The sequence below is a fragment of the Carcharodon carcharias genome, chromosome 8 (assembly GCF_017639515.1).
Source record: "Carcharodon carcharias isolate sCarCar2 chromosome 8, sCarCar2.pri, whole genome shotgun sequence".
Taxonomy (NCBI): Eukaryota; Metazoa; Chordata; class Chondrichthyes; order Lamniformes; family Lamnidae; genus Carcharodon; species Carcharodon carcharias.
Window position 1 is genome coordinate 18,138,174 of NC_054474.1, and position 288,358 is coordinate 18,426,531.

The window sequence follows — 288,358 nt, forward strand, 5'->3', positions numbered from 1 at the left end:
GTTTGAAATCTTTTTGAATACAGCACACAAACTGCTACAAATGAAGCAGTAACAAACACCCTCCTCTTCTCTTCCAAGTTAAGACCCTATCTCTATTCTAATTTAAAAGTCCAGCACAGAGATAGTGAATTTCCATCAGAAGGAACCTTGGGTGCAAAAATCATTGACTTCTGGAGAAGACAGATTAACATTTTAAAGAGAAATTATCTCTGGAAATTATAGTTTTACACGGGCTTCACTCCTGAAACCTCAAGACCACAGTGGAGAAAAATCTGCTGCAGCCAAGGACTCACAAACTGTGAAATCTCTATTTTTTAACCTTTCAGCATTGAACTTTAATTTGGGTAAGAAAGTAACTACCAACAGTATAACTTGTAAATTTTGCAAGCATTTGTGTGTATATGTGGGTTGCGAAGGTCGAGACAGGGGTTTACCTTTTTAAATATTTTTATATCTTTATCTGGGTGGGTTTTTAACTCAATAAGGACTAAGCCCTTTTTGTTTTAAAGTCAAGAAAGCCTGTCGGGCTAGTTTTTTTTAAAAACCAGCATGTAAATGGTTAAGCACAGACAGTGAGTAAATGCCTTCATCCTCTCTAAATTCACAACTAATATGTATAGGAGGGTCATTTTTTACCCATCCTCCTGTGGCCCTTACAGTACCCAGTCCTAATGTGTACCGATTTCGCTTATGGATATAGGTCACACACACTGTTCTGGACAATTTACCATAACCGTAGAATAAAACAGTTCGCAACTTGAACCAAACTTTGCCTCACCCTGTCTGAACTTGGTTCGTAATTGGAATGACTCAGTACAGTTCATAAGGATGTTACTTTGCATGCCTTGTATCCCATTGCCATCCAGGTAGGGCAGTATTTAATGGAGGTGAAGGGAGTCTCGCCCACTGGCTACAGATCCACCAAGAGCCCTGCATTGCCTTTTTTTGGGAGGGCCCGCTGGTTTAAGTGTCAGTCAGGGTAGTGGCAGGCCTTCCCTGGGATAAAGAACCCCGGGATCGAAGTCCCACCCACCGCGGGCTGCCAGCCAATCAGAGGCCTGCAGTTCTTCATTGCTCAGCAGCGCCGCCGGGTGGTGACACTGCTGCCAGTGCTGCACCCACCAGAGGCCCAGGGTCGCCGAGAGACCCAGGCACAGGTGGGTGATGGCGGGGAAGGAGGAGGGGGTTGCGGTGGAGGAGGTAGGCAGCAAGGTCGGGGGTAAATGGCTCTCGGATGGTCCTTCCCATTCCCGATGCCCAGTCTCTCAATCCAGCGTCTTTTTAATGAGACAGCCCCACTGGAAGCCCACAAGCGACCCGGACAGGGTTTCCTTGGCCAGTTTCCTGCCCGCTGCAGGATGAATACCAGCATTGGTGGTTTAAGGCTCATAAGTGCTTTTTTTAATTGCCCACTTAAGGACCTCAATTGGCAGTGAGGCGGGAAGACCATCCACCTATCCTGCATTCCTGTCCAACACTTAATTGGGACAGAGGCTGGAAAGCGACGGGGTCCCTGTGTGCCACCCTCCTACCTGAGGAAGGGCATTAAATTGTGTCCATAGGTACGAGGCAGTGTAAGTCCGCCCCATTAAAATTAAGCTTTGCTGGAGTGTCTGATGTCATTGAACCTAAGAGGGGATCCCAGGCAGAAATAGCAGCACAATACCTGAATGTTGGTCAGACTGGGTTATGAAACCAGACAGCAAAGAACTAACTGCAGGTAGCTTTAGAAGCAGGAACGTGGACTACTGGGGACAGACAGGATGACTGTCAGGAGAGTAACATTCAGCCTGTAACTGTAAACTCACATCCTCAAACACCAACTCCATTTCCATTCCACCATCTCGTTGACCCATTAGGCATTTCCTGTTTCCATTTCCATTTTTCTCGAGTTGTGAATGTCAATTGTAAAGGGTGCTAATGAGGAAACAGGGTATAAAGTGTATGATGTGCTTAATTCCTCAGCATTAATGTGCTCATTCGATTGAAAAGAAAAATGTGCTAAGGTGTGACTTCTCACTAGTCGTAATTACCAGCTTGTGAGACAAGATAGCCTTGTGAGGGAACAATGGGCCTAAGGTAGTGATTAACTATGTGCTTAGCATGAAACGGGCTCAGCATATAGAGTTCTGTGAAGATCTATCCCATTTCTGGAAGTCTTGGGGGAGTTTTCCCATTACCTTGGAGGTGAGGGAGCAAGGAAAATGGCAAAAGAAAGATTTGGGCAAGATCCCTGCAGTGTGCAGAACTTGACAACTCACAGGAGTCCCCAGCTGCTTACATGCAATCTCTCCCTTAACTGCTGAAAACAGAAAGATAGTGATCATCCCCACACACAGGCCTGCCCTTGTAGACTACTGCCACCAAGAGTGATCGAGTCAAGCCTTGCGGTGTCTTCAATCTCCCTTTCCTCCTGCAACGTGGTTCCCCCCTCTTGTGTCTCAGATGCAATGCAGACTGCTGGCCTCGCTCACATCTCAGTTCCTGACTCACCTTCCCACCTCCTTTGGCCAACCCGCCATCCCTAATTGGATGTCGATCGCAGAGGCAGGCTCTTACTTTTCCATCTCCCGTAAGATGGCACCTGAACTCCCATTGCTGAAGGGAATGAGGTTGAGATCGGAAAGTGGGCACCAAGAAGCCCAAGAATTTTCAGAGTTCAGTGTTCCTATCCCACAATAATAAATCATTCCACTTGCTAAGATACAAACAATGCACAAAAGAGAGACACCGTGCAGAAATGAATGGTAAACTGATCAGAAGGAAGAGTAAGGAGACTATGTTAAGAATACAGGTTTTATAATGTGGTTATGTTTTAAACTGTCTCTTTTAATTCAAGGTATGAAGGGAGCACGTGGCCTCCTGATAGTTCCACCTGGTGACCTGGTTACCATGGGGACCGGCGGCCCAGGTCAAATGCAGCTGACTTTGCCCTTGGGTAGACTTACAGACTCTTAGGCAATCTGATTTAAAAAGCCTGGACAGAAAGAGAGAGAGAGAGAGAGAGAGGGACAGCAGCTGCTGTGGTTTGCAGAGGGGAAAAAGGCCATTTCTGTTTTAGCCACCAGAACGAATGCGGGTGAAGAAGTGGTACCCATGGAAATTTAAGGGCTCTGGAAGATTCGTCCTGGCATTGGCCGGGGGAAGGAATCACTGGAGTGAGCCATTCTGCTGGAGGTTGGTTTGAGTTTTCTCGGGAGACTGAGCAAAGGGGCATTTGACGGTCACTGGACATTACAACTCAGCAAAATGGAGAGAAGCGAGCCTATTGGAAGCTGGGAGTAACTTTGGGCTGGATCCTGTAAAGACTTGCAATTCTATGGAGAGTATACTGCAATGTATAAAGGTGGTGTGGGGCTTTCAAGTGTACTAAGGCATTAATAAGGGATGTCTTTTCTGTAGGTTAGTGCGTTAATTGCCTACTAAGTAATGCTACAAAAACAAAAAATGCTGGAAAAACTCAGCAGCTCTGACAGCATCAGTGGAGTGAAGGACAGCGTTAACGTTTCGAGTCCATATGACTCTTCTTCAGAACTGAAGATAAGTAAAATTGTGGTGAAATATATAATGTTTAAGGGGGTGGGTGGGTGGGACAGGTGAAGCAATAGGTGGAGACAAAGGAGAGATTGCAAAAGATGTCATAGACAAAAGGTGGAAAGAGTGCTGTCAGACCTGCTGAGTTTTCCAGCAATTTTTGTTTTTGTTTCAGATTTCCAGCACCCGTAATATTTTGCTTTTATTTTAATGTTTGATTGCTGCTGATTTTAGCTTGTTTGTCACAGTAAAAGTTTAAGAACGTGAAATCTTGTGTGATCCGTGGAGTGAGTCACTGGGAATTCAACTCTGTCGTTTATAAGTTATTGGTCTCTAGGGGGAATCATTACCAAAGTCAAGATTATTTTGTGTCAGCTGTGGCTCTGTTGGTAGCACTCTTACCTCTGAGTTACAAGCTTCTGGGTTTAAGTCCCCTACAGGGTTTGAGCACAAAGTTCAAGGCTGACACTCCAGTGCAGTACTGACGGGGTGCTGCCCTTTAGATGGGATGCTAAACCGAGACCCACCGGCTTGCTCTGGTGGATGCAAAGGATCCCATGCCACTATTTTGAAGAAAAGCTGCGGAGTTGTCCCCGGCATCTCGGCCAATATTTATCCCTCGATCAACATTAAAAAAACACACGTTATCACGTTGCTGTTGGTGCGAATTCACTGTGTGAAGGGTTTTCTGCTGCCCTGCCCACACTACAACAGTGACTGCACTTCAAAACTATTTCATTTGGCAGCAAAGCACGGTGGTTGTGAAAGGCGCTATATAATTGCAATTTCCTTTTTTAGGCCCATCCACCCATAGGAGGAACAGGGTAATATTGCTTTGTTTCTCTGTAAATTACTGCTTAAATATTGAGATGCGTTAGGACTTGTTTTAGAAAACAAAGGACTGTTGTACCAGCATTGATGTCCTTTATTGGCGAATAAGCCAGGGTTGATCAAATTTCGGCGGACAGGTGGGAGAGTACAAGCCTGCCTGTTAATGGAGAACAAGCTGGCTTTTTGGAAGTGTGGGACATCTGAGAACAATGACCAGCCATACAGTTGGCATGGGGAAGGTGGGAAGAGCATGTAAGGGAAAATTAGAGATGGTGTCCCCAAATAAATAGGTTGTGGAGGCAGTGGGAGTTGAACTACCACCTAAAACAACTAAGAATTAGTAGACAGAGAATCTGAAACTCAAGGTGTTACTTCTGAATCTATTACACGGTGTCTCTGAAGCTCTGGTCTGCTGGGCCTGGGTAACAGAAATCACAGCCCACTCACAGCTGCTGCCTTCTTAATACCAATTATTTATTCATCACTATCACCCACATATTTACCAGATGATCGACTGTTCCCTTATTTTCTGCTTGGGTTCTCTCATCAACTGTTAGATACGCTGCAAAACGTCAGCTGCTCTCGATGTTTACTTTCATCGGTAATTTGAAACGGATGGTACAATAAGATGTTACCCTTGCCATCCCTATGGCAACATATCCATACAGTGTGCTCACAGGAGCAGCAGCATAAGAACATGAGGAGACCCTTCAGCCCATCAAAAGCGTTCTGCCATTCAATTAGACCATGGCTGATCTGTCTGGATCTACCCACCTTGGTTCTGTAACCCTCAGTAGCCTTAGCCAACAAAATTCCATCAATCTCGGTCTTGAATTTTTCAACTGGTCACCCCCCTTAGCTGCAAGTCTTTTAGGACGGAGAGAGTTTCAGATTATCACTACCCTTTGTGTGAAGAAGTGCTTTCTGACATCACCCTTGAATGGCTTAGCTCTAATTTAAAGGTTATGTCCTCCTGTTCTGGACTGCCCCACCAGAGGAAGTAGTTTCTCTCTGTCATAGAATCATTGAATGGTTACAGTACAGAGGAGGTCATTCAGCCCATCATGCCCATGCTGACTCTTTGAGGTAGTCCTTTTCCCCATAGTCCTGACAATTTTTTCTCTTCAGATAATCATCCAATTCCTTTTTAAAGTCAGGATTGAATCTGCCTCCACCACACAATCTATAGCATATTCCAGATCCTAACCACTCACTGCGTAAAAAAAATTTTCCTCATATCGCTTTTGATGCTTTTGCCATTCACCTTAAATCGTTGTCCTCTGGTTCCTGATCCAACAACACTATCTGATCCTTTAATCATCTAAAAAATTTCAATTAAATATCTCAAACACATTTAATCTTCTATACTGAAGGGAATACAAGCATGGTCTGAGCAACCTATCTTCATAATTTAACCCTTTTGGGCCCAGTATCATTCCGGTGAATCTACATTGCTCCCTCCTCCAAGGCCAATATTTCCTCCCCGAGGGGCAGTGCCTGGAACTGAATGTAGTTTAACTGGAACCTGAGCAGGGGGTTAGACAATGGAAACATCGTTCCCCTTGTATGTATTCCAGCCCCCTTGGAAAAAAAGGCCAACACTCCATTAATGCCTTTGATTGCTTTTTGTACCTGTCCACTGAGTTGCTTTTCGCTAAATCTCTGTTACTCCACAGATTCTGGTCTCTGACCATTTAGAAAACTCTCTGATCCATCTTTCTTGGGTCTAAAGTGGACGATCTCTCATTTCCCTTCCCCACATGGAACACCAGTTGCCGCATCCGGTTTCGATCACTCAATTAAAAAAAAAGAATTGTCCAATTGTCCAAACAGTCTGTTTACTTTCCAATTGGCATGGGGGTGGGGCACGAGAGGACGGACATGTTGCGTGACTAATGGTGGGACGGTGAGGGGATTGGGCAGTCAGGAGTGGTAGGTCACGTAATCAAAGCTCTTGGAACATTCCAGCCAAAGTGTCTCTTTTTTTGATTCTATAGCTCAAAACCAAAATTTCTCCATAAGAATATCAAATATTCTGCTATTAGCATATTATCAAATCTCACGTTTTCTAGCAATGATCTAATCCTCTTTGAAAGATTTTCAGATTCTCCCTCAGCAACAGTTTATGGTAGATTGTAAACAAAATTTTGTAATCTCTAATTCTTTATGGGGTAACTTTAGATAATTCATGTACTAACTTTTGCATCACCATGGTATGAAGAGAGTTTCTGCTGCTGTTTGTAGCTACTCTTACCAAGTGATCTGCTACCATGGTATGTCACCCACGCCTGTCTTGTGCCATCCTCACACATCCACTGTCACTCGACTCCACCCGCTCTGTGAATGTCTGTCATCCAACTCAGCCTAGGTTGACCCCTCTTTCTGCTGCTGTCCACTTTGCTCTCTAGAAGAGATCTCTGTAGCTTTTCATCTCTGATCAAACGCCCAAAATGTTGACATTTTCTTTTCTGGATGTCACTTTTTAAGAGTTCTTTTTGTTCCTGCAATTTCAAGCACCTCTCCATGGTTTGTGTATGGAATTTTAAGCATATGTCTTCACATCCACATCTCAAAGGTTTCTATTTTCTTCCACAGATCTTCACTTATTGTCCGGGTTCCTGAGACATAAAAAGTGGATGGAATTTGGCGCCAAATGAGTTTCTTCCTTGTTGAAGAGCGTATTCAATGATTAACAAGTTAGCAAACCTCAGATCAACGTTTATGTAGAGAACTGGTTTACCTATCACCCAGGGGGGTACATGCTGTACTTGCTAATTTACCATCAGTAATTACATTCGCAATTTCAGATGCTGTTATAAACTTGCAAAAAACGCTGATGGTCACACGTCTGATTCTAACACATCATGACAGAGCATTAGGAACTTACCATCGCCTAAAAGATGTCACGAGGGAATTGCAGGAAGCAATGCTCTTCACTGCACCCTAATTGCTCAATCATCCCCGACAAATTTAATCAAAGAATTAAATATTTATAAAGCACATGTTTGAATGTTGTCAGCTGTGACTTGGTTTCCACATGCCAATTGTTTTGTAGTGGGATTGCATGACCCACTGACTATTTATCCATTAGGTCACTGTGCATTGGAATATATCATTCAACTTCCCAATGACGTTTCTTTCAGTTTCCCATTGACACTATTTCACACTTCATTACACATGGTATCTCTGAGGTCAATTGCCATGAAATTAGTCTCTGAGTGAACTGAGAGTTCTCTGACAGTGAAATAGCAAACAGACTCGTCTGAGATACAGTTTAAAACAATGACTGTAAGAGAGATGTGTAGCCTGGGTATGGTCACTGCCATGGTGCCTGAAAGGTCTGAGAGGAGCATCCATTATTCAGGTTGTTGGCTGTGGACCTAATGGATTCATTTTCTGCCTTCCTACAAGGACTGAGCCAATGGGCAGAATTTAATGTTCCCAGCGTGGGTCCAGCCCACCAGTTGGAAAACAGTCATCAATTCCATGGGGTGTGTGGGTGGGGTGGGGTGGGGTGGGGGTCCGAACGCCTTAAGTGCCCCTCAGGCACTTAACCGGCCAGCGTCAGGCCTTCATCATGATTTTAGGACCCCGCCCCGAGGAAATTTTGCCCCAGCACACCCCCGCCTGTGAGAAGTCTGGCAGCTCACCATTACCGGTGACTGATGCCCCAGTGATGCTGCAGAAATTTGACCAGGGATAATTGCTGCCAATTGATTCGTTAATGAGCCTAACTGGCATCCAGCCACAAGCAGTCCAGTTTTCCGCATGGATCCCTTCCCACTCACTTCTGACTTAATTGCGGGAGGGTTTCCCGCTGCTGGCAGACTGATGCACAGTCTCTCATGCATCTAAGTGGGTATGGCTGCATTGTTGCCTGCGGTGACAGGCCAGATTAAATTCCACCCAATGTGTGCCATTGTGTGTCATTTTTCTTTTGTTCGTTCATGGGATGTGGGCATCGCTGGCTGGGCCAATGTTTATTGCCCATCCTTAATTGCCATTTGAGAAGGTGGTGGTGACCCATCTCCTTGAACCGCTGCAGTCCATATGATGTAGGTACACCCACAGTGCTGCCAGGGAGGGAGTTCCAGGATTTTGGTCCAGCGACAGCCGATATATTTTCAAGTCAGGATAGTGTACGGCTCGGAGGGAAACTTGCAGGTGGTGGTATTCCCATGTGTCTGCTGCTCTTGTCCTTCTGGGTAGTAGAGGTTGCATCTTTGGAAGGTGCTGTCTAAGGAGCATTCGTGAGTTGCTGCAATGCATCTTGTAGATGGTACACACTGCTGCTCAATGGAGGAGGGAGTGAATGTTTAAGGGGATGGATGGGTGTCATCTATTCAGCATCACATGTCACATGATGTGTATCATATATCATGTGTCAACTGTTCCATAGAAGAGGACACACCAAACATCGTAACGCCTCTATTCTCTTTTCACAAGCTGAGCGATATGATTTTATTTCGACTGCTGTGCCCGCCATCGTTGCAAACCATTATATTCAACTGAGAAACACTGAGGCTGACTCACTAATCAGTAAACTCCACTAATCAGCTAGAGGCTGGTCAGGAAACAGCAGAGAAGCAAAGAGGCCAAATTAGCATCAAAAACTCATGCATGGGGCATGAGCTGGCTGGCGGCTAAACAACTGAACAGGCATGAGGCAGCTCAGTCCTTCAAACGCCTCCCCCTCCCCACCTCCACTGTGAAAATCAGACCTCAATGCAGACTGTGCCTCAATTCACACAGAGGGAGGAGAATGGGGTTCAGGAAAAGGGGGAGGGGGATTGGATTAACTAGATCTTTCACATTGCTGCATCAGATATCCACCCTCTCCTCCTCCTTCCAATGTCTCCCCTCAGCCTCCAACCATCCCCCCCTTCCATCCTTCTGCCCTCCTGCCTGTTCTTCCCCCTCCCCTTCTACTCCTGAACCAAGCCCACATCCACCGCGTGGTATGTTACTAACGAACTTTCCTGTATTCTTACAGTAGAATAGGAACAGGAGGAAACCATTGACCCGTTACATAGGAAAAGGACACAGCCATTCAACCTTCTCAAGCCTGTTGTGTCAATAAATTAGATCAGGGCTGATCTGTATCTTAACTCCAGTTACGCACCTTGGTTCTGTAACCTTTAATCCCCATGGCCGACAAAAACCCATCATCACAGCAACAAATAAGTTGGAAGTGATGGAGTGAGTGTGGAAATTCACTCGCTATCAAAATAGCTGGATGACATTCCCAGAGTGAAAACCAGAGAATGTTAACATCTTGTAGCCTTCAGCAAAGGCATTTTCATTTTTATGTGACACAGACTCAAACCAATTAAACTGATTCAACAGGCAAGTATTTGTCTGATTTAATTCCATCGCTGGGCATTGAGGGGCAAGTGAGAGGAGTTAGAACAGGGAGTGAAGATTCTGCCTGCTGTCGCTTGCACCGAGTTCTTATTGTCAGTACAGGAAGGTTGTAGGTTGGAAAAGATAGAGCGAGATCCTATCGTTCATTCCCATCCATCTTGTAAAATGACCAATATTCTGAAATTGTCTGATTAATGGGAAATTACTGTGTGCACTTCTGGTCCCCAGATTATAAAAAGGATGTAGAGGCACTGGAGAAGGTGCAAAAAAAGATTTACTAGGATGATATCAGAACTGAGGTATTATTGTTAATGTTATGTTAACTGTACTATTATGGTTAAGGATACACACTTGGAGGGTATTGATTGAGTATCTTGTGCATATATGAAAAGGGACTGCTGGAACATTGGAGTGTTGGCAGGTAGAAGGCAGAGATATGTGATGCTGCATTCTGTGAATAAACCTACTATCAAGAAAAGGATCCTGTCCAGTTTCACATTTCATCAGAGATAAAAACAAAAAACTGCGGATGCTGGAAATCCAAAACAAAAACAGAATTATCTGGAAAAACTCAGCAGGTCTGGCAGCATCGGCGGAGAAGAAAAGAGTTGACGTTTTGAGTCCTCATGACCCTTCAACAGAACTAGTTTTCTTTTCTTCTCCGCCGATGCTGCCAGACCTGCTGAGTTTTTCCAGGTAATTCTGTTTTTGTTTCACATTTCATCATCTGGCTTAGGTCCAATTAACAGTTATAACTGTCAAGAAATATTGACCAGGCTGAGGCTTTTTTCTCTGTACACCAGAAAGCTGAGGGGTGTGACCTGATTATGCAGGGGCTTAATAGGGTAGATGCAGGGAAATGTTTCCACTTGGGGCCTTGACGTAGGGGCCTTGAAGCTTCTTTACCTAAGACAGTGGTGAGCATGTGGAACTCACTACCACAGGAGTAATTGTGGTGAATGGTATAGATGCAAGCGAGGTAATCATATGGGAGGGAACAGAATATCAGGAAATGCTGATGAATGAATTTAAGATAAGGATCAGCCTTGATCGAGTTGAATGGTGGAATATGAACGAGGAAGTTAGATGAAGGAGGGGTGTGAGGAATTTAGAGAGCTCTGTAAACACTAGCATGGACCCCTGGATGGCCCATTTCTTTGCTGTAAATAATAGACAACTATTACTGATTCAGATTCATCAGACCCACTCCATCCCTTATATGGTTTGTCCTTTTGTGAAGCTTGCTCCTCTTTAAAGTAATCCAACTTAATTCAGCACCAATGTTAAGATGTCTCACAGCAAATGTTTTGCAGCTGTTCCCTGATAATTATCTAATCAGAAAGCTGCAAATGACAAATGATTGAAGGATAAATTATAGTGAGAGGTTTAAAATAGCCTCTTGTCGTCCACTTCTGAGACCTTCCTACAATGAACCTGGAGCTCAGCAAGGGAATCGGGGAGTGTTTGCAGCGAGAAGATTCCAACCAATCTCAAGACTAGTTATTAACCCAGGAGGGGTGTTTAATGAATAGGACCCAGCTCTCTGGGGAGAAATATTTCCAAACGGTAATTAACTCTCTACTAACCGTTCATTCTCACCCTAACTCTTTCTCTACTCAGTCTCCCAACGGCAGTCTTAAAGTGTTAACCTGTCACTGACTCCCTAGACAGTGGAAGTTGTTTTCCCCCATTCATTCTATCAGTGTTACTCATAATTTAAAAAATTCAATAAAACTTTCTCATGGCCCATTCTCCACTCCAATGGCATTACTTCCAGTAGTGCAGAGTCTCTTCATAACTGCAGTTTCTCATCCCAGGAATCATCCAGTGAATCTACACTGAACACTATTCATGGGTTTAACATCCCTTCTATAGGCACTAAATGAGTTGCTCCTTCAGAGGGCTAAGACAGACACGATGGGCTGTGTTGTAACCGTTCTATGATTCTGTAATTTGGCAGAAAATACTGCACTCACTCTCTTAACTGTGAGGTAACTGAAGCTTTGTACAAATTTACCTTTAATTCTCATCCCAATTTGAGATTCTTTGGCTATTTGGCCTCGTAAACATAATGGTTTGATTGACATCAAGATGTTGCTGCTGCATTGAGTACACAAGGGGTGCACTCAAAGGGCTGTCTGGGGATCCAGCAGCAGGGACCAGATGGTGCCTGGGAGCATCATGTTTCTCGCGAGCCATATCTGTTTGAGACAATGTGGTTTGTTAATGTATCCAGTCATTCACTCATACTTGTTCTCAAAGTTTTGAAGTATGAAAAGAATGACTTGCTTTAAACCCAACTGAAGACACGCTGGCAATCTGCTGTATACAGACAGAGGAACCCCAGCAGCTCACCCACCCTGGCTGGAAACATAAGACCATAAGACATAGGAGCAGAAATTAGGCAATCGGCCCATTGAGTCTGCTGTTCCTTTCCATCATGGCTGATAAGTTTCTCAACCCCATTCTCCCGCCTTCTCCCCGTAACCTTTGATCCCCTTACCAATCAAGAACCTATCTATCTCGGTCTTAAATACACTCAATGACCTGGCCTCCACAGCCTTCTGTGACAATGAATTCCATAAATTCACCACTCTCTGGCTAAGGAGTTTCTCCTCATCTCTGTTCTAAAAGGTCTTCCCTTTACTCTGAGGCTGTGCCCTCGGATCCTAGTCTCTCCTACTAATGGAAACATCTTCCCCACGTCCACTCTATCCAGGCCTTTCAGTATTCTGTAAGTTTCAATCAGATCCCCCCTCATCCTTCTAAACTTCATTGAGTATAGACCCAGAGTCCTCAAATGTTCCTCATATGTTCCTCATGAACCTCCTCTGGACCCTCTCCAGGGCTAGCACATCTTTCCTGAGATACGGGGCCCAAAATTGCTCACAATATTCTAGATGTGGTCTGACCAGAGCCTTATAAAGCCTCTGCAGCACATCCCTGCTTTTATATTCTAGTCCTCTTGAAATAAATGCCAACATTGCATTTGCCTTCCTAACTACCAACTCAACGTGCAAGTTAACCTTAAGAGAATCCTGGACTAGGACTCCCAAGTCCCTTTGCACTCCAGATTTCTGAATTCTCTCCCCATTTAGGAAATAGTCCATGCCTCTATTCTTCCTACTAAAGTGCATGATCTCACACTTGCCCACATTGTATTCACATGCCCCTTCTTTGCCCATTCTCCTAACCTATCCAAATCCTTCTGCAGCCTCCCCGCCTCCTCAATACTACCTGTCCCTCCACCTATCTTTGTATCATCTGCAAACTTAGCCAGGATACCCTCATTTCCTTCATCTAGATCATTAATGTATAAAGTGAAAAGTTGTGGTCCCAACGCTGACACCTGCGGAACTCCACTAGTCACTAGCCGCCATTCTGAGAAGGACCCCCTTATCCCCCAATCTCTGCCTCCTACCAGACAGCCAATCTTCTATCCATGCTAATATCTTGCCCCTAACACCATAGGCTCTTTTCTTACTGAGTAGCCTCTTGTACAGCACCTTGTCAAAGGCCTTCTGGAAGTCCAAGTAGATAACATCCATTGACTCTCCTTTGTCTAACCTACTCCAAGAATTCTAACAGATTTGTCAGGCATGACCTCCCCTTGATGAAACCATGCTGACTTTGCCCGATATTACCATGCACTTCCAAGTATTCTGAAATCTCATCCTTAATAACGGACTCTAAAATCTTACCAACAACCAAGGTCAGGCTAATTGGCCTGTACTTTCCCATCTTTTGCCTCACTCCCTTCATAAACAGGGGGGTTACATTAACAATTTTCCAGTTCTCTGGGACCCTCCCTGACTCCAATGATTCCTGAAAGATCACCACTAATGCCTTCACTATCTGTTCAGCTATCTCCTTCAGAACTCTGGAGTGTAATCCATCTGGTCCAGGTGATTTATCCACCTTCAGGCCTTTCAGTTTTCCTAGCACCTTCTCCATGGTAACGGCCACCATACTCACCTCAGCCCCCCCCCCGACTCTCTTGAACTTTGGGGATGTCACTCGTGTCTTCCACCGTGAAGACTGACGCAAAGTACCTATTCAGTTCCTCCGCCATTTCTTTGTTCCCCACTACTATTTCTCCAGCGTCATTTTCCAGCAGCCCAATGTCCACTGTTGATTCTCTCTTACCCTTTATATATCTAAAAAGACATAGGAGGAAGCCATTCAGCCCATTGTGTTTGTGACTGCTGAAAAAGAGTGATCCAGCCTTATCCTACATTCCTGCCCTTGATTCATAGCCGTGTGCTTCAAGCACATATCCAGGTATGTTTTGAAAATGCAGTGAGGGTTCCTGCCTTTATCACCCTTTCAGGCAGTGAGTTCCAGACCCAATCAGCCTCTGGGAGAAAATACTTTCTCTTTGCTAATCCTTCTGCTAATTACATTAGATTTATGTCTCCTGATTATTGACTAAGGGGAATGGGTCCTTCCCATCCTCCCATCTGATCCCAATTAAATCTCCCCTCGGCCTCCACTGTTCCAAAGAAAATCTTTCCTCATAACTAAAATTCACTATTCCTGACAACATCCTCGTAAATCTCTTCTGTCCCCTCTCTAGTGCGACCCTGAAATGTACTGATCAGAGCTGTACACAGTACTCTTACCTTTGACCTAACTACTGTTTTACACAGTCTCAGTATATCTCTTAACATTCTACACCTTGGCTAATAAAGGAAGCCATCCCCTATACATGCTTAAGCACCTCATCAATGAATTCAAACCAGTTCAGGAATCTCACCGACCCATGAACTCCAGCCAAACATGCAACTCGCAGAACTCCATGAGCTCAGGACTTCAAGTCCTCTCCGCTGGGTTCCCGAGAGATTGAACTTTAGCGAATAAATTCCCCAAGAGGATTTGCAAAATTCAATCTTATCAAGGAAAGTCAGCAGCTGAAATTGGAGCGAAATCAGAAAAATATCATCTTATTCTGGCAAGGGCAACAGAACACGCCAAAGGGAAATGAATTTGAAAAGCAATCTACTTTGGTAAGTGTTACCAATTAAAGGGGGCAGCTGTTGTGTCCAAATCATCAACTCTTACTAACCTGACTCAGCAGAGAGGCTTCATAAACCGGATGAAACCAATAATTATCACCATTATTTGTTTTTTTTAAAATTCATTCACGGGATGTGGGCTTCACTGGCTGGGCCAGCATTTATTGCCCATCCCTAGTTGCCCTTGAGAAGGTGGTGGTGAGCTGCCTTCTTGAACCGCTGCAGTCCATGTGGTGTAGGTACTTCAACCGTGCTGTTAAGGAGGGAGTTCCAGGATTTTGACCCAGCCACAGTGAAGGAATAGCGATATATTTCCAAGTCAGGATGGTGAGTGATTTGGAGGGGAACTTCTAGGTGGTGGTTTTCCCATCCATCTGATGCCCTTGTCCTTCTAGATGGTTGTGGTCATGGGTTTGGAAGGTGCTGTCTAAGGAGCCTTGGTGAGTTCCTGCAGTGAATCTTGTAGATGGTACACACTGCTGCTACTATGCATCGGTGGTGGAGAAAGTGAATGTTTGCGGATGTGGTGCCAGTCAGGCAGGCTGCTTTGTCCTGGATAGTGTGGAGCCTCTTGAGTGTTGTGGGAGCTGCACTCATCCAGGCAAGTGGGGAGTATTCCATCACATTCCTGACTTGTGCCTTGTAGATGGTGGACAGGCTTTGGGGAGTTAGGAGGTGAGTTATGCACTGCAGGATTCCTAGCCTCTGATCTGCTCTTGTAGCCACAGTATTTATATGGCTACTCCAGTTCAGTTTCTGGTCAATGGTAACCCCCAGGGTGTTGATAATGGGGGATTCAGTGATGGTAATGCCATTGAACATCAAGGGGCAATGGTTGGATTCTCTCTTGTTGGAGATGGTCATTGCCTGATACTTGTGTGTCCCCTTCCTCACCAAGTCTTTGCTTCAGAGAGTTTATGTGGATTTTAATTTCAAAATAAGAGCAGAAATGTCCTGCCCTGTCTGATCGGGCCCTTCCCCTGCCACCTAAATGCGTATTTAAATCTTACCGGGGCCTCTCCCCTGTCTATCTTCTGACAGCGTCACATGAGCTGGGACATGTCAATGGACTTTAATAAAAACTTTCATTCAATTTATAAACACATCATGAAGCCTCATCCTGCCCGTGGATGAGGTTCCATGATAAATACGAAGGCCGCCTGGGCTCTTCGCCTGCCCCACCCCCGCCATTCTTAAGGGCGACTCTGTTAATTATTTTAATTGATATTTAAATGTCCTTAATAGGCCTTTGACAGTTTGGCGGGTGCGTGGCCGACTCCGGTGTGCACCCACCGAACTGAAGATCTGAATGACGCACGCCCAACGTCACCGCGTGTCATTTTACACCCCAGCCCCGCTCACTGACCCGAAAATTCTGGCCAAAGCGCTGGAAATACTCAGCAGGTCAGGCAGCAACTATGGAGCAAGAAACAGAGTTAACGTCCCAGATCCTGAAATATTAATTCCTGTTTCTCTCCACAGATGCTGCCTGACCTGCTGAGCTTTTCCTGCACCTTTTCTTTTTTAAAAACATTTCTCCTCTCATTCCTAAATGGTGTCCTTTCACACCTTATGCTCCAATAACCCGGCTGATCCCTCTGGCTCCCAGAAGCCAACTCTCATGCCTCCCATTAAATACTGGTGCGATTAAGATCCCCTTGTAACTGCCAGACTGTTACAATTGACTTGAGGACTGAGGCTGCCACCCTAAGGGATACACTAGTATTGCATGGTGAACAAGGTAAATGTCAGTTTACTCCAGGTGATCTGTTGTCAATGAGCTATGTTTCCATAATTAGTTCTGGTTTTCATATTAGCTTCTTCCTGTCGCCTTCTTCACTGCCCAGATCACGTAGCCCCAAATCCATATTAGGCCTGGATTTCACTTCACGCTCTGTAATTTGGTGCTCTCGCTCCAGGTCTCATTGAGCTCATCGCCAGTGTGACTCCCGCTCCCCCTCCACAGCAACTGTAGGCCACTCAGATACCCGCTTCCCTCTTACTGTCGTTGCTCGTGACACATCCACCTCATTTTTTGCATTTGGCTTACGAAAGGGAATCATCTGAAAATGGGGAAAGGGCGAGGGAGTGAGGCTAGCTGAGTTGCCCTTGCAAAGAGCTGCCATGGACACAGCGGGCCGAATGGCCTTCTTCTGTGCTTTAACCATTCTATGGTTCCTTTAAATAATAACCTGACCCATTGACAGCAGAACTCCTGGAAGGTGGGGATAGGGGACGGAACTCTGTGTAACCCACTCCCACCTTGCCCTCTGTTCAATATCAGTACATTAGTTTGCAAGCTGTTACCTCTTTATAAATAGCGAATACGATGTTGCTGAGACTGACTTTTCTCGTACCTTACTTAAGAGACATAACTACAGCTGAGCAACATTGGTTGTCCTTCCACTGCCATGAGCAGTTCTGCATTTAATCAACTCCATTTACCTGTTTTTCCACATAGCCCTCAATTTCCTTCCCAAGCAAAGGTCTTTCGATCTTAAAAGGAGTCCTCCAAATCCATGGATTCTCATTGTTGCCAGTAAGACCCTTACTGAATAACCTCTAGAAGACCATATAGATGGTCACTTACCAACCTTAATGATGACATCCTCAAAAAACTCTAATCACACAGCCAGCATTTAACATTGGTTCTCTAATCAGCTCACACTTTTTTTTCTAAGAGAAAAAGTCCTGGGTGAATTCTACCAACTTCCCCAGAACTAATGTTCAAATGTAGAGAGGGGCAATGTCAATTCAATGCTGATTATTTAGGAAGGGGCATTGTTAATTTTGTACTGTGTGACGGAGAAAAAGGGAAGGGAAGGAGTCAGACTGAGTGAAAGTCCGGGGGATTAAAGGGGGCAGGGGCAACATGGATGCAAAACTGGTTAGGGGACAGAAGGCGGAGTGTCGTAATGCATGGTTGTTTTTCAGGCTGCAGGAAAGCTTACAGTATCGTTCCCCAGGGTTCTGAGTGACCAACTTCTTACCCACTCTGTCATATCAAGCATGCAGCTGCACATTCACTGCTAAATGGAGCTTGAAGAGCTGCAACTCCCCAGAGTTAAAGCTTCAGTGAGACTAGTTTTAGGCTTGAGCTCCCAGCAACATCTCTTCCTGAAGAACCAGGAGCTGGTGTACGGCATAACCATTCCTTATCCTCACCCCCTCTCTCATCCTCATTCCATCACTCCTCATCCCAAATCATTATCCTAACTCCCTTTGTTCCTCATCCTCATCCACCTCACTCCTTATCTTCATTCTCATCCCCAATCCTTACTCCCTTTGTTCCTCACCCTCATCCACCTCACTCCTCATCTTTCTCATCCCCAATCCTTACTCCCTTTGAACCTCACCCTTAACCACCTCACTCATCATTCTCATCCCCAATCCTTACTCCCTTTGAACCTCACCCTTATCCACCTCACTCATCTTCATTCTCCCTCACTTCTCATCCTCAATCCTTGCTTCTTAGCCCCCTCACTCCTTTCCCCCTGTAAGATTCTTTCAACAATTTGCTCCCCACTGCATTTTCCGTGACAATGCTTCAGCCAATCATAGTCGACTTGCTAACCAATCAGCACACTTTTCTCCTGTAGTATAAATTGTTGTGATTGTTTGAAATTTGGAATTCTTGCAGTCATCCTGATGAGTGCGAGACCAAAAGTTCATCTCCCTTTTCAGCAATATTCAATTATTTGTTTTGAGCAGTAATTATTAATCACAAGAGGCTGCTCATGCCTTCTCTGTCTAATCAATCAATTTGAATCAGACGAGAACAGTAGAAGGTTGAAGACATAAAAGGCTAAAAAAAATTGGATAAGGCTCACTAGTGGGTGAGGGTGGGGGGGGGGGGGGGGGTTATGCGGCGCAATTATCCCATTGCTGATGACAGTGCAGCCTACCTGCATCACACCTCATGTTGGCTGTTCATCATCATTGCAAAATGCAGGTCAGCACTAAACGTAGTATCCAATGGCAGCCTGCTGAGCAGGGGGCAGAGTTCACATTAGGCTGGTATCAATTAAAGCTGGCTTGCACTTCGTAAAAAAGGAGGTGCATTCTGGCTAGAGTAAGGGCTGGAAGCGGCAGTGAAAAACTTTCCGCATAGGAAGGAATCTGTGAAGCTGAGCAGCAGGAAAGGGAGACGGCTCCTGGGTTCAGGAGCTGGAACCTGCTGCAGTCTACAGACAACGCCAAATTAGAGGATGTAGTCGATAGCGAGGACTGCAATGAAACAGAGAAAAAATGTAATAAACTTGAAGAATGAACATTTAGTGCACAAATGAATTTTAATAAACAAGTGTGAGGTGGTACATTAATGGAAAAATGGATGGAGGCCACATATTGCTTGAATAATGGTCTAAGCAGGGTAGCAGAGCAAGGGGCCTAGAGATTGATAGGCAAATCACTATAAATAACGATGCAGGCTATTAAGGCCATAATAAAAGCAAACTAAGCACTTTTATTTCTAGAGAAATAGAACTGAAAAGCAGAAGTTAAACTTGTATAGAACAGCAAGGTCACAAATATAATAGCCTGGATCCTCTGTAAAACAGCAATCATCATCATCTGATGGGAGTTGTATCATAACCCAGAAGTTAGACTAGGCTTTAATCAGAACTTACAGCTCCCGACACCATACAGAGTCAGTAATTTACAGTACAGAAGGAGGCCATTCATCCCATTGAGCCTATGCTGGCTCCCCACAGAGCAATCCAGTCAATCGCACTCCGTCCCCCACCACCTTGCTCCTCATTAATTCCTGAAAGTTTATTTCCTTCAAGTGTCCATCCAATTTCCTTGTGAAATCAGCGATTGTTTCTGCATTCACCACCCTCGTAGGGAGCGAGTTGATAGGACACAAGGATCTAACAACAGACAAGTTGCCTGCAGTATCAAGGCACAATTCGACCAGGTCTGGCTCTAGGGAGGTCGGCAAATCTAAAAATGTTCAAGGATAAAATCAAATCTAAAACCTTTACTTTCAACTTCTCTCTTCGTATCTGAAGGTGTTCAAAAAGTCATTCCTTCTCTCAGCCCATGAGCAGACAGACAGAGTTACAGTACAGAAACAGGCCCTTCAGCCCATCGTGTCAGTGCTGGCCATCAAGCCCCTATCTATTCTAATCCCATTTTCCAGCACTTGGTCAGTAGCCCTGTATGCTATGGCATTTCAAGTGCTCATCTAAATACTTCTTAAATGTTATGAGGGTTCCTGCCTCTACCACCCCCTCAGGCAGTGTGTTCCAGATTCCAACCACTCTCTGAGTGAAAAAATGTTTTTCTCAAATCCCCTCTAAACCTCCTGCCCCTTACCTTAAATCCATGCCCCCCTGGTTATTGACACCTCCGCCAAGGGGAAATGTTTCTTCCTGTATATGCCCCTGATAATTGTGTATACCTCTATCAGGTCCCCCCCCCGCCCCCCACCACCCCCGCAGCCCGCCCCAAGCCTTCTCTGCTCTAAGGAAATATGTAGGCTAGATCGCTCCCTCTTTGCCAGCTCTCCTTTCTCTCACTTCCTGTCCTTTTCCCATACTCCAGCTCACCACAATCTGTCAGCTCACCAGGAGTTGGTGCAGCTCCCCTTTGAACACTGTCCCACCGAACGTTCTCAAAGGAAATTGTCAGTTATTGAATGTATGATGTCTCTCGGCTCTAGTGAGCTGCACTGTGCCAGTGAGCACAGTTTGGGTGATCAAGATGTAACCAGGGTGCCACAGGGATCAGTGTTGGGGCCTCAACTGTTTACAATCTACATCAATGATTTAGGTGAAGGGACAGAATGTATGGTAGCTAAATTTGAGGCAGAAACAATGACCACTAGGATGGGCAGGAATGTAAGTTATCAAGAGGAGGTAGAGTATGCAAAGGGACGTGGACGGACGGGTTAAGTGAGTAGGCAAAAATTTGGCAGATGGAGCATAACATGGGGGAGGTCATTTGAAAAAGAGCGCAGAGTTTGAAGGGAGGTCATTTGAAAAAGAGCGCGGAGCTTGAAGATAAAAGGAGGGGAAGCTGAAGAGGAGCGGCCAGCATGCAGTGTGTGAGCGACCCAGTGAAGGAATGGAGCTTTGAGGCTTTGGCTCGAGAGGCTTCGGTGAGCAGAGTCTGAGGATGAGCTTGCTCCCAGTGGGCTAGGGCTGGGTAGTTCCTTTAATTAAATTAGGAGTAGGTAATGGAGGCAGCAGTTAGAGCAGTCGAGTGCTCCGAATGCAGCATGTGGGAAGTCAGGGACAACACAATTGTCCCTGATGACTACACCTGCAAAAGGTGCATCCAGCTGCAGCTCCTGAGAAGCCGAGTTAGGGAACTGGAGCTGGATGAACTTCGGATCATTCGGGAGGCAGAGGCAGTAATAGACAGGAGTTTCAGGGAGACAGTCACCCCTAAAAGTCAGGAGGCAGGCAGCTGGGTGACTGTCAGGAGAGGGAAGGGGAATAGACAGAAAGAGCAGAGCACCCCTGTGGCTGTTCCCATCGACAATAGGTATACCGTTTTGGATACTGTTGGTGGGGACGACCTACCAGGAACAAGTTGTAGTGGTCGCGTCTCTGGCACCAAGGCTGGACCCTCAGCTCAGAAAGGAGGGAGGGAAAAGAGGAGAGCAGTAGTGATAGGGGATTCGATAGTTTGGGCGACATATAGGAGGTTCTGTGGGAGAGATCGAGAATCCCGGATGGTCTGTTGCCTCCCTGGTGCCAGGGTCCGCGATATCTCGGATTGAGTTCTCAGTATTCTCAGGAGGGAGGGTGAGCAGCCAGATGTTGTGGTCCATGTAGGGACCAATGAGGTGGATAGGAAAGAGGAGGAGGTCCTGCAAAGACAGTTTAGGGAGTTAGGTGCAAAGTTGAAGGACAGGACCTCCAGGGTTGCGATTTCAGGAGAGCTACCAATGCCACCTGCTAATGAGGCTAGAAATAGGAGGATAATGCAGCTAAATACGTGGCTAAGGAGATGGTGCAGGAGGGAGGGCGTCATGTTTCTGGACAATTGGGCTCTGTTCCAGGGAAGGTGGGACCCGTACCATCAGGACGGTTTGCACCTGAACTGGAAGGGGACTAACATCCTTGCGGGTAGGTTTGCTAGTGCTGCTCCGGGGCGTTTAAACTAGATTTGCAGGGGGAGGGGAACCAGAGTGTTAGAGCAGATAGTGAGGTGGAGGAGGATAAAGGTCAAGCGAGGAATGCATGTATAGACAGAAATCAAAGGTTTGTACATGACAGAAATGTTCTCAGGTGCGTCTATTTCAATGCAAGGAGTATTGTCGGAAAGACAGATGAGTTTAGGGCATGGATTGGCATGTGGGATTACGACATTACTGCTATTAGTGAGAACTGGTTGCAGGTGGGGCCGGACTGGCAGCTCAATGTTCCAGGGTTCCTTTGGTTCAGACGTGATAGAGGGGGAGGGATGAAAGGGGGAGGAGTGGCATTACTAGTCAGGGAAAATATCACAGCTGTGCGCAAGCAGGACAGCCTGGGGGGCTCGTCTACAGAGGCCATATGGGTGGAGCTGAGGAACGGGAAAGGTGTGACCACACTAATAGGGTTGTATTATAGACCGCTCAATAGTCAGAGAGAATTGGAGGAGCAAATCTGTAGAGAGATAGCAGACCGATGTAAGAAACAGAAAGTTGTGAAAGTAGGAGATTTCAATTTTCCACATATTAACTGGGACTCCCATACTGTAAAAGGGCTGGATGGCTTGGAGTTTGTCAGATGTGTTCAGGAAAGTTTTCTAAATCAATATATAGAGGCACCAACGAAAGAGGATGCAATACTTGATCTCCTATTAGGGAACCAGACAGGTCAGATGTCAGGAGTATGTGTAGGTGAACATTTTGGGTCCAGTGACGACAATGTCATTAGTTTTAAGTTAATTATGGATCAGGATAGGTCTGGTCCTCAAGTTGAGATTCTAAATTGGAGAAAGGCCAATTTTGTGGAAAGGATCTAGGAAGAGTGGATTGGGATAAGTTGTTTTCTGGGAAAGATGTGCTCAGTAAGTGGAAGGCATTCAAAGGCGAAACTTTGAGAGTGCAGAGGTTGCATGTTCCTGTCAGGATTAAAGGCAAAGTTAACAGGCATAGGGAACCTTGGTTTTCAAGGGATATTGGCGATCTAGTTAAGAGAGAGATGTATAGCAGATATAGGCAACAAGGAGCTAATGAGGTACTTGTAGAGTATAGAAAATGTAAGAAAATACTAAAAAAGGAAATCAGGAAGGCAAAAAGAAGACATGAGGTTGCTTTGGCAGATATTGTGAAGGTAAACCCAAAGGGTTTCTACAAGTATATTAAGAGTAATTGGTCCTCTTGAAGATCAGAGTGGTCATCTATGTGTGGAGCCTCACGAGATGGGGGGAGATCTTAAACAGTTTTTTTGCATCAGTATTTACTCAGGAAATTGGCATAGTGTATAAGGAAGGAAGGGAAACAAGCAGTAGTGTCATGGAACATATAGAGATTAAAGAGGAGGAGGTGCTTGGTGCCTTACAGCAATAAAGGTAGATACATTCTCTGGGCCTGACATGATATTCCCTCCGACCTTGAGGGACACCAGTGTAGAAATTTCAGGGGCTCTGGCAAAAATATTTAAAATGTCCTTAGCCACGGATGAGGTGCCAGAGGATTGGAGGGTAGCTCATGTTGTTCCGTTGTTTAAAAAAGGCTCCAAAAAATAAACCAGGTAATTACAGGCCAGTGAGCCTGACATCAGTAGTAGGTAATTATTGGAAGGTGTTCTGAGAGATCAGTTATACAATTATTTGGACAACCAAGGGCTGATTAAGGATAGTCAGCATGGCTTTGTGCATGGTAGGTCTTGTTTAACCAACCTTGTAGAGTTTTTCAAGGAGGTTACCAAGAAAGTTGATGAAGGAAAGGCTGTGGATGTTGTCTGCATGGACTTTAGTAAGGCCTTTGACAAGGTCCCACATGGGAGGTTAGTTCAGAAGGTTCAGACACTTGGTATCCATGGAGATGTTGTAAACTGGATTCGAAATTGGCTGTGTGGGAGAAGACAGAGAGTGGTAGTGGATGATTGCTTCTCAGACTGGAGGTCTGTGACTAGTGGTCTGCCTCAGGGATCTGTGCTGTGACCATTGTTGTTTGTTGTCTATATCAATTATTTGGATGATAATGTGGTAAATTGGATCAACAAGTTTGCTGATGACACTAAGATTGGAGGCATTGTGGACAGCGAGGAAGGATTTCAAAGCTTGCAGAGGAATCTGGACCAACTGGAAAAATGGGCCAGAAAATGGCAGATGGAATTTAATGCGGAAAAGTTTGAGGTGTTGCATTTTGGAAGGACAAACCAAGGTAGGATTTACACAGTAAATGGTAGGGCACTGAGGAGTGCGGAGGAACAAAGGACCTGGGAGTTCAGATACATAATTCCCTGAAAGTGGCGTCACAGGTAGACAGGGTTGTAAAGAAAGCTTTTGGCACACTGGCCTTCATAAATCAAAGTATTGAGTATAGGAGTTGGGATGTTATGGTTAGGTTGTATAAGACATTGGTGAGGCCAACTCTGGAGTATTGTGTGAACTCTGGAGTATTGTGTGCAGTTCTGGTCACCTAACTACAGGAAGGATATCAGTAAGATTGAAAGAGTGCAGAGAAAATTTACTAAGATATTGCTGGGTCTTAAGGAGTTGAGTTACAGGGAAAGATTAAACAGCTTAGGACTTTATTCCTTGAAACGTAGAAGAATGAGGGGAGATTTGATAGAAGTTTACAAAATTATGAGGGGTATAGACAGAGTAAATGCGAGTAGACTCTTTCCACTTAGATTAGGAGAGATAAACACGAGAGGACATGGCTTTAGGGTGAATGGGGAAAGGTTTAGGTGGAACATTAGGGGGAACTTCTTCACTCAGAGAGTGGTGAGAGTGTGGAACGAGCTACCATCTGATAAATTCCCCAGGCCTGACATGATGTTCCCTCAGACCTTGAGGGACACTAGTGCAAAATTGCAGGGGCCCTGGCAAAAATATTTAAAATGTCCTTAGCCACGGCTGAGGTGCCGGAGGATTGGAGGGTAGCTCATGTTGTTCCGTTGTTTAAAAAAGGCTCCAAAAGTAAACCAGGTAATTACAGGCCAGTGGTAAATGCGGGCTCACTCTTAAGTTTTAAGAATAAATTGGATAGATACATGGATGGGAGAGGTCTGGAGGGTTATGGACTTGGTGCAGGTCAATGGGACTAGCGGAATAATATTTTGGCACAGACTAGAAGGGCCGAATGGCCTGCTTTCTGTGCTGTAGTGTTCTAGGTTCTATAACATATTTTGCTCAAATTACATGTGAGCTTGTCCACTTTGGCAGGAAGAATAGAAAAGCAGCATACTAATTAAATGGAGAGAGATTGGAGAACTCTGAGGTACAGAGGGATCTGGGCGCCCTGGTACATGAATCACAAAAAGTTAGTATGCAGGTACAGCAAGTGGTTAAGGTGGCAAATGGAACTTTAGCATTTATTGCAAAGGGAATGGAATATAAAAGTAGGGAAGTTTTACTGCAGCTGTACAGGGCCTTGGTGAGACCACATCTGGAGTACTGTGAAGTGTTTTGGTCTCCTTATTTGAAGAGAGAGATAATTGCATTAAGAGCAGTTCAAAGAAGGCTCATTTGACTCATTTCTGGGATAAGGGGCTTATCTTATGAATAAAGATTGAACAGGTTGGGCTTACAACCACTGGAGTTTAGAAGAATGAAAGTGATCTTATTGAAATATATTAGATCCTGAGGGGAATTGATAAGGTGGATGTTTCCTCTAGTGGGGGAGACTAGAACCAGGGAGCACAGTTTAAGAATAAGAGGTATGCCATTTAAGACAAAGGTGAGGATAACTTTTCTCTGTCAAAGGGTCATTAGGAGGTGCAATTCGCTTCCCCAGAGAGCAGTACAGCCGGGTCACTGAATTTATTTAAGGCAGAGTTCGACAGGTTTTTGATAGACAGGTGAGGCAAGCGTTATGGGGGCAGACGGAAAAGTGGAATTGAGACCACAACCAGATCAGTCATGATCTTATTGAATGGCGGAGTGGGTTTGAAGGACTGAATGTCCTACGCTTGCTCCTAAGTTCCTATGTGGTCACTTTGTATAAAGACAGTCATTTGTGCATGGGATTCAGAGTGGTGAACATTTAGCATATACTCAGCAACTTAAAACATTCAAAGATATTGAAGAATTGCACAATTCTAAGAGCTGAAGCCAAATTTAGAATCTCAGCAAGCAAATGCACATGAGCCCAATTACTTTATTGATCCCTTTTGTAATTCCCTTAGTCTATTGAGAGTTTGTAAAATTGCACGTTAATTATTGAGGTTCATGAGTTCTTAAACAGGCTGCTACATTGGGGTGGCGGGGGGGGGGCGGGGGAGAAGAGAAAAGTGTTGCATAAGACACTAAGAGGCGGGAGAATGGCACTAAGTGAATTGCTCATTCAGAGACCCAGTGCAGACATGATGGGCAGATTGGCCTTCTATGCTGTAAAAATTTTGAGATCAGGATGATGATAATAATTTGCTGGTGAAATGGGTGAAGTGTGGAAAATACTCACTACTTCACATCAGCATCGAGCCATTCACCTGAGAAATACAAATGCTTGCGTCACGTTGTTAAAAAAGTGTTCTGTGCCTTCCCCCCCACCCCGCCAATCCCCCCGCCACCATGGCAGAGGTCAGGGTTTCACAGGTGCCACCATTTTGTGGCCATTGTCCACTGGAGATGTGGAGTTCTCAGAAACTAGCCTGTTGCTCAGTGAAAGATGTTGGGGATGGCATTCAGCTCAGTGATGCAATGGGGAACGATAGGAATCTCTGCATCTTCCCCGTGTTGGGGTCAAATCACACCCTGTCCGATTCCATCACATCATTTCAGAACCTCCCAACTCCTCAGCTGTCTCAGCTAGGGACTGAAGAACTTTTAAACCCAATTCTGCTGTCATTTGCTCTCTTCATGCCCTACTCATTTCTTTTATGAAATCAGAGGATTTTAGCGATTCCAGGTCCCCCAGTTTTCAATAAGCAATTACTGGACAAGTGGAAACTGCAGCCTCCAGGAGTTCAAGAGACAGATATCTTCCACTTGCCCTCTTCAAATCCCCTAGAAGTTTGAGTTGGGATGATAGTAATAAGTTGCTACCATCCCCCTTGTGCTCCACAATGAAAGCCTAGGGTCGGTTACTGGATCGGATTCTGTGCCAAATAATCCAGGACCCTCTGGAGGTGAATCAGTCGGTCATGCAATGATGTGGATGAAAACACCATTGTCTGAAGAGCTGAGTCCATCGGTAGAACAGCGAGGAGCCACCAGCACCAACAAGGACCATCTGGGGAAGCCTGAAATCCAACAAACAGAGCAACGCATCAACTTTTTGACAGGTTATCCACCACGAGTTCTCCGTTATCAAACTGCAGCGAGCAGGGGGAGGGGGCTACAACCTGTTGTCTTGTGATTTCGTCGATCGTCCTGCTCGACTCCACATTGCTCTGTTACCAGCAATGGTGCACAGAGACTCTGCCGCATAGGGTGGCAGCAAATAGGGAGGCAAGGCAAAAACCTAGTTTGTAAACTGGAGCAATGAGAGGCCATCACGACTTTGTGCGCAGTTACTGGTTACTCACTGGTCTTATCCCTCCCTCCCCACACTCTTTAATGGGGAAATGGTGGCATAGTGGTAATGTCACTGGACTAGTAATCCAGAGGCCCAGGCTCTGGGGACATGGGTTCAAGTCCCACCATGGCAGCTGCTGGAATTTAAATTGAAATGATCATTGGTGTTATAAAAACCCATCCGGTTCATTAATATCCTTTAGGAAAGGAAATCTGCCGTCCTTACCCAGTCTGGCCTACATGTGACTCACAGCAACGTGGTTGACTCTTAAATGTCCCCTGAAATAGCCTAGCAAGGCACCCAGTTCAAGGGCAATTACAGACGGGCAACAAATGCTGGCCTTGCCAGTGTTGCCCACATCCCATGAAAGAGAAAAAAAATTACACACCCAGTCTAAACCCACTCTCCTGGAACAGAAGTAGATTTGCTATGCTATATCTATTTAATAGAACAGTGTGGAAAGAGCATTACTCCACATCTTACTGTAGCATCCATGATCTGCAAACACTTGATGTCAATCATAGATATCTAAAATGAGAAGTGTTCTGTTTCTAGCACTGACATCCCCCCCAGCCCATGGAACAAACCACTGCTATTTTAAAATTGGAAGGCCCCCCACCCTCCCCTCCCCCACAACTCCATGAACCACACCATGACTGGGTTAAGTTGATCCGCCCTGTCAGCAATAGTTTTATGCAGGGCAGATTAAGTGTCTGATTTAAACTGGGAAACACAAGCTCTCCCCTCACCTGTACATCCTCTTCCTGGTCTGGAAGGGGCCCGTGCTGGGTGTGGATCTGTCCCTGGAGCGCACTTGGCAGATGCTCAAACCAGTTCCGGGCCTGTTCATACACACGCCTTTGAAAATGGCGGAGCTCAGTGAGCTCTTCTCCTTCAACCTACATAAAGAGAGAGAGAGCAAAACTCAGGAACAGCCACTGACTCCAATTCTCAATCATTAACAGCATTGAACATACACCACACAGATTGCAGCAGTTCAAGAAGGCTGTTCATCGCCACCTCAAGGGCAATTAGGAGTGGGCAATAAATGCTGGCCTTGTGGCCTTGCCAGCGAAGCTCACATCCCATGAACAAATGAAGAGAAGAAATCTCCTGCGCTTTCCCCCACCCCATCACTCTTCCACCAATTCCTATTCCAAGTAGTCCAGTCTGCTGCCCATTAATAGAAAATCATTCACCTGACAAGGCCAGTCCAGGAACTCTAACAGGGAACTAGTGTCCCCACAAGCCCTGATGGAATATTCTCTCCGTTCCCCCACTCACTACTCAAATTCCCTCTGAATTCCTGAACTCGGCTCTTTCAGGAGGGACTGTGAAGGAAAAAGTGTTGGTGGGGAAGCAGATCTGACCAGCAAGAACCTCAGGATTTACATATAGAAGTGGTTCAGTCAGTCAGAGTCGCTTTGGACAAAGTTCGGTTGTTGTAATGAAGTGATGACAGTCCTGCGAGTAAATGAAAATAGAATGCAAGATAGAATTTGTAAACAAAATTTAAGAGGTATAAGCACAGGTATGAAATGCCAAATGGCCTCATTCTGCACTGTGTCATTCTACAATTATGTCTTAATACGAACATACGAAATAGGAGCAGAAGTAGATCATTCGACCCCTCAAGCCTGCTCTGCCAGACAATAAGGTCATGGCTGATCTGCTTGTGTTGAGTTCCACATTCCCATCTACCCCTGATAACCTCTGATTCTCTTGCCTAACAAGAACCTATCTACCTCCGCCTTAAAAATATTCAATGGCCCCGCCTTCTGAGGCAGAAAGTTCCAAAGTCGCACAACTCAAAAATTCTCCTCATTTCTGTCCTTTAAGGATGACCCCTAATGTTAAAACAGTGCCCGCTAGTTCTGGACTCACCCACAAGAGGAAACATCCTTTCCACATATACCTTGCGAAGGCCATTCAGGATCTTACATGCTTCATTCAAGTCACCCCTGACTCTTCTAAGCTCCAGTGGAAACCAACCCAGTCTGTCTAACCTTTCCCCATAACACAACCCACTCATTCCAGGTATCAATCTGGTAAATCTCTGCAGAATTGCCTCCAATGCATTTACATCCTTCTTTAAATAAGGACTCCAGAACTGCACACAGTATTCGAGATGTGATCTCACCAATGTCCTGCATAACTGAAGCATAACATCCTTTTATGGATCTTTATGTTAAATTCCTCTCATAATAAAGTATAGGGTTAAATTGTAAGTAATTTAAAACGGACTGGGATTGTGATGTTATCTACTTAAGGGTAGTCAGAGAGTTTTCTCTTTCCACACCATTTCCTCTACTGTTCCCTAAGTATCTATCCTTGGCCCCCTATTTCTCATCTACATGCTGTCCGTTGGTGATATCATTTGAAACGCATCAGTTTTCACATGTATGCTATGGACCCTCAGCTCTACCTCACCACCACCTCTCGGAACCCCTCCACTCTCTCAAAATGGGCAGGCTGCTGTCCGACATTCAGTACAGGATGAGCAGAAATTTCCTCCAATTTCATATTCAGAAGACTGAAGCCAATGTCTTCGGTGCCTGGGACATACTCCAATCCCTAACCTCAGACTTCATTCCCTTCCCTGACAACTATCTGATGCTGAACCAGGCTGCTTGTCGTTTTTGACCCCAGGATGAATTTCCCACCATGCATCAATAAGACCAAAATTTTCCACCCTAACAACATCACCCAACTCCACAGAGATAAAAACAAAAAAACTGCGGATGCTGGAAATCCAAAACAAAAACAGAATTACCTGGAAAAACTCAGCAGGTCTGGCAGCATCGGCGGAGAAGAAAAGAGTTGACGTTTCGAGTCCTCATGACCCTTCGACAGAACTGTCGAAGGGTCATGAGGACTCGAAACGTCAACTCTTTTCTTCTCCGCCGATGCTGCCAGACCTGCTGAGTTTTTCCAGGTAATTCTGTTTTTGTTTCACCCAACTCCACCCCTGCCTCAGCTCATCTGCTGCTGAAACCTTCATCCATGACTTTCCTTACCTCTAGACTTGACTCGCCCAACACACTCCTATGGTCTTCCCTCTAAACTTGAACTCATCCAATACTCTGCTGCCCATGTCCTAACTTGCACCAACTTCGGTTTAGCCATTACACCTGTACCAGCCTCCCTACATTGGCAAACGGTCTGGCAACAACTCCATGATTAAATTCTCATCCTTGTTTTCAAATCCCTTCATATCTTTGTAATATCCTCTAGCCCTACAACCCTGAGTTGTCTGGCCTCTTGAGCATCCTTGATTTTAACTACTCCACTATTGGCAGGCATGCCATTAGCTGCCTTGGTCCCAATCTCCAGAATTCCCTCCCTCTCTCCTTTTCATGCTTCATGTGAACGCATGCAGTGTGGTAAAAATGGTTCCTGAGTTGCAGGTGAAGACAGCCACATAGAAATATGATGTTGTGGTGATATCAAGAGGTATGGTAGGGCAAGACCAGGTATAGACAAATTTTTCAGTAAGGGAATCAAAGGTTATAGGGAAAAGGCAGGAAAGTGGAATTGAGGATTATCAGATCAGCCATGATCTTATTGAATGGCGGAGCAGACTATGGGCCAACTGACCTACTTCTGCTCCTATGTCTTATTAAATATTCCTGGATACAGGCATTCAGGGAAGACAGGAAAGGAAAAGAAAGGAGGAGGATTGGGGGTATTAAGGAGAACATTGCAGTGCTGGAGAAAGATGTTCCAGAGGGGTCAAGGACAGAATCTATTTGGTTAGAGTTAAGACAAATTGGAATCAAAGATGCGCAGGCAAAATTATAATTGAACACCGGGTGGCTTTTAAAAAGGAGATAGTTCAGATATAATCAAAGAACATTACCATGAGGGGGAAAAGCAGGGTAAACAAACCCAGAGCTGGTTGGATGAGGAAAGAGACAGAATAAGATGAAGAGTGAAGTGTGCTTATGACAGATGTCAGGTGGATAATAAAATTGAGAATCAGACTTAATATAAAAGGTTCAGAGGAGAATCAAAAAAAAAACAAGAGAAAGTATGATAAGAGACTGGCAGCTAGCATAAAAGGGAATCCAAAGTCTTCTGCAGGCATATAAGTAGTAAAAGGCTGGTAAGAGGGTAAAAGGCTGGTTAGGAGTCAGGCTGAATAGGGATGAAATGGAGAATTTATGTATGGAGGTGGGGCTGGGGCAAAAAAAGACAAACAAAAATAAATCACTGAGGTATTAAATGAATACTTTGTACCTGTCTTTACCAAGAAGATGATGCTGTCAAAGTCATGGTGAAATTGTTAAGACATTAGTCGAGACAAAAGCAAAATTGATAAGGAGGCATAGATAGGTTGGTTGTACTTGTTGATAGGTCACCAGGGCTAAATGAGATACATTCAAGGGTACTAAGGGAAGCAAGGGTGGAAATTGCAGAGGCACTGGCCATAATTTTCCAATCCTCCTTACATCCAGGGGGCTGAAGAACTGGAAATGTTGCACCCTTGTTCAGAAAAAGGTGGAAGGATAAGCCCAGCAACTACAGGCCAGTCACTTTCACCTCAGCAATGTTGAAGCTTTCTCGGGACAAAATTAATCATTTGGGAAAACGCGGGTCAATTTGGGAAAACCAGCATGGATTTGTTAAGGGCAAATTGTGTTTAATTAACTTCCTAGAGGTTTTTCATGAGGTAACAGAAAGGGTTGTTGAGAGAAATGTTGATGTAATTTACATGGACTTCCAAAAGGCATTTGATAAAGTGCAGCACAACAGATTTGTCAGCAAAGTTAGAGTTCACAGAACAAAAGAGACAGTAGCAACATAGATAAGAGATTGGCCGAGTGACAAGAAACAGAGCCATGGTGCACAACTGTTTTGTTTTTCGGACTCGAGGAAGGTTTATAGTGGGCTCCCCAAATGTTGGTGTTACAACCCCTGCTCTTCCTGATATATAGACTTTGACTTACAGGGCACAATTTCAAAATTTGTGGACGACACTAAACTTGGAAGTATTGGGAACTATGAGGAAGATAGTGTAGAACTTCAAAAGGACAAGCACAGGTTGATAGAATGGGCAGACAAGTAGAAGATGGCAAAAGAAATTTAATACAGAGAAGTGTGAAGTGATTCATTTTGGTGGGAAGGACAGGAAGAGGCAATGTAACAATTCTAAGGGGATGCAGAAGCAGAGAGACCTGGAGGCATATGTGCCTGAGTCAGTGAAGGTGGCAAAGTAGGTTGAGAAAGTGGTGAATAAAGCATACAGGATCCTAGGCTTTGTAACTTGGGGTAGAGAGTGTATAAAAACAAGCAAGTTGTGTTAAACATGTATAAAACACTGTTCAGCCTCAACTGGAGTATTGCATCCAGTTCTGGCCATCACAGTTTAGGAAGGATGTGAAGGCATTACAGAGGGGCATTAGAGAACAGATTCACAAAAGTTGTTCCAGGGATCAGTAACTTCAGTTATAGATAGATTGGAGAAGCTGGGGCTATTCTCCTTGGAGAAGAGAAGGTTGAGAGGTGATTTGACAAAGGTATTGAACATCATGAGGAATCTGGACAGAGTAGATAAGGAAATTCTCATTGGTGTGAGGATCAAGAACCAGAGGTCACTGATTTAAGGTATAAGCAAAAGAAGCAATGGAGGAAAAGTGTCTTTATGCAGGAAGTTGTTAGGATCTGGAATGTACTGCCTGAGAGCATAGTGGTGGCTGACCAATTGCAGCTTTCAAAAAAGACTTAGATCATTACCTGAAGGGGAAATATTTGAAGGGCTACAAGGAAAAGGCAAGGGAGTGGCATTAGGTACAGGGAGTTGGCACAGACATGACAGGCTGAATAACCGCCTTCTGTGCTGTAACCATTCTAATGATTCTATGGTAAATAAATGTTGCTCTGACGACAATGGTAGGGTTTTATCACAATTGCCTGGGCTAATTTCACACAGTGCTCGAGACTTGTTTTAGGGAGAGGCAAATGGAGGGTCACTTATTCTGTGGATAATGAAAAATTACATGGGATAGAGGTGCAGTGGGGTTGAGGAACACCAAGACATAAATCCCAAAAAGCAGCAGTGTGAGCCAATAAGACCATTAAAAAACTGCAAACTATTCTGGAACAGGGGTAATAAATTTGTATCGAACTTTGGTTAGACAACATTCTGAACAGTTCTAGTATCCATACCTTAAAAATAATATGGAGGCAGTGGAGAAAATACAAAAAAAGATTTACAAGGTTGTTAGCAGAATCGAGAGGCTGCAACCATCAGAAAAGTTTGAACAGACTGGGACTCTTTCCTCATGAAAAAGAGAAGGTTGGAGGAGACTTGATTCAGGTCTTTAAAAATGACAAACGGGTTTGACAGGGTGGATCTGCAGAAATTGTTTCCACCAGTTGGGGAGTCCTGAACAAGAGGACATAAATACAAGATAAAAGCAGAAAGTGTTGGAAATACTAGGCAGGTCTGATGGTGCCAGACTTAGAGTATTTCCTAGCACTTTCTGTTTTCAATGTCAGATTTCCAGCATCTGCAGTATTTTGTTTCTATTTTAGGACATAAATACAAGATCATTAACATGTAAAAAAAAAAATTAAGAAGGAATTTAGAAAAAAAAGAGCGATAACATGTTACCACAAGGAGTGGTTGAAGCAGGAAGCATCGATATGTTGGAGGGGAGGGTTGATGCACCAGTGCATGGCCAGTTTTGTTTGATGATGTCTCACATTAAGCATTTGCCAGCAGCTCCCAGAGCTGAAACTCGTGTGCTGTTCTCCCTTCTGTGACACCTACGCAGCCTTTCATACAGTGAGGGTTGACCCTACTGCTGGCCAGGACATGGTGTTCCTCACTGTGAGCTCTGCGCACACTTACCGTTTTGTCCTCCAAGTATTCAACATCGGCTGTGTTATAGCCATCTCTCTGGTTTCTTCTTAACACCTTAAAGCGACGTCCGCCAACAGTGTTGACCAGAGACCGACCATCTGGGAGGGCCTGACTTCCTTCAATCTTCAGCATACAGCCATAATCTGCAAAACTGAGGGTCCAGCAATCAGCCTAAGGTCTGAACTCACTGGAACACAGAATCAGACCAGTTAAATTCATTAGCAGCAGAGCAAACCCATAGCTGTTCAACAAACAAAAAGGCAGACACAAAATATTTGTTCAAAGTCTCTGCCATTTCCTCATTCCCCATAATAATTTCTCCTGTCTCTGCCTGTAAGGGACAATGTATACTATAGTCACTCTCTTCCTTTAAATATTTGGAGAAAAAAATTTTTAAAAATCAGGGTTATGGAAAAAGAACTGGGAATGGAACAAACAGGATTGTTCTTTGAAAGAGCTGGTGCAGACTCAGATGGGCCCAAATGACTTCTTTCCATGCTGTAACGTTCAATAATCTTACATAGAACATCTGCATCACATCAGACTAAGCCTACCAATATACAACAGATTGAATTTAGTCACATATCTACACTCAATCATCTAAATACTGCATTAACAATCCAAAGAGACGGGCTCATTCATACTCTGTGAAGCCTGCGTTGGGATGAAGTAATTTTGACATGGTGTCTTAGGTGGTGTACAATTGCCCCGTGAGGCAGTTTCTACAGCAACAGTAATGGTATCAGCTCCAAACATGTGTACGTACATTTTTCCACGATCGCTTACACACATTCCGAATGTTTTAGTTCCTGTCTCCAGGCAGCGTCGCAACATCAGTCTGTAATGGGGCTCAAAGATGTGCAGTGGGCAGGGGATTCCTGGGAATGCCATTGTGCAGACAAAGATTGGAATGTTGTTCGTCAAACTAGGAGAAGAAAATTGACTCAGTTCATGTTTTTCTGATTACTGGCAGCAGAATCCAACTTAAACATCCCCCTGACCTCAACACAATACACACAAATATACGAAATTGGAGCAGCATTAGGCCTTTCGGCCCCTTCAGTCTGCTCTGCCATTCAATAAGATTGCAGCTGATCTGTTTGCGTTTTGATTTCCATATTCCCATCTACCCCCGATAACCTTTTGATTCCCTCGCCTAACAAGAATCTATCCACCTCTACCTTAAAAATATGCAATGACCCCACCTCCACCGCCATCCGAGGCAGAGAATTCCCAAGTTGCACAAACCTCAAAAAAAATGTTCTCCTCCTCTCTGCCCAAAAAGGGAAACCCTTAATTTTAAAACAGTACCCCCTTGTTCTAGACTCGCCCCTCAGAGGAAACATCTTTTCCACATCCACCTTGTCAATACCATTCAGGATCTCACTTACTTCAAATCACCCCTCATTCTTCTAAACTCGTGGAAACAAGGTCAGTCTGTGTGACCTTTCCTCATTCCAGATGTCAATCCTAGTAAACCTCCTCTGAACTGCCTCCTATGCATTTACATTCTTCCTTAAATAAGGAGACTACCTCACCTCTGCCTCTCTCCCCTTTGTCCTCTCCCATGAAGCTGTCCCTGTCCCTCAGTCTCATACTCCTCCCAATATCCCTTCTCCTACCTCAACCCTAACACACCACCTCCACATCTCAACCCCACTCTCCCTCCTCACCCTCCATAATCCCCATGCCTCACATCAGCCTCCAACTCGCTTCTACCTCCACTCTTTGCCAGCTCCCACCGCTCCCCAACACCCCTTTATAACCAGCTGGCCTGGGTTCCCTTCTTCGCCACGTGACCCTCCCCAGCACCCACCACCCACCTGCTCCCTGCCTCAACCCCACCCTTTGCACTCTCTCATGACCACCCCACCTCCCTCTCTCACCAAAACCCTCCCCTTTTCCCACCCTTCCTGTACCCTTCCCACTCTCTTTTCCTCCCCCTCCAGTTGTTGTAACGTACTTGGACAATTCGGCCATTTCCACTTCATTCAGCCGTTTCCTCTCTGCGAATTCCGTGGAGAAATAAATGGTGATGAGGCTGTCAAGGAGCTGGGTGACCCGGTACAGCCTCTGCTGCAGGAACTGAGGACAACAGAGGGAAGAACTTCAGACGGTCCCAGCTTCCCATGTACCATGAGTTTGAGCTTCCATGTACTATATTTGTCCATGTGCTGTGAGCCTATGCTCCCATGACCGTGTCTGTCTATGTAGTGTGTGTGCCCACGCCTCCATGTGCACATATGGGCCCTGTGCATATGCCCGTTACCTCATACATGGATATGAACCCACTCTCCTAAACTTGCCTTTCTTAGATCCTCCTTGCACAGGGGGCAGCAGGGTCTGTAATCCAAACATCGCTCGACACATTTCTTACAGAAGGTATGGCCACAGGGGGTGGTGACTGGTTCGAACAGTAACCTGGAAAGCAACAATTCACACGTCAGACATTGAACCACTGCTGAGCTGATGTGAGAGACCAGTTACACACCTGATTCCACCCAGCACACCCACTGCAGGCCCCACCAGCCCCACACAACGGTCCCCACTGCCACTCCATGCCCCTTGCAAATCTGTTCCCAGCCCTATCACACAGAGCAGCAAGTTACCCCAGTGATCTAACCGAAATTGCTCTCGCAAACAATGCCTCCAAAAACTGATGATGTGATCATTTATCTCACTTCATTTGTGGGATCCTGCTGTACGCAATTTGGCTTCCCCGTTTCACACACTCCAATAATTAAAAAGTTTTTTCTTTCTTTCATTATCCAGTACACCCTCCTTGAATAATGGTACAGCCCTTCTAGAGCTGCCCTCACTCAGTCTAGCCAATCCCTATAATTACAGGCCCGTTAGTCCAACGTTGGTCATAAACTGGAATCTGTAATTAAGGACAGGCCTACTGGGCACTCAATAGACAACTGATCATAGTACAGGGAGCCAACATGCATTTGTAAAAGGTAGGTCATGCCTGATGAACACAATTTAATTTGTTGGGGAAGTAACTAGTAGTAGACAAGGAATGGGTGTAGTGTATATGGACTTCTAGGAGGCATTTGATAAGATTTTGCTAAGCTTAAGGTTCCTGAAATTGAAATCAAATTATTGACCAGGTTAGGAGATTGACTAGACAGTAGAGCTCTAGATTAGGACAATGCGCATAACTGGAAGGAAATGGCTAGAGGTGCCCCACACGATCTATTCGGGGGCCTCAACTATTCACAATATCTTTTAATGACTCAGATAACATAAGGCGGCTTTATATCCAAGTTTGCTGATGACACAAAGGATTGTTGGAAAGATGGGGAGATGGTGCCAGAGGCCCAAACAAATGCTCTGGGGACACAGGCTCAAATCCCACTGCAGCAGCTGGAGGAATTTAAATTCAGATAATGAAACTGGAATATAAAGCTGGTCTCAGTAATGGTGACCGTGACAACCGTCATTGATTATTGTGAAAACACATCTGGTTAACCAATGTCCTTTCAGGGAAGGAACTCTGCTGTTCCTTACCTGATCTGGCCTGCATGCGACTCCAGACCCATAGCAATGTTGTTGACTCTTAACTGCCCTTTGAAATGGCCGAGCAAGCAATTGAGTTCAAGGGCAATTAGGGATGGGCAACAAATGCTGCTCTTAGCAGACACCCACCTCCCATGAAAGAAAATAAAAGTAAGGGTGGGAACATAAAAGTGTAAAACTATGATAGATTAAGCACGTGGATGAATTTGTGGCAGACAGATTTCAATGCAGGCAATAAAGAGGTTAATCATTTTGGACAAAAGAGAGGGATAGATCTGAGAATTTTTGGAAATGGTGAAAAACTGAACAGTGGAGAACCAAAGAGATTGAGCGGACCCCGTACAAAAAAAAAAAAATAAAGCTAACGAAATATTAACCTTTATAACTAGACGGCTAGAATACAAATCGGTTGGGGGTGGGGGGGGATGTTTTTCTAAAGCTATACAAAGCCCTGGTCAGAGCACATCTGAAGGACTGCGTACAGTCCTGAACAGCACACCGGCATTGGAAAAAGAGTGCGGTGCAGTTTTCCAGAATGTTACCAGGACACTAAGGGTTAAATTAAGACAGGAGATTAGATAAACTAGGCTTGGGGTATCCCTGGAATATAGAAGGTTAAGGGCAATTAAGGGTTCTAAGATTTTGGAAGGGACGAATGGAGTAGAGAGAAACATTTTCCACTGTTGGGAGAAGTCTAGGACAACAAGAAATAGATTTAAAATCAAAGCTAGGTCATTAAGAGAAAGCTTAGGAAACACTTTGTTCACACAATAAGTGCCAACTCAATTAATAATTTCAAATCTGAGATCAATAGATTTTTGTTGGTTGAGGGTAATAATAGACAAGGAGCCAAGGTGGGCTGATGGATGCAGATCAGCCATGGTCTCACTGAATGGTAGAATAGCCTCCAGGAGCCGAATAGCCTCCTACCATTCTGTTTGTCTTGTGTTTTCTCTCAAATGCATGACTGAAACCAATTCAACCAACCACATTACAATAAAAAAAGGCAGCAGCGCAAGCTTCCCTCTGACAGAGTCTCGGGGAGACTGCTGGGTGTGGATCACTTCACTGATTATTCAGCAAATAATTCCACTCACCTTGTGCAGACTGAGCACTCAAAATCCGAGATACTAAGGAGATCAGGAGGCACAGACTGGGAGCAGGAGGAGGAGTCTGGGACATCCTCCTCATCAGAACCTGGAGAGGAGATAAGCATTTTTATATTAATAATAGACAAAGCTATAGGCAGACAAGATGGAGCACTCCCAACATTTGCACATTACACCTTCTGCACTGCTGTGTGACAGGTAGTGTAACATTTACTTTTAACTTTAGTTGATGTGACCATCTTTTCTGCAGAAAGTTTGGTTGTTGCCTCTTTCTCTCTTGGTTGAAGGACCATCAGACACTTCCCACTGTGGACATCCTGCGTTAAAAACACTTGTGCGCCCTGCAGACGCCCTGTCCGTTTCCAGTGACAGGTTCTACAGAAGAGGAAAAGGAGAAGAAGGTACAATACATTACACTTTTAACACAGCCACCAGTTCAAGTTCTGGACATTCCCCAAAATTTACACTCAAGACACGCTGTCCAGGCAGCAGGCTGAGCTCAACAAACAAGTGAACAGTGAAAGAGCAGCCACAGGGGAACATTTTCGGTATTGCAGCTCCCAGTCCAATCCTGGTCCACTTACAGGGAGCTGAATCTTGTGCCCTACTCGAGACCCTCTATTCCTTTTACACTTGACTTCCAAATCATCCAGTCCATCCCCTGCCACCTGGGCTCCCTCCCTGTGTTTCAACTCGGGGGGGGTGGTTTGGGCTGTCCATCAGGTGCTGTTGGTGCAAGATGAATGGTAAGTCAGGCTGACTACCTCTGCAACCTTCTGTCATTAATGGGACACAGGAATTGCTGGACAAAGAAATACCAAGGTGTATCTAGTTCACCTTCTGCCATCCTTGTAATCACGTAATACAATCATGGAGTCATTGTCTAATTACAGCAATCAATCTCTTATCAATCAGTCTGCAATAGACCCAGACATGAGGTGAAGAAAGTCCTCCACAATGGTCGAGATCTATAGGGACCAGAGGACCAAAGTTACCTGGTTCCTCCCAAACAGCCTACACTCATGACACTGTCTCCAATAAGCTGGAAGAAATGAATGGTCCTCAGAAGAAGTCATGAACATACACCTTGTGAAAGACCCGACACAGAAGGTTCCTGGTTTTGACCTCCCACGAAGCTCGTGCGCGTCCCTAAACCTCATCCATACGAACCATGGCAGATGTGGATACCTGATGCACAAATTGAAAATTAAAAACTCTCCTGTCAGTGAGTGTGGTCACCTGGAACAGACCATGGGACACATAACGGCTCAATGCACAACTCATAAACACAAAGGTGGTATTACAGCGATATACACCACCCCTCCTGATATATCATCCTGGCTTGACCACCTTCAGGTAAAATTATAGTTGTTGCTCTAAACCCAGCCAGACAAATGAAGAAGACCATCTCCAATTACTAACATGCCGGATCCCAAAAGTGTTATTTTCTTAAAGAAATGTGCACCGAAATGAATCAATACTAAGAGCTTCCTCCATCTCCTTTAGTTTAGAGAATATAAGATCTTTCAGGAACAGCAGGGGGAGTTTTGTTTCAAAAAATGCTGCACAATCACATTCCCCTATCCAGCACATCTAATTGCATCCAAAATAAACACAGGAAAAGAAAACATTCAGCATGTCAGGCAACATCTGCAGAGAGGAGCAGCATTAGCATTTCTGGTTGATGCTCTTCACCCAATTACCTCTATTTTGGGAACTTATTTACTTGCTTGTTTTCAAATCCCTTGCTACGTTCTTGCCTGGTATCGGATAAATAATGACACAGACCAGTAATGGACCCTGATTTGTGCAATTCTGACTAGTTTGACTTCAGTAAGTTTGGAAAACTTCTGTCAGCGTGAATTTAAAGCAAATCATGAAATACTGTCCTCCCATGGCCCATTCTACCTAATTAAGGACTCTACCCACCCATTTAATCTCTCCTCACACTGCCAGTAGCCTGGTTTATCCTAAGTATCCAGTGTCTTGATGATCCACAACTGATGACATGGCGTGTCTTTTTTATGAATTTTTTTATGCCATCAAAATAATATTTTTGGAAGCGTGATGAAGGGAGAATATTTTGTGTTGCAATCATGTCAAAGAACTGGGCTAGAGGGTGTCAGTGTTCCAAAAGGGAGAATAAAACCAGGTAACTATAATCCTCTTCTTTCTTTCTTAGGCTGTCCCTCGGGGTCGAGGATGACTTGCTTCCACACTAAAAATGAGTTCTCAGGTGACTGAAAAGTCCAATGCGCGACCTACAGCCTCTGTCACAGGCCTGAGCGACAACACTGTTGTTGATGCACTTATCATGCCAATGGATTTGCAGGATCTAACCATAATCAGTCATGTTGAAGGTGCAAGAGACTCCAGAGGCCATAAAATAATGAAATTCATACTCTCCGAGAGACAGACAAGTTAATTAAATAGTTAATGTAGACTTTTTGCAGCAAGTCACGTCTGAAAAGTTTAATAGTTTGTTGGGAAAATAGCAACGCATCGGTAAAAAAATGTGATTGACTTTGTGAACTTGTGAAAGTCCATGAATGTACACAATCTTGTGGTATTAAAGGGAATATAGTAGTAGCATGATGGATTTTGGTTACTGCACAGAAAGGAGTTAATGGGTAATAGATGCCTTTCATATGTAAGTAAAGGTCAGGACTTGAATATTAACATTTGCAATCACAAAAAATAGGGAGCATGGTTAATGGAAAAAAGGACCAAAAGTGACTTCAGGAGGACAAAGTCTGACTTATAGTTTGGGCAGAGAACTACAAGGTGATGCAGACTGACGATTACAGATCCTTTGTATTCTCTGAAGGACATGAACTGGAAAGGTTACACAAGAGAAGTAATCAGTCCACGAAGGGGCCACAGAGAGGGTCAGAGAGATGGATAAGGTTCTGAAATCTAGCAGGATGAGTTTAGGGGATGAGGAAACTAGATTTGAACAGGTCTGCAGAGGGGACAGATTCTCAGGATTACTTTTTTTATTCCTGGGATGTGGGTGTGGCTGGCTAGACCAGCATTTATTGCCAATCCCTAATTGCCCTTCAGAAGGTGGTCATGAACTGCCTTCTTACACTGCTGCAGTCCATGTGGTGTAGGTACACCCACAGTAAAGTAAGGGAGGGAGTTCCATGACTTTGACCCAGCAACAGTGAAGGAACAATGATATATTTCCAAATCAGGATGGTATGTGGCTTGGAGAAGAACTTGCAGGTGGTGGCGTTCCTGTGCGTCTGCTGCCCATGTCCTTCTAGATGGTAGCAGTCAAGGATTTGGAAGGTGCTGTCTAAGGAGGCTTGATGAGTTCCTGCAGTGCATCTTGTAGATGGTACACACTGCTCCACTGTTCATTGGTGGTGGAGGGAGCGAATGTTTATGGATGGGGTGCCAATCAAGCACGTTGCTTTATCCTGGATGGCTTCAAGCTTCAAGTGTTGTTGGAGCTGCATTTATCCAGGCAAGTGAAGGACCAATCATGTGCTCCAGTAAGGAAGAACGAGTGGTTCCCAGTAAGTTTCACTTCTGGATACTGACACTAGTTCTAGGATAAGTGGGAGGTATTCTGTAAGGCTGGACACGCTGAACAAGGATGGTGTGAATTTCTGAGCAGGTGGTGGAATTTGAATTCAATAAATATCTGGAATTAAAAGTCTAATGACGACCATTAAACAATTATCATTAAAAACCCGTCTGGTTCACTCATGTCCTTTAGGGAAGGAAATTTGCTGTGCTCACCTGGCCTGGCCTACATGTGACTCCAGACCCACAGCAATGTGTTTCACTCATAAAAGTGCAGTCAACAAGGGCAATTAGGGATGGGCAATAAATGCTAACCTAGCCAGCAATGCCCACAAATGAATGAATAAAAAAAACACCACCCAAAAAGTGTTCATACAAACAGAGAATGCTGTAAATACAGAGGTCTGGCAGCATCTGTGGAAAAACAGTTGCATCAAAGCTGGAAAAATTTTGGTCCACACGAAGAAAAAAAATCTAAAAGAAATCTGTTTCTTTTCTGCATTCTCTTGTTTAAATCCTGGTTTTTTTTTAAAATGGACAAATGGCTGCACTAATAAAATGGCCACCACTGACTACATGTCGGTAGTTCTGGAAGTTTCTGCGCTGTTTAAAAATGGACAAAGACTAACCTAGCAAACCCCTGGAATGCAACACTCCTTGCATTGTATAAACGTTCCAGACAAGCCAACACCAAGGATAGTAGAAGGGCCATCTACGCCAGCCAGCTATGGACAAAGGCAGAGCTATTTGCGACTCCTCATTTCCAATGTTGTGCTCATGGCTCCACAGTTACCTGCTCAAAACACAATGGGTTTTAACAAGGGGGCCTCATTAACAGAATAGCTCAACCTGAAACCACCCTGTCACGTGACCGAGACTGAAGCTGTTTGAATTGTTTTAATTACGCAGCTTTCAGATTCCATCTTCTTTGGCGGTTTAACCTCAGGAGAAAACTGGACTCCGGCTCAGACCATCTCTCTCAAGGTCCGATCTCCAGAAAGAACACTGTTTCACCTACAAAAATGAACTAATTCCCAGGATTCAAGAATACTTTGCTGCATCTTCGACGGACTCAACCTGTAATTGAGTTCCTAGGACCAAGACTAGACATTCTGTCAGTCAAAGCCAACTGATAGAACCTTCAATGGACATTGAGTTACTGAACTCTGGACTCATGTGAAACCATAATTCTTATTTTGTCTGCGGTCTTTGCCCTGAACCCCTTCCTTTCCCTTATCCCTCTTATTGTATGAATGCAAAAAGGGGGCGGACATTGAAAAACGCCCTTCCCACATTTCGAGTGCACGTGAAATAAATTAACCCTATCCTGAGTTCGCTGTGGAGTTACTTGTAGAGGATTGGATCCCTCCTGAGCTGAAGGGTTAGTGAAAGATACGCCAATGCTTATAAAGGGGGAAATCAAAAACACATTTCCGTTTATGGATAGGTGGTGAGAGGAGAAATCAGAGCTGTCGAAATGACACCACCACTCACCTCCCCCACTAGAGGGAATAGTTCCTATCAACCCTATTGAATCCTTTTAACAACGCAGTCATATCACCCCCTTTTTCTTCTATACATAGGTCATTACAAGCCTATTCTATGGAACTGGTTCTCATAACTTAAACCTTTTAGCCCTGGTATCACTCTGGTGAATCTATGCTGCACTCCCACAAAACCCAATCAATATATCCTTCCTGAGGTGGGGTGCCCAGAACTAAGCAGTTACTTCAGCTGGGGTTTGGGCAGAGCTTATGCAACTGAAGGGACACATGAAATTCAAAGGCCATAAATCATTTGGCAAACCAGTTCAAGGAATGAAACCAAGTGCCGATCAACAGCTACAAGATGTTCCATATATATATAATTCTTCTAGCATTGCAAGGCAGTCATGTCCTTCTTTTAAGTCTCCACCCTTGCAATGTCATGTCAGTTATACAAGGCTGTTATTAGAGGCATGAGAAACATTAATTGGGATTAAACATCACGGGAATCACTGACATGTGCCATTAGCCTATCACTGCCCCTTTTGTAAACTCTCCTTTCCCAAAACAAGATTGTTTTTGTGAAAATGGCAAGTGTCCAGCGACTGCACCCCCCCCCCCACCCAACACACACAACACCCCCCCCCCAACCCAACACACACAACTCCCCCCCCCCCACCCCAACACACACAACACCCCCCCCCCCCACCCCAACACACACAACACCCCCCCCCCAACCCAACACACACAACACCCCCCCCCCAACCCAACACACACAACTCCCCCCCCCCCACCCCAACACACACAACACCCCCCCCCCCAACCCAACACACACAACTCCCCCCCCCCCCACCCCAACACACACAACACCCCCCCCCCACCCCAACACACACAACACCCCCCCCCCACCCAACACACACAACACCCCCCCCCCCACCCAACACACACAACACCCCCCCCCCACCCAACACACACAACACCCCCCCCCCACCCAACACACACAACACCCCCCCCCCACCCAACACACACAACACCCCCCCCCACCCAACACACACAACACCCCCCCCCAACCCAACACACACAACTCCCCCCCCCCCCACCACACACAACTCCCCCCCCACCCCAACACACACAACTCCCCCCCCCCACCCCAACACACACAACCCCCCCCCCAACCCAACACACACAACTCCCCCGCCCCAACCACACACAACTCCCCCCCCCCCCACCCCAACACACACAACTCCCCCCCCACCCCAACACACACAACCCCCCCCCCACCCCACCCCAACACACACAACTCCCCCCCCCCCCACCCCACCCCAACACACACAACTCCCCCCCCCCACCCCAACACACACAACCCCCCCCCCCCACCCCAACACACACAACCCCCCCCCCACCCCAACACACACAACCCCCCCCCCCACCCCAACACACACAACTCCCCCCCCCCCACCCCACCCCAACACACACAACTCCCCCCCCCCACCCCAACACACACAACCCCCCCCCCCCCACCCCACCCCAACACACACAACTCCCCCCCCCCCCCCCACCACGCCACACACACACACAACCCCCCCCCCCACCCCAACACACACAACCCCCCCCCCCCACCCCAACACACACACCCCCCCCCCCCACCACGCCACACACAACCCCCCCCCCCACCACGCCACACACAACCCCCCCCACCCCAACACACACCCCCCCCACCCCCACCCCAACACACACAACTCCCCCCACCCTGCTCCAACACACACAACCCCCCCCCACCCCCCCAACACACACAACCCCCCCCACCCCCCCCCAACACACACAACCCCCCCCCCACCCCCCCCCAACACACACAAACCCCCCCCCACCCCCCCCAACACACACAAACCCCCCCCCACCCCCCCAACACACACAAACCCCCCCCCACCCCCCCAACACACACAAACCCCCCCCCACCCCCCCAACACACACAAACCCCCCCCACCCCCCCCAACACACACAAACCCCCCCCCACCCCCCCAACACACACAACCCCCCCCCCCACCCCAACACACACAAACCCCCCCCCCACCCCAACACACACAACCCCCCCCCCCACCCCAACACACACAACCCCCCCCCCACCCCACCACACACAACCCCCCCCCCCACCCCCCCAACACACACAAACCCCCCCCCACCCCCCCAACACACACAACTCCCCCCCCCCACCCCAACACACACAACCCCCCCCCCACCCCAACACACACAACCCCCCCCCCCACCACCCTGCTCCAACACACACAACCCCCCCCCACCCCCCCCCAACACACACACCCCCCCACCACCCCGCTCCAACACACACACCCCCCCCCACCCCTACCCCCGCTACCCTCACCCCCCTACCCCCCAACCCTACCCCCGACCCGCCTACCCTCAACCCCCCATCCCCACGCCTACACCCCCACCCCCACCCTACAACCCCTACCCTCACCCCTACACCCCCTCCCCGACCCCCCCTACCCCCCACCCCCCCCACCCTCACCCCCAACCCCCCCACCCTCACCCCCAACCCCTACCCACCTACCCTCCCACCACCACCCCTACCCCCTACCCTCACCCCTACCCCCCCCGCACCCTCACCCCTAACGCCCGTACACCCCCCACCCTCACCCCTACACCCCCTCCCCGACCCCCCCTACCCCCCCACCCCCCCCCCCACCCTCACCCCCAACCCCCCCACCCTCACCCTCAACCCCTACCCACCTACCCTCCCACCACCACCCCTACCCCCTACCCTCACCCCTACACCCCCCGCACCCTCACCCCAACCCCTACCCACCTACCCTCCCACCACCACCCCTACCCCCTACCCTCACCCCTACCCCCCCCGCACCCTCACCCCTAACGCCCGTACACCCCCTCCCCGACCCCCCTACCCCCCAACCCTACCCCCGACCCGCCTACCCTCAACCCCCCATCCCCACGCCTACACCCCCACCCCCACCCTACAACCCCTACCCTCACCCCTACCGCCCGTACACCCCCCACCCTCACCCCTACACCCCCTCCCCGACCCCCCCTACCCCCCACCCCCCCCCCCCCACCCTCACCCCCAACCCCCGCACCCTCACCCCCAACCCCTACCCACCTACCCTCCCACCACCACCCCTACCCCCTACCCTCACCCCTACACCCCCCCCCCCCCCACCCTCACCATCTCGGTCAATAAATCAACATCACACGAAAGGGCCTGCCCAGGCACAAAGGGCCGAATAGCCTTCCCTGGACCAGCCTCCAGAGCTGGTGAGCAGCGCTCCCAAGCCGCCGCGGGGCGGGGGCATTTACAGTGACTCAGGAGAGTCCCTATCAAACCGGAATGTCCCGTGTCTCCACCCCCCCCTCCCTCCCTCCCTCCCTCCCTCCCAGCAAGTCCTGGCCTGTCGGCAGCACAGAGCCACCTGAAGTTGGGGTTTGAGGTTAGGTTTCTATTTCTATTCCGATGTGGACCATGTCCCGATGCCCTTGTTACATAAACCCTGCGGCACGTACAGGCTGTTAGCCGGAGCGCTCTCTCTCTCCGCTTACCGGTCTCCGGGGGCTCGGCCAAGCCGCCGCCCGGGTTCAGCCGCCCTTCCCGGGCGAACCACTTCTGCAGCAGCCCGCTGGCCAGCACATTCAGCCGGCTGCCCGGCACCTCCGGCTGCGGCTCCCGGCAAACCGGGCAGCAGCCCGGGCTCACGCCGCCGCTGTAGCTGTAGCTGTAGCAGTAGCAGTAGCAGCGGCGGCACAGCGAGTGCCCGCAGGCGGCGGTGACCGGCTCCCGGAGCAGGCGGCGGCACCGCGGACACGCCAGCACCTGCTCCATCCTCCCGACGTAGCCCAGCGGATCTCCGCTACCGCTCAGAGATCCCGCTCCCTGCTGAACCGCCCCGTTACATAAACAGAGCCGGGGGTGGGGGAGGGGGCGGAGACCCACGTGCTGGCTCCCTGGCTCCTAATTGGCTCCGTGCGCCCCTGTTGCAAAACCAAGTTCCCTGTTTCATAATTTTGCCTGACCAGCGCAATCCACAAAACATCCCGTCCGGAAAGAGAAACTGTACCCTGTGCACACAATAACACCCGGTGTACCCTGTGCACACAATAACACCCGGTGTACCCTGTGCACACAATAACACCCGGTGTACCCTGTGCACACAATAACACCCGGTGTACCCTGTGCACACAATAACACCCGGTGTACCTGTGCACACAACAATACCCGGTGTACCCTGTGCACACAATAATACCTGGTGGACCTGTGCACACAATAACACCTGGTGTACCTGTGCACATAATAACACCTGGTGTACCTGTGCACACAATAACACCTGGTGTACCCTGTGCACACAATAACACTCGCTATGTCTGTGCGCTCACACTCAATCTGGCTTGTGTACTCACAGTGTGACTGTACACACACACCTCCCCTTCTCTCTCCTCCCAGGCTCCCTGCACAGACCTCACACAAAAATGTCATAGCAGCAAAACACTGCGGGTGCAGGGGATCTCAAACAAACACCGGAAAGTACTGGGTCTGGCAGCGTCTGTGGAGAGAGACACGAAGTTAAGGTTTTGAGTCCAACATGACTTCTTAAGACAAAAACAGAATTGCCTGGAAAAAAAACTCAGCAGGTCTGGCAGCATTGGCGGAGAAGAAAAGAGTTGACGTTTCGAGTCCTCATGACCCTTCAACACAAGTAGGTGAATCCAAGGAGAGGGGTGAAATATAGAGATAAAAACAAAAAACTGCGGATGCTGGAAATCCAAAACAAAAACAGAATTACCTGGTAAAACTCAGCACGTCTGGCAGCTTTGGCGGAGAAGAAAAGAGTTGACGTTTCGAGTCCTCATGACCCTTCAACACAAATAGGTGAATCCAAGGAACGGGGTGAAATATAGAGAAGGGTCATGAGGACTCGAAACATCAACTCTTTCCTTCTCCGCCGATGCTGCCAGACCGGCTGAGTTTTTCCAGGTAATTCTGTTTTTGTTTTGGGGTGAAATATAAGCTGGTTTAAGGTGGGGGGAGGGGAGACGGGGATGAGTGGGGGGAGAGAAGTGGAGGAGGGTCGTGTGGTTGTAGGGACAAGCAAGCAGTGATAGGAGGAGATAATCAAAAGATGTCACAGACAAAAGAACAAAAGAACACAGAGGTGTTGAAGTTTTTTATGACTTCTTAAGAACCTGTTCGGGCCACGCCAAATGGGAAACCCGAATGTTCAATGTGTCTGCCGGAGGCCTTAACCGCTGCAATCATTTTACCTCTGGGTTCGTTATCCAATTATAGCCTCGAGGACCCACACATGAGACAATCTCGACTCCAGTATGCAACAAAGGATGACGAAATTAAATTAATGAAAGGGAATTAAGTAAAGCCGTTGTCTCTGGTCCCCACGACATTGGCTCCTTTCCTCCCTGGCACCAGTCTGAAGTTGACTCAGACTGTTTGAACCTTGACCCCAAGATGAACTTCAGATCACATATCTGCACCATCAATAAGGCTGCCTACTTCAACCTCTGTAACATGGCTGGACTCTGAGCCTTAGCTCATCTGCTGTCGAAGCCCTGATTTGTGCCTTTGTGACACTTTCACTTGACCATTCTAACAGAATCCTGGCAGACCTTCCACTACAAACTTAGGTCATCTAAAACTCTGCTCCTGCAATCTAACTCACACCAATCCTGTTCACCCATCATCCTTGTGCTCTCTAATCTAATTGGCTCCTGATTAAGCAACACTTCAATTTTAAAATTCTCATTCTTGTTTCTGAATCCCTCCGTGGTCTTGTCCTTTTCTATCTCTGTAATCTCGTCCAGCCCCATAACCCTCCAAGATATCTGCACTCCTCCAATTCCGGCCTCACGAGCGTCCCTGATTTTAAATTAATTGCACCATTGGCGGTGGTGCCTTCAGCTCTCAGGGCCCCAAGCTCAGAACACCCTCCTTGAACCCCTCTGCCTCTCTATCTCTCGTTCCTCCTTTAAGGTACTAATTAGAACAACCATTTTAACCAAGCTTTTGGTCATCTGCCTGACTATCTCTTATGGCAAGGTGTCAAATTTTGTTTTATAATCCTCCTTTAAAGCATGTTAACAGTGGTATATACATTTGTTGATGGATTTGAGATGGGTAAAAACTGCACTCCTCTTCAGTGAAGCCTCCCTTGATGTGCTGCTGGAGTGAGTGAGGAGCCAGGGAGAGATATTCTTCACCTGGAAGAAACCTGAAGGTTAGATAGTGTGGCTAGAGGTTGTCCAGGAGCATTGTGCCATGTTCCTGGATTCAGTGCAGGAAATGCTTTAATGACCTTACCAGGTCAGGGAAGGTGAGTACAGTTGCACACTCACTTACATCCTGCTATGCACATTGGCAATCTGCTTTGTCAAGCTCATTCCATCACATCATTCCTCACACCCACTTACCTCGCAAGCACACTCACCTGTCTCTGTCCATACACTTCCTTACATCCCCATCTATCCATTCACCACTGCCACCCACCCTGATGTTTATGCAATGTCATGCCTTTGCCCTTGTCTCCATCCATTGGGTGAATATATACTCACTAATAGGTCTGTTATTTTCTCTCAATGAAGAGAGCAAAGAACATGTGTGAGATTGGGAAAGAACCAGAGTTAGCTCTCCACAGATCTCACAGCTCCGAGGGCAGAGGAGAAGGCGTTGGATATTTTTGGCATTTCAACATCCTTGGCCATTGGAGATGGGGGAGAAGGGGGACTCCCAGCTACCTGCTGACACAAGTAACTATCAGAGACCCACACATCATAAAACACAAGAGGAGCGTGTGAGAGGAGGATCCTGGGACAGGCAGTCAGCAGCACCTAGTCTATCTAGAGGGTCTAGCATCTAGTCTATACTCAAGTAGGGCTAAGATCAAGTGTAGTCGTGAAGCGATGGCTATAACCAGTCGAGCCCTGTACCATGGGGTACCTAACACCGTCCAGGTGACGGTGATGGACAGTGAAGGAGGAGCACCCATGATCGAGCTTTCTTCATCAAGCGGATCCTGTTGAAGGTGTGTGGATTTGAAGCAGAGGAGATCTACTCCCAACAAGACTTCCCCTGCACTGGATTTTTTGACATGACTTTCAAGCGGGTGGCAGCTTGCGTCAAGTTCCTGAAGGTGTTCGAGGAGAAGAAAGACCAGCCGGAGATGAAGATCCTGACGCTGGAGCCGCTCTTTGCTCTGCCGTTGCAATGGGACCGGGTGGTGACGGTGCATCTCTACAACCACTACATCCCTGTCGCTGACATGTTCACCTTCCTCACCAGGTACGTCGACAAGGTTGGGAGCTGCACCAAGGTTAGAGACACCTTCAGGATTTGGACATGCAAATGCCAGGTTAAGGTCACGTTCAAGAGCGACGGTAAGAGAACCATCTTCCACCCTCCTTCCAGCTTCGCTATCAGGGGAAGCCGTGGCTACCTTGTCTACGCTGGGCAGCCCAAACTTTGCTGCTCTGGTCATGTGGCGGCCAACTGCAGCGCCGCCCTCTGCAAGAACTGCAAACAGGAAGGGCACCAAACAAAGGACTGCAAACAGACTAAGTGTTGCAACCTGTGTGGCGAGACAGGTCACCTCTACAGGACCTGCCCCAAACGCTGCCTCACTTATGCACAGGCAGCCAAAGCCAACGAGGGGGAAGCAGAGGAAATGCTGTGCTACCAAGGACACTTGCAACACTCCAACCACCCTGGCCCCCCTGAGAACAACAGGACAAAGGAGGACAGAGAGAGAGACAAGGTGGAGGAAAAGAATGAGGCAGCAGACAGCCAATCAACAGCACTGCCCCCTGAACCTCCCTCTGCTCAGGAGAGTGAATCAATGGAGGAGGAGGAAGCAGCGGAAAATCAGCAGGGGGAGTGGCAGCTGGTGAAGAGAGCCAAAAGGAAGAAGGGGCTAAGAAGGGACCAAGCTAGTTCCCAGACAAGTGGCAAGAGGCGTCTCCCATCCGACATGGATGACAAAGGCAGCTGCTCTTCAGACGAAGAAGTGCCAGGGCGGCATCTACAGAAGAAGTGGCAAAGCTCTAGGGAGTTGGAGGACGAGACACCCGAGCTCCAGAACATTGGAGACAATGAGGCCAGCGCACCCCAACTTTGCCCACAACCCAAAGAGGCCAGTGCACCCCAGTCCCAGGAATCTGGGAGCAGTGAGGCGCTCAGCACACCCCAGCTCCGGGAAGCCAGGAGCAGCAACGCCCCAGAGGGGGAGAGGATTGGAGAAGCTTCTCCAACAGAGGACATTTCAAATCCTGTTCTCTGCATGAACCCCCAGATGCCACCTGAGCAGAACATCTCCAATGGGGAGGTTCAGGACAGTTTCCTCAGCCCATCCAAAGTGAGGCAATTTGTGAACACTTTGGGTATGCAGGAGCAGACCAAAGGTCTGGGACTCTCAGAGGCAACAGGTTTGGTAACAGACTAAATGCTTTAAAATGGGTGTAAAGATTGTATCCATAAATGTGCGTAGCATTAAATCTACTACGCGATGTGTTGCGACCTTGGACTACCTTGCCAAGGTCAGAGCTGATCTGTTTCTGCAGGAGTGTGCGATACTGCACCTCAGCTCCTACAGGCAATGGTCACAATGGTGGTCCCATGGGCCATCAATCTGGTCAGGAGGAAATGACTCTCATTCCTCCGGCCTAGGGATTCTGCTGCGGGGAGGCAACTTCACCGTCTCCCAGGTTAAGGAGGTGGTGGGCGGGCGCCTCCACGTAGCAGACGTAATGTACAAGAATGCTCCACTCCGGTTAATTAACGTGTACGCCCCAGCACAAAAGGCTGAGCGGCTGGCGGTTTTTCAGCAGCTCCCGCTGCTGCTGGTGAACCTCCGGGCCGGTCATTCTGGGTGGTGACTTCAACTGCATCATTGATGCGGCTGGACGATCCAGAAGGGCCGACAGCAGATTGGACGCTACGTCCAGATCCCTGATGGAAACAGTTAAGGATGCCAAGCTGCACGACGTCTTCAGCAACCCTGCAGATGGAGTACAGCATAGATACACCTGGTCACAGACAGATGGGTCCATCCATTCCAGGATAGACTTCCTGTTTGTGTCCCGAGCGTTCGCAGTCAGATCCACTGATGTCAAGCCGGTGTTCTTCTCTGACCACTGCCTCCTACTGGCTGACTGTCACTTAGAGGAAGACCAGAGGGTGGGTAGGGGGGCATGCAAGCTAAACGTGCAACTGCTGACCCCAGAGAACATTGAGGAGCTCAAGAGGGGTTACAAAGGTTGGAGAACCATGAAACCCCTCTTTGAGTCCTTGACACACTGATGGGAAGCGATCAAGGGAAACATCAAGATGTTTTCATCCTCAAAGGCACCCAGAAAGCTAGAAAGGAACAGGGGGAAATGTCCCGACTCCAGAAAAACATGCAGAACCTGCTCCGGCTGCAGTCGATGGGGGTCGATGTCAAGGAGCAACTCCAAGAGGTGAAGAGCCAGCAAGCCTCACTCTTTGTCTCGGAGGCCTCCAAGATCATCTTCCGTTCCAGAGTCTGCTCTGTGGAGCAGGATGAGATGTGCTCACATTTCTTTTTCCAAACGGTACACAGAGAGAATTCTGTGATCAGCAGCCTGAAGAAAGAAGACAGCTCAATAAAGTAATTGCAGTCCGATCAGCAAATCCTTTTATGCCGGATTGTATGACGTGAAGCCCACAGACAGCACAGCCTCCCAGTCCTTCCTGTCGTCTATCACAGAGGTCTTAGATGACAGTACACGGGAGAGCCTGGACAAACCGCTAACTCCTGACGAACTGACTAAGGCCCTTGAGTCCTTCGAGAAGAGTAAAACTCCCGGAAGCGACGGCTTGCCGGAGGAGTTGTATTCGGCTCTGTGGGACTGGATGGGCCCAGACCTGCTAGAAGTGTACGAGAGTATGCTCCTTGCCAGCAGCATGTCAGAATCCATGAGGAAAGGCATCATCACCCTCATCTACAAGCAGAAGGGGGAAAGGGAGGAAATTAGAAATTGGCGACCCATTTCACTGTTGAATGTGAACTATAAGATTCTGTCCAAGGTCATCGCCAATCGGGTCAAGTCCGCTCTGGAATTAGTGATCCACCCTGACCAGACCTGCACTGGGCCGGGCAAGAAGATCTCTGACAGCCTCGCGCTGCTCAGGGATACGATTGCCTATGTGCAGGACAGGGGTGTAGACACCTGCCCCATTAGCCTGGATCAGGAGAAGGCCTTTGACACAATATTGCGCACCTACATGGTGGATGTGCTCTCCAAAATGGGGTTTGGGTAGGGAATTCACAAATGGATCCACCTGCTCTACACTAACATCAGTAGCGCAGTCTCAATCAATGGGTGGGAATCAGATAGATTTCCAATTAAATCTGGAGTTAGGCAGGGCCGCCCTCTCTCCCTTGTCCTGTTTGTGTGTTGCATAGAACCCTTTGCTGAGTCCATCAGGAAGGATCCGGGCTTAAGAGTAGTGACGATCCCAGGCAGTGGAGGCACTCAGGTCAAAGCCTCCCTGTACATGGACAATGCTCGGATCCGCTGTCGGTGCGCAGACTGATCCACATCTGCAACCAGTTCGAACTGGCCTCGGGAGCCAAGATAAATCGTGGGAAGAGCAAGGCCATGTTCTTTGGGAACTGACCCAACCGATCCTTTGTCCCCTTCACCTTCAGGGCTGACAGGGATTATGGTTCGGAGGGACCGGGGCATGCATTAGAAACTGGAAGGAGAGAGTGTCTATGGTGAAAAGAAAACTGGGCATGTGGGAGCGACGCTCCCGCTCCATTGCGGGTAAGAACCTGGTCATCAGGAGTGAGGCACTCTCGCTGTTGCTGTACAAGTCTGGCCCATTCCATTCTCCTGCGCGACGGCGATCACCCGAGCCATCTTTCGCTTTATCTGGAGGTTGAAAATGGATCGTGTCTGCAGGGATGGGATAAACAAGTCTCTAGATAAAGGGGGAAAAAAACGTGCCCAACATCACCTTCATACTGATGGCCACCTTTGTGTGCGGCTGCATTAAGCTGTGTGTAGACCCTCGGTACACAAACACCAAGTGTCACTACGTGCTGAGGTTCTGCCTGTCCCCGGTGTTGCGAAGGATGGGTCTGGCCACGCTGCCGCGGAACGTTCCAAGTAGTTGGACCGTGCCTTATCACCTGTCCCTGGTGGAAAAATTTATGCAGAGAAACACCTTTGACCACAAGTCCTTCAGGTAGTGGTCAGCACGTAATGTCTTAGAGGCCCTGGGGGAAAAGGAGAGGGTGGATCCTGTGGGATGGTTCCCCGAGCAGACTGTCAAAGTCATTTGGCAAGAATGCCTCATCGCCAGGACTTTCCAACGAGCACCAAGACATAGCTTGGCTGGTGGTGAGAAAGGCCCTCCCCGTCAGATCCTTCCTACATGCCAGGATTCTCACCCCCTCGGCACCTTGCCCTCAAGGTGGCTGTGGTGGGGACGAGACCGTTGTTCACCTCCTTGTAGATTGTGCCTTTGCAAAGAAGGTCTGGAGAGAGATGCAGTGATTTCTGTCGAGGTTCATCCCGAGCAGTTCTGTGACACAGGACTCTGTGCTCTACAGGCTGTTTCCTGGGGGACACACTGAGACAAACATCAACTGCAGCTGGAGGATCATCAACTCAGTGAAAGATGCTCTTTGGTCTGCCCGAAACTTGTTGGTCTTCCAGCGCAAAGAGTTGTCCCCAACCAAGTGTTGCAGACTGGCACATTCCAAAGTCCAGGACTATATGCTGAGGGATGCACTAAGGCTTGGGGCAGCCGCCACAAAGGCGCAATGGGGAAGGGTCGCTGTCTAAGACCTTTCTGCCACAGTGCACCGAGGTGCTGGGAATTGTATGGAGCCCCTCGAGCTGTACAGCTCACAATGAATGTATGCACTGAATACTAATTGTATTATAATTGTATTGAAGCAGCACAGAGTGCAACATGATGTATGTTGATAATTCCAATACCATTGTCTGATTGTCTGTAATGACCATATTGAAATGATTATAATATTCATTGATTGTATTGATGCACCTTGTGATACATGTTGTAAAAGTTGAACCTGATTGTAATTATGTTATGGTGATTTTGAAATGGTTTGGAATGTTCTTCCAGATATTTTATGAATAAAGTATGTTTTTCAAAAAAAAAGAAAAAAAAATACTCAAGTAGGAATAAGGGTAAAATAAAAGCAAGAGTCCATATTCTATTTAGTTAAGATATGTCTGGGAAGCTCAGTCCTGTGATTGGCACATCCTGCGCTCTGTGGGAAATCCTAGACGCTCCTGGCGGTCTGGATGACCATGTGTGCAGGAGGCGCCTCTGACTGGAACAACTCAAGCTCCGGATTTTGTGTCACCCCACAGCTTAAGGAAGTGCAAGCAGAGAGGGAATGGGTGGCCGCCAGACAGACGAAGGGGACCAGGCAGGCAGTGAAGGAATTCCCCGAGTGCATCTCGCTCGCAAACCATTTATCGGCCTTGAGAAACGGTGAGAGTGACGGTGCCTCTGTAGAGGCCAACGAGAGCCAAGGCCATGGCACTGTGGGTGGTCCAGCTACTCGGGGGGGGGGGGGGGGGGAGGAAGAAGAAGTGTGGAAGGGAAATAGCGGTAGGGTATTCGTTAGCGAGAGGGGTAGACAGGTGCTTCTGTGGCCGTAGACATGACTCCAGGATGGTATGTCGCCTCCCGGGTGCCTGGGTCAAGGACTGCAGGGCATTCTGAAGGCGGAGGGTGAACAGCCAAGGGTTGTGGTCCATGTTAGGACCAATGACATAGGAAGAAAGAGAATTGAGGTCCTGCAAGCAGACTTTAAGGAGTTAGGTGGGAAATTGAAAAGTAGAACTTCAAAGGTAGTAATCTGCAGATTACTCCTGGTGCCATGCAGTAGTGAATAAAGGAACAGAAAAATAGAACAGATGTATGCGTGGCTGGAGAGATGGTGCAGGAGGGAGGGCTTTAGATTCCTGGGGCATTGGGACCATTTCTGGTGGAGGTGGGATCTGTACAAGTTGGACGGGTTACATCTGAACAGGAACGGGACCAACATCCTCGCGGGAAGGTTTGCTAATGCTGTTGGGGCTGATTTAAACTAAATTGTCAGGGATCTGGGATACTTAAAATTAGTTCAGAGTTAGAAGTTAAAATGCTAGTAAGTGAGTCTGGAAGGCAGAGGAAACATAGGCTAGATAAGAAAGAAGTGATAAAAACAAAAAAACTGTGGATGCTGGAAATCCAAAACAAAAACAGAATTACCTGGAAAAACTCAGCAGATTTGGCAGCATTGGCGGAGAAGAAAAGAGTTGACGTTTCGAGTCCTCATGACCCTTCGACAGAACTTGAGTGAGTCCAAGAAAGGGGTGAAATAATGTAACCAGCTTATATTTCACCCCTTTCTTGGACTCACTCAAGTTCTGTCGAAGGGTCATGAGGACTCGAAACGTCAACTCTTTTCTTCTCCGCCGATGCTGCCAGACCTGCTGAGTTTTTCCAGGTAATTCTGTTTTTGTTTAAGAAAGAAGTGAGTTTTGCAAAGCTAAATCAAATATATTTTAATGCAAGGACACTGAGGAATAAGAGAGATGAACTGAGGGCACAGATAGGAACGTGGAGTATGATATCATAGCTATGACTGAGACTTGGCTAAAAGGGCAGGATTGGCAGCTCAATATTCCTGGTTATAGGGTATTCAGATGAGACAGAGAGGGGGTAGAAGAGGAGGGGGGGTCGCAATATTGATCAAGGAATCAATCATAGCACTGAGGAGGGATGATATCTTGGAAGGGTCATCAAATGAGGCCACATGGGTAGAAGTAAAAAACACAAAAGGGGCAAACATGCTGTTGGGTGGGTACTATAGGCCCCCAAACAGTCAGGGAGAGATAGAGGATCAAATATGTAATCAAATTTCAGAGAAGTGTAAGAATAATAAGGCAGCAATTACAGGGGATTTTAACTACCCAAGTATTAACTGGGATAAAAAGCAAAGAACTGCGGATGCTGGAAATCCAAAACAAAAACAAAAACAAAAATACCTGGAAAACCTCAGCAGGTCTGGCAGCATCGGTGAAGAGCAACACAGTTGACGTTTCGAGTCCTCATGACCCTTCAGCAGAATTAAGTGAAAATAGAAAAGGGGTGAAATATAAGCTGGTTTAAGGTGGGGAGGGGGGAGGGTGTTGGGGGTTGGGACAAGTAAAGCTGGATAGAGGGCCAGTGATAGGTGGAGATAACCAAAATATGTCACAGACAAAAGTACAAAGAGCTGTTGAAGGTGGTGATATTATCTAAAGGCATGTGCTAATTAAGAGTAGAAAGCAGGACGAGCAAGGTACAGATAGCCCTATTGGGGGGTGGGGTGGGGTGGGGTGGGGTGGGGTGGAGTGAAGGAATTGAAAAAGGCTAAAAGGTAGAGATAAAACAATGAATGGAAATACATTTAAAACTAATGGAAATAGATGGGAAAAGAAAAATCTATATAAATTATTGGAAAAAACAAAAAGGAGGGGGAAAAAAACAGAAAGGGGGTGAGGATGGAGGAGAGAGTTCATGATCTAAAGTTGTTGAACTCAATATTCAGTCCGGAAGGCTGTAAAGTGCCTAGTCGGAAGATGAGGTGCTGTTCCTCCAGTTTGCGTTGTGCTTCACTGGAACAATGCAGCAGGCCAAGGACAGACATGTGGGCATGAGAGCAGGGTGGAGTGTTGAAATGGCAAGCGACAGGGAGGTCTGGGTCATGCTTGCAGACAGACCAAAGGTGTTCTGCAAAGCGGTCACCCAGTCTGCATTTGGTCTCTCCAATGTAGAGGAAACTGCATTGGGAGCAACAACTGCAGTAGACTAAGTTGAGGGAAGTGCAAGCGAAAAGCTGCTTCACTTGAAAAGAGTGTTTGGGCCCTTGGACGGTGAGGAGAGGAGAAGTAAAGGGGCAGGTGTTGCATCTTCTTCGGTTGCATGGGAAGGTGCCATGGGAGGGGGTTGAGGAGTAGGCGGTGATAGAGGAGTGGACCAGGGTGTCATGGAGGGAATGATCCCTACAGAATGCCGCTGGGGGGGGGTGAAGGGAAGATGTGTTTGGTAGTGGCATCATGCTGGAGTTGGCGGAAATGGCGGAGGATGATCCTTTGAGTGCGCAGAATGGTGGGGTGATAAGTGAGGACAAGGGGGACCCTATCATGTTTCTGGAATGGAGAAGGTGTGAGGGCGGATGCGCGGGAGATGGGCCGGACACAGTTGAGGGCCCTGTCAACCACCGCGGGTGGAAAACCTCGGTTAAGGAAGAAGGAGGACATGTCAGAGGAACTGTTTTTGAAAGCGGCATCATCAGAACAGATGTGACAGAGGCAAAGGAACTGAGAGAATGGGATGGAGTCCTTACAGGAAGCGGGGTGTGAGGACCTGTAGTCAAGGTAGCTGTGGGAGTCGGTAGGCTTGTAATGGATATTGGTGGGCAGTCTATCACCAGAGATTGAGACAGAGAGGTCAAGGAAGGGAGGGGAAGTGTCAGAGATGGACCATGTGAAAATGATGGAGGGGTGGATATTGGAAGCAAAATTAATAAATTTTTCCAGATCCCAACAGTTTAATTGACTGCCACTTCTCTTTAAGGAATGCCTACCTTGAAGAAGTTTTGCTTTTCCCTCCGTCAGGATTTTTGTATCACTCTTTTGCCTTGCTCACCTTCATTGCTTTCCATTTCTCTCCTGGTGTTTGACAAGGTGTTTACTAATACTCGCTTTCACAGCCATATTGCCTACCTCAGTGACTGTCTCCGTCTCCGACTTACCCCATGTGGATTTCAACTGAAATTCCATCCCTCATGTTTCAAACCCACCCAGGATTACAGGTATCTCCAGGACATACAACGCTCCTCGGACTGCTGTTCTTGTCGCATTCTGAGATCCACACTCAGTGCCATGCGCCGCCATTTGAACACACTCGACCTCTCCCTCCAGCAGCACCGCCACACTCTTTTTCAAAGCTGCGCGTGCCCCCAGTTTCATTTTATTCTTCCTCTCATCCGATGCCTCAACAAGAAACTTTTTCTCTTTCTCTCAAGTGCAAAGGAACACAAGCTCCAACAACTCATCGACACCAACACCCATCCAGGACCCTCCACCCCTGCCTGGCCCTCTGTCCCCACCCCATCTTCCAATCCCAGCCCTGGCTGTGTATTCACCATACACCCTGACCTTCCCCTCTCTGACACTGAACGTTCAGTGCTCAGCAAAGGACTTCGTTTCATACCTTCACGCCCTCATCTCAATGAATTTCGGGCTCGGCACGATGCTGAACTCTTCTTCCGCCGCCTTCGTCTCCGTGCTCACTTCTTTGGGCAGGAGTCCTTTCCCTGTTCAATGGATCCTTTTACCCACCTCCAATATTCTCCCTCTACCAACTCATCTACTTGTGTTTGAGTCTCTGAGATACATTCTGAGTTCCTGTTTTCTGACAAGTATTTCATTTGTGCAGCCAAGACACTGGAAAATTCACTGTTCATTGCATAAGGCAGTGCGGTTTGTGCCCTTGAACCATATGTGGTTTGAAATCTCCTCTTTATTTCATTTAGAAAGGTAAATGCTCGTGATCGTTCAAAATCATCATCTGTGATACACAGATATATTATCCTCTCTTGACACATATAATAAGTAATTTCCATGGGAATAGGTCAATTTATTATTTTCTGATGGAATCTTTGATAGTATCTGTTCAGTCACTTCCAAAAAATTCCCTCCCTCTGGATTCTTACCTTCTCTTGATCTTTTCATTGAGAACTGTCGGCGTGACATTAGTCGTCTCAATTTCTCTGCTCCTCTCACCCATTCCAACCTGTCTCTCTCTGAACTTGCTGCATTCCATTCTCTCAGGTCCAACCCTGACATTGTCATCAAACCCGTTGACAAGGGTGATGCTGTTGTTGTCTGGCGCACTGACCTCTACCTTGCAGAGGCTGAGCGTCAACTCTCAGACACTTCCTCTTACCTCTCCCTGGACCATGACCCCACCATTGAACATCAAGCCATTGTTTCCAGGATTGTCACTGACCTCATCTCCTCTGAGATCTTCCTCCCACAGCTTCCAACCTGATCGTTGCCCAACCTCGGACCGCCCACTTCTACTTCCTATCCAAAATCCACAAACAGGACTGTCCCGGCAGACCGTTCGTGTCAGCCTGTTCCTGCCCCACGGAACTTATTTCTCGCTATCTTGATTCCCTTCTCTCTCCCCTTGTCCAGTCCCTTCCCACCTACATCCATGATTCCTCTGACACCCTACATCACTTCAACAATTTCCAATTCCCTGGCCCCAACCGCCTCCTCTTCACCAGATCTGTCCTTGAAGCTCAACGCAAACTGGAGGAACAGCACCTCATCTTCCGACTAGGCACTTTACAGCCTTCTGGACTGAATATTGAGTTCAACAATTTTGAATCATGAACTCTCTCCTCCATCCCCACCCCCTTTCCTATTCCCCCCTCCTTTTTTTCCCGATAATTTATATAGATTTTTCTTTTCCCACCTATTTCCATTAGTTTTAAATGTATTTCCATCCATTGTTTTATCTCTACCTTTTAGCCTTTTTAGATTCCTTCACCCCCCCCCCCCCCCCAGGGCTATCTGTACCTTGCTTGTCCTACCCTTAATTAGCACATTCCTTTAGATAACATCACCACCTGCAACAGCTCGTTGTCCTTTTGTCTGTGACATCTTTTGGTTACCTCCACCTATCACTGGCCCTCTACCTAGCTCTTCTTGTCACAACACCCCCCTGCCACCACCCTTAAACCAGTTTATATTTCACCCCTTTTCTATTTTGACTTAGTTCTGTTGAAGAGACGTGAGGACTTGAAACGTCAACTGTGCTCCTCTTCACCGATTCTGCCAGACCTGCTGAGTTTTTCCAGATATTTTTGTTTTTGTATTACCTGGGATAGTTTTAGTATGTAGCGAAGGGAAGGAGCAAATTCTTAAGTTAAGGAGAGCTTTTTTAGCCATTATGTAGAAAGCCCAACAAGTGAGGGGGCAATTCTGGATCTAATATTCGGAAATGAGCCCAGGGAGGTGGAAGGCATATCAGTGGGGGAGCATTTTGGAGATAGTGACCATAACTCAGTTAGATTTAGGATAGTTATGGAAAAGGATAAGGTTGGGCCGGAATAAAAGTTCTAAACTGGGGAAGGCTAATTTTACTAAGATGAGATATGATTTGGCCCAAGTGGACTGGGAGCAGCTACTTACAGATAAAACTGTGTCTGAGCAGTTGCGAGCCATTCAAGGAGAAAATAGCTAGAGTACAGAGCAAATATGTTCCCGTGAATACAAAGAAGGAGACCAAGTATAGAGAGCCCTGGATTTCAAGGGACATAAAGGTTAGGATTAAGAGAAAAAGAGAAGCTAATGGCACATACCGAGGGCTCAATATGGAAAAGTCTCTAGAGGGGTATAAAAAGTGCAGGGGGAACTTAAATTGGAAATTAGGAAAGCTAAGAGAGCACATGAGAAAGCATTGATGAGTAGTATAAAGAAAAACTCAAAGGGGATTTTTAAATATATAAAGAGAAAGAGAATAACTAGGGAAGGAGTAGGGCCAATTAGGGACCATTAGAGATAATGTGTGTGTGGACCCCGAAGACGTGGGCACAGCTGTCAATGAATACTTTGCGTCAGTCTTCACGATAGAAAAAGACAATGTGGGAATAGACATCAGGATGGGGGAATGTGAAATATTAGAGGAAATAAACATAGAGAGACAGGACGTGCTAGTGGGTTTAGTGGCCTTAAAAGTGGATAAACCCACAGGCCAGGATGAGATGTATCCCAGGCTGTTCAGGGAGGCAAGGGAAAAGGTATCAGGGGCCCAGGCAGTAATTTTCAAATCCTCTCTGGCCACTTGTGAGGTGCCAGAGGACTGGGGGACTGCTAACATTGTGCCATTGTTAAAAAAGAGAGGAAGGGATTGACTGAGAAATTACAGGCCAGTCAGTCTAACCTCAGTAGTGGGGAAGTTACTAGAAAGAATTCTAGGGTCAGAATACACCTGCAGCTGGAGAGACATGGATTAATCAGGGATAGTCAGCATGGATTTGTTAAGGGAAGGTCGTGTTTGACAAATTTGATCAAATGTTTTGAGGAAGTAACCATGAGTGTTGATAAGGGTAATACATTTAATGTGGTCTACATGGACTTTAGCAAGGCTTTTGAAAAGGTCCCTCATAGCAGACTGGTCAAGAAAGCAAGAGCCCATGGGATTCAAGGCAAAGTGGCACGTTGGATTCAAAACTGGCTGAGAGGCAGGAAGCAGAGGGTGATGGTAGAGGGATGTTTCTGTGACTGGAAGTTTGTTTGCAGTGGGGTTCTGCAGGGCTTGGTGCTGGGGCTCTTGCTGTTTGTGGTGTATATAAATGATTTGGACTTAAATGTAGGGAGTATGATCAACAAGTTCGCGAATGACATGAAAATTGGTAGGGTGGTAAATAGCGAGGAAGATAGCCGTAAGCTGCAAGAGGATATCGATGGACTGGTCAGGTGGGCAGAGCAGTGGCAAATGGAATTCAACCCAGAAAAGTGTGAGGTAATGCACTTGGGGAGGGCTAACAAGGCAAGGGATTACACTATGAATGGTAGGACCCTGGAAAGTACTGAAGATCAGAGAGACCTTGGTGTGCATATCCACAGGTCCCCGAATGTAGCAGGGCAGGTAGATAAGGTGGGTAAGAAGGCATATGGGATTCTTGCCTTTATTAGCTGAGGCATAGAATACAAGAGTAGGATGGTTATGCTGGAACTGTATAAAACACTGGTTAGGCCACAACTGGAATACTGCATGCAGTCTGGTCACCACATTATAGGAAGGATGTGATTGCACTGGAGAGGGAGCAGAGGAGATTTACCAGGATGCTGCCTGGCTGGAGGATCTGAGCTATAAGGAAAGATTGGATAGGCTTGGGTCGTTTCCCTTGGAGCAGCGAAGGTTGAGAGGGGCCCTGGTAGAGGTGTATAAGATTATGAGGGGCAGAGATAGGGTGAATAGGAAGGCACTTTTTCCTTTAGTAGATGGGTCAATAACCAGAGGGCATAGATTTAAGATAAGAGATAGAAGGCTAAGAGCGGAGTTGAGGAGAAACGTTTTCACCCAGAGGATGGTGGGAGTCTGGAACTCACTGCCTGCAAGGGTGGTTGAGTCAGAAACTGTCGTAACATTTAAGAAGTATTTAGATATCTACTTGTGTTGCCAAAGCCTCCAGGGCTATGGGCCAAGCGCTGGAAAATGGGATTAGTGTGGTCAGGTCTTTGTTCACCGGCACGGACATGATGGGCTGAATGGCTGCCTTCTGTGATGTAAATGTCTATGAGTCTAGTCTATGCGTCAATTTGATTTAATTTCAACAGCGAGTGAGATATGATCATTTTCATAATGATAACTTGCAACAAGACTAATTCATATCTTTCCTCTTCACCAGGGTCTTTGTGTGTGCATTTGGAGAACACGGGCCTTACAGATGACCAATCTTCCAAGGAGTTGATTCCTTCTAAGGGTGCACTGTCACAGAACTGAGGATTCGCTTGCAGCGACTCAGATATTCGCTATTCGGTGGGACTAGTTAGGTAGAACGGTTACAGTACAGAAGGAGGCCATTGGGTCTAACATGTCTGTACCAGCTCTCGGCAAGAGCAACTCAGTTAATCCTGGAGGTCTGCCAGGGAAAGATGGAGCTGCGGGAGAAGGGTTGTGCTGGGGAGCGGGTTTTTGGGGGGGAGGTGTGTCAGGGAGGGGTGTGGAATGAGAATGTGATGTGGGGAGGGGGGAGAGGTTGGCTTTGGATCGAGGCTGTGATGTATCAGGTGGGAAATGAGCAGTACAGCCTCTCAATACTCAGTTGGGACAAATTGTAACTCACCAATGTTTTTGATGTTTGGAGTGTTGGGTTAGTCAGAGTCTGAGGGAATGGCATGAGCTGGGCATTGTCACAAAAAGTATGAAAGCTGATCCCATTTTTGTGGATAATATTGGCAAGAAGCTGCATATCATCAGGGAATATGGGAACACTAGGATGGAACCATGTGCCACCAGGAGTTGGGGGGGGGTTGGGGTGGTAGTGGTGGAGGACTGTGGAAGAGGACAGGGAAAGGAAAGCCATTGCTTCATACAGGAGGACAGGAAGAATTTGAACCATGTGATGGTGACACCACCATGTCAATCACATAGAAAGCTGTGGAGACATCAAGCAGCAGGAAGAGATATTACCCCATGGGCACAGGCAGTTTTGATAGCAGTGCTAGGTGACTACGGGTGGCATCCACCAGATAGCATTCAGCAGGGTGCTGACCATGTGATTCGGATCTTAGAAAAGAAAGGCAGGTTGGAGACGGAATCATTGTTGAATAAATAGAAAGGTTTCAAAATAATTTAAATTAAAAGAAACATAAGGCATTAACAGTGAGACCACTAGAGGGCAGCAAACCCAAGCACTAGAATGGAACACAATGCGAAAGAAGAATAACAGTCGATTGGAATTTAACCAGAGAAGGCTGCAAATTAACTCTTGTCAGCTCAACACAACACAGACATTAGTCTGGCATCCGTAATTCTATCTTGAAAATATGTAAGTAAAGTGAAGGATGTTGTACAGAAACATTAACCATTTCAGGCACAGAGTATCTGCACAAAACACTCCCAGGGCAGCTTCAATATGAGTTAGATAAAGCTCCCTCTACATTATCCAACTGAACACTCCCAGAGCAGGCACTACACGGTTTAGATAGAGTAAAGCTCCCACTACACCAGGGGGTCTATGAGAAAGATTCAAGAGGTCTATTGTATTTCTCGGTGAATATAGTGGGAGATCTGGTGGTGTAGTGGTAGTGTCCCTACCTCTGGGTTCAAGTCCCACTTCAGGACTTGAAGGCCATGGGAGTACGTTCATACTGTGGCCAGACGGGCTGATTATCAGCCTCTAAATCCTTCCAATATGTGTGATAGCAGGTGGTAAGAATGGGGAGCGTTTCCTGGTCAGCCCTACTGCAGAAGGCAATAGCAAACCATTGCAACAGGATTGCCAAGCACAATCATGGACCAATCCAATGGAAGTCCATGCTTGCCAATGCTCTCTTTGGCACATGCTACCTGAAGGAGGTGTAGATTAATACAAATGAAACTGAGGGGAGGTTGAACATAGTGGAGACTTGTTGTTGCTTCAGCATATATGTGCTCCCTGAACTAAATCACGTGATATTGCATCACTTCCTGTGATGACATACATATTAGCATAAACATATGTTTAAATTATTTTATTTAACATATTAACAAATCTGCCATCACAACATGGTAGGGTTGCCAACCCTCCAGGACTGGCCTGGAATCTCCAGCAATTAAAGATCAATTCTCCAAGACGCTGCTGTGTGCAACCCTGGAGAAAAATCATCAGGACGTTAAAAAAGATTGGGTTTTTTTTGTTGTTTTCTTTGAAAATTTTTCTTTACCAGAATCAAGCATCTTGAGAATGGCTAAAAAGACTGTTTGGCTGATAGTCAAGCATCATCCAACTGGGTTAAGAGTCTTTTTGCTTTTCAGTTGGCGTAGGAAGCATTGCATCACAAAGAAGGGTGTGTTGGCCAACAATCTAAAACTTGCACTAAACATTTGCCTGTATCTGTCATTCTCTTCAGAAGGGAAGTGTGTAATTTTCCCCACCTTCTGTAATTCGTTCATCCATTCAGCTCGGTGCTGACCATTTCCACACTTTTAATCTTTGTGATCAGCGATCTCTGATCACAAGTTTCACTGCTTTATCACCCCTGACTTTAGTTCTGCTTTAAGCATCCAGATGTTGCTTCCGAACTTACTTTCCCATGGGAAAAAAAAATTCAACGCAGGAATCTAGCCGAACATTCGTCAATCGTTTTTAGTTCTCATTTCCCCAAAGTTTGGCTTCTGTTATATAAGGCATATTTTTTTTCAGTCCAACCCCTTGTTCTTTTTCCCAGATTGAACAATCTTCCCGTTCATTTGCTTTGCTCCTTGGAATTTCTTTCGCTTGTTCTCTGAGTAATTAACACGAGGATCTCTTGCTGAGGTTGTATTTGCATCAAGGCATGTCCACAAACAGTCCGCAACATGCATATAAAACATATGTAGGGGGAATGAAGACGGAGCCTAACCACTGGTGCCAGCAATGCCAGATGTGCTTTGCAGCTCCTGGCCTGATGCGGAATCTGGACACATTGGAAGGGTGAAGTCAACCAGGACTTCCATTTGTGAACACTATTCAGTGACGCCGGCTGGAAAGTGCACGTGTCTGGACATGAAGCAGGACCACGTTAGCTATCATGCAACTGAACACAGCACTGCTCCTTCTGCACATTGAAAGTGTTAGTCCCCTCTAGTAAAATGTCCTTTGGTGAAGTTGGATCTTCAGCAATGACGTCAATGAAAACAACCTACCGAGCCAGGATGACTATTGGCCGTGGCATGCAGTGTGCTTGTTGAAGATGTCCCCATGTCTTGATGGAGTTGTTGCTTAGCAATAGCTAAGTAAAACGGAAAAAAAATAAATATAAATCTTTAATCATTTCCTATGTTACAACAGTGAGTCACTGTAAAAATTTCATTCGCTGTAAAGTGCCTGGGTCTGCACCTTAAGTGCTGTAAGCTGCAGGGCTATGGGCCGGATGCAGGAAGGTGGGATTAGAAAGGGCACTTGGGTGCCCTCGGGCTGGCATGGACAAGATGGGCCGAATAGCTTACTTCTGTGCTGTAACTTTTCTATGGTTCTATGGTCTGATGGTCGTGCAAGGTGTTATATAAATGTAAGTCTTTCTTTAGCTCTTTTATTCAAAAAAAGCTGTGTTACAGGGGCACAGCAGAAGTTCCATAACACAGGAAGGGACACCAGAAGGAAAAGGTTTGAGAAACCCTTCTCTACGCTGTCCCTTTAAACACTTCCAGAGCAGGTACAGTACAGGGTTAGATATGGAGCAAAGCTTCCTATTTAGGAACTAGGGATAGTTTTAAGTAAGTCATATGTGTGTTTGTGTGTGTTAGGTATAATAAAGTATATTTTTAAAGTTTAAGTTTAATTTGTATTTCAGTATTTGTGTGTCAAGAAAAGGAGGAATTTGAGTTTCGGTTTAACTTCAAAAGATGCCTGCATTCTAATGAGGTTTTATAGCTCTTGAAGGGAAGTTAAAACAAACACAAGGTAGAAAGAAACTGTGCTGTTGCTTAGCAGCAGAGATCCAGAGAGAGGGACCCACAGAGAGAGAAACACAGAAAAGTAGTTTCAGTTCAGTTGAAACCAGGAGCCAGGAAGAGCTGGACAGGAGATGGAACTGCAGAAAGCAGATTTCCCATAAGAACAGAAGATCCCAGAAACGAAAATAAAAATGCTGGAAAAACTCAGCAGGTCTGACAGCATGTGGAGAGAAAGACAGAGATAACATTTCGAGTCCCTTTGTCTCTTCTTCAGATCCCCGAAACCATAGAGTGGGACAAAAAAGTAAGTCCCAAGAAAACCTGCTAGTCCAAATCCTTCTGCAGCCTCCCTGTCTCCTCAATACTACCTGTCCCTCCACCTATCTTTGTATCAACTGCAAACTTAGCCAGAATGCCCTCAGTTACTTCATCTAGATCATTAATGTATAAAGTGAAAAGTTGTAGTCCCAACACTGACCCCTGCGGAACTCCACTAGTCACCGGCTGCCATCCTGAGAAGGACCCCCTTATCCCCACTCTCTGCCTCCTGCCAGACAGCCAATCTTCTATCCATGCTAGTACCTCGCCTCTAACACCATATTTAGGAAGGACAGACAAAAAAGAAAAAGTGGTGGAGTTGCATTACTGGTTAAAGAGGTAATTAACGCAATAGTGAGAAAAGATATTAGCTCCGACGATGTGGAATCTGTATGGGTAGAGCTGAGAAACACGAAGGGGCAAAAAACATTAGTGGGGGTTGTATATAGACCGCCAAACTGTCGTGGTGATGTTGGGAATGGCATTAAACAATAAATTAGAGACACATGTAATAAAGGAACACCTGTAACTATGGGTGACTTTAATATGCATATAGATTGGGCAAATCAAATTAGTAACAATACCGTAGAGGAGGAATTCCTGGAGTGTATATGGGATGTTTTTCTGGACCAATACATGGAGGAACCAACGAGACAACAGGCTATCCTCGACTGGGTATTGTGTAATGAGAAAGTAATAATTGGCAATCTTGTTGTGTGAGGCCCCTTGGGGATGAGCGACCATAATATGATAGAATTCTTCATCAAGATGGAGAGTGACGTAGTTGATTCTGAGACTTGGGTCCTGAAACTTAATAAAGGAAACTACGATGGTATGAGGCGTGAGTTGGCTATGATGGATTGGGAAACGTTACTTAAAGGGACGATGGTGGATAGGAAATGGCAAACATTCAAAGAGCGTGTGGGTGAACTGCACCAATTGTTTATTCCTGTCTGGCGCAAAAGTAAAACAGGAAAGGTGGCCAAACCATGGCTTACAAGGGAAATTAGAGATAGTATTAGATGCAAGGAAGAGGCATACAAATTGTCCAGTAAGAACAACAGACCTGAGGATTGGGAGCAGTTTAGAATTCAGCAAAGGAGGACTGAGAGATTGATTAAGAAGGGGAAAATAGAGTACGAGAGTAAGATTGCAGGGAATATAAAAACTGACTGGAAAAGTTTCTATAGGTATGTGAAGAGAAAAAGATTGGTGAAGACAAATGTAGGTCCCTTACAGTCAGAAGCAGGGGAATTTATAATGGGGAACAAAGAAATGGCTGACCAACTAAATACATACTTTGGTTCTGTCTTCACAAAGGAGGACACTAATAACATACCAGAGATGTTGGGGAACACAGGGTTTAGTGAGAGGGAGGAACTCAAAGAAATCAGTAATAGTAGGGAATTGGGGTTGGGGAAATTGATGGGATTGAAGGCCGATAAATCCCCGGGGCCTGATAATCTACATCCCAGAGTACTTAAGGAAGGGGCCCTAGAAATAGTGGATGCATTGGTGGTCATCTTCCGAGATTCTATAGACTCTGGAACTGGAGGGTAGCTAATGTAACCCCACTATTTAAAAAGGGAGGCAGAGAGAAAACAGGGAATTATAGTCCAGTCAGCCTGACGTTGGTAGTGAGGAAAATTCTAGAATCCATTATAAAAGATTTAATAGCTGGGCACGTGGAAAACAGTGGCAGAATCGGACAGAGTCAGCATGAATTTATGAAAGGGAAATCATGCTTGACAAATCTACTGGAATTTTTCGAGGATGTACCTAGTAGAGTTGATGAGGGGGAGCCAGTGGATGTGGTTTATTTGGACTTTCAGAAGGCTTTTGACAAAGTCCCACTTAAGAGATTGCCGTGTAAAATTAAAGAGCATGGGATTGGGGGCAGTGTATTGAAATGGATAGAAAACTGGTTGGCAGACAGGAATCAGAGTAGGAATAAACAGGTCTTTTTCTGAATGGCAGGCAGTGACTAGTGGGGTACCGCTGGGATCGGTGCTGGGATCCCAGTAATTCACAATATAGATTTATGATTTAGATGAGGGAATTAAATGTAATATCTCCAAATTTTCAGATGACACAAAGCTGGGTGGGAGGGTGAGCTGTGTGGAGGATGCAGAAATGCTTCAGTGTGATTTGGACGAGAAATTTCTTCACCCAGGGAGCCATGATTATAATGAATGGCGGAGCAGGCTTGAAGGGCCAAATGGCCTACTCCTGCTCCTAGTTTCTATGACCCAGGTTTGAATCCTGCCACGCTCGCTTTACACCTTTTAAATTTGTTATTCAAAGGATCTGGGTGTCACTGGCAAGGCCAGTATTAATTATCCATTCCTAATTGCCCTTGAGCACCACTGGCCTCCAACTGCCTCACCAACTCAAACAGCCGTGTTCCCCACCCCCAATAGTTTAATAAACTAAAATGAAAACAAACATTTTCCCGAGTGTGGCCCAGGTGGAACACCTTTTGTTTAATGCCCCTAAAGTACTTTCTCTCCTTCAGGTCACTCCCAGCAATATTCAGAGAGTATTCCTTCATTCCAATGGAGACACTAGGCCAATCTTGGAGAGTTGGGCCATGTTACCCACCCCCACCCAACCGTCCATCACCTCCCTAGTTCCTATTCACTTAACCCATTCCACTCTCTTCACTCCCACCCCACTCACTTCACTCCCACCCAACCCCACTCTCTTCACTCCCAACCCTTCTCTCAACCTTTCCTCTTCCTCCTTTCTCTCTCCCCCTCCCCATTTACCTTCTTCCTATTCCCACTCTTTCACTGCCATTCCCACTGTGCAGTTATCACCTTTCTTCCATTCGCCATTCCCTCAACCCTTCCCATTTGATCTCCCACAATCCCCCACTCCCTCCCCATACCCTCTCACCCTCCCCATGCCCCCCTCACGCTCCCCCGATCCCCTCTCACCCTCCCTATGCCCCTCCACTCTCATCCTCTCCCTCCTACTCTCATCCAATCCCCTCACCCTACACCCTCCCCCTACTCTACCCCTCCCCCATTGTCCTCCCCATCCCCCATCCCCCATCCCCACCCCATTCTCTTCCCCCATTAGCCCCCTCCCCTCCCCCCATTCAACCATTCTCCACCCCACCTCCCCATTCCCTCACCCACCTCAATCCCCCTCCCCTCCCTCCCAATCCCCTCCCTATATCCCCCTTTCCCTCCCAACATCCCCCCTTCCTTCCCCATATGCCCCCCATCCCCTTCCCTCCCCATATCACCACCATTCCCTCCCCATAAAACCACCATCCCCTCCCCATGTCACCCCATCCCCTTCCCATATCCCCCCCATCCCCTTCCCATATCCCCCCTCCCCTCATCCCCCCATCACCATCCTTCCCATTCCCTTCCCTCCCCATATACCCCCCCCATATACCCCCCTTCCCTTCCTTCCCCATCCCATATCCCCTTCCCTCCCTATCCCGCCCCATCTCCCCCCATCCCTCTCCATCTTCCCATCTCTCCCCATCTTCCCCCGCAGCCCTCCCCATCTCCCCCATCCCTCCCCATCTACCCCCAGATCCCTCCCCTCCCTCCCATGCCCTTCCCTCACCATCCCTTTCCCCCTTCCCTCCCCATATCCCCCATCCCTTTCCCCCACCATCCCTTTCCCCCTTCCCTCCCCATATCCCCCATCCCTTTCCCCCACCATCCCTTTCCCCCTTCCCTCCCCATATCCCCCATCCCTTTCCCCCACCATCCCTTTCCCCCTTCCCTCCCCATATCCCCCATCCCTTACCCCCACCATCCCTTTCCCCCTCCCCTCCCCCCTGCCACATTCCCCCTCCCCCCATCCCTCCCCTCCCCCCCACATTCCCCCTCACCCCTTCCCACCCCTCCCCTCCATATTCCCCCTCCCCTTTCCTCCCCTCCCCCCATCCCCTTCCCTCCCCCACATCCCCTTCCCTCCCCTCCATATTCCCCCTTCCCCCATCCCCTTCCCTCCCCTCCCCCCCACATTCCCCCTCCCCCATCCCCTTCCCTCCCCCCCCCCACATTCCCCCTCCCCCCATCCCCTTCCCTCCCCCCCCCCACATTCCCCCTCCCCCCATCCCCTTCCCTCCCCCCCCCACATTCCCCCTCCCCCCATCCACTTCCCTCCCCCTCCCCCCATCCCCTTCCCTCCCCCCTCCACATTCCCCCTCCCCCCATCCCCTTCCCTGCCCCCCCCACATTCCCCCTCCCCCATCCCCTTCCCTCCCCCCCCACATTCCCCCTCCGCTTCCCTCCCCCCCCCCACATTCCCCCTCCCCCCATCCCCTTCCCTCCCCCCCCACATTCCCCCTCCCCCCATCCCCTTCCCTCCCCCCCCACATTCCCCCTCCCCCCATCCCCTTCCCTCCCCCCCCACATTCCCCCTCCCCTTTCCTCCCCTCCCCCATCCCCTTCCCTCCCCTCCATATTCCCCCTCACCCCATCCCCTTCCCTCCCCTCCCCTCCATATTCCCCCTCACCCCATCCCTCCCCTCCCCTCCATATTCCCCCTCACCCCATCCCCTTCCCTCCCCTCCCCCCAACATTCCCCCTCCCCCCATCCCTCACCTCCCCTCCCCCCCCACATTCCCCCTCACCCCCCACATTCCCCATCCCCACCCCTCCCCTCCCCCCCCCACATTCCCCCTCCCCCCTCCCTCTCAGCCCATCCCCTTCCCTCCCCTCCCCCTCCCCACATTCCCCCTCCCCCATCCTCTTCCCTCCCCTCCCCCCCACATTCCCCCTCCCTCCCCCTCCCTCTCAGCCCATCCCCTTCCCTCCCCTCCCCCTCCCCACATTCCCCCTCCCCCATCCTCTTCCCTCCCCTCCCCCCCACATTCCCCCTCCCTCCCCCTCCCCCATCTTCCCCCTCCCTCCCCCTCCCCACATTCCCCCTACCCCATCCTCTTCCCTCCCCTCCCCCCCCACATTCCCCCTCCCCCATCCTCTTCCCTCCCCTCCCCACATTCCCCCTCCTCCCCCTCCCCACATTCCCCCTCCCCCATCCTCTTCCCTTCCCTCCCCTCCCCACATTCCCCCTCCTCCCCCTCCCCACATTCCCCCTCCCCCATCCTCTTCCCTCCCCTCCCCCCCACATTCCCCCTCCCCCCATCCCCTTCCCTCCCCCCCACATTCCCCCTCCCCCCTCCCCCCCCACATTCCCCCTCCCCCATCCCTCCCCCCCCCACATCCCTCCCCTCCCCCCCACATTCCCCCTCCCCCATCCCTCCCCTCCCCCCTACATTCCCCCTCCCCCATCCCTCCCCTCCCCCCTACATTCCCCCTCCCCCATCCCTCCCCTCCCCCCTACATTCCCCCTCCCCCATCCCTCCCCTCCCTCCTACATTCCCCCTCCCCCATCCCTCCCCTCCCCCCTACATTCCCCCTCCCCCATCCCTCCCCTCCCCTCCCCCCCACATTCCCCTCCCCTCCCCCCACATCCCCTTCCCCCCCCCCCCCCCACATTCCCCCTCCCCTCCCCCCCCCCACATCCCCTTCCCTCCCCCCCCCCACATTCCCTCCCCTCCCCCCCCACATTCCCCCTCCCCCATCCCTCCCCTCCCCCCCACATTCCCCCTCCCCCATCCCTCCCCCCCCCACATCCCTCCCCTCCCCCCCACATTCCCCCTCCCCCATCCCTCCCCTCCCCCCTACATTCCCCCTCCCCCATCCCTCCCCTCCCCCCTACATTCCCCCTCCCCCATCCCTCCCCTCCCCCCTACCTTCCCCCTCCCCCATCCCTCCCCTCCCTCCTACATTCCCCCTCCCCCATCCCTCCCCTCCCCCCTACATTCCCCCTCCCCCATCCCTCCCCTCCCCTCCCCCCCACATTCCCCCTCCCCTCCCCCCCACATCCCCTTCCCTCCCCCCCCCCACATTCCCCCTCCCCTCCCCCCCCCCACATCCCCTTCCCTCCCCCCCCCACATTCCCTCCCCTCCCCCCCCACATTCCCTCCCCTCCCCCCCCACATTCCCCCTCCCCCATCCCTCCCCTCCCCCCCACATTCCCCCTCCCCCATCCCTCCCCTCCCCCCTACATTCCCCCTCCCCCATCCCTCCCCTCCCCCCTACATTCCCCCTCCCCCATCCCTCCCCTCCCTCCTACATTCCCCCTCCCCCATCCCTCCCCTCCCCCCTACATTCCCCCTCCCCCATCCCTCCCCTCCCCTCCCCCCCACATTCCCCCTCCCCTCCCCCCCACATCCCCTTCCCTCCCCCCCCCCCACATTCCCCCTCCCCTCCCCCCCACATCCCCTTCCCTCCCCCCTACATTCCCCCTCCCCCATCCCTCCCCTCCCCTCCCCCCCACATTCCCCCTCCCCTCCCCCCCACATCCCCTTCCCTCCCCCCCCCCACATTCCCCCTCCCCTCCCCCCCACATCCCCTTCCCTCCCCCCCCACATTCCCTCCCCTCCCCCCCCCACATTCCCCCTCCCCCATCCCTCCCCTCCCCCCCACATTCCCCCTCCCCCATCCCTCCCCTCCCCCCTACATTCCCCCTCCCCCATCCCTCCCCTCCCTCCTACATTCCCCCTCCCCCATCCCTCCCCCCTACATTCCCCCTCCCCCATCCCTCCCCTCCCCTCCCCCCCACATCCCCTTCCCTCCCCCCCCACATTCCCCCTCCCCCCCACATCCCCTTCCCTCCCCCCCCCACATTCCCTCCCCTCCCCCCCACATTCCCCCTCCCCCCATCCCCTTCCCTAACCCCCCCACATTCCCCCTCCCCCATCCCTCCCCTCCCCCATCCCTCCCCTCCCCCCTACATTCCCCCTCCCCCATCCCCTCCCCCCCCATCCCCTTCCCTCCCCTCCCCCCCCACCCCATCCCCTTCCCTCCCCTCCCCCCACACCCCATCCCCTTCCCTCCCCTCCCCCCCCACCCCCTTCCCTCCCCTCCCCCCCTCCCCCCCCACCCCCTTCCCTCCCCTCCCCCCCCCCATCCCCTTCCCTCCCCTCCCCCCCCCCCCTTCCCTCCCCTCCCCTCCCCCCATCCCCTTCCCTCCCCTCCCCTCCCCCCCCACCCATCCCCTTCCCTCCCCTCCCCTCCCCCCCCACCCCCTCCCCTCCCCTCCCCCCCCACCCCCTTCCCTCCCCTCCCCCCCACCCCCTTCCCTCCCCCCCCATCCCCTCCCCTCCCCCCCCACCCCCTTCCCTCCCCTCCCCCCCCACCCCCTTCCCTCCCCTCCCCCCCCACCCCCTTCCCTCCCCTCCCCCCCTCCCCCTTCCCTCCCCTCCCCCCCTCCCCCCCACCCCCTCCCCTCCCCTCCCCCCCTCCCCCCCCACCCCCTTCCCTCCCCTCCCCCCCTCCCCGCCCACCCCCTTCCCTCCCCTCCCCCCCTCCCCCCCCATCCCCTTCCCTCCCCTCCCCCCCACCCCCTTCCCTCCCCTCCCCCCCCATCCCCTTCCCTCCCCTCCCCCCCCACCCCCTTCCCTCCCCTCCCCCCCCACCCCCTTCCCTCCCCTCCCCCCCCACCCCCTTCCCTCCCCTCCCCCCCATCCCCTTCCCTCCCCCCCTCCCCCCCCATCCCCTTCCCTCCCCTCCCCCCCCACCCCCTTCCCTCCCCTCCCCTCCCCCCCCATCCCCTTCCCTCCACTCCCCTCGCCCCCCATCCCCTTCCCTCCCCCCCATCCCCTCCCCCCTCACCCCCCACCCCCTTCCCTCCACTCCCCTCCCCCCCATCCCCTTCCCTCCCCCCCTCCCCCCCATCCCCTTCCCTCCACTCCCCCCCACATTCCGCCTCCCCCCTCCCTCTCAGCCCATCCACTTCCCTCCCCCTCCCCACATTCCCCCTCCCCCATCCTCTTCCCTCCCCTCCCCCTCCCCACATTCCCCCTCCCCCATCCTCTTCCCTCCCCTCCCCCCCCCAACATTCCCCCTCCCCTCCCTCCCCCCCCCCACATTCCCCCTCCCCCATCCCTCCCCCCCCACATTCCCCCTCCCCCATCCCTCCCCCCCCACATTCCCCCTCCCCCATCCCTCCCCCCCCCACATTCCCCCTCCCCTCCCCCCCACATTCCCCCCCCACATTCCCCCTCCCCTCCCCCCCACATTCCCCCCCCACATTCCCCCTCCCCCATCCCTCCCCTCCCCCCCACATTCCCCCTCCCCCATCCCTCCCCTCCCCCCCACATTCCCCCTCCCCCATCCCTCCCCCCCATATCTCTCCCCTCCCCCCCACATTCCCCTCCCCCATCCCTCCCCCATCCCTCCCCCCCCCACATCCCTCCCCTCCCCCCCACATTCCCCCTCCCCCATCCCTCCCCCATCCCTCCCCCCCCCACATCCCTCCCCTCCCCCCCACATTCCCCCTCCCCCATCCCTCCCCTCCCCCCAACATTCCCCCCCTCCCCCCCACATTCCCCCCCCCCATCCCTCCCCTCCCCTCCCCCCCCCACATTCCCCCTCCCCCATCCCTCCCCTCCCCTCCCCCCCCCACATTCCCCCTCCCCCATCCCTCCCCTCCCCCCCACATTCCCCCTCCCCCATCCCTCCCCCCCTCCCCTCCCCCCCCACATTCCCCCTCCCCCATCCCTCCCCTCCCCCCCACATTCCCCCTCCCCCATCCCTCCCCTCCCCCCCACATTCCCCCTCCCCCATCCCTCCCCCCCCCACATCCCTCCCCTCCCCCCCCACATTCCCCCTCCCCCACATCCCTCCCCTCCCCCCCACATCCCTCCCCTCCCCCCCACATTCCCCCTCCCCCACATCCCTCCCCTCCCCCCCACATTCCCCCTCCCCCACATCCCTCCCCTCCCCCCCACATTCCCCCCCTCCCCCCCACATTCCCCCCCTCCCCCATCCCTCCCCTCCCCCCTACATTCCCCCTCCCACATCCCTCCCCTCCCCTCCCCTCCCCCCCCCCCACATTCCCCCTCCCCCATCCCTCCCCTCCCCCCCCCACATTCCCCCTCCCCCATCCCTCCCCTCCCCCCCCACATTCCCCCTCCCCCATCCCTCCCCTCCCCCCCCCACATTCCCCCTCCCCCATCCCTCCCCTCCCCCCCCACATTATCCCTCCCCCATCCCTCCCCTCCCCCCCACATTCCCCCCCTCCCCCCCACATTCCCCCCCTCCCCTCCCCCCTACATTCCCCCTCCCCCATCCCTCCCCTCCCCCCCAACATTCCCCCTCCCCATCCCTCCCCTCCCCCCCACATTCCCCCCCTCCCCCCCACATTCCCCCCCTCCCCCATCCCTCCCCTCCCCCCTACATTCCCCCTCCCACATCCCTCCCCTCCCCTCCCCCCCCACATTCCCCCTCCCCCCCCACATTCCCCCTCCCCCATCCCTCCCCTCCCCCCCCACATTCCCCCTCCCCCATCCCTCCCCTCCCCCATCCCTCCCCTCCCCCCCCACATTCCCCCCCCTCCCCCATCCCTCCCCTCCCCCATCCCTCCCCTCCCCCCCCACATTCCCCCCCTCCCCCATCCCTCCCCTCCCCCCTACATTCCCCCTCCCACATCCCTCCCCTCCCCTCCCCCCCCACATTCCCCCTCCCCCCCCACATTCCCCCTCCCCCATCCCTCCCCTCCCCCCCCACATTCCCCCTCCCCCATCCCTCCCCTCCCCCATCCCTCCCCTCCCCCCCCACATTCCCCCTCCCCCATCCCTCCCCTCCCCCCCCACATTCCCCCTCCCCCATCCCCTCCCCCCCCACATTCCCCCTCCCCCCATCCCCTCCCCACCCACATTCCCCCTCCCCCCATCCCCTCCCCACCCACATTCCCCCTCCCCCCATCCCCTCCCCACCCACATTCCCCCTCCCCCCCATCCCCTTCCCTACCCCCCATCCCCTCCCCACCCACATTCCCCCTCCCCCCATCCCCTCCCCACCCACATTCCCCCTCCCCCCCATCCCCTTCCCTACCCCCCACATTCCCCCTCCCCCCCATCCCCTTCCCCCCCACCCACATTCCCCCTCCCCCCCATCCCCTTCCCCCCCACCCACATTCCCCCTCCCCTCCATCCCCTTCCCCCCATCCCCTTCCCCCCCACCCACATTCCCCCTCCCCCCCATCCCCTTCCCTCCCACCCACATTCCCCCTCCCCCCCATCCCCTTCCCTCCCACCCACATTCCCCCTCCCCCCCCACCCACATTCCCCCTCCCCCCATCCCCTTCCCTCCCACCCACATTCCCCCTCCCCCCCCACCCACATTCCCCCTCCCCCCATCCCCTTCCCTCCCACCCACATTCCCCTCCCCCCCCACCCACATTCCCCCTCCCCCCCATCCCCTTCCCCTTCCCTCCCCTCCCCCTTCCCTCCCCCCCACCCCCCCCCTCCCCCCCATCCCCTTCCCTCCCACCCACATTCCCCCTCCCCCCCCACCCACATTCCCCCTCCCCCCATCCCCTTCCCTCCCACCCACATTCCCCCTCCCCCCCCACCCACATTCCCCCTCCCCCCCATCCCCTTCCCCTTCCCTCCCCTCCCCCTTCCCTCCCCCCCACCCCCCCCTCCCCCTTCCCCCCCACCCCCTTCCCTCCCCCTTCCCCTTCCCCCCCACCCCCTTCCCTCCCCCTTCCCCCCCACCCCCTTCCCTCCCCTCCCCCTTCGCTCCCCCCCACCCCCTTCCCTCCCCTCCCCCCCCCCCACCCCCTTCCCTCCCCTCCCCCCCACCCCCTTCCCTCCCCCCCACCCCTCCCCCCACCCCCTTCCCTCCCCCCCACATTCCCCCCCACCCCCTTCCCTCCCCCCCCACATTCCCCCCCCACATTCCCCCCCCACATTCCCCCCACGCCTTCCCCCCCACACCATCCCCTTCCCTCCCCCCCACATTCCCCCCACCCCTTCCCTCCCCCCACCCCTCCCCCCCCCACATTCCCCCCCCCACATTCCCCCCCACCCCTTCCCTCCCCCCCTTCCCTCCCCCCCCACCCCTTCCCTCCCCCCCCACATTCCCCCCCACCCCTTCCCCCCCACCCCTTCCCTCCCCCCCACATTCCCCCCCACCCCTTCCCCCCCACCCCTTCCCCCCCACCCCTTCCCTCCCCCCCCACATTCCCCCCCACCCCTTCCCCCCACCCCTTCCCTCCCCCCCCACATTCCCCCCCACCCCTTCCCTCCCCCCCCACATTCCCCCCCACCCCTTCCCTCCCCCCCCACATTCCCCCCCACCCCTTCCCTCCCCCCCCCACATTCCCCCCCACCCCTTCCCTCCCCCCCCACATTCCCCCCCCACCCCTTCCCTCCCCCCCCCCACATTCCCCCCCACACCTTCCCCCCCACCCCTTCCCTCCCCTTATTCCCCCTCCCCCCATCCCCTCCCCCCCCATATTCCCCCTCCCCCATCCCCTTCCCTCCCCCCCAATCCCCTTCCCTCCCCCCCCATATTCCTCCCTCACCCCCCATATCCCCCCATCCCCATCCTCTTCCCTCCCCTTTCCCTTCCCATCCGCATCCTTCCCCATCTCCCTCCCTCCCCATCCCATCCCCCCTTCCCTCCCCATCCCATATCCCCTTCCCTTCCCATCCCTCCCCATCTACCTCACCGTTCCCCCTCCATTCCCTTCCCACACCATCCCTTTCCCCCTTCCCTGCCCATATCTCCCCCTCCACTCCCCTCCATCCCCCCCCTCCACTCCCCTCCATCCCCCCCCTCCCCCCATATTTCCCCCATCCCCTTCTCTCCGCCCCCACCCTCACCCTCACCCTCATTCCCTCACCCTCATTCCCTCACCACCGCCTTTCTTTGATCGACAGCAACCTTTCCCTGGCCGGGGGATCACATGACCGTCGGACGCGGGCACGTGGTTCAGCGCGCGCGTGCGCCCTACCTGCCACCGGGGCGGCGGGTCCTGAAACGGGCGCCGAGCGGGGCGGCGGGGCCTGAAACGGGCGCCGAGCGGGGCGGCGGGGCCTGAAACGGGCGCCGAGCGGGGCGGCGGGGCCTGAAACGGGCGCCGAGCGGGGCGGCGGGGCCTGAAACGGGCGCCGAGCGGTTTCTGGGTGAGTTCATGGACGCACCTGTTTCCTGGTTGGATTGGTCTGTGTCAATATGGTTAGTCGGTCGGTCAAATTGATCACGAGTTAAGGCAGTTGGTTGTTCAATTGAAGACACACCGTTGTTTACCTGCGTGGACACTTGATAGCTGAGGGTGGCCGCTCACCTGGGCTGGTTGAGCACCGGTTAGGGCGGTTGGGTGCTAGAAGTGAAATACTGCGGATGCTGGAAATCTAGCACAAAAAAAAAAACACCTGGATAAACCTCAGCAGGTCTGACAGCCTCTGCGGAGAGGGACACGGTTAACGTTTCGAGTCTGATCCTTCATCAGAATTAGGAAATATAGAAATGAGGTGAAATATAAGCTGGTTGAGTCGCCTCCCCCTGCCTGAAGATCAACAGGCCCCCTACCCACCGTCCATTCAACATCAGAGACACCCACCGGAACTTTCTCATTTCCCTCCTGTGCCTCCCTGCCCTTTGCTCCTCTCCCTCCTCTCCTCTACTGCCTAAAAGGGGGGAGGTTATTTCTACCTCTCTCCCCCCACCGCCCCCCCCTCCCCTCCTCCCCTCCCTCCCCTCCCCAGGGAAGAACTTTATCATTAAAATGTAAGCTGGTTGAGGGGGGTGGGACAGGTAGAGCTGGATAGAGGGCCAGTGACAGGTGGAGGCAAAGAAGAGATTGCCAAAGATGTCATTGACAGAAGGACAAAGGGGTGTTGACGGTGGTGATATTAGCTAAAGGATGTGCTAACGGGAACATTAAGGGAAGCAAACTAGTGGCAGATGGCCCTAGTGCAGGTGGGGCGGGGGTGTGGGTGTGGTGGTGGTGGTGGTGGTGGTGGTGGTTGGGTGGTTGGTTGCCAGGTTGAGCACCAGTTAAGACAATTGGGTTCTGTCGAAGGGTCATGAGGACTTGAAACGTCAACTCTTTTCTTCTCCGCCGATGCTGCCAGACCTGCTGAGTTTTTCCAGGTAATTCTGTTTTTGTTTTGGATTTCCAGCATCCGCAGTTTTTTTTTGTTTTTAAGACACTTCGGTGGTTGGTCATTTTGGTATGATAGTTAACTGGTTTGTTGGCAGATTGGTCGTGGGTAAGATCTTGGCTGCAGAATGTATGGTGTTGTCAATTCTTGGGACTGTAAGGAACACAGGGAAATTGGGAGAGTTAAAAGGCAATAATAGGGGACTGCAGCAGTTCAAGAGGGCAGCTCACCACCACCTTCTCAAGGGCAACTAGGGATGGACGATAAATGCTGGCCCAGCCAGCGAAGCCCACATCTTGTGAATTCATTGTTAAAAATGTTGGAACATGTAGGGGGAATCCTGGAAGTGGAAAATATGAAAAATGGGAATAAACAAGTACCTGGGGACTGGAATAAGCATTGTGAAATATGGTAGAATCAGGAGTGACTACAGGGATCGCAGAAAACTAATTTGTCCCAGTTCTAAGAAATCGTGTTAAGGTTCTGTTTACCAGCTTTCCTGAATTGGTGAATGTGTTGATATCTCCAGAATTGTTGACGTAGTGAGTTTCCAAACATCAGCAATAATTCAATGCAAATTAATGTTTTATAGGGAAGATAAGCTGAAAGGATTTGCACTGTCAACAAGACAGTGTCAGAGAACAGAACGGAGAGAGACACACACACACACACACGGGGCAGATACTGATAGGTGCTGCAAGTCTCCACAGCAACCGGACAGAGTATTTCTTCTACAACAAAGCAGCATTTCATATCTCGGCTAAAAAGGTAAGATGACACTTTGATTTGAGACAATACAGACTGCCACAAAGAGATAAAATGCCTGCCCTTGTAAACCAGGTACGGAATAGTTTGCTGGAAACCAGTGTCAGGACTGTTTCCTATCTTCAGCCAAGATCGGACACTGGTGTGGAACATGATATGAGGCCATGGTTTAGACGATTTAGTAAATGATAAGTGGGTTGGATCTAAAGTCCATCTTACTGTGTTTCCTCATATTGTGCACTTAACACAACCTGATAAAGAATTGAACTTCAGTTCCAAGTATGGCATTCTCCAGACGAACCATAGGGTAACAGATTCCATGCTGGCCTGTGTGGACCTTAGATTCAGTTCTGTGATGGACTTCACTCGCCTTGGGTGAAAAAAAAACAGCCTGGGTTTCTGCCTCCCGATCACTGCCCAGAGCTCTCCACTGGAAAATGTGCAAGTGTTGGCATTAGAAAATGACCCAGTTGGCCTAGGCTGTGATCGTCTTCCCTGTTCAATAGTCTGCGGACACTCACCATCTAGATTTGCAGATGAAGAATGCTGCTGGCCTAGCTCTGGCAACCCATTCCCCAGCCAGAGATGTGAACGTTTTATGGAGATCTCTGAAGTTGTATCAAGTGTCAGACTCTGTCTGTTGAAGACTGTGAAATAATCAGTTTCATCAGTGAAGTAAGTAATCTTTAGTAGAACAGTATCCATTTAGATAGTGCTTTGTTACATCCCAGAGTACTTTACAACTAGTACTTTACTACCTTTGTGTCAGCCGCCAGTTTATGCACAGCAGAATTTCATAAAGAATAAACAATCAGATGGTCAGTTTTGGTGATGTTTAAGGACAATGTTGAACAGGGCACAGGAAGATCTCATCAGCCGTGGAATGTTTTACATCCACCTAAAAGGGCTAACGGGGCCTCGGTTTAGAATCTAATTCAATAGACGACATCTCCAATATTGTGGGGCTTCCTCAGTACTGTCTGTCCGATGGTGCAGCACTCCCCCTGCTACTGTCCACCTGACAGTGCGACGCTTCCCTGGTGGAGGGTCAACTTGGACTTTGTGCTCAATTCTCTGGATTGGGGCTTGCACCCACAACCTCCTGACTATATTTTAACAATTTCAGATCATGAACTCTCTCCTCCATCCCCACCCCTTTTCCGATTTCCCCCCTTTTTCAATAATTTATCATTTTTTTACCAATACATATATTTTTTCCCTCCTATTTTTAAATTTATTTTGATCTATTATTTCATCTCCACCTTTTAGCCCATTTCGATCCCTTCCCCCCACCCCACCCCCACTAGGGCCATCTGCCACTAGCTTGTCCTGTTTGCTACCCTTAATGCCCACATTAGTACGATAATATCACCACTTATCCTGTTTGCTACCCTTAATGTCCACATTAGCACGATAATGTCACCACCGTCAACACCCCTTTGTCCTTTTGTCTTTGACATCTTTGGCAGTCTCTTCTTGGCCTCCACCTATCACTGGCCCCCTATTGAGCGCTACCTGTCCCACCCCCCTCTATCAGCTTATATTTCATCTCATTCTATATGTCTTAGTTCTGATGAAGGGTCATACGGACTCGAAACGTCAACTGTATCCCTCTCCGCAGATGCTGTCACACCTGCTGGATTTTTCCAGGTATTTTTGTTTTTGTTGTATACTTTAACGTAATTCATTGGCTATGGTTTTGGAATATCCTGTGTCCATGAATGACATTAAAAGTATCCAAATTCTTTGTCTTTTTTGCATCAGGGATGAGTGTACTCCCTGAACTAAGCAAGCAGTTAATTAATAGCAATAGCAGGAAAAGCAGTTAGTTTTAACGAATGATTATCGATTTACTGCTTACATGGGTGGTGCTTGATTGTCTGGAACTCGCTAGGCCGGATCTTCTGTTAAAATATGTAGCGTATGTTATCTGCTGTATGCAAATGAGTTCATAAACAGAAGCTCACCTGAACCTCTGCTGCCCCACTTCCTTACTTTCACCAAGAACCATTCATCCATCACCCTGTCCTCGCTGATCTACATTGGCTTCTGGTCCAGCTATGGCTCAATTTTAACAATTCTCCATCCTTGTGTTCTAATCTCTCCATGGCCTCACTACTCCCTATCATTGTAATCTCCTCTAAGATATCTGTGGTCCTCCAATTCTGTCCCCTCGAGCAATCCCTGATTTTAATTGTTCTGCATTTGTTGGCTGTTCCCTCAGCTGCCAAGGCCCTAATTTCTGGAAATTCCTCTCTGAACCTCTGTGTCTACATCTCTCTCCTTTCAAATATGCCCAGAAACATGCTCTATGTTGTTGGCCTATAAATGGAGCAGTTGAGGTTTTACATTGAAATCATCTTTTTATTCTACCATTATTGTGCTGATAATGTTCTGGTGAATTTTAACAATTGGTGTTTGTGCTTTTTTGTTCTGCAGATGCGAGATTACGGTGAACAGCCTATTCCTGTGGCATCACAGACACAGGTACAGAACCTTTAACCCTTTCCATTCCCTTTGCCAATCTGGAGCATTAGATAGCTGTTCTGCCTGTATTACAATGTGCTGCAAAGGTGCCTGGGAATGTTGTCCGGGGGGGGTCAAATGATATAACCAGCAGGGACAATCCTTGAATTGCATCTTCCAGTCAGAGATATGCTTATGCTTTTGCTGTTCCCTATCGGTGTTCGTCACTGTGACCACAGCTTATCTGAGGAGAGTGCAAGCAGAGGACCCTAGGATAGGCAGTCAGCAACACCTAGAGGAGAGTATGAGAGGAGGACTCCGAGCCAGGCAGTCAGCAGCACCTAGAGGAGAGTACGAGAGGAGGACTCCGAGCCAGGCAGTCAGCAGCACCTAGAGGAGAGTACGAGAGGAGGACTCCGAGCCAGGCAGTCAGCAGCACTTAGAGTAGAGTACGAGAGGAGGACTCCGAGCCAGGCAGTCAGCAGCACCTAGAGGAAAGTACGAGAGGAGGATCTCGAGCCAGGCAGTCAGCAGCATCTAAAGGAGAGTACAAGAGGGGAACCCTGGGACAGTCAGCAGCACCTAACATCACAGGAGAAACCTAAGTTCACTGGTTGGTGAGAAACTGCTGATAATGAGTGTCAAGTAGCTGAGAATTAGAAAAACACATTATTTTTAAAATAAGGGGCTACTTACATTTAAGTAAGAAACAAAAGCAATAGGGAAATAACGTAAAGTTGAGGCCAGGGAAAATAAAGTTGCGTAAGTAAACCAAAGTAAGATAAAGTTAATGCACGGGAAGTAAATTGAAGCCGTGGCAGGACAGCTCGGTCGTGTGGAATGTGAGTCCTGGAATATGTGGTAAGTTGTGGATGCTACTGGTGTCCTAGATAGCCACACGTGCAGGAAGCGTCACCAGCTGCAGAACCTTGAGCTCGGGGTTTAGGAGCTCCAGCAGTGGCTGGAATTACTGTGGTGCATCCAAGAGGCTGGGATCTACGTTGGTAGCACATTCAGAGAGGTGCACACTGCAGCTCAGGAACCTGGAGGCAGAAAGGGAATGAGTGGCTGCCAGGCAGTCCAGGAAAATTAGGCAGGTAGTGCAGGAAACCCCTGAGGTCCTGCTCACCAGTCAGTTTTCCATTTTGGATACTGGTGAGGGCATTGGTTCCTTGGAGGAGTGCAATCAGAGCTAGGTTTGTGGCACCACAGGCAGCTCTGCTGTACAGGAAGGGAGAAAGAAGAGAGGAAGAACAGTGGTAGTAGGGGATTTGCTAGTTAGGGGAAGAAACAGGCATTTCTGTGGTCATATATGTGACTCCAGGGTGGTATGTTGCCTCCCTGGTGCCAGGGTCAGTGTTATCACGGAGTGCCTGCAGGACATTCTCCTAGGGGAGGGTGATCAGCCAGAGGGCGTGGTCCACGTTGGTACCAATGACTTAGGTAGGAAAGGGGATGAGGTCCTGAAAGCAGACTTTAGGGAGCTAGGAAGGAGATTGAAAAGCAGGGCCTCTAAAGCAGTAACCTCAGGATTACTCCCAGTCCCATGTGCAAGCGAGTATAGAAATAGGAGAATTGATTGAATAAACACGTGGCTGGAAAGCTGGTGTAGGAGGGAGGGCATCAGATTTCTGAGGCATTGGGACTGGCTCTGGGGAACGTGGGATCTTTAAAAGCCGGACGGTCTACACCTGAGATGCATATCCTTACGGAGATTTGCTAGTGTTGTTAGAGGGGGTTTAACTGGATTGGCAGAGAGATGGAAACCTGAGGGCAAATTCAGAGCAGTGAACGGGAGATGGAGAATTAGTGAGTGGCTTTGAAAGACAGAAGCAGCACAGGTTAAAAAGTGTACAGCTCAGGAATTTGGCAGTGTTAAAAGGTATGTATGTAAATGCAAGGAGCATAGTAAATAATGCTGATCAGCTGAGGGCATGGATAGACACATGGCAGCATGATATCATCACAATAACAGAAACTTAGCTTAAGGAGGGGCAAAAATGGCAGCTCAACATCCTTGGATAAAGAGTTTTTACAGGCAGGATAGGGAAGAAGATAAAAACGGTGGGGGTGTAGCATTTTTGGTTAAAGAATCAACTACAGCTGTGAGGAGGGATGATGTACTAAATGAAGCATCAAATGAGGTCATATGGGTTGAGCTCATAAATTAAACAAAAGTGCAGCCACAGTGTTGGGAGTGTACTGTAGATCCCCAGATAGTGGAAGGGAGTTAGAAGAGCAAATATGTAGACAGATTCGAGTGCAAAAACAATAGGGCAGTAATCGTTGGGGACCTCAGTTACCCTAATATCGGTTGGGATACGAACAATGTGTAGGGCACTGAGGGTGCAAAATCCTTGAACTGCATTCAAGGGAATTATTTCAGCCTGCACGTAACAAGCCCAATGAGAGGGGGCGCAATTCTAGATTTAGTCTTAGGAAATGAAGCTGGGCAAGTGGATGAAGTAGCAATGGGGGACCATTTTGGAGATGGTGACCACATTATAGTTAGATTTAGCATCATTATGGAAAAGGACAAAGATAGAACAGGAGTAAAAGTTCTGAGTTGGGGAAAGACAAATTTTACAAAGCTGGGAAATGAGCTGGTGAGAGTAGACTGGAACTATTAGGCTATAGTGGACTATTAGAAGGGAAAACTGTGTCAAATCAGTGGGAGGCATTCAAAGGCGAGATTCTACAGGCACAGTGTAGACATGTCCCCATATAGAAAAAGGGTGGTACTGCCAAATCTAGAGCCCCCTGGTTATCCAGAAGCATACAGGCCAAGATAAAGCAGAAAAAGAAAGCTTATGACAGTCACAAAAGACTTAATACTGTAGAAAGCCGAGAAGACTATAGAAAGTACATGGGTGAAGTAAAAATGGAAATTAGGAAAACAAAGAGAGGATACGAAAAAATATTGGCAGGTAAAATCAAAGAAAATCCTAAGATATTTTACTAGTACATTAAAAGCAAGAGAATAACTAAGGAAAGGGTAGGGCCTATCAGAGATGTACACGGTAACTTGTGGGTTGGTACAGAAGATGTGGACAGGGTTCTCAATGAGTACTTTGTCTCTGTCTTCACTATGGAGAGGGATGATGCAGACATTCTAGTTAAAGATGTGGAGTGTGAAATATTAGATACAATAAGCATAGTGAGTTGTACCATTATTTTAAAAGGGTGTGAGGGATGGGCCAGCAAATTATGGGCCAGTCTGACTGACTTCGGTGGTGGGCAAATTATTGGAAACAATTCTGAGACAGGATAAACTTTCATTTGGGCATGGATTGATCAGGGATAGTCAGCACGGCTTTGTTAGGGGAAGATCCTGTCTTACTAACTTAATAGAATTTGTTGAGGAAATAACAAGGAGGATTGATGAGGGTAGTGCAGTGGATGTTGTCTCCATGGATTTCAGTAAGGCATTTGATGAGGTCCCACATGGCAGACTGGTCAGGAAAGTGAGATCCCATGGGGTACAGGGGAAGCTGGCAGGTTGGACCCAAAATTGGCTCAGTGGAAAATGGTCGATGGATGTTTTTGCAAATGGAAAACGGTTCCCAGTGGTGTCCCACACGACTCAGTGTTGGGGGCCCTTGCTGTTTGTTGTATGAATTAATGATTGGGGTTGAGGAAGTGAGTCACTTTGGAGTGTGTGTCCACGGGTCCTTGAAGGTGGCAGGACAGGTGGACAAGGTGGTCAAGAAAGCAAGGATGTAATGATGGAACTGTATAAACTGCTAGTTAGGCCACAGCTAGAATTTGTGTACATTTCTGGTCACCACATTACAGGAAGGACACAATTGCTCTGGAGAGATGCTGAGGAGATTTACAAGAATGTTGCCAGGGCTTGAAAATTGCAACTTTGAGTAAAGATTGGATAGGCCATGGTTTTTTTTAGAACAGAGAAGCTGAGGCGTGACCTAATTGAGGTGTACAAAATTCTGAGGGGGCCTAGATAGGGTAGACAGGAAAGACTTGTTTTCCCTTGCTAAGGGGTCATTTTACCAGGGGGCAAAGGTTGAAGATGATTGGTAGAAGGATTAGAGGGGACATGAGGAAAGACTTTTTCACCCAGAGGGTAGTGGGCATCTGGAATTCACTGCCCATGTTGGTGGTTGAGGCTGAAACGCTCAACTCATTTAAAAGGTACCTGGATCTGCATCTTAAGTGCTGTAACCTGCAAGGCTACAGACCAGGTGCTGGAAAATGGGATTAAAATGCACGGCTAGTTTCTTTTTTCTCTTTTTTTGGCCAGCACAGACACGATGGGCTGAATGGCCTCTTTCTGCACCGTAACTTTTCTATGGTTCTGTTGATAGGAAGGCTGTGGATTTCCAAACTTGTTCCGACAGCGCACAAAGGCGAAATACTTTGGATGCTGGAAAGCTAAAATTAAAAATGGAAAATGTTGGCAATACCAAGCGTATCCGGCAGGTTCCGATGAAAGGCTACAGACCTAAAAAGTTAATTCTGTCTTTTCTCTCCACAGATACTGCCAGACCTGCTGAGTATTTTCAACATTTTCCGTTTGTATTTCATATTGACAGCTCTTGTTATTGGAGTGGTTTACACAGGTTATAGAATGGGGATAACTGGGGTTCATTGTGATAATTGGATAGGGTTACTGGGGTACAGTGTGAATAGAAATGGAGGTTATTGGAGTGCAGTGTGATAATTGGATGGGGTCACTTGGGTCCAGTGTAGTGATGGGATAGGAACATAATACATAGGAAACGTGTAACTTTGAGATCTTGAATTTGTGGTTGCTGTAACAGTGAAACTGTCAGCGTCTGCCATAATTATTTTGTAAAATTGACAGTAATGCGTGGTTTCCGCACATGCATAGTTAAATGGAGAAATCTGGAAGTTGCTGTCAGTGATACCCTGCTCCTCGCAGTCTTTGCTGATGCAGGCTACACATGATCAGTGAATTTACGTGAACCTTCCAACTTTTTATGCACAGTTCTTGTTGCAAAAACCATTGAAAATGTTGACCCTTGATCGATCAGAAGTAACTGAAGTTTTAAGGGTATTCAAAGTCGTAATGACTTCTGAACAATGTCTCTGGCCCTGATTGAAGTGTGGAATGTGATTTTCTTTTCCTCGATGCTCGATCATGATAAAAATGTTGAAAATTTGTTTTATATATTTCAGCATCTGTCTTTATCCCCATGTGTATGTCCCAATCTTTATTTTGCTCTCTGTACAATAACTAAAAAGTGAATGATCAGTGCCTTTTGCTTCCTGATTTGATGTCTGTGAGGATTTTTCAGTCGGATTGGCTGTCCAGCCTTCTTGGTGATTCCACGGTTCGTGGATACCAGAGATCTCGTATAGCTGATGCAAGAATGAAGTTGACAGTGGAAAGGGTGACATTGACGTTACAAAGGCCATTAAATCTTTGTGGCCAGCTTTTTTAAGGTCAGCGGTGAGTACTGTCCCTTCGGCCCAAGTGCAAAATCTGGGCTTTAAAGTTTACTCTGTTTTATGGTTTTTTAGGAGAGACACATTTGGGATTCTGTGAAGAAAGCTGCCTTCATCTTAGGCTCAGGACTCTTTGTTTTTGCAGCATTCAGGAACACACTGACCTGGTAAGTTGACAGTAAGAGGTTGAACCAGGGAGCTGGGATTAGCACACTGCTCCAGTCTCGCGCTACAGAAAAAGATGTAACAACTTGCATGATATTAACTCTCTCTCACCTGCACACTCTGTCTCTCCGTCTCGCTGTCTGCCTCTTAGACTCACTTTCTTTGCGTCTCACCCTATCTCGTTCTCTCCCTCTCTTTGTGTAATGATGGTACCAAAATGGGAGGTCAGTTTTGTTTTGTGCAACGGTGGGCAATTGTGACTAGGCCTGTTTCACATCTGCCCTTGACCACAGTGAAAACAAAAGTGATGGGAGGTGTAATTGGAACCGACTCACTATCATCCATTTTACACTATCGCATAGTCGGTGTCTTTCTTACCTCCAGCTATGTGGGATTCGGTAACTGCCAGTGTGTGTGACTCACTGTCCCCAGGTATGCGTGGGACTCAGTACTTTCCACTTGGTGTGTGCCACTCTGTGTGGGCTCTACCACCCTGGATTTGTGTGCCTGTGGCATTCATTGTTGCTGTTTGACAGATCTGATGATTACAATTCTGGGAGTTGCAGCATTTTTGGTGCCTCTCCACCTTGTTCTTCCCTCTGTTGGGAAGAGTTGGCAGAGAAGCTGAGCCATGGATAATTTGTGGAATGGTTCTATTGTCAGGCATTTGCAGCAGTTCTGGGGAGCTTCCGGGGACTTCTGGCAGTCGCAGTGGGGAAGGGCTCACAGTTTCTTCCAAGGCAACGAGTGGGTTCTCTTCTTCCTCGGTGAGTACTGAGAGTTACAGCAGGTTACATTGGGTCATTACAATTTACAGCATGTTACAGCCTGTTACACTGAGTATCTCGGTTCAGTTAATGAAAGTGGTGATTTTCCACTCAGATATACAGGACTAACCTGTGTTGGTGGGAAGTGTGTTCATCAATGCTGTTCAGTACTCTAGTCACTTGTTCCATTTAAGCATGATGCAAGTAGGAAAATAGGATGTTTTAGACAAACATGTGAGAATTTTAAGATTTTAGAGTTGTTTAAGAAGGGCAAGGGCTGTGGTCTAGGATGAGAGTGAAAGAGAAGGTGAGAAAGATGATGATGTAACATCAGTCTGGCATTTTAAAAGTTTGTAGATTGTAGGAGTTCTGTGGAATTGTACAGCAGTAGGGAGGCCATTCTGCTCATTGTCCCTGTGCCAGAGCTTTGAAATAGTTATCCAGTTAACTCCTCCTGTTCAAGTATTGATCCAAGCCCCTGTTGAAAGTTACCATTGAATCTGCTTCCACTGTCCCTTCAGGAGGTGCATTCCAGATCACAGCAACCCGCTAGGTTCTTCTTAAAAAAAAAAACCTTGTCATCTCTCTTCTGGTTCATTTGGCAGTTGTGCCCTGGTTACCAGTCCTTTTTGTGATTTTTAACCATCCCCATCTAATCTTCTCTTTACCTTCAGTGCTCTAAGGAGAACAACCCCAGGGTCTCGAGTCTCTCCATGTCACTGAAATCCTTCATCCCCGATCATGTTTCAGTAAATCTCACCTGCACCCTGTCTTGACATCCTCCTGAGGAGTTGTCCCCAGAATTGAACACAGTACTCCTCCTGAGGCCTAACCAGTGATGTGTAAAGGATTAGCATGACTTCCTTGCTTTTGTGTCCTGTGTAGAGAAGAGGGGAGAAATTGCAGAGTTTTGAAGATCTGGCAAAGTGTCAGTTGAGCATGAGACCAGTGTGATTTGAGCAAAGTGTGTGGACACAGGCAGGAGATGGAGGATATGAGAGGTAACATTCCAAATACTGACCATCATTAATAAAATATGAATGGCGTATGGTAATTTGACCCATTGAACCCTACTGTTTTGTTAGCTATGACACCCCTTTTCCCAAATTCGCGAAACGGAATTCATGTTTTCTGCCGGATTTGGGCCTGATGGAATGTTTGGAGATGTGGAACAGAATAGGGGCCCTCTGGCATGGAGGGAGAACTGCTTTCAAGAAGGGAAACCGACTGAGGAAGTGAGCAATGGAGCAAGCTCATGGGGCCATTGCAGCGTGTTGGCGAGCTTGCAAAACACAGGTTGAAAGGATTTGTGGGTCAAAAGTGGGAGAGAATGGAGCCTACGAGGGGGCAAAAATAGATGCTGGGGGATAGGAGGAGAAGGACTAAGGGACCCCCTTTAACCAGTCACGTGGGAATGGATATGAAGGATTGCTGAGGTATCCTGGGTTCTGAGAATTCGCTGTACCCAGGTTTCTGGGATCTCCTGTTTCCTAAGACTTCCAGATCTCTGGAATTTCCCAGTTCCCAGATTTTCCCAAGATCCACCCTGAGCCAATCCTGTCAGTGCTGAGTTAGTTGTCCTTCTATCCCAGGTACCATGGTGATTCCAACCCTCTCCTTCTGGATTTTGAACGGACTCCTGCTGATTGTGGATGCCACTGGAAAACCGCAGCTGATTACTCGCTATCGGATTCAGAGGGGCAGGAATGACCCGGTCAGAACGGCTCTTTTAGCTAAGGCCAACTAAATAATTTTTGCTGAATTGCTGTTTGATCCTTCAGTGAACAATTAAATATTTTTCCACTTTTACACTAGTAATGGAATTTAGCTTCAGTTTGTCCAGGGTTTTCCCTCCAATCCGTCCCAGACTCCCTACTCAGTGGGTTAGCTTTCATTGGGTGTAAACATGGAGCACAAAATAGCCTGGATAGTGACTTGACTGAAACCTTCCCTTTAATCCACAATTAAAGAATTATAGATTCAAAGAGCAAAGGAGGAGGCTATTCAGCTTTTTGAAAGAACTATTCCCTGAAATAGATTTTGTAATCATCAGTTTAGGCAGTGATTGTGTACCCTCCAATATCCCCAGCCCCATTCAATATCCCGCAGCAGCTCCGAGATTCGGACACACCCACCAATGCCCCCGACCCTCCTGTACCCTCTGTCCCCTGATCTCTGCACTTGCTTGTCTTCCTGTGTTGGACTTCTGGTAGAGATAGTGAGCATCTCATCAGCCCTGTCGGCATGATCCTTCCATGTTGCGTCCACAGGTGATACAGCAATCCTTATTGCTGGGAAGCTGCTGCTGCTAGTGAGATTACAGAACAAACGCAAAGTGCTCCTGGTTTCTGGTTGCACTGTGTCAAACATTCAACCAAGAAGCAAAACTCTGCGGATACTGGAAATCTAAAATAAAAACAAAAAATGCTGGGAATACTCAGCAGGTCAGGTTGTTAGTGTCTAATAAGTTCTGTTTAATGAATGTTTAATACCCAATACTTGAAGGTAATGAAGTGAACAGGCGGTTGACTCCTAATTGCCCTTGTTCACAGGACATTTACGGATGGGCAATAAATGCTGGCCAAGCCAATGAAGCTCACATCCCATAAACAATTTTTTTAAAAAAGGTGCTGGGTGTTGATTTGTTAATTATACTCAATTATATATAAGGGAGAGTCAGCCAGCACCCACTCTGTCAGAAGTCAGCTCTGTAGTGGGCAATAAACATTCTCTACCTAAAGTGTCCTAGTCTCTTGTATCCTTCACATCCAGGCTTGGGAGTTAGCTGGCACGGGTAGCATCTGTGGAGAGAGAAACAGAGCTAACATTGCAGGTCGATGACCTGTCATCAGAACATTTTGACAGATATGAAGGATTGCTGAGGTCGCCTGGATTCTGAGAACTCGCTGTACCCAGAGCATTTCATCAACTTGAAACGTTAAATCTGTTTCTTTTTTAAAAAATCTTTATAACAAGTTCAAGCTTGTGTGTTCACTAACTAAGCATACCAACTGGGGATTGTGGGTTCTGTACAAAAGACATAGGTTGCAACAGGAGAGTCCCAAACTTTACTGTCCTAGTCACAGTCCAGCAGCCAGTGATTTACTGTCAGTGTTTCATCTGCAGTAGAAACTGGTTCTGGTGCCTGGAGTGTGATAATATACAGGGTAATGTGGGGTAACAGTACAGGGTAACACAGGATACAAAGCATGGTAATACTGGGTAAAATAAGGTAACAACTTTTATTTTATTATTCATTCGGGGACTTGGCTTCGCTGGCTGGGCCAGCATTTATTGCCCATCCCTATTTGCCCTTGAAAAGATGGTGGTGAGCAGCCATCTTGAACCGCTGCAGTCCATGTGGTGTAGGTACACCCACAGTGCTGTTAGGGAGTGAGTTCCAGGATTTTGACACAGTGACAGTGAAGGAACAGTGATATATTTCCAAGTTGGGATGGTGAGTGTCTTGGAGGAGAACTTCCAGGTGGTGGTCGTTTTTTATTATTCGTTCATGGGATGTGAGCGTCACTGGCTAGTTATTGCCCATTCGGAGGGCATTTAAGAATCAACCACATTGCTGTGGGTCTGGAGTCACATGTAGGCCAGACCAGGTAAGGACGGCAGATTTCCTTCCCTAAAGGGCATTAGTGAACCAGATGGATTTTTTTTTTGACAAAAAATTCCAGACTTTTTATTGAATTCTGATTTCCCCATCTGCCATGGTGGGATTCAAACGTGGGTCCCCAGAGCATTACCCTGGTTCTCTGGAATGCTAGTCCAGTGACAATACCACGATGCCACTACCTCCCCAGCGATGGTGTTCCCATCTGTCTGGTGTCCTTGTCCTTCTAGATGGTAGTGGTCGTGGGTTTGGAAGGTGCCGTCTCATGAGCCTTGGGGTGACATTACAGGGTTGCACAGACCCCCAAACAATTTCATTAATGACCTTTAACCATTCAGAGGTTCCCAGCACCTTGGTGTCAACTCACCAATCCTTGAAGAAAGATTTCTCAAAATTAGAACACACACACCAGAAAGTCAGAGGTGCAGCAGATTGGAAAGCAAGGATCGATTTGCCATTGTCAGTGGGTACAGAGATTGTGTTTTTAAGTAGAGTTGGATATCCAGCTGGTGTGAGCCAATGCTCTGTGTTCGTTATCTTGTATCCGTATATGGATGGACTTTGCATCTGATTTTGACAAACAGAATTGCGTGGCACTATGTTCCACGTGTTTTCCCCGCCCTCAAATAACTTCCTCTATTTGCTGCAACATAAACCTGGGGAAAAAGTCACCTAAAATTGTCATACCTTTTTATGGTCTTAAGGTTATGCCCAAATATTTCCTAAATATTTATTTTTAAAGCCCTGGTGTGTCTTATGGTTCTTGTAACTTTTTAGATTGGAATTAAACCTTGCATCTCTCAGCATTAATGTGGGCTGTGTTTGGAAACTTCAAATCATTAATTGATTTTTGTAGACAAAGGAAGGAACTATTTTTTGAGGACTGGCTCGAATAGAAAGAGGAGAAGAAATTAAGAGGAGGCTCCGGCACTTTTCATTGCTTGTTGCTATTGATGATCTTGTATTGTGTGCCATAGGTGGAACCTGCAAAGCTTCAGCAAGCCATCAGAACGGTTCTATTTAATCAGGTCTTCCTGTCTCTCCCCATGGTGATGGTAATGTACCCCATCATGAAGTGGAGAGGTAATCCCTGTGGTCCTGAGCTACCCACTTTCCACTGGGTGCTGTTGGAGCTCTGCTTCCTTGGGCTGCTGGAAGAGGTATTTTTCTACTATTCACACAGGTGAGCCGGTGACTTGATGCAGCACTCAACTGCCCTGTATCTTAACTCGCACCAAGTCCCATTCACCCACCACCTCTATGCTTGCTCTATTGGCTCCAAGTATGGTAATGCCTCAATTTTAATTTAAAAATTTGGATACTTGTTTTTAAATCCCTCTATGGCCTTGCCCTACCTATCTCTAATGTCCCCCAGCCTGACAACTCACAGATCTCTGAGCTCCTCTGTTTCTGGCCTCTTGTGCATCTCTGATTTTAATCGCTCCAAGATTGGTGGCTGTGTCTTCAGGTCTCTTGGCCCTAAACTCTGGAAATTCATCACTAAACTTCTCTGCCCCTCTCTCTCTTTCCTCTTTCATGATGTTCCTTTAAAAATTTTAGTCATTATCCAAATAGCTCCTTCTTTAAGTGGCTCAGTGTCAATTTTTTGTCTTGATCTATCTACCCGTGAAGCTGCTTGAGATGTTTTACCATGTTAAAAGCCTATAAAAACACACATTTTGTTTGTTACCTGGCCGCCAATGGGGTAGGAGCATTACATCCTTGATAGACCAACATCGGAATGAGAATAAATGCAACATCATTCGTCTTTCCAAAATGTCTCATTTTATAATTCTCTAAATTAAATTTCATCTGCCATTTGTCTGCCTATTTCATCAGTCTGCATATGACCTCCTTAAGTCTGCTACTATCCTCACCGTGTAGTAAACTTCCAAGTTTTGTGTCATTTTGTACATTTTGAAGTTATGCCCTGTATGCTTCTCCGGTGTCCTCACGTATCTGAAGGAATCCTTCCTGTGGAGGACAAAATGTGAAAATGGGAAAGGGATATGGAGAAAAGGTGGAGGGCTGAAGAGAAGGTGGAGAGATGTGGGGGTCGAGGAACGTGGGGTAAAGGTGCATGGGGCTGAGGGACCTGGGGGGGGGATGGGTTTGTGTTGTAGGAGAAGGTTGGTCGATGAAAACTTGAAGGAATTTGTTAGGTTTAATAGCATTTTTCTGTTGCTTGGCCAGTACTGTGATGTGTTTCAATATTCATTCTCTCCAGGCTTTTCCATCATCCAATGCTTTACAAACACATCCACAAGAAGCATCATGAATGGACTGCCCCAATTGGCATTGTGTCCCTTTATGCGCATCCTATTGAGCATGTGGTAAGAGATGTTGGTGACTGAACAATGTAAATCAGTACTGTTCCTGGCAAAAGATGACAGTAATTTTCCATTGGAATTGGTGTGGGGTTTACTGTTATTCATGGTTTACATTATTGAGGTGGAATTGGAAATACGATTTCAAAATTTGCACATGGTACCTATCGAGGTATATAGTTAATAAAGGAGAACTCTGACAAATACAGAAAGACCTTAATGAATTTGCAGAATGGCTGAACTTCAAAATAGTTGTGAGGAGGTACATTTTGGCAAGATGAATAGGAGGGTACATATTCCTTGGAAAATAAGAGTGAATTCTAGAATAGCACGGCACAGAGAAACCATTTGGCCCATCGAGTCTGCGCTGGCTCTTTCAATCCAGTTAGTTACACTGTCGTCCTCTTTCCACCTATCACTGCAAACTATCAATTATCTATCAATTACCTTTTGAGGGCATCCGTTGAATCATTATCAGTACCTTACCAGGCAGTGCATTCAAATCCGAACTATTCGTTGCATGATAGAAAATACTTCCTCGTGTCACCTCTGGTTCTTTTGCCTTAAACCTGTGCCCTCTGGTCATTGATCTTTCAGACATTGAAAACAGTTTATTTTTATCGACTCTATCAAATCTTCTCTTGGTCCCCTCTGCTGTAAGGAGAACAATCCCGGCTTCTCCGGTGTCCTCACATAGCTGAAGGCCCTCATCACTGGTACCATTCTAGTAAATCTCCTCTGCGCCCTTTCCAAGGCCTTAACATCCTTCTTAAAATCTGACGCCTGGGATTGAACGCAGTACTCCATCTGAAGCCCAGCCAGTGTTTTTATAAAGACTTTCCATGACTTGCTTGTTTTTTTTAGGCTGTTCCACCAGTAATAAAGCAGAGGATCCCGTATCTTATTAAACAACCTTTTTATATTGGCTTGCCACCTCCAGAAATTTGTGTCTGTGCTTCATCACGTACCTGGCTGTTCCTGCATTCCTTTTAAAATTGCACTATTTAGTTCATATTGCCTCTCATTTGTCTTTCCAAAATGTATCATTTTATAATTCTCTGAATTAAATTTCATCTGCCATTTGTCTGCCTATTTCATCAGTCTGCATATGACCTCCTTAAGTCTGTTACTATCCTCACCGTGTAGTAAATTTCCAAGTTTTGTGTCATTTTGTAAATTTTGAAGTTATGCCCTATATGCCCAAGTCCCAGTCATTAATATATATCATAAAGATCAGTGGTTTTAATATGGAGTTGGGTCACAAATCAGCCATGATCTCATTGAATAATGGAATAGGCTCAGAAGGGATTTAAGGTCCCACAGCTGTTCCTATGTTCTTAATATTAAGCGCTGCAGAACATTACTGTACAGGCCCATGCAGCCTAAAAAGCAACCATCCACTACCACTTGCTGACTCTCAGCCAATCTGCCCACTGGTACTCCTCCAGTGCTTTGAGGTGCCTGCTGTAGATTGTCCAAGTCTCTGAGGCATACAGGAGTGCAGAGATCATTGCTGCTTGATAAACCACGACCTTTTAATCCCATTGGATTTAATTTTGCCAGATGTCCGTTATGTGGTACTTTATCAAACGCCTTACAACATAAACGTCAACTGTGGCCAACTGAGGAAAAGTGTATTCGAGGGCCAGGATCTCAAATCCAAGATTAAGGCCGTGGTTTATCAAGCAGCAGTGATCTCTGCACTCCTGTATACCTCAGAGACTTGGACAACCTACAGCAGGCACCTCAAAGCACTGGAGGAGTACCAGTGGTGCCTTTGCAAGATCCCCCAAATCCAGGGGTAACAAAGGTGGAAACAGCAGCATCCTCTCCCAAGCCAACTTGCCCAGGATCGAGGCACTCATCGTTCAAAACCAGCTCCATTGGGTGGGACATGATAGTTTAAGCCACACTTCCAAAGCAACTGCTCTACTCTGAATTCGGCCGGGGCAGGAGACTCCCAGGAGGACAGCGGAAATGCTTTAGGGATGTCCTCAAAACGAGCCTGGAGAGATTAAAATCTCGTCGACTTGTGGGAGTCCCTGGCTTGTGAGCGACCAAAATGGAGAAGGTACATTCGGGAAGACACCAGTCACATCAAGAGAATTCATCAGGTGCGTGCAGAAGTGAAGTCGAGGCTTCGGAGGAAGAGCACAAACCTCCAGACAATCCATCTACCCAACTCTTCAAGCACCACCTGACCCACATGTGGCAAAGACTGCATATCGCCCATTAGACTTGCTGATCACCTCAGAACCCATTGAACCAGAGTGTAAGCAAGTCATCCTAGATCCGAAGGGACTGCCTAAGAAGAAACTACATTAAGTGCATTAGCCTTATTAACCCTGTCCGTTACTTCATCATAGAACTCAATCAAGTTAGTCAAACATGATTTATCTTTAACAAATCTGTCCTGACTTTCTTTTATTAATCCGATCGTTTCTCAAATGCCAATTAATTTTGTTTTAGATTATTGTTTGAGTTTTCCTACCACCAATGTTTGGCTGACTGGCCTGCAGTTACCAGATTTATCTCAGTCCCTTTTCTAAACAAGGGGTGTGACATCTGCAATCCTCCAGCCCTCTGGCACCACTCCCATATCCAAGGAGGATTGGAAAAAAACAAAAAAAAAAACAAAAAAACTGCGGATGCTGGAAATCCAAAACAAAAACAGAATTACCTGGAAAAACTCAGCAGGTCTGGCAGCATCGGCGGAGAAGAAAAGAGTTGACGTTTCGAGTCCTCATGACCCTTCGACAGAACTTGAGTTCGAGTCCAGGAAAGAGCTGAAATATAAGCTGGTTTAAGGTGTGTGTGTGGGGGGCGGAGAGATAGAGAGACAGAGAGGTGGAGGGGGTTGGTGTGGTTGTAGCGACAAACAAGCAGTGATAGAAGCAGATCATCAAAAGATGTCAACAACAATAGTACAATAGAACACATAGGTGTTAAAGTTAAAGTTGGTGATATTATCTAAACGAATGTGCTAATTAAGAATGGATGGTAGGCATTTGAGAAACGATCGGATTAATAAAAGAAAGTCAGGACAGATTTGTTAAAGATAAATCATGTTTGACTAACTTGATTGAGTTCTATGATGAAGTAACGGACAGGGTTAATAAGGCTAATGCACTTAATGTAGTTTCTTCTTAGGCAGTCCCTTCGGATCTAGGATGACTTGCTTACACTCTGGTTCAATGGGTTCTGAGGTGATCAGCAAGTCTAATGGGCGATATGCAGTCTTTGCCACATGTGGGTCAGGTGGTGCTTGAAGAGTTGGGTAGATGGATTGTCTGGAGGTTTGTGCTCTCCCTCCGAAGCCCTACCATCCATTCTTAATTAGCACATTCGTTTAGATAATATCACCAACTTTAACTTTAACACCTATGTGTTCTATTGTACTATTGTTGTTGACATCTTTTGATGATCTGCTTCTATCACTGCTTGAGGATTGGAAAATTGTGGTTAAAAGCTCCACAAATACCACTTTAGTTCTCTTAATAACCTAGGATACTGGAGCAGGTGACTTCTTGACTTTGAGGATTAGAAACCTTTTAAGTAACTTAATTTTTATCCTATTCAATATTGCTACTGTCGCCTTCTTTTACTGCTGCATTGCTTCTCTTATAAAGATGATGCAAAGTACTCATTTAGTACCTTAACCATGCCTTCTACCTTCATAAGGTGATTTTTTTTTTTGGCTCCTAATCAGCCCACCCTTCCTTACCCGTTTACTAGATGATAGGTATCCCTTTTATTTTTACTGTTAATCTATTCTCATAGTTTCTCTTTGCTCGTCCGTAATTTCTGCATTCAGTTTGGTTCTCTGTTACAAACCTTAGATTTGTCTTAAGCTTCCTTTTTCTGTTTCATTTTTAATCTTTACATCTTTAAACATCCAGGGAGCTCTAGCTTCGGATCCCCATCCGTTCCACCATGTGGGATGTGTCTACTCTTTACCTGAACCACTTCTTCTTTGAAGGCTTTGCATTGCTGATTTCCCGTTTTGTCTACCAATCTTTGATTCCTAGCTATCTAAGCCAGATTCCTTCTCAACTGGAGAAAGGCTAATTTCAGTGAGTTAAGTATTTTTATGCTTGATATAATCTTGTCCTTTTCCGTTACTATTCTAAACCCATTGATATTATGATCACTACTCCCTAAATGTTCCTCCTTAAACCATACTCCACCTGCCCCACTTCATCCCCCAGAACTAGATCCAGCATTGCTCCAGTCCTGTTTGGACTGGAAACATATGATCAAGAAAGTTATCTTGAACACATTTTGGGAATTCTTCCCCCTCTTTGTCCTTTATTATTCCAGTCTATATTAGGATAATTGAAGTCATGCATTATCACTACTCAGTAGTTATGCATCTTTCTGTAAGTTGCCTGCAGATTTGCTCCCCTATCTCCTTCCCACTATTCGCAAGACTTTACTATCCATGCAATAGTGTTTCTTCATTCTAACCAAATCAATTGTCTTTGGCCCCTCAACGGCTCATGGTTTTTGATCAGTATTGCCACCCTGTCTTTTTTTTTTCCTTCCCTATCTTTCCTGAATTCCTTGTAGCCAGGAATATTAAGTTCCCAATTCTCCCCTTTTAAACTTTGGTTCTAATATTGCCAGTATATCATAGTCTCATGTAGCTGGGTCTCTGTCATAACTGCTATATTGTAATTCCATGTTGTAACTTGAGGGCAGCTCAATAAGCTTATTTACCATGCTCTGCACAATTTACATTTGTGCACACCAAATCCACCTTGGGCTGTTTTGTATTTGTCCTATGTCTGATCCCCTATTTCTGAACAATTCTTTACCTTAATGCTGTTTATTGCTCCCAGTCTTCTCTGCACTTTGTTTCTCCTGTCTCATGTTTCAATCCTGGTGTGCCTTCACCTTTCAAATTGGCTTAAACCCTCCCCACGACACTAGTTAATCTTCCCACAAGGAATCTGGAGTCTTTCCTGCACTTTTTCTCCAGCCACGTGCTAACCTGTTTAAGTCTACCCTTCCTATATTTATTAGCATGTGGCAATGAGAGTAATCCAGAGATTTCTCCCTTTTGTCTCGCTTGTTTAAGTTCTTCTTGAGCTCCTGTAACTTACTCAGGAATTCAGCCCTTTTCCTTCCCAAGGCATTGGTTTCCACGTGGACCACAGATGTTCCTCTTCCCCTCTCAAAATGTTCTGCACCCTTCATGAAGCCTTTTGCTGTGGCAGGGAGGCACTACACCATGTGGGACTCTCATCAGAGGTTGCAGGAACGCCCATCTATCCCCGTAGCAAATTCCTTATGACTACTGCATTTCTACACGTGTGCCTCTCAATTCAATCATTTGTCCTGCAGTGCCATAGATGTGCTCCAGACTGCACTTCCGGAAGTGTCATCACCCTCATTTGTATTCCACACTCCTAGAGGATTTCTGCACAGTCTGCCACTTCCTGTTCTGCTGGATGGCCACCCCCTTACAACCTTGCTCAACATTTTGGAGCTGCAGAGTGATCACCTCCTGAAACGCATGTTCCAGGATATTCTCAGCCTTCTGTGTGGCCTGCATTTCTTAAGCTCAGAAACCCTGAACTTGAATTTGAGAACTTTGGTATTCGCTGCATGCCTGATCATCCAGGACATGTACTGGGGGTTCTCGCATAGCATGGGAATTGCAGGCAACGGGATTCATCTGTTCCAAGATTTTGCTTAAAGTCTGTTTACTTACATTATATATGTTTTGTTTTAGTTTAGTATTCCCTTCCTCCTTATTATTTACATATACAAGATTTTTATTTATTGCAATTCCTATCCCTTTAATGTTGGTATCCTGCACTTAAATTTTAATTTTCCCCTTTAGATTTCTTATATACTTAAAGTCTCCCCCTTGGTTTAAAGCACCTAGTGCTTGTTTTTTCTCTACCAAATTCCCACTTTAACCTAATTCCTGTAGCCACTCTGAGTTGCCTGAAATGGTCTCCATTTATCCAATATTTATGATTGTGATTTTTGTTATTGGTCTCTGAAGCACCATCAGATGATTATGCCTGTTGTTGTGCGTGGTGCACGTTTGTCTCTCTCTGTGACACATGGTTTGTCCAGATATTAGTAGGAGAGCATTGTTATGCCAGTGGCACTCACAGTTTCATCTTTCTCTTTCCTCAGTTGTCCAACATGCTGCCACCTATGGTTGGACCAATATTCCTGGGATCTCACGTGGCCACCATGATGCTGTGGTTTTCATTGGCGTTGCTGATTTCCACAATTTCACACTGTGGTTATCACCTTCCACTGCTCCCATCACCAGAGTTCCACGATTTTCATCACCTCAAGTAAGCAACAAAAGATTTGAGGCCGGGTTTCAGAGCCACAGAGTATAAAATGTTCCATGATTAAGTCTCCATTCCATTCCTCCAATGGGAAGTCAATTGCACTGGAAGAAATCAAAGTTAAATGTTGTAAAACATTTCCATTTCTGGCAGTATTCAGTGTTTATGATGGTTTCACACTAACTGTGTCACAAGAAGTCTGGCTGTTCCTCAGGTTCAGTCCACTGTAAGATCAGAATGACCGTTTCTCAGACTCAATCTGCATTACTTGAGTGACCATCTGATTCGCCCTATGGTTAGATTAGTGGTTATCTGCTGCTTTAATGATGAGTGACATTGGTTCCTCTGTTACTTGGGCTAAGATTGATCTTGCCCTTGTGAAGCCTCAGCTACTTGCTTTGCCACGTCAATGACCTGTGGATAGAATTGGTGATGGGTAGATCCCGCAAGGGTTGCTCTTAATCAGTTCACTGAGAATCTGTGGAGTTTTTAAATGACATTGGGTCCATCCTGATCTAAAAATCCAGCAGGAGAGAGAAATGGGGGAAATGGGAGCAGCTTCGAAATCTCCTCTTGCTTCAGTTTCACTCTAGCATTTTTATTCTCAGGGATATGGGCATTTATCGCCCATCCCTAATTGTCTGAGTGGCTTGCTAGGTTATTTCAGAGGGCAGTTAAGAGTCAACCACATTGCTGAGATTCTGGAGTCACATGTAGATCAGACCACATAAGAATGACAGATTTCCTTCCCTAAAGGACATTAGTGAACCAGAGAGGTTTTTACAACACTCAATGACGGTTTCATGGTCACCATTATGGAGACTAGCTTTCAATTCCAGATTTATTAATTGAATTTAAATTTGACCAGCTGCCATAGTGGGATTTAAACTGATGTCCCCAGGGCAGTAGCTTCAGCCTCTGGATTACTAGTCTAGTAACATCAGCACTACACCACCATCTCCCCTTTGAATCATTTGGTTCAAGTTGCTGTGATTGCACAAGGCTCCAGTGACATAAGACCACAAATTCCACCTCACCCCAGTCTCCATGGCTACACGATTAGATGGCTCACGCTCCTAGACACTTGAGTGATGCCTTCTGGGAAGTATATGCAACTATTATCAGACCATGTTGCACAGGCAAATATCTTGCAAATACTCATTGTTTAAAACTCTGCTTAAAAGAATGGGAACTTGGTTGATGTACTGGAGGATTCACAGGAGCTGGGGGCTATACTCCACCAAGAGTCTGTATTTGGGGCACAGCAACCCCCCCCCTCACAGTCTCAGTGCCTGGGGGACTGCGCCCCAGAGTCTGCTCCTTCCTAACAAGGCATATTTAAATTTTTAAAAAACTCTATACAATATGTGCATCAAATAGACACTGCAATATAAATAAAGTGAATGAGTGGGCTTTGTGTTTGCAGGTTTAACCAATGTTACGGAGTGCTGGGAGTCCTGGACCGGCTCCACCAGACTGATACCATATTCAGAGAGACCAAAGCTTACGAGCGCCACACTCTCCTGCTCAGCTTCACTCCTCTGTCTGAAAGCATTCCTGATTCCCTCAAACGCAAGTGAAGGCTCCTTAAACCTGCCTTTGGAAACTACTGACTTCACGCTTCTTAACCCTTTTCTCATTATCATTAAGATTTGCTAATTGTGGTTTGATTTTTTTTTGAGATTTGTTCTTTTTGCTGTGCTATATGAAGTTTGCTATCGGGGGTTTTCCTGTTTACTTATAACCATTGGGCAGCTCCAACTGCACCAGGGAGTAAACAAATGGTTTAAACTGAAACTTAGCATCCTACAAAAGCTTTTCTTTGTGCATCAACTCTCAACTGTCATTTACAAATAAATTTCTGTGGCAAACTATTGTTTGCTTTTGCATCTCATTGTGATGACATGTGATTGACAAAGCCTTAATGCATTATGCTGAAGACATCCCACTCTACTGCTTCATTCCTCTGATTTTCCTGCCCCCCACCCACCACCCCCAAACACTTGGGACTGTGGAAGGATTAGAAAGTTTAGGGGAAGGTTAAATTCATGGAAGTGATGCAGATGAGGAAGCTGGTCCAGGAACAGCTCAACTCCCTCTCAGCCTACAGTTTTCCTGTGCCTCTCTTGCATTCTTCAAAATGAAGCATTTGGCATGACCTCCTTAAAAGCAGCAATTGCTCTTTCCTACTCTTACTAATCTTCCTGTCCAGCACATCCACTGGACACTAAACTCAGCATCTCCTCCTAATTCATCTTACCCCTCCCAGAGCTGCATCTCCTGCCAGGATATCCATTCAGTTGCCATCCATGAGATTAGTATGGGTGATTGTATTGACATCCTTCACTGTCGCTGGGTCAAAATCCTGGAACTTCCTTACAGCACTGTGGGTGTACCTACACCATATGGACTGCAGTGGTTCAAAAAGGCAGCTCTTCACCACCTTCTCAAGGGCAACTAGGGATGGGCAATAAATGCTGACCCAGTCAACGAAGCCCACATCTTGTGAATGAATTTTAAAAAATTATAGTCTTGACAGAAACCTGGCTGAGGGGTGATGTCACCTTCCCCTAAATGAAGCCTCCTCATCTCTCTACCTCTTTACCTCTTGCCCTGCCAAGACTGTTGTGGTGTTAGTGTGACTCTTAAATCACCAAAGCGCACCTTGAGCTGTCTCCTTACTTGTCTGAGCATCTCATCTTGCCCTTTAAGATACTCATTCTCTATCACCCACCCAAGTACTGTGCCAAGTGTCTCTCTCTCTCTCTCTTCCTTCAGCCTCTGCACTGACTTATCCATTTCAAATTCCATCTCAATTCTTCATATTCTCCTGTCCTTTCAATCTCTCCCTACGCATAAACTCTCCTAAAAAAAAATTAATAGTCTTCCCATTGACCCTGGCATTACCCCCCAATCACAGATAAAGCCATCGCTAAACATTTCCATTTTGCTCTTCAGCAATCTTATCTTCCCAACTCTCCAAATTAATGTCTGGCGCACTGATCTCTACCTCGCGGAGGCTGAGCATCAACTCGCAGACACTTCCTCCTCCCTCTCCCTGGACCATGACCCCACCGCTGAACATCAAGTCATTGTTTCCAGGACTGTCACTGACCTCATCTCCTCTGGGGATCTTCCTCCCACAGCTTCCAGCCTGATAGTCGCCCAACCTCAGACTGCCCGCTTCTACCTCCTACCTAAAATCCACAAACAGAACTGTCCCGGTAGTCCGATGGTCTCAGCTTGCTCCTGCCCCACAGAACTCATTTCTCGTTATCTTGACTCCCTTCTCTCTCCCCTTGTCCAGTCCCTTCCCACCTACATCCGTGATTCCTCTGACACCTTACGTCACATCAACAATTTCCAGTTCCCTGGCCCCAACTGCTTCCTCTTCACCATGGACGTCCAATCCCTCTACACCTCCATCCCCCACCAGGATGGTCTGAGGGCCCTTAGCTTCTTCCGCGAACAGAGGCCCGAACAATCCCCATCCACCACTACTCTCCTCCGTCTGGCTGAACTTGTTCTCACACTAAACAATTTCTCCTTCAACTCCTCTCACTTCCTCCAAATAAAAGGTGTGGCTATGGGTACCCACATGGGCCCCAGCTATGCTTGTCTCTTTATGGGGTATGTGGAACATTCCTTGTTCCAGTCCTACTCCGGCCCCCTTCCACAACTCTTTCTCCGGTACATCGATAATTACTTCGGTGCTGCTTCATGCTCTCGTCGGGACTTGGAAAAATTTATTAATTTTGCTTCCAATCTCCACCCCTCCATCATTTTCACGTGGTCCATCTCTGACACTTCACTTCCCTTCCTTGACCTCTCTGTCTCAATCTCTGGTGATAGACTGTCCACCAATATCCATTACAAACCCACCGACTCCCACAGCTATCTCGACTACAGCTCCTCACACCCCACTTCCTGTAAGGACTCCATCCCATTCTCTCAGTTCCTTCGCCTCCGTCGCATCTGTTCCGATGATGCTACATTCAAAAACAGTTCCTCTGACATGTCCTTCTTCCTTTACCGAGGTTTTCCACCCACGGTCGTTGACAGGGCCCTCAACCGTGTCTGGCCCATCTCCCGCGCATCCGCCCTCACACCTTCTCCTCCCTCCCAGAACCATGATAGGGTCCCCCTTGTCCTCACATCACCTCACCAGCCTCCGCATTCAAAGGATCATCCTCTGCCATTTCCAGCATGATGCCATCAACAAACACATCTTCCCTTCACCCCCCCCCCTATCGGCATTCCGTAGGGATCGTTCCCTTCGGGACACCCTGGTCCACTCCTCCATCACCCCCTACTCCTCAACCCCCTCCTACAGCACCACCCCATGCCCACGCAAAACATGTAACACCTGCCCCTTCACTTCCTCTCTCCTCACTGTCCAAGGGCCCAAACACTCCTTTCAAGTGAAGCAGCATTTCACTTGCATTTCCCCCAACTTAGTCTACTGCGTTCGTTGCTCCCAATGTGTTCTCCTCTACACTGGAGACACCAAACGTAAACTGGGCAACCGCTTTGCAGAACACCTTCAGTCTGTCCGCAAGAATGACCCAAAACTCCCTGTCGCTTGCCATTTTAACACTCCACCCTGCTCTCTTGCCCACATGTCTGTCCTTGGCTTGATGCATTGTTCCAGTGAAGCCCAACGCAAACTGGAGGAACAACTCGTCTTTGGACTAGGCACTTTACAGCCTTCCGGACTGAATATTGAATTCAACAACTTTAGGTCTTGAGCTCCCTCCTCCATCCCTTCCCCCTTCCTTTTGTTTTTTCCAATAATTTATATAGATTTTTCTTTTCCCACCTATTTCCATTATTTTAAAATATTTTTAAATCTTTTATGCTCTCCCCACCCCCACTAGAGCTATACCTTGAGTGCCCTACCATCCATTCTTAATTAGCACAATTCATTTAGATAATATCACCAACTTTAACACCTGTTCTTTTGTTGTTGTCTGACATCTTTTGACGATCTGCTTCTACATCACTGCTTGTTTGTCCCTGCAACCACACCAACCCCCTTCACTTCTCTCCCCCCACCCAAACCCCCCCACACACCTTAAACCAGCTTATATGTCACCCCTTTCTTGGATTCACTCAGTTCTGTCGAAGGGTCATGAGGACTCAAAACGACAACTCTTTTCTTCTCTGCCGATGCTGCCAGACCTGCTGAGTTTTTCCAGGTAATTCTATTTTTGCTCTAAATTACTTAACTGGCTGGACGTGATTGGGTGCTATTTCCATTTGCCCAAACTCACTGATCCAGAATCATCCGAGAATGCAAAGATAAGCCTGGTTCTCTTAATTACAAACTGACTTAAATCCCTTTCCTCCTGAAATGTGTTTTCTGCCTGAGCTGGTTAATTTGCCCCAAACATACACTAACATCCAGCCACTGACTTCCACAATGCCTTCTGCCTTCCTGTTACTCGTCACAGCTTAAACTTGATAATAAAAAGCACAAAAGGCTACATTTTATACCCACACCTTTCTGCTGAAAGGTCAGAAGCTCTAACTGGGGTAGATGCGCAGGCACAGCCAACTGTTGACACCACAGAAGGTGATCTCACAAATCTATCCTCAACTCATCCGCCCAGATGTTTTTCATATCCATAGCTCAACATTCATTTCCTTCAGTTCCTCTGGCACTAGTTTCCTCCCCTAGCTCAAAAGACAACTCAGAAGAGTCAGCAGCATTGAGACACCCACACTGGGGGTAGTGACCTTGCTCATCCCAAAGATTTTGCAATTAACAGCCCAGCATTAGTTTTGTGAAGTTTATGTAAATAGTCAATTTAAATGTACAACAGAAAAATGCTGGAAATACACAACTGGTCAGGCAGGATCTGTGGAGAAGCAGTTCATGTTTCAGGTTGTTGGTATGGTGGTGTCGTGGTTTTATCACTGGACTAATCCAGAGGCTTGGATTAGTAACGTGGAAGACCTGTGTTCAAATCCCACTGTGCCAGTGTGAGAACCTGTGTTCAATTTTTAAAAATCTGGTCAGTAAGTACCCATAAAGCTGTCAGTCTAGCTAGGAAGGTCAAGTCCAGAGGTAACAGTGGTGTGGATGAGAGTTTCAGCAGCAGATGAGGTGAAGTAGGAGCAGAGTCAGGCGATGTTATTGATGGAGGTGGTAGACAGTCTTGGTGATGCAGAGGAAATCAATTATAGAAAAAATAGAACAGTAACAGCAGAGAAATTGGGTTATAAGTTCATAACAGGCTCAATTGAACAAGGTGGAAACTCATTGGCAATCTCCAGGACATCCCCAGAATGCATACACCACCACCCCACCTCCACACACTCCCCACCCCAACTCACGCTTGGGAAGTTTGTCTGGCACTGGTTACCATTCCTGGTACCAATTCTGCTAAATAAAAAGAAAGCCTACATAGAGAATCAGCAAGTTATTTGCCTGTGCACTGGGCCAGATCGATCAGGGGACAAGACGCATTTTGTAATTCACAATGTCAAACTCCAGCTCCATTCACATTGAAATAACCAGACCCAAACAATAATCGTTTGTGTTTTTTTTTTATTTTTTGTACATTTTAACTGATTTTTTTTATATAAAAGGAAAGCAGAATTACCACAAATTACAAAGGGCAAAACACTACCCAGAAGGAACCACATCAGACTAAAAAGCAAATACTCTAAGTGATTAATAGTTTATGTTACAAGCTCTTGTTCAAGTATTTTACAAGTTTGTTTTTAAAAGTGGGATAAATCTGCATTTGTTGTAGTTTCTAATATTCCAGCAGCCAGGATAAGGAGACTCACCAGCATCCTAAGCAGGCACTCTGGGCATTCCACTTCAGGTTAATATTTCACTCAGCCTGGCTCTGCAAGTCTATATTTAAACTGCTAAGGAATTGTAATAAATACTGAGCCACACGCTGCTGTAAGAGGTGATTCCTGGCTCATGAAAGCACTGGATTCCTTTTCAAACCATCAACCTGTCAATCTATTTTACAATAGGTTGTGCTCAAAGCTGAACCACGTGATTACATTCCTGGCAATTGAAAGCTGGGAGCGTAAGTATTGAAGCAGCTGAAATGGGAGTTCTCAGCTCTCAATGGGAAATACAGACTTTTAAACACAGAAGTTCTACCGGAAGGAGGCATTTCAAATTCAGAGACGAGAATAACAGGGTCTGGATGTTGAATTATTTTGGGCTGGGAAGGAGAAGCCGGTAAATAGAAACGTACTAGTGTTCCAGCATTCGTGTTTATCATCAGAAGTCAAACTGCAGCTGGCGAGGGCATAGCTGCCTAGCCCTGGAGGTCCCAGCTTGTGAGGACACAGCTGCTGAAGCCCATGGGGCAATATAAGGAACCTGTGTGTGGTTCAATTATAAATTTGCCCTCGAAAGGACACACTCGTATTCCCCCCTATATGCAGTGACATTCATATTTAAAATATAATCGCACTAGTGTTCCAGCATATACAATTACCAGCAGAGGTCAGTCTGCAGCCGCAAAGACCTGGCCAACCCCAGCCCTTGAGGCTCCAACCCACTTGGGGCAGGATTGCAATATGTGGAGCCCCTGGCACTGTGCGTGGTTCCTGTACAAGTTTGCACTTTAAAGGACAAGCTCTTATTCCCTGTTACGTGCAGTAGCATTCAAATTAAAATAAACTAAAATCCCATTTACTAAGATTTGGATGGAATTAAAAAGATTAAGCATAATGACTTGAAGCAGTTGTGTGTGTGTGTGAAATGGTTGGAGGTTGAAGTGAAATGAACTAATGTGAAACTTGCTAATTAGAATGGGCTTACATACTGGTTTGGACTTTCCTAATGAAGAAAGGTCGGTGGGAAGTATGTCTATCAAAGAAAGAAAATTAGTGCAAGCCCGATCTCTCAGAACAAACAACTGTCTTGCCAAATCTAGCACATTTACAGCTCAATAATTTGAGAGTTGAATATTGGAAATAAAATTAAATGTTCCAAGAAACGCACCCATTTCCCCCCCCCTCATTCAGCTCCTGGCACAAAAAACTGATAAACAAGCCCAGAATTCACGAAGCTGTTTTTAAAGATGCACTCAAAGCACTATACCAGCTCGTGCACTATTTACATATCCGAGTTCATATTCAATTCTACCAGGATCCTCCCCCAATCTTTGCTGTAAACAGTAACATTGATATAAACTCGTGTACTAGGCCAGCAAGGCACCCAGTCCAATTCTTCACCAGTTTCAGGCAACCACTCTTGTCAAGTATATCAATGCTGCTTAGTGCAGTGAAGTATTCTGCTCTAACTCACCACTTTCTACCCTGCTCTGGATTTGAAATCTTGGGAGATCGGAGGCTTCACTCTGAGGGATTCACAAACGTTCTCAGTGAGATCACATTACTGAACTGATATCTGCTGCTGGGTCAACAGCAGAGCAACTTGCAGCAAGTCCAAGCTGCAATCAAGGGCAGAACTTGTGTGTCACTGTAACTGAGGATTTGCTCCAGTAATTTCACACAACTGCTATTATTCCAGAGAGAACAGGACTAGATTCTGGAGTAAATGAACTAAACAGCACATTTAGCAAGATAGAATCATCACACTTTTCCCAATAGCTTCACAACTCATGCAGAGTTTCAAGAAAGCTAGAAGCAAGCTTAAATGTGGAACTTTTCCAAAGATTTAACAAACTAGATAATTCTGAACAACTGGAGGGACACATCTCCCCCTGCCCAGGGTTGCCCGAACCCTGAACACTTCACTACACATTCTCAGGACTTTCTGTAACTCTCAGTAATTTGAAAAAAGAGGGATGTTTTGAATTCTCAGTCACGTTGTTTGACGTGTGACTGCCTAATATTGAGGGGGCTGTGGATTCCTGTCTGGAGAGTGACCATATATGAAACATTCCATCTCTTAATTCCAATTGTCAATTTAGGGTCTTTCTGAACATGAGCATTACTGCAAAAGTGAAATCTCATGTATAGTTTACAAGCTTAGAATAGAAATTATTTAGAAGTCATACAATCATTTGGGGACTCCCAAATACTGAATGTTTTGAAGGAACATCCAGTCACTTATACAGACAAAAACTTAAAACATCTGAAGGGAACACTTGCAGAACAAAATAAACTAGAACGAGTGGATACTGTGGCTCCTGGGAATGCGCAGTTACACTGAGTGTTAAACCAGCTCCTGAAAGCGCGGAGTTACACCGAGTATTAAACCCACTCCCGGGAACACACAGTTACTTACACAGGGTTGAAGCTGGATATTCCACAACGAAGTTGGGTTCATCATTCAGTACATGAACTACAGTCATTAACAGCTGCACAGTGACTCCATGTACTTCAGCAAGAAACACTTGGAAGATACGTTTACAGCAGTCTGAATTGAGTGCTATACCTTGTACTTTAACCTCTATTCGCCCCACCCCCGTCATTCTGATTGTAAAGAACAGGCTTGCCCGGGTGCCTTTCTCCACTCACACTGAGGAAGCCTCACTCAAAAGGAGGAAGCCTTTCATTGCCCTTTGCTATATAATCTAAGGTTTGCTAAAACAATTAAAAACTATACTGGAGCAAGTCACGGTGGAAGGAAGAAGGGCTCTAACATTGAGCTCTGTTCCAGAGGTGCCCGATCTTTTCACGGAGCACTACTGCTTGTGAGAGTGATCAGTTGATGGAAAGATGGTTTCAATTCCCTCCTAGTAACTGGATAGTTATTAGGCATGACTTCACAACAACATGTTTGAATCTGGAATACTACTCATCTGACTATGATTTAAGCTCTGATACTTTGTCTGTTAGCAGGCTGCAGTGTCCAACAGTGGCAGACAAACTAGAAATAGAATGGGCAGGTGTTCAGGTAAACAATACCCCCAGGAATGGGCAGATGTTCAGGTAGACAATACGGGACACGAAGAATGGGCAGGTGTTCAGGTAAACAATACCCCCGGGAGAATGGGCAGGTTTTCAGGTAAACAATAGCCCCGGGAGAATGGGCAGGTGTTCAGGTAAACAATACGGGACACGGGGAGAATGGACAGGTGTTCAGGTAAACAATACGCGACACGGAGAATGGGCAGGTGTTCAGATAGACAATATGGGACATGAGGAGAATGGGCAGGTGTTCAGATAGACAATATGGGACATGAGGAGAATGGGCCAGTGTTCAAGCAGACAATACGTGACACGGGGAGAATGGGCAGGTGTTCAGGTAAACAATGCTGGACATAGAGAGGATGGAAGGTCCAAGTACAGAACATGGGGCAGTGGGGCACAGAGGCAAATGGTTCAAAGGGAAGAAAAATGTATTTTACCTAGCTGTTGGTGGAAGCTGTGCCTTTAACCCAGAGAAACACAGAATAAATCCACAGCACCTTTTTTTTTAAATAATATGTGCAACTGACTTATATCCAGCATCTGTGAAACCAGAATTTCTTTGGCAAATATGGCTAGATTCTTGAATATTTCTCACTTAGGAAAAAAATGACATTCAGCGATAATTTCATGGTCTCACATTATATACAAATCGCCCCATGAATCAGACACGAGTTCTAAATGCAAGTGTGAGTTTAGCATAAGCAAAGAGAAGCTTACCAAATATTCCAAGTTACCTGAAATAAAACATGTTCAAGATCTAGGTTCCTGTCTAGCAGAGGCATTTTTAAAGTATTTCTCTTTTAAATAAAAGCAGCTTCACATTCTCCTAACTGAGCTGGCTAAGCATTCAGGATACCTCGACCCTGAATACTGCCAACGATGCAGCCTTTTAGTTACAAATATGTCAGTCTGATTTGCATGAAAATTCTGGTTAAATTGGTCAAACCCGACTGATTTACAAGTGATCATAGTCCTGCATTACAGGAACTCCTGAGAGTCACTGGGACTCCCTAAGTGTATGGTGTAAACAATAAGTGTTTTCAAAATCACACTGGGAAGCAGGGTTATTCCCCAGTACTCACACAATACTCAAAACTCCTTAAACTGACCTGCTTTGGCCAGGTTTTCATATCCTACAAGTGGCTGCTGTTTAACTGACTCATCTTCAGAAAGAATTAGCATCAATGGCAAATGTTAGCCTGAAGTTAAAACATTCAACAACATGGATAAGAGCTTCGGATTCAGGAGCTAGTCCTTCAGGAAATTCAGCCTGGAGGAGAGAGGAAGACAGAAGTTGCACCCAGCACTCAATCAGCACTAACATACCTGATTTTACAATGGCAGATCGGACTAGCCAAATAAAAAATCAAGTCAAACTGGTTACATGGGGATACCGGAGCCTTTTCCCACTGTTTACATTGCACATACCCTCCTAAGCAGCCCAGGGCATTTCACCAACATTGACTCAGCTAGCTGGGAGGGCATGGCGGCCCTGGGAAAACAAAGCCTGCTGAGTGAGCGAGAGAGAGGAGGAGTGAAAGAAAAAGCGAGAGAGAGAGAGAGAACGAGAACAAAGAAAGAACAAGTGAGAGGGAGACCGAGTGAACAAGAACGAGCGCCAAATGCACTCAATAAGGGAGAGCAGAGAAAGTGCATTTTCTATCACCAAGAGTGCCATCCAACTAGCTGGCCACTGACTGATCAAACTCTTGCCAACAGTCCCCCTTGAGGAAAAGGCAGTCCAGAATCTGAGCTCTGAGCTGTAGTTAGAAAAGCAAAGCTACCAGGCTGCTCCTAGTACCAACTTCTCTAGGGCCCAATTATGCAACTTACCCCATCCATGAGAAACATGCATACCAATCACAACATAATAATCTGATATTACAAATATCACAATAGCATGTCCCAATATACTTTGATGTAGCAAATCTGCAATAATCACAGGGCTCAGTTTTCCTATATACTGCTAACCAGACCACACTAATGTGACAATGATTAACAAAAAGAAAACACCAAGCCTTGTGCTCCTAGTGATGGTCGCATTTCCAGAACAACAGCTAGAATAATGGGAGTTAAGATTACCACTGTACAGTACATCAAAAATAAATCACACTGCGACATCCCTACGTAACACACATTTTGAGAATGATGTTGCCCAATATAAATTTCAGCAATGTTACTGATTGTTACTCCAAGCAGGCAGCTCACCAACTAAGATGAAGTCGGACTGTAGCGTTTTTCAAGGTGATGGCGGTTTGAGTTTGGGAGAAGGGAAAAAGACAACTGGACAGGAGCAATAAAACATTTGTGGCCAAAGGCACTGCAGCAGTGGCTTTGATCAATAGTTTGATGTGGGGTCAATGAGCCGTTGCCATGGCTACTTCCTAATGTCTTTATCTCTGGTTATCAGACTGATGTCCTTTACCATGAACAAGCGGAATAAGGCCGGACAGAAAAGTATCTGCCACTCTATAGGATTTCTGTTTTAAATCACCTTTTTGATCCCGCCTGCGGTAACTTTAAATCGGGTACAAACAAAATCTTGACAATTCAAAATCCAGGATAAGGAACTGATAATTTTATCAAGACTAGCAGGCCAATAGGAGAGTCATTAGCCGAGCGAGCAGAATTTAACTATATGCTGCCCAGAAACAGGAGCAGGCAGTAATAAGGCATCTTTTTAATCCCGTTCTCAAGGGACGGGTTTTGATTTTTTTTGTTTTTTTTTGTGTTTTCTGGATATCTGAGTGAAGCTGTATTGTCGACCCCTAAATCAAGCAGGTGAATTGTATTTTAGCCAACTGTTCTCATGCAACATTCATTCATATGGGTGAAGGACGTGAAACTGGCTTTGAATACAAGTCTTCAGGCAGCTGATGCACTTGTCCACTGCCCAGCATTGAAGAATGTCTGATATCGGGCCCAGTTTTTCTGTCAGTCATTGAGGTGACAATACCAAAAGTTCAAATAAAAGATCCAGGGTTGAGGGGCAGAGTCCAAGCTCTATTTTTTTGCACTTTGCACTTGCAGGGATTCCGCTGAAGCAGTGTCCTGGCTCAGAGTGGAGTTGGCTCCTTCTGTCGTGCTTTTGGAGGGGAGCTGTGACCCAGTCTCAGCCTCACTGATGGCGCTCGTCATTTTAATGGAAGACAACGATGGCAGGCGCCGTTTCTCATCAGCTGTTAAAGAATGACGCTTGCGGCCAACTTCATCACAAATTGGAGGCTGCAACGAAAATAGTTCTTTCATTGTATAATCTGGTGAATCGCATTCTTCATTGATCACAACTGAACACTTTTCTCATTGTAAGTTTAACTATTTTACGATCGAGAGAACTAGACCAAGAATAAAACAAACAGACTGCTTTATTTGATTATTTATCAAGAACCAATCCAATGGTTCTATTAAACTCTATTAAAGCAGGTTTTGTGCATTTAGATGACAGTAATTCTAGCCAAAACATTAATGTACTCCCTTTATATGGATAGCTCTCAAAGAACAACAATCACTGGAATGACTTCAAAACAAAGCAATCTACCACTAAAGTCCTTTGAGGACGTTCGTTAAATATACAACTATGCCACTTCCTTCAGCTTTCATGTCACAGGGAACGCTGGGGCTGAATCTAGGAACAGGTCGCCTGGCACCTTGCAGCTGGTAACTGTTGCTCAGGCGTAGACACCAGAAAATATTCATGCTAGCTGACATCAGTCTTATAGCAAGCCTGACCATTAGGAGGTGGCAAAATAGGAAGAAGTGGCAAGTGAATGGATAGTGAAAAGGCAAGCGGTACTAGAGGTAGGGGACCATCTTGTACCTGAGATTGAGGGAGTGGTTAACAGGTATTTTGCCTCAGATTTTCCATGGGAAGGTCAGGATTTGGAGTGTCAGCAGAGCCATTGCTGTCAATTAACATTCAAGTAGAATCTACGTTTAAAGTCTCCAGGATAGGGTGGCATCCATCCTAAAATGCCGGTGAGGTAAAGATAGGTGAGTCACAAACCATAACTTCCAAAAACCTTTACAAACAGGAATTACAGAGAGGGCAGCAGACAGGAAAACATTCAAGAAGGGGAATGGGAGAGCCCAGAGGATAAATAGCCGAATTAACATTAAAGCAATTAAATTTCTCTGTTTCAGGGAGTCAATGATGGGAATTATCATAAGAGACTGAGGAGACAGATTTAAAGAAATATCTGTGCAATTGGATGTTGGAACCTGGAAAGCATTGCCACATGGAGTGGCTTAGCCAGAGACCTTAGATCTGAAGTAAAAACTGATATCTAAAGCAAAGGAAGAAATTAGCATAGAACAGTGCAGCCAGATTAATTTCAGATTGAAACAGAGCAAAGAGGAGATATCAGGCAGTAGGATTATTATCGAACTGCTGTCACAAAGGAGCGACAGAAAGATCCTGTTCTGTGCTTCAAATGCCTGTGGGTCCATGTGTTTTTGAGGTTGGCAGAAAGTGGGTTGTATTTGTGCTGTGGCCTCTTCCATTTTTCATTTGGATATAGGTATTGGGGGAAATGTATTGAAAATTTCCGATACCAAATTATGAGGCACAGCAAAGAGAGGATGATTTGGATGACACCAACAGGCTCCTCTTTCAGATTCGTAGCAGATACAGATCAATGTGCAGAAATGTGAGAAGCGCACCATTTTGGGCCAGAAGCGGAATGTTACTCTAAATGATAAAACTCTGAGCGAAGAAGAGATCGATCAATCTGTCGATGCAGGACACAGATCTCAAAATGGTTGAAATTCTGACAGAATGGCCTTAAAAAAGCGAGGGAGTGATGCTGAATCTAAGAATTGTGTGTGGGTGGCTAAGATCTCGCACTTTATATTTTTATAAAATATATACACATTTCCTCATAGCTAATGTCTAAAAATTTTAAAAAATGGACAAAGATCCTTTTAAAATGGCTGAAGCTATGTCTGTGACCTTGAACAAAAGGAACAATTTGACAGTATCAAAGAAATTTGCACCTCGTTATCTCTGAAAAGACCCTTATGGCCATGAGGGCTGCAAAGACCAAATTCAAAGTGAACTATACAACGGCCATCTGCACTTCAGAACCAAGGCTGGCCAACCAAAATCTACTAGTCTGCTAGGACAAAGAGCCCTGTAAGCTCCCTTTCCATTCTTAATAGCTGGGACATTTAACAATCTTGGGGACCCAGACGAGGAATACACAGCCTTTTGTCAACTGTGGTGTGGGAGAGGTGGGACTCATGTGATATGAACCTTTAGCTAGGTGAACCAGTTTAATGTCTTGCTGTACTGCAAAAACTAAGTCTGCGATTTTTCCAAGCAACAGCACAGAAAAGGGGCTCTGTCCCGGTTTGAATGCCTGGCCCCATCTACACTGTTTCGACTGGAACTGCTGTACCATTGCCTACAAGGCTGATTCATCTCTGCGTCCCTCTCTCATCGTGGAAGTCAACTCTGATGGAAAAGTGAATTATCCAGTATCAATTTTCAACTAGTCGACCCGTGAAGTAATACACCATTGGACTTTGGTTCTGGACTCTGGACGCACGTGAAACAATCATTATTTTCTCTGTGGTCTTTGCCCTGCTTTCTCTATCCCTCTTTTACTGTATGAGTGGACAGGGAGCTACATAGTAACCCCCCTCCTGCATTTTGCATGCCTGAAAATAATCTAACCCTCTGAGTTTATCCTATCTTGAGTTTGTGGGTTTATTAACAGAAAATTGAAACACACTGCCTCTTATAAAGGTGGAAGCAAATCAAAATTCCTGTCTATTTACAGATGGGTGGTGAGGGGCGAAATTAGGGCTGTTTAAGATAACTCCTCTCCTGTCTGTAACAATTATTTATGCCACAGCTGGAATATTGTGTTCAGTTCTGGGTCTATTAAAGGAAGGATATTAGCGCCAAGGTGAAAGGAGTGAAGGAGTATAGTTATGAAAAATAGATACAAAAAAACGGACTTCAGATTTTTAAAAAGATGAAGCAGAGAGAGGCTAACAGTGATTCAAATGGAAAGAAATGCCTAATTTCCCCTGCAATTCTTTTGCTGATTATTTTAAATGTATGACTTCTGTTTGCTTACCTACATGCCAGAGGAAATAGCTTTTCCCTACTTTCTCTATTAAAACCCTCAATTTTAAATATCTCTTTGAGATCTCCCTTAATCTTGTATATTCAAAGTAGAACAATTCTAGCTTCACTAATTTCTTCATATAACTGAATTCCCTCTTCCCTGGAATCACCCTGGTAAACCTCCCCTAGACCCTTTACAGGACATTGTCCTCCTGGCTGAAGCGTGACATCCAGAACAGCACACAGTACTCCAGCTGAGGTCTAATCAGATTTGTAAACATTTAGTATGACTTCCTTGTTTTTATATTCATTACCAAGCCACATTCCAAATAAAGAGGGGGATACAAAGAAGGCTGAAGAGCAATAACGATATGAGGTTCAATAGTTAGGGAAACAGACGAGCATTTCTGCAGTCACAGGTGTGAATCCAGGATGGCATGTTGCCTCCCTGGTGCCAGGATCAAAGATGTCATTGTGCGGTGACAGAGCACAGAGAGGGGAGGGTGAACAGCCAATGGTTGTGGTCCACATCAGTACCAGTAACAGAGGCAAAAAGAGGGAGGTGGTCCTGCAGTCAGAATTTAGGGACATAGGCAGTAAATTAGTCTGCCTGTCTTAAAAGTAATCACTGGTATCACGCACAAGCGAGTATAGAAATAGGAGGATAGAAATAGGAAGATGGCTGGAGAGATGCTGCAGGAGGGAGGGCTTTAGATCTTGGGATCAGTACTGGGGGAGATGGAACCTATAAAAAGTCAGCAGGTTACACCTAAACAGAGTCAGGACCAATTTCCTTGCAGGGTGATTTGCAGGGTGGGTTTAACCAAACTTGGCCAGGTTGTGGGAATCAGAAGGTCATACTAGAGAGGGATACCAAGATGCAAAGAATAAGAAGAAAAGTAATGAAGTTTAAATTAGGGTTACTGTGCATGTAGAGTGTGGTTTATAAAATTGGTGAGGTGCAGTTAGCCATGTGATATTGTGGCAATAACAGAGACCTAGCTCAAAGAAGGGTAAGACTAGGTATTATATATTCCTGGATACAAGGTGCTCAGAAAAGATAGGAAAGGTGGGGTGGCACCCACAGTGGTTGATTAAGGACACCATTGCAGTATTGGAGAGAGAGATGTCCCAGAAGTCAAGAACAGAATCCATTTGGGTAGAGCTAAGGAACAAAAGAGGGGCGGTTACATTGCTTGGTGTAGTCTATAGGCCACCGACTAATAGGAAAGATGTAGGGGAACAAATCTGCAAGGAAATTACAAATAGGTGCAAGAATTATAGCAAAGTTATGGGGGATTTTCATTATCCAATCATATTGAGATAATAGTAGTGTAAAGGGCAGAGAGGGGCAAAATTCCCTACAGAGTTCCTAGTCGAATTTTCTACAGCATTATGTTTCCAGTCAAACATGAAAGGAAGCATGATCTGATGGCTCTCCGCTTCTTCCTCGAACAGAGGACCGAACAATCCCCATCCACCACTACTCTCCTCCGTCTGGCTGAACTTGTTCTCTCACTAAACAATTTCTCCTTAAACTCCTTTCACTTCCTCCAAATAAAAGGTGTGGCTATGGGTACCTGCATGGGTCCCAGTTATGCCTGTCTCTTTATGGGGTACGTGGAACATTCCTTGTTCCAGTCCTACTCTGGCCCCCTCCCACAACTCTTTCTCCGGTATATCGATGATTACTTCGGTGCTGCTTCATGCTCTCGTCCAGACCTGGAAAAATTTTTATTAATTTTGCTTCCAATTTCCACCCCTCTATCATTTTCACATGGTCCATCTCTGACACTTCCCTTCCTTCCTTGACCTCTCTGTCTCAATTTCTGGTGATAGACTGTCCACCAATATTCATTACAAGCCTACCGACTCCCACAGCTACCTTGACCACAGCTCCTCACACCCCACTTCCTGTAAAGAGTCCATCCCATTCTCTCAGTTCCTTTGCCTCCGTCACATCTGTTCTGATGACGCCACTTTCAAAAACAGTTCCTCTGACATGTCTTCCTTCTTCCTTAATCGTTTTCCACCCACAGTGGTTGACCCCTCAACCGTGTCCAGCCCATCTCCCGCATATCCACCCTCACACCTTCCTCTCCCTCCCAGAACCATAATAGGGTCCCCCTTGTCCTCACTTATCACCCCACCAGCCTCCGCATTCAAGGATCATCCTCCACCACTTCTGCCAACTCCAGCATGATGCCACTGCCAAACACATCTTTCCTTCACCCCCCCCCCACCCCCCCAACCCCACGCCCACCCGCCCGCCCAGCAGCATTCTGCAGGGATCGTTCCCTCCGGGACACCCTGGTCCACTCCTCCATCACCCCCAACACCTCAACCCCCTCCCATGGCACCTTCCCATGCAACTGCAGGAGGTGCAACACCTGCCCCTTTACTTCCCCTCTCCTCACTGTACAAGGGCACAAACACTCCTTTCAAGTGAGGCAGCATTTTACTTGCACGTCCCTCAATTTAGTCTATTGCATTCACTGCTCCCAATGCAGTTTCCTCTACATTGGAGAGATCAAACGCAGACTGGGTGACTGCTTTGCGGAACACCTTCGGTCTGTCCGCAAGCATCACCCAGACCTCCCTGTCGCTTGCTATTTCAATACTCCACCCTGCTCTCATGCCCACATGTCCGTCCGTGGCCTGCTGCATTGTTCCAGTGAAGCTCAATGCAAACTGGAGGAACGACACCTCATCTTCCGACTAGGCACATTACAGGCTTCTGGACTGAATATTGAGTTCAACAATTTTAGATCATGAACTCTCTCCTCCATCCCCACCCCCTTTCTTCCAATAATTTATATAAATTTTTCTTTTCCCACCTATTTCCATTATTTTTAAATGTATTTCCATCCATTGTTTTATCTCTACCTTTTAGCCTATTTCGATTCCTTCACCCCACCCCCACTAAGGCTAAGTGTACCTTGCTTGTCCTGCTTTCTATGCTTAATTAGCACATTCCTTAGATAACCGTCAACACCTCTTTGTCCTTTCGTCTATGACATCTTTTGGTTATCTCCACCTATCACCGGCCCTCTATCCAGCTCTACCTCTCCCACCCCTCCTTTAGACCAGCTTATATTTCACTTCTTTTCTATTTTTCCTTAGTTCTGTTGAAGCGTCATACGGACTTGAAACATTAACTGTGTTCCTCTATGCAGATGCTGTCAGACCTGCTGAGTTTTTCCAGGTATTTGTGATTTTGTTTTGGATTTCCAGCATCCTAAGTTTTTTGCTTTTATGAAAGGAGGCATTACTGGACCTGGTTCTTGAGAGTAACGTGGGTCAAGTGTCAGTAGGAAGCATTTAAGGGACAGCGATCATTCTATCATAAGGTTTAAGTTGGCTATGGAAAAGGACAGGAACAACCCAGGGTAAGAATAATTAACTGGGGAAAGCCAGTTAATGCTGTATAAATGGTTCTGGCCCAGATGAATTGGAATTAAAGATTAGCAGGCAAAACTGAAACTGAACAGCCTTTAAAGAAGAGTACAGTCAAGGCAATATTCCTACAAAGGGGAAAGGTTGGGCAAACAAATCCAGGGCTCCTTGAGTGACAAAGACATGGAGATTAAGATGAAGTGGAAAAAGAGTGTTAGTACAGATGTCAGGTGGATAATATAATTGAGGGTCAAGCCAATACAGAAGGTTCAGAAGAGGATTGAAAAAAAAGAGTATGAGAAGGGGCTGGCAGCTAACATAAAAAATAATCTAAGTCCATAGCCATATAATTAGTATAAAGGCGGTAAGAGGAGGAACGGGGATAATTAGGGACCAAAAAGGGGTTTATGCGTAGAGGCAGGGGGAACTTGCTGAGGCATTAAATGAATACTTTGCACCTGTCTTTACCAAGCAAGATACTGCTGCCCAGGTCATGGTGAAAGAGGATGTAGTTCAGACACTTGATGGGTTTAAAATTGAGGAGGCGACGGCATTGTCTGTACTTAAAGTTGATAAGGTACCAAGATTGGATGAGATGCATCCAAGGATACTGAAGGAAGTGGGTGTGGGAATTACAGTGGCACTGACCATAATTTTACAATCTTCCTTAGAGTTGGGTGTTGCTAGGGGATGGAGAATTGCAAATGTCACACCAAAAAAGGGTGTAAAGATAAGCATAGCAACTACAGGCCAGTAAGTTTAGCCACAAAAAACCTTTAGAAATAATTCGGGACAAAATTAATGGTCACTTGGGCAAATGCAGGTTAATTAAGGAAAACCAGCATGGATTTGTTAAAGGAAAATCATTTTTAATTAATTTGCTTGAGTTTTTTTGATGAGGGTAATATTGTTCATGTAGTGCACATGGAATTCCAAAAGGCATTTAATAAAGTGCTACAGAACAGATTTGAGAGTAAAGTTATGGTTCAAGGAATAAAAGGGACAGGAGCAACATGGATACAAAATTGGCTGAGTGACAGGAAACATGGGGAATGGTTGTTTTTAGGTCTGGAGGAAGGATCCTTGCTTTTCCTGATATATATTAATGACCTTGGTGTCCAGGGGATGATTTCAAATTTATGGATGATATGAAATTTGGAAGCATTGTGAACTGTCGAGGAGGATAGTGTAGAACTGCAAAGGACATAGACAGATTGGTGGAGTTGGCAGACAAGTGGCAGATGAAACTGATTGCAGAGAAGTGTAAAGTGATTCACTTTGCTAGGAAGAATGCAGAGAAACAATGTAAAATAAAGGGTACAATTCTAAAGGGAGTGTAGGAGCAGAAGGGCCGGGTTGTATCTGTGCAAAAGTCATTGAAGGTGGCAGGACAGGTTGAGAAAGCGGTTAATTAAGCACATAGCATCCTTTATCAATAGGAGTAGAGTACAAAAGCAATGAAGTCATGTTAAACCTGTATAAAACATTGGTTCAGCGTCAACTGGAGTAATGCGTCCAGTTCTAACCGCCACACTTTAGGAAGAATGAGAAGGCATTAGGGAGAGTGCAGAAAAGGTTCATGAGAATGGTTCCATGGATGGAAGATTTCAGTTACATAGAAAGATTGGAGAATTTGGGATTGTGCTCCTCGGAAAAGAGAAGGTTGACAGGAGATTTCATAGACATATTCATGAGGAGTCTGGACAGAGTAGATAGGGGAAAATTGTTCCCATTGGTGGAAGGGTCGAGAAGTAGAGGGCACAGGATTAAGGTAATTGTCAAAAGAAGCAATGGCAACAAGAGGAAAAACTTTTTAATGTAGCAAGTGTTTAGGATCTGGAATGCACTGCCTGAGAGTGTGGAGGAGGCAGGGTCAACTGAGGCTTTCAAAAGGGAACTGGATTATCCACAAAGGAAAAATTTGCTAGGCTATGGGGAAAAAGGCAGGAGAGTGATACTAAGTGAATTGTTCCTTCAGAAGGCCAGCACAGACTTGATGGGCCCAATGGCCTCCTTCTGTGTTTTAGCCATTCTATAGTTTTCTTAGCCACCTAATCAAATTGCCCTGCTGCCTTCAGAGATCTGCATATATGCTCACCAACAATAAGACAAAAGGCAAAATACTGTGGATGCTGGAACAGTCTGCTGAAGGAGAGTCAAAATGTTAACTCTGTCTTCCTCTCCACAGGTACTATCAGACCTGGTGAGTTTTTCCAGCATTTTTTTGTTTTTGTCCCCTCCAAACGATACCATTTAGATGATATTGCTGCTCCATGTTGTTTCTCCCAAAGGGCATCACTTCACTTACCCACATTAAACTAAATTGGCAAGTGTCCTCCCACATCCTGCTATTGTTAAACTCAGCATTTAACAGATTACCGAATTTCACATCATCACGAGCTTCCAAATTGAATTCCTCATACAAGTCTTGATCAGTTATATATACCAGGAAAAGCAATGGTCCTATTACTAATCCCTGGAGGACCCCCTATATACTTTCCTCCAGTTAAAGAAATATCCATTCAGCACCACTGACTGCTTCCTATCCCTTAGCCAATTACATAACAATCCTTTAACCCTTCATACCACCCTTCAATATCAAATACTTCTATTTTCCAAATAAGTCTGTTATAAGGTACTTTATCAAATGCCATTTGGAAGTCCATATATACATCAGCTGCACTACCTTCATCAATGCTCTCCACTCAATCAGGTTAATAGATGAGATTTGCCTTTAACAAATCTGTGCTGGCTGTCTCTTATTAACCCATGCTTCTCCAAGTGAGAATTAATTTGCTTTTGACAACGGTCACTTGTAATTTTCTCACCACTGATGTAGATTGATTGGTCTGTAGTTACCACATTCATTTAACCCATCATCCCCGCTTCACAGTTTTCTGAACATGGGTTCAATTCACTCCAGTAGGAGAACAACTTTAGCATAGAAAAGTGAAAATCAATTAAGTTCGTCTTTAGCAGATCCATAGTCACATGGAGGTGGAGCTGAACCGAGCTTGGGCAACTGAATTTCATGGTTATAAACATGTTCCCACCCACACAACAATGACCCTACACAGAGCCGAAGGCACAAATATTTTATTCAACAGTTAGAGATCCATATTGTGATTGTTACTTACGTCCACCCGGAAATCTTCCAGACGTTTAAATTTGCTGAGGTATTCCTGAAGTTTTGGCTCAATGTCCAGATTCTTAGCTTTTGAATACTTTAGATAGGCCCAGAATTTTTCTAATCCATACAGCTGCCCTAATATATCAAACACAAAACACACAAAATATAGGATGTACAATAGTTCCAGCACATAAATTTATGCTGTACATGTCTAGTAAAGTGCTTAATCTACTCAATGTGCTAAACTTAATGTATAAGTTGTGTTTAATTTGCCAAATCTAACCACTGGGGTTCTAAAACTAATCAGCAACATAAGTACGTAAGGGAAAGAGGCAGCCCACTCAGCCTCAAGCCTGCTCCACTAGTACATTAGATTTGGTTGATCTGTATCTCAATTACCCAACTTAGCTCTATATCCTTTGATACCTTTACCCAACAAAAATCTGTTATCTGTCTTAAAAGCACCAATTGACCCTGAGGATCAGCAGCCTTTTGGAGAGTCAGCTGACAAATTTTACTACCCTTTGTATCTTTCTGCTATATTTTATATATATATATATATATATATATAAAATCAATAACATACTAAAACTAACCACAAGCATGTTAAACCTCAACATCAATATGCTAATACTAAGCACTGAGACAAATCTAACCATTAATGTGCTAAACCTAAACATATAAAACCAACCACTAATGAACTAAATCTAGCTACTAATAAAGGATATATTCACTGCTAACACACAAATCTAATAATTAGCAAATACTCTAAACTTAATCATGAATGTACTGAAGACAATCACATGATAACTCAGCAATCAAGCAAAACTGACAAATTCTTTTGGGGGAAGAGAATTGCCACAGTCTTATTTTAAAGCATTCTCCCTCCAGTGAGGGTCCGGATTCAGGTGGCTGAGCAATCTCATCATACATAGCCTGAAAAGTACAACAATAAGCCACAGTGTGAGTCTATTAAGCAGCAGATATTCACTACCAATAATGGCAGATTTTTGGTCATTAGGGTTTCATAGCTGAGCCAAATCCTGGCCTCATCTAACGTCCAAAAGCATTGTTCAGCAGGAAGCACCGGAAAACGATCAGCCATTTCCCCTGCTTCACTCAGGGTGATAAGCAATCCCGAAGAGTGCTGGTTCATGAGTGAGGATCCTTTATTCAACATATCATGTTTTAGCATATATTATCCCTTTAGGTGCTGAAAGCTTTGTTTTTAAACATCTAATTTTCTCCAAGGCTGCCTCACTTGTTAATTGTTGGCACAAAACAGACCCTACTTCTGGGCTTCTGAGTTCATGGGGATTTCGGCAACAATGAAAAACCCAAAAGTACAAGATATCTCAAAATTGATAACCACCCACTACATCATTCCCCATTTCCAGGATAAAGGAAAGCTGATTTAAAACACTAGAATAGTTCTGATGCAAGAAAGAAACTCTACCTGCTTCATAATCCACAATGGTTTCTTCCTGGAAATCCTTGAAGATCTCCGGTCTAAATTTCCTTTCAAGGCCATAGCTATAATATCTGAAAAGGCACTCCAGTCCATATCTATGGAAAAGTGACAAACATGGTGATAACAGATTGGAAGAACCAGAGATAAACATTCCAATATTGTCCCACGTTGTTTTGGGACAGGAAATAGCGAGCACCACAGATGCAATGGCAAAGGCTTCCAATAGCATACCAATAACAAAATTAATTTAATAATCTTAGACTTCTCGTAATAATAGGTTGCTAAGCTTAAACCCACTGATAAATAGTCATTTCCAGCTTGGTATAATCTTAATCATAAATGTTTAAAGCTAGAAGGTGGCTGTTTGGCCCATCATGTCTGTGGGCTCTTGGTAAGAACCCATAACTAATCCCACTGCTCCACTGTCTCCTTGGCCCCATACCTTCCCATGTTTCAAGTATTTATGCAAATTAGCCTTAAAAGATTCAATGATTTCTGACTCAACTATTTCCCACGGAAAAGCATTCCCCATATGAAACAAAAGAAAAGGAGGCCGCATGTGCACGCACTCGGGCCAAAGGATAATATTTCATGTCTCATGAGCCAGCCTATGCCCAGTGTGTTGCGTGGGACAAAGATCGCATCTAACTGCTCGCTCAGCTTCTGTGCCGAAAGCTCTCCTTCTAGTCTCATGCCCATTTATCATCCACCAACTCCTGGTGTCCTTATAAACTGCTTTGGAACTTATTTTTTAAACCTGAATGACACTGCAGAAATGAAGATTTACCGCACTTGTTAATTCAAATGCTATTTTGAATGAAAACTAAATTCATGTGTGAACTGCAGATTGTCTTTTTGTAGCAAAGTGATTGTTACTCCATTTTCAAATCAAGAAAATATCCCTTTAGAAAGCATTGCATGATATGCAGGGAATAATTGCAAAATTTGAAACGACATAGATCTCGGTAAACAATGAGGAGGTTAGCAATAAACTTTAGGAGGACATAGGTGAAATGGACACACGTGGTAGATAAAATTTAACACAGAAAAGTGTAAAGTGATAGATTTAAATTCTACAATTTTAAGGGGAGTGTAGGAACATAGAAAACAGGGAGATGGTGACACTGTCAAACCAGAGGCCCTGGCTAATGCTCTGGGGACATGGATTCAAATCTTACCATGGCAGATGGTGGAATTTAAAATTCAATTAATGAAAAAAAATCTGAAATTGAAAGCTACTCTCAGTAGTGGTGACCATGAAACTATCATAGATTGTCATTAAAAACCCATCTAGTTCAACTAATGTTCTTTAGATAGGTGGAGGGACAGGTGGTACTGAGGAGGCGGGGAAGCTGCAAAAGGATTTGGACAGGTTAGGAGAATGGGAAAAGAAGTGGCAGATGGAATACAACGTGGGGAAGTGTGAGGTCATGCACTTTGGAAGGAAGAATAGAGGCATAGACTATCTTCTAAATGGGGAGAGAATTCAGACGTCTGGAGTGCAAAGGGACTTGGGAGTCCTAGTCCAGGATTCTCTTAAGATTAACTTGTAGGTTGAGTCAGTAGTTAGGAAGGCAAATGCAATGTTGGCATTTATTTTGAGAGGACTAGAATATAAAAGCAGGGATGTGCTGCTGAGGCTTTTTAAGGCTCTGGCCAGACCACATTTAGAATATAGTGAGCAATTTTGGGCCCTGGAGAGGGTCCAGAGGAAGTTCACGAGAACGATCCCAGGAATGAAAGGCTTAACATATGAGGAACCTTTGAGGACTCTGGGTCTATACTCGATGGAGTTTAGAAGGATGAGGGGGGATCTGATTGAAACTTACAGAATACTGAAAGGCCTGGATAGAGTGGACGTAGGGAAGATGTTTCCATTAGTAAGAGAAACTAGGACCCAAGGGCACAGCCTCAGAGTAAAAGGAAGACCTTTAAGAACAGAGATGAGGAGAAACTTCTTTAGCCAGAGAGTGGTGAATCTATGGAATTCATTGCCACAGAAGGCTGTAGAGGCCAGGTCATTGAGCGTATTTAAGACCGAGATAGATAGGTTCTTGATTGGTATGGGGATCAAAGGCTACGGGGAGAAGGCGGGAGAATGGGGTTGAGAAACTTATCAGCCTTGATTGAATGGCGGAGCAGACTCGATGGGCAGAATGGCCTAATTTCTGCTCCTACGTCTTATGGTCTTTAGGGAGGGAAATCTGCCATCCTTATCTGGTCTGGCTTACAAGTCTCTCCAGACCCACAGCAATGTGGCTGACCTGTAATTGTTCTCAAGGGTAATTAGGAATGGGCAATAAATGTTGGCTTTGCCAGCGGTGCCTATGTCCAATGAACGAATTAGAAAAAGAGAAACCTGCGGTTATGTACATAAACCTGTCAAGGTGGCAGGGCAAGTTGGGAAGGCTGTTAAAAAAGCATATGGAATCCTGGATTTTATTAATAAGAATGCTACAAAAACAAGGAAGTTATGCTTAACCTTTATAAAATATTGGTTAGGTCTCAGCTGGAGTAACTGCATTCAATTCTAGTCATCACACTTTACGAAGGACATCAATGCTTCGGATGCAGAGGAGAGCTGGAGAAGGGATGAGGGAATTCAGTTGTACAGAGAGACGAGGGAAGCTAGAACTGTTCTTTTTCAAGCAGAACAAGTAAGGAGATGTAGTAGAGATATTCAAAATTAAGCCGTTTTGATTGATTTGCTCTATCTATTGTTTCCAGTGGCAGGAGGCTCAGTGCTCAGGACACAGAATTAAGAGAATTGGCACAAAATCAGAGGGGATGAAAATGATTTCTTTTACACAGCGATTTATTGCTATCTGGAATGTACTGCCTGAAAGGGTGGTAAAAAGTAAAATTTTTCAGGGCAATAGGAAGAACAGGTGAGGACTAATTGAGTAGCTGTTTCAAAGAGCCAGCACAAGGATAGATGATGGACCATCTGCATCGTTCTATATAATGCACTGTCCCTCTAACACCTCCATTTTAAAATGATCATCTTTGCATAAAATCCCTGCCAGGCTCCTTAAAATATTTTATATGTTTTAGCGAGATCACCTTCAATTCTTCCAGCTTCTAGGGAAAATAGACACAACCTCAATCTCTCCTCATTGGACAATTCCCTTTTCCTACAAGTCAGTCTAGTGAACCTCCACTGCACTGCTAACACAGGTAAATCCTTCTTAGGAAAGGAAACCAAAAACTGTACACAGTACTACATATATAGTTTCACCATGGCTGTATAATTGCAGCAAGACTTTATTATTCTTATACTCCTTTGTAGTAAATGCGAACAGACCATTTGTTTCCTTAATTGCTTGCAATATCTACATGTTAACCTGTGATTAGTGTATAAGGACATCCAGGTCCCTCTAAATACCAACATATTGCAGTCTTTCACCATTTAAAAGATATCTTGTTTTTCTATTTTTTATTACAAAGTGGGTAAACTTCACAGTTCCCCATCTTACATTCCATTTGTCATGTTCTTGCCCACTCACATAACATTCTCTATATCCCTTTGCAGCCTCTTTGTGGTCTCCTTACAGTTTACTTTCCCATCTAATTTTGCATAGTCAGCAAACTTGGATATATTACACTCGGTCTCTTCATCTAAGTAATTGATATAGATTGTAAATAGCTTCCCAATCTACCTTAGCCAACTTTAGAGAGATTGTGGAAAACTGCCCTCTAAATCTTTTAGCTAGGTGAGTAACTTGTTGCATTGAGACTGAATAAATAAGATAAAAGCTAGATTGAGTCCAAGGAAGTGATCCTGTCGTTGAGGTAAATCACAGATGCATAGTTACCTATATCCTTCTTCCCCATCCTCAACAGATAACTGTCTGAACTCTTCATACATCTTCTTGTTGAAATGATCTCTTAGGAAGAATGACCAGAATCGGAAGAGCGTGTTCATTTCCTGAGACTGTCCTATTCCCAACCTCTTACGCTCTGTAAGTGGGAAAACAATGAATCAATAGGCAGTTGGTGCAGCAAACAGTGTAATCACACAATATCAGATATCTGGAAATTAACCACGTTTAGGACACATGTCACATAACAGCCTAAACCATGGGAAGCTAATAGGATTGCACATCACACCACAAACTTGGCAAATGTCTTGAGTTCACTGCCACCACAAATTGTACGTTGAATTTAAAATGTGCAGCTTTTGTATTGGGTTGCTCACGTTATTTGAGATTGAAATGATTGCCACAAAGGTGATATTACAGATCCTAGATAATCCAGTGAACTGTTACTTCCTGCATAGCAACATCTGCATGACCAACTCTTTTCAAGAAACATAACTGAGAGATGAGTACTCGGATGATGATCTAGAGAGAGAGCAAGCGCACGAGAGAGAGAGAGAGCGCGAGAGAGAGAGAACAAGACAAAGCCATCAAGGGAATTGAAAAAAATGCTGTGAATTTTAAAATCAAAACATTGCTTGACCAGGAACAAATGTAGGGTGAACAGGACTTGGTGAGGGTTTTGCATGACTTCAACAAGGTTTTGGATGACCTCAAGTAGAATGTGGGAGACCAACCAGAGAGCATTAGCATAGCCAAACCTAGAGGTTACACAAAGGCAAGGTTTCGGCAGCAGATGAACTGAGGCAAGGGCCAGTTACGGAGGTGGAAATAGGCGGTCTTAGTGACAGTGTGATAATGTGGTCAGAAGTTCATCGCAAGGTTAAATATGACACCAAGGTTGCGAACAGTCTGGTTTGCTCTCAGACCGTTGTCAGTGAGAGAGAGGGAGAAGGTAGCTAGGGAATACAGTTTGGTACAGGGACCGAAAACAACAGCTTCAGGCCGCATAAGGTTCAACTGTAGGAAATTGTTGAGCCTGTTGAAGCAGGGCTTGATGTCAGATCTCCTATCACCTACCATTCAGGCATCTCCTGCGGAACTTGTGATAAACATGCTGTGTGAATCCGTTCTCCTTCAGCAGTTCATGTGAGGGATGTTGGAACTTGGGAAGGGACTGTGGGGTACAACCGTAGCTTCCAGCGATCGGGATTCCCTCTGATGGGCTGGCATTGGAGCTGCCACAAAACACAAAATTTATTGTTGAACATCCTAGTAAAATGGCAACACAGTCATTTACTCGAAACAAGTCTTTACTTCTACAATTGTACATCAATGCTCAAAATTATCCACTTCCACACATTAGCATGAAGCTCAACCTCCACTGACCCTTTCCCTTCACAGCTGCATCAGCTCTTTATGCCCTTAAAGCGATATGGTTGTTACTCCTCCACCTTTCTACTCTCCTGACACTGCCCCAGGCTTGACTCCTCCTTAGATAAGCCTGTAGATTCCCTCTGTGGCCCTCCTCACATTCTCTGAAAGGTCGGTTGAAGCACTTGTTGCTGCTGCCTTAGAAGCGGCAACTCCAACTGCTTCATCCTACTCTCTCACCAAACTGGTGCACTGGTTTGGGACTGATCTTACAATCTCTTCCCTGCCCAACTCATGCTTCTCAGTGCTGACCCTGCAAACACTGCCAGTGGGGAACAGCTATCAACACCCTCTGCACATCTCACTCCAGAATTTAAAGTCACATGAGAACAAAGCCCTTGCAATCCATGAGTTTATTGTGGAAGAGCGTATTGATATCATGTCTTGATGGAAACCTAGCTGTGGGGTGATAACACCTCCCCGCAAACTGAAGTCACCACTTCCCTTGGTTAGATCATCGTAATGGGAGCATGGCTCTAATCAACAAATCACACCTTACTCCTCTGGCACTTTATCCTCCTTTGAGCATCTCTCCCGCCTTATTCCACCCCTCTCAAATATTATTTAAAATCTTGGTTCTCTACCATCTAAAGTTCAGTGCCAACATTCTCATTCAGATATCTTCTCTGGTTTCCTCTCCCAGTCTCTGCACCAAATGATTCTCATCCTCACTGAGTTCAACCTCCACACCCAATTCATCATGCTCACCATCCTCTGAGTTCACTATCCTCCTATCCTCCCTGCATCTAAACTCCTCAACCCATATTCATGACCACCATCTTGACCTCACTGAAACATATAAAATTCTTAAGGACCTTGACAGGGTAAATGCTAAGAATATGCTCTGGATTCTCCAGCCGAGAAAACAAGGGGTCACAGCCTGAGAATAAGAGGGTCAGCGATTTAGGACAGAAACTAGGAGAAAATTTTTCATTTTAAGGGCTGTGAACCTTTGAAATACTCAACCCAGGAGAGGTGTGATGGTCAGTCATCAAATATATTCAAGGTAGAGGTTGATAGATTTTTGGTACTAATGGAATTAAGGGATATGGGGACAACGCTGAACAGCTGAAAGTTCAGCCTTGATCTTGTTTATTCGGTGGACCAGGCTTAAAAGGCCAAATGGTCCACTCAAGCTCCTATTTCTTATGCCCTTGCCATCTCACCTTGACACTCCCATAGCATCCAGTCACAGTTCCACCAATATCATTTTCCCTCACCAAATTCTACTCCCTTCAGTATCCATCCCTGGGAAAAAAACACTCTCCTCTAATTCACTTAGAACTGCACTACCAAAGTCACAATTCTTCAGCCATTGGTCCTCTGTTCACCTTGGCATTTCTGCAGCTACCGATCTGCACAATCACAACCTCACCCTGAACTTTGATGCCAAAGTCCCCAGTAAAACCATTACTTTCTCTCAGCCTGGCCATCCTCCCTGGAACAGCCCTTATGTCTTCGCTCCCTTAAGTCCAAGGGAATCAGACTTGAATGGATATGGCAGAAAGTAGGTTTAGCCTTCCACTGTCAGCTGACTTTTTTTTATGCTTTCATGGGACCGTGAACATCGTTGGCTAGGCTAGCATTTGTTGCTCCTCCCTAACTGCCTTTGAGAAGGTGTTGGTGAGCCGCTGCCTTGAACCTCTGCACCCACAGTGCTTTTAGGAAGACAGTTCCCAGGATTTTGACCTACCAACAGTAAAAGGGCAATTAAAGTAGCATCAGGTCCTGCATTCATCTGACAAAACCACTCTCTATTCCAGGATGATCTGGAAATTAACAGCCAGTTTCTTTTCCATACGGCAAGCAATCTTATTAAATACTGCTCCCCTCTTTCCTCCATCTCTCCTCCAAAATTAGTCCCAGGACCTCATGAACTCTTTGTCACTAACATTGAGACCATCAAATTGCTGCACTTCAACTTCCCTCACTTCACCCACCCTAGTCTTGGACTTGTATCTTTCTCAGTTTCACTCATATTTCACCACTAGCTCCCTGCCAAACTCATGTTGTAAATGAGATCACCTCCAGCTCAGTCAACCCTATTCCTATGCTTTGGCATGTCTCTTTTTTCAGCAATAAAGTTCTGTATTACCAAATGACTAGTTAAAAACAAATTGTTATCTCAGTTCAAACTATGTTTAAACATTAAAAACAGAACATACATTTAGCCTGTTCCACCCTGCACATTCTTAATAAAGTGAGCAATTCCACTGGAACATATTACTCCAAGATACCGCCCGACACTGACCTTAGACCCCCTCCTCACTGTAACATTACCCTGAAATTCCTTCCACTTCACTCCCAATTAAAATGAAAATTGTTTGGGTGAGGATTTTTCTCTCATTCTGTGCAGCATCTAACCTGAAGGAAGATGTCCTTGGCCGGTGCTCTCTTGAATCCATCACCCAGCCCACGTGGCTCTCAAGTGGGGGGTTTGAGCTGTGCCTTGTTTTCCGCTTCCGAGGAGTCTGTAACAAATGAAAATAACTCCAAAACTGGTCTCTAATGTTGATAAAACCTATCCTACACTTTACAGACTAAAGGTACTGTCAGATCCTTTTATGCTCAAGATTTTGTTGCTGCCTGGACGTTCGATCAAATTTTAAAATTGTCAATGAATGCAAGGGTGCAAGAGGTAAGGTGACATGCAATCGGACTTCTAAAACACACACAGAGGATCTCTTGTGAAGCCATTCTTTTTGCGCTATCATTGGTGGCCATGCCTTCAGCAATCTAAGGTTCATGTTCTGGAATTTCCTCTCAAAACTCCTGTCTTGCTTAAAGACCCTCCTGAAGACTTACTGCCTTGACCCAATGTTTTGTAACTCCTCCATATTATCTTGTTTTTAGGCTTGCCAGCATTAGTGCCAGTCAAGGCTCAGTACCTAGCACACTTTCACCTGATCTGAAGTTTGTGGGTTCACATTTCACCCCAGAGACTTAAGTCTAAAATCTCAGCTGACATTTAACTTCAGTACAGAGGGAACGCGGCCCTGCCCCAGAGCGCTGCCCTGCCAGAGTGGCAGCACCAAGTGAGTGCAGCCTAGTTGAAGCGGCAGCACCGACGGAACGCAGCCCTGTCGGAGCGACAGGACTGACGGAACGCGGCCTTGTTGAAGCAGCAACGCTGAGGGAACGTGGACCTGTTGGGAGGGGCAGGACTGACGGAACGCAGCCTTGTCGGAGCAGCAGGACTGAGTGAATGTGGCGATGTTGGAGGGGCAGGACTGACGGAACGCAGCCTTGTTGGAGCAGCAGGACTGAGTGAATGTGGCCTTGTCGGAGGGGTAAGACTCAGGAAGCGCTGCCCTGTCGGAGTGACAGTACTGAGGAAGGTGTGCCCCGTTGCAAGCGTCTTATTTCAGATGAGACATTCAAGGTCCCATCTGCCCTCTTAGGTGGGCAGAAAAGGTAAAAACCAAATACTGCACATGCTGGAAATCTGAAATAAAAGCCAACTGAAAATACTCAGCAACTCAGGCAACATCTGTGAACAGAAAAACAAGAGTTAATGTTTCGAGTCAAATATGACTCTTCAGAACTTCATATTTGACTTGAAACGTTAACTCTTTCTCTATCAACAGATGCTGCCAGACCCGCTGAGTATTTCCAGCACTTTGTTTTTACTGGGCTTAAAGATGCCATGAGACTATTTGAAGGAGAATAAGAGAGCTGTCCTGGGTGTGCCGATAAATAGTTATCCTTCAGCCAGTATAATTTAGAAAAAACATTTGGTTATCATCACTTTGCTGTTTCTGGGATCTCACTTTGCACAAATTAGCTGCAAAATTTCCTACACTGTCAAAATGACCACACTTCAGAAATACTTAATTGACTGTTAAGTGCTTGGAGACGTCCTGAGGTGGCAAATGTGCTTTAGAAATGCAATTCCCTTCTCTCTTCAATCAAGCATCTGTGATGCTCTGTTGGGATGTTTACTGTGTAAATGCACGGTGTTATTGTTAGCTGAGAATCTCACCTAACATGCTGGAGGATTGTCACTGAACTGTCACCAAGGCCAGTATGCCCTTTACAAGGCCGGGGTGTCTGCAAGGACTGCAGAAGAAGTTGTGTTTAAATATTCAAAATTATTACAACAAAGCAACAAATTTCCTTAGCCATTGGCTTTTCTAAGCTTGTTTCATTAAGTTCTTAACATCCAACCCCTTGCCGGTGTCTTACCTTTGCATCCAATGGCCTCCCTTCTTTCACAACAGGGTAAAATCTGGGCGTTTGACTTGGATCCTTTAACCTTGGTGTGCGCGGGGTACGAGGGGTCCGTGCACCCCGGTAGTTCGGTGATTCTGGCACAGTTGTTGGCAAAGATCGTGCCATGCAAGACACCGGTGGTTCAGCTGCACCAAAAAGCTTATTGGCCAATGCATCTGTTGGTACTGAAAACAGATACACAATTCAGGTTATTGTATACACCTGGCACACAGACTAATGCTTTATGTTAACAATGTACAGGTTACAGAATATAATAATGAAATATCCTTCTCTGTACCCTTCAACAGTTGAATAATAGTTCTGAAACAAGGAGACCCAGATGTTTTTTGCCAGCCATCTAATACTTTTGAGGGATTTTGATAGAGTCAATAAGGGGAAGCTGCTCCCTGCCCCTCTCCTCTGGCATTCCTCTCTCTGCCTTACAACAAACCTAACAGACCAATAGAGACAGAAGGGCAGAAAGCTGGACTCTGGGAACTAATATTGACAAGCTGCTTGACAGGCTACAAGAGCAAATGGACTGTAGGGCTGGTAGGCCTGTCAGGTTCCATTCCCTATAAAACAGTGAAACACAGAATGATACAGCCCATTGTTGGAAGAAGTATCCATTTAGTCCCAATCTCCTGCTCTTCCCCCATATCCATTTGGGTTTTATTCATTTTAGTGCTCTTCAAGGTGCCAGCCTATTTGTTGTTGACCCTACAGTAAATGTCCTGTGCAATGTGAGGTTTGGAAGGGGGGCATAAATGGACAAGATTTCCTTACCTTGTTGGGGCCTTGGTGGTCCAGGTGGAACTTCTTGGTTTGGATCAACAGGTGGTTCAGGGGTCAGAGTGTCAAACTCCTCTCTGCTGATCATATTCAGCTTTTTGAAATTTTCCACTTCTTGCTGCAATGTAAAGAGACAGAGTGAGAGACGGACCAGAACGTGTGTTTGTGAGGGAGGGGGAGGGGGAGAAAGAGAGCGAGGGTGAGAGAGAGTGTGTGTGAGAGAGAGTGAGTGAATGTGTGTGAATGAGTGAGTGAGTGCGAGAGAGTGTGAGAGAAAGTGCGTGCAAGAGAGCGAGTGAGTGAGTGAGTACAAGAGAGAGAGAGAGAGAGTGAGTGAGTGCAAGAGAGAGAGATGGGTCAAGAAAGATAGAGCTAGACAGAGCACGAGACAGTGGGGGCCAAGAGAGAAAGCAAGATAAAAAGGGCGAGGCGGGGGCCGAGTGAGTGGACGGGACAAGGCAGAGAGGCCAAAACAGCGGGATGGGCAGAGAGGCCGAGCAGGTCGGGTGTACGAACAAGACCAAGCAAATGAGATGGGAAGAGGGCACAAGGGGAATGTCAATGGCAGAGACAGAGATAGGGAAAGAGACAGAAAGAGTGGGAAAAGTAAGGAACGGTGTGCAAGACAAGAGAGACCTGAGGGTCTGTGTACACAAATCTTTGAAGGTTTCAAGACTGGGCTGCTAAATTCTTGTGGAACTCTTGGCTTTATAATTAGAAGTGTTGAGTATAAAAGCAAGGATGTTATCCTAAAATCTTCATAAAATACTGGCTTGGCCTCAGCTGCAGCAGTGTGTCCAATTCTGGGCCTCGCACTTCAGGAAGGATGTCAGGGCCTCGCAGAGGAGATTAACTGGAATGGTACCAGGGATGAGGGACTCAGTTATGTGAACAGACTGGAGAAGCTGGGATTGCTCTCCTTAGAGAAAGTTAAGGGGAGATTTAATAGAAATGTTCAAAATCATTAAGAGTTTTGATAGAAATAAAGACACACTGTTTCCACCATTGTGAGAGTCAGCTAGCAAAGGACAGATTTAAGGTAATTTTAAGAACCAGAGGCAGTGACACTAGGGGAAAAAATTCAATGATTTGGGATTTGGAATAGAAGGCCTTCGAAGCAGATTCATTAACAACTTTCAAAGGGAATAGGATAAATAGCTGAAGCGGAAAAGTTCTTAGGGTTATGGGGAAAAAAGCAGCTCTTCTCAGAGTAACCAAAGATACGATGGGCCGAATAGCCTCCGTCTATGCTGCATCATCCTATGGGTGAGGAAGGCGAAGGAGGAAAAGGAAGAGAGAAAGTCAAAGATATGTACACACAAAAACATACATTTTTAGTATCAAATTTGATCTAATTTCCCTATTCAGCCTAGGAACCCCAATCTTTGATACACATTTGATCCTCTTTTCTGGAATATACATAATTTCAACTCTTTCCAATTCATCTTTAAAGGTTTCCCATTGTTGACTTACAGTTCTGTTTTGCCAAAATATTTCTTCCATTTATGCTGAAGTCGATTTACCTTGTTATAATTTTGCTGAATGTTGCTATTGAAATACTCCAACAAGAGAGAATCTAACTATCACCCCATGATATTCAGTAACATTACCATCACTGAATCCTCACTAACAACATCCTGGGGGTTACCATGTACCAGAAGCTGAACTGGACTCACCATATAAATACTGTGGCTACAAGAGCAGGTCAGAGGCTAGGAATCCTGCAGCGAGTAAATCACCTCCTGACTCCCCAAAGCCTGTCCACCATCTACAAGGCACAAGTCAGGAGTGTGATGGAATACTCTCCACTTGCCTGGATGAGTGCAGCTCCCACAACACTCAAGAAGTATGACACCACTCAGGATAAAGCAGCTGGCTTGATTGGCACCACATCCACAAACACTCAATCCCTCCACCACCGACACTCAGTAGCAGCAGTGTGTACCATCTACAATATGCACTGCAGGAATTCACCAAGGCTCCTTTGACAGCACCTTCCAAACCCAAGACCACTACCATCTAGAAGAACAAGGGCAGCAGGTAACTGGGAACACCACCAACTGGAAGTTCCCCTCCAAGTCACTCACCATCCCAAGTTGGAAATATATCACCGTTCCTTCACTGTCGCTGGGTCAAAATCCTGGAACTCCCTTCCTAACAGCAGTGTGGGTGTACCTACACCACATAGATTGCAGCGGTTCAAGAAGACAGCTCATCACCACCTTGTCAAGGGCAATTAGGGATGGGGCAATAACTGCTGACCCAGCCAGCGAAGCCCACATCTCGTGAATGAACAAAAACAAAAAAGTGGCACTGCCGTAAAACCATTAGCTAGCCTGCTTTAAGATCACTGAAAATAAGCAAAGAGGAGGTATAAACTCTACTGAAGAAGCGCTGAATGATCTGGCTGTACTGATGTTCCAATGGCATCTGTCTGGTTTGACAAAAATACATTGATATACCCTCAGCACAGGGGTAACCAGTAAACAAACTATCTACATTATCCCACAGCAGCTTGTCCTGATAGGTGAGATATCCCTTTGTTTAAACAACTTTCCCACACCAACTTCAGCATGCTCCAGGCCTCAGCAATGGTCCGGTGTCTACCACAGAAGTGGAGAGTGAGTCTTTATGTCTCCCCAGTTCCTCCCCAACTCCAGAGGTGAACACTAGCCTTGCACTTTGCTCCACGCTGATAGCACCAGGCAAGGCTGAGGAGACAAGGCCCAGTCAATCTGCGGGAGCTCAACCTGCTCAATCGCACTGGCTGGGGAGTACAGGCTCCCAACTCCAATGCCCAGTTGCCTACTGTTCCACAACTAACCTTTTCACAGGAACCCAAATCCTGCTTTAAGCAGCTGTAAATTCATCAGTAATGACCATTTCAAACAGTACCAATGAACTCCCGTTTGTTTATAAGCTGGTGCTGGTTCAGTCAGCTTTCTGAGTTAATGTTACACGAATACAAAACAGAAAGATACAGAATGCTAAGGTAAGCAAACATGAGGCAATGATTACCAGTTGGGACTCAGACCCATCACAAACCATCCTGTGATTGCCACCTCTGGAACATTCATCTATTTCAGAAACAGTAGTTTTTAGCATAAATGTGTGTTAAAGCTGGGAAACTACTAGCTTTGACAAGACTAGAACGTGCTTTTTTAAGAAAATTATTCTCCCACAGGGTGTCATTGGCTAGGTCAGCATTTGTCACCCATCCCTAATTGCCCTCGAGAAGGTGGTGGTGAGTTGCAGTCCATGTGGTGTTGGTATATCCACAGTGCTGTTAGGGAGGGAGCTCCACGATTTTGACCCAGCGGCAGCGAAGGAATGGCGATATATTTCCAAGTCAGGATGATGAGGAGCTTGGAGAGGAACTTCCAGGTGATGGTGTTCCCATGCATTTGTTGTTCTTCTCCTAAGTGGCAGGGGTTGCAGGTTTGGAAGGTGCTGTTGAAGAAGCCTTGGTGAGTTGCTGCAGTGCATCTTGTAGATAGTGCACACTGCTGCCACTGTACATAGGTGGTGGACGGAGTGAATATTTAAGATGGTCAATGGGGTGCCAATCAAGCGGGCTGTTTTGTCACATACTCACTGCTAAAGGGCTCATGTAGGGTCTACCCATTAACCTTCTCCCCTTGGTCCAACACTAAGCTGCCACATGATTAGAAACAGAAGGTGCACTCAGGGAGTGCCTTCCTGTAACCAGTTTCATCCCATCTCCTCTCCCACTGCTATCCTTAATCTTTCACCATTGTTAATTGTATATTAAATGTAGGTTTAATTGTATTCAAGTGGTGGACATTAACCAGAGATTCTCTGTGCCCACTATCAGCAGGCTGAAAATGTTGTAGTTGGTTGGAGGTGCATGATGTGTAATATGTGTCTCTGCAAGTGAAAGCTTGTAAGTGTATAAAGGCTGGCTATCTGTAACAACCACGTGACTAAGAACTCAACCGCAATTGGTCCACCTAGGTTTGTAGGTATTTAACTGGTAGACCTGGGTTGGGGCTTTAAGGGGTTCAGGGAGCTGCAGCAATTCAACACGCTGGGGAATCGATAGACAGAATGGGATTCGCAGTGCAGGAGGCCATTCAGCCCATTGAGTCTACACTGGCTCTCTGAAAGTGCATTCCACCTACTCCCACTCCCTGCCTTATCCCCGTAACCTCACACATTCTTTCGTTTCAGGTAGCAATCCAATTCCCTTTTGAATAGCTCAATCGAACCTGCCTCTACCACCCTTTCAGGAAGTTTGTTCCAGGCTCCAACCACCCTCTGGGTGAGAATTTTTTCCTCATCATATTTACTCCTTTTGCCAATTATTTTGAAGCTGTGCCCTCCGGTTCTTGATGTTCTCGAGTGGGAACAGTTTTTCACGATTTACCCTATCCGTATGCCTCAGGACATTGAATACCTCTATCAAGTCTCCTCTCAGCCCTCTTTTCTCTAAGGAAAAAAGTCCCAACCTCTCCAATCTATCCTCATAGCTACAGTTCTTCATCCCGGGAATCATTCTTGTAAATCTCCTCTGTACTCTCTCCAATGCTTTCACATCCTTCCTCAAGTATGGCGCCCAGAACTGGATGCAGTACTCCAGATGAGGCCTAACTAGTGTCTTACCCAAACTCAACATGACCTCCTTATGCTTGCACTCAATTTAAAGAGTGGTATGATTGAAGCCCTGAAGAAGTTCTGTGATGATAAGTGCTTAAAATGGCACTGCACCTGTTAATCGCAATGGTTGAACTCCACAGAGACCTACCTTTATAGTTGAATATTCTGGCTCATAATCCTCTTTCCACAGATCCTGCTCGTAGTAGTAAAGGCCGTCATTAATGACCTTACCAAACTCAGATGTCAGTTTTGCCCTGGAGACATGATTCCCTGTCCTGTCTCCACCGGGATGTTTCCTCAAGTACGGGGGTGTCTGCGCCACAATCAGAATCTTGTTCACATCGCGATCGTCAATTTCACAGTCAGAATCTTCATCAGACCAATCAGTAAACGTGTTCTTGCGCCCAACCATCTGCTCCATCTCCTCATCGAACATGAAGTCCAGCTCCTCTTGTTCTTCTTGGTCCGGCTTCAGTGATGTTTGTGATTTGGGTTCCTCGGATTTCTGAAATATACAGAATTCCCATAATTTTACCAGTGCTGTGTTTCAATATTCTGCACCAAAAATATATTTCTATAATTTTTAAATTAAAAATCCACAAGAGTAATAATCAATTCTGCATCAGCAAAATTAAAAGTTAAGTTAAAATCTGAAAGAAGTTCATGATTAAAATATAGTGATTCCACACTTCTGCATTTCGGCTTTCACAGCACAGCAAGTGCATAGCCAAACCAAGCTTGGTCAGAACCTGAACCGACACCCCTACAAACAGCGCACCTAAACTGACACCCCCTCAGCTACAGCACAACTGAACTGACGCACCCTCAGCTATAGCGCATCTGAACTGACACCCACTCAGCTATAGCACACCTAAACTTACACCCCCTCAAGCTGTAGCACAGCTAAACTGACACACCCTCAGCTATAGCACACCTGAACTGACACCCCCTCAGCTACAGCACGTCTGAACTGACACCCTCTCAGCTACAGCACACCTGAACTGACACCCCCTCAGCTACAGCAGACCTGAACTGACACGCCCTCAGCTGTAGTGCAGCTAAACTGACACTCCCTCAGCTGTAGCTCACCTGAATTGACACCCCCTCAGCTATAGTGCACCTGAACTGACACCCCCTCAGCTACAGCACACCCAAACTGAAACCCCTCAGCTGTAGTGCAGCTAAACTGGCATCCCCTCAGCTGTAGTGCAACTAAACTGACATCCCCTCAGCTGTAGTGCAGCTAAACTGACACCCCCTCAGCTGTAGCGCACCTGAACTGACACCCCCTCAGCTATAGCGCAGCTAAACTGACACACCCTCAGCTATAGCGCACCTAAACTGACACACCCTCAGCTATAGCGCACCTAAACTGACACACCTTCAGCTATAGCGCACCTGAACACACCCTCAGCTATAGCACACCTGAACTGACACACCCTCAGATGTAGCGCATCCAAACCTATAGATGCAAGTACATCGCACCAAAATCTATACTCTCAATTACATCACATTGAAACGACACCTTGCTCTGAATGTCTCACATCTGAACCCATATTCACTTATATCAAACCCTGACCTATATTCACTTATATCACACCTGAACCTATATCCTCACATAAACATAAGAAAGGAAAGCCCACAATGTGAGATCACTAATATTTGATTTGCAGAGGAGCAGAAACTGTTCCAAGACAAGAAAAGTTAGTCAAAGTTTGCGATGTGTGAAACTGGCCTCACTCTGACCCATCCTTGCAAGTGAAGCAATGTGAAGCATTGAACCGTGCCCTGCAACAATATGCCTACCTTGACTATATTGTAAAAGCCAATTAATGACAAGCAACCAAATTCTTCTACAGGTCGAGTGTCCTTTATCCATAAATCCAAAAACGGAACACATACAAAGACCGCACTTTTTTGAACCTCATCGATGTTCAGCACAGGAAATCCCTGACCTGAGCCGACATGGCACGAGCGAACACGAACTTTGCAACCGCAGCCAACCTTTAGCGCGAGAAGTCAAATTGTTTGTCTGCACTGTTTACTTTGGGGTTTTTGTGAATGTCAAAAAGACCATCAAATACCCATATGGCTAACAATGAGAAAAGAAAAAAGCATCATCATTCGTTATCAATTGCTAAGAAAGTAGTTGCTGCAGAAACTTGACCATAGAGTGCGTCTTTGAGACAACTGAGTGAGGAATATGAGATGGGTACCACCACTATTTACGATTTAAAGGTTGTTGAAATTTTCTGTTGAAAGTCAATCACCAAAGTTAAAGAAAAGGAGAGCTGTGCCTCGGTCGAAAAATGAAGAACATGATCGTGTTATGATGGGAGTGGATTTGGCAGCGCAGGGGCGAAAGGTTTCTGCTGATTGGTCCATTGATCATGCAGCAAGCCAAGATCTATCATGAAGAACCGAGGTGTGAAGGTGCATGTGAATGGACAGGCTGGTTGCAGAAATTCATGCTGCATCATGGTATCAAGTTTTTGAAAGTTTGTGGAGAATAAGCATCTGCTGGCCACAATGCCACTGAAAAACTTATTGATGAGTTTGCTATGCTAATTTCATACGAAAACCTTTCACCTGGACAAATTTACAATGATGAAACAAGTCTGTTCTGGCAGTCTATCCCTAGGAAACCGCTAGCATCTTCCTCAGCCGTTGCTAAAGACAGGCTGGCACACACAAGTGTAAATTGGCTGTAACTGGGAAGAGCAAATGTCCCAGGTGCTTCAAGGGTATTCGGACATTACCTGTTCACTATTATGCCAATAAAAGAGCCAGGGTAACCAGGGACCTGGTTTCGGATTGGTTTCACAACCCCTTTGTACCAAAGGCACATGCGCATTGTCAGGTAACTGCACCTGAAGAAAACTGGAAAATCATGTTGTTCCTGGACAAGTGTGCAGCACAATCCCCTGAACTACTGAAGAACAATGTTTTCGCTGTTTACTTCTCCCCCAACTTAATGTCAGTAATTTGGCCGGTGGGCTTTCTTCGGTCCGTGAAATGTAACTATAAAGGCTTCTTCTTTAATAGTACGCTTGGTGCTGTGAACAGAGGCCTGCAGGTGGAAGACTTCCAAAAGGAGTTCACAGTTAAGGATGCCATCTGTGCATCTGCTAATGCCTGGTGCCTTGTTGATAAGGACACCTTGATTAACGGTTGGCATAACCTTTGGTCGTAACAATGCTCACTAAAAGCAATAATATTGACAAAAACTTTGAAGGTTTTCGTGTGAAGAAAAAATTCTGGTAAATGAGCTCCTTGAGTATGCAAAAAGTATATCAATGGAATGTGTGAATACGCTGGAGACCAAGGATTTAAAGGAAGCGTCTAACATTGATAACAATGCTCCCGTTGTGAATTCTTTGACTGAAGGGGAAATTGCAGAAATAATGTTATGCCAAGGTCAACTTTATAAAAACAGTGATGACAAGGATGACATAGTGAATCTATTAGAGAAAGTGCCCATAGGCAATATTATTAAGATGTGTGACGGGTTGAGAGAAAAGTCAGCGAAAAATAATGTCAATCTATAAAAGACAAACTTATGAAACAAAAACCAATGTTGATCAGGCAGATGAAGCTGGAAGAACTATTTAAGAATGCCTCCCAGCAGAATACATTGACACTCTGAACTCTCTCTTACAAGCAGGATTGCAGATGGCACCACGGGTGGGAACTTATTACAGATACCCTGTATTCATTATTCTGTGGTACATCTTACGTTTATAGCCATTTTATTTACTTTAGACTAGTGCTAGCCTAGGCCTAGTCCTATATGCAGTATCTGAAAACAGAAATTATCTGAAATTCAAAACGCAATTGGCCTAGAGGATTTGCGATAATGGATATTAGACCTGTAATAGGTCAACATCTGAAATATTAATCATTTCTGACCCTGAAGTAGCTGAAGGATGAATGATATTCGTTGGGCCACCAGTTTGTTTTGGCCATTCAACAGTTCTTGGAACAAAGCCATTTCAGACTTCAAGCTCCTTTTACTTCCCCCAGCATGGCTTGAAATCTACAAAGTCACACCCACACACGAACCTACTTTTGGTACCCAACAGCCAGGAATTCCATTAACTTTTGCATCTTGGTTACTGTGCAGAACTAAGAATGCACAAATGCAGAGATCAAAGAAACTTTCTGCAAAAGTAGCAGTAATAATGGGAGACATTAATTGTTTTACATACACTGGGAGAAGAACAGCTCGAGTCCCAAAAGCAGTGAGCTTTGAGTGTAATTGGGACAGTCTTCTGAAACAATATGTTATTGAACCACTAAGGGAGCAAACCATAAGAGATTCAGTAATGAGCCTGAATTAGTAAACAATCTAATGATAAGGGAACACCTAGATAACAGTGACCATAACATGATTGAAATAAATAATAGATTGAAGTGGGAGACGGGGTGGGGGGTCAAACTAAGTTTAGGTGAAGTGGACAAAGAATAGATGCAGCAAAAATTGATTATAGTAAACAGGGACAAACTGTTAATGGGTGCAGCTACAGCTGAACAGTAGAATTCTCTCCCCTAAAAGGCTGTTGAGGCTGAGGGTCAATTGAAAATTTAAAAAACTGCGACTGATAGATTGTCAAGGCAAGTGAATTTGAGGATGTGGAACCAGGACGGGTGAATGCACTTGAGATACAGATCAGTCATGGTCTAACTGAATGGTAGAACAACCCTAGAGGGGCTGAATATTTCCACTTTCCAAGGAATTAGTCTGCAGCTTGCAGACAAAAGAACTTCGGACTTTATTCAGAAACGTAATAGGGAAAGATAGTTTTAGCTGGTATATTTATTTATGTTGATTCATGGGATGCAGGCAATGATGGCAAGGCCAACACCTACTGCCCATCCAAAATTGCCTTCAAAAGGATGGCAGTGAGCCATATTCTTGAACAGACACAATACCTGTGGGAAAGGTATTCCCAAAGTGCTGTAACGTGGGGAGTTACAGGATTTCATGGTTTTTATTCAATGGCAATGAAGGAACAATGATATACTTCCAAGTCAATATGGTGTTAGACTTGGAGAGGAACTTGAAGATGCTGATGTTCCCATCTGCCTGCTCCTTGTCTTTTGAGGTGGTTTGGGTCATGTTGCAGAAGGAGCCTTGGCACACACTGCAGTCAGTGTGCTAGTGGTGAAGGAGGTAAATGTTTAAGGTGGGTATATGGGGTGCCAATAATCTGGGCTGTTTTGTCCAGAATGGTGTCAAGCTTCTTTAGTGGTGTGGGAGCTGCAATCACCCAGGCAAATATTCCATCACATTCTGGACTTGCTTCTTGAATATGGTGGAAAGGCTTTGGAAAGTTAGGAGGTGAGTCACTCGCCACAGAATTCCCAGCCTCTGATATGTTTTTCTAGTCACAGTATTTATATGGCTGCTACAGTCAAGGTTCCAGTCAATGATAAACCATAGGATGTTGATGGTGAGGAATTCAATGATGGCAATGCAACTGAATGTCAAGGGGAGGTCTCTGAACTCTCTCTTATTGGAAAAGGTCATTGCCTGGCACTTATAGTGCAAAATGTTATTTGCTACTCAACAACCCAAGCCTGAATATTGTCTATGTCTTGCTGCATGCAGGTAGAGAGTGCTTCTTTATCCAAAATATTGTGAATGGAACTGAACAATGCCTGTTATCAATGATCATCTCTGTTTCTGACCTTATAATGGAGGGAAGATCCTTAATGACGCAACTAAAGATGGTCATACCTAGGATACTGCCTTGAGGAACTCCTGCAGAGATGCCCTGGGGCTGAGATGATTGCCCTTCAACAACCACAATCAAATTCCAACGAGTAGAGAGCTATCTATGATTCCCATTGACTTCAATTTTGCTAGGGTTTGTTGATGCCACACTCAGTCAAATGCTGCCTTGATGTCAAGGGAAGTAACTCTCAACTCGAGCTTAGCTGTGTTTGAACCAAGGCTATAATCAGGTTCTGGAGCTGATTGCTATTATTTCTTAATATTGTTTCTTGGTGAGCAAGTGCCATTTGGTAGCACTGTCAGTGACAACTTACATCTCTCTGTTGATGATCGAGAATAGACCGAAGGAGCAGTAATTGGCCAGGCTGATTATTTTCCTGCATTTTGAGGACAGGAATTATCTAGGCAATTTTGCACTGTTAGGTAACATGCCAGTGTTGTAGCTAGCTCTGGAGCATAGGTCTGCAAGTACTACAGCTGAGGTATTATCTATGAAAATATACAAATCAAATCAACCTCTCAAATCAACACTGGTAATCAGAGGTATTTCATTTTCCTCTTTTCGCCTTCATTCTTTTTTATTCATTCTGGGATGTGGGCTTTACTGGAAAGATCGGTATTTACTGCCCATCTATGGTTACCCTGGGAATGCAGTCAATCTGCAGTCACACATAGGCCCTACAGAGGAACATCAGACTTGCCAGAAGGAAAAATATCAAAGTCCATTAAATTCTCCTTTTACCATTCTGGTAGTCAAATATTACAATGACAATGGAGGTTTCTGACTAATCATTGCAATCAATCTACAAAATTACCCAAACACAAGATGAGGAAAGCCCCCAGCTGGAGAGATTGGGAGCCAGAGGTCCAAAGTCTCTATTCCTCCCAAGTATGTTACACACTCCGGTGTCTTAAAGTACATTAATACTGTATCCCAAAATGTTATCTGAAAGAAATCAATAATTTGTATTTGGATAAATCAATACTGACTACTCTCACTATCTCTCAAGGGAGTCTGTTCCATAACTAAACCACCCGCTCACTGAAATACTATTTCCATAGATTCATTTTGAATTAATCCACCTTCAAGCGGAGGCAGCGGTCCCCTGTCTCTCCTACTATGGATTAGGGGCAAAATAACCTATCTGCATATATATACATATATACTTAGCATTGGGATTCAGGTTGCTCCCACAATCGTGGTTTTGCTTTGTTTTAAACTTTCAAATGTTTTTGGATTTGTATTGTGACTACAAGTAATCAAATGGTTAAAATTATTTCTCCCCAGAATGCTTTAGGCTTTGATGTGTCAGGATACAATTTTGCTGACCATGCTGTTTAACTTCTGCTGAAGGTGCAGGATTATGTCTATTTAACCAAACTTTGTCAATACATTGTGAAATGAAGTTGCTAAGATAGTCTTGATATAAGGAAATGGACAGTGGGGCCAAGGTGACTGTTTATACATACTTGGTAATCAGAGAATCATCTATAAGTTCTGGAGGAGATACCTCATTTGTGGGGGTCTTGTCCTCAGCAACACTTGGCATATCATGATGAATCATCTGGGTCAGTGTGATCTTTAGCTTTCCTTCACAGTTGGTAGAAAGTCAGGACTGGCAAATGGGTACATTATACTCAGAGGAACAGGGTGATATTGTTTATTTTCATGTATGTCTATCCCTCAGAGACACTGTGCAAAGATTTGGACAAACACAGCAAAAAGATCAAATTGCAAACCATACTTGCTGCCAGATTTGAATACTTAATAATGAAAAAATGTCTTAAGATCATAAGAAATAGGAGGAGTGGGCCATCTGGCCTATTAAGCCTGCTCCACCATCTAATAAGATCATGTCCTGGTTGACATTATCTTGTTCCTTTACAATCTTAAAATGAGCAATCATTTCTTTCAACCTTCCCCTTCTCCAGGGTAAACCTGCCAAAATTACATAATCGCGCCTATAATCCAATCTCTCCATCCTCAATCATCTGGTTGCTTTCTTCTGCATCCTTTCAACAGTTGCAATATCTTCCCTGTGCTGTGACATACACAGCTTTCTAAGTGCAGTCACACCAATGATTTAAAAAGTGGCAGGATTACTTCACTAAAGTATTTCGCTCAATATCGATCCTTTAATACATCAGATCAGCTGATCTGCCTTATGCACTACCTAGTAGTGCTGTCAGTCAGAACCACCAGATCTTCCATTTCTCAGTCACACCTTTTTTTTCATTTAAATAACTTCCTGGATTTTCAGTCCTAAATGTGTAATGTCATAATCGCTTTAATCACAGAAAATGGTTCATCTTCAAGGACTAAGAACATTCTGGAAGAATTTGTATTTTTTTTAAAAAGACACTGTCCCTTTAAGGGTTACTGCAAGGACTCTCATTGCTGCTGTTCCTGGAAAAGACAGCATTTTACAACAAAAGGCAATTAAGTAGCTTTAAAGCTAGAAAACTCGACCCTGGTGGACTGTTTACAAAAGGGTCACATAGCGGTTGAAAAAAAAACATGCCTGGAAAACTGTGTTTAAAAGCTGGTTTTGGTTTTTGCTTTGGGAGAAAAGGAGGTTCTACTGCTTGTGTAAGGACGGCCACAGCTCTTTACAGTCCAGAGTTAGTACAAAGCCTGAAGTGAATAGAAGCTGCTCATAAGTTTCGCTACATTCTGCAACTGAGTGCCTACAGGTTTTCCTCAAGTAGTGAAAGAGTCATCGATTGTTTCACAAACCAGCTGAGGCAACAACTCTATATATATATATATATATATATATATATATGTATATATATATATATATATATATATATATATACATATATATATATGTATATATATATATATATATATATATGGATACCATTTCAAGAATGCTACCATCCATCTTGGGGAGGACAAACAAAGCAAGAGAATACTCAATAAATGGGAGGATATTGAGAGGGGTTGAAGAAGTGAGACACCTTGGAGTGCATGTCCACAGGTCCTTGAAGGTGGCAGTACAGATGGATAAGGTGGTAAAGAAAGCATATGGAATGATTACCTTTATTGGACAATGTACTGAATACAAAAGCAGGGATGTAGTGCTGGAACTTTTTAAAATGCTGCTTAGGCCACAGCTGGAATTTTGTGTACAGTTCTGGTCACCACATTACAGGAAGGACATAATTGCTCTGGACAGCGTGCAGAGGAGATTTAGAAGAATGTTGCCAGGGCTTGAAAATTGCAGCTTTGAGGGAAGATTGGATAGACTAGGGTTGTTTTCCTTAGAACAAAGGAGGCTGAGAGGTGACCTAATTGAGGTGTACAAAACTATGAGGAGGCTAGATAGGTTAGACAGGATAGACCTGTTTCCCTTAGCTGAGGGGTCAATGATTTGGGGGCATAGGTTTAAGGTGATTGGCAGAATAATTAGAGAGGACATGAGGAAAAACATTTTCACCCAGAGGGTGGTGGGCATCTGGAAGTCACTGCCTAAATTGGTGGTTGAGGCTAAAATGCTCAACTCATTTAAAAGGTACCTGGATATGCACCTGAAGTGCTGTAACCTGCAAGGCTATGGACCAGGTGCTGGAAAATGGGATTAAAAATGAGTGGTTAGCTTCTCTTTTCTCTTTTTATGGCCAGTGCAGACACAATTGGCTGTATGGCTTCTTCCTGCGCCATAACTTTTCTATGGTTCTATCTTTTTCCCTTGAACCATTGACTTTTAACATTTTGGCAGAATTCCTTTGTTTTATTTTATTATTTGTGTGTGTGTGTGTGTGTGTGTGTGTTTGTGTTTGAGTGTGTTGGGGTATTTAGAAAGAGTAATTATTATACTTTCATATTTCATACTGTATGTTAATAAGCTTTGCCTTCTACCTGACAAGTCTAGTTTTATAATAAACTAATAATTCTGTTGTATACTAAAGAAACCTGGGCACTGAATGGTCATTCTGAGATTAATAGGTAAAGCACATATTTGGCCATATAGCTAGCTGGAAAATCATTTAAATATATGCTGTGAACCATGGAGTAGTGAAACTAGAGACAGACAGTGCACTTTTTCTGACAATCCAACAGCTTCATGGCCATTTGTACTGAGGCCAGCATTTTATTTCTAGATTTTTTCAAAAAAATGGATTCAGATTTTCCAACTGCTCTGGTGGAATTTGAATTCAAATTCTCTGGATTGCTAGTCTAAGTTATGTTAAACCTGCATCAAACCCTGGTTCGGCCTCAACTGGAATATTGCGTCCAGTTTTGGGCAGTACACTTTAGGAAGGATGTGAAGGCATTAGAGAGGGTGCAGAAAAAGTTCACAGGAATGGTTCCAGATATGAGGAACTTCAGTTACATATATAGATTGGAGAAGTTGAGACTGCCCTGCTTGGAGGAGAGAAGGTTGAGAGGAGATTTGAGGGACAGATTCAAAATCATGAGGGGTCTGGCAGGGTAGGTGGGGAACAACTGTTCCCATTGGTGAAAGGATAGAGAACCAAAGGGCATAGAGGGCAAAGGAAGCTACCTCAACGTGAGGAAAAACATTTTTTTTTTTAAACGTAGCAAATAATTAGGATTTGGAATGAGAGTTTGGTGGAGCCAGGTTCAATCGAGGCATTCAAGAGGGAATTGGATTATTAGCTGAAAAAGAAGAACGTGCAGGGCTATGGGGAGAAGGCAAGTGAGTAGCACTAGGTGAATTGCTCCTATAAAGAGACAGCACAGACAAAGGGCCAAATAACCATGCCCATTTAGGAGGTTACTGCTGATGAAGTTAAATACTAGCCAACTATACTGTACTCCACCACCAGCAGTCCTGCGGAAGGCAACAACCCAACGAACACACGTACAGAGCAGGGAGGATAAACAACAATAGGGCTGAGAGGGGAAGGGTTGGTCCAGTATGACAACAGGGCCCTGAGAGGGGTTTGGAGGAAGGGGCCAGGATAACCATAACAGGGCCTCATTTCTTCAATTCATTCATAAGGTCAGCATTTATTACCCACCCCCAGTTGCCTTTGAAAAGATGGTGGTGAACATCCTTCTTGAACTGCTGTGACCATAGCAAGATCCCATGGCGGTGGGCGTTTGAAAAGATCCTAAGAGAAGGAAAGGCTTGATGCTAACCTTTGGTTTTGCAGGAGCTGGCCGATGCCGCTTTTTCACTTCTATCCATGTGTCAGAATCCAGGTCTGGGAGGCTGGTGGAAAGGCCTTTTGGCAAAGTCTTCAAGTTACTAGGCTCCTCAGTCTTGGAACTTGCAGCACTTCCTGCCCGAGGAGAGCCTGGAGCCGACTCTTTAAGAGAGAGAGAGAGAGAGAGGGACAGGGAAGTTAAAATCTGCCACATTCAGTGCCACATTAACTGAAAACTTATTAACTCATCCAACATGGCACTCACCCCATCGATCTATCACCCAGCATTACACTCACCAGTCTGCTTTTTGTAAGTCTGCCCCGGAATGAATTCTGGGCAATTCAGTAAACGTGTGAAGTCTGTCTCTGGAAGAGGCCATTTTTCAGGGTTTTCCTTTTTTCGGATTTTCTTGTCCACCACTTCCACTTCAGTGCTGTCCTTCAAAGCCTGAGGAACAACAACCATTCTGAGTGAGAAACACAATCTGGCTGAGAACTTGAAATTAGGCTAAACAAACAAACTTCAGAAAATTACTGTCCAGGCAGCGCACATGTATCATGTTGTCAATCTCTCCCTCTAGCCCCTCATTCCTCCATCTCCACATAAACGTCCCCTATCTCAATTGCCTCACCCTCTTCCCCCCGCCATGCCCTCTGCCCGACTGCTCACCCATCTTCAAACCTAGCAGCCTCTGGGTAAATCCCAAAATAGAACCTTCAATCTTTTATGGTTCACAGCTTTTGTGTAACAGACCAATTATTGTTACAGTTCTGAAAGGCCGCTTACTGTTCTGACGTAGCCACAGTAGCAGTGCTTTTTCCAGCCCCTCAGACTACATTCTTAAATCTCCTGTTAATCCTGGAGGGAGGATCCTGGGAGATCTCCTCCAGAAGCAGCAATGACTCGTTCTGCAGCTGTGACAATAACTGAGGTAAAATTTATTCTTATTAAAGGAAAGAAACAGACATTGCAAAATTGTAGGTATTTAACAAGGAATCTTGCATATAGTGAGCTAACTGGAGAGCTGGTGAACATCATGACAGACCTCCAAGATGAGACTGACATCAGTGGTCAATGCCTGGACACGGTGAAAACCTCCAATTAACGAGACTGGCAGGAAACCATCAGCATCCATCTTTCTTCTCAGGAAAAAGTCTCTTTCCAAGTTATCCAGACTAAAGTAGTACTCTCTGAAACAAAAGAGATAAATATATACCACAACTATACAGTCAAAGTACACACTGTAACCAGTAGCATATGCCACGGGGATGGTGGTGGTGGCAGGAGCGCTTGGGGGGGGGGGGGGGGGGGGGCAGAGGGTAGTTGTGGGGGGGGGGGGTGCGCTCTGGACTACTAGCCCAGTTACATAAGTGCAATGCTACCATGACACATAAACTCTTGAGTGAGACCAGTGTACAAGTGGAAAGGATAAATAGCACGTTTGACAGGACTTCAAACTAGTAAGAAGGGGGTGGTTGCTGGGGTCATCTGGTAGAAATAATAGAAGGCTGAAAATAAATGGAATACGAGATGAGAGTAAAGATCAGACCAATCTGAGTAATTAGGCTAACAGTCAGAGAACTGGTACAATTATAGAACATAAGTAAAAAGTGAAGTGAGGGGGACATTTAATAAGAATAAATTCCACTACTTGTAAAGCAATGTACAGAGCATTTAAAATAAAACAGGAAAATGGAGGCAATAATTTATGGTGTGAAGTCAGATGCAGCAGAGATAAATAAAACATTGCTACAGGATCAGCAATGAAGTACTGCACGGTATAATGTACTTAGACATGTTTGGAAAGGAAGGTGGCGGGGTGAGGTAGCTGTACTAACTAGAGATAGCATAATGGCAGTATAAAAAGGGACATGTCTAACAGAAGGTCAAAAACATATTCCATATGCATTAAGACAAAGGATAAGGAGGGATCAGCATGTTATTAGGGGTATTATGCAGACCAATGAATAATGATTGGGAAGTAGAGAAATAAAAATATGTGTAAATCAATGAAATGAGTAAATAAAAACATTGAACAATAAACATAAGAGATTTCAACTACCCCAAATATCTTGAAGAGTTAAGGAATGGGAAAAATGGAATGGGGTTTTTACAACATATACAGGACTTCTTTTAAACCTAGTACATAAGCGCAACAAGAGGGGGGTCCCTGCTGGATCTAGTAATGGGCCATGAACCTGAGCAGCTACAAAAGTAAACATAGGGCAACATCTCAGCGAAAGTGATAAGGTGTAGTATTAAGGTTCAATAATGATTGAGAAAGGCATAAGAAAGATAAAGATCATAGAAATGGATTGGAAAAAGTTAATTCCATTCTCAACATTTGAAATCATGTGTACATACGAAATCGGAGCAGAAGTAGGCCATTCAGCTCATCAAACCTGCTCCACCATTCAATAAGATCATGGCTGATCTGCTTGTGTTTCAAATTCCACATTCCCAATAACCTTTGATTCCCTTGCCTAACAAGAATCTATTTACCTCTGCCTGAAAAATGACCCTGCCTCCACCACCTTCTAAGGTAGGGAGTTTCAAAGTTGCACAACCCTTAGGAAAAATTTCTCATCTCTGTCCTAAAAGGGTGATACCTCATTTTAAAACAGTGCCTCCTAGTTCTGGACTCACCCGCAAGGGGAAACATCCTTTCCACATCCAACTTGTCAAGGCCATTCAGGATCTTAAATACTTCAATCAAGTCACCCCTCACCCTTCTTCACTCGTGGTAATGAGCCCAGACTGTCCAATCTATCCTTATAAGAAAAACAGCTCATTCCAGATATCAAGCTAGTAAACCTCCACTGAACCGCCTCCAACACATTACATCCTTCCTTAAACATGGGGATGAAAACTTGCACTGTATTTCAGATGCAGTCTCACCAATGCCCTAACTGAAGCATAACATCCTTACTTTTATGTTCAATTCCTCTCATAATTAAGGACAGCACTCCATTAGCATTCTTGATTATGTGCTGTACGTTCATACTAACTTTTTTTGACTCATGCACTAGAACACCTAGATCCCTCTGCACCTCAGAATTCTGCGGTCATTCTCCATTTAAGTAATAGTCTGCTTTTTATTCTTCCTGCCAAAGTGAACAACTTCACATTTTCCCACATTATACTCCAGAATTACAGCAGATAAACTGGAAAAAAAAGACAGAATATAGTTGGAAATAGTGAAAGTGGTGAATAAGAGTGTTCAGAAAACATATAAATATAATACAGAAGTGAGGGATGATGCATTTTGGGGATGATGCATTTTGGCAGAAGGCATAGGGAGAGGGTATATAGGCTTGATGGCGATTCTGAAGAGTGTGCTGGAACAGAGGGACCTAGGGCTGGATGTGCATAGATCTTACAGATGTGCATAGATCTTACAAGTTGGCAGAACATATTGAGAGAGTGCTTAGCAAAGCAAATGAGATTTTGGGCTCCATAAGCAAAGGCATCGAGTATAAAAACAGGGAAGTTATGCTGAGCCTTTATAAAGCTCTGGTTAGACCACAAATTGACTACGACATCCAGTTCTTGTCGCCAAACTTTAGGAAAGATGTGAGGGTCCCTGAGAGGGTGCAGAGGTGGTTTACTAGAATGGTTCCAGGAATGGGGGTTTATAGCTGCAAGGTTAGCGTGGAGAATCGAGGGTTGTTTTCTTAGGAGCAAAGGAGGTTGAGGGGAAAGTTGATAGAGGTATACAAGATTATGCCAAGTTTGAATAAGGTAAATTTCCTATCAGCTGATGGGTAAGATAACTTTCCTATCAGCTGAGAGTACAAGGGCAAATGGACACAAATTCAGGGTGGCTGGCAAAAGAGATGACATGAGGAATTTTTTTTAATGCAACCAGCAGTTAGGATTTGGAATGCACTCATAGGATGGTGCATATAGATTCAATAGTAGCCTTCAAAATTCAATTGGATAAATACTCAAAAAGGAAAAAAATAATGTAAGGATATGGGAAAAAAGCAGGGGAGTGGAACTAGTTTGATTGCTCTTTGAAAGAGCCAGCTCTGACTTGATGGGCCAAATGGTCTCCTTCTAAGCTGTACTATTTTATGGTTCTAAATCAAATAAGAACTGAGGGGAGTAAGGAGCTGCACAAAAGTAAATTATCAAATATATAAAAAAGGAAAGTATTCTGCAGACAAATAACAAAAGAAAAATCAGGATAGGGCAATTAAAGGATGCATTTGGTAAATCACAGGTAATGACAGCAAAACAGCAGAAATATTAAATCCTTACTTTGCCTCAGTATTTACCAGTGAAATCAACATGGTGAACGTGGCAGTGGAAGAGATTAAAAATGATATCAGGCATTTAAGGTAGAATTAATTGGGGCAGACAAGTGATAATCCATCTGAGAGGATAAGATTCCAGGTCGAGATGGATCCAAGCATGTTAAAAGAGTTGGGGAAGTGGTAGCAGAGGGACTATTGCTTATAAGGGAATCATGCCAGAGGACTGGCAGACTCCTCTATTCAAAAAGCCCTGGGTAGTGCAGACCAGTTAGCATAATATCAGTAGTAGCAAAGAAAATGGAATATTTTTCAAAACACTAATAGAAAATCATTCAGAAACCAAAAATTTAATAGTCAGCACAGATTTCAAAAGGGAAGATCATTCTTGATCAACTTTACTAAATTTGTTCGAAATAACACACAAGGGTAATGTAGATGTTATATATTTGAATTTTCCAAGGACTTTTGATAAAGTACTATATAATAGACTTATGACTAAGGTCAAAGCAGTGCAGTCAGGGGAGAGGTAGCAGGATGGATGTCAAGTTGGCTACAGAACAGAAAAACAGTATGGGTTAATGGTAGTTACTCAGATTGGCAAAGAGTGCGAAGCGGTGTTTCATAATTTTGGCGCTGGAGCCAGTGTTGCTCATCGCTTACATTAACTACTTGGAATCCAAAATACAATTTCAAAATTTGCAGACACCACCAATTGGGAGGTGTCGTAATAAAGAGGAGGACTGCAAAAAAAAATACAAGAACACATTAATAAACTTGTAGAATGCGCATGCAGTTGTAAATAAATTTCAATATAGATAACTGTGAGGTGGCGCAAGAATAAGGAGGCCATATACTGATTAGATATAAAAGTCCAACTGGGGTATAGCAGCAGAGGGAGCTGAGGGTACTGATAGAACAATCACTAAAAGTAGTGACATAAGTTAATATGGTCATCAAAAAAAGCAATGGGCTCATCTCTAGAGAGATAGAACTGAAAAACAAAAGCATTGTTAATTTGTACAGAACCTTGCTTTGACCAAAACAAAAACAAAAATACCTGGAAAAACTCAGCAGGTCTAACAGCATCTGCAGAGAGGAATACAGTTAACATTTTGAGTCCGCATTACTCTTCAACAGAACTAAGGAAAAATAGAAAAGAGGTGAAATATAAGCTGGTTTAAGAGGCGTGGGGGGGACAGGTAGAACTGAATAGAGGGCCAGTGATAGGTGGAGATTGCCAAAAGATGTCATAGACAAAAGGACAAAGAGGTGTTGACAGTGGTGATATTAGCTAAGATATGTGTTAATGGTGACATTATGGGTAGAAAGCAGGACGAGCAAGGTACAGATAGCCCTAGTAGGGGTGAGGTGGGGGGGGGGAAGGAATCGAAATAGGCTAAAAGGTAGAGATAAAACACTGGATGGAAATACATTTTTTAAAAATGGAAATAGGTGGGAAAAGAAAACTATATATAAATTATTGGAAAAAGGGGAATCGGAAAGGGGGTGGGGATGGAGGAAAGAGTTCATGATCTAAAGTTGTTGAACTCAATATTCAGTCCGGAAGGCTGTAAAGTGCCTAGTTGGAAGATGAGGTGCTGTTCCTCCAGTTTGCATTGAGCTTCACTGGAACAATGCAGCAAGCCAAGGACGGACATGTAGACATGAAAGCAGGGTGGTGTGTTGAAATGGCAAGCGACAGGGAGGTCTGGGTCATGCTTGTGGACAGACCGAAGGTGTTCTGCAAAGCGGTCACCCAGTCTGCATTTGGTCTCTCTAATGCTGAGGAAACCTCATTGGGAACAGCGAATGCAGTACACTAAATTGAGGGAAGTGCAAGTGAAATGCTGCTTCACTTGAAAGGAGTGTTTGGACCCTTGGATGGTGAGGAGGGGGGAAGTAAAGGGGCAGGTGTTGCATCTTCTGCGGTTGCTTGGGAAGGAGTCGTGGGAGGGGGTTGAGGTGTAGGGGGTGACGGAGGAGTGGACCAGGGTGTCCCGGAGGGAACCACCCCTGAGGAATGCTGCCAGGGGGGTGAAGGGAAGATGTGTTTGGTGGTGGCACCATGCTGGAATTGGCAGAAATGGCAGAGGATGATCCTTTGAATGCGGAGGCTGGTGGAGTAATAAGTGAGGACAAGGGGGACCCTATCATGGTTCTGGGAGGAGAGGAAGGTGTGAGGGTGGATGCGCGGGAGATAGGCTGGACATGGTTCAGGGCCCTGTCAACCACCGTGGGTGGAAAACCTCTGTTAGGAAGAAGGAATACATGTCAGAGGAACTGTTTTTGAAAGTGGCATCATCAGAACAGATGCGACAGAGGTGAAGGAACTGAGAGAATGGGATGGAGTCCTTACAGGAAGTGGGGTGTGAGGAGCTGTAGTCAAGGTAGCTGTGGGAGTCAGTTGGCTTGTAATGAATATTGCTGGACAGTTTATCACCAAAAACTGAGACAGAGGGGTCAAGGAAGGGAAGGGAAGTGTCAGAGATGAACCCTGTGAACATGATGGAGGGGTGGAAATTGGAAGCTTGCTTTGACCACACTTGAGTACCTTGAACAGTTTTGGTCTCGATATAATAAAGGACATAGAAGTACTGCAGAAACTGCAAAAAAAAATTCACAAACATGATACCAGAACTGAAAAGATATAACTATGGTTGGCACTTGTTTCTACATTAAAGAAGGATGAAAGGTGGCTTAACAGAAGTATTTAAAATTGTAAGAGAGGTTGATGGGCAACATCGACAAAATGTTTCCACTTGTGGGAGAATCCAAAACTCGAAGTCATAAACATACAGAATCACAAATAAATCCCAAAGGAAATTCAGTGAAACTTCTTTATTCGTAGAGTTTCTACTGTGAGGAAATGATCAGAGTGCCAGGCCATGAAGAGGTTCAAATTTCAGTGGTGTACACTTGGGGTGTTGGTTTAACTTACGCAACAGTGCAGTGCAGCAGTGAGGTGGTCTACAGTGATAAAAACAAAAAAACTGCAGATGCTGGAAATCCAAAACAAAAACAAAAACAGAATTACCTGGAAAAACTCAGCAGGTCTGGTAGCATCTGCGGAGAAGAAAAGAGTTGATGTTTCGAGTGCTCATGACCCTTCGACAGAACTTGAGTTCAAGTCCAAGTGGTCTACAGTGTTGGCTGAATTGGACATGTAACCAGGCCAGCGATGGACTGTTGACACTGCTGAGGCACACAGTGCACTTTCAGAAACCAACAGTTCAACTGCCAAGATAAGCTGCAGGAAGCAGGTCAGAGTTCACCTGAAGCAGACCATGAAACTACTTGGCTTTCCTGGTGTAAAAGGGACCAATAGAAAGCTTCTGGGTTCCAACAGAACCACATTGGGTTCAAAAGTACACTTTTACACTTGGCAACTTCATCAGTCAAAGCAGTGATCAAATTCCATGCGTATTAGAGCTACAAGCACCGCACAAATCTATGCTGCATTGTAGTATTTCTCATCATATCTCAAACTTCTAGATGCAAAAGCATTACCAGCTCTTTTCAAATGGTTCTGTGCTGCTTGCTATAGACAGGCCGACTTGAAAACCCTTCAAGAAAAGCCCTTTAGGCCATAAGTTGAAACCCACACATCGGAAAGAGCAGAACTCAGTGGACAGTGATCCATTATTGCAGTGGTTCTGTGAAGGGACTAGTAATGGCACTATAGAAGTTTAAGAATTTCAAAACAGTTCAGAAAATCTGGAAATAAAAAGCTATCAGTAAAAGTGACCACGAAGCTGTCAGATTGTTGTAAAAACCCACTGGTTTGCTAATGTTTTTGGGGAAGGAAGCCTGTCACCCTTACCCGATCAGATCTTTAAGCAACTCCAGTACCACACCAATCTGGTTGACTCTCAACTGTCCTCTGAAGTTGCCCAGCATGACAGTTTGTATCAAATCCACTACCTGTGATTCAAAAAGGTAGCTCACCACCATGTTCTCAGGGATGAGCAATAAATAAAAGCATTGCCAGTGATGTTGTGTGAGAGAGTGTACATGCGCAACCGAACATTTAATACAAATTCTAAATCTCTTTTCTTCCATGTCATCCAGTGGGGTGAAAAAGACGTTGGAACAGGCCTAACAAACAGAAAACCATGATACTTACATCTGTTTCTTGATGTAGTCTTTGAGCAGCTTTTTGTCCATTGTGTACAGCTCCGCACTGCTCTGATTGTCATAGTAATAGATGATATCACTACCAAATTTCGGCCTGTACAATCCATCATTACTGTCGGTGTTTGTGTTGTAGGTGTAATGATAGTCAAAGTGAGCTACAACAAGCAAAAGCAGCACAGGTTAGACATTCAGTTAAAACTCTATCGCAGGTCACTGCCTTTCAGTGTACATGAAGCAGCTGGGAGATTTGAGATTCAGGAAGACACTACATTAATTTATAGCTACCATGCTTTGTCCATCATACTCGAGGACAAAGTGAATGAGGTGGTCAGATAGCATTGATATCAGATCAGAGAATGAATAAACTATCCAGTCCATTTTATCAAAGGCAAGGTGTGCTCATTTCACAAGGATGTGTTATTTGGCACTCTGCTCAATCTTGAACCTTCTACCCAAGATCATCCAGATCACACTGTATTAATCTGTTCTGCGTCCCTATTCAAACCACCTGAGGCATTAATTCTAGAATGGCTAAGTTTATCACTTATTTTAGATCAGTTATCACTCTCTAGCAGGTCCAGCGTTTACCAAACTTGTATCTAAAGTTGACTGCTGGGAAATGCACTGTGCAATCTAACAGAGTGGTGCAGATCATGAGGCCCCCCCCCCAGGTACAATCTTTTTCCTGTGTTCTTAGCTGATCTCAGCTGAGACAGATGAACTATGTGCTATGCTATTTGGCATTAATACTCCTTGGATAGAGAATAGGGAAAATTAGCAGTGCTTGTAATGCTGGAAAGTCAGCCTGGTTCTGTGATGGCACAAGCCTCTTAGTCAGAAAATCAAAGATGCCAGCTCCAATCCAGGCTGGCACATCAGTACAATAGTAAGGGAGTGCTGCATTGTCACAGGTGTGCCCTTCAGATATTAAACTAAGGCCATTGTTTTGTTGTTTTATTTTTAGTTCAGCTGAATATTAAAAGATCATGTGACATATTTTGAGGAGAAGGGGTCCGCTTGGTGACTCGGTCAACGTTCCTGGTTCAGCCAACAAAATCTGCAAAATGACACAAAGTCAAAGGGTCTGCTCTTCAAAATCCTATCACCCAGGAGCCAAGAGCCTATATCTTAACTGGAGTACTCTACAACAGAATCGACAAAGTAAAACGAGACCAAAGGGTCTCCCAGAAATTTATCAGCATTCTTACTTGATGTGAAAACAAACTTGGTGCTAATCTTCTCCAGCGTGAACTCTCTGTGTTAAGAACCATCATTCACCATCCATTCTGCAGTCTGCAACTCTGACCCAAACATCTCTCTCAACAGTTGTGAAGTCTGTATGATAACTTTACTGGAAAGGTACTGGACTCACGGTATCAGTTACCACCTATTAAACCCACCTTACTTCAAACTTCACACAGCAGCACTAACAATAGCCAATAGATACCAGCACCAGGGTGTGAGTACTAAGATGGTTGGGAAGGAAGACGAATACTGTGCTCCTGGGTATACAAGGATCAGGAAGTGCAACTAAATTTCAACCGACAGGGACACTGCGCTAGTTCAGAAAGCTTGCAGCATAATGGCCAGTGTTAGAACATCACGTACAGCGAGAAGCACCTCTGCCACGACCCCTCCCCCGGCCTCGTCCACGTCCTCGCCCCCTGAAGCCCCCTCGGATTGTTCCACCCTCGCTTTTGACACTGGAAATCTCATCGCGGTCTTCCCTCCAATCCCGGGAGTCATGCTTTTCATCACGATGGTAGCCTGAAAAAACAGAAACCGGGAGATAAGTGATAAGTCAGTTACATACCAAATATCCAACATCAGTCAAACATCTCTCAATACCATCTTAAGACCAACCATAGTCCAGAGTGCCCTTGAATCTCTTGGACATCTAGCAGCTGTCATAAATCAATAACCAGTCTATCCTTCCCAGCACTTTTCAGCCAAAGGCTGATCTTCCTGTAGAACTGTTAGGGTATCTAGATTATCAGCAGAGAAGGTGTGTCTGCAGTACTGCCAGGTGAGGTGGAGTGCCCTCAGTATTGGTGGATGAATCTTGAGCACTTCCTTCTGGATTAGACTGCAATGTACTAAATTCTGCTGCAATTCACACCCCTTAGAACTACTGACGCCAAAATTCGCCATATCCTCCAGCACCTAAAAATTAACATCCCATTGCAAACCACCCCCTGCACCCCACGAACTACCAGCCTGGCTCAAAAGCATGATTTGCAACTTTCAAAAATAATTACATAAACAGGAAAGGGATCTAAGGCTCTGCTGAGGTGCTGCCATCAGTAACCAATCAAGTGGGACAAACCTTTTGAGTCATTCCTGTTATTGACCGGTGGTCGCAGAGGCTCCGTCTGGGGGCGCGAGTTGCTGCGAGATGCTGGCTTGTCCTGTGTACCCTCCGATTTTACGTCCAATTGTAGTGGGACCCACTTTTGCTTGTAACCTGAACACAAAGTGGGAAAGCATTAACAGATCTTCCTCAAGCTATTGGGCAGGCAGTCCCACAGCATGTCATGGCCCTAAACAATTCAAGAAATAGTTTAAACCTGGCAAAGAAAAAAATCTGGGGGAAGATGAGTTTTTTTTTGAATGACAGCCGATTGTTATGATCTGGAATGTGCTGTCTGCATGGGTGGTGAAAGTAGATTCAGTTGTAACTTTCAAAAGGGAATTGGGTAAATGCTTGAAAAAGAAAATCTGCAGGACTAATGGAAAATGAGGAGGAGAGGCACTAATTAGATAGCTCTTTCAAAGAGCTGGTACAGGCACGATAGGCTGATTGGCCTTTTATTCTGTTCAGATTCCACTAAGTAGTTCAAAGAAAATTGCTTGCTACTGATGCAGTCAGACTAAACAAGACATGTCTCATCAGTTTTCAATTAACTTATTTTATGGTCTATGGCTTGGTGCAGTATCAGGATCAATAGATCAGTGGGAACAGCAAAACTCATTTCGCCAAGTGTGCGCAGAGCATTGAGACCAACAAAGGAGACCTGCACAGTTCCACACAACCCAACATAAAAAGTTAATTGAACTCAAAGCTCTACAGAAATATAGCCCCATTGGCACAGGGTGTGAGGGAGTATACAAGGGGCACTGAAACATTCTGCCACATTCTGCATAATGGTCTGAGCCTCAGCATCATATCAGTCTTTCTCCTCTCGTTTTTGAATCTTAAAACAATACAGTATAGAGGAAGAACGTTCTGTTCATTATGGCTGTACCTGCTCTTTGGAAGAGCTGTCCAATTAGTCTCACTCCCCTGCTCTTTCCCTATAACCCTGCAATTTTTTTTTCCTTTCAAATATTTGTCCAATTCCCTTGTAAAAATGATCACTGAATCTACTTCCATCATTCTTTCAGGTAGTGAATTCTAGATCATAACTTGCTGTATTAAAAAAGCTCCTTTGGTTTTTTTGTGAATCTCCTAGAATCTATGTCCTCTGGTCCTTCTGCAAAGGGAAAGTTTCTTCTTATTTAGTCTGGAAAAACCTTCATGAATTTGAATGCCTCTAGGAAACTCTACTCTTAATTTCACTGCTCTAAGGAGAACAACTACTGCTTCTTCGGTCTCCCCACATAACTGAAGGTCCTTATCTCTAATACCATTCTAATGAATCTCTTCTGCCTCCTCTGAACACAATACTCCAGCTGAGGCTTAGCCATTGCTTTATAAAGTTATAACATAACTTCCTTTTGCAATCTAAGTTTCCGTTAATAAAATAAAAGATGCCATTTTTTTTAAACAGCCTTTTCAACTTGTCCTCCCACTTCCGAAGATTTATATACGTAGATCCCCAGATGTCTCTGTTCCTGCATCTTTAAAATTATACAATTTAGTTTATATTGCCGCTCCTCACTTCACACTTATTTGCATTAAATTTCATCTGCCATACATTGATCCAATTCACCAGTCTATATCTTCCTGAATTATTTTTCTATATTCCTCATTGTTAACTGCAATTCTAAGTTTCATGTCATCTGCAAACTTTGAAAATATGCCCCTCAAACCATAGTCCAGGTCATTAATACAAACCAAATGAAGCAGTGGCCCCCAACTAAACCACTAAGGTACTATCATACACCCATCTTCTCACGAGTCTGAAAAATAGTCGTTCAACACCGTCTACTTCCTGGAAAAACTCAGCAGGTCTGGCAGCGTCCAGCATCCGCAGTTTTTTTGTTTTTACCGTCTACTTCCTGTTCTTTAGCCAATTTTGCATCCACGTTGCCAGTGAGCTTTTAATCCTATGGGCTAATTTTGTAAACCATTCTCTTTTTATTTACTCATTTACATGGTGTGGGCATCGCTGGCTAGGCTGGCATTTATTGCCCGTCGCTAATATTATGTAGCACTTTGTCAAAAACCTTTTGAATGTCAATATGCACAACATTAACCATATATCCCTCATCAGCCCTGTTACTTCATCAAAAAACTCAATCAAGTTAGACGAACACAATTTGTCATTAACAAATCATTGTTAACATTCAGTAATTAGTCCATATTTTTCCAAATGTCAATTAAATTTACTCTGGATTATCTCTAAAAATTTCCCTACTGATCTGAAGCTGATGAGCCTTTGTTACTGGATTTATCCCCCTCCCTTTTTAAAAAGCAGTCGTGTAAGCATTTTGCAATTCGCCAGCCCTCTGGCACGATCTCCATACTCAAGGAGGATTGTGACCAGAGCCTCCACAATTTTCACCCTTACCTTGCTCAGTAGCCTTGGATGCACACCATCTGGACCAAGTGACTCTTCTACACTGAGCCCTGTCAACCTTTAAGTACCTCTTTATCTATTTTTATCCTGTCCAATATTGTTATTACTTCCTCTTTCACCACTATGTGAGCAGTGTTCTCTGAAGAGTGAAGACAAATGCAAAGTACTCATCTTTGGGTCCTAATCAGCCCCACCCTTCCTTGGACTAAACTTTTACCGTACATATGTTTATAAAAGAACTTTGGGTTTTCTTTTATGATAGCTGCTAATTTATTCTCATACTCTCTCTTTGCAGCCCATTCTCACTTTTAGGTCTTCTCTGTACTTTTTGTATTTAACTTGGTGCTCTATTATATTATGAAACTCTACTTAGATTTTTCATAAGCCTCCTCTTTCTGTCACATTTTAATCTCTATATCATCTATCATAGAGGGAGCTCTAGTTTGGGATGCACTACTTGTTCCCCCCGCAGGAATGGCGTGGATTTCCAGATTAGAAGCTGGGCTTAAAATGACAATGTTTGAGCTATTGTACACAATTTTAAGATGTTCTCTGAACTTTTTAATTTGCACTTTGAGTAGGTGGAGATTTCAATCACCATTCTCGCTGATGATTTGTTATTATTCTGTACCGGAATCATCTCTTTGAAGGCATCCCATTGATTGTTTATCCTTTTGCCTACCAATCTTTGATCCAAGTCGGTCAGATCCCTTTTCAACCCATTGAAGTGAGCCCAACCCCAGATAAGTATTTGTACACTTGATTGTTGCTTGTGCTTTTCTATAACATGATATTACGATCACTGTTCCTAAAATGCTCTCCCACTGAAACCTCCTCCATGTGCCCACTCTATTGTCCAGAACTAGATCCAGTGCTGTTTCTCTCCTTGTTGGGTGGAAAAAAGTACACAAATAATGTTTTAAATCAGTGGAGTACCTTTTCTCTTCTGTGTAGATTTCTGCGAATCCTCATCGGCGCTCCGTTCCTCTGGTGATTCATCCGATTTGGCTTTCTGGTTCTCTTTGCTCTCACTGCTGTCGCATTTCTCTGGCCGTTCCTTCCTCGCGGGAGGTTTTTTGTTCTGCTGTGGCTTACTGTTCTGTGGATGCTGGAACAAAATGGTATGAAGGTGACAAATACTTACAGCTGTTCCATGACCTTACCCTCCAGTGTCCTTTCACTCCTATTATCAATCAGTCTTCCTGCCTCCTGAAGATCATGGCACCTACTGAGGTTTGGGCTCCACCAATCTCCTCACTCAAGCACCCATCTTTTATGGTGGTTGTCAGAGCTGAGACAATCCTGTACGCACCTAACACCCACTCATGCTTTTCAGCAGGAGTTCCTGGTCAGTGATCAGGTGCAGAAATGGTGGCTAATATCATCTCCTCCATCAGTTATGGGCAGCTAACATTGCATAGATGGGGATAATTGAATCAAACTCATGGCACATCTGGAGCAGGGGCACATTCATCCAACAACTGCACAATTCCTACTTACCTCAGAGGAAATGACCGGCTCCCATGTCTGAAACAAAAGAATAAAGAGCATTTAAAATACAGACAATGAAACTGAACCCAGAGTACAAGAGTGTGGCTACAAGAACAGGTCAGAGGCTAGGGATGCTGCAGCGAATAACTCATCTCCTGACTCCCCAAAGCCAGACCACCACCTAAAATGCACAAGTCAGGAGTGTGATGGGATACTTGCTCCACTGGCCTGGATAAGTGCAGCTCCAATAATACTCAAAAAGCTTAACAGCATCCAATACAAAGCAGCCCGCTTGATTGACACCCCAACCATAATATTCACTCCCTCCACCACCGACACACAGTGGCAACAGTGTGTACCATTTGCAAGATGCACTGCAAGAACTCACCAAAGCTCATTAGACAGCACCTTCCAAACCCACGGCCACTACCATCTAGAAGGACAAGGGCAGCAGACACACGGGAACACCATCACCTGAACGTACCCTTGCGAGCCACTCAACACCCTGACTTGGAAATATGTTGCTGTTCCTTCACTGTCGCTGGGTCAAAGTCCTGGAACTCCTTCCCTAACAACACTGTTGGTGTAACTATATCACACAGACTGCAGCAGTTCAAGGAGGAAGCTCATCACCACCTTCTTAAGGGCGCTTAGGGAGGACAAAAATTGCTGGCCTAGCCAGTGACATCCACATCCCATGGATGAATTTTTAAGAAGTACAAGACACTCAGTGTAAATGTAAAGCTGCAGAACAAACTTCATTCTTTGAAGGAGACATTCAGAGCTTCATTGCAACAAGCTATGATAGTGGTAATACTACAGAGACAGTTTCACTGAACAGAAAAATAAAAACTCGCATTTATATCCCACCTTTCACAATCACCGGATGTCCCAAAGCACTTTACAATGAAGTGCTTTGTAAAGAACTAAATTGACATTACATTGTAATGCAAGAAATTGAGTTTCTGTATAACTCAGGGTGTGACAGTAACACTATGTTAACAGCATTACTTGTTAAAAAGAATTTGCAATTCTATCACTTCTTTCACAAACTTCAGGATATTCCAAAGCGTTTTACAGCCAATGAATTGCATTTGAAATTTAGTCACTGTTGTGATGTATGATAAACACAGCAGCCAATTTGCACCTAGCAAGCTCCCATAAACAGCAATGTGGTAATAACTAGATAATCCATTTTATAGATGTTGATTGAGGGGTAACTATTAGTCAGAACACTGGAAAGAACTCCTTTTCCTTTTCTTTTAACAGTGCCATAGAATCTTTTACCACAATCTTGCAATCTTCCCTAGGAGGTGCCAGATCACTGTAGTGTGGCAAATGTGAAAACCTGATTCTAGAAAGGGTGTAAGCATATTCCAAGTAACTACAGGCCAGTCAGTTTAATACAGGGGAGTGTAAAGCTTTAGAAATAATGATCAGGGTGAGGGGGGAAAAATCAGACGCTTGGAGATGTTTGAGTTAATTAAGGAAAGCCAGCATAGATTTGTAAAGAAAAATCGAGCTAGACTAATCTAATTGTATTTTCTGATGAAGTGACGGAGAAGACTGATGAGAGGAAAGCAGTGAATGTTGTCTTTATGGATTCTAAGAAAGCAAAAGGTTGATCAACAAAACTGAAGCTCATGGAATCAGGGGGTGTGTCAGCTTGGATAAAAAAAATGGCTTAAGGACAGAAAACAGCAAATCGTGGTAAATGGTTGCTTTTCAGACTGGAAGATTGTAGACAGTGGTGTCCCCCACGGGTCAGTGTCAGGACCACTGCTTTTTTAATTTTATATGTATGACTTGGATATTGGAATACAAAGTAAAATTTCAACATTTGACGATGAGGTGTGGTTGACAGCGAGGATGATACCAATCGACTGCAACAGGGTATAGATGGGCTAGAAGAATAAGCAGACAAGTGACAGATGGAATTTAATACAGAGATGTGTGAGGTGATGTATTTTGGCAGGAATAGGGAGAGGCAATATAGACTAAACAGCACAGTGCTAAAACGAAGTGCTGGGCCAGAGGGTCCAGGGAGTTCATTTGGATAGATTATTAAAGTTGGCAGGACATATTGAGAGAGCAATTAGCAAATATATGGGTTCTTGGGCTTCTTAAGTAGAGGTACTGAGTACAAAAGCAGGGAAGTTATGCTGAACCTGTATAAAGTTCTGGTCAGGCCACAACTAGCGTTTGAACCCAATTTTGTCAGTTTAACCTTGGTGATGGGGAAGCTTTCAGAATGGATAATTCAGGACAAAATTAATAATCACTTGGGCAAATGCGGGTTAATTAAGAAAAAACACTATGGATTTGTTAAAGGAAAAACATTTTTAACCATCTTGCTTGAGTTTTTTTTCATGAGGTAACAGAGAGGATTGATGAAGGCAATGCAATTGATGCGGTGTACATGGGCTTCTAAAAGGCATTTGGTAAGGTGCTGCAAAAGAGACTTGCGAGCCAAATTAGATCTCATGGAATAAAAAGGACAGTGACAACATGGATACAAAATTGGCTGGGTGACAGGAAACAGAGAGTAACAGTGAACCGATGTTTTTCGTACTGGAGGAAGGGTTTATAGTGGATTTCTCCAGGCAGTGTTAGGACCCCTGCTCTTCCTGATATGTAATAATTCTGGATCTTGGTGTACAGGGCACAATTTCAAAATTTGCAGATGAAACGAAACTTGGAAGTATTGTGGCCCACGAGGAGGATAATGTAGAACTTCAAAGGGATGCAGGCAGGTTGGTGAAAGGGGTGGACAAATGGCAGATGAAACTGAATGCACAGAAGGGTGAAATGATTCATTTGGTAGAAAGAACACAGACAATATAAAACAAAGGGTACAATTCTAAAGGAGGTGCAGTAGCAGAAGCACCTGGGTGTGTATGTTGGTAAATCATTTAAGGTGACAGGACAGTTGAGAAAGTGGTTAATAAAGCATACTGCATTCTGGGCTTTATCAATAGAGGCATAGGGTATAAAAGCAAGGAAATTATGCTAAACCTGTATAAAACACTGGTTTGGCCTCAACTGGAGTATTGTGTCCCATTCTGGACACCATACTTTAAGAATGATGTGAAGGCAGAAAAGGTTCATGAGAATGGTTCCAAGGATGAGGGGCTTCAGTTACATAGAAAGACTGGAATAGTTGGGACTGTCCTCCTTGAAGAGAAGATTGAGAAGAGATTTGGGCGAGGTATTTCAAAATCTTGAGGGGTCTGGACAGAGTAGATAAGGGGGTCCATTGGCAGAGGGGGTCCAGAACCAAAGGGCATAGATTTAACATAATTGGCAAAAGAAGCAGCGGTGACATGAGGAAAAACTTTTTCATGGAGCGAGTGGCTAGGATCTGGAATGCACTGCCTGACAGTGTGATGGAGGTAGGGTCAATTGAGGCTTTCAAAAGGGAATTGAATCATTATATGAAATGGAAAAATCTGCAGGGTAAAGGGGAGAAGGTGGGGCAGTGGCACTAGGTGAACTGCGTCTTCAGAGGGCCAGCACAAACACAGAGGGCCAGCCTATGATTCCATGTATTTTAAGTATGTGTACGTATGTGTTAATGGTGTATCTCTAGTTGGTGAAGAAGAGATGATTCCGGGAGACAGTCATTCTCTGCCCATCCTATAATGTCTTTAATTCTCTTTCCCTCACCACCAAAATCCTGCTTGCTTTCTCCAAATCCACAGGATTCCACTTTAATGGAGAATTTCCTGCATATAACGCTCATCAAATGACCTTTTTCCCAATTCCCTTGTAGTCCAGATACATAACCACCATTGATTCTTTTCTATCTACCACCTCACTGACTCAATAATTCTACTCCATTAGTAAGGCATAATCTGCCAAAGTAGTATGTTGATTCTTCCTGACCAACTTTCAATCAGTTTGATGATGTATTCTAACAATGTTGCCACCACGGGCAGTAAACTCACTGGGTCTGTGGTTCACTGTTTGTGGCCCACACCACAAAAGAATTTCATTGGTTGCAAAGCACTTTGGGATGGCCTGAGGTGATGAAAAGAGAAATAGAGATGCAAATTTCCTCTCTCTCTCAACCTTTTCAAATATATCCCAATGGATTACCATGAGATGTGCATCAACCCAAAGTCTGACTGAGCTGTACTGAAAGCTCCCGACTTAGTACTGTACCATTAGAGGCTCTGTTAATGAACTGTAATTACAATGACATCCAGTGACAAAAATGAGTACTACAAGATCACAAAAAGTCAAAACTATTGATGCTTAAAATCCAAAATAGAAAATGCTGGAAACATGCAGCAGTCAGGTAGCATCTGTGATATAACAGATCAGTTAACATTTCAGACATACAGCCTCATCAAGACTGGAATTGCTTCTTATAAGGAACAGATCAGGAGGGCATAGACATAATTACCTATTTCCCCACAACGTGTGCACTCCACATTAGTGGGATCAGTTTGGGATTGATAAAGTTCTGGGGAGAATGAAGCGGAGTGAGTTTGAGATCGACACAGGGCTTTGGGAGAGAGCAGAATTGGGTCTGGATTGAAATAGGACTATTGGAGAGAGCAGAGTTATATTTGGATTGATACAGGGCTATAGGGAGAGCAGCAAAATGGGGCTGGAATTGCTGGAGTGAACAATCAGCACAGACACCGTGGACTGATCACAGCACAGGGCAAGAACAAATATCTGGATCGGTGGCTCTACGAAGCCAATGTCAGCTTTGATGCTGGAGTGCAACTCGAACCCCCAACCCAGGACCACAGGTAATCTGGTAATGGTATTTAGCCACTGTCCACTTAGAACCATAGGCATCTCTCTCCATTGGAGAGACAATTGGTTATATAGTTTGAAGGGTACCATTCCAAATCAAGCGTGGGGCATTCTGCATCACACTCGAGCTAACCGACCCCCACTCCTGTTCATCATTTACATTAGCAATTTAAACTCAAGAATCAGAAGTTCAATTTCAACATTTGCAGGCGACACCAACTTGTGTGGTTAACACAGAGGAGGACTATGACAAAATACAGGAAGACATTAATAAACTTGCAGAATGGGTGTTTTAGATGACAATTAAATTGTAGAGGAACTGTGAAACAGTACATTATGATAAAGACTATGGAGACCTTTTAATGTTTGTGTAACAGTCTAAATGGGGTAGAGGGGCATGGGTTCTAGAGGTACAATGGAGAAACTACAAAGTAGGTTTGCAGGTTAATTAGGTGATTAAAAAAGTAAACCAAGAACGGGTTCATTACTAAACTGATAGAACTGAAAAACAGAGAAGTTATGTTAAATTTATTTAAATATAGATCTTAAATTAGACCCCACTTATAGTATAATGCACAGTTCTGGTCTCCATATTAGGATATAGAGACATTGAGAAGGCACAAAAATTTACACGGCTAATTCCTGACCTGAGAAGGTTATAACTTTCAGAGAAGATAGAACAGGCTGGGGCTCTTTAGGAAAGAGAAGGCTGGGTGCTGATTTGGTGGAAGTCTTTAAGATGGTGAATTGTTAGGGTAGACGTCAAGAGTATGATTTTAACCTTTTCAAAACCCAATCACTTTCACAAAAATTGGCCAATATTTCTATTTGTGGGAGAAATCATAAATATAGGATAGTCACAAATAAACTCAAAAGGGAATTCAGAGAAACCTTTTTACCCAAAATGTGATGAGAATGTGGAACAATGGTTGAGATGTATACAACAGATGCATTTCAGGGGAAGCCAGATAATTACATAAAAAAGAAAGGAACAGAAGGTTATGCTGATAGGATTAGATGAAGTAGGGTAGGAGGAGGCCAATGTGGAATATAAATGCCAACATTGACCAGTTGGGCTGAGTGGTCAATTTCAGTGCTGTAGACTCGACACAAACTTGGTTTGCACTCCCTGGAACATAGAAGAGGTGAGGCAGTCACACCGCTTAGAATAGGGTCTTCTGATTTGGAAGGTGGACATGGACGGGAGGCTGTGACTGCGAGTGAGGCAGGTAAAGGGACCCAGAAGACAGGAATGTCAGCTTCTGCAATTGTCCAACAGGTTTGAGGTTCTCTCAGCTTACTTGGATGAGAGTGGGGGCTGCAGGGTTGATGAGCTGACTGATCATGGCACTGTGGTACAGGAAACCATTCAAGTTGGGGGGGGCGGGGGGGAAGAGGAATGTCGAGGCAGTAGACGACAGTATAGTGAGGGAGATTGACACTGTTCTCTGCAGCAAAGAGCAAGAGTCCAAATGGCTGTGTTGCCTGCCCAGTGCCAGGGTTCAGGACATTTGCCCAGGGCTGCAGAGGAACTTGCAGTGGTCGGGGAGGACCCAGTTGTCGTGGTCCATGTAGGTACCAAGAACATAGGCAGGATGAAAAAGGAGGTTCTGCATAGGTAGTATGAGGAGCTAGGCACCAAATTAAGAACCAGAACCTCAAAGGTAATAACTTCCAGATTATTACCTGAGCCACATGCAAATTGGCATACAGCAAATAAGATTAGAGAGATGAATGTATGGCTCAAAGACTGGTGTGGGAGAAGTGGATTCCGGTTTGTGGGGCACTGGCACCAGTACTGGAGAAAGTGAGGGCTATACTTTGGACGGGACAGTCTACACCTGGACTGGGACTGATGCTCTAGCGAGCCGCATTAACTAGAAGTGGAGAGGGCTTTAAACAAAATAATGGGGACAAGGGATCAAATTTGGTAAACCAAAGAGCAGCCAAGGCAAGAGAAAAAGGTACCAATATGGGAAATGATAACAGAACATGCTAGGAAGGGACAGAGTACAAATCCAAGAGTAAATCAGCAGATAAGGCCAAATGTTACAAAAATAATAAAAGAACAAAATTAAAGGTTCTGTATCTAAATGCACGTAGCATTAGAAACAAAACAGATGAACTGATAGCACAAATAGAAACAAATAAGTATGATCTAATAGCCATGGCTGCAGGATGACAGATTGGGACCTGAATATTGAAAGGTACGTGACATACAGGAAGAACAAGAAGTGAGCAAAAGGTGGAGGGGTGGCTCTATTAATTAATGATGGTATTAGCGCATTAGAGAGGGATGACCTAAGTTCAGGAGACCAGGGTGTAGCAGTTTGGGTTGAGATGAGAAATGGTAAGGCAAAAAGTCACTTGTGGAAGTGGTGTACAGCCCCCCTAATTGTAACTACACAGTAGGACAAGTATAAATGAGGAGATAATGAGAACTTCTCAGAAAGGTACAGCAACAATCATGGGGAATTTTAATCTACAGATAGACTGGAAAAATCAGAGAGGCAACGGTAGCATAGATGAGTTCATAGAATGTTTTCGGGATAGTTCCTTGGAACAGCATGTCCTGGAACCAAACAGAGAACAGGCTATACTAGACCTGGTATTAACCAATGAGGTTGGATTAATTAATGACCTCATAATGAAAGGTACCTAGGTTGCAGAGATGATAATGATTGAATTTTACATTCAGTTTGAGGGAGGGAAGAGTGAGTCTAAGACGAACATTTTAAGCTTAAATATGGGTAATTATGAGGGCATGAAAGCAGAGCTAGCTAAAGTGAACTGGTAAATGAGGTTAAGGAATAGATCTATAGAGATGCAATGGCAGGCTTTTAAAGGGGTATTTCAGAATACACATAACAGATACATTCCAACGAGAAAGATAAAATCCACTGTTAACTAAAAATGTTGAAGACAGTATCAAACTTAAAGAAAAAGCATACAATTGCACAAAGATGGGTCACATGACAGAATATGAAGACTAGCAGACAATGACAAAAAGATTAATAAGGAAGGAAAAATCAGAGTATGAGAGGAAGCTTGCTAGCAATAGAAAGACAGACAGCAAGAATGTCCATAGATATTTAAATAAAAAAGGAGTTAACAAAGTGAGCATTGGTCCTACAGAAAGTCAGTCTGGCAAATTAATAATGGTAAGTAAGGACAAGGCAGATGAATAGAACAGATATTTTGCATCAGTCTTCACTATAGAGGGTACAATAGCTGTAAATCAGCAAAAGGAAAGAAGGGAGGAACTCAGGAAAATTACAATCACCAGAGAAGTGGTACTGAGCAAACTGTTGGAGCTGCAGGCTGATAAATCCCTGGGTTCTGATAGACTTCATCCTAGGGTGTTGAAAGAAGGGACTAGTCAAATAGTTGATGCATTGGTTTTAATTTTCCAAAGTTTCCTAGATTCAGAGAAGGTTCCATTAGATTGGAAATTAGCAAATGTAACTCCTTTATTCAAAAAGGGAGGATGACAGAAAGCAGGAAACTACAAGCTAGTTAGCTTAACGTCTGCCATAGGGAAAATGTTAGAAGCTATTATTAAAGATGTCACAGCAGGACATTTAGAAACATTTACGGCAATCAAGCAGAGTCAATATGGTTTTATGGAAAGGAAGTCATGTTTAACCTATTTATTGGAGTCTTTTGAAGGAGTCACATGTACTGTTGATAAAGGGGAACTGGTGGATGTACTGTACTTAGATTTCCAGAAGGCATTTGATAAGGCGCCATATCAAAGGTTAATGTGGAAACTATAAGCTCATGGTGCAGGGGGAAACATATTGGCATGGATAGAAGATTGGCCAGCTAACAGGAAACAGAGGGAGGACATAAATGGGTCTTTATTCTGGTTGGCAACATGTGGTGTGCCACGGGGATCAATGCTAGGGCCTCAACTTTTTACAATTTATATAACTTGGATGAAGGGGCAGATGGCATAGTTGCTAAATTTGCTGGTGACACAAAGGTAGGTAGGAAAGTAAGTAGTTAAGAGGACACAAGGCGGCTATAAAGTGACATAGATAGGTTAAATGAGTGGGTATAGATCTGGCAAATGGAGTATAAGGTGAGCAAATATGAAATTGTCCATTTTGGCAGGAAGAATAAAAAAAGATTATCTAAATGGCGAGAGATTGTAGAGCTCAGGCTCAGAGGAGTCCGGGTGTCCTAGTGCATGAATCACAAAACGCTAGAATGCAGGTACAGCAAGTAATTAAGACACCTAAAAGAATATTGTTGTTTATTGTGAGGGGAATTGAAGATAAAGGAGGGAGGTTATGCTTCAGTTGCACAGGACACCTGGAGTACTACGTACAGTATTGGTCTCCTTATTTAAGGAAAGATGTAGATGATTTAGAAGTAATTCAGAGGTGGTTTACTAGACTAATACCAGGAATGGGCAGGCTGTCATATGAGGAAAGGTTGGACAGCTTATGCTGTCCAATCCACTGCCGTTTAGGAGAGTAAGAGGTGACTTGATCAAAACTTTTAAGATCCTGAGGGGTCTCGACAGAATGGATGTGAAGAGGATGTGTCCTCTTATGGAAGAATATAGAACTAGGGGTCACGGATTAAAAATAAGGGATTGCTTGTTTAAGACAGAGATGAGAATCTTTTTCTCTGAGCGTCATGAGTCTTTGGAACTCTCTTCCTCAAGTGGCAGTGGGAGCAGGGTCGTTGAATATTTTTAAGGCAGAGCTAGATAGATTCTTGATTAACAAGGGGGTGAAAGGTTGTTGGGGGTAGGCGGAAGGTTACAGCCATGATCTTATTGAATGGTGGAGCAGGTTTGAGGGGTCGAATGGCCTACTTCTGCTCCATGTTCATATGTTCAATTTGGTGGAGGTTATTAGAGATTTTGGAAAAAAAATATTTGAGTTAATTCAGATAATGATACAGCACATAATGAGACATGAGACAATTGGCCCTTCCAGATCTTCATGTACTTTGCTAGAGCCATTCAATTAAATCCACTCCCCTGCAAATGTTTTCCCTTCAAATAGTTATTCAATTCTCTTTTGAAAGTTACTATTGAATCAATGTCTGCCAACCTTTTGGGCAATGCATTCCAGGTCACAACTCGCTACGTAAAAGTAAGTTTCCTTACATCACCTCTGTTTCTTCTGCCAATCTCCATGTGTCTGCTGGTTGCCAACTATTCAACTACTGAAAAGTGTTTCTCTGCATTTGTTTTATCAAAACCATTCATGATTTATCCAATCTTCCCACAACATTCTCTACTCTAAAGAGAACAACCCTAGCTTCTCCAGTCTCTCATCCCTGGTACCACTAGCAAATCTCTCCTGCATTCTCTCTAAAGGTCTTGAATCCTACCAGAAATGAACACAATAATACAGTTGAAGCCTAACCAGTAATTTACAAAGTTTTAGCATAACTGCCTGGCTTTTGTACTCTATACCTCTATTAATAAAGCCAAATTCTCAACTTGTGCAGTTACATTCAAAGATTTGCATATATACACAACCCCAGATGTCCGTTACTTTACCTCTTTTTAAAGCCACCATTCAAGAGAAAAAAACATTTTTCATATCTGAATTAATAATTTTAAATTTTAGATCAATAGATCTTAGCTAGCAAAGGTATTAAGGAATTTGGAGCCAGGAAAGGTAGATGGTATTACGTAATATGAATCAGTCATGAACCCAACGAATGGCAGCACAGACTAGAGGGGCTGAAAGGCCTTCTGTCATTCCTGCTTTAGCTCTCCATACAATGTAAACCCATCTTGACTCTTTAAACTTAAAACCATCAATCTTCCTTCCTAGGAGATAATAATTGCAGCCTTACTAACATCAACAATACCAAACTAACTTGGTTATATTAGCCCCAGGGATCTGCCTCAGAAATCCAACTGTTTCTGCAGACCTCCTTCCTTGACTCGCAGCTTTGACAATTTGCTAACAACAGAAGTTACAAAGTGAACAAACCCTGGCACAACAATACCTTGTTATTGACAATTTCACCAGGTGTGGGCCAGTTTGTGGTGTCACCAAAATCGCTGACCTGCAACAGAAAAAGAATTCCCCCGTCAGATATTTTCAAACACAATCAGGCCTCAATTCTGCTACTTTGACAATGTCTGAAGCCCACTTATACCAAGAAAATTAGATTCCATAACTGCACCCTTCTCTGTCAGTTCAAAACCCTGACAGAGGGAACAATAATCTTGCTCATTAACAGACAGCTGCCTTGACAATAGTCACTCTTCCCAACTCTCCGTAACACCATGCCACAAGAGGAAATGGTGGCCATGTGATAATGACACCGGACGAGTAATCCAGAGCTCCAGGCTAATGTTCATGGATTTGAATCGTGCCAAAACAACTAGTGGAATTTAAATTCAATTAAGAAATTTGGAATATAAAGCTAGTCTCATTAATAGTGACCACAAAACAATCAATTGTCACAAAAACCCATCTGGTTCACTAATGCCCTTTAGGGAAGGAAATCTGCTATCCTTACCTGGTCTGACCTACATGTGACTTCAGATCTACAGTAGTGTGGTTGACTCTTAACTGTTCTCTGAAATAGCCACTTAGTTCAAGGGCAATTAGGGATGGGCTTGAAATGCTGGCCTGGCCACTGAGGCCCACATCCCATGAAAGAATAAGGAAAAGATTCACTCTAGACTGAAAAACAGGGTGGCTGAATGCTTACAAATGCAAAGTACTGCGGATGCTGGGAATCTGAAATAAAAACCAAAAAATGCTGGAAATAATCAGCATTAACATAGCGAAACAAAAGTTGATGTTTCAGGTCGAGTTGACCTTTCATTAAAATAATTCTGAGGCTCTGGAGTATTCCTGTGAGAGGCACAGGACAGCTCAAACTTCCTACACAGCTGCTACCTGAACATTCTGAGTGTCTCTGGCATTTTTTGTTTTCGTTCGTGACTGAATGCTTACTGCTGTTGCACCTTAGCCACGGAGGTGGGGGTCAGCAGCAGCAGCAGCAATTAATCTAGTAAAACACTACAGACCACTTCACAGGGGCGCTGTTGGGCAAATGATAAATGTGTCAAGCCCAATGAGTTCAGCCAGTGACTGCCTGACCCCCAACACCAAGCAGAGAACGTTCCACCATAGCCCAACCCCCAACCCCATCACAGTTGCAGATTTTGCAAACAATGGTTTCATTTCTTTGAGGGGGTTAGCTCTTGCTAATGCTGAAGTTATTGCAGTATGTTCCCTGTATATGCAAAGCATTAACTTAGAGGGAGCATGGGTGTGAAAACCTGTTTTGCAAGTTGGTGACTTTTTGACGATGCCTATTCACTTAGAAATTGGTGAACAAGTCGACAACTCATACCAGTTTTCAAACATCTGCAATTCCACCCAGAGATCCTCCTCTGGTGGATCCCAGGGCAACACAATACACTGTACCTAAAAGTACTTTCCTCTCTTCTTTGAAACATTGAGTGCAAGGCGAAAAGAAAGCTGCTCCTCCCTGTAGAGTGTCCAATAATATGTAGAGAGAATGGCTTGTAATGCCTAGAGAAAGAGTACTGTAACGTGTACAGAGACCATCTTGTAATGTTAACTTTTGTCCAATACAGCTGGCAACTTGAAAGCTGGCAGAGCTAATTTTGGATCCCCAGGGGTTTGGTGCTGGGTAGGCTCATGGAGCAGGCGGAAGATGAGAAAGTGACACACAGTAAATAATCAGGGCAGTATTTTAAGGCACCAATGCTGCAGCAGATAAATTTAGCTTTCACTGAGGGCGGTGGGAGACCACAGCTTCTGAGCCCAGAGCATTCAACATACAAACTCCGTCAATTCTGAATACTGGTATCAGCAGTGTAAATATAGTATGTAATGAATCAGCGTTTCTGGACACTTCTCAAATTCCTTTATTGGTTGAAGTGTTAAAATCCTCACTTTCAGATTTGGTCAGTGGTATCACCCTGGCATGAAACAGCTCTATGTCTGTACATGACAGCTGATTGTTCAACCCCATTCCGGTTATGCGCAAAGAAAATACAATTTAAGTAGTCATTTGCTAAGCCATCGACTTCAATCTTCCCTGATCGGTCACACAGAGCGTCTGGTGAGATCGAGGGCACATTAACTTGATGGCTCCTAAATCAGTACATCTGTCCAACCACGTTGACTGCAGAAATCCTGATCAAATAGATGATGCAGGAATGTTTGTCTGAAGGTGAACTCCACAGGGAGGATCTCTGGTATTCCTGTGAGTCACTCAGCACAATCTACCTCAAACATCCAATCACAATTTGCATTTTTACAATGTCTTTAATGTATACAATGTTAGCTGTATTTTACAAAAACAAGTTGCACACGCATTTGAAACAGAACGCTAATCCAGGGAAAGGAGAAATAATGAGTGAAGGCTTGGGAGAAAAGATCTGCTTGCAGAAAGGGAAGGAAGAGAGCAGAAGCAGGAGGCGGGGGGAGGGGGGTTTGGGAGGGATTTCTAGAGAGCACGATTTGGGTGACAAAGCTGTAGCAGTGGTGAGGTAGAAGGATATAAAGGAGTCCAAAGTGGGAACACCAAAGGGACAGAAAGGGAGGCAATCCTGCAAGAGGTTGCAGAGGTTGGGTGGACACAAGCCAAGGGAGATTTGAAGACAAACATGAGTTTTTTTAACTTTGAGCCACTGTATGGCCATAAGGATGGGCACGAGACACCAACAGCCAATGCAACCCAGGCCCATTGCAAGGGCCAGAAGTGAGCAAGCTGCAGCTTAGGAATCCAGTTCAATTCAGTTTTCATGTTACAATTCATTTTGCTCTTATCTTTCAAGTGGCTTTTGTAACACGTGATGAATAGCTGCAGGATGTTAAAAACAGCACCAACAAACCATATCTGCCACCTTATTTCCTACATTAAAACAATGGCGACAATTCAAAAGCAGTGAACTGGCTGTAAAGCATTTTGGATGTCCTAAGATTATGAAAGGCACTATTTTTTTATTTGCTCTCTCATGTAAAAATCTTATGTAATTTGGTGATTTCAAAATAAAGATAACCATCAGTGAAAGAAACACTATTCCCAAAGATCACAAAGTGTAGCAGCTGCTCAAAGGGAGTTAGGGGGAGGCGATGGCGTTGTGGTATTGTCGCTGGACTAGTAATCCAAAGACCCAGGGTAATACTCTGGGGAAACAAAAATAAAAATACCTGGAAAAACTCAGCAGGTCTGGCAGCATCTACGGAGAGGAACACAGTTAACGTTTCGAGTCCGTATGACTGTTCCTCTCCGCAGATGCTGCGAGACCTGCTGAGTTTTTCCAGGTATTATTTTTATTTTTATTTTTGTTTTGGATTTCCAGCATCCGTGGTTTTTTGCTTTTATCTTAATGGCCTGGGGACCCGGGTTCGAATCCTGCCATGGCAGATGGTGGAATTTGAATTCAATTAAAAATCTGAACTAAAAGTCTTGTGATGACCACGAAACAATTGTTTAGGGAAGGAAATCTGTCGTCCTTACCTGGTCTGACTCTTATGAAATGGCCTAGCAAAAGCCACTCAGTTGTAACAAGCCACTACAAAATGACTATGAATGAAACCGGACCGACCACCTGGCACTGACCTAGGCACCGGAAACAACAATGCAGCTCTGTTGACCCTGCAAAGTCATCCTTACTAACATCTGGGGGGGGCGGGGGGGGGCTAATATTAGGAGAGCTGTCTCAAGCTAGAGAGCTAGTCAAGAAACAGCCTGACAGTCATACTTACAGAATCATACCTTACAGAAAACGTCCCAGACACCACCAGCACCAGGCACACTGAAAAATGAGGTGTCAACCTGGTGAAGCTATAACACTTACGTGCCAAACAGCATAAGCAGCTAAGTGATCCCACGATCAACAGATCAGATCTAAGTCCTGCCACACACAGTCGCGAATGGTGGCGGACAATTAAACAATTCACTGGAGGAGGAGGCTCCTCAAATATCTCTTCCTCAATAATGGGGGAGCCCTGCATACCTGTGCAAAAGATAAGGCTGAAGCATTTTCAAGAATCTTCAGCCAGAAATGTTGAGTGGCAAGTAACATTCACGCCACACAAGTGCAATGTGTCAGGCAATGACCATCTTCAACAAGAGAGAAACCAACCATTGCTCCTTAATGTTCAATGGCATTACCATCACTGAATCCCCCACAACCAACATCCTGGAGGTTACCATTGACCAGAAACCATATAAATACTGTGGCTACAAAAGCAGGTCAGAGGCTAGGAAACATGCGAAGAGTAACTCACCTCCTGACTCCCCAAAGCCTGTCCACCATCTACAAGCCACAAGTCAGGATTGTGATGGAATACACCCCACTTGCCTGGATGAGCGTAGCTCCCAAAACACTGAAGAAGCTGAACACCGCCCAGGACGAAGCAGCCCGCTTGATTGGCACCACATCCACAAACATTCACTCCATCCACCACCGGTGCACAGATGCAGCAGTGTGTGCCATCTACAAGATGCACTGCAGGAATTCACCAAGGCTCCTTAGACAGCACCTTCCAAACCCACGACCACTACCACCTAGAAGGACAAGGGCAACAGATAGATGGGAACACCACCACCTGGAGGTTCCCCTCCAAGTAACTCACTATCCTGAATATATCGCCGTTCCTTCACTGTCGCTGGTTCAAAATCCTGAAACTCCATTCTTAACAGCAGTGTGGGTGCACCTACATCACATGGACTGCAGCAGTTCAAGAAGGCAGCTCACCACCACCACCTCAAGAGCAACCAGGGCTGGGCAATAAATGCTGGCCCAGCCAGCAACGCCCACATCCCGTGAATGAGAAAAAATCCACAATAGTGTGGTTGACTCTTAAATGCCCTCTGAACAAGGGCAATAAATACTGGCCTATCCAGCAACACCCACGTCCCGTGAATGAATAATAAAAAATAAAAAAGGTACTGACAACTTTGAATATTTTTCAGAAAAACCCTCTGCTCTAAATCAGAGCCTCAGTCCTTGTTGTTTCTCAGGGAATTCATTCTCCTGACACTGCAGAGTAGATTCTACACACACATGAAATTCATGCCAGATCGAAAGCCATGAAGTGGTTATTATGGTGATGTCTGATACAGATCAGAAATCTGTACAGTTGAAATCTGAGGATACAAACAGGGAATAAGAGTGGAACTGCAAAATACACACCTGTGAATTGGAATTGTTCTACATTGGCCTCAGCATAAAAGGTGTGGCGCAGAGAAATCGGAACTGTTCCACACCAACCCCAGATTCTCCTACTGGAAGGAACAGAAATATTACTGGCTCAGGGAGCCTACGGTGCAGAAACAAGTGAAATAGCTCATCCCAATGCACCAGACACTTGGGACGGAGAAATAGATATCCAACAGTAGAGGAGGACACTCGCACGAAGGGGAACAAGACATTCCGAAGTGGGATCTGAACTCATATCGTCATATTAGTCCAGGCTACGAGAAGCTAAAATAATAAAACCAGATGGCCTTCCCGGCATCGGCATATGTGATGTATTCAAGCACGAAAAAGGCACTTGCAGCCGAATTGATTGTGCAAATTCCTCCTCTCTAACTTGAATGCTAAAACTGAGAGAGGATAAACTCCAATAGACTAGTCAAGCAACAGCCTCACAGTCATAATCATAGAATTACACCTTACAGTCGATGTCAATTCTCCTCCATCAGCATCCCTGGTATGGCCTGTCCCAACAGGACAGGCCTACCAGGGGTGGCCGCATAGTAATATACTGTCAAGGGGGCATGATCCCAGGAGTCCTCAACAGTGACTCTGGGCCACTGAAGTCTCATGGCATCAGGTCAAACATGGGCAAGGAAACCTCCTGGTGATTACCACCTATTTACCCTCCCTCAAATGAATCAGTACTCCGCCATGTTAAGCGCCACCAGGAAGGAGCACCAAGGGTAACAAATGCAAAGAATATAGAAGGTTTCAATGTTGATCATCAAGAGCTTTTTTTAATTCATTCATTCATTCATAAGATGAGGGTGGCCTTTGTTGCCTATCTTTAATTGCCATTGAGGTGGTGGTGGTGGTGAGCCACCTTCTTGGACCGCTGCAGTCCACGTGGTGTAGGCACACGGAAAGCTGTTAGGAAGTTCCAGGTTTTTGATCCAGCGACAGTGAAGGAATGGCGATATCTTTCCAACCTAGAATTGTTTATGATTTGGAGGGGAATTTACAGGTGTTGGTGCTCCCATGCATCTGCTACCCATCCTTTTGACTTTGTCCTCACCAATCTGCCTATCCATGACATAATTGCTAGGTGTTATCACCAACAGTCCTTGTAGAGACCAAGTCCTGCCTTGAAACTGAGGACACACTATTGTATTGTGTGGCATTATCCCCATGGGAAAACAGGAAATATTCAGAACAGATCTAGTAAACCAAAGCAGGGCATCCATGAAGTGTAGTGAGCCATCATCAGCAGTAAAATTATAGTGGGTGAATTCACTCATGAGAGCTTCAAAATGGCCAGTGAAAAAGCAAAAACAGGGGTGAAAAATTCAAAATATTGTGAGAAAAGCCTCCCCCCTACAGAGCCAGGATCTGCACTGTAACTGCGGATGTTTTGTAATTCCTTTAAACACTTGCTGCTGCTTCGCTCACCACCACTATCCCAAACCTCAAAACTCAGTCCTGCCCACTGGCCATCCCAACACCCCCTCACTCATTTCTGCCCACCGGCCATCCCAACACCCCCTCATTCATTCCTGCCCACCAGCCATCCCAACACCCCCTCATTCATTCCTGCCCTCCAGCCATCCCATCCACCCCCTTCACTCATTCCTGCCCTCCAGCCATCCCATCCACCCCTTCACTCATTCCTGCCCACCGGCCATTCCAACACCCCCTCATTCATTTCTGCCCACCGGCCATTCCAACACCCCCTCACTCATTTCTGCCCACCGGCCATCCCAACATCCCCACACTCATTCCTGCTCAGCGGACATCCCAACATCCCCTCACTCGTTCCTGCCCACCGGCTATCCCAACATCCCCTCTCTCATTCCTGCCCACCGGTGATCCCAACACTCCCTCACTCATTCCTGCCCACTGGTGATCCCAACACTCACTCATTCATTCCTGCACACTGGCCAGGCCGGCGAGTGGGGAGCAACGGGAAGGCTGGCGATAGCTGTCGGCATTTGACTGAATGTTGCATCAAGGAACCCTTGAAAACTTAAAGTCAATGGAAATCAGGGGAAAACTCTGCACTGGTTGGAGTCATGTCTAGCATAAAGGAAGATGGTTGTGAATGTTGGAGGTCAATCATCCCAGGTCCAGGACATCACTGCAAAAGTTCTCTAAACCAGTGTCCTAGGCTCAACCACCTTCAGCTGCTTCATCAAGGACCTTCCCTCCATCAAAAGCTCACAAATGGGGGTGTTTGCTGATGATTGTACATTTTACAGTTCCGTTTGCAACTCCTCAGGTAATAAAGCAGTCCGTGCCCAAATTAAGCAAGGGCTGTACAACATTCAGGGCTTGGACTAATAAATGGCAAATAACATTTCATGCACACAATTGCCAAGCAATGACCATTTCCAACAAGACTGCCTAGCCATCTCCCTTTGACATTCAATGACATTACCACTGTCAAATCCTCCACCATCAATATCTGACAGGTCATTAACCAGAAACTTAACTGGATCAGCCATATAAATATTGTGGCTAAGAGAGTAGGTCAAAGGTAGGATATTGAGCCAAGTGTCTCATCTCCTAACTCTCCAAAAGCTTTCCATCTTCTACAAGGCACAAGTCAGTAGCATAATGGAATATTCTCCATTTGCCTGGATGAGAGCAGCACCAACAACACAAGAAGCTCAACATCATCTGGTCAACACAGCTCACTTGATCAGAACTTCATCCATCACCTTAAACATTTACTTCCCCCTCCAGGCCGGCACATGAACATAATTTGTATCATCTACAAGATGCACAGCAGCATCTCACCAAAAATTCTTTGAGCTCCTCCCAAACCCATGACCTCTGCCACCTAGAAGGACAAGGGTAGCGGACACATTTGAACACCAGCACCTGCAAGTTCCCCTTCAAGCCACATAACATCCTGACTTAGAAATATATTGTGGCTTCATCATCAATGGGTCAAAATCTTGGAACTCCCTACCTAATAGGACTACAGGAGAATCTTCACCACACAAACTGCAGCTCTTCAAGGCAGTTTATCATTACTAGCTTCTCAAAGGAAATTAAGGATGGACAAAAAGTTGAACTGCCAGTAATGCCTCCATCCCATGAATGAATAAAGCAAACAGTATGATGGGTCCCTTGGAGACAGAGAAACATGGCATCTCCCAATACAAAGATGGGGGGAGAGAGGGAGGGGAAGACTTAAACACATTGTACTGCAGCAGCTGGCGCACACTCACACACAGAAAATTGGCATCAAAGCGTAGTTTTTGACATCAATGTTCATGAACTTCCTAATTCATCCTACTGGGCCAGTTTGAAGTTAAGTGCACAGTGGCCAAGAGCATCACCACACCAGACCTGGCAAATCACAACACTAGCAGAGATGACAAACTCAGAATCCAGAGGTCCTTGTCTTCAATATATGGGGGTGTGGGGCCATGATGAGTTGATGGAGCAAGTATCATTTAACATAAAAATCCAAGGGAAAATTTAAAAATTATAAGTATCTGTGAAAGTTGGTTGCATTTACCTTGGCTCCTTTCTTTGGTCTTGGGTTCCCTGCTTTGACGACTTTAGCTGGTGCTGGCATTTCTGTAGAGGAGGAAAAGATGAACACCATCATCAATGTTTATTCAGTCACACCTGGCCTGAATACTGACAGCCAATTGGCCGATAGCTGCCCTCAATTGTTGACCCATGACAGGCGAGATCAATCAAGGACCCAGGGTGATGGCATAAGGAGGCTGTGATCTCACACTGGATTCAACCATAGCCTGTGGGGGAACATACAGCAACCCACAAACTATCACCCTGCACTTCATACCCTTCCCCATCCCCTTACTCCACCACCCACACTACCCCCACCTTCTCTCCTCAACACAATTCCCCTCCCATAGCCTCCCTCTTACTCCCATACCTTCCCAACATGTCTTCCTTTTTCCCACCCCATGCAAGCAAAGCTCATACCTGAGAGAGCAGAGAAAACCACTGACATTAGAACTCAGTAAACTTGTGACTATTTTTCACTCTTGCTCATACAGTATTACTGTTATTAGAGGTTTATATCACTGATTTTCTATGGGCTGGGCAGATACTCACCTCGGTGCCAGCTCTTGCCTCCTTCACGGTCTCCCTCCGTGATGCAAAAGCTGAGGAAAGGCACAGGCATTGTTTACCTGGAACTAGGTGCCTCCCAGGGCCATGTCATTTCTAGAAATGGTTTCCAGGCAAGGCCGTACCCTGGAAGCAGGGCTCCAGCTGCGTGATGGCACATATTCCAGGCATCTCTGTCCTCACTGAGGGCATCTTCTGAGCTCAGAAAAGGTGGCTCCTCATTGGTCAGAAGTGCAATGATGATGTAATAATCAGTGTTACAGCAGGAAATAAACTTTAACCCCAAATGGGTAGAGACACAACAGAAATCCAGCTCAACACATGACTGTGTGAAAGTCAACCTGGCTGATGACTGGCCAATTGTAAAAACAAACAAAAAAAATCCTAAAACACCAGATTTATAACAAAGCAATATCCTGATCAATATTAGAATTTGGAGGTGCCGGAGCTGCTACATCAGCTCATTATTGGATCTTATCTGTGACAATCTATAACTTCTTCCTCTCCCCCGTACCTCACCTTCCCAGCCCCATTCAAATAAGACTCACACTGAGAATAGAGAACATCATTAAGAACTGTAGTGTCCGTACTTTCTATCCACACTGCCCCGCACTTGCTCCCACATTCTAACCATGCCGTCCTTACCCAATATTTGCTCGCACATTTTATCCATGCCAACCTATAACCCATTGCTCACTTGTCAAATTTCATCCACATTAACTGTCCCACCACAGAAAATGTCAGAATCAAGAGCTTGATATTATCATTCTCGAAATGGCACTCCAAATTTCTTTCAAAACAATTGCATTTGAGCAATTTTAGTGATCATCATTCTGTCATATATCTTAGATAATCAAATTTCACCCCCAACCCACTATTCTAAAGTACTTATTCCCCCACTTGTGCCATTCAGGTATAAAATTAGTACTGGTCGCAGTACAGTGAGATACTTTTGATTGTCATCAAGATGATGTACGCATTATACAAAGATACTGTACAGGTTAATAAATCATATGGGTTACAGATACTAAAATGGTTACATTAAGGTATTAATATTAAGTCAGTAGTTGTCAACGTCACCATGAGCAAGGCTGAATACTCAAGCAACTGAATGTCAACACCTATACAGCACCTTTAACATATCCTAAGGTGCTTTACAGGAACAATCAATCAAGCAAGAGACATTAGGGCAGGTGAGCAAACTTTTGGCCGAAGAGGATATTAGAAGAGGACAAAGAGGTAGAAAGGCCTAGGGAGGAAATTCCAGAGCTTGGGGCCTAGCCAGCTTAAGGCATGGTCATTCAATATTAAATGATTAAAATCAGGGATGCACAAGAGGCCAGAATTGGAGGGTCACAGAGATTTCAAAGGGTTGTAGTGCTGGTGGAACTTGCAGAGTTAGGTAGGGACAAGGCCACGGTGGATTTGAGAACATGGATGAGAATTCTAGTGTGCTGGAATGAGGGTCAGTCTAAGTCACCGAGCACAGGGGTAATGGCTAAATGGAGTTGGTGAGAGTTAGGATATGGGCAGCAGGGTTTTGGATGACCTCAAGTTTGAGGATGGAAGATGAAAGGCTGACCAGAAGGACATTTGAATAGTCGAGGCTGGAAGTAACAACATTGCTTTTGTGTTTTTCTCTTAATATCTATATTTTAAACATTTAGCATAAGTAGAAATTATTTGTTTTATGTTATTCTAAGTCCGGGATAACAATAGCTTTTTCTCCCAGCATTTAATCTCACGTTCCCTATGCAGATTAGCTCTCGCAAAGTTCATTACTCTTGTACTTTAACTCCCACATCATCATTGCTTCATCTCTAACTTTTGTTTATTTGTTCTTAAGCTGTGGCAATACCAGCAATCTAGTATTTAGTGCCCATTTCTCGTTGTCACAGCATGGGACTGGAATCCAAGTATAGGCCAGACTGAGTTCCCTTCCCCAAAAGGCATTGGTCACCTACCTAGCTTTTATCACCTACCGAGCTTCTATAAACAACCTGGCAGCTTTTGTGGTCATTTTTTTTTGTACCCTCTTACAAAGTATCAGATTTCAATTTCACAACTTGCCAAAATTTGAATTTCTGGATTGCAGGTCCTAGATTGTATCCATAAGTCTGCTGTAGCTGAGTACATTCCTGCTGAATGCAAGAATCAGAATAGCTGAGGAGTCCAGAGCAAGATTCAAGACTGAATGCCTGAAATTCAGGACAGAGCAGGAGTGAGTTTTATTGTTAAACGGTGGACTGCGAGACTGTCAGGTGGACAACTGCACTTGTGATTGCAGCACAGATCATGTCGATATTTGAGAATAATTTGAACAGGCGGCTAAAGGAAAGAGAGATCAAGGGATCAGGGAAAACAGCAAGCATGAATCTGCTTTCATGCAAAATAAAAACCAACACACTATAGTTGGATCAAAAGGTTTGTTTCCTTGTAGCTGCTAGAAATTAACATTATGCTATAAAATCCCTTCCACTAGGACAGTAACTCTCACCATGACTGCCATGTAAGCCTGCCTAATGTTTTGTTTCCATCAATGCCTCTAATTTAACACTCACCTGCTACAGGTTCTCTGTGCACTTCTGTATTAGCTATTTCTGATATCCTATGGTCATCACTTCTCTTGTTTACTCTGCAGTATTAATCTGGGTTTAATCCCCACTAATTTCTCCTCAAAACCCATTCATTTCATATTGGGATCTAGTCCTGTTGCTCTTCGCGTACCCACTCCAATTTATTGATTTGTTTATAGCCTGATGACCACAGAATTGCGCTATTAATCCGTAAGATTTTACATGCAATGTCACTGATCTGCTAAATATCTTCAGGATTTACATGATTTAAACAAGGCAGCTGTTTCCCTTTTAAGCGTGGAGAGATTAGGGAAAGGAAAATGAATCACAATACTAATAACCCAACTGGAAAGGCACCTGTGTCCATGCTATGTGACAATCTAAAGATCAGCCATATCATCTTCAAGCACTCACCACTAACGCTCGTGCATCATGAATACTGGTGACTGCAGTGAAGGCCAGCAGCTTCAGGACAGACAGGTAGGAGTTATGGCCTGTGGGACTGAACCTCAGCGACAGTCAGAACAGGAGGGGGAAAATTGGTGTCTGTGGGACTGAATCCCAGTGAATGTCATCAACTTCGGGGTGTGGGGAGTGTGTGTGTGTGAGAGAGAGAAAAGAAGAGAGTCGTGTGAGATTAAACCATAATGACAGTCAGGACAGGTGCACAGAGGGTGGAAACTGCCAGAAAAACAAGAGCATACAAAGTGACAAAACACCCAGTGTATTGGCTGTCAACTTTTCAATTGCACTGTAGTTTATTCGATTCATCACCATCGATTTATGCCAAGTTGTGGTTCGACAATGTTACTAATAAACCTGATGTTAAATCCCACTGAAGAAACCTGCACCAGGAAAAAATAAATTAAAAACACCAAGAAATACTCTCTGCAGCTCGCAAGGTAGAGTGTGAAAAAGTATCACAGCCATTAATAGTTACATCACTAAGTCTCTCTGTGTTAGATTCAGGCACACAGCCACATCATATATGAACAAAGCTGGTGGAAGTTTTAGTTCGGCGACTCGGTGAGATAAAAAATTTAAAAGTTCAAACACTTCCCTGTATTTAAGGAGAATGGGGTTACCTTTCTCAAGTTAGACACATGGGGCTGTTGCCACAGGCATAATGAACTCCTGCAACACCTCACTCATGCTGTTCATCAATGCTTGAATGTGGCTACTGGTGATATGGAAACTTTTGGCACTGCAGTATTTCATTAGGCGACAGAATAAATACACCAGAGGAACTCTTTCTGTTTGAAACAGGTAAACAAGGAGACAGTTGCTTTATGATGTAAGCAGATGTGATGTAGCATCAGAACAGTTAATGTATCATGTGACACACTAGAAAACAAACATCTTCGATCAAAACCCAATGATGATGCTGAACGTCACAGCATTATATTTGCAATTATTTCCTATTTCGATGCATTATGCTTGTGTTATCAGTTAAGGGGGTCAAGAGCACATTCTTATCAGTCTCTGTCCTTATAATGTACGGAGGACAAAGGCCAAGACACTATATAGACCCATTTTATAACATGAAGCTAAACTTTAATATTGTAAAACACTCCATGTCACCCTCTCCGTTACCTGGGTCCAAGTCTAGCCTATTCTGAGTTTGGACGAGCTCATCCCAATTTTCACCAAGCATTCAGGGTGAAGTTGCTCATAATTCAGAGGATGGCTGATATGAGGAGAAGGTGGTTCAAAATGGGACAGTGTTCAAGGTTCCAGCCGCACTATTCTCAGCAAAACTAGCATTGGAAGTATCACAAGAATCGCACTACATCACCCTGCAAGTTAAGACATGCGTCAATCAATAGATGTCTATTTTTCAGAGGTCTAAGCCCTCAAGGCTGCTCATTTTGTGACCAGTTCAGTTACAAGCGTTCTCTCATTTCAAATATTTTTGCAACATTACCTCCTCAACTCTGCCAAAACCAGCCACCCTGAATTGAATCTCTCAGTTACTGTGTTACTAGCACTGAACACAGCTGAATCAGGCAAGTTCTACAATTCTACATTGCATCTACCATAAGTTAAATGTTCTCCTCTGCAGTTACTCTGAGCTGTGCTCGGGAGTTGAAAAAAAATTACTTAAGTGAGGGAAATAGTACACCTCCCAGCTTCAATTCTCCTATACTCCTGCCCAGCTCCAAAGTATGAACAGAATTTATCTATTACACTCAAGGGGATCACATGCTATTCCAAAAATTCTTACCATCAAGTGGGCTTTGTTAGTTTAATGTAGGTGCACAAATTTACTCACTGAGTCATTGGCTGCACACCAAGTAACTTCCGGTAAGAATAGAGGCTATCGATGGGTTTGGTTATGCAGGACCACGTTAGTATATGAACCGCTGTAATGGTTGCAGATTTTAATTGGACCCTCCTCCCTATCCCATCTAATTGAGAATTAACAAGCCAAAGATGGATCTGGAATGTGCTTATCCTGCTCTCCCCATAGTCCCATCCAAGACTTCCCAATTAGATGGATTAGCACCTATTTAGTTTGTTTTAAATTAGACACAGTCAGTGAAATACAATATGGTGTAACTCACGTCCCTGGTCTCAGGTCTCAACAGTTGAGAGTTAAATGAAGCATAGTCTACCAGGAGCAGCCCCATTGTTGGCAACAGCACTATTGTACAGAAAGTACCGTCAGGTCTACCATATCACGGTGATTTTTAAAATTCACCCGTGGGGAGTGGGCATTGCTCACATGGTCAGCATTTATTGTTCATCTTACATTACCCTCGAGAAGATGCCACTGAATCGTTGACTTGGACCACGGTAATCAATGTGATGAAGGTACTCCCCACATTGCCATTAAAGAGGAAGTTCCAGGATTTTGTTCCAGGCAGGAAGGAGTGGTAACATATTTCCAAATCAGGATGGTTTGCGACTTGGGCGGGGAAGTTGAAGGTGGTGATCTTTCTATGTGACTGCAACCCTTATTGGTAAAGGTTGAGGGTTTGGAAGGTGTTATCGGAGAAAGTCTGGCAATTTCATGCAGTGCATTTGAGAGATGCACACTGCAGCTACAATGCTCTGATAGAGGGAGTGAACGTTTAAGGTGGTGGATGGGGTGCCATTAAAACGGAGTGCTTTGTCCTTGATTGCTCAGGGAGCCATTGCAGTCACGATGGGCCAAATGACCTACTTCTGCACTGTAACTATTCTGTGATCCTGTGTAGACTTTTCTGAGTGTTCTCGGAATTGCACTCGCCAGTGCCTTGTAGATGGTGGAAAGGCTTTAAGAAGTCAGTGAACTACTGAGCACAGAATACCAAGTCTCTGAACTGCTCTTTGTAGCCACTGTGTGTGTGTGTGTGTGTGTGTGTGTGTGTGTGTGTGGCTGGTCCAGTTAAGTTTCTAGTCAACTATGATCCCCAAGATGTTGATTGTGGGGGTTCAACAATGGTAATGATGGTGTATGTCAAGGGTGAGGTGGTTACCTCTCTTTATAGTCATTACCTGCCAGTTGCCTGGCACAAATGCTACTTGCCACTTATCAGCCATAGCCTGAATGTTGTCCAGGCAGTGCAACATGTGAACACAGACTGCTTCATTATCTGAGGAGTTGCAAATGCAACTGCACACTGCAATCATCTGTGAACATCCCCATTTCTAACTTTATGATTGAAGGAAGGTGATTGATGAAGCAGGAAAAATGGAGTCTAGCACACTACCCTGAGGAACTCCTGCAGCAATTTCCTAAGATGATTGATTTCCAACTACCATAACCAGCTTCCTCTTGTGCTAGATATGACTCCAGCCAGTGAGGTTTCCTCCTGATTCCATTGACTTCAATACTACTAGACTGCTTGATGCCACACTTGGTCAAATGTTACCTTGATGTTAAGAGCAGCCACTCACTTCTGAAATACATATTTTTGTTCTGTATTTGAGCCAAGGCTGGAATGACTGAGGGTGTAACGTAGGCCAGGGAGCACCCAGTGTAATATACACCAGGGAGGACCTGGCATAATATATACCAGACAGCAGCACTGTCCTTGGAACTGCTTCAGTGCACTACAACAAAACCTTTAATGCCTGGTTGATGGCTTTTTCAATTTGTTCTTCACCCACTAAAATCTTTAACAAACTGATTTTTAAAAATCCATTTTCAGAATGCAGTCATTGCTCATGAGCCTGGCATTTATGCCCGTCCATCTATGCCCTTAAGATGGTGGTGGTGAGCTGCTTTCTTCAACCGTTGTAGTCCATCTGGTGACAATACTCTCAAAAGTTGTCAGGGAAGGGGTTCCAGGGTTTTGAACCAGGAATGAAGGAACAGCGATATATTTCAAGCCAGGATTTTGTGACTTGGGGGGATGGGGGCGGGAATTTGAAGGTGTTGTTGTCACAAGCATTGTATAACTTGAAGTTTAATTCATATTTTGTATTTGGGTGCTAAGAAAGGTGAAACCTGTTTTTAGTTTCATTTAGAGGCTTTTTTTGAGCTGGGTGCCAGGAAGTCTGGGGCTCTGTTTGTAATAGGTTACCAAGGGGTGAATAATTTAGTGAAGTTAAAAAAAAGTAGAAAAATTAATTGTGCTGTTGTCTAGTGACAGGGGTCCAGAGACACACACAGACAGGGAAAAACAGCAGAGTGGTCAGTTGGTGTGTATACCAGAGTGTGCAGGCAGAAGGTCTAACATCTCTAATAAGATATCCTGCAAGAAATAAATGAATGGTTTGGGAATAAAACAATTTAAATATTCAGATTATCCACAATCATAAGGAGCATTAGAAAGATGGTATCAAACTTTAAAGGTCATGATTAAAGCCTATTGTCAGGAATGTTTTAATGATTGGGATAAAGGAATTTAATTTTTACTGTTTGCCATTATTAGGGATGCCCCTAATGAGTCCACAGAATTCAGTCCTTTTGAACTGATACATGGCATGAGGTGAGAGGACCCCTTAAATTAATTAAAGAAAAATTTATAAACCAAAGTTCAGAAACTACAAGATAATGTTGAAGAGTCATACGGACTCGAAACGTTAACCGTGTTCCTCTCCGCAGATGCTGTCAGACCTGATGAGTTTTTCCAGGTATTTTTATTTTTGTTTCAGAAACTACACTTTTGACTTGTGTGTCAAATTCCCAGGAAAGATTAACCAAAGTGTGCGAGTTGGCCAAAGAGCATTTGAAAATCGCTCAGCAAACAATGAAAGCTAGAGCAAATAAAAATCCCAAAGCTCAAAATTTTGTTGCTGGAGACAAGTTGTGTTGTTGTTGCCTGTCTCTGATGAACTGTTAAAAGCAAGGTTCACTGGACCATATCAAATCAAAAAGAAACTCAATTATGTAAATTATATAGTGAGTACTCCAGGCAGGAGGAAAAATCAGCGAGTCTGTCACCTTAGTATATTAAAGAGATATTATGACAGAGAAAATAGGTGTGTTTACAGTATTGAAATAAGTAGGGCGCGAAATAAAAATCAGAGCCATTTGAGAATGAATCAGAAGTTCAAATTCTAAAGTTGACCCTCCAGTAATCAGATTGGATAATACAGAGGTGCTTAAAAATTTAGATTTAGAATTATGGTACCTTCCAGAAAACTGATGAAGTGACTTACAAAAGCTATTACAACTCATAAATCAATTGGTGTAAATTAGGCCAGGGAAAACACCTTTGGCCATACATGATGTTACCATAAAGCAAAATCCTTACAGATTCAATCCAGAAAAGTTATCCCAAGTGAGGGAAGAAATCAAGTTCATGATGGAAAATAACATTATTGAACCGAATCACAGAAGATGGAGCTCACCTACCGTAATGGTACAGAAACCAGACGGGTCATAATCATTATGTTTAGATGATCACAAAGTCAATGCAGTAACAAAGGCGGATTCATATCAGATTCCACAATTAGAAGACTGTATTGAGCAGATTGGACAAGCAAGGTTCATTACAAAAAATAATTTATTGAAGAGATATTTGCAAGTTCCATTGACAAATACAACCAAAAAGTATTAGCTTTTGTAACCCCTGAGATATTTTAATCAATGTAAAGTTATGCCTTTAGGAATGAAGAATGCACAATCAACTTTTCAAAGATTAACCAACAAAGTCATTGAAGGATTATGTAACTGCATTATATATATTGATTTGGTTGTGTTCAGCCAAACCTGGAAGGAATATTTACAATTAAATGAATTGTTTGACCAGTTACAAAGAGCCAATTTGGTCATTAACTTGGCAAAGGGTGAATCTGCCAAAGCAAAAATGACTTATTTGGGCCACATTGTGAGACATGGTCAAGTAGCACCTAGGGAAGCAAAAATAAGGGCTATTTTGGTTTTTCCAATGCCTAAGACGAAACGTGAGATTCTGCAGCATATCAAAAAGAGTAGATTCTATTGGAAGTTTGTTCCAAATTTCAGCACTGTAGTGGCTCCCCTGGCAAGCTCGTTTAAAAAGGCAAGATATTTGAATGAACAGAAGAGTGTCACAGGGCCTTTGACAGTTTGAAAGCTGTACTGACTACTGCATCGGTTTTGGCAACACCAAAGCAATTTGAACTGGCTGTTCATGCCAGTGACATAGGTGCTGGTGCAGTTTTATTATAGGAGATGGGGATCAAATATCCAGTCAGTTACTTTTCGGGGAAGTTAATTTCTTGCCAGCAGAAATTCTCAAATGTGGAAGAGGAGACTGAGTTTGGTGCTGGGTCTACAACATTTTGGAATCTACAAATCCAACAATTCTGATAGGACTTATTTATACGGACCATAATCCTTTACCCTTTTTGGCAAAGTTTCCTAACCAAGAATCTGACTATTTTGTTGGAGTTTAATGCTACTGCCATACAATTTGAAAATCATTCATGTAGCAGGAAAAGACAATAACATAGCAGATGCTTTATTAACAGCAAATATGGAGGAGCCAGAACGTCGTGATCAAAATGGAGTTATGTATATTGTGATTTATCTGGAAAAGTCCTTGTGTATTTGATGTAAGTACATTGTTGCTGCTAGGATAAAATCTGTATAAGCAAAATAGAGATAGTGATAAGAGATTGTAATAGAAAATGAAAACGCCTCTTTTTCTGCAGGGAGGTGTTAGGAACAATGTATAGCTTTAAGTTTAATTTATATTTTGTGTTTGGGTGCTAAGAAAGTTGAAACCTGGTTTTAGTTTGATTTAGAGGATTTTTTTGAGCATGGTGTCAGGAAGTCTGGGGCACTGTATAGGTGCATTTTTAAATGAGGTTTTACAACTCTTGAAGTGAAGAGATGGGTTACCAAGGGGTTAGTAATTCAGTGAAGTTAAAATAATGTGGAAAAACTGTGCTGTTGCCTAGTGACAGGGATCCCGAGACACAGGGAAAAATAGAAGGGTGGTCAGCTGGTGTTTGTATACCAGATAGTGCAAGCAGAAGGTCTAATCTCTCTAATAAGAAATCCTGCAAGCCTGTTAGGAAACTCGTGTTTTCTCTAAATTTAAGTACTACTGAATAGATTGCAGTCTTTGGGTGTCTCAAGGAGAGGTACCAGCTGAAGAAAAGCACCTTGTGAATGCTCAAGTCTGCCGGGAGAAAGATGTTTGAAACTGAGCTAATCCAAGCAAGAAACTTTGGTGTTAAGACAGTGGTAAATCTTCACTGGGGTTGTATGTCTGTAAGGGTTGCTGGGACAAAAGGAATGGTGAGAGTTTGAAGCATTTTTTGGTATCTTTATTGAAATCTTTCCAACATTTTTGTCTAGTGTAATATAGTTCATCTTTTTCTTGTTTAATAAACATTTTATTCCGTGTGTTAACAGTATACTGGCAGGCTCTTGTAAATGCATTCAGTAATTGACTTCCACAGTTTCTAAAATAAAATCAAGTTAGGATCTACCAAGCCAGGTTTCACTCTGGGATCTGACTTGTCCAGTAGGAACATCAGCTGGGATCATAACAGTGTTCCCATGTTTGTGCCTTATGCCCTTGTCCTTCCAGGTGGTAGAGGTCATGGATTTGGAATGCCACTAAAAATAAGCCTTGGTGAGTTGCTGCAGTGCATCTGGTATACCTTGAAAACATGTTGCTTCGATGATGGTCCTTCTCATTTATGTCTGCAGCCTTTGACACTGTTCAACATACCATCTTCCTCCAATGCTTTAACACTGTCATCCTGCTGGGTGGGACTGCACTGGCTCCATTCTTGTCCATCTAATCACTTGCAATGGCTTCTCTTCCCCACTTCTGCTTTATCACCTCTGATTTCCCCCAAGGATCTAGGCTTGTTGCCTCCTCTTTCTCATCTACACACTGCCTCATGGCAACATCATCTGAAAACACGGCAAAAACAGGCTGATGAAACCATGCTCTACCACACCACCATCTCTCTCAACTCTTCACTGTTGCTAAATTATCAGATGGCTTATCCAAATTTCAGTACTGGATGAGCAGAAATTTCCTCCAATGAAAAATATTGCAAAGACGGAAGTCATTGTCTTTGCACTCTGCTACCGGCTCCATCCCTTTCACTAGCAACTGAACCAGACTGCTCGCAACCTTGGCATCATATCCAGCCCTAAAATGAGCTTCTGACCACATGTCTGCTCCATCTATCTAGTCCCACCTCCATAACCTTGCTACACTCCAAAACTGTCTCAGCCCATCTGATGTTGAAACTCTTCATCCATGTCTTTGTTACCTCTTGATATGACTATTCTAATGCATTCCTGGCTGACCTGCCACATTCTACCCTCCATAAACTTGGTCATCCAAAACTGTCTCCAGTGTCCTTACTCACACCAAATCCCATTCATCCATCACCCCTGTGCTCACTTGAGTTACAATGGCTTCCAATTAAGCAACAACTTGATTTGGGACATTTTATTGTTTTAAAGGCACTGTATAAATATAAGTTGTTGTTATTCAGTGCATGGAATGCAAATTAAACAAATGTTTTGTCCTGGATGGTCAGAGCTTTAGGTGCAGTTCCACCTATCCAGTCAAGGATAGCTTACCCCCTAACTGGCACCTTGTAGATAGTGGAAAGGTTCTGAGGAGTCACAAGGTGAGCTACCCCCTCAGAATACCCAGCCACTGATCTGCTCTTGTATCCGTAGTATGTGTGCGGCTGGTCCAGCTGAGTTTTTCCCAGAATATTTATTGTGGGGCCTTCAGCAATGGTAATGCTATGAGAGGTCAAGGGAGTCCCACTCCCCTAAACTTTCACCATAGTTTTTGAAATTTTTCCCATGCAAGTATTCATCCAATTTCCTTTTAAAAGTTGGTATTGAATCTGCTTCCACCACCCTTTCAAGCAGTAGTGGTGGTGGTGGTGGTGGTGGTGGGGGTGGGGGGGGGTGGTGGTGGGAGGGAGGATCATTGATGAGGCAGCTGAGCCTAGGGTGTTGCTAAGACAAGTTATGTTAAACTTGTATAAAACCTTAGGTAGAGCACACTTCGAGTACCAACAACAGTTCTGATCACCATTGTAAAAAAGAAAGGCACTGGAGGAAGTGCAAAGATTTATAAAGGATGATACCAGAACTGAAAGGTTACACCTATCAGAAATAACTGAACAGGCGCAGACTCTTTTGTCCAGAAAAAAATCAGAGTGATATAGCGCAGGGCCATTTGACCCTTCATGACTGAGCCAGGTCATTGATAGAGCTATCCAATTTGTCCCACAGTCCTGCTCGATGCACACAGCACTGCAATTTTTTTTTCTTTTCAAGTACTTAACCAATTCCATTTTGTCAATTATTGAATCTGTCTCCACCACCCTATCAGGCAGCTCATTACAGATCAGAACAACTCGCTGCATAAAACAATGTTTCTTCATGTGACCACTGATTCATTTATCAATTACGCTAAATTTGTGTCCTCTAGTAACTGAACCTTCTACCACTGAAAAATGTGTCCTTATCTACTCTGAAAACCACCAATGATTCTGAGCCTTATCAAATCTCCTCGTAACTAATGTTCTAAGGAAGGCTGAGGGGTGACCTTGTTGAAATCTTTTAAGATCAAGACATTTGGCAGGGTAAACATAAAATGTTTCTACTTGCTGTGTGACCGAAACTAGGAGGTCCTAAATATAAAATAGTCACCAAGAAATCCAATAAGGAATCCAGGAGAAATTTATTTACCCAGAGAGTGGTAAGTATGTGGAACTCACCACCATATGTAGTAGTTAGGATGAATATCATTGACGCATTTAATGGGAAGCTAGAAAAACACAAGGGAGAGAGGAATGAAAGGTTATAGTTATAAGCTCAGAAGAGGCAATGGCAGTGCATGGAGCTTAAACAATAGGTTGGGCCTATATTCATTCTCAGGTGTCCTCACACCTATAAAGCCTACATCACAACACATCTCATGGATATACTTGGAGTATCAGTTCTCTCCCACTCCCAACTTAAGTTATTTCCATATTCTGTTTACATTCCTCACCATTTATGCCAAGGAGAAAAATAAGGTTGGTTATTTAAGGCACGGTGGTCAGCTGTGGTTAATCAGTGAGCGAGGTTCCTAACTAGGAACACAAAGGAATCATATGAAATAGGAGCAAACCACATGGTCCCTCGAGCCTGCTCCGCTATTCAATACTGGCTGCTCATCGGCCTTAATTTCCCATCCACTCCCCATTCCCTGAACACCAAATATCCGTCCATCTCAGCCTTAAATATATACAGCAATGGATCATCCACAATCCTCTAGAGAATCCCAAAAACTCACAACCCGTTAAGTGAGGTACCTCATCTCAGTTCTAAATGTTTGGCCACTTATCTTGAGATTGTGCCCTTTGCTCAAATGTAGGCTTTGAAGGGGAGACAACATCTGAACATATCTTGCTGCCACTAATTGGTCTCAGCCTCAGCAGTCCTGTCACATCATGTGTCAAATGGTTGAGGGAGAAGGTTGTTCCAGGAATACTACATTGTTGCAGAAGTTACATAGAAAGACATAGAATGTATAGCACAGGAACTGGCCATTCAAGCCAAAGGCCCATGCCAGTGTTTAAGCTCCATCTGCTGCCTCTTCTTCATCTAGTTTTACAACTATAATCTTTTATTTCTTTCTTCCTTGTGTTTATCTAGCTTCCCCTTGAATGTATTAATGATATTCATATCAACTACTTCATTTGGTAGTCCCCAACCAGGAGAAACAACCTGTGTCTACCCTGTCAAGCTCCTTCAGAATCCACTGGTTCAATGAGATCACCTCTCATTCTTCCAAGCTCTAGAAAGTATAGACCCAATTCTCAGCCTCAGAATCATGCCCACTTCAAGTACAACCCAAAATAACTGTTAGAGTAAAAAAAGTCCACAAATGCTTCCGCTGTTGTATCAGCAGGGTCCTCAGTTGAAGGCTCGGGGTCATATGGTTTTCAATCAAGCTGATGGTGCTTTTACAGGAGCATTGCATCCTGCGGGTACACAGGCCTGTCAGTCAGCTACGCTCCACATCATAAACCAACCTGTCTTCCATATTCATGGGCGCCTGTATGTCACCTGCATTCCACATATGTGTATCTCTATGTCAGTTATACTCCACAGTAGGTAAACCAGCCTATGTTTTATGTGCATGGGTCTCAGAAAGCAAGCTTGTTCACACAGAGGTACAGCTGACAAAATCCTTACGAATCGGGATGTGGTTTTACAAGTGTACACATAAAGATGATCACATCCATATTTAAAAAGGAGTTTGACACATTTACAGAGATCAAATCTCCAATCTGAACAAAGTAGATGCCACAACTAAGTGCAATGAAACACTATTCAAATCCTACCAGTACTGCAAATTTGAATTTCATTCCATGATGAATCGGATCTGTGTCAAACTGCAATTTAATGGGATCACAAAACGAGCCCTCTTTTGCATTTTCAGAAAACATTTGAGGAGCCCAGCTTTCACCTAGTTTTAGTTTGGAATGACCTGAAATTAAGGCAGTGCAAGGACAAAGTAGGTCCATCTGCAACGTGTAACAGAAGCAATACTGCAGATGCTTCACATTAAAATCAAAGGTATTAATCACAGCCTACATGTAATACAGTAAATTGTTCGTAAAATCACTTACCAGTTGCGTTAACAAAATGAGCAGCATCAGAAGGGTCAGTGAGATACGACATAATAAGCAGTGTGCAAGTAAGCACTGCAGTGTAGGCAAACATGATAGCATCACGTGACTGTAAGAGGGTGTTGCAAGGTTATTTTTGCAGTGGTCAAGGCTATTCCCTACCTTGTATGTTAGCACTTGAAGTCTCTCTATAAACAGATTTAGTGAAGGCTTCATTTTGTAGAACTGAACTGCAAACACATTTGAATTTTTTGTGTTGTTTAACATACAAGACTATGTTGATTTCGTATGAAATGTCATAAGTAGATTCGCTCTCTGATACAAAACTCCATTGGTTCAGACCTTGAACCAGATTTTAAAAACCTTGAGCTAAGTCTTTATTAAAAAACAAATGTTTGTACAAACAAATGCATCCTCAATTATACGTGGGAAATGCACATTTGCTGTCAAGTAATCTTAACCCATGTAGAACATACTGTGCCATACCCAACCACAAAGCTCCACAATGGTTCAGTACAAGTGTGTTAATGAGCCAGCTGACTGAACAGGCTCCAGGTGCATATAACTCAATGCTGTTAACTAATCTCAGCTAGGGCATCAGACTGGCATTTTACAAATAGCCTCAGTGCCTCTGGGTAAGGGACAGGGGAAAGAAGATCAGCCAGTACCCCAGCCAATCACAATCCAGCGACTTATACTGGAAAGTGACTGCTCATGGATGGGATCAGGGTCATACTCAGGAATGATGTGCCTCCAGTGTGGGGCCAAGATTGCACTCTGTCTAGTATGATACAACAATTGTTGACTAGTCACAGTAATCAATTTATATCAATTAAACTACAACAAAGCCAGATATCAGGTAAGGAAAACCTCCAGTGGTGGAGAACCAGAGGTCTATTTGTCCTAAACAATATACACTTTCCACATGTCTCAAATTACTCGTACTGTGTACCAAAATATTATATTCTGATTTGCATTTGAATCAATCAACACTTTCTGCTTTTAATCCCCAGGAAGCCTATTCCATAGGTGCTGCAACAATTCATGACCCGTACCTCAGACTTCACTAGTGTCTCAGCATTTCTGACAACTCGGCTATCAAGTATAAAGGCCCATGAGTGTAGAAACCATTGTTTTCCTACCTAACTTTTTTGAATGGCCTGCATCAAGTTATTAAAAAGCTTAAAGGTAAGAAATAAATTCTAAAAAAAGAGCCGAATATGTCACCATTGAGGGAATAACAGGCTTATAGGCTCCACAATAACTGGAATGGTCCTGGGTGCTAAAGTGCTCACTTGAAAAAGAGCATCCCCTTGTTGACATTCCTACAATCTTTCAGATCTGGGAAGGAATAAAGAAGAATGCAATGGGTAAAAACATCCCGCAAGATGGTTATTAGATTTGTCAGAGAAATTGTAAAATGTGCTTCTGCCTTTTGAAATGTGACACAGAGCAGCCCAGTAACCATAAGAATAAAGCATTGTTTTAACAATTAGTAGCTTGAGTTGGTAGTTTGATAAACAGTCCCTGTGAAATATTGAACATTAAAAAATAGCAGAACGACAGATCAGCCATTCCTTTGAGGCTGCAATTTGTGCATTAGAAAGTGTACAAGCCTCCGATGTATACTTATAAGGCTAAGGGATGAAAAACAACCACAAATACTTCAAAAATGCTCAACAACAAAACTGTACATTGGTTGCTCAAAACACTTCTAATTTTACACCACACCTGAGTACCAGGTAGAATAATTACAGCGGGAGGTGTCAGAAACTACATCTAAAACATATGCAAAACTACAGGGAAAGAACATCTCATCTTGTCCTGGACAGCATGGAACTTCCACAAACGTCACCTCCCCCTACTCACTCCACACCACCCCACCCCACCAACTCAACCCACACATCCAAGCAATCTCCCAGGGCAGGAAAAGTGAATAAAAAAATCCTTAACCCAATTAGGAAAATTCTACTCCAGGTCCTGGGAGACAACAGCGACCAGAAGACACAACATCCCAATGACCCACCTACCTTCTATGCGCAGATACGGTAGCCACTCTCATGAATGGGTCCAGGTACCTTTAAATGCTTGCAACGCATATTTAGTCATCGAATATGCATGAACATCTAACCCCGGCAACCCAACCATTATTACACTGGCCACTTCCACCTTTTAGCAAGGTTCAATCCTCAAACCTCGCAACATTAAAATGCTGCTCCTCTAGTAGTACTTGGTGATATACCCACCAGCCACCCTGGTGGCTATACCATTGCAGAGGCAGCACCCTGCTTTAAACCTACTCGAGTTCAGTTGGGTAACAGCCAGGACAAAAGCACTACTGCCCAATTTTTAAATATTACAAGAATTATAGTTTTGATGAATGGCCATTATCTTGCTGATCTCTCCTCCCTCAATAGTCATCATCTCTCTCGAAAAGCTGCCTGGCCTGCCTGATATTTCCAGCATTTTCTGTTTTTATTTCAGATTTCAGTATCAACAGTATTTTGTTTAAGGATTTTCGTTGCTTAACTTGTAACCTAAACAAGATTCTTTATGAAAATAAACCATGTTGGTCTGTCCTAAATAACGATGCAGCTCATGTAACTCGGCATTATTTTCAGAAAGAGATTCAGTCAAGCAATGCTTATTCCACAAAAAACATGTTATGTAAATTAACAGATTTTAACTTCCTAATCTGCCCATGATTTCTATGACAAGGTGCATACAAACTGTAAAAGTTTACAGCAGGTGGTGAGGCTTTTCAGCCCATCAAATCAGTGCTGGTCCTTTGTTAGAATAATCCAAAATAATCTTCCCACCTTGGTCTCTTTGCATTGGCTTTTATCGGATTTTTCATGACTCATCGGCACACAATATGCATAGTAACAATTCAGCTTGGATTGCCAGCAGGTTGTCAAAGGGAGACTAAAATGAACTAAACTGATGGAAACATGCTTGGATTGCAAGCAGAGAAAGGTTAAGTCCTCAGATCAAAAGACCATAACAGATAACCAGAGCCTTGCTCCAAGCTGCCTGATTCTTTGCTAACAACTGCAACTGGGTTTGCTGCTGAGGCAATTTTGATATGTGGGTGGTGGTGAGAGGAAATTATATTTTTGATTGACATCTTGCTCCAACATTAAAGTAGCAACCATGTTCAGCAGAAGGTGTCAAAAGATTTACCCATCTGTTCACTAATGTCCTTTAGGTGAAATATATCTGCCATTCTTGCCTGATCTAGCCTACATGTGACCCCAGATCCACAACAATCTGGTTGACTCTTAACTGCCCTCTACAAAGACCGAGAAAGCCACTCAGCTCAAGGACAAACAGGGATGGGCAACAAATGCTGGCCTTGCCAGTGACATCCACATCCCATGAAAGAATCAAGAAAAAATGCAATATTATCATTTCCCAGATGTTGAAGGTGTAACTTATAGAGCAGCTGTAGATGCCACTTCCACCAGGATGTGGACATGCCATTCCAATACATCCAAACCATGCAGGAATACTCAGCACTGGAGATAGAACTGGCAGCACTTCTGTTGGTATCATCCTACCAACCAGCCCCAAACAAATAACTATGACTGCATTTAAAGACAATTCATTTTCTGCAAAGGGCTTTGAATTGTGATGAGGGGCTAACGAAATACCAATTTTTACGGTTCTTGTTTCAAAATGCATTAAAATCACTTGCTGTTCTTCAGCCCATCTACTGAATTGGGCCAGATCTCTCCAACTGGTGGTCACCATGGTCACACATTCAGCCTGACCACATAGTTCAGTACCAGCAGCAGTTTTAGATTTCAAATAGTCACCTCCAAGTCTCTCATCAACAGACTAACAGACTCCCAGATTATTCAGCACCTGCTGAATCCCATTGATCAAGCTATCTGCTAAACCAGTCATTGCTGCTGCAACTCTGCATTTTCAGTCACACCCTGCATATGCACCACAAACATTGCCAAAGTGCAATAGTTTATCTTTAAGAAATGTGCTGCATAGATAAATCCAGGTCTTTGAACACATTCTAATATTTAACTACCAGTAAGGGTTTTGGTATGTGTTAGTTTTACCTGATTTACAATGTCAACTTTATCTACAAAAGTGAAAACAGAAAGACTGTATCACACCAATCCCCTACACGTATAATGACTTCCCTGCAGAAACATCTCAAGCCATATGCACTGAGACTGCACTGCTGCATTAAGAACCTAAGTCGGTTGGAAGGAAAAAAGTGATCCAGAATAGAAACACACAAATTAATAGACATAGTGACATTAAATAGTAGAAGAAGCCTGCTATAGACAGTGCTCGCCGATCCCATAGGCAATGAATGGATCAGATCGAAGCTCTGCAGTCCTGCCATATCCTGTTGGGAATGCTGTTGGACAATTAAACAACTAACCAGAAAAGGAGGTTCCAAAAACATCACCCCCTTCTTCAATGATGGGGAAGCACAGCATCTCAGTGCAAAAGATAAGGCAGAAGCATTTGCAAACATCTTCAGCCAGAAGCGTCAAGTAGATATTCCATTTTGACCTCCTCCTGAGGCTTCCCTGCATCACTGATACCTATTCATCAAGTTACCCTTAGTCAATTCACTCCACATGACATCAAGAAACGGCTGAAGACACTGGACACAGCTGACAGGCTCTAGCACTGAAATCTTGTGCTCCAGAACCAGCTGCACCCTTAGCCAAGCTGTTCCCGTCCAGTTTCAAAGCTGGCATCTGCCCGACAATGTGAAAAATTGCCCTGTTATGTCGTACCTACAAAAAGGACAGATCCAAACAGGCCAATCACCACTCCATCATTCTACTCAATCATCATCAACGTGATGGAAGATGTTGCCAACTGTGTGATAACGCAGCACATATCAAATAATAAACTGTTAACCCAAACTGAACATTAGTCTCACCAGGTGTACTCAAATCAACACACCACTACAGCCTTGGTTCAAACATGGACAAAAGAGCCAAATTCCAGAGGTCAGGTCCTTGACATCAAGAAAGCATTTGACCAAATGTGGCATCAAGGAGCCCTGATACCCAAATAATTACAATTGCACTAAGTGAGAGGGTTCAGCTACTAATCCACTAGAACAAAGCCCAAGCGCTTCATTTGGTTCAGATGATCCAGATTAATTTACAGCCTTCATCAGCTGAAAGCTGCTATCATGTACATAACCTTAATGGTTCTGAAGTTAGTGTTGTGGTGATGCCATGTGACAAGACCTGAAGACACAATAGATAAAAGGCTCACAGTATTATAAAGCTCTTTTTGTGAATTAGCAGAGAAATTACTGAGTACTTGTACCACCCACAAGCCACTTGCAGTTTAATTTGTACTGAAGTATCCCATCCGACAAAATCGTTTCTAAAATTAAAACCTTAAGTAGATGTTCATTTTGTGCAGCCTCGTCACTGAAATCATAATTAACTTCATATAAAATTCCTTCAACTACTTTAGATTCTTGGGTCTATAATTTCACGAAAATGAATACTGCGCAAATATATACAGTGCCCACTGTAGACTTCTCAGTGATTCAAACAATCTTTTTTTAAAAAATCACTTGAGAGATTGCAGTCAGCCACAGTCTGAGGTTAAAGTAAACTCAGGGACAAGGAGACTCCAGCACTGTCAAAATCATTTATGTCCAACTTATGTACAATCTTCTTGAAACCCTCTCCAAGCCTCATTTGCAGTGAGCCATTCTCTGTTGATAACACAGGTAATAAGGCATAGGGGATCCTGGGTATACAAAAGCAAAGACATTATGGTGAATCTTTATAAAACACTGATACGGCCTCAACTTTTTTTATTCTTTGATGGAATGTGGGCATCACTGGCAAGACCAGCATTAGTTGCGTATCCCTAATTGTCCTTGAGAATTGTGCTGGCGAGCCACTTTCTTGAGCTGCTGCAGATCCAGTGATATAGGTACACCCACAGTACTGTTAGGGAGGGAGTTCCAGGGTTTTGATCCAGCAACAGTGAAGAAACGGCAATACTGTGCCAAGTCAGGATGGTGTGTGGCTTGGAGGTGTGTGAACTTCCAAGTGGTGGTGTTCCCATGCATCTGCTGCCCTCGTCCTTCTAAGTGGTAGAAGTCACTGATTTGAAAGGTGCTGCTGAAAGAGCTTTGGCGAGTTGCTGCACTGCATCTGGTAGATGGTACATACTGTTGACACTGTACGTTGATGCTGGAGGGAGTGAATGTTGAAGGTGGTGGATGGAGCGCTGATCAAGCAGGCTGCTTTGTCCTGGATGGTGTCCAGCTTGAGTGCTGTTGGGCTGCACTCATCCAGACAAGTAGAGAGTATTCCAATCTGTGCCTTGTAGATGGTGGAGACACTTTAGGGTGTCAGGAGGTGAGTTACTCACCTCAGAATTCCCAGCCTTGGAACTGCTCTTGTCACTACAATATTTAATTGGCTGGTTCAGTTCGGTTTCTAATCAATGGTAACCCCCAGGATGTTAATAGTTGGGGATTCAGTGATAGCAATGCCATTCAATGTCAAGCAGAAGTTAAAATTCTCCCTTGTTGGAGTCATTGCCTGGCACTTGTGTGGCCTGAATATTACTCTCAAGTATTGCATCCAAATCTGGGCACCACACTTTAGGAAGTTTATGAAGGCATCAAAGGATGCAAAAAAGATTTACAAGAATGTTTCCAGTGTTGAGGAACTTCAATTACGTGGATAGATTGGGGACGATGGTGTTGTTCTCCTTAGAAAAGCTAAGTTTGACAGGACATTTCAGAGAGGTGTTCAAATTCATGAGTGATCCAACAGAGTAGTTTGGGAGAAACTGTTCCCATTGGCAGTAAAGTTGAAAGCCAGTGGACACCATTTTCAGATGAATGGCAAAAGAACCAAAGGCAACATGAGGCAAACCTTCTTACTGAGTGAGTGATTGGGATCTGGAATGCACTGTCTGAGCGTGCGCTGGGGGCAGATTCAATGTGGCTTTCAGAACTGGATTGGACATTTAGCAGAAGAGAAAAAAGCTGCAGGATTACAGGAAAACGGCAGGGGAGTGGGACTAGCTGAGCTACTCTTGCAGAGAGCCAGCATGGACACGACAGATTGAACTGCCTCCTTCTGTGCTGTAACTGCTCTATGGCTCTATACTCAAAATAGGAGAGAAAATATCAGCTAGTAATATGGCTACCCATCACCCCCTTGTGTCCAGGCCCAATAAACAGAGTCCCTGGTACATGCAATGCTGCAGTTCCCACACACGTAGGGTTGACCCACAAGGGTTTTGAGATTTTTCCTGGTGTCACTTCAGCAAGTAATGGCTTTTCATCTGCCTACAAAATCTAATTTGCTAAGTGGTGGCTCTATTAAGTACAACAGAAAACCCCTGACCTGCAGGAAGTAGCCACTTGCTTTGTTAATCATTGTCAGCATTATATAAAGCAGCAGAAAGGAGTTAGCACCAATGCGCCCACATTTGGAAACTAATAAAACAGCAGCTTGCCTCAAGTCAGTAGTGCACTCGCCTATGAGTCAAGTCGTCATGGGTTTGAGTGCCACTTCAGTACTTGAGCCCATAATGAAGGCAGACATTGCTGTGCATTACTTGGAGCATGTCAGAGGTCCTGAGAGATAGCGAACTGAGGTTCCAATTACCCACTTAGGCTCATGTTAAAGATCACATCGCATTTGAAGAGCACAGAGTTCCCTTAGTGCCTGGTTCTAGCCACACCAAACTCAGAGTGCTGGATCATTTGACACTTTTGGCCTGAGAGAAACACCTTGCTGCATTTATGTTTACATAAAAAGTAATTAATTGTAAAATGTTTTGGTACATCCTGGGGATAAGAAAGGCATTATTATAAATGTAAGTTCTCTCTTCTGGTTCTGTAATCGAAGTATTAGCAAACAGAATTAAATTATCTTCACATCAGCAATATCATTCCTGCAATTGTACCAGAAAAATTATCAATGCATAGGATTAAAAGCAGTAAACCCTTTCACACTGTCTCACTTTTAAAGTAATAGCAAAGGAAAATCCTGACTTTAATCTTGTACCCAACATTAAGTTGCAGCCGGGTTCTTCAACCGTTGTGCCGTGGAATACAAAACACATTTTATAAGTTCATCCTTTTCCATTTTTCATCCTATGAAGATTAAGTATGGCACATTACTGTCCCATGCTTTCTGCTTTAAGGAACTGAAGCATTGGCCCTATGCTCTCAGACCAATCCAATAAGGATGACTCATCATGTAGTTCGAGCCAACTTTTGAAGTGTTTCTGGGAAAGACAGCTGATGCAACCAAGCATAGAAGGTTCAGTTACAGAATCCTGTCAGGCCCTGCCATTTAAAAGCACAGGACAAGCCTATTGTTTTAAAAGTCAATGATTTGATATTGCGTAGCTTCACCTTTACCTAAAGTGTTGACTCACACTGGGATTCAGTTTATGCAGCAACATCTGCCCACAGCTTCACTTCAGTCAGCACCGATAGCAGGCATTAACAGGGCAATCGATTAGGAGGTGGCGACAGCAGGACGGTCATGGCTAAATTTGATCAGGTATGACCCTCTTTCACACACACACACACTACTGAATGTGATCAGGTATCACCAACACACACACTAAATCTGATCTCAGCTCACACTCAAACTGCAGCAAAATTCACTGGACATTAATCAGGAGCAGAAACCAGCCCAGCAGCTGCCAAGTAAAATTTCAACAAAATCGCCCTGCATACAAAATAGCAAAACAAACAATACAACTGTTAAACTGTACACAAGAGTTAGAACAATCATAAGTTTAACAGACATAGGATAAAGATTCAGCCCATTCCTGTTAATTCAAACTTACAACTCAAATTACTTTATAGTTTGATTGTTTGGAGAAGAACAACAGTGAATCATCAACAGACCATGAAGCATATTAAACTTTCGGGCACTTCTAAACACTCTTCAAGTCAAGGGTTATACATTAAATCACATCAAAGTACATATCATCGATCCCTGAGGGTTAAACCCCCACTCCACTGCAAGTCCAGTGATTCAAGACCAAGCATGCTGCACAAACATGAACTCTGAGCCTCACTCTCTGTGCCGAACACAGATCCAGTCCATGGCCTCTAGAACCATACCCTCGTGTCTGCAACCAGATTTATTCCAGGCCCAAGACCAACCATCGTGAATAGAAACAGAATTTAAAATTAATATTAATGTTAATGTAAAGCACTCACAAACTCTTGACAAGAATCCGCATTTACATAATACTCTTTGCAGCCTCAGGACATCTCCATAGTGGATCACTACTGAAGTGCAGTCACAGTTACGCCAGCAAATATGGCAATTAACTTGCACACAAGACAGATCCCTCAAACAGCAATAAGATGAATAACCAGGATTTAGGTTTTGGTGGTGCTGGTTGAAGGACACCAGGTGTGCTAGATGCTCCTCTGTCTTCTTCAAACTGTGCCTGAGCAGAGGTTTAACATCTGACCCAAATGTCAGTGCAGCACTCCTTCAGCATTATGCCTAGATTATGAAATGGAATTTTCACCTAAATTATAGGAACATAAGAAATAGGAGCAAGAGTAGGCCATTCAGCCCCTCAAGCCTGCCCCATCATTCAATAAGATCATGGCTGATCTGCCCCAGGGCTCAACTCCTCTTTCATGCCAGCTCCTCATAGCCCTCAACTCCCCAATACTTTAAAAATCCATCTGCCTCCTCCTTAAATACTTTCAGTGATCTAGCCTCCACAACTCTCTGGGTTAGAGAATTCCAAACATTCACTACCCTCAGAGAATAAATTCCTTCACATCTCAGATTTAAATGAGTGTCCCCTTATTCTGTAATTATGTCCCCTAGTTCGAGATGTCCCCACTAGTGGGAACATCTTCTCAACATCTGCCCTGTCAAGCTCCCTCAGAATCTTGTACGTTTCAATAAGACCACCCCTCATTCTTCTGAACCCTAATGAATAAATGCCTGACCTGTTTAGCCGTACTTGATAAGTCAGCCCCCTCAGGAAACAGCCTAGTGAATCTCTTTTGAACTGCCTCTAATGCCAGTATATACTTTTTTAAATACGGGGAACCAAAACTGTACACAGTACTCCAGGTGCGGCCTCACCAACACCCTGTGCAGATGGAACAAGATTTCCCTATTTTTAAACTCCAACCCCCTAGCAATACAGCCAAAATTCCATTTGTCTTCTTAATTACTAGTTGCACCTGCAGGCCAACTTTGTGTTCCATGCACAAGAACACCCAGATCCCTCCGTGCTGCACTTATTTGGAGTCTCTCTCCACTTGACCAGCACAGACTCGATGGGCCAAAGGGCCTTTTTCTGTGCTGTAGGCCTCTATGACTCTATTTTAAAAAAGTCGGTCTTTTGATTTTTCCTACCAAAGTGCATGACGCCACACTTTCCTACATTAAACTCCACCTGCCAAGTCTTGCCCACTCAACCTATCTACATCCTCATGCAGATTCCTTATATCCTTATCACATGCCCTACTACTTATTTTTGCATCAGCAGCAAATTTGGATACATTACACTCTGCCCCCTCCTCCAAGTCATTAATTTAGATAGCAAATAATCAAGGCCCTAGGGCTGATCCTTGTGGCACTCCACAGGTTACGTCTTTCCAACCTGAAAAAGACCCATTAATCCCGACTCTGCCTCCTGCATGTTAATCACTCCTCAATCCACGCTAATACAATCACCCCAATACCATGAGCTCCTATCTTGTGCAATAACCTTTAATGTGGCACCTTATCGTATGCCTTCTGGAAATCCAAATACGCTACATCTACCGGTTCCCCTTTGTCAACTCTGCTTGTTATACCCTCAAAGAACTCCAGCAAATTGGCTCCCTTTCACAAAACCATGTTGACTCTGATTGCATTAAGCTTTTCTAAATGCCTTATTTCTTCCTTAGTAATGGACTCTAGCATTTTCCCAATGACAGAAGTTAGATTGACTGGTCTATAGTTTCTTTTTTGTCTCCCTCCCCTCTTGAACAGGGGCGTCACATTAGCGGTTTTCCAATCCGCTGGGTCCTTCCCGGAATCCAGAGAGTTCTGGAATATTTCAATCAATGCCTCCACTTTCTCTGCAGCCACTTTCTTCAAAACCCCTGGATGCAGGCCATCAGGTCCTGGCAACTTGTCTGCCTTTAGTCCCATTAGTTTGTCAAATACTTTGTCCCTCATGATGAGAGTCTGTTACGAGATCTTTCCTCCCATCAGCTCCTTGCGTATTTGATATCTTTGGGATGTTTATAGTATCTTCCACCATGAAAACCAATGCAGAATATTGGTTTAAATTATCTGCCATTTCCCTGTTTCCCGTTATCAATTCTCCAGTCGCATCCTCCAAGAATCCCACACTCATTTTGGCCACTCTTTTTATACACCCGCAGAACCTCTTGCTGTTTGTTTTTATATTTATTTCCATAATCCATTTTCTCCCTCTTTATTAGCCGTTTAGTCATCCGCTGCTGGTTCCTAAAAAATTCCCAATCCTATGGCCTACCACTAGTTTTCATCACTTTGTATGCCTTAGTTTTTGATTGGATATTCTCCTTGATCACCTTTGTTAACCACGGGTGGTTCATCCTTCTCATCGAGTCCTTCTTTTTGACCAGGGAAAAACTTTTGCTGAGCGTTATGAAATATCTTAGATGTCTGCCACTGCTCATCCACTGACCTTCCCCTTAGTCTATTTTCCCAGCCCGCTTTAGACAACTCTTTCTTCATACCTCTAACTGCCCTTATTTAAGTTGAGGGCACTGGTTTGAGACTCGAGTTGCTCGCCCTCAAACTGAATTTGAAGTTCCACTATGTTGCGATTGCTAACCCCTAGAGGATCCTTAACTACGATATCTCTTATTAATCCAACTTCTTTACACATTGCTAGAACTAAAATAGCTGTTCCTGGGTAGGTTCTGCAACGTATTGCTCTGAGAAACAATCCCTGATGCACTCTACAAATTCGTCTTCCATGTTATCCCTGCAAATCTGATTTGTGTAGTCAATATGCATAGTAAAATCACCCATGACAATTTGAGCACTCTTCTTACATGCCTCCATTATTTCTCGATTTTTACTTTGTCCTACAGTGAGGCAATTCTTTGGGGGCCTAGCCAACTCCCAATTGTGACTTCTTCCCCTTGTTATTTATTTCTACACAAACTGATTCCACATCACGATCTGTTGCGCCTATATCACTACTCACCACCACACTGATTCCTTTCTTTATTTACAAAGCTACCCCATCTCCTTTTCTTTATGCCTATTCTTCCAGAATGTCGAATACCCATGATTATTGAATTCCCAGTCTTGGTCACCTTGCAACCACGCCTCTGTCATAGCTATCAAGTCATGTTCATTTATTTCTATTTGTGCTGTCAACTCATCTATCTTGTTACAAATGCTACATGCATTCAGACGAAGGGCCTTAAGCTTAGACTTTTTAACCAATATTACTCATTCTGGTTCTAATTTCTGCTGCACTCTTCTGCTTATATGTTCTGCCCCTTCTTGTCACAGTTTGATTAATATGTGCCTCTTCACTACCCCGCACCTCTGCTCTCTTGTTTCTTTTTGATTTTTTAAACTTCCCTTCAAGTGAACCCTCTCCACCACTGACTACTTTAAAAACCTATCTACAACTCTAGTTATACGATTCACCAGGACATTGGTCCCAGCATGATTCAAATGAAGCTCGTCCCAACAGAACAGCTCTCTCCTTCCCCACGACTGTGCCAATGCCCCATTAATCAGAACCCATTTCTCCTACAACAATCCTTGAGCAAAGTGCTTACCTCTCTAATCTTATTTACCCTACACCAATTTGCACATGGCTCAGGCAGTAATCTAGAGATTATTACCTTGGCCCCTCCCCCTCCCACTCCAAGTTCCTCTTCTGGGCTGGAGAGATGTCCTTAACCTTGGCACCAAAGCCTACGGGATTCTGTCTTTGCTGCAGAGAACACTATCTATTCCCCTAACTATGCTATCCCCTATTACTACATTTCTCTTTTCGCCCCACACTTGAATAGCGCTCTGTACCATGGTGTTGTGGTCAGTTTGCTCATCCTCCCTGCTGTGCCCTCATCCACACCAGGAGCAAGAACCTCATCGCTATTGGACAAGGGCAGTGGCTGAGGCTCCTCCCAAGCTAAATTTTGGATCCCCATACTGCCTCACTCACAGTCACAGCCTCATGTCCCTGACCACGGTCTAAATTTGATGTAATTAATCTAAAGGGTGCGACTGTCTCCTGAAACAGTGTCCAGGTAACTCTCCCTGTCCCTGATGTGTTACAGACTCCACAGTTCGGACTCCAGCACATCAACTCTCACCCAAAATTCCTCAAGCAGCCAAAGACTTGCTGCAATTGTGGTCATCGTGGATCGCACTGGCACCCACCAGTACCTACATACTACAGCTACAACACATCACCTCCCCAGCGATCTCTATTCTACTTAATTAATTAATTTGGATGTTAAGTGTTTTAAAAGTGAATTTCTTAACTGTACTCTTCAGTTGTAACAATGACTGCTGATGCAAACCACTTGGCCAATCAAAAGAAACACGGAAAAGATACCCACCAATCACCTACCTGTCTTCCTTTGACATCACACTTCGGCTCTGACTGATAGAAACTGGTTGAAGAGGCTCTCTGCCACTGGTTTTTATCTCTGGCTGCCCTTCTCATGCAGGTCCGCTCTCCGTGTGCTGGGTCTCCCTCTCTGCCACCCGTTTTTATCGCCCGCTGCCACTGAACTTCTCATGCAGGTCTGCTCTCCGTGTGCTGGGCCTCCCTCTCTGCTGTCGGTTTTTATCTCCCGCCACTGCTGCCCTTCTCATACAGGTCAGATCTCCGTGTGCTGGGCCTCTCTGCTGCTGGTTTTTATTTCCTGAGGCCCTTCTCACACAGGTCCACCCTCTGTATGCACTCCTCTAGGTGTTGCTGCTAAGAGATTGGGAAAAGGCCCATAGAAATTGAGCCTTTTTGAGTTTTGGGCCTGATGTAGGGTTCAAACTCTCAACCTTCTGACTCAAAGGCAACAGTGCTACTCACTGAGTGAATCTGACATTGTACTAAAGACAACTGAGACACAGGATGTCAGATTACAATTGTGTACTATTTGTTCAGAAAAACAGACTTCAAACAAAGTACCACCCTGGCTCCACATTTTGTTTTCTGACTTACTAAACATTTGTGGAGTTCATTTGCTCCAGCTTTAAATCAAGGTTGCAAAGGTACTTCAGTGTCAATGACGCATCCTCAGCATCACACAGGAATACAAAGTCACCAGTAAAGGACTTCTTTTCTGGGCAAACAGGCCAAGGTTGTCAGCACTAAATAAGCAAAGAAGCCTTCACTGGCTTAGGCATGTGCATGGGATAGAAGATGACTGCATCCCTACCGATATGAGATATGGGGAGGTAGTCCATGCCAAGAGGCAGCAGGACATCCAAAGTACGATTCAACGATGCTGTCAGATGAGACTTGAAAGCCCTCAACATCAATCATGACAAGTGGGAAACTCTAGATGATCAATACAAATGGCAACACCAGCTGTGGGCAGGAATTCGCAACCACCACGACATGTAGCTTCGGAAGCTCCAAAGCAGACACCAGCCCTGCACAGGACAACAGTAGAGGTCATCCTGCACCACCAGCGAAGAACAACTTCCTGTGTGGCAACTGTGGAGGACTTTGCCTTTCCAGGATCAGCTTGTTCAGCTATCAAAAGAACAACTTTCTGTGTGGCAACTGTGGAGGACTTTGCCTTTCCAGGATCAGCTTGTTCAGCCATCAAAAGCAGCGCAGATGATCTCACCTGACCTCTGTTCAACTACCAAAGAATAACCAGAACAGAAAGTATGTTTATTGTTTAAACAAGCAAACTTCTGAGCAATTCAGCATCAGTACACTCTAACAACAGTAAAACTTGTATGCATGGATGCCCGGCAACCCCAATGCCGTGTTCAGCAGCTCAGTGACCCCAGTGCCCTGCTTGGCCGTCCGGTGACCCCGATGTCCTGAATGGCAGCTCGGTGGTTCTGGATCTACACGGACTGCATCAAGAAGGCAGCTCAAAACCACCTTCTCAAGGGCAATTAAGCATTGTGAATAGCCTCAACAATCACACTCTTAATAGTCACAGGCTCCACCAGAAGAAAGGGAACCAGCTTAAATACTTGATACACAGGTGAGACTGGCCTGTGCTGCTCTGGACAATTTCAAGGGCAACCAGGTCATTTTCTGAACTTTTCAGCAGCTCCCAGCTGAAGGAGGGAAAAATCTAACCACAGAAAGGGACTAACAGCTGAAATTTCAACGGTACAAAAGAGGCTAGAAAAATATAACTTAATAGAGCAATAAAATTGTGAATGGTAATCAAATAACTTAGGGTTTTAATGAATTACAGCACAGCTTTGATTTCTGAAGTGAAGTTATTGATGACAGATTTTCATTTGGCTGCCTGTTTTTGTTTTGAATCTTTATTTCTATTGCGAGTTCCCGACCCTGAAAACAGGCCTGTTTTAGTGCAAAGTCCTGCTGGAGTGAGCAATCTTTTCCATAAATAAGTGAAGACATTCAAATACCTGAAGAGCAGCAGCCTTTAAACTTTAGCACTTCATGTGCTTGTAGTCTACTCTCTCGCCCATAAATTCACCCCCTTTAAACCTCTCAATTCAATGCCCAAAGGATTAGTGTCGAAGAATGCTTTGAAACCATTAGCTCAGCACATGGCTGCACTAACAATGGTGAACAAGTTGCTGTCTGGAGATTGAGTACAAATGGAGATATTACTCTACATCGCACCATTCTAGTAGGATTATAGAAGAATGTACAAAAATTACACTCTGTCAGGTCAATGCCAGAGGCTGGACATCGTACCATGATAGTTAACATGCCTCAACCGTTACTCTCAACCAGCTCTTCAATTTACCAACATAATCCACGTCAAGAGCATCCTGGGGATTCAGTTAACCTTTCATACTTTCTCAACTGACGAGGACTTGCCAATGGAGAGAGTTTAGAGCACCAGTACTGCAAATGGAGCAGCCATCCATGTCCAGGAGAGAAGGCTGGAAACTTTGGTCTAAGCAAACTCCACATGCAATACCAGCCAGTTTTCAGTCATTTATAGTATTTAGAACATTCTTATTCATCTCAATTTCTTAATATCTGCAGGACGATCTGACCAAAACGTGTACAATAACAATGGGACACAAAATTTGGGGATTGCCTGGACTCAGTAAGAAGCAGCTTAATTTTTAATCGGAGACAATCATGCATATCCAAATTTACACCACTCATGCTGAAGGAAGATATAATAACACATTTCACTTTTAGAATCTGAGAGAAACTACAACTGAATTATATTCCAGTATCACTGGGCTCTGGTACTAGTCATGACTGAGTCAGGAGGTTGAGAGTTCAAGTCCCAATCCAGAGCCTGACCACAAAATCCAGGCTGGCGCTTCAGTGCAGGGCTACGGGCAAGCTGCATTACCAACGGCACCAACTTTCAGATAAGCAATAAACCAGTGCCCCAAGTGCCTCCTCAGCTGGATTCTAAGGAAGCCACGTTACTGGCATTTTTGATTAAGTGTCCTAGCCGAAATCTCCTCTTCCCTCTCTACAAAAGCAGGTTATTTGGTCATTATAACTGTTTTTGGCACACTTATGCGCAAACTGGCTCCTAAATCCAGCTACACATCAAAAGTAAATGGCTGCAAAACACCTTGTGAATGTCCCGAACAATGTAAAAACAAATGCACGGTGTTATACAAATGCAAAGTATTGTATGAATGTCTGCTTATCTGTCTTTACCATAGCAACTACATTCAAGAGTCAGCTGTGGCTCAGTTGGTAGCACTCTCCCAAGTCAGAAGGCTCCCGGTTGAAGTCCTGCTCTAAGAATGGAGTCAAAAAAACAGTTGACAACCCAATGCAGTACTCAGGGAATGCTACACTATCAGAGGTGCAGTGTTTCAGATAAAACATTAAATGTCTGCTCTCTCAGGTGGACATAAAAGATGCCTTGGTATAATTTCAAAGAAGAGCAGGGAAGTTATTCTCGATGTCGTGGCCAATACTTAGCATCAATCAACATCATAATTACAGATGGTCTAGTCATCACAATGAAACATTAGTCATGACATCGAAACGTCAACTCTTTTCTTCTCCGCCGATGCTGCCAGACCTGCTGAGTTTTTCCAGGTAATTCTGTTTTTGTTTTAGTCATCACATTGCTGTTTTTGGGAATTTTGTTGTGCACAAATCAGTTGTTGCGTTTCCTACATCACAACAGTGACTACACTTCACAAGTACTTCATTGTAAAGCACTTTGGAACATCCTGTGGTCATGAAAGACACTGTAGAAATAAATCACAAGGAACCTTTAACTGCTTCAGTCTGTTTAAAGGGTAGAAGAGGCCTAGTTTAAAGTCAACTTTCCAATCACTACAATTTTCTATGGGAAGTTTGTCAATGTTGATCCAATGACCCTTCCACACAATACATCTGCCGGCAAATTGAGTAGCATTTTTGCTGGAAACAGAGGCCAAGGAAAATGTTTTTTAAAATTCTCAGCCACAATGGTTTTTACCCAGTCTGTACATCCCAAAGTATGCACCAGTAAATGTTACTGTTCATAAGCCAAATGTCACTTTCTGCATCCAGACATTGACAAACTTCCCCAATAAACAGGGATGGCGGAGCCATGGAAAAAATAAGCTACAATGCACCAGGATTACAACACAAAACTTCAGCAGAAATTCACACAAAACCAAATACTATCTGAGCAACTATACCTGTAGGCACAACATTTGAGTTTTCACAGCATACTAAACTGGGTCACCATTGTGAACTCTGCATATCCTCACATATCACAGAAATATAATTAGCACATCAATTTGCATTGGAAAACCACCTAAACTAATCTGAAGGTATATAGAAATGGGCAGCTCCGTCCCTCCTCAAGAGCAGAACTATAGTGCAAATGGTGCCAGCACTGCTTGGGGCACTGTCCTACCTCGGTCACAAATTGTGACTTTTAGATACGAGGATGCAGGGTAAATGGACAAATTCCACAGGCCTGGAACACCATAAACCAAATCTACTGGTATATAAAGAGAAGCAAGTCCAGGGTTGAAATACAGATCTGGCATTGTGGTACTGTCACTTTAATGCCCAATAACCTGCACAATGGTCTTTCTGAGCGTTGAGTATGTGTCAATTAGCATACAGGTCTGGTACTTTGTCAGGAGAGAAAGGGGAACATTCTCTCAAGAAATGGGTGCAAGAGTAGGCCATTCTATCCTTGTGCCCACTCTACCATACAACTAAATCATGGCTGATTTTCTACCTCAATTTCACCTTCTCACATTAATCAGGAAACTCTTCCACACAAAACGGGTGGCCAAAGTTTGGAATTCTTTTCCATAAATGGTAATTGATGCCAGATCAATTGTAATTTTTAAATCTCAGATTGAAATATCTTTGGATAACAAAAATCTTAAGGGATATTGACTTTGCAGATCAGCCATGCTCTCTGAATGACTGGCAGAACAGACTACAGGGGCTTAATGGCCTACTCCTGCTTCTTTGTTCCTACCCCTACATCCCAAAATTCCCTCAGTACTAATAATCTATCAATCTCGAGCACCAAAGGTGAACCAGTTCAGTCACAGATGAACTCTCAGCTCCATGACATAAACTGGATAAAAGCAACCATTTGGCTGGTCCTTTAAAGCGTGTAATATCTGATTTAGGCTTCACAATCCTCTCACTTTAATTTCACACCAGCTCTTTGATACAAAACAAAGACCAAAACCTAAAGAAAACTTTTCTATTAATACATTGAACAAATCACACCTAGTGATATTTCAATTTACTGGATATTTTAATGAAAGTTTTAAAATGTGAGTAACGACCATCAAATCTTTCAACACAGTTCACTGGTTGTGAATGACTTTTAGGCATTTTAGAAAGGTAATTAAGGCACAATAGAAATACAAGCCCTTCCTTCTTCCAAATCAGTACCAGATCGACAAAACACTGACAATTCACAGTTCATAATGTCAGCAGTTTGAGGTGCTTTTGGTTGGGGTTGGGTGGAGGAGGAAAGAAGCCCAATAAGCTGATTCACCGTTCATTGCAAGAGAAAGAGATCTAGAGGCAGTGTATTAGGTGTAGACTCCCTGATCATCCTAACACAGCAGCTAATCTACAATGTTCCTCATTGCCAATTCTAACATTTACACTGTATCTGTCTCCTCAAATCCGGCTCTTATGACAGCTGGTTTATATCTACCTCCTGCAGAATACCTTGCAACAAACCACACTCTGAAAACACCCAATGAGGATGAACTTCCTGAATTTTGTACTGCCTTGTCCCAGTTTAACTGGCATGTTCCCTCTCTGACCTTTCTATCTGCACCAGTGCAGCAGCTGATGCTACTTTTGTAGGTATCACATCTTCCTCTTCTTCACTTGCATTTCGGGCTGGCTACTGGAAAGAGATTAAGGTCTCAATCGAGTCACAGTTCTCGTGTTGGATTACCTCAGCAGACCTTTCAAATTTGTCCAAAATGCAAGCAGAAAATCTAACCATTGTACAAAATTTAGATACTGTTTCCAGGCATGGGAACAATACCACCTGGAAGTTCCCCTCCAAGTCAATCACCATCCTGACTTGGAACTATATGGCTATTCCTTCACTATTGCGAGGTAAAACTCCTGGAATTCCCTCCCCAACAGCACTGTGGGTGTACCTACACCATGTGGACTGCAGAGTTTCAAGGTGACAGTTCACCGTCACCTTTTCAAGTGCAATTAGAAATGGGCAAGAAGTGCTGACCTTGCCAGCGACAACATAATTTCAAGAATGCATATTTTTAAAAAGTCAGAAACTCAAAATGTGTTAATCCAGCTGGTTGCCATGCCAATTTCTTTTCCATTCATCAGTTTCAACATATTGTATCTCAAATTATTACTTTGCCTGGAGCAAGCTATTCTCAGGTTCTGCAGTGGTGTAACGATGCTCTAAGTTGCTTTTCAGTGTGCCCCGACAACACTTGAACTGTCCATGAGAACGTCTGCCTGCGTTCAGCCAAAGAATAGAAGCCAATCTTGGGTAGTTTGGGAACAGACACCCTGACGATGAGGCCTGGCCTTTTCAGTTGGAGCCCCAGCAGTATGGTCTCAATCCCCATCTGCCCACACAAGCCAAGTCCTCCATCGGGGGGGGTACAGTTTGGTTTCAATGTCACAAAGCAATGTAGTAAGGCAAAACATCTGTGTGGTTGAATACATTCATTAAACAAAGAAATTGTATTTCTGATGTCATGAATTTAAGGACTGTGTAGCATAAAACATTGTAAACGTTAATCCTGAGTTCAGAGGACTTGCGATGTGCGTCCTCTCACACATGAACATATAGTATAAAGTGCCCCAAAATTTAGGTAAGGAGTGCTAAACCTTTGCTGACTCTTTCCTACTGCACAATTAATTTCATATGGCAACATCTTATTGGTTCGCTAACATCACCAACACATTCGAGTAGGAACCACTACTGACATGGTAAACTCAAACGGCTTGGTGATTATTGGTGACTAGTTTTTTTTTGTTGGTGGGGTGAGGAGAATTAATGTCTGCTTTCAAATTGTATAATGGTGTGCCTTACCCATTCTTCCATCTGAGAATGTTTAGGACAAGTGGCCTGGAAGTTAATAAATGTGCCTGGGAAACTCATTAACTAAAGCAAACACATACAGAGAAGCCAACTTCAGAAAAACAAGGCGTTAGTGCCAAATCAACACAAGTCACAGTGACTTCTGGGACTCCACTCAAATTATGTGCTCACCAAGAGGTGGAAAGTTTCAGGCTGTAAATGTAATATACATCACAATATGGTTCCTGATCTCTGCTGGGACAGCAAATCACAGCTCGGGCCATTTGAACCATAACTAGCCTCAGCTACCTCAAGCAAAGGTGTGGGGGGGTGGAAGCCAAGAAAAACAACCAGAGTGCTCCCAATTGTGCTGTCCAGGAATTCCTGTGATAGACAGAATGAGCGAGAGTGAGGGGAGAACATTAGGCAATATCATGCACAATGTAGATAGTATTGCTAACCACTGTCAAAGAACCATTGACCACTCCCTGGAATTGTAGGCCCAGAATGACCATCCAGTGAGGTATGTGGGCTGCTGTGCAGTGCCCTGGGTTAGCATCTCGAATAAGGAAAAATTTAAAAAGTTGCGACAATTCCAGAAATATGGCAGGAATGCAGCATCAGATCTTCCATATCAGCTGCCTGTTATATGAAGATGCTGTACTCAAGACAGAGCAACATTTTCCAAACCGGATCTGGACAGCACAGCACAAAACATTGCTAATTTATGCTTACCAGCCACCACAACAATAGGAAAGATTACATCAACAACTTTTAACTCTCTTAATATTTTGGCATTCTTACCTGGCCACATAAGGTAATCTATATGGAATCCACGAACTGTTAGTCCAGGACTTAACAATGCTATGGTTGCAATCAGCATACATTTAGCTTTGCTTTTACTTGTTAACTTGAAGCATTTACTAGCGTGGATTTCCTCACCTGACGACTAACAGGTGATCAGGACCATATCCTTTCACTCTCATGCGAACACAGTAATGCTGTATAAAAGTAGAGTAAACGTTATGCTCAAATCAAGTGGCAGCTCACTATGCTGCATAAAGCCTGTGCCATCTCTTCACAGAATGCAGCTCACACTAGTCGCCCCTTAGGTTTTTCTGTAGTTTGCTTCTCCCATTCTCTCCATAACTTTCTAACCTGATATTTTGAGACGTCAGCAGATTGGTGGATGTGTTTTGTGACAAAGTACAGCAGAACCGTATGTTGATGTACATCAATACACGTAAACTATAAAGCATTGCAATTTCTTATGGAGTATTCCAGTCAAAAACTTGCTCCTCTTTTCTTCCTTCGTGAGATTACTTGGGGTGTTTTTCTATGCTAAAGGTGCTATAGAAATGCAAGTTGTTGTTATGTGCCGCTGCCTCTTTTCATTAAGTTTTATTCTTTTTGCAGCAGACATTTTGCATGTTCATTAAGAACACTAGCACTGTTTGGGGTTATCAAGTTACTACTTGAACCAATGCCAGCAGTTGGTCCCACCATAGGCCTTGATCTCACAATCTTGCATGGAGAGAGTTCTGCATTGTTGCAGAGTGCTACCTTTTGAATCAGTTGTCAAACCAAGGGCCTGTCTGCCTGTTCCAAAGGTTCATGACTACTGCGCCTATTTGAAGAAAAGTGGGAAACTCTTCTACCTCAGTCAACATTCAACTCAACAAGACCAGCAACAACAAATTATTCATCTCATCTGTTGTGCTTTTGTTAGCTGCTGACTTGATTGTTCCAACACACTACTAATCAGCCTCCCACATTCTACCCCCAAGTTTACAGGAAACTTTGTTGTCCGTGTCTAGTCACACCAGGTCCAGTTCACCCATCACCCGTGCTCACTAACCTACAGCAGGATCCGGTTAAGCACCACCTCAATTTTCAAATTTCCACCCTTGTTTTAAAATCCCTTGTCCCTTCCTATCTCTAATCTTGTCCAGTCTTACAACCATAGCTCAGCTGGTAGCACCCTTGCCTTTGGGTCAGAAGGGTGTAATTCAAGGTCCACTTCATGAAAATCCAGGCTGACACTCCAGCGCAGTACTGAGGGAGTGTTGTACTGTGGGAGATGCTATCTTTTGGATGAACCCCTGTTGACTCTAGGTCTTATCTACCTTTTTCAGTGGACATAAGTGATCCCATGGCACTACTATGAAGAACAGCATGGGAGTTTAAGCTACGGTGCCCTGACCAATATTTATTCCTCAATCAACTTGATAAAAATAAACTATCTGGTCATTTGACACTGCTTTTTGTGCAAGTTTGCAGTGCACAATTTTGCTGCTGCATTTTCTACAACAGTAAAAACACTTCAAAAAGTACTTAATTGGTTGTAAAGTGCTTTGGAGTGCCCTGTGATAATGAAATACGCTTTATAAATGCAAGTCTTTCTGTTTCTTGAATGTTCAGAGTTATCTGCACACCTCCAATTCTGGTCTCTTGAGCACTGCCAGTTTTAACTGCTCCACTGGTAGCTGCGCCTTCAGCTGCCTAGGCCGTAAACTGCGGAATTTCCTCCTTAAACCTTTCCACCTGTCTCTCCTCCTTAAAACCTACCTCTTCTGCTCTAATACCAAGTGGCTCAGTGTCAAGATGTTGTTGATAACGCTCCTGTGAAGCACCTCAAGATATTTTACGATGTTAAAGGCCCTATAAAGTCATAGAGGTCACAGCACAGAAAAAGGCCCTTTGGCCCATTGAGTCTGCACCAGTCAAACAAGTACCTAACTATTCTAATCACATTTTCCAGCACTAGGCCCACAGCCTTGTATGCCATGGCATCACAAGTGCACATCCAAATACTTCTTAAATGTTATGAGGGTTTCTGCCTCTACCAGCCTTTCAGGCAGTGAGTTCCAGATTCCCACCACCATCTGGGTGAAAAAATTCTTCCTCACATCCCCGCTAAGCCTATCTATGCCCTATCTATGCCCCTCAATTTTATACACCTCAATGATGTCCCCCCCTCAATCTTCTCTGCACCAGGGAAAATAACCCCAATCTATCCAATCTCTCATCATAACTAAAACTCTTCAGCCTAGGCAACATCCTGATAAATCTCCTCTGCACTCTGTCTAGTCCAATCACATCTTTCCTATAATGCAGATTCCAGAACTGCATGCAATAATCTAGCTGTGGCCTAATCAGTGTTTTTTACAGTTCCAGCATAACCTCCCTGATCTTATATTCTGTGCATCAGCTAATAAAGGCAAGTATCCCATATGCTTTCTTAACCACCTTATCTACCTGTCCCGCTACCTTAAGGGACCAATGGACATGCACACCAAGGTCCCTCTGATCCTCAGTACTTCCCAGGGTCCTAGCATTCATCACGTATTCCTGATTGCCTATATGACAGTGGTTGTGCTTCCAAAGTAACTCATTTGTTGCAAGAGCGCTTTGGACAGCCTGAGAACATGGCAAGGCACTATGTACATACAAGTAGATCATTTCCCTGTTGCAAACTAGAACACGTGTCACAGTGCCACAGTTTCAGACCAGCAGTGTGCGTAGCAAGATGCTCTATTCCAATGCCTATTGTCAGCATTCACTGAAGACTAGTAACTATCACTAACAGAGCAGTTTTCCTCATGCAATCAGCTTTTAAAGATCAGGGACTGGCTTAAGAAGAGCTTCAAACAACTCAAATACAAGACGAACATAAATTCATTTAGAAAATACTAATATCACAGGATCTCCATCAACATTCATCAGAAAAAACAGGTTAATGTTTGGGCAGAGGCACAGCTTCAGATGTACCTACAGTTCTGACAGTGCCTCCAGCCCAAACTGTAATCTCTCCCTCTTTCAGATTCCAACTAACCTGCTGCGTACTTCCAGAATTTTCTGTTATGATTTTGGAATATCCACATTCAGTTTCTCCTTTATCTGCTACACTTCATTTTAGATGTTCTCAAATACCCATTTAATATTTTCGGCAACACCCAGAATTGCCTTTAACATAATCATGGTGCGCTGCTTAATGAATGTGCCCTGATGTCAGTTTGACTATCCTCCTTACTGCATTGCTACACACACAACTGATCAAAGTCTTGGGGAAGGGACATCCAATCCCAGAACTAAGCTTCAGTTCACATTTCAATCCTTCAATACCAGGAAGAGTCTTTGATAGCAAATTCATACTTCAATTAAGGAAAAGCACAATAGTGCAATTGGGTTGAACAAAGCTCATCTCACTAGGTCACATAATTCACACAAACCATGTGGGCCTTTTTGTGGCTAACAGTTTCTGCATTCTCCGCAGATTCAGCACCGAATGAATTGACAAAAAAATGCCTATTTGTTAAACTGTTCACATTATAGCATCAACAGAATAAGCGTCCAGAAACAGACTAGAAGAGCCAGAACACTCAAGAAACAGGTCACTCGAGACCAGAACTCTGTGGGAGTTTATTCTCCTCAACAACAGTACAAATCCAATGTCACTGCCAAGTTTCCTGCTCCCTTCATTCTCCTTTCCTTCAACCACCTACTTAACCTATTCTTAAATGGTCTCTGGTTATATGTTCCAGCATCACCACTCCTGTTCTCTATATCCCCTTGACTTGCATCTTCCAACTCTGTCCCATCCCTTCATAAACGTTCACAGCTGTCACAGTAACCCCATTAGCTCTCTGAGAAAACAGGGGGTTAAGTCAATAGTTATTACAGTACCTCAGAATTCAATACCGACAAAAAGAAAAAGGTAACGCAAAATCTCCTGGGTATAAATACTGTCTGTTAACAAGGTTTAGGCCTGAGAGGCCAGTGTTCTCAGGATTTGGGGATGGATCCCAAACTGGAGGATTAGAAATCGGTGGGGAGTGGAGTGGGGGAAGGGTACTGTACTGGGGGTTTGGGATCAAGGCAAAGGAGTACCCCATACCAGGTGACCTGGGAAGTAGGGTCTGGGAGGGAATGTATCGGATTTGGTTGGGTGGAGGGGGGGGGGAATATCTGGTATCCGGGGGGGGCGGACTGGGGAACATATCTGGTATCCGGGGGCGGGCAGGGGAACATATCTGGTATCCGGGGGCAGGCGGGGGGAACATATCTGATATCCGGGGGGGGGCGGGCAGGGGAACATATCTGGTATCCGGGGGCAGGCGGGGGAACATATCTGGTATCCAGGGGCAGGTGGGCAGGGGAGCATATCTGGTATCCGGGGGCAGGCGGGGGAACATACGTGGTATCCAGGAACAGATGGGCGAGTCTGGTATCCGGGGGCAGGGAGCATATGTGGTATCCGCAGATGCGGAGGGAAAACTGGTATCAGAGGGGGGCAGGCACAAGGATATCGGGGGAGGGGGCGAGACCATATATTATCTGGGGTGACGATATTTGGTAGCGGGGGGGAGGGGGAAAGCGTACGTGGCCGGGAAAGGGAGGGGGAGACGATGACATTTGGCCGCCGGGGTGGGGGAACGACATGTGGCATCGGGGGAGGGGACACGTGGCCAGGTGGGAGGGGACACGTGGCCAGGTGGGAGGGGACACGTGGCCAGGTGGGAGGGGACACGTGGCCAGGTGGGAGGGGACACGCGGCCAGGTGGGAGGGGACACGTGGCCAGGTGGGAGGGGACACGTGGCAATGGGGGGGAAGGAGGGGCGAGGAAATATGTTATCGGGGGGTGGGTGGAGCACATGCGGCATGGGGGGGGCGAGCACATGCGGCATGGGGGGGGGGGCGAGCACATGCGGCATGGGGGGGGGGCGAGCACATGCGGCATGGGGGGGGGCGAGCACATGCGGCATGGGGGGGGGCGAGCACATGCGGCATGGGGGGGGGGCGAGCACATGCGGCATGGGGGGGGGCGAGCACATGCGGCATGGGGGGGGGCGAGCACATGCGGCATGGGGGGGGCGAGCACATGCGGCATGGGGGGGGCGAGCACATGCGGCATGGGGGGGGGCGAGCACATGCGGCATGGGGGGGGCGAGCACATGCGGCATGGGGGGGGCGAGCACATGCGGCATGGGGGGGGCGAGCACATGCGGCATGGGGGGGGCGAGCACATGCGGCATGGGGGGGGCGAGCACATGCGGCATGGGGGGGCGAGGAGAGGGGGCCTCGGGGGCGAGGAGAGGGGGCCTCGGGGGCGAGGAGAGGGGGCCTCGGGGGCGAGGAGAGGGGGCCTCGGGGGCGAGGAGAGGGGGCCTCGGGGGCGAGGAGAGGGGGCCTCGGGGGCGAGGAGAGGGGGCCTCGGGGGCGAGGAGAGGGGGCCTCGGGGGCGAGGAGAGGGGGCCTCGGGGGCGAGGAGAGGGGGCCTCGGGGGCGAGGAGAGGGGCCTCGGGGGCGAGGAGAGGGGGCCTCGGGGGCGAGGAGAGGGGTGGCCTCGGGGGCGAGGAGAGGGGGCCTCGGGGGCGAGGAGAGGGGGCCTCGGGGGCGAGGAGAGGGGGCCTCGGGGGCGAGGAGAGGGGGCCTCGGGGGAGAGGAGAGGGGGCCTCGGGGGAGAGGAGAGGGGGCCTCGGGGGAGAGGAGAGGGGGCCTCGGGGGAGAGGAGAGGGGGCCTCGGGGGAGAGGAGAGGGGGCCTCGGGGGAGAGGAGAGGGGGCCTCGGGGGAGAGGAGAGGGGGCCTCGGGGGAGAGGAGAGGGGGCCTCGGGGGAGAGGAGAGGGGGCCTCGGGGGAGAGGAGAGGGGGCCTCGGGGGAGAGGAGAGGGGGCCTCGGGGGAGAGGAGAGGGGGCCTCGGGGGAGAGGAGAGGGGGCCTCGGGGGAGAGGAGAGGGGGCCTCGGGGGAGAGGAGAGGGGGCCTCGGGGGAGAGGAGAGGGGGCCTCGGGGGAGAGAGCATGGGGCCTCGGGGGAGAGCACATGGGGCCTCGGGGGAGAGCACATGGGGCCTCGGGGGAGAGCACATGGGGCCTCGGGGGAGAGCACATGGGGCCTCGGGGGAGAGCACATGGGGCCTCGGGGGAGAGCACATGGGGCCTCGGGGGAGAGCACATGGGGCCTCGGGGGAGAGCACATGGGGCCTCGGGGGAGAGCACATGGGGCCTCGGGGGAGAGCACATGGGGCCTCGGGGGAGAGCACATGGGGCCTCGGGGGAGAGCACATGGGGCCTCGGGGGAGAGCACATGGGGCCTCGGGGGAGAGCACATGGGGCCTCGGGGGAGAGCACATGGGGCCTCGGGGGAGAGCACATGGGGCCTCGGGGGAGAGCACATGGGGCCTCGGGGGAGAGCACATGGGGCCTCGGGGGAGAGCACATGGGGCCTCGGGGGAGAGCACATGGGGCCTCGGGGGAGAGCACATGGGGCCTCGGGGGAGAGCACATGGGGCCTCGGGGGAGAGCACATGGGGCCTCGGGGGAGAGCACATGGGGCCTCGGGGGAGAGCACATGGGGCCTCGGGGGAGAGCACATGGGGCCTCGGGGGAGAGCACATGGGGCCTCGGGGGAGAGCACATGGGGCCTCGGGGGAGAGCACATGGGGCCTCGGGGGAGAGCACATGGGGCCTCGGGGGAGAGCACATGGGGCCTCGGGGGAGAGCACATGGGGCCTCGGGGGAGAGCACATGGGGCCTCGGGGGAGAGCACATGGGGCCTCGGGGGAGAGCACATGGGGCCTCGGGGGAGAGCACATGGGGCCTCGGGGGAGAGCACATGGGGCCTCGGGGGAGAGCACATGGGGCCTCGGGGGAGAGCACATGGGGCCTCGGGGGAGAGCACATGGGGCCTCGGGGGAGAGCACATGGGGCCTCGGGGGAGAGCACATGGGGCCTCGGGGGAGAGCACATGGGGCCTCGGGGGAGAGCACATGGGGCCTCGGGGGAGAGCACATGGGGCCTCGGGGGAGAGCACATGGGGCCTCGGGGGAGAGCACATGGGGCCTCGGGGGAGAGCACATGGGGCCTCGGGGGAGAGCACATGGGGCCTCGGGGGAGAGCACATGGGGCCTCGGGGGAGAGCACATGGGGCCTCGGGGGAGAGCACATGGGGCCTCGGGGGAGAGCACATGGGGCCTCGGGGGAGAGCACATGGGGCCTCGGGGGAGAGCACATGGGGCCTCGGGGGAGAGCACATGGGGCCTCGGGGGAGAGCACATGGGGCCTCGGGGGAGAGCACATGGGGCCTCGGGGGAGAGCACATGGGGCCTCGGGGGAGAGCACATGGGGCCTCGGGGGAGAGCACATGGGGCCTCGGGGGAGAGCACATGGGGCCTCGGGGGAGAGCACATGGGGCCTCGGGGGGAGAGCACATGGGGCCTCGGGGGAGAGCACATGGGGCCTCGGGGGAGAGCACATGGGGCCTCGGGGGAGAGCACATGGGGCCTCGGGGGAGAGCACATGGGGCCTCGGGGGAGAGCACATGGGGCCTCGGGGGAGAGCACATGGGGCCTCGGGGGAGAGCACATGGGGCCTCGGGGGAGAGCACATGGGGCCTCGGGGGAGAGCACATGGGGCCTCGGGGGAGAGCACATGGGGCCTCGGGGGAGAGCACATGGGGCCTCGGGGGAGAGCACATGGGGCCTCGGGGGAGAGCACATGGGGCCTCGGGGGAGAGCACATGGGGCCTCGGGGGGAGAGCACATGGGGCCTCGGGGGAGAGCACATGGGGCCTCGGGGGAGAGCACATGGGGCCTCGGGGGAGAGCACATGGGGCCTCGGGGGAGAGCACATGGGGCCTCGGGGGAGAGCACATGGGGCCTCAGGGGAGAGTTGGGCGAGGATATGTGGTATGGGGGGGGGGGGGGGCGAGGATATGTGGTATGGGGGCAGGTGGGGGTGCAGATCTGTAGTATGGGGGGAGGGGGTGCGAGGATCTGTGGTATGGGGGAGGGGGCAAGGATATGTGGTATGGGGGGAGGGGGTGAGGATATGTGGCATGGTGAGAGTTGAGCGAGGATATGTGGTATGGGGGGGGGGGGGGCGAGGATATGTGGTATGGGGGCAGGTGGGGGTGAAGATCTGTAGTATGGGGGGAGGGGGTGCGAGGATCTGTGGTATGGGGGAGGGGGCAAGGATCTGTGGTATGGGGGGAGGGGGTGAGGATATGTGGCATGGTGAGAGTTGGGCGAGGATATGTGGTATGGGGGGGGGGTGAGGATATGTGGTATGGGGGCAGGTGGGGGTGAAGATCTGTAGTATGGGGGGAGGGGGTGCGAGGATCTGTGGTATGGGGGAGTGGGCAAGGATATGTGGTATGGGGGGAGGGGGTGAGGATATGTGGTATGGGGGCAGGTGGGGGTGAAGATCTGTAGTATGGGGGGAGGGGGTGCGAGGATCTGTGGTATGGGGGAGGGGGCAAGGATATGTGGTATGGGGGGAGGGGGTGAGGATACGTGGCATGGTGAGAGTTGGGCGAGGATATGTGGTATGGGCGGGGGGGGGGGGCGAAGATCTGTGGTATGGGGGCAGGTTGGGGTGAAGATCTGTAGTATGGGGGGAGGGGGTGCGAGGATCTGTGGTATGGGGGAGGGGGCAAGGATATGTGGTATGGGGGGAGGGGGTGAGGATACGTGGCATGGTGAGAGGTGGGCGAGGATATGTGGTATGGGGGAGGGGGTGCGAGGATCTGTGGTATGGGGAGGGGGTGCGAGGATCTGTGGTATGGGGGAGGGGGCGAGGATATGTGGTATGGGGGGAGGGGGCGAGGATCTGTGGTATGGGGGGGGGCGAGGATATGTGGTATGGGGGGAGGGGGGGGCGAGGATATGTGAAATTAGGTCGGGGGGGCGAAGATCTGTAGTATGGGGGGAGGGGTCGAGGATCTGTGGTATGGGGGAGGGGGTGAGGATATGTGGCATGGTGAGAGGGGGGCGAGGATATGTGGTATGGGGGGAAGGGGGTCGAGGATATGTGGTATGGGGGGAGGGGGTGAGGATATGTGGCATGGTGAGAGGGGGGCGAGGATATGTGGTATGGGGGAGGGGGTGAGGATATGTGGCATGGTGAGAGGGGGGCGAGGATATGTGGTATGGGGGTCGAGGATATGTGGTATGGGGGGAGGGGGTGAGGATATGTGGCATGGTGAGAGGGGGGCGAGGATATGTGGTATGGGGGAGGGGGCGAGGATCTGTGGTATGTGGGGAGGGAGGGCGAGGATATGTGGTATGGGGGAGGGGGGGCGAGGATATGTGGTATGGGGGGAGGGGGGAGCGAGGATATGTGGTATGGGGGGAGTCGAGGATATGTGGTATGGGGGGGCAAATATATGTGGTATGGGGCGAGGGGGGGTCGAGGATATGTGGTATGGGGGGAGGGGAGGCGAATATATGTGTTACGGGGGGAGGGGGATCGAGGATATGTGGTATGGGGGAGGGGGCATCGAGGATATGTGGTATGGGGGGAGGGGGCATCGAGGATATGTGGTATGGGGGGAGGGGGGTCGAGGATATGTGGTATGGGGGGAGGGGGGGGCGAGGATCTGTGGTATGGGGAGGGGGGGCAAATATATGTGGTATGGGGGGAGGGGGGGCGAATATATGTGGTATGGGGGGGCGAATATATGTGGTATGGGGGGCGAATATATGTGGTATGGGGGGGCGAATATATGTGGTATGGGGGGGGCGAATATATGTGGTATGGGGGGAGGGGGTCGAGGATATGTGGTATGGGGGAGGGGGGCGAGGATATGTGGTATGGGGGCAGGTGGGGGTGAAGATCTGTAGAATGGGGGGGGGACGAGGATCTGTGGTATGGGGGAGGGGGTCGAGGATATGTGGTATGGGGGGAGGGGGGCGAGGATCTGTGGTATGGGGGAGGGGGGGTGAGGATATGTGGTATGGGGGAGGGGGCGAGGATCTGTGGTATGGGGGAGGGGGGGTGAGGATATGTGGTATGGGGGAGGGGGGCGAGGATATGTGGTATGGGGAGGGCGAATATGTGTGGTATGGGGGGGGCGAATATATGTGGTATGGGGGAGGGGGGCGAATATATGTGGTATGGGTGGAGGGGGGGCGAATATATGTGGTATGGGGGAGGGGGGCGAATATATGTGGTATGGGTGGAGGGGGGGCGAATATATGTGGTATGGGTGGAGGGGGGGCGAATATATGTGGTATGGGTGGAGGGGGGGCGAATATATGTGGTATGGGTGGAGGGGGGGCGAATATATGTGGTATGGGTGGAGGGGGGGCGAATATATGTGGTATGGGGGGAGGGGGGTCGAGGATATGTGGTATGGGGGAAGGGGGGGTCAACTCCTCTACCCGGGGATGCTGGGGGGGTGGTGGTGGTAATGGTTTGCGGTGAGGGAAGCTCTGGGATTTGAAATGGGCTCCGGGCAGCGCCCTTCCCTCCTCATCTCCCCCTTTAACCCCCAGCACCTGTCCCGGGCCTGGGCTCAGTTGCAGATTTCTCTCCCCTCCCACCAGGGCCTCCGCACGAACCTGGCTCGGTGTCCACGCCGCTCCCGCTCACTCTCCTGGTCCAGGGGTTGACCCTGGGTGGCGGCGCCTCGATGAACTCCTTCCTGCGGCCACTGCCGGCTCTCGCTTCTTCGGCGCTGTCTCCGGCCTGCCCCGGGGGTTCGGACCCGTTCCCGGGTGCGGCCCCAGGCCCGGGCTCTGCGGGCGGCGCCGGACTGAGCGTGCCGGTCTCACCGGCACAGGCCGCTTTACTCCACGGGTTCACCTTGGGCGGCGGGGCTGCCATGAGGCGCTTGGCCTCGGGCCTGGTGCCGGCCCCGGCCTGCGTGGCTGCCTGCTCGGACCCCGCGGCCTGGCCCTGTGCCGGGGCCTGAGCCTGGGTGTGTCCCGAGGCCTGGGCCGGCTCCGGGCGCGGTTGCTCCGGGGCCTGGGCCCCGTGAGGCGGCGGCAACGGGTTGGGCGGCAGACTCTGCACCTGCGTGGCCATGGCGGCGGCTGAGCTCGCGCTCGGGCTCCGTGTGGCAGCACCGGGGGGCGCGCACGCACGGCGCGGAACTGACGCTAGCCCGGGAGCGCGCGCGCACAGCGCTAGCCTCAGGCTGCTGAGTAACTGGAGAGCAAGAGGGAGGCGGAGACCTGGCCTGTACCGCCCCTCTCCAGCATCTCCCCCGCCCAAACCCCGCCCCCGTCACCCCATCCCCGCCCCTTCAACCCATCCCCGCCCCTTCACCCCAAACCCCGCCCCATCACCCCAAACCCCGCCCATCACCCCAAACCCCAGCCCATCACCCCAACCCCGCCAATCACCCCAAACCCCAGCCCGTCACCCCATCCCCGCCAATCACCCCAAACCCCAGCTCATCACCCCAACCCCGCCAATCACCCCAAACCCCGCCCTATCACCCCAAACCCCAGCCCATCACCCCAACCCCGCCAATCACCCCAAACCCCAGCCCGTCACCCCATCCCCGCCCCTTCAACCCATCCCCGCCCCTTCACCCCAAACCCCAGCCCATCACCCCAAACCCCACCCTATCACCCCAAACCCCAGCCCATCACCCCATCCCCGCCAATCACCCCAAACCCCACCCTATCACCCCAAACCCCAGCCCGTCACCCCATCCCCGCCCCTTCAACCCATCCCCGCCCCTTCACCCCATCCCCGCCCCTTCACCCCAAACCCCACCCTATCACCCCAAACCCCACCCTATCACCCCAAACCCCAGCCCGTCACCCCATCCCCGCCAATCACCCCAAACCCCGCCCTATCACCCCAAACCCCAGCTCATCACCCCAACCCCGCCAATCACCCCAAACCCCAGCCCGTCACCCCATCCCCGCCCCTTCAACCCATCCCCGCCCCTTCACCCCAAACCCCACCCTATCACCCCAAACCCCAGCCCGTCACCCCATCACCGCCCCTTCAACCCATCCCCGCCCCTTCACCCCAAACCCCACCCTATCACCCCAAACCCCGCCCCATCACCCCAACCCCGCCAATCACCCCAAACCCCACCCTATCACCCCAAACCCCGCCCCATCACCCCAAACCCCAGCCCGTCACCCCAAACCCCAGCCCATCACCCCAAACCCCACCCTATCACCCCAAACCCCAGCCCATCACCCCAAACCCCACCCTATCACCCCAACCCCGCCAATCACCCCAAACCCCAGCCCATCACCCCAAACCCCACCCTATCACCCCAACCCCGCCAATCACCCCAAACCCCAGCCCATCACCCCAAACCCCACCCTATCACCCCAAACCCCAGCCCATCACCCCAAACCCCACCCTATCACCCCAAACCCCAGCCCATCACCCCAACCCCGCCCCATCACCCCAAACCCCAGCCCATCACCCCAACCCCGCCAATCACCCCAAACCCCACCCTATCACCCCAAACCCCAGCCCATCACCCCAACCCCGCCCCATCACCCCAAACCCCAGCCCATCACCCCAACCCCGCCCCTTCAACCCATCCCCGCCCCTTCACCCCAACCCCACCAATCACCCCAAACCCCACCCTATCACCCCAAACCCCAGCCCGTCACCCCATCCCCGCCCCTTCAACCCATCCCCGCCCCTTCACCCCAAACCCCGCCCCATCACCCCAAACCCCAGCCCGTCACCCCATCCCCGCCCCTTCAACCCATCCCCGCCCCTTCACCCCAAACCCCGCCCCATCACCCCAAACCCCGCCCCATCACCCCAAACCCCAGCCCATCACCCCAACCCCGCCAATCACCCCAAACCCCGCCCCATCACCCCAAACCCCAGCCCGTCACCCCATCCCCGCCCCTTCAACCCATCCCCGCCCCTTCACCCCAAACCCCACCCTATCACCCCAAACCCCGCCCCATCACCCCAAACCCCGCTCATCACACCATCCCTGCCCCTTCACCCCAAACCCCACCCATCACCCCATCCCCACCCGAAACCCCGCCCATCACCCCCAAACCCCAGCCCATCACCCCAAACCCCAGCCCATCACCCCAAACCCCACCCTATCACCCCAAACCCCAGCCCGTCACCCCATCCCATCACCACAAACCCTGCCCCATTCACCCCAAACCCCGCTCATCACACCATCCCCACCCGAAACCCCGCCCATCACCCCAACCCCGCCCCATCACCCCCAAACCCCACCCCATCACCCTAAGCCCCACCCCATCACCCCAAATCCCGCCCCATCACCTCAACCCCGCCCCATCACCCCCAACCCCACACCATCACCCCAAATCCCGCCCCATCACCTCAACCCCGCCCCATCACCCCAACCCCGCCCCATCACCCCAAACCCCACTCATCACCCCAAACCCCGCCCATCACCCCAACCCCGCCCATCACCCCAAACCCCACCCGTCACCCCACCCCATCACCCCAAACCCCGACCCATCACCCCAAACCCCACCCCCTCACCCCAAACCCCACCCTGTCACTCCACCCCAAACCCCCATGACCCCAACCCAGTCCCATCACCCAAACCCCCATCACCCCAAACCCCCATCACCCCAATCCACTCCCATCACCCCAACCCAGTCCCATCACCCCAAACCCCCAACACTCCAACTCAGTCCCATCACCCCAAACCCCCATCACTCCAACCCAGTCGCATCACCCCAAACCCCCATGACTCCAACCCAGTTCCAGCACCCCAAAACCTGCCCCCATCACCCCAAACCCCATCATGAGGTCCCGCCTCCATCTCTCGCAGCAACAATCGACGCCTCCTGCCCCACTACCGTTATCCATTCTCGGCAATCCCAACCTACCCCACTCTCTCCCATACTCGCTTCCCCTTCCCACTCTCACCATCCTGTCAAACTCCAAGGCACCCTGCCCAACCCCAATCCCCTACACCTAACCTGTTTTCCCTCCTCACCGCCCTCACCCTCCCTCCTTCTCCAAAACCCCTCCTCTGCCCCTTGTTGTTATTTTGGATGCAATTAACCTTATCCAGCACTCTGTCCCAGGCTATAGTTTCCTAATCTCCTGTTAAATGGCTTGAGATCAGGATGTCACAGGAAGGAATTGAGCCATATACAGCAGTGTTCAGCACCAACAGTGATACCCATCAAGCAGAGAATTCTGCCTCTATACATGATTGCCAGTTCCCTTGGGTCTCTTTATACACAGACGCATGGAGCACCCTCAAAAAAAGATATTAAAGAGCTCAACTAAATCACAATATGACAGGTTTGTGTCTTTTCATGCTGTTCCTCAGAATGACTTGGCCCCACTCTGGTTTGATGGGCTCTGAGATGGCTGATAAGGCCAATATGCAATCTGCCGACTGCCATATACAGGGCAGGTGGTGCTTGAAGTGTCGGGTTTGTGCACTCCCTCCGACACCTTGACTTTGCCTCTGTGTACTCCCAACAAAGTATCTCAATGTGTTTGGTACCTTCCTAAATTAACCTCCATTTTAATGCGTCACAGCCAGGAACTCCCATGTTTGATCTCTTCAGGGATGCTTTCAGGACATCCCTAGCTTTGCATCACAATGCAGGGATCTGAACAACTCTCCTGCACCATTAGGTCTGGCCTTCCCCAAGGGTTTACCTTTAGCCTCCTCCTATTTCTCCTCCACATCTTGACCTCTTGATGACATCATCTGAAAACATAGCATTATCTTTCAGATTTGTGCTGCTGACACCAGCTCTACCTCACCACTGCCTCTCTTGACTTCTCCACTGTTACTAAATTATCAGACTACTTGTCCAACATTCAATACTGGATGAGCAGAGATTTTCTTCCAATTAAACATAGGAAAGATGGAAGCCATTATCCTTGGTCCCAGCTATAAACTCTATTCCTTAGCCACCAACTCCATCTCTCTCCCTGGTAACTTTCTGAGACTCAGCCAAACTACTTGTAACATTGGCATCATATATGACCCCAAAATGAGATTCTGACAACATTACTAAAGCCAACCATTTCCACCTCTATAACATCATTACCCTGTCTCAACTCATCTGCTGCTGAAACATTCATGCTTTCGTTATCTCTAGACTTGGCTATTCCAATACAATCACAACCAGCGTCCCACAATCTACCCTTCATAAGTTTGACATCATTGAAAACTCTGTTACCTATGTCTTTACTTGAGCCAAGTCCCATTCACTCATCATAATATAAAAGCAAAAAACCGCAGATGCTGGAAATCCAAAACAAAAACAAAAATAAAAATACCTGGAAAAATTCAGCAGGTCTGACAACATCTGCGGAGAGGAACACAGTTTCGAGTCCATGTGACTTCAACAGAACTAAGGAAAAATAGAAGAGAGGTGAAATATAAGCTGGTTTAAGGGTGGGGGAGGGGTGGGGTGGGACAGGTAGAGCTGGATAGAGGGCCAGTGATAGGTGGAGATTGCCAAATGATGTCATAGACAAAAGGACAAAGAGGTGTTAACGGTGATGATATTAGCTAAGAAATGTGCTAATAGGTGACATTAAAGGTAGAAAGCAGGTCAAGCGAGGTACAGATAGCCCTAGTGGGGGTGGGGTGGGGGGATTCACTCATCCTTGTGCTCACTAACCTACATTGGCTCCCTGTTAAGCAACGCTCGATATTAAAATTCTCATCCCTGTTTCAAATACCTGTGGCCCCACCCCTGCCTACCTTTATAATCTCTTCCAGCTCCATAACCCTCTGCAATATCTGTGCTCATCTAATTCTGGCCTCTTGAGCACTCCCGATTTTAATCGCTGGACTATTGGTGGTTTTGCATTCAAAATTACCTAGACTCTGAGCTCTGGAATACCCTCCCTAAACCTCTCCGTCTACATACATCATTTGCCTCATTGAAGAAACTCCTTAAAACCTACTTCTTTGACCAAACTTTTGGCCTTCTACCCCAATATCACCTTAAGTGACTCAGTGATAAAAGTTGCTCTATGACACTCTTGTAAAGTGCCTCAAGTGCATTATTATGTTAAAGGCACTATATCATTCCAAGTTGTTGTTGTTGTCATTGTTGAAAATCACAGGGGAAACTCGCAGCGTGTTGATTATATCCACTGTTCCTGAAAACAGTTAAGTCATGCTTTCATTTCTGGCATCAATATGAGATAGCAAGGTTGAAGATGACACATAGGTGGACGGTATCATAAGCAGTGTAGATGAAAATGAATAGTCACAGGGTTATTGATGGATCAAGTGAATTGGTAAAACGAGAGGGCACGGATTTAAAATGATTTGCAAAAGAAGCAAATGTGATGTGAGAAAAAGCTTTTTCACACGAGTGGTTCAGGTCTAGAATACTGCCTGGAAGTGTGGTGGAGGCAGGTTCAATTGAGGCACTCGAAGCCATTTGATGATTATTTGAATAGAAACAACGTGCAAGGGTATGGGGAAAAGGCAGGCTAATGGCACTAGGTCAAAATGCTCATTTGGAGAACTGGTGCAGACAAGATGGGCCAAATGGCCTTCTGTGCCATTAAATTCTGTGATTTTGTGAACTGTAGTAAATGGATTTCAATGTAGACAAATCTGAGGTCACCTTCTTTGAACTTAAGAATGAATAGAACAAAGCACTTTCTAAATGGTGAGGCAATTGTCCTTGACATCAAAGCAGCATTTAACCAAGTGTGTCATCTAGCAAAACTGGAGTCAATTGGAATCAGGGGGAAAGGTCCCATTGACTGGAATCATACCTAGCACAAAGGAAGGTGGTTGTGGTTGTTGGATGTCAATCATCTCAGTCCCAGGACATTACTGCAGGAGGCCCTCAGGATAGTGTCCTGAGCCCAACCATGCTTCTTCAATGACCTTCCTTCCATCAAAAGGTCAGAAGCAGGGATATTTGCTGATGATTGCACAATATTCAGCACCATTGGTGACTCCTCAGATACTGAAGCAGTCCGTGCCCATGTGCAGCAAGACCTGGACAACATTGAGGCTTGAGCTGATAAGTGGCAAGTAACATTTGTGCCACACAAGTGCCAGGCAATGAGCATTTCCAATGAGAGAAAAACCAACCATCTCCCCCCGACACTCAGTGGAATTATTATCACTGAATCCCCCACTATCAATCGCCTGGGGGATACCATTGACCAGAAACTGAACTGGATCAGCCATATAAATACTGTGGTGACAACAGCAGGTCAGAGGCAGGAATTATTTGATGAGTAATTCACCTCCTGACTTCGCAAAGCCTGTCCACCATCTACAAGGTACTAGTCTGGAGTGTGATGGAATACTTTCCATGTGCCTGGATGAGTACATCTCCAAAAACACTCAAGAAACTCAACACTATCCAGGACAAAGCAGCTTGCTTGACTGGCACCCCATCCATCACCTTCAACATTCACTCCCTCCACCACTGATGCACAATGTGTACCATCTTCAAGATGCACTGCAGCAACTCACCAAGGCCCCTTTGACATCTTTTTCCAAACCCCTGACTTCTACCACCTAGAAGGACAAGGGCAGCAGATGCATGGGAACTCCACCACCTCCAAGTTCCCTCAAAGGCACTCACCATCCTGACTTATAACTGCATTGCCCTTCCTTCATTGTCACTGGATCAAAATCCTGGAACTCCCTCACTAACAGCACTGTGGGTGTACCTACACCAAAAGGACTGCAGTGGTTCAAGAAGGCGGCTCACCACCACCTTCTCAAGGGGCATTTAGGGATGGGCAACAAATGCTGGCCCAGCCAGCGACAACCACATCTTGTGAAAGAATTTTAAAAAACAGTGAAATGCTAAAAAATAGGGAGATCCAAAGAGACCGAGTGGCTCAGGTACATGGATAATTAAAAAGTCATGAACAAGTAAAGAAAATCTCCTACCATTTATTGTGTACTCCCCTGTCTTGGTTGTCCCCCTCTCCCAACTCCACAAATGCATCACCTCACATTTCTGCACATTCTATTCAGTTTGCTACATTTCTGCGCACCTGACCAGTCTATTGATACCTTCTTGAAGTCTACAACTTTCTTCCTCACTATCACAAACTGATTTTGTGTCATCTGCAAACTTCTTAATCATGCCCCCTATTTTTAAGTCTAAGTCATTGATACATACCACAAAAAGCAGGGGACCTAATGTCGATCCTTGTGGAACCACAGTGGAAACAGCCTTCCAGTCGCAAAAACATTCAACAATTATTACTCTTTGCTTCATTTCTCTGAGCCTATTTTGGATCCAACTTGCCCTTGGGTCTCATGGGCTCTTACTTTTCTGACCAATGCACCACTTGGGACCTTTTCAAAAGCCTTGCTAAAATCCAAGTAGGCCATATCAAAGGCATAAGTCTCACTGACCTTCCTTGTTATCTCTTCAAAAAATTCAATCAAGGTGGTTAGACACAAAGTTCCCTTAACAAATCCATGCAGACTGTCCTTTGTTAGTATGACAATTTAGACCATTCCTTCGAATGTTTTCCAACAATTTGCCCATCAATGAGATAAGACACACTGGCCTGTAATTACTTGATCTATCCTTTCTTCCTGTTTTAAACAACGCTAAACGTCCGTAGTTGCCCAGCTCTTTCCCCATGCCTGTAGCCAGAGAGGATTGGAAAATGATGCTCAGAACCTCAGCTATTTCATTCCTTGCTTCTTTCAGCAGCCTGGGATACATTTCATTCGGGCCTAATGGTTTGTCCACTTTTAAAGATGCTAAACCCATTAATATGTTCTCTTTCACTACTTGTACACCATCCAAAATTTCTTAACTACAATGCTTAACTACATAGCCCCCGCTCTCGTGAAGACGGAAGCAAAGTATACATTAAGAACCAGGTCTATGTCTTCATTTTCCAGACACAGGTTACCCTTTTGTCTCTAATCGATCCTACCCTTTCCTTACCCTCTTTCCTTATCCTCTTAGTCTTTATGTACTTAAAAAGCATTTTCAGGATATTCCTTGATTGCACTTGTCAATATTTTTTCATGCCCCCTTTTTGCTTTTCTAATTTGCTACCAAATTTCACCCCTTGCTTTCTTTACTCCTAGAACCATAAAACCATGGAAAAGTTACAGCATAGAAGGAGGCCATTCGGCCCATCTTGTCCATGCCAGCCCGAAGACACCCAGGTGCTCTTTCTAATCCCACCTTCCTGCACCAGCCCATAGCCCTGCAGCTTACAGCACTTTAGGTGCAGATCCAGGTACTTTTTTAAAGAGTTTAAAGTTTCTTTCTCTATCACCAACTTGGGCAGTGAATTCCAGACACCCAGTACCCTCTGCATAAAAAAGTTCTTTCTCATGTCCCCCCTACACCTTCTGCCATTTATTTTGAATCTATGTCCCCTGGTCCTAGAATTCTCCATCAAGGGAAACAATTTTATCCTGTCCACTCTATCTATTCCCCTCATAATTTTGTACACCTCAATCAAGTCACCTCTCAGCCTTCTTTGTTCTAAGGAAAATAACCCCAACCTATCCAATCTCTCCTCGTAGCTACACTTTTCTAACCTTGGCAACATTCTTGTAAACCTCCTCTGCACTCTCTCCAGAGCTATTACGTCCTTCCTGTAATGTGGTGACTAGAACTGCACACAATACTCCAGATGTGGCCTCACCAGTGTTTTATACAATTCCAACATTATATACTTACTTTTATATTCTATACCTCTGCCAATGAAGGAAAGCATTCCATATGCCTTCTTTACAATCTTGTCTACCTGAACTGCTGCCTTCAGGGACCTGTGTACTTGTACGCCAAGATCTCTCACTTCATCTACCCCTCTTAGTATATTCCCATTTATTTTGTAATCCCTGTAACTGTTTGACCTCCCTAAATGTATGACCTCACACTTCTCTATGTTAAAATCCATCTGCCTCTAGGCTTTCTGTAGCATTGAGCTCTTGGTGTCTGACATAAGCTTCCTTTTTTGATTTATCCTACTCTATATGCTCTTTGATGTTCAGAAGGATGTTGATTTGGGAGCCCCACCCTTTTTCTTTCTGGGAACATATTTGTTCTGAATCCTCTCTGCTCTTAGTCAGTTGTTGTCTTTTTCCATAACTGCTGTAAATCTAACTGAATTGTGACCACTACCACCATGGTGCTCCCGCTGATACCCCTACCCCCTACCCAATTTCATTTCCTAAAACTAAATCCAGAATTACCCCTTTTGGGCTTTTTAATTCATTGTAAGGGAGGCAGATTTCCTTCACTAATGGATGGTTGTGAGCCAAGTGAGTTCTTTCAGCAATTTGCTTGCTTCATCGCCATGATTATTAGCATTAGCTTGTTATTCCAAATCGATTTAATTTATTGAATTTCCCAGCTGTCTTGGTAGTATTTCAACTCATATCTGTGGATCATTCGTTCAGGCCTTTTGATACTAGTTCAGTAACTGTTACTGTTATGCTACTGTAACAATATGAAAAGTGGTATTTGCTGGGATCTGTACTGGATCTCAGCTCTTCACAATATTTATCAATGATTTGGATGAAGCATTAGGGAGTTGTGTATCCAAGTTTGCAGATGACACCAAGTTAGGAAACACAGTAAGTTGTGTAGATGGGAGCAGGAGTTTATCATGGGACATTGACAGACAAAGTGAGTCAGCAAAACTGTGGCAGATGGAGTGCAGTGTTGGAAAGTGTGATGTCTACTTTGGATCTAAGAAAATAAATTGGAATGATTCCTTAGTAGTGAGAGACTAGGAACAGTAAGGAACAAAGAGATTCAAGCACATATGAGCAAAAATCACAAAAAAGCCAGCGGACAGGTGCAACTAATAAGCAAAATTAAATATGAAACATTGTCCTTTTTCTCAAGGGAGCTGGAGTACAAAAGGGAAGAAATTATGCTTCAGTGTGCAGAGCCTTGTTTATACCCAACCTGAAGTAACTGCAATTCTGGTCATCACTCTTTGGGAAGAATATATTAGCCTTGGAGAGAGTGCCATGCATACTCACTAGATGATACTGGAGCCAAAAGAGTTAAATTATGAGCACAAGTGCGAAGAGTGGGTTTGCACTCCCCTTGAGGTTGAATGTTTTTTGTCTCAGCCGTGGCTGTGCAACAAGGTTACTAGGTAAAGGTAGTGCAAACAGAAGAGTGTTTGCAATACCTGCCTCGCTCCTGGTTACTTTTACTGTGAGGGATCTGAATACAGAAGGTTCCGAAGGGATGTGAAAAAGCAAATACAAGAAACAAAGAGGGATTGTGAAAAAAGACTGGCAGCTAACATAAAAGGAAATCCCAAAGTATTCTACAAGCACATCAACAGTAAAAGTAGGAGCAGGGCCAATTAGGGACCAAAAAGGGGATTTACACATAGGGGCAAAAGGCATGGCTGAGGTTTTAAATGAATACCTTGCATCGGTCTTCACCTATGAGGCAGATGCTGCCCAGGCCATAGTGACACAGGAGGAAACTCAGACACTAGAAGGGTTTGAAATTGATTAGGAGGGGGTATTGGATAAGTTGTTAGCACCTTAAAGTTGATAAGGCACTGAGACCAGATGAGATGCATCCAAGAATATTGAAGGAAGTAAGAGTGGAAATTGCAGAGGCACTGGCAGTAATCTTTCAATGTTCCGCCGATGCTGCCAGACCTGCTGAGTTTTTCCAGGTAATTCTGTTTTTGTTTTTATCTTTCAATGTTCTCTGGATTCGGGGGAGGTGCTGGGGGACTGGAGAATTGCAAACGTTATGCCTTTGTTCAAAAAAGGTTTTAAAGATTGGCCCAGCAATTACAGACAAGTCAGTTTCACTTCGGTGATGGGGAAACTCCTAGAAATAATTATTCGGGATAGAATTAATAGTCACATGGAAAATGTAGATTAATTCAGAAGAGCCAGCATGGATTTGTTAAAGGAAAATTGTGTCTAACTAACTTGCTGGAGTTTTTTGAAGAGTTAACAGGGATGGTTGATGAGGTAGAAACAAAAAACCGCGGATGCTGGAAATCCAAAACAAAAACAGAATTACCTGGAAAAACTCAGCAGGTCTGGCAGCATCGGCGGAGAAGAAAAGAGTTGACATTTCGAGTCCTCATGACTCTTCAGCAGAACTGGGTGAATCCAAGGAGAGGGGTGAAATATAAGCTGGTTTAAGGTTGGGGGTGGGGAGAGGCGGCGCGTTGGGTGGGGGGAGAGAAGTGGAGGGCGGTGGTGTAGTTGTAGGGACAAGCAAGCAGTGATAGAAGCAGATAATCAAAAGATGTCACAGACAAAAGAACAAAAGAACACAGAGGTGTTGAAGTTGGTGATATTATCTAAACGAATGTGCTAATTAAGAATGGATGGTAGGGCACTCAAGGTATAGCTCTAGTGGGGGTGGGGGGGCATAACAGGTTTAAAAATAATGGAAATAGATGGGAAAAGAAAAATCTATATAAATTATTGGAAAAAGCAAAAGGAAGGGGGAAGAAACAGAAAGGGGGTGGGGATGGAGGAGGGAGCTCAAGATCTAAAGTTGTTGAATTCAATATTCAGTCCGGAAGGCTGTAAAGTGCCTAGTAGGAAGATGAGGTGCTGTTCCTCCAGTTTGTGTTGGGCTTCACTGGAACAATGCAGCAAATAGACCGATTGTGTCAGCTTGCTCCTGCCCCACGGAACTTGTTTCTCGTTATCTTGACTCCCTTCTCTCTCCCCTTGTCCAGTCCCTTCCCACCTACATCCGTGATTCCTCTGACACTTTACATCACATTAACAATTTCCAGTTCCCTGGCCCCAACCACTTCCTCTTCACCATGGACATCCAATCCCTCTACATCTCCATCCCCCACCAGGATGGTCTGAGGGCTCTAGCTTCTTCCTCGAACAGAGGCCCGAACAATCCCCATCCACCACTACTCTCCTCCGTCTGGCTGAACTTGTTCTCACACTGAACAATTTCTCCTTCAACTCTTCTCACTTCCTCCAAATAAAAGGTGTGGCTATGGGTACCTGCATGGGCCCCAGCTATGCCTTTATGGGATATGTGGAACATTCCTTGTTCCAGTCCTACTCCGGCCCCCTTCCACAACTCTTTCTCCGGTACATCGATGATTACTTCGGTGCTGCTTCATGCTCTCTTCGGGACTTGGAAAAATTTATTAATTTTGCTTCCAATTTCCACCCCTCCATCATTTTCAAGTGGTCCATCTCTGACACTTCCCTTCCCTTCCTTGACCTCTCTGTCTCAATCTCTGGTGATAGACTGTCCACCAATATCCATTACAAGCCTACCGACTCCCACAGCTACCTCGACTACATCTCCTCACTCCCCGCTTCCTGTAAGGACTCCATCCATTCTCTCAGTTCCTTCGCCTCCGTCGCATCTGTTCTGATGATGCTACCTTCAAAAACAGTTCCTCTGACATGTCCTCCTTCTTCCTTAACCGAGGTTTTCCACCCACGGTCGTTGACAGGGCCCTCAAACGTGTCCCGCCTATCTCCCGCGCATCCGCCCTCATGCCTTCTCCTCCCTCCCAGAAACATGATAGGGTCCCCCTTGCTCTCACTTATCACCCCATCAGCCTCCGTATTCAAAGGATCATCCTCCACCATTTCCGCCAACTCCAGCATGATGCCACCACCAAACACATCTTTCCTTCAACCCCCCAGCGGCATTCCGTAGGGATCGTTCCCTCCAGTACACCCTGGTCCACTCCTCCATCACGCCTTACTCCTCAACCCCCACCTATGGCACCACCCCATGCCCACGCAAAAGATGCAACACCTGCCCCTTCTCTTCCCCTTTCCTCACCGTCCAAGGGCCCAAACACTCCTTTCAAGTGAAGCAACATTTCACTTGCATTTCCCCCAACTTAATCTACTGCATTCATTGCTCCCAATGCGGTCTACTCTACATTGGAGAGACCAAACGTAAACTGGGCGACCGCTTTGCAGAACACCTGTGGTCTGTCCGCAAGAATGACCCAAACCTCCCTGTCGCTTGCCATTTTAACACTCCACCCTGCTCTCTTGCCCATATGTCTGTCCTTGGCTTGCTGCATTGTTCCAGTGAAGCCCAACGCAAACTGGAGGAACAGCACCTCATCTTCCGACTAGGCACTTTACAGCCTTCCGGAATGAATATTGAATTCAACAACTTTAGATCTTGAGCTGCCTCCTCCATCCCCACCCCCTTTCTGTTTCTTCCCCCTTCCTTTTGTTTTTTCCAATAATTTATATAGATTTTACTTTTCTCACCTATTTCCATTATTTTTAAGTCTGTTATGTCCCCACACCCGCACTAGAGCTATACCTTGAGTGCCCTACCGTCCATTCTTAATTAGCACATTCGTTTAGATAATATCACCAACTTCAACACCTCTGTGTTCTTTTGTTCTTTTGTCTGTGACATTTTTTGATGATCTGCTCCTATCACTGCTTGCTTGTCCCTACAACCACACCACCACTCTCCACTTCTCTCCCCCCACCCAACAACCGCCGCCCCACCGCCACCCCCCCCCCCCCCCCCCCCCCCCCCCCACCACAACCACCACCCCCCCACCCCCAACCTTAAACCAGCTTATATTTCACCCCTCTCCTTGGATTCACCCAGTTCTGCTGAAGGGTCATGAGGACTCGAAACGTCAACTCTTTTCTTCTCTGCCGAAGCTGCCAGACCTGCTGAGTTTTTCCAGGTAATTCTGTTTTTGTTATGGTTGATGAGGGCAAGGCCATTGGTGTGGTGTATATGGACTTCCAAAAGGCATTCGATACAGTGCCACACAACAGACTTGTGAGGAAAATTATAGCTCATGGAATAAAAGGGACAGTATCAATGTGGATACAAAATTGGCTAAAGGATAGAGACTAATGGTTAATGGGTATTTTTTGGGCTGGAAGGAGGTTTCTAGTGGAGTTCCCCAGGTATAGGGACACTTGCTTTTCCTGATATATATAAATGATCTAGATCTTGGCGTTAAGGGGCAATTTCAAAGTTTGCAGATGGCACAAAACTTGGGAGAATAGTAAACTGTGAGGAGAACATCATAGAACTTCAAAAGGACATTTACACATTGATGGTGTGGGCAGATAGGTGGTAGATGATGTTCAATGCAGAGAAGTGTGAGGTGATACACTTTGGTACAAAGAACGTGGAGGGGCAGTATAAAATAAAATATACTATTTTAAAAGGTGTGCAGGAGCAGAGAGATCTGGGTGTATATATACATAAGTCATTAAAGGTGGCAAGTCAGATAGAGAGAGCTGTTTCTAAAGCATACAGTATTCTAGGCTTCATTAATAGGGACATAGAGTACAAGAACAGGGAGGTTATGATGAACTTATGTAGACACTGGTTGGACCTCAGTTGGAGTATTGTGTACAATTCTGGGCACCACACTATAGGAAGGATGTGAACGCATTGGAGACAGTGCAGAAGAGGCTTACCAGAATGGTTCCAGGGATGATTCACTTCAGTTATGACGAAAGATTGGAGAAGTTGGGACTGTTTTCCTTGGAGAGGAGAAGGTTGAGAGGAGACTTGATTGAAGTTTTCAAAATCATGAGGAGTCTGGACAGAGTGGACAGGGAGAAACTGTTCCCACTTGTAAACGGATCGAGAAGCAGAGGGTACAGGTTTAAAGTGTTCTACAAAAGAAGTAAATGCAAAGTGAGAAAAAACATTTTCACACAGCGAGTAGTTCGGGTCTGGAATGCATGGCCTGGAAGTGTGGTGGAAGCAGGTTCAATTGACGCATTCAGGAGGGCATTGGATGATGTTGCAGGGTTAAAGGGAAAAGGCAGGAGATTGGCACTAAGTTAAGATGCTCAGAGAGCCAGTGCAGACATGATGGACTGAATTGCCTTCTTCTACACCATAACAATTCTGTGATTCTGGATCTGTTCCCCAGTCTGATCCCCCATTGGTCTAAAGTACCTGTTTTCTCAGTTGAACAGCACCAATGAGGGAGAATACCTCTAATATCAGAAAGGAAGTGTTGACGTGGGTGGCAATCAGGAAGTTGATTTGTGCTGAAGGGAGTGGCCAGTATTGCAGTGTCATAGATTTGCTCATCAGTGCAGGAGGATTAAGCACACACTGACTGTAAGTAACCTTTTGCTGTGGTATTACTTTCTTACATCATTTAGGATTGTTGCGCTTTAAGAAATTCAGAGAAATGTTAATAAAAGTTTCACATCTGCTCATTTTAAACCTTGTTTTCAAACTAAGGGCTAGGCCTGGAACCTGCCACACTGGGTCAACTGGCTGGAGTTACAGGAGAAATCAGTCTGCGGGATTAATGCAACTCTGAGGGAGCCACCCTGCCTGTCCATGGACAGTTTAACTGCCCCTGTGACCAAGAAACTTTCTCAGTCAAGTTGGGTAGAAGCTTTGATAATTTACAGGTTAGCTCAAAAAGAAAACAGCAGTTGCTTTCTGTGCTTTGATTAAGTGCCCAAAGTGTGGAGCCCAGTGTTGACAGAAGCAGTGGCAGAGAGATATGGTGCTCAGCTCACACTGGCTGTAACTAAGGATCAGAGCTAACCCCTCATACAACCCAAGCCCCAGCCCTGACCTCCAACGCCTGATTACAGGACATGACTCCATCCCCAGCCCCCAACACCAAGCCCCCGATCTCAGTTCCCATCTGAACTGTACTGGGAAGGATTGGTAGCATCTCACTAGGAGGGACAGTGAGGGAGCAGGCATATCTCACTGGGAGGTACTGGGAGTATTTCACTGGGATGGGCCTGGAGTATCCCACTGGGAGATACTGGGAGTATCCCACTGGAATGAGCCTGGAATACCCCACTGAGGCGGACAGGGAGGGAACAGGATTATCTCACTAGGAGGGACAGGGAGTATCTCAGTGGGAGGGATCAGCCGTATCTCATTGGGAGTGATCGGAGCTATCTCACTAGGCGGGACCAGGGAAAGAGCAGGAATGTCTCACTGGGAGGGACCAGGATTATTTCATGGGAGGGTTTGGGAGTATCTCACTGGAAGGTAGGGGAGGGAACAGCAGTCTCTCATTGGGAGTGATCAGGAGTATCTTACTGGGAGAGAGCGGGAGGGACTGGGAGTACGTCCATCGGAGAGACCAGAAATATCTCACTGGGAGGCACTGAGAGTACCACAATGGGAGGAAGCAGGAGCATCACTCCAGAGAGTTTGGGAAGGTGCAGGGATACCTCACTGGGAGACACTGGGAGCAATCCAGAGTATTTCAATAGAAGGGACCCAAAGATCTCATTGGAAGGGCAAATATGCAGGGAAATAAAGTGAAGGCCAGAGCAAAAACTGGCTAAAATTAAATAAGCAGCAGATTCAAAAGATATGAATGGGGACAATTCAAAGACCAGTAAGCCTTTAGTGTGTAAAAAATTATGCCCAACAGCAGATGAGAAATAACTAACAGCAGGGAGTTAACTTCAATAGATATAAAAACAAAAATACTGCGGATGCTGGAAATCCAAAACAAAAACAAAAACAGAATTACCTGGAAAAACTCAGCAGGTCTGGCAGCATTGGCGGAGAAGAAAAGAGTTGAAATATAAGCTTATATTTCAACTCTTTCTTGGACTCGAACTCAAGTTCTATCGAACGGTCATGAGGACTCTAAACGTCAACTCTTTTCTTCTCCGCCGATGCTGCCAGACCTGCTGAGTTTTTCCAGGTAATTCTGTTTTTGTTTTTGTTTGGGAGTTAACTTCAAGCCTGGAAAATCTGATTAAACCACAGATGAGACCGCAAGTCTTTTTATTTTATTCTTTCATGGGTGTGAATGTCACTGGCTAGCCCTGCATTTATTGCCCATCCCTAATTGCCCCTTGAGGAGGTGGTGGTGAGCTGCCTTCTTGAATCGCTGCAGTCCATGTAGTGTAGATACACTCACAGTGCTGTTAGGGAGGGAGTTCCAGGATTTTGACCCAGTAACAGTGAAGGAGCGGCAATATATTTCCAAGTGGTGAGTGGCTTGGAGGGGAACTTCCAGGCAGTGGTGCTCTCGTCTATCTGCTGCCCTTGTCCTTCTAGATGGTACTGGTTGCAGGTTTGGAAGGTTCTGTCGAACGAGCCTCGGTGAGTTGCTGAGATTGTTTGAGATTGAACAAGAAGGTTAGAATTGGATTGGCATTAGGAGGAGTGGCAACTGACAGCTCAATGTGCAAAGCCCATATTGCAGCCTGACATCCAATAGATCTTTAATGAAGGACCTGAGGGAGACAAAGAGAGGCATAATGTGTCACAAAGATTGGAGTTGTCACCTTGCCTCACCAGCTCTTATGGATTAATGTCAACATCAGGCCTTACTTCACTTCTAACTGAACATTCTTTCACAACTGAGTAAATGGTGAGGAAAAATGAGTTTCCGATGTTACAACACTGGCGGCAGACAGAAGCTGCCACAGAAAGGAAACAATTAATGACGCTGGACTCCATCCCACAGATTGCTGCCTTGGAGGGAGCTGAGAATGACTGGATTATAGGATTGGGAATATCTGGGTTGGGGGGAGCATAATAGTTGGGTTAGGAAGAATGGAGTATTACTAGATCAGAGAGGATGACGAGTGGTTGATTTAGAGGGAGCTGAGGGAATGGCAGATGTCTTTAAGATTATAAAAGGGATTGATAAATTGGACTTAGGGAAGATTTTTCCACTTGTGGGAGAGTCCATAACAAGGGGTCGTAAATATAAGACAGGCATTAGTGATTCAATAGCGAATTCAGGAGAAACATCTTTACCTGGACAGCAGTGAGAATGTGGAACTTGCTACCACAGGGTGTAGCTGTGGTGAGTAATATAGATACCTTTAAGAGGAAGCTAGGTAAACACATAAGAGAGAAAGGAATTGAAGGATATGCTGAGAAGATAAGAAAAAGAGCAGATGGAAGCAGACTTGTGTGGTCCATACCAGCATAGACCATTTGGGCTAAATGGCCTGTTTCTGCACTGAAAAATTCTATGAAATATAATTACCACAGCTCTCAAACACCTCATAGCCCCTCACATGCAATGAGTTTCGAGAAGTGTAACAATTATCGTTTGAGCCAGGTATATAGGCCAGGGTACGAGGAATCTCAGTGCTCACTTTGAATATTGCCATGAATGGTTAACACCTGGTTGATCAGGCAGAAACGATCTAGGAATGATGTGTTCTTTTATTACCCTTGGGATGTCAGTGTCACAGGCAAGGTTGGCATTTAATACCCGTCCCTAGTTATCCCTGAGAAGGTGGTGCTGGGCCTTCTCCTTGAACCAATGCAGTCTGTTTGGTGAAGGTACTTGCACAGTGTTGTTAGGGAGGGAGCCCTGGACTTTGAAGCAGAAGGAATGATTGGCATATGTCCAAGTCAGCCTGGGTAGAAACATAGAATGGTTACAGCACAGAAGAAGGCTATTCAGCTTGTCCTGTTGATGCTGGCTCTCTGCAAAAGCAAATCAGCTTAGTTCCACACCCCTGCCCTCTTGCTTTAGCCCTGCAAATATTTTCCCCTCACGTTCTTATCTAGTTCCCTTTTGAATGCCATGATTGAATCAGCTACCACCACACTCTCAGGCAGTTTGAGATAATAACTACTCGCTGAGTAAAAAGGTTCTTCCTCATGTTGCCTTTTGTCCTTTTGCTAATTACCTTAAATAGCTGGTTTTGGTTTTTGACCTTTCCGCCAACGGGGGCCGTTTCTCTTAGATCCCTCATGATTTTAATCACCAGTTAAAGCTCCCCTCATCCTAGTTCCTCTAAAGAGGACAATCCTGACTTCTCCAATTTATCCACATAACTGAAGTTCCTCATACCTGGAACCACTCTCGTAAATATTTTCTGCACCCTCTCTAAAGCCTTCACATCCTTCCTAAAGCGTGGTGACCAGAATTGGACACAATACTTCAGTTAAGGCCAAACCAGAGTTTTAGATTCATCATAACTTTCTTGCTTTTGTACCCTATGCCTCTATTTATAAAGTCTAGGATCCCGTATGACTTTTTAACCACTTTCTCAATCTGACTAGCCACCTTCAACGATTTGTGACATACACTCCCAGGTCCCTCTCTCCTGCAACCCCTTTAGAATTGTACCCTTTATTTAATATTACCTCTCCTAATTCTTCCTATCAAAATGTATCACTTCACACCGCTTTACATTAAATTTCATCTGCCGTGTGTCCGCTTATTCCACCAGTCTATTTATACCCTCTCACTATCGGCCTCACTGTTTACAATACATCGAGTTTTGTGTCATCTGCAAATTTTGAAATTGTGCCTTGTACATCCAAGCCTAGGGCATTAATATATATCAAGGAAAGCAATGGTCCTCACAATGACCCTTGGGGAACCTGGTACCTTCCTCCAATCCAAAAACAACTGTTCACCACTACCCTCCGTTTCCTGTTACTCAGCCAATTTTGTGTCCACTGCTGCCACCATCCTTTTTATTCCATGGGCTTCAGCTTTCCCGACTCTTTATTAGCTTCCTTTGGAAGTCCATATCTCCCACATCAACTGCATTACTCTCATCAAGCCTCTCCATTACCTCATCAAAAACCTCAATCAAGTAGTTAAACACAATTTGCCTTTAACAAATCTTTACTGGTTTTTCTTAATTAATTTCTTAGTTGTCCAAGTGATTGTTAATTTTGTATCGGATTATAAGCTTTCCCATCACCAAGGTTAAATTAACTGTCTGTCGTTGCTGGGTTTACCCTTACACCCTTGTTTGAACAGGCGTGTAACAATTTCAATTTTCCAGTCATATGGCATCGCTTTTATATCTCAGGAGGATTGGAAGATTATGGCCAGGACGTCTGCAATTTCTTCCCTTACTTCCCTTGCATTGTATCCAGCCCCAGTGACTTATCAACTTTAAGGACAGTCAGGTTTTATTAATTATTAGCCCATCCAGTAGCTCAACTGGCGTCTTCTTCCTTGGTAAAGACAGACGCAAAGTTCTCCTATTGTACATTTAGTGCTGGTTGGAGGAGAACTTAGAGGCCTGTGGTGTTCCCATATGTTTGTTGTTACTGTCCTTTATTGTGGTGAAGGCCATGGGTTTGAGAAGTGCTGTTGAAGAGTCCTTGGTGGGTTTCTGCAGTACATCTTGAAGATGTTACATGCTGCAGACACTACGTGCCACTGGTCTAGGGAGTGAATGTTTAAGGTGGTGGATGGGGTGCAGATCCAGTTTGCTGCTTGTTGTTGTAATTACTCCGAGCCAGACAAGTTTCTTGTAAAGGATGACACCTGTAAGGATACAGCATTGCTTCAGTACTGCCTTCCTGAAAGTGCACCGATTCCTCAGAACTGCCCCTGCTTCAGTGAAGTGTTCCCTCAGTACTGCATTAAACATGTTTAAGTTCTGGAGTGGGATTTGGATAGGCACATAGGTAATGCTGTTACCACTGGGCCAAGCTTTGCTATGTAACCCTGAGCCATTACTGACTGTCCTGTATTCTAGCTGTTTCTGAGAGAAGGATCTGCACAGACATAAGAACCAATTAAAGCCATTTGTGACTGTTTACTGTCTTTTGGACTTTGCCTAGATTGGTTTTGATAAGACGATGAGAAGTATTCCGTGGAACTGAATACCGTAAGCTTTGCAATGTCACTGGCAGGAAAAGTTGCCTTAATAACTGGAGCAGCTCAAGGGCTCGGTAAAGCTTTTGCAGAAATACTGCTGAAAAATGGTGCTAAGGTAACCTGAGGCGTTTTTCCCTCTTTATTAAACACCCGATGTTTACAAAGTGATAGCCTTTGTATGTGACTGTTGAGAGTTGACGTTTCGAGTCCTCATGACCTCAGCAGAACTGGGTGAATCCAAGGAGAGTGGTGAAATATAAGCTGGTTTAAGGTGGGGGGGTTGGGGGGTGTTGGGTGGGGGGAGAGAAGTGGAGGGGGGTGGTGTGGTTGTAGGGACAAGCAAGCAGTGATAGAAGCAGATGGTCCCTACAACCACACCAACCCCCTCCACTTCTCTCCCCCCACCCAACGCCCACCCCCCACCCCCCACCCCCCACCCCCCCCCACCTTAAAGCAGCTTACATTTCATCCCTCTCCTTGGATTCACCCAATTCTGCTGAAGGGTCATGAGGACTCAAAACATCCACTCTTTTCTTCTCTGCCGATGCTGCCAGACCTGCTGAGTTTTTCCAGGTATTTCTGTTTTTGTTTTGGATTTCCAGCATCCGCAGTTTTTTATTTTTAATCATGTATGTGACTGTTCTCTGTGGGTGAGACTGCCCTCTGCTGTTAACATTGGGTAACTACACCTCATGCACAATTTAAATGATCACACTTGATTCATGAGTATCAAACGTTCAGGTGACTAACACCTTTGCTCAATTTCCCCTCCCTTCTGAAATTCTGCATTTGCGAGGTATGACGCATCAACGCTGTCTATGTCCCCTCACAGTACTTCGCTCTTGAATGAGCTGGACAGCAAGGGCATCAAATAAAAACAATTAAAGACATCCTGAGGGGGCATCACCACATAGACAGCAAAGCTTTCACATTCAGAGTCATGTTTGATGATTCTTTTCCACTCCCTCGTACTTGAGGGAAAGCTTGAGGGAACAGATTTTTTTTATTCATTCATGGGATGAGGGCATTGTTGCCAAGGGCAGCATTTATTGCCCATTCTTAATTGCTTGTGAGAAGATGTTGATGAGACATCATGAATCTTTGCAGTCCGTCTGGCGCAGGTACACCAACAGTGCTGTTAGGAAGGGAGATAATGAAGGAACTGCAATATAGTTCTAAGTTAGGATTGTGTATGACTTGGGGGGGATCTTGTAGGTGGTGGTGTTCCCATACACCTTGTCTTTTTTGGCATTAGAGATCAAGGGTTTGAGCTGTGGTGTTGAAGACGATGAGGTGAGAGTGACTGGCCTTGACACCAAGGCAGCATTTGACCTAGTGTGTCTTCAAGGAGCCCTAGCAAAACTGAAGTCAATGGGAATCAGGGGGAAAAGTCTCCACTGCTTGGAGTCATACCTAGCACAAAGGAAGATGGTTGGGGTTGTTGGTGGTCAATCATCTCAGTTCCAGGACATCACCGCAGGAGTTCCTCATGGTGGTGTCCTAAGCCCAAACATCTTCAGCTGCTTCATCAATGATCTTCCTTCCAACAAAAGGTCAGAAGTGGGGGTGTTGGCTGATGATTGCACAATGATCAGCACCATTCGCGACTCCTCAGCTGCTGTAGCAGTCCGTATCCTAATGCAGCAAGACCTGGACAATGTCCAGGTTTGGGCTGACAAGTGGCAAGTATGGTTCACACCACACAAGTGCCAGGCAATGACCATCTCCAACAAGAGAGAATCTAACTAGCACCCCTTGACATTCAATGGCATTACCATCGCTCAACATCCTGGGGGTTACCATTGACCAGAAACTGAACTGGGCTAGCCATATAAATATTGTGGCTACAAGACCAGATTGGAGGCTAGGAATTCTGAGGCAAGTAACTCACATCTTGACTCCCCAAGGCCTGTCTGCCAGCTACAAGGCAAAATCAGGAGTGTGATGGAATACTCTCCACTTGCCTGGAAGCTTGGCACCATCCAGGACAAAGCAGCCCACTTGATTGGCACCCCCTCCACCCCCTCTATAAACGTTCACTCCATCCACCACCAAGGTACAGTGGCAGCAGTGTGTACAATCTACAAGATGCACTGCAGGAACTCACCAAGCCTCCTTATACAGCACCTTCCAAGCCCACGATGACAACCATCTAGAAGGACAAGGGCAACAGACACATGGAAACGCCACCACTGGGACGTTCCCCTCCAAGCCACTCCCATCCTAATGTGGAAATATATTGCCATTCCTTCACTGTCACTGGGTCAAATTCCTGGAACTCTCTCTCTAACAGCACTGTGGATGTACCTACACCACATGGACTGCAGCGGCTCATGAAGGCAGCTCACCACCACCTTCTCAAGGGCATTTAGGGATGGGCAATAAATGCTGGCCTACTCAGAGACGCCCACATCCCATGAACGAATAAAATAAAACTAGCTCTGTAACATCATTGATTGACCATTAATTTGGATAATAAGTCTGACCAGGGTGTAGAGGAGCAAAGTAAACTGGGGTACTGATAGACAAATCACTAAAAGTAGCCACCCTGATTAATAAGACCACATAAAAGCAAATAATCCACTGGGATTCATTTCCAGAGGGAAAGAATTGAAAAGCAGAGAAGTCATGTTAAACTTGTATAGATCCCACGTGGGGTACCGCAAACAGTTCTGCTTTCCATTTTATAAGAAGGATACAGAGGCACTGGAGAAGGTGCAAAAAAGATTCACATAAATGACACCAAAAGGTTATCACAATCAGGATGGATTAAAACAGCTGGAGCTCTTCTCTCTAGAAAAGAGAAAGCTGAGGGGTGTCTGCTAGAGGCCTTTTAGATTATGCAAAGCTTCATAAGAACATTAAAAAAAAGATGGAATAGACAATATGGCCCCTTGAGCCTGCTCCCCCAGTCAGTACAACCATGGTTGCTCTTCTGCCCCAACTCCATTTTCTTGCCCACGCCCCGTATCACTTGATTCCCGGGGTAGTTGTGGAGAAGCGTTTTTCACTTGGGAAGGAGACCAGAACTAGGGGTCCTAAATGTATGAAAATCTTTAACAACTATAATAGGGACTTCAGGGAAAGCCTTTACCAAGAGAGTGGTGAGAATTTGAATCTTGCTACTACATGGAGTGGTTGAGGGGAATATTATGGATACTTTAAGGGGAATGTAGATAAACATACGAGAGAGAAAGGATAAGGATATGAATAGTTGCTTGGTAATATAGAACCTGAGTATTGCTCAAAAAAGAGAGATACTTTTGAAGCTTTTCATCTTCCACTCATCAGGACAGATTTGCAAGAATACCAAATCTCAAAGGGAACAGCAATTTATACTGCATGAGAAAAGGGGTCCGAATGGTTGACAAGTGGATTCTGATTGGCAACGCCTCTGCCAAACAGAGCAAAAGATGAAAAGCTTCAACAGTATGCCTCTTTTTTCAGCAAAAGAAAAGGATATGTTGATTGGGGTGAGATGAAAATGGGTGGGAGGAGGCTCATGTGCTTCATAAATGCTAACACCCTGTTTGTCAAACACCCTGTTTCTGTGCTGTAAACTAATGTAACACTGTGTAGCTAACACCGTCACACATTGATTAACCATTAACTAACGATGTAACACCACTGACTAACAATTAACTGACCCTGAAGAACCATTAACTGGGCATTAACTAACTCCACAACACCATTGATCAATTCTCTCTCTGACTTAAGAGTTAACAGGATTTTGATTGCCTCTTTCAGGTCAGCCTTTTAGACATTAACATTGCAGCTGGCCTTGAGTTGAAGTCTACATTTGATAAGGTCTATGGTGCTCCGCAAACCATGTTCACCCCTTGTGATGTGACATCTGATGACCAACTGAAAGGTACGGGCAGGATTCATCATTAAGCCAGATTGTTCCCATGAAATCCAAAGTGGTCCCACTAGCAGAGTGTGTCAGGAAGACATGGACAAAATTCAATCTTACAGATGATTGTAACCCTGCTCGGCCAATGCAAACCAAATGGAATAAGGGCAGTTTGAATTCCCTAGAACTTTCCACCCTGCCAAGGATCAGCCCTCTTCCCGTAACTTCCAATGATAATTTGTTCTTCTCAGCAGGCGGGAGCACTGTTCACCTGAAACTGCAGGACCCTTTAAATAGGCAGATTGGGCTCTGATCATGCTATTTAACCAGTGGTGGCGCATGGGCTGTTTCCATTTTCCCATACCTCACGGAAAGAGGCACTCACCCTTTGCGCTGGGGTTGTCTTGTCTTTCTGTTATGGCACAGCTGATGGTAAATGCTGAGCTGCCCAAATCCCAAAGGGAAACTTGAAACAATTGCCACAACTCTTTTGCAATTTATATAAATTTTGAGATGCATGCCTTGAATTGAGTAGTAATAAGACCACCGAGTCTTATAGGTTTCTTACAAAACTAAATTAAACTTTTATTAATAGAAGAAATAATTTTAAGCACACACATAGATCTACAAATTACCACCATGATAACTTCTAAATCCCCTCGATAACCTAACTCACAGTTACACTTTAGTTAATGCAACAGCAAGACACGTAGACTTTAAAAGACCAGTGTTATGACCAATGCTGTTGATAAAGTGGAGTTATTTAAAAATCCCAGAGGGAAACTTTAAACAACTGTCAGAACCTATAATACTAAGCGTTATGTTTGAGATGCAACTCTAAATTCAGGAACAGGCCACTAGTTCTCGAGAGGTTTTTTTTATTAAATTAGATGAAACATTTTATTAAGTTACAACACATTAAACACAGATACATGGCTACAAAGTACTACTATCATAACTTTTAACAAATTCGCAAACTAATCTCCATTAAGGCAACAGCAACCCATAGGCATAACCAAACACCAAGCAAAGCATTTTCACTGTACGAATTCAAAATGAGGTTCTTTTCACTTTGGTTCCTGTGGAAACAGTTGGAGGCTTACAGCTGCTGTTGATCTCACATTGCCTCTGTCCCGCACACACAAACCTGCTGACATTATACCTAGCACCGCTCACTGAATGTAAATTCTCATTGTATCACCAGCCTCTTTGAACTCAACCTTTTAACAATCAAACCCCATTCACAGTACAAATTTTATTAGTAATATAAACATATTGCTTGGTATCTGCTAGCTAGGTGTAGTTTTCATCTCACTTCTTGAATGGTCTATTCAAAAAATGCGAATGCACTCTACCTCTCATACATATCAAAACTAGTACACATCAAAGCACCCAGACTTGCTGGCATTAATCCATTTAAGACACAACCACAGACTAAACCTCTATTTTAAAAGAAAAATACTATATACATTAATAGCTTCATGACACCCAGGCAAAGAAACACGATACCCTGAACAATACAATTCAAAGTGAGTTTTCTTAACTTCAGTTCTTGTGGACAGCAGCTTGAGGCTTAGAGGCTGGTGATTTTTCACACTTGTTTTAGATCTTAGAATGCCTATATAGCCTTCTCTCCTTTATACATTCTTTCCCCTTTGAATGCAAATTCCCATTGTTTCACTATATTTTTGGACTTTACCTCTAATAATAAAAATCTCTCATAGTACCAACTTTATCAAAAATCTTTGGGAAAAATAAACATACTGTTTCTTAACTTCTCCTGGCTAGGGAAACATTTCATCCCTCCTTTGAATTCAAGCTAATCTGGTTTAATTAAAAATGTGAATGTTCCTTTTACTTCTTACATTCTAAAATTTACCCCATGTTTGCCTTTTTAACATTTCAAACCTAGCTTATCATCTGATACATCAAAGTCTTCAGGCCAGCTGCATTTAATTCAATTAAAAGTCATACACACACACAGAGACATAGATACAGACCCCATTGTTACTCTACTTTACAATAAACTTCAATAACATCATGAAACTTATTATATCTTCCCAACACCCCCTCCATATTAAAAAATGAACCATCGTAATTTAAAAAGACAGCCTCATTTTCTGAACCCAACTTACATTACCTCCTATACTTATTACACTAATACATTACCTGATGCATACATTAAGCTAACGCTACATATATGAATCGTTGGTATTAACAGAAATCATTCCAGTCCATTGCCAGGTTTTCAAATGTCCAATTTTCCTTTTTAAGCTTCAAACTCTTGACAATGCATCTGCAATCAGATTTTCTTGCACCATCACATGTATAACCTGTGGATTAAATGGTTGCAGTCATAAACTCCACCTGAATATCCTTGCACTCAAAATTTGTCCAGAAACTTTAAAGGATTGCGGTCTGTATAAACAGTTGTTTCTGATGAATAATTTGCAACATAAACTTCAAAATGCTGCAACACTAACACCAAACCCAAAGTCTCCTTTTTGATCATTGAATATCTTCTCTGCTGTACATTAAACTTGGGTGAAAAAGACCCTGTCGATTTTTCAATTCCAGTGTCGCCCTCCTGTAACAGCATAGCTCTAATGCCTACCTCGCTTGCGTCAATGGCCAACTTAAATTGCTTGGCATAATTGGGTACTGCCAAAACTGGTGTCATAGTTAAAACAGTTTTCAATCTGTCAAATGCCTTTTGACACTCCAGTGTCCATTGAAACTCCTTGTTCTTTTTTAATAGGTCAGTCAGTGGAACAGTCGCTCGGCTAAAATTTAATACAAATTTCTGGTAAAACCCACCTCATGCCCAGAAATCTCCAAGCTTCTCATTTCATTGTAGGCACTGGGAAAGCCACAATAACTTTGACGTTCACATCTCTCAAAGCCATATAAATGGTATGGCCTAGATATGTAACCTGCGCTTTTGGTAAATTCACTTTCTGCCAAGTTCACCACCAAATTAGCTTCTTGTAATCAAGTAAATAATTCAAGTAAATAATTCGAGTAAATAATCAAGTAAATAATTCTTCCAGATGTTGTAAATGCTCCCCCCACACCTGACTGAAAACTAGCACGTCGTCAATATACACAGTACAATTGCTCAGACCTGCAATTACTTTGTTTGTTGCAGGTGCATTTTTCATACCAAATGGCATGACTTTAAACTTATATAGTCCATTGCCGATATCTCCTTTGCTCCCTCCAATAACGGTACTTGCCAATATCCTTTTAGTAAGTCAATCTTTGTGATAAATTTTGTCCCACTTTCTCAATATAATATTCCAACCGTGGTATAGGATATGAATCCGCTTTTGTCACTGCATTCACCTTTCAATAGTCCACACCCAGTCTTTGTTTTCCACCTGATTTCGGTACCAGCACAACAGGTGAACTCCAGTTACTGCAACTAGACTTAATGACATCATTTTGAAGCATGAATTCAATTTCTTTCTGTACTTGTGATAACTTATTTAATCTATAAGGATGTTGCCTTAACGAAGATGAAACTTTTACACACACATTATGCACAGCTAAATTTGTCCTCCCCAACTTATTTCCACAAATATCTTTGTGTGACTGCAATAGCTTCTCCAAATCACTTTGACACTTGTCTGGAAGGTAATTCAATATTACATTTAAATTTTCAAATACTCCCTCTTTGTCCAATTTGATTAGAGGAAAATCAATTTCAGAATCCTGCATTTCTACTTCTTTCTCATTATCTACCGCAACTAACATGTCCTTTTGGTCTTCTTCCCTGTCAAAATACTTTATAAGCATGTTTACATGACACACCCTCTGCTTCTTTCTTCTATCTGGAGTATTTATTAAATAATTCACTTCATTCAGCTTCTTTTCACAAAGGCCAACTAAACCTTGCCTTTAACGAGTCACCCAGTATTGGTAACAGAACTAACACTTTCTCCCCAGCAGCAAAACTATGAGCTATAGCTTTCCTGTCTGCCTTCACTTCCATCACTTGCTGTGATATCTTTAACTGTTCCCTAGCCAACTCACATGCTCTATCCAATCTTTCTCTGAAATTTGATACATAATCCAGGAGAGTAGTTTCTGAATTTTGTTCCAACAATTTCTCATGAATCAATTTCAGTGGTCCCCTTACCTCATGACCACAAACTAGTTCAAAAGTACTAAAACCATTTGATGCATTAGGAGAGTCTCTAATAGCAAATGACAAGAATGGAATGCCCCTATTCCAATACTGTGGATAGTCCTGACTATATGCTTTCATCATAGTTTTAAGAATTTGATGCCATCTTTCCAAAGCCCCTTGTAACTCAGGATGATAAGCTGTTGACTTAAATTGTTTTATCCCCAAACTGTTCATTTCTTCCTTAAACAACTGTGACATGAAAATTGAACCCAGATCTGATTGTATTTCCTTAGGTAAACCATAGCTTGTAAAATATTTAGTTAACTCTTCCACAATTTTCCTTGTTGTAATATTTTGCAAAGATATTGCTTCAGGAAACTTGGGAGACCCACCCATTATTGTCAGTAAGTACTGATTTCCACTTTTTGTCTTAGGGAAGGTTCCTACACAATCAATCTAACCCTAGTAAAAGGTTCTTCAAATGCTGGAATGGGAATTAAAGGTGCTGGCTTAATCACTGCCTGTGGTTTCCCTATCATCTTACATGTATGACATGTTCTACAGAATTTGACTACAGCACTATGCAATCCAGACCAATAAAATGTTTTTGTATTTTTGCCTGTGTTTTTCTAATTCCTAAATGTCCCCCCTCCCCCACCCCTTGGAATTTCATGAGCGATCCTCAGAATCTCATTTCCATATCCAAATGGCATTACAATCTGATGCACCTCCCTCCAGCTTTCATTTGCTGAAGCATGATAAGGCCTCCATTTTCTCATTAAAACATTACCCTTAAGGTAATAACATTCTGGAATACATTTTGCCTCTGTTTCTGAGTAAGCTGTTTTATTTGCGAATCCTTTTTCTGTAACTCCGCTAAATGTCTTCAGTTGAACACCTCAGTTGCATCTTCTTCCAGTCTTTCTTCCTGAATAACCTTATCAAACACAGTGCCAACTAAATGGATTTCCACACCTTCTCTTTGCCTTTGAATTTCCTGTTCTTCTTGTTTCAAGCTATAAGCCTGTGATCTCATTATCACACAATCTAGAAACAATCCAGGATGCCCTCTCTGCAACACTTCTGTTGAAAACACTTCTCCAATGACCATAGGCAACACTCACATCTGTGATCCAGCTATATTAGTACCCACAATAAATTGAACCCCTGCAATGGGCAATTTTTCCACTACTCCAACAATCACATCACCTGTTTTCCACTTACTATTTAAATTTACCTTCCACAATGGAATAGGTTTAGCATCTCCAAGAACCCCACTTATTATCATCTGCTCCTGCAATACCCACTGTGAACAACAAGTGTCACTATCCCGCAACATTAAGGATTGACTAGGCCCTGTGTCTCTTAAAATGTTAACATCTTTACCTAATCCACCCTGTACACATGGAAACACTTTCCTTTCACACAGAAAATCTTTAAGCATTTCTGCAATCTGCTCCTCAGGATTCTCTTGGGTAAATTGTGAACACATTCCCACTTCTTTACTTTTCACTGATTCTTCCTGTTTTATCTGTACGCAAACCACTCGTTTTTCCTGTGCCTGAACCTCAGAACCCACGGTACTTTTACTTCCTGAACTTTTTTGCACCCTAATAATCCCAACAGATTTTTCCTGCTATTTCCAACACACTGACTTCATGTGTCCAACTTTATTACAATGAAATCACCTCAATTTTTGACTGTCACTTCTCCCCTCAGCACCTTCCTTTTTATTCTGAGAAAAAAACTTGCTGCGAATTTCCACCTACTTCTTTTCTTCCCTGACTACCCATCTTCCTTTCACCTTCCCACTTTCTACCCTTTTCTGATTTAAGAGTGACAAAAAAGGTTTAGCTCTATGAACTAATGCATAATCATCAGCTATCTCTGCTGCTTGTCTTGCTGTTAGAACCCTCTGTTCCTCCACATGAGTTCTCACTACCAAAAGAATTGAATCTTTAAATTCTTCCAAAAGAATTACTTCCCTAAGAGCTGCATATGTCGCCTCTACCTTTAATGGTCGTATCCAGAACCACAGAATCACAGAATCTTAACGGCGCAGAAGGAGGCCATTCGGCCCATCATGTTTGCACCAGCTCTCCAAATGAGCATTATGACCTAGTGCCATTGCCCTGCCTTTTCCCTGTACCCTTGCACATTGTTTCTATTCAAATAATCATCAAATGTCCTGTGGAATGCCCCGATTGAACCTGCCTCCACCACACTTCCAGGCAGTGCATTCCAGACCTAAACCACTCATTGTGTGAAAACATTTTTTCTCACGTCACATTTGCTACTTTTGAAAATCACTTTAAATCTGTGCCCTCTCGTTCTTGATCCTTTTACGAGTGGGAACATCTTCTCCCTGTCTACTCTGTCTGGCCCCCTCATGACTTTGAACATTTCTATCAAATCTCCTCTCAGCCTTCTTCTCTCCAAGGAGAACAGTCCCAACCTCTCTAATCTATCCTCGTAGCTCAAGTTTGCATCCCTGAGACCATTCTTGTAAACATCTTCTGCACTCTCTCCAATATGTTCACATCCTTCCTACAATATGGTGCCCAGAATTGTACACAATATTCCAGCTGAGGTCTAATAAGTGTCTTATATATAAATTCAGCATAACCTCCCTGCTCTTGTACTCTATGCCCCTATTAATAATGCCCAGGATACTATGGGCAGAATATTGCCATCGGTGTGCGTGGGCGGGCCCGACACACTGATGAGTAAAATGATATGCGATGATGGGCGGGCGTGCATCCCAATGTCGTCACTTGTCATTTTGATATTGTGTTCGGTGGGTGCATGTGGAGATGGCTGCGTATCTGCTGAACTGTCAACGGCCTATTAAGGCCATTAAAAAAGTAATTAAACTTGTTAAGAACCCTGCCCGTCCAACCTTAAGGTTGGCTGGGTTGGTGGGGGGGGTTGGGGTGGGGGGCAGGCGAAGAGCCCAAGCAGCCTTTGCGTCTTTCAGGAAACCTCATCTACAGGCGGGATGAGGTTTCCTGAAGGTTTTACAAAATAATTAAATAATTTTTCCAAACTTCACAAACGTGTCCCAGCTCATGTAATACTGTCACATGAGGGGACATGTTTAAATAAACTTTTACTTGATTTATTAAAAACTTTTATAATTCATTCAATTTCCCTGAGGCAGCTCCGTGCTTCAGGTAGATTGCAGCGCTTGTGAAAGAGCGCATGCCCCAAATCTCCCTCCTCCCCGCGCCTGCATAGTTAGCGCTGAGGAATCTTAATTGGCCCACCCACGTAAAATGGTGGTGCGCACCTGATTGCGGGCGGCGATCGGCTCTGCGCCTGCCCACACCCGCTCCCGCCCAGCCTGTCGGCCGTAGGGAAAATTCTCCCCTATATGCTTTATTAACTGCTCTCTCCACCTGTCCTGCCACCTTCAATGATCTGTGCACATATACACCGAAGTCGTTCTGCTCCTGCACCCACTTCAAAATTTCACCCCTTATTTAATATTGTCTGTCCATGTTCTTCCCTAGCAAAATGCATCACCTCACAATTCTCCGCATTGAACTTCATCTGCCACCTATCTGCCCACTCCACCAACTTGTCTGTATCCTCTTGAAGTTCCACACTGTCCTCCATGCAGTTCATAACACTCTCCAGCTTTGTATCATCTGCATACTTTGAAATTGTCCCCTGCACACCAAGATCTAGATCATTAATATATATCTGGAAAAGCAAGGGTCCCAATACTGAACCCTGGGGAATTCCGTTACAAACCTTCCTCGAGCCCGAAAAATATCCATTGACCATTACCCTCTGCTTCCTGTTTTTCAGACAATTTTGCATCTGTGTTGATCCTGTCCCTTTTATTCCATGAGAAATAGCTTTTCTCACAAGTCGGTTGTGTGGCACTGTGTCAAATGCCTTTTCAAAGTCCATATACACCACATCAACAGCATTACCCTCATCAGCCTTTTCTGTTACCTCTTCAAAAAACTCCAGCAAGTTGGTTAAACATGATTTCTCCTTCAGAAATCCATGCTGGCTCTTTCTTATGAACCCATATTTTTCCATGTGTCTACTAATTCTATCCCGAATAATTGTTTCTAGAATTTTGCCCATTACTGAAGTTAAACTGACTGGTCTGTAATTGCTGGGCTTATCTTGAAACCTTTTTTGAACAAGAGTGTAATGTTTGCAATTCTCCAGTCGTCTGGCGCCTCCTCCGAGTTTACGGAAGTCTGAAAGATTAAGGCCAATGCCCCTGCAATTTCTACTCTCACTTCCTTCAACATCCTTGGGTGCATCTCATCCAGTCCCAGTGCCTTGTCAACTTTAAGTACCAACAGTCTATTCAACACTTCCTCCTTATCAATTTTGAACCCTTCTAGTGACAGAGTTTCCTCATCTGTCACCATGTCCCGGGTAGAATCTACCTCCTTGGTAAAGACGGATGCAAAGTATTCATTTACTACCTCAGCCATGGCCTCTTGGACCATGTGTAAATTCACTTCTAGGTCCCTAATCAGCCCTACTCCTCCTTTTATCACCCTTTTACTATTTATATGCCTATAGAAGACTTTGGCAATTCCCCTTTATGATGGTTGACAGTCTTTTCTCATAATCCCTCTTCAGTTCTCTAATATAGTTTTTTTTACCTCCCTCTGAACCTTCTGCATTCCTCTTGGTTCTCAATTGTATTTTCTACCTGACACCTGTCATAAGTGCACTTTTTCTTCTTTATCTTAATTTCTTTTTCTCCTTTTCCATCCAGGGAGCTCTAGATTTGTTTGTCCTATCTTTTCCTTTCGATGGAATATGCCTTGACTGTGCCTGAACTTATTCTTTTTTGAAGGTAGCCCATTGTTCAGCTACAGTTTTTCCTGCCAATCTTTCATTCCAGTCTATCTGGCCCAGCTCCATTCTTGCCCCATCGAAGTTGGCTCTCGTCCAGTTAATTATTTTTACTCTGGTTTGCCTATTGTCCTTTACTATCATCATCCTAAAATGTACAATATAATGATCACTGTCTCCTAAGTGTCCCCCCACTGACACTTGATCTACATGGCTCACCTCATTTCCAAGAACCAGGTCCAACAGTGCGTGTTTTCTTGTTGGATTGGACACATAGTCACCTGAACACAATCTAGGAACTTTTGCCCCTCTCCACCCTTTACACTACCACAGTCCCAGTCTACACTCAGGTAATTAAAGACCCCCATTATAACTACTCTATAATGCCTGCATCTCTCTCTAATTTCCCTGCAGATTTGTTTTTCTATGTCCTTTTTACTATTTGGTGGCCTATACACTGCACTGAGCAATATAATTGCACCCTTTTTGTTTCTTAGCTCTAGCCAAATTGATACTGCCCTTGAACTCTCTGGGACATCCTCTTTCTCCAGAACTGCAACACTCTCCTTAACCAATACCACCACCCCTCCTCCTTTCCTTTCTTTCCTATCTCTTCTGAACATCCTGTACCTGGGAATATTTAAACCCAGTTCTGCCCTTCCTTGAGCCAGGTCTCTGTCACTGCCACATCATATTTCCACATGGCAGTCTGCGCCTGTACGATCCCAATCTTATTTACTATACTCCATGCATTCACATACATGCATAGTAATTTCTCCTGATTTCGATTTTGTTACTTTCTCCCTTACCCTGACATTACCTATTAACTTACTATTCTCTATACTAGTGCTATCTGTCCCTCCCAGTATTTTGTGCACCCTAGTATTCCTCTCTAATATTTTTTCTTGGTTCCCACACCCCTGTTGAGTTAGTTTAAAGCCTTCCCAACAGCAACTAGCAAAGAACTCAGTCCCAGCTCTGTACAGGTGCCATCTCCCCCAGAGCCAGTCCCAATGTCCCAAGAATCTAAATCCCTTCCTCCTGCACCATCCTTCCAGCCACACATTCATCTGCCTTATCCTCCTATTTCTGTACTCACTGGCATGCGGCACTGGGAGAAATCCAGAGATTACTACATTAGAGGTCCTGCTTGCTAATTTTCTTCCTAACTCCCTAAATTCTGATTGCGGGACCACATCCCCCTTCCTACCTAAGTCATGGGTGCCAATGTGGACCATGACCTCTGGCTGATCACCCTCCTCCAGAAGAATGACCTGCACCTGCTCTGTGACATCCTTGACCCTGGCACCAGGGAGGCAACATATCATCTTAGAGTCACATCTATGGTCACAGAAACGCCTGTCTGTTCCCCTAACCAATGAACTCTCTGTCACTATAGCTCTTCCTTTCTTCTTCCTCGCCTCCTGTACAGCCGAGCCGCTCATGATGCTACAAACTTGGGCACTCCTCTGGGGAACCAGCGCCCTCACCAGCTTCCAAAATGGAAAACTGATTGGTGAACAGGACCCCAGGGGACCCTTGCACTACCTGCCTACTTCTCTTGGATAGCCTGGTGGTCACCCATTCCCTCTCTGTCTCCAAGGTGTGACTACCTCTCTGAACGTGCCATCCATGAAGCTCTCAGCCTCGCGGATGCGCCACAGTGGCTCCAGCTGCCACTTGAGCTCTGAAACCCAGAGCTTAAGTTTCTGCAGCTGACAGCACTTCCTGCACATGTGGTCAGCTAGGATACCGGTAGCCTCCATGACTTCGCACATATTACAAGACATGTATTTCACTTGACTGAGCTGCCCCACCATGTCTTAATTCTACATTTCTTAATTTAACTTTATTCTAAGAGCCCCCGCCGGTCAAAATTGCTTTGTTTTACTCTTTAAAACTCAGTATACGTTTGCCCAGGCTGTTTTCTCATATTCCTAAATTTTTGCCTGTATGCCTCAGGAACCAACTCATATGCACTCAAAATAGCCTTTTTTTTTACCACATTGTAGTTCATTGACATTTCTTCTGACAGTGAAGCATAAACCTCATGCACTTTATCCACCGACCTAGATTGTAACAACGATGTCCAGTTGTAGCCATTTCATCTGTTTAGCTATCTTCTCAAATTAAATAAAGAATGCTTCCACATCTCTTTCCTCAAACTTTGGAAGAGCTTCTAGAAATTTAAACATCTCCCCACTGGGTTTTAGGTTAAAGGTTTTGTCATCATCAGAACTTTCCTCAGAATCTGAGATCTCTTTTTTAACTGCCAGCCTTTTAAGCAGGTATTCCCTTTCTCATTCCTCCTCTTTTTCCTTTGCCTCTCTTTCTTTATCCTTTTCTCTTGCCTGGAATTCCAGTTCCAGCTTCTTTTCTTTCTCCTGCCTTTCTGCTTGATCCCTTTGAATTGCCCTTTCTCTTTCCTTTTCTATTTCTTTCTCTGCCCTTTCTTTTTCTGCTGCCCCTAGCTCAAGTTTTTTTTTCATTTTCTTTTCTTGTTCAAGTTCAAGCTTTTTCATTTCTGTCTGAAGTCACACTCCCTCCAGCTGTGACTCACCAGTGTCAGGTATCACTTCCAACTTTAAATGCTGTGCTGTACCTTCGATTATATCTGTTTTCCTTACCTCTACAACTAATCCCAATTGTAACTTCTCTGCCAATTCCATTAACTTAACTTCAGTTATCTTTTGTAAACCAGCCAAAGTTATAACTTCAACTGCCAAAGCCATATCGCAGTCTCACCACTTAAAAATCCCCCACAGCAACTCGTGAATTCAAAATGCTTCTCGTACTCGTAATCTTAATGTTCACCAACTCTGAACCAATCAAGGAATCTCAAATATATCCTGCAAAGAGCCCCCAACTTTGTTATGGCACAACCGATGGTAAATGCTGAGCTGCTCAAATCCGAGAGGGAAACTTGAAACAACTGCCACAACTGTTTTGCAATTTGTATGAATTTCGAGATGCGTGCCTTGAATTCAGTAGTAATAAGACCACCGAGTCTTATAGGTTTCTTACAAAACTAAATTAAACCTTTATTAATAGACAAAATGATTTTAAGCACCCACATAGATCTACAAATTACTACTGTGATAGCTTCTAAATCCCCTAGTTAATCTAACTCCCAGGTACAGTTTCATTAAGGCAACAGTAAGACACATGGATTTTAAAAGACCCAGGCAAAGAACACGATATCCTGGGCAATCCAGTTCAAAATGAGTTTTCTTAACTTCAGTTCTCGTAGACAGCTTGAGGCTTAGATGCTGGAGGTTTTTCACACCTGTCTTAGATCTTACAATGCCTACCTTACACACAGCTTCTCTCTTTTATACATATTATCCCCTTTGAAAGCAAATTCCCATTATTTCACTATATCTTTGGACTTTACCTCTAATAATAAAAATCTCTCATAGCTTAATTTTACCAGCAATCTTTGGGAAAAAATAAACACACTGTTTCTTAACCTCTCCTGGCTAGGTGAAACATTTCACCCCTCCTTTGAATTCAAGCTAGTCTGGTGTATTTAAAATGCAAATGTTCCCTTTACCTCTTACACTCTAAAACATCCCCCATGTTTACCTATTTAACATTTCAAACTTAGCTTATCATCTGATACATCAAAGCCTTCAGATCAGCTGCCTTTAATTCAATTAAATCACACACACACACACACACACACACACACACACACACACACACACAAACACACACAGATCCCACTATTACTCTACTTTGCAATAAATTCCAATAACATTATGGAAATTATTATATCTTCCTGACTCTTCCTCACAAGTTGAATTCTTTCCTTCCTCCCACAACCTCCCCAAGGCCACAGACCCAAAGACTGTGACACCAAGACAGGCCCGTTGAAAAGTCTGGGCTTTGATACGTTTGGATATTAAGTTGCCTTTTTTCTTGTAGATGCATTCAAGAAAACAGTTGAAAATTTTCTGCAGTTGGACATTGTTTGCAACAATGCTGGGATAGGTGATGAGAAAAACTGGGAGAGATGTGTGGATATAAACTTGGTAAGTATGAGCATCTGTACTCTTGTGCCTGCAAGCTTAGCCAAGTACACTATGAATTTATTCTTTTGCCTGTACTTTGTGACTCCACTCATGCCTGAAGTCTGTGCCTGTAACCTGAATTCCGAGTGTACTCCATGACTGTAGGTACCTATACTGTTCTGCTACCTGTATTTGCTCACATTATATTGCTTGTATTGCAGGTCAGTATGATCAGAGGAACCTACCTGGGACTTAATTACATGAGTAAAAAGAATGGTGGTGCAGGAGGAGTTATAATCAACATTTCCTCCATGGCAGGTACAAAACACTTCATGTAAATAGTTAAAATCAGCTGAGAATTAATGTATTTGATGGATATTTAGATAAATAACAAGAATTATTTGCATATCCAAGTAAAGAACCTGGCTGGTGTACAATGTGCCTTATCACTAGGGAAAGATATTTGCATGTAAGTGAAAATAAAAAAATACATTGAAAAGTAGAAAGGAGACTCTTTACAAGGATAAGTGCTGTGCACCTGGGGTATACTCACTGACTGTGTACCTGCGTTAGACACCCTGACTATGTACTTGGAGTACACTCACTGAATGTGCCTCCGGGGTAAACTCATGCCTGTGTATTGGAAGTAGACTCACTGACTGTGTACCCTGGGCAGACTCACTTACTGTGTACCCAGAGTATACTCACTGACTGTGTACTTGAGATAGACTTACTGATTGTGTAGCTAGGGTAGATGGACTGACTGTATCCAGAGTATACTCACTGACTGTCCCCAGGGTAGTCTCACTGCTTGCATACCTGAGGTAGAGTCCCTGACTTGTAAGAGACACTGGTTGGACCTCATCTGGAGTACTGGGGACTGCATTTTAAGAAGGATGCAAAGGCATTGAAGAGAGTGCAGAAGAGATTAATGAGAATGATTCCACGGGTGGGAAGTATCTGTTATGAAGATAGATTGTAGAAGTTGGGATTGTTTTCCTTGGAGAAAAGAAGGCTGAGAGGAGATTTGATAGAAGTGTTCAAAATCATGAGGGACCTGGACAGGGTAGATAAGGAGAATCTGTTTCCATTGGCAGAAGGATCAAGAACCAGAGGGCACAGGTTTAAGGTAGTTGGTAAAAGAAGTGAAAATGATATGAGAAAAATCTTTTTCACATTGTGAGTGGTTAGGGTCTGGAATGCACTGCCTGAGTGTATGGTGGAAACAGATTCAACTGAAGCATTCAAAAGGGAATTAGACTGTTAAATGAAAAGGAAGAATGTACAGGGTTATGGGGAGAAAGCAGGAGAATAGCACTAGGTGAAATGCTTATTCAGAGAGCCTGTGCAGACATGATGGGCCAAATGACCTCCTTCTGTGCTGTAAAAATTCTGTGATTCTGTGTACTAGAGCTTACTCTCTATGTTCTTTGCTGCACATTGGTGGAAGATGTGTTTACAACAGATGGTACAGATCATCTGCTTACTTTTATGATTCAAATCTTATGTACACAGTTTGGATAAATAATTGATGTGGAAGAATTTGTACATATGGAAAAAGAGCAGGAGACTGGGACTAATTGGATTGCCCTTTCGAAGAGCCAGCACAGGCACAATGGGCCAAATGATCCCTTCCTGAGCTGTAAGAATCTATTTTACTGTGGCACGCTATGATTTGGTGATTCTGAGGCATTGTCCAATGCCAAGCAGACCTTTGTATTTGAGATATGGGCTATTCTACACTCTGCACTAACCAGCAGCCAAAGCCACTTATGCTCATCTATGTCTGGGTATGTGAGGGTATCAGGTACGAGCAGTTGAACACCATGCACATCTGACCCTAATGAACAACCTCATACACCTTCATTGATCCTCCTGCTGCTCCTGTTCCTTCAGGCAGTGCCATTCCACTGCTGGAAACCCGAGTGATAATGCCATAAAAAGGGGAAAACAGGGCAGAATAGAACATGTATCTACTGTCCAAAACTTCTGACTGACTCTTGAACTGTCCGCCTGCCCAGAGCTTGGAATTGAGCAAGCTGATTACAATGGGTGCTGAGCTAAATTAATGTCCAGTGGGGAGGAGTTATTATTCCTCTTCCAATTCGTTGTTTGAAGCATTTCTCTGTCTCAGAGCCTGTGAATCCAAGTGTCCATCACATTCTCTGTCTCAAATTCCCCATCACCCAGAGCACACGGAAAATCACCACCATTCAATCTCTGATATTATCTATACTCGCAGTCCTCCGGGAGATATTGGGGATCGATCATCCACCCCAGCCATATGGACCTTGATCTTTGACCTAGGCTTACTGGGACTGGTGAAATCTTTTACCTTTCAATATAGACTGCCCTCCCTATGCTAGTAATTCTGCTCCTTCTTTGTCTCTTTTGTCAACCCTCTACAGGAATCAATCCTATAATATTTGGGCCTGCCTATTCAGCATCAAAGCACGGAGTGGTGGGATTCTCCCGGGCAATAGCTGTAAGTGTTTGTCACAGGTGGCTATGTTCTACGATCCCCCTCAGTTATTCTCCAATAAAATCATGGCACATCTCATTGGATTCTAATAAATTCAAAACCGATTCCAATGGATTCTAATGGAATCTGTCTCTGATAGATTCAGTGCCCAGCTCATTGGATCTCTGATAGATTCAGGGTCCAACTCACTGGATCTCCGATAATTTTTTTTAACATTGATTCTTTCATGGGATGCGAGTGTCTTTAGCAAGGCCAACATATGTTACCCATCCCTAATTACCCTTGAATTGAGTGGCTTGCCACATCATTTCAGAGGGTAGTTAAGACTCAACCACATTGCTGTGGGTCTGGAGTCACATGTGGACCAGCAGATTCCCTTCCAAATCCCCCAATCATATCTTGGTCCAATGAGAATCCCCATTGTTGGGGAGCTTTGTAACTGCCCCGAAATGGGAGCTTTGAAACTTCTTTACTGAAAGAGTAGTGAGAATGTGGAACTCGCCACCACAAATGTATTTAAGGGGAAGCTAGACAAGCATTTGAAAGAGAAAGGAATAGATGGTGTTGTGGATGGAATGGTGGGGGGGCGCAGTGAGTGGTGCAGTGGGGTGGCAGAGAAATACTGAAACCTCTATTTCCTTCCTGACTGTCCAGTATGTCTTTGAAAAGGAAGATTTGTGTGCTTCTTAACCCAGGTGTGTGGACAATTTGAATAATCACCAGCAAGCTTTTTATGGGTTTAAATAAAGAGGATTTTTTTTAATGTATTCTTTTTATGGAATGTTGGCGTCGCTGATGAGGACAGCATTTATTGCCAATACCTAATTGCCCCTCAGAAGGTGGTGGTGAGCCACCTTCTTGAGCTGCTACAGTCCATACAGTGCAGGTACACCCACAGTGCTGTTAGGAAGAGAGTTCCAGGATTTTGACCCAGCAGCAGTGAAAGAACGGCAATATATTTCCAAGTCAGGATGGTGAGGGGCTTTGAGGGGAACTTGCAGGTGGTGGTGTTCCCATGCGCCTGATGCCCTTGTCCTTTTAGGTGGTAGAGGTCACGTGTTTGGAAGGTGCTGACAAATGAGCCTTGGTGAGTTGCTGCAGTGCATCTTGTAGATGATACACAGTGCTGCCACTGTGTGTTGGTGGTGGATAGTGTGAATGTTTAAGGTGGTGGATGGATTGCCAATCAAGCATCCTGACTTGTGCCTTGTAGATGACAGACAAACTTTGGAGAGTCAGGTAGTGAGTTACTTGCCAGAGCATTCCCAGCCTCTGACCGGCTCTTGTAGCCGCAATATTTTTATGGCTAGTCCAGTTTAGTTTCTGGGCAATGGGAACCCCCAGGATGTTGATAGTGGGAGATTCAGCAAAGGTAATGTCATTGAAGTTCAAGGGGACATAATTAGATTCCATCTTGGACATGGACTGGGTATCAGAGGAGTTGCAAATGGTACTGAACTTTGTGAAATCATCAGTGAACATCCCAATTTTTGACTTTATGATGGAAGGAAAGTCATTGATGAAGCAGCTGAAGATAGTTGGGCCTAGGACACTACCCTGAGGAACTCCTGCAGTGATGTCCTGGGACTGAGATGATTGATCTCCAACAACCACAACCATCTTCCTTTGTGTGAGATATGACTCCAGCCATTGGAGAGTTTACCCCCTAAATCCCATTGACTCCAGTTTTGCCAGGGCTCCTTGATGCCACACTTCGTTAAGTTCTGCTTTGATGTCAGTGGCCGTGACACTTACCTCATCCTTGAGTCTGCTCTTTAATCCATGTTTAGACCAAGGCTGTAATGAAGTCAAGAGCTGAGAGACCCTGGCAGAACCCACATTGAGCATCATTGAGCAGGTTAATGCTGAATAAGTGCACTTGATAGCACGGTCAATGACACCTTCCATCACTTTGATGATGATCTAGAGTAGACTGATGGGGCTGTAATTGGCCAGGTTGGACTTATCCTGCTTTTTGTGGACAGGACATATCTGGACAATTTTCCACATAGCCAGGTAGACGCCAGTGTTGTAGCTGCACTGGAAAAGTTTGGCTTGATGTGCAGCTAACTCTGGAGCACAAGTTTTCAATACTATTGCCGGAATATTCTCGTGCCCACAGTCTTTGCAGGATCCAGTGCCTTCAGCTGTTTCTTGATATTCACATTGAGTGAATCGAATTGGCTGAAGACTGGCATCTGTGATGCTGGGGGCCTCAGGAGGAGGCTGATATAGATCATCCACTCGGCCCTTCTGGCTGAAGATGCTGACCCTGAAAATCTAATGCTATGGCACTCACTCATACACATGAACACACACACACACACACACACACATGCACAGAAAGTACAGTTAAGGAAAATAATGAACATTTACAAGTTGTAAACGAAAAGAATAGTTGACATGAATGGTTCATCTTGGAAAACACATGTTGCAGGCCTGATGAAGATATCTTCACTCTGAAATGTAACCGGGTGAATTCACTAGCCCAAGTTGCATGCCAGAGTTGTTGCAGGATTCTTTCGAAGAGATGGACTTTCTGCAGGTCACAAACTTGTTTACTTGTAATCTTATTACCAGGAGAGCAGTTTGCTGTATTGGCGGACTTGAAAAGGAACAGGCTTGGAGACCTTATGACGATAAAGCCTCCAGTTTTAAGGTAGAGGTAGGTGTTGCTGTCCTCTCTGCTGCTGCTGCTGTTCTGTCTTTCAGCAGACAGAACTTAAAGAGTAAAAAAGGAGACTGACATGGCTGCCTTACCATGTGACTTCTCACACTTCCCTTCCAAATATGGTGTTGGGCTTAGGCTTATTAGCCACATCCTGGATTTTTGTTTGAACACATTTCCCTTACGGGTTTGAGTCAATCATCATCTTTGTTTCAGAAAGATCCATTCGTCACGAAACATCTTTTGCCATGGTTTCAGGAGATGGTGAATGATACTTCTGGGTCTGGAATGTGTCCTTTTGTCCTTAAGGCAGTGTGGCAGTTTTGAATTCATAGACCACGTCAAATAACCCTTGGCAGCCTCTTTTGCAGCCCGTCATTGTCTAATTTTACAAGAAAAGCCAGTTCCAGAAGATTCCACGCTGAGTACAGTTCATATTTAAAAGCAATGAATGACATGCTTTTACAGGACATGACAATGATAACAATGCTAGATTTAGATGAGAAAAGATGGGAGGAGGCTTGAGTGGTGGAGAAACACTGGCACGGACTGGCTGGGCCAAATGGCCTGTTTCTGTGCTGTATGTCCTATGTAATCCTATGTAATTGCCCAGAGAGGGCAACTTTGCAACTGTTTCCAGAGGAGAGCTTTGTAACTTGGCCGAGAGGGAGCTTCGAAACTGCCCTAGAGAAGAGGGTCATAACTACCGCAAGATAGGAACCTCACACCTGCTCCGAGAGGGGATCCTCGTAACTGCCCTGATACTGGACTGGTTATCACGTTAGATTTTGGGCTCCATGACTGAAGCTTAAAACCCCAGGAAGGCAGAAATCAGGAATCCTGGCCGGCAAAGAACTCCACAGTGGAGATGCCATGTTATACTGGGTTAGGTGAAGAATTCCATCGTGGGTGTGCTCTGTGATATGGGGTAGGTGAGGAGTTCCATGGTGGAAGTGGTGTGTGATGCTATGAGCATAGCGGTAATGTCACTGGACTTCAATCCAGCGGCCTGAGCTAATGGTCAGAGATTTGTTTAAATCACATCACGCCAGCTGAGGAATTTAAATTAGCTGGCACTGACCACATAAACCTTGATGGATTAAGGATGTTAGAATGTGATACTGACCACAAGCAAAGCAGAAGCAAAAATTCAGTTCATTAAATAAATCTGGAATTAAAAAGCTAGCATCAGTATAGTAACCATGAAACTACTGGATTGTCTTAAAAAGTCAACAGGTTTACTAGGGGAAGAAACCTGCAATTCTTACCAGCCTGGCCCACATGTGACACCAGACCCACAGCAATATACTGGTTCTTAATTGCCCCCTGAAATGACCTAGCAAGTAATTCACTTGTATAGGAACAGGCAATAAATGCTGGCCTTGCCAGAAGCTTCCACATCCTGTGAAAGAATAAATTAAAAAGTGTACTCTGGTGGGTTATGCAATGTGACCATTGTTTGATCTACAGCGCTGTGCTTTCTTCGATCTCCACTTCAAGCCTTCCTTTGTTTCCTGTGTTTAGGGAGCCTCCATGGCAGAGAAACTCGGAGTTCGGATCAATGCCCTCTGTCCATCGTTCACTGACACCCCAATCATGGAGACTATTTCATCACAAGAAATATTGGGGCAATTTGCAGGGCTGGAGAAGATTGCAATAAAAACTGTGGCAGCAGTTGGCATTATAGAGTGAGAATGAAAGTTCGAATCTGAATCTTCCAATTCTTGCTAACTACCGGCATTAATTGAACATTGGTTTCATCAGATAACTGCCCTGGGAGTATTTGATGGAGACAGTGTAGAAGAAGTTTTACTTCATATCTAACCCTGTGCTGCACCTGCCCCGAGAGTATTTGATAGGGCAGTCTAAAGGGAGTTTTACTCCATATCTAACCTGTATTGGCTTTGCCCTGGGAGTGTTTGATGGGAACAGTGTCGAGGGAGCTCTACTCTGTATCTAACCCGCACTGTAGCTGCCCTGGGAGTGTTTGATGGGACAGTGTAGAAAGAGCTTTACTCTGTATCTAACCAAAGCTGTAGCTGCCCTGGGAGTGTTTGATGGGGATAATAAAAAGGGAGTTTTACTCTTTATCTAACCCCATGCTGCACCTGCCCTGGGATTGTTTGATGGGCACAGTGTAGAGGGAAGTTTACTCTGTATATAACCTGTCCTGTATCTGCCCTGGGAGGGTTTGATAGGGACAGTGTAGAGGGAGGTTTACTCCAAATCCAATTCCCTGAGGTGTGACTGTACTCTGGAGAAAACTATCTCAAAATTTCTTCCTCTCTGTTATATGTTAGACTGTCTCTAACTCACACTCCAGCTCCAGAACTCTGAGCCAGAGTGACTCAAGGCAGAGGCATTTCCTGCAGATGAGGCAATCTGGGACATTTTAGCAGTCTCCAAGTTCTCATATACTTTGTATGGATACACTGCCTTTTCTCCATTTCTACTCTTTATTTATTTATGTATTCAATTCTTATTTATTTATTCAGCTCCTGGTCCTTCTGAATCCAGTCCTTCTGCTATTCAGGGCCTCTAACTCCTGGTCCACCTAATCCTGATCCTCCTGATGCCAGTCCTTCCTCTCCGGATCCTCTTTCTTGGGGCATTACCGCTTTAGGTGCTACAATTTCCAGTGCTTTCTCTCTGGGTCCTTCCACTTCCAGTCCTTCTATCCCGAGGTCTCCCACCTCAGTCTCCAGGCCCCTGCCTCTCCTCTCGCCCGGGTCTCTTCTTGCCTGGGTCTCCTCTCGCCTGCCTCTCCTCTTGCCTGGGTCTCCTCTCTCCTGGGTCTTCTCTCGCCCGGGTCTCCTCTCCCTGAAACGTGTGGGGTTTGAGATTAATTCCAGACCCTCCAATTTAATCAGGAACGCTCTCCCTGAGCCAACGATCACAAATTAGACGTTTATCAACTGATGCACATTTTTCTAGTGGTTAGAAAATAAGCTATTTTTCTGTCTGAGTGTTGACATTTTCTGTTAAATGATAAATATTAGCAATGATCAGAGAGGCAGATGAGGAGAGTTTGTTTTTTATGTGGCGAGTTTTTGCGATTTAGAATATGCTGCCTAAAAGGGTGATGGAAGCAGAATCAACAGCAATTTTCAGAAGGGAATTGGGTAAATCTTTGAGGAGGAAAAGCTTTGCAGAGCTATGTGGAAACAACAATAACCTCCATTTATATAGCATCTTTAATGCAGTAAAACATCCCAAAGTGCTTAAGGAGATATTAGGGGAGCTGATCTAAAGTTTGGCCTAAGAGGTTCGTTCTGAAGAATATTTTAAAGGAGGAGAGGGAAGTCCAGTGGACTGGGACTAATTGGATAGCTCTTTCAAAGAGCCGGCATGGGCACAATGGGCTGAATGGCCTCCTTCTGTGCTGAAAGATTCTGCTATTCCAGAACTTATTCCAAGCTATTTGGAATAAATCCTATTTGGAATTCTCCACCCCTGGGGGCTGCAGAGGCTCAGTCATTGAGTATGTTCAAAGCAGAGGTCGATAGATTTCTAGATATCAATGACATTAAGGGATATGGGGACAGTGTGGGAAGATAACGTTGAGTTGGAAGATCAGCCATGATCTAGTTAAATGGCAGGGCTGAATGGCCTACACCTGGTCTTATGTTCCTAACCAGTGATTTAATGAACTGCGAAAATACTTTTGTTTCTTTCAAATGGAAGAAACCTCTTTCTTTTTTTTGCAGCCCATCACTGGTCGCTGAGGGATTCTTGCAACTTGTTACCGATGAGTCGAAGAACGGCGACATTATGACAGTAACAAGTAATGGAATTGACTACCAGAGATACCCCCAGAGCCACCTGTGACCCAGAATACCTGCAGCCTCCCAACACCCAGGGCCTCAACACTGGAAGCCCTGACACCAAGAGCCGCAACATAGGGAGATTCAACACCGGGAGTGCCAAGCGATTACTTTGTTTTCTAAAATGGGAACAACACACAGCAAGGGGCTTCTGAGTTAGCTACTGGGTGGAGAATAAGAAATTACGGCACAGAGGGTTGCTATTTGGCCCACTGCACATCACAGCACTCATGCTCCCCAGAGGGCTGGTGCTTGGGATGAGCTGCCACTGTCGTCAGTGGCTCTCAGTGTCACCAATATTCTTATCTTTGGGCAGTCAGTCCCTTCCCATTTCAGGCTTCAGCAGCATCCTATCCATTGTGTGCCTGACCTGGGTCCTGCTGTATATAAACGTTCAAACACCTTCTGTCTCATTATGCTGTTTATACCTTTTGTTTAATGTATCAGCTCTTTACACTTCATTCCTCCAGTGTTGTTTTTTGCCGCTCCCTTGTGTTGTGATCCTGAATAAATGTTTGCTTATTTTTCAGTTCTGACCAAGGCTTGGGTTTTAGTATAGAAGCAAAATACTGCAGATGCTGGAAATGTGACATAAGAACAGAAAATGCTGGAAAAGCTCAGCGGGTCAGACAGCATCTGTGGAGAGAGAAGCAGAGTCAAGGTTTCGAGTCTGTGTGACTCTTCTTCCGAGCACAGGTTAAGCTTTGATTATTGGCCGCAAAAATTGGCTCCATGGTGCTGGTAGTTTTGGAGCTGCAGGTGCCGGTTTAGGAGAAAAATGGCATCTGTGTCACTTCTAGCATGGCACATGACTGATGCCATCTTGGTAAGAATGTTAGCATGTGCTTTATGTGTGCGTGGTGGTAACATGGAGAATCGGCAGACCATGATGTCAGTTAGATACATGACCTGCTACTTTCACCCTCACTGCTTTATTTAATGACCTTTCTTAAACAGGAACAGCTCAGCATGCATTCAGCAGCAGGATGGACTCCCCACCACCCCCACTCCACCATCCCTCCACCATCTCAATTTAAATGGATCATCATCAACTTGCAGATCAGTTGCTGGTAACTTTCTATTGGTTCTTATTGTGGAAGTACTGAGAGCAGAATCGTCCCAGATTTGCACTATGTGTGGTGGCAGGCATGAAAAAAGACATTTTCCCCACCGGCCGCAATGGCGGATTCTCGCGTCATATCGTCCCCTTCCCACTTCATAAATTAGGCAGTCACGGGAAACTCGTCAGATCGCTGGTGGCAGGTCTCCAATTGGCCTGCCACACCATTACCTCGCCGCTTCCTCACGTCGGGCCCCATATTTAAAGTGCAGCCGCGTGCACACTTCTCAATGCTTGCAGCCTAGGACTGCTCCGGTGAAGACATGGCCCTGAAAGCCAAGAAGGGTGCACCCCCGCCCCCACCCCCAATTCAGTGACATATCCCTGGGAGTACCTTTGATGATGACCCTGAAGGCAGCACCATTGAAGATTGTATTAATCAACCACACCCTCCGCTAGCGCAGTGACACACACCTGCAAAGCAGTCTCAGGATCACAATCTGGTGAGCACACCACACCATCGGTTCCACAGCAGGCGGAGGCAGGGACATCCTTGGTCACCGGCGCTCGGAGGACTGCTGGAGGCAAGGAATCTGCTGAGTCTGAGTCAGATCATGAGCCTCTGGACTCAGTGCTCAATTGGTTATTGGAGCTGCAAAGACAATCACAGAAACACCAGGAAGGGATGTCTGGTGCACTCCACAGATTGCAAGGGATGATGGAGGAGTCAGTCTGCCTTCAGTCCGAAGTGATAGTGCTGGTATGCCAACGCACCAAGGTCAACACTGGCAGGATGGCAGTCGCCATGGTGACCTTGGTCCAGTTCATATGTCCTGCACTGCTGCGCGGGCCGAACTCCATTGCTGATGCCATTGTTGGCCTCCAACAGTGTCAGTGCGAGAGGGGTACGGGGTAGCTCGATCTCACTCCAGCTTCCCCTTCTCCTCAAGGAGTGAGCCAGGGGCCCTTGTGCACCCATAGCGAGGAGGACCAGCAGCTCGACACCACAGGCCCATCCACCCAGGTGACTAAAGGAATGTCCGGCCGATTCAAATCCCCTCTTCCTGAGACCCCCACAGCTCCAGCTCCACAGGCCGAGGAGGGTGCAGCTGGCCCACAACAGAACATCCAAAGCAGGCCAGAGCCCTCCAGGTGTTGGCCCTCCAGAGGACGCATGCCGAAGTCATCATAGTCAGTAGGCTGCCTCCACCTCCGCTGTGGATGTCGAGGGGGCACCAAGATGTAGCGGCAGGGTTAGGAAGGTTAAGAAAATGTAGCTGCACAGCGTGGGCACTGGTGTTAATCACTTGTAGTAAATATTAACTGTTGTAAATAACCTCCCAAGAATGTCTCCTTGCCAATGGCTCCTTGTTATGATGAACAGTGTTCATGTCACTCTGATGTGAAACCTTGGTTCCTGCACAAGATAAAGGTGGGCATCTCAGTCCAGGGCCTCTTCCCTTTCAGTGCGTAATCTTCAGGCCAAAATGATGGCCCGGCTTCACACTCACTGGATACAATAGTGATGCCTGCACCTCAATGGTGCTTGTCATTGCTGCCAGAACTTTGTGGGCAGGTGTCACAGAATTACGTCATTCTCTCTGTGTGCTCTCAGCACCTTTGAGGTGTGGCTGGCTCCCCCATCTCTTCAGTATCTGTGTCCAGTGATGCTGTGTTCCAGAAGGGGTCAAGTGCTGAAGGCTGACAATGGATGAGGTGCATTGAAAGTTCCATGGCTGCGTCTCCATGATATGATGCCGATCATAGAGCGCAAGCCCTCAGCCAGACAGGAGTCAGACATTCACAGAGGCTGTGTGAAGATCTATGGAGTGTCCTCACTGCATATAGTCATCATCCTCCTGAAATCTTGTGACTACTGGGGCCTCCGTTGCGTTTCCACGACACGAGCCTGAGCACGGAGGGTGAGTGCTCTGCCATCAGCCACGCAGGAGTCAAATGTTCACAGATGCACGGTGAGGATGCCAGGACTGTTCTCACTGCATCTTGTCATCATCCTCCATGAATCTTGTGGCTATGAGGGTCTCCTGATCGTGCCTGCCTCGTCTGGCCAGTGCGATAGCCTCATCGCCGGCATCCTCGTCTTCGAGGACCTCATCACCATCATCCCCTTTGATGTCCTGCTCATTGGAGGAGATGTGCAGCTCTTCTATCTCCTCCTCAGTCAGGTTATGTAGTGTGCAACAAGCTACAATGATGCGCGCCACCCTCGGTGGACTGTGGTGTAGTGCTCCACTGGACCTGTCGAGGCACCAGAACCTCATTTTCAAGGTTTCTATTGTTTGCTGCACCAAAGTCCGGGTTGCGGCATGAGCCTCGTTACACCTTCGCTCTCCCGCAGTTTGAGGCCGCTTCACGGGTGTAACTAGCCACGCCCTCTGTAGGTAGCCCTTTTCCCCGAGGAGCCAACTCTGCAGTCTCTGTGGACCCTGGAAGGTGTCAGGGATCTGAGACTTGCTGAGGATGTAAGAGTTGTGGATGCTCCCTGGGCATCGTGCGCAGACTTGTAGGATGCATTTGTAGTGGTCGCGCACCAGCTGAACATTCAGCGAGTGGAAGCCCTTGTGGTTGACGCAGTTGACTGCTTCTTGCCACGGAGATCTAAGCGTCACATGGGAGTAGTCGATGGCACCTTGCACCTGTGGAAAACCTGAGATATGGGCAAATCCCAGCTCTTGCTTCCTAGCTTTCCGGATCCCGGGTGAAATGCACAAAATTCTGTGCTTTCATGACCTCCTTGATACCCTTGTGCACGGAGGCTTGCGAGATCCCACACAGGTCACGTGTGGATCCCCGGAAGAAGCCAATGGTGTAAAAATTGAGTGCTTCGCTCACTTTCGCAGTGATGCCCTCTATATCTCTGTGGTGCCAACTCCTGCAGCAGGTGGCATTTGACCAGTTCTCTAAACATGTGCAATCTTTGGTGACACAGGTTCTTAGTTATCTGCAGGAATGACCCTGGGTCTAGCGAAGCACCAACGAGTGATGCCTCTCTGTGGATCTTCAGCTTCGTGTGCTGCAGGCCCTGCCATCCCTTCATCTTGAGGGAGGTGTCCTCCCTTTGCCAAGACAGGCACCTCTGCTGCTCACCTCGTCTTCTTCTCTGCTTCCTATAAGTCAAGAGGAATATGGCTAAACCACCAGGCTCCATGATCCTGATGTTCTCCTCCTGCAGTATCAAAGAGACACGTGTGGGTTAGCATATGTGTCCCAAGAACCTCTCTTGGTTAAGTCAGAAGGCTCCTTCATGCATGCAGGAGAACGCTGGACATGCAACGTAGTGCGCCTCATGGCTGTCCAAACCCCCACCCACCTCCACTCCACTCCACTTGACCGACTGGCAGCAGCTTCAGCCACTGGGCTGCATGCTGTGCTCTCAGATCTGGTGTAGGCATTTTCCTAAACTGCACTGCAAGGCTGCACTTTTAGCATGATTCATGAGGGATACTGGCCCAAATCTTAATAAAGACATTGCAAGGGGCTGTGAATGCCTCCAGCAGTGACTGCGTCATGGCCACTCTTCACAAGGGGATTGTACAACTTGCCCAGTCGGCTAGTTGTTCTGCTGGCCCCTAAAACACACAATAATTTGCAGTCTGCGCTTGAGGGGTGAAAAGTTCTGAAGCATTTGGTGGCATGTCTGTGCCTTTGCATTGCTTGAGTGGGCAGGAAAGCTTCAGAGGCCCGACTCCAAGCATATCAATGCAGCGGCTGCTGAACGGTCTCAGCTGCAGAAGAATGCTGACCTTTGACAAGTGCATGGCTGTTTCCCTCACTCCAACCTCCCTGCAACCCCAGGCATGTGCTTGTGTACTCCCTTCAGTCTGTGCTGCCTTGCTTCCTGCACCCCCCAGCCCCCCACCCCTCCACTCTGGAGCCCTTGCCCCGCCGCCGCACTGAAATCCAACTAGGACAAAGTGACTATCCTGTGCCTCCCCCGAGTGCGCGGTGCCTCTTCCTCGATGTCCTGCAGGCGATGCATGCGAGAGCTGCGTGAGGTTGTGTGCACTCACCTTCGAGTTCCCCTCGAAGTTCAGGCTCCACCAGGTGCACCCTTTTCATGGGCATTCGTGAAGCGCGCTGTTCTAAAGTCACGCCAACGTGGGTGATAAATTTTACGTGTGGGGGATGATTCCTGCCAGCAGGGCTTATAATGAGATGCTAAAGTGTTGAAATTAGGTTCCCAACATGTGGTGGTGAGAAACGTGGCCCGCTATTGACGGTTGGAGTGGATGATCGCAAACTGGTTTCACGAGGGTGCGAAACAGATTTGTGGCCTTCTCGCCATACTGCCCGCTCACGCCTGCCATGACACCCGAGTGCTTGAAAGAGTTTGTAACAGTTGGTAAAGCGGCAATAGGGGAAATCCTCTGCTGCAAGCAAACAACTTGCTCACAACCATGGGTTCTATTGTCACTGTCCCCTTTCGGCTGCAGCATCAGGAAGAGATGGGGCAGAGGTGGCAAAGAAGACAAGCTGTTTGCAGAGGGAGCAGGAGGAGTGGGACAAAAACAGAATTACCTGGAAAAACTCAGCAGGTCTGGCAGCATCAGCGGAGAAGAAAAGAGTTGACGTTTCGAGCCCTCATGACCCTTCAACAGAACAGATTGACTATTAGGAAAGGGATGAAATATAGATACGGAAATCTTGTCGCAGAGAGGAACAAAACTTCTTCGAGGTAGGCATTTCTTGAAGAGGAGTGGCAGTCAATTAAACACAGAGATAAAAACAAAAAACTGCGGATGCTGGAAATCCAAAACAAAAGCAGAATTACAGGAGGAGTGGGAAATGGGCTTGCAGCCAAGAGTCCTTATCGACCTCTGGTCTTGAGCGGGGACTTCTATCTCCATCTAAACCAGAAGCAGTCTGGTCAGTGGCTGCAATTCACTAAGGATTTGGTCACAGAATTGTGGGAACTGGACTTGCACCCTCAGAGCAGGGTAAGCATGGTGCAGCCACTGGCTATGAAGGTGACCGTGGCCTTGGTTGTTTTTCACAAACTGGAACCAGCAATGTAGCTAACATCTCGCAGTTCACTATTCAACGCGCATCCACAAGGTTATAGGTGTGCCAGGAGGTCTGACTTGATTGTCTTCTCTCTAAATAGAGAGGCCTAAAGAAGCATGTGCATGGCTTTGTCAGGATAACTGGCTTCCCCATCATGCAGGGTGGCATCGACTACACATAGATGGCTGTTGGGGCACTGCGTCCTAATGGTGAGAGGTATGGTGGGCCGCATTTCAGCCATCGCTCAGCGGGGAGCTAATTGTAATACATCAGCATGTAATTAAAAGGCCATCCCGCTAGGCTCTTTGGAACCCTGCCGAATTGTCCGTCCATGTTGGCGTGCTTTCCCACCAAAGTGTTTCACAACAGCACGCAGGCGGCCTGCACTTGGTGGCCTTCACTTTGGGGGAATTGAGGTGAGGGAGCAGTAGTGTTCTCCACTGCTCAACTGCTGTTAAAGGCCTCAGGGGCACCAGGGGGTGAGGGAAACTGATGCCTGGCCTTGGAAGGGGTGTCCGGGGGCAAGTGCTGGCCAGCTTTGGAGGCGAAAGCTAAGGGCGGGGGCAAGTGCTGCCCTGGCACTGCATCCCACACACAGGTGGGGAGCAGGGTAAGCAAGGGAAGTGGCCACGCATTAGGGACACCTGTATAAACTGACCAGGCCTCTGCAACTGAGACAGGTCAGGCGCAGCCACAGTGATGTGATTGGGGTCAAGCTCCTTGCCTGCCCACCCACGCAAGCAATGCAGAGGAACCAATGGGCCACCAAGCGCTCTACGCCTTACCCCCCTCACACCCCCCTCACCTCTGGCACAGACTTTGAGTCCACCACTTTATTGGATGGCAGAGTAGTTGGGCTGCACAAGTTGTACAATCTCCTCACCAATGCTGGCCATGTAGCAGTCACTGCTGGAGGCGCTCACAGCTCCTTGCAATCTCAGCATCCTGGTTCAGACCAGTGTCCCCCATATCACAGATTGACAGGGCAGCCATGCAGCGCACTCATCTCTGGCCATCTGAGGGGTGACCACACTCTCCGGGAAGCATTAAGGGGCAGTCACACAGGGCCAGGAAAAGTGCTAAGTACAGCAATACTAACCATGTCTCTCTCTCTTTCTCATACTGCAGGAGGACCACATCAGGATCATGGATCCTGGTGACCTAGCTGTATGCCTGATGGCCCACAGAGACTGTAGAAGACGGAGGAGAGAGTGACTGAGACACCTGGCCACGCAAACGCAGGAGCAGCAACCTCATGAAGAAGGGGAGCAGGGGCTCCCGCACATGTTGTCCTGGAGTGACAGTGAGCTCGTTGGTGCCTAGTGACACCCAGGGTCTATAGACATTGCCTGCCATTC

At 45.7% G+C, this 288,358-nt stretch overlaps 4 protein-coding genes across 8 annotated transcripts; 2 read left to right on the forward strand and 2 right to left on the reverse strand.

Annotated features, from left to right (window-relative positions):
- Nucleotides 1–25,214: 25,214 nt before the first annotated feature.
- On the reverse strand, nt 25,215–47,797 carry LOC121280707 (LON peptidase N-terminal domain and RING finger protein 1-like). The gene is made up of 8 exons (XM_041192820.1): nt 47,457–47,797; nt 38,860–38,959; nt 36,547–36,661; nt 36,204–36,325; nt 35,007–35,165; nt 34,229–34,391; nt 28,122–28,271; nt 25,215–27,097 (listed from the first exon to the last, which is right to left on the reverse strand). Exons 1-8 carry the CDS (start codon nt 47,734–47,736, stop codon nt 26,939–26,941), a joined length of 1,248 nt encoding a protein of 415 aa, XP_041048754.1. The 5' UTR covers nt 47,737–47,797; the 3' UTR covers nt 25,215–26,938.
- A 32,518-nt stretch (nt 47,798–80,315) lies between these two features.
- On the forward strand, nt 80,316–105,097 carry faxdc2 (fatty acid hydroxylase domain containing 2). The gene is made up of 10 exons (XM_041193276.1): nt 80,316–80,383; nt 81,957–82,132; nt 84,569–84,616; nt 90,101–90,192; nt 90,854–90,957; nt 92,550–92,671; nt 95,557–95,762; nt 96,807–96,912; nt 103,060–103,226; nt 104,650–105,097. The coding sequence occupies exons 3-10, from the start codon at nt 84,569–84,571 to the stop codon at nt 104,801–104,803; spliced, it is 999 nt and encodes a 332-aa protein (XP_041049210.1). The 5' UTR covers nt 80,316–80,383; nt 81,957–82,132; the 3' UTR covers nt 104,804–105,097.
- Nucleotides 105,098–109,759: 4,662 nt separating this feature from the next.
- On the reverse strand, nt 109,760–234,692 carry larp1 (La ribonucleoprotein 1, translational regulator). 3 transcript variants are annotated; one of them, XR_005943759.1, is made up of 21 exons: nt 234,209–234,692; nt 186,985–187,046; nt 178,265–178,324; nt 167,522–167,548; nt 166,958–167,129; nt 163,606–163,743; nt 162,888–163,046; nt 161,269–161,434; nt 153,932–154,076; nt 153,183–153,333; nt 152,878–153,047; nt 142,176–142,532; nt 137,405–137,528; nt 136,592–136,803; nt 134,771–134,877; nt 132,053–132,210; nt 130,970–131,114; nt 127,140–127,249; nt 125,691–125,818; nt 115,293–116,309; nt 109,760–114,354 (listed from the first exon to the last, which is right to left on the reverse strand). XR_005943759.1 is itself a non-coding variant. In XM_041193274.1 (20 exons), the coding sequence occupies exons 1-20, from the start codon at nt 234,672–234,674 to the stop codon at nt 116,088–116,090; spliced, it is 3,279 nt and encodes a 1,092-aa protein (XP_041049208.1). In that variant the 5' UTR covers nt 234,675–234,692; the 3' UTR covers nt 109,760–116,087. The 3 variants fall into 3 exon arrangements, 2 of the variants coding, with proteins under 2 accessions (XP_041049208.1, XP_041049209.1); XM_041193274.1 differs by having other exon boundaries at nt 109,760–116,309; XM_041193275.1 differs by lacking the exon at nt 178,265–178,324 and having other exon boundaries at nt 109,760–116,309.
- A 14,876-nt stretch (nt 234,693–249,568) lies between these two features.
- On the forward strand, nt 249,569–281,444 carry LOC121280921 (15-hydroxyprostaglandin dehydrogenase [NAD(+)]-like). 3 transcript variants are annotated; one of them, XM_041193341.1, is made up of 8 exons: nt 249,569–249,640; nt 255,074–255,225; nt 258,858–258,981; nt 271,856–271,962; nt 272,163–272,259; nt 274,350–274,426; nt 278,616–278,779; nt 280,799–281,444. In XM_041193341.1, exons 2-8 carry the CDS (start codon nt 255,133–255,135, stop codon nt 280,917–280,919), a joined length of 783 nt encoding a protein of 260 aa, XP_041049275.1. In that variant the 5' UTR covers nt 249,569–249,640; nt 255,074–255,132; the 3' UTR covers nt 280,920–281,444. The 3 variants fall into 3 exon arrangements, 2 of the variants coding, with proteins under 2 accessions (XP_041049275.1, XP_041049276.1); XR_005943765.1 differs by lacking the exon at nt 274,350–274,426; XM_041193342.1 differs by lacking the exons at nt 274,350–274,426; nt 278,616–278,779.
- Nucleotides 281,445–288,358: the final 6,914 nt, after the last annotated feature.

Coding starts and splice junctions, on each gene's coding strand:
- LOC121280707 (XM_041192820.1), bottom strand. CDS start 47,736: ATGGAGCAGGTGCTGGCGTGTCCGCGGTGCCGCCGCCTGCTCCGGGAG. Junction 35,166..36,203: donor GAAATGGCCGAATTGTCCAA/GTACGTTACAAC, acceptor TTCTTCTCCTAG/TTTGACGAACAACATTCCAA. Junction 28,272..34,228: donor AATACTTGGAGGACAAAACG/GTAAGTGTGCGC, acceptor CTCTTTATGTAG/GTTGAAGGAGAAGAGCTCAC.
- faxdc2 (XM_041193276.1), top strand. CDS start 84,569: ATGCGAGATTACGGTGAACAGCCTATTCCTGTGGCATCACAGACACAG. Junction 90,958..92,549: donor GTGGGTTCTCTTCTTCCTCG/GTGAGTACTGAG, acceptor CTTCTATCCCAG/GTACCATGGTGATTCCAACC. Junction 95,763..96,806: donor TTTTTCTACTATTCACACAG/GTGAGCCGGTGA, acceptor CATTCTCTCCAG/GCTTTTCCATCATCCAATGC.
- larp1 (XM_041193274.1), bottom strand. CDS start 234,674: ATGGCCACGCAGGTGCAGAGTCTGCCGCCCAACCCGTTGCCGCCGCCT. Junction 137,529..142,175: donor CAGAATATTCAACTATAAAG/GTAGGTCTCTGT, acceptor TTTACATTGCAG/CAAGAAGTGGAAAATTTCAA. Junction 116,310..125,690: donor TGGAAGATTTCCGGGTGGAC/GTAAGTAACAAT, acceptor TTTTCGTTGCAG/CCTCCAATTTGTGATGAAGT.
- LOC121280921 (XM_041193341.1), top strand. CDS start 255,133: ATGTCACTGGCAGGAAAAGTTGCCTTAATAACTGGAGCAGCTCAAGGG. Junction 271,963..272,162: donor GATGTGTGGATATAAACTTG/GTAAGTATGAGC, acceptor CTTGTATTGCAG/GTCAGTATGATCAGAGGAAC. Junction 272,260..274,349: donor CAACATTTCCTCCATGGCAG/GTACAAAACACT, acceptor AACCCTCTACAG/GAATCAATCCTATAATATTT.